At 39.0% G+C, this 288,358-nt stretch overlaps 3 protein-coding genes and 1 long non-coding RNA gene across 7 annotated transcripts; 3 read left to right on the plus strand and 1 right to left on the minus strand.

Moving 5' to 3' along the window:
- Window positions 1-59,102: 59,102 nt before the first annotated feature.
- Window positions 59,103-152,276, plus strand: UTP20 (UTP20 small subunit processome component). Its single transcript, XM_082349691.1, has 62 exons — window positions 59,103-59,337; window positions 60,244-60,324; window positions 62,314-62,380; window positions 62,506-62,638; window positions 63,094-63,282; window positions 66,544-66,625; window positions 67,299-67,436; window positions 68,031-68,186; window positions 69,099-69,245; window positions 69,330-69,464; window positions 71,053-71,130; window positions 72,840-73,018; window positions 78,326-78,481; window positions 78,625-78,713; window positions 80,664-80,769; window positions 84,101-84,251; window positions 84,916-84,978; window positions 85,786-85,944; window positions 87,057-87,133; window positions 87,895-87,974; window positions 88,219-88,462; window positions 96,101-96,286; window positions 99,688-99,778; window positions 100,859-100,944; window positions 101,523-101,648; window positions 105,418-105,584; window positions 107,258-107,466; window positions 111,898-112,041; window positions 112,639-112,718; window positions 115,580-115,797; window positions 116,313-116,457; window positions 117,687-117,774; window positions 118,648-118,791; window positions 118,987-119,037; window positions 119,142-119,294; window positions 120,620-120,775; window positions 121,102-121,242; window positions 121,833-121,970; window positions 125,679-125,818; window positions 126,062-126,144; window positions 129,303-129,592; window positions 130,812-130,951; window positions 131,165-131,321; window positions 134,545-134,643; window positions 135,364-135,531; window positions 136,836-137,002; window positions 137,697-137,838; window positions 138,644-138,760; window positions 140,027-140,197; window positions 140,432-140,563; window positions 140,977-141,087; window positions 142,918-142,997; window positions 143,431-143,500; window positions 143,635-143,817; window positions 144,542-144,673; window positions 145,152-145,284; window positions 147,144-147,331; window positions 148,087-148,158; window positions 149,683-149,946; window positions 150,146-150,272; window positions 151,522-151,667; window positions 151,948-152,276. Exons 1-62 carry the CDS (start codon window positions 59,293-59,295, stop codon window positions 152,101-152,103), a joined length of 8,346 nt encoding a protein of 2,781 aa, XP_082205817.1. The 5' UTR covers window positions 59,103-59,292; the 3' UTR covers window positions 152,104-152,276.
- Window positions 152,277-153,898: 1,622 nt separating this feature from the next.
- ARL1 (ARF like GTPase 1) lies at window positions 153,899-166,217 on the minus strand. The gene is made up of 6 exons (XM_082349685.1): window positions 165,994-166,217; window positions 164,466-164,603; window positions 162,423-162,504; window positions 161,271-161,382; window positions 157,566-157,744; window positions 153,899-156,425 (listed from the first exon to the last, which is right to left on the minus strand). Exons 1-6 carry the CDS (start codon window positions 165,995-165,997, stop codon window positions 156,395-156,397), a joined length of 546 nt encoding a protein of 181 aa, XP_082205811.1. The 5' UTR covers window positions 165,998-166,217; the 3' UTR covers window positions 153,899-156,394.
- A 282-nt stretch (window positions 166,218-166,499) lies between these two features.
- LOC309608946 lies at window positions 166,500-202,140 on the plus strand. 2 transcript variants are annotated; one of them, XR_014233159.1, is made up of 4 exons: window positions 166,500-166,749; window positions 168,166-168,276; window positions 183,560-183,695; window positions 197,009-202,140. It is a non-coding gene; the product is annotated as an uncharacterized lncRNA (long non-coding RNA). The 2 variants fall into 2 exon arrangements; XR_014233160.1 differs by lacking the exon at window positions 197,009-202,140 and adding an exon at window positions 184,678-191,008.
- Window positions 202,141-202,194: 54 nt separating this feature from the next.
- SPIC (Spi-C transcription factor) lies at window positions 202,195-230,978 on the plus strand. 3 transcript variants are annotated; one of them, XM_082350322.1, is made up of 6 exons: window positions 202,195-206,858; window positions 208,856-208,881; window positions 209,468-209,561; window positions 211,106-211,218; window positions 212,706-212,814; window positions 218,118-230,978. In XM_082350322.1, the coding sequence occupies exons 2-6, from the start codon at window positions 208,879-208,881 to the stop codon at window positions 218,543-218,545; spliced, it is 747 nt and encodes a 248-aa protein (XP_082206448.1). In that variant the 5' UTR covers window positions 202,195-206,858; window positions 208,856-208,878; the 3' UTR covers window positions 218,546-230,978. The 3 variants fall into 3 exon arrangements, with proteins under 3 accessions (XP_082206448.1, XP_082206449.1, XP_082206447.1); XM_082350323.1 differs by having other exon boundaries at window positions 202,195-206,017; XM_082350321.1 differs by having other exon boundaries at window positions 202,195-208,881.
- Window positions 230,979-288,358: the final 57,380 nt, after the last annotated feature.

Genomic DNA, 288,358 nt, shown 5'->3' on the forward strand with positions numbered 1-288,358 from the left:
TGAAGAATCTTTGCATTCCTGGGATAAACCCCACTTGATCATGGTGTATGATCCTTTTAATGTGCTGTTGGATTCTGTTTGCTAGTATTTTACTGAGGATTTTTGCATCTATGTTTATCAGTGATATTGGCCTGTAGTTTTTTTTTGTGACATCTTTGTCTGGTTTTGGTATCAGGGTGATGGTGGCCTCGTAGAATGAGTTTCGGAGTGTTCCTCCCTCTGCTATATTTTGGAAGAGTTTGAGAAGGATAGGTGTTAGCTCTTCTGTAAATTTTTGATAGAATTCACTTGTGAAGCCATCTGGTCCTGGGCTTTTGTTTGTTGGAAGATTTTTCATCACAGTTTCCATTTCAGTGCTTGTGATTGGTCTGTTTATATTTTCTGTTTCTTCCTGGTTCAGTCTTGGAAGGTTGTGCTTTTCTAAGAATTTGTCCATTTCTTCCACGTTGTCCATTTTATTGGCATATAATTGCCTGTAGTAATCTCTCATGATCCTTTTTATTTCTGCAGTGTCAGTTGTTACTTCCCGTTTTTCATTTCTAATTCTGTTGATTTGAGTCTTCTCCATTTTTTTCTTGATGAGTCTGGCTAATGGTTTATCAATTTTGTTTATCTTCTCAAAGAACCAGCTTTTAGTTTTACTTATCTTTGCTATCATTTCCTTCATCTCTTTTTCATTTATTTCTGATCTCATCTTTATGATTTCCTTCCTTCTGCTAACTTTGGGGTTTTTTTGTTCTTCTTTCTTTAATTGCTTTAGGTGTTAGGTTAGGTTGTTTATTTGAGATGTTTCTTCTTTCTTAAGGTAGGATTGTATTGCTATGAACTTCCCTCTTCCCTGTGCATCCCACAGGTTCTGGGTCGTCGTGTTTTCATTGTCATTTGTTTCTAGGCATTTTTTGATTTCCTCAGTGATCTCTTGGTTATTTAGTAACATATTGTTTAGCCTCCATGTGTTTGTATTTTTTAAAGATTTTTTCCTGTAATTGATATCTAGTCTCATAGCATTGTCATCGGAAAAGATACTTAATACGATTTCTTAAATTTACCAAGGCTTGATTTGTGACCCAAGATACGATCTATCCTGGAGAATGTTCCATGAGCACTTGAGAAGAAAGTGTAGTTTTTGGATGGAATGTCCTATAAATATCAATTAAGTCCATCTTGTTTAATGTATCATTTAAAGCTTGTGTTTCCTTATTTATTTTCATTTTGGACGAAATGTCCATTGGTGAAAGTGGGGGGTTACAGTCCCCTACTATGATTGTGTTACTGTCGATTTCTCCTTTTATGGCTGTTAGCATTTGCCTTAAGTATTGACATGCTCCTATGTTGGGTGCATAAATATTTACAACTGTTAAATCTTCTTCTTGGATTGATCCCTTGATCATTATGTAGGGTCCTTCTTTGTCTCTTGTAATAGTCTTTATTTTAAAGTCTATTTTGTCTGATATGAGAATTGCTACTCCAGCTTTCTTTTGATTTCCATTTGCATGGAATATGTTTTTCCATCTCCTCACTTTCAGTCTGTATGTGTCCCTAGGTCTGAAGTGGGTCTCTTGTAGACAGCATATATATGGGTCTTATTTTCGTATCCATTCAGTGAGTCTGTGTCTTTTGGTTGGAGCATTTAATCCATTGACGTTTAAGATAATTATCGATATGTATGTTCCTATTACCATTTTCTTAATTGTTATGGGTTTGTTTTTGTAGGTCATTTTCTTCTCTTGTGTTTCCTGCCTAGAGAAGTTCCTTTAGCATTTGTTGTAAAGCTGGCTTGGTGGTTTTGAATTCTCATAGCTTTTGCTTGTCTGGAAAGGTTTTAATTTCTCCATCAAATCTGAATGAGACCCTTACTGGGTAGAGAAATCATGGTTGTAGGTTTTTCCTTTTCATCACTTTAAATATGTCCTGCTACTCCCTTCTGGCTTGCAGAGTTTCTGCTGAAAGATCTGCTGCTAACCTTATGGGGATTCTCTTGTATGTTATTTGTTGCTTTTCCCTTGCTGCTTTTAATATTTTTCTTTGTACTTAATTTTTTATAGTTTGATTAATATGTGTCTTGCGTGTTTCTCCTTGGATTTATCCTGTATGGGACTCTCTGCACTTCCTGGACTTGATTGACTATTTCCTTTCCCATATTAGGGACGTCTTCAACTATCTCTTCAAGTATTTTCTCAGTCCTTTTTTTTTCTCTTCTTCTTATGGGACCCCTATAATTTGAATGTTGGTGCATTTAATGTTGTCCCAGAGGTCTGAGACTGTCCTCAATTCTTCTCATTCTTTTTCTTTATTCTGCTCTGCGGTAGTTATTTCCACCATTTTATCTTCCTGGTCACCTATCCGTTCTTCTGCCTCAGTTATTCTGCTATTGATTCCTTCTAGAGAATTTTTTATTTCATTTATTGTGTTGTTCATCATTGTTTGTTTGCTCTTTAGTTCTTCTAGGTCCTTGTTAAATGTTTCTTGTACTTTCCCCATTCTATTTCCAAGATTTTGGATCATCTTTACTATCATTACTCTGAATTCATTTTCAGGTAGACTACCTATTTCCTCTTCATTTGTTTGGTCTGGTGGGATTTTACCTTGCTCCTTCATATGCTGTGTACTTCTGTGTCTTCCCATTTTGCTTAACTTACTGTGTTTGGGGCCTCCTTTTCACAGGCTGCAGGTTCGTAGTTCCCATTGTTTTTGGTGTCTGCCCCCAGTGGATAAGGTTGGGTCAGTGGGTTGTGTAGGCTTCCTGGTAGAGGGGACTGGTGCCTGTGTTCTGGTGAATGAGGCTGGATCTTGTCTTTCTGCTGGGCAGGACCACGTCTGGTGGTGTGTTTTGGGGTGTCTGTGAACTTATTATGATTTTAGGAAGCCTCTCTGCTAATGGGTGGGGTTGTGTTCCTGTCTTGCTAGTTGTTTGGCATGAGGTGTCCAGCACTGGAGCTTGCTGGTCATTGAATGGAGAGGGGTCTTAGCATTGAGACGGAGATCTGTGGGAGAGGTCTCGCTGATTGTTATTAAATGGGGCCGGGATGTCTCTGGTGGACCAATGTCCTGAACTTGGCTTTCCCAGCTCAGAGGCTCAGGCCTGACACATGGCCGGAGCACCAAGACCCTATCAGCTACACGGACGGCTCTATAACTCTGTCCAGTGCATTTTTTGCTTTGATAATTCCTATCCACATGGAAAATGAATTATGTCCCATAGGATTCCACTGGAGGTGCCACTCGTGCCAGTCAGAGGTAGAGAGACTTAATCAGTTTTATTTAATACTGCCACTTTAGCTTATGAGTCATTCTTCACATTTAGGAGGATGGATTTGGATTTCTGGGGTTTAGGAAGCTTCTGAGCACATTTAGCAGAAGCACCCATGTATCATCCTTGCAGTCTTGAAAATGATGAGGGGTGCCATAAGTTTCTCCTTTTAAAGGACTCATGGAGGTATTCATCTTGTGCATCATTTCATCTATATTTTTAGTCTTTATTACTCATCTTTTCTTTTTTTGCATTAAACATGTAATTACATAAACTCTGGGTATCACATGGATGCTTTGTGAACACAGACATAAGTCCTATGATAATTATTTATTTATGAGATCCTTGTGTCTATTTTGATGGGTTTGGTGTTGTTTGTAACATAAAAGGGAGGCTCAAGAAAAAAATGTTTTTCTTGTTGAAATTAATGTTAATTACATTTTCAGCCTATGAGAATTCACCCCGCAATTCACCCTTTTTCAGGCACAAATTATCATCATTGGTTGGGGAATGTCATACATTACTTGTCTATATGTTCTATGTCCACCTTACTAAAATGTTAGTTCTGTGGCACAGGGACATTGTTTTATTTAGAATAGTACCTGGTGCATGTAGACATTCAATAAAGAAATAGGAATGAACATAAAAATTACTGAATTTGTAAGAAAATGTTTTTTCTTTTGTTTTTAAAAACGGAAATATGTATGGTTAATGATTATGGTAATGTTAAACATACAAAAATAAAGACATATGGGAAGAAAATATACATAAATGATAATAGTTATTGGAAAGTTGTGATTATGGATGATTTTTTTGTTGTTGCTAAAATTTCCAAGTTTTTTGAAATGTTTCATTGTTTTATTAAAAAAAGAAAAATAAATAAATAAAAAAGGAATATCCCTGGTGAAAGCACACTGAACTAGAAGTCCAGTGTGCTTTGCACTTCTAGATTCCAATAGTACTGACTATGCTGTGTGATCTTAGGTAAGTCCCTGAGTCTCTCTGTGCCTCTGTTTCCTCTTCAGGAAATGGAAGATCTTAGGACTTCTCAGCTCCAAAATTCCGATTCTCCTTTCTGTCAACATTAGTCACTCCCACTCCTTCCCTCTTTAGTGTCTGTTCGTCACCCTGGGCCTGACGGCAGAAATGTCCTAGAACGTCAGGAGGCTGATCTACAGTAAATAAGTGAAATGGTTTTCAGTACTAGTGCTCTTTATCATCATTATTTTCTTTAACATAATAAATTCTGTTGTACTGCAGTGACTGCTCCAGTTTATGGCAGTGATGGTCTGACCTGTTCTCCCAATTCCATCCTCCCTGAGTTCCAGGAACATATCAGGAAGTCTTGCATCCAGCTGGTGGCTGGTGAGAGGGGGAAGCACAGCACATTCCATGGCATTAGGCTCCTGATTTTCTGGTTTGGGTGGGGTGATGGGTTGGCCCTGGATCTGCATGGACTTCTCTTTGCTTTCATTATGCATGGTTTTTGCTTCCCTGGAAACACTAGAGAACCATGGGTAGGGTAAACTAGCTTCCACTGCCCATCTGATGGGGGAATTCTCAGGGCTAGAAGACCAACCTCGAAAACTCTGTATACTACAGGCTGTACTTTACTTTAAGTAGAATCATTTTAAATGCATGTGTGATCACTCCATGCCTTATAAGATGAATTAGTCAGGGTGGTACTTAGAGAATTCTCATCTAGTGAGCCAGTCCTCTTTATGCCACAAGGCAGTGATGTGAGACCCAGTAGACTCTCAGTTTCAAAATCTCTACTCATAAAAAACAATTTCAGGACTTCCCAGGTGGCGCAGTGGTTAAGAATCTGCCTGCCAATGCAGGGGACATGGGTTCGATCCCTGGTCTGGGAAGATTCTACATGCCACGGAGCAAATAAGCCCGTGCACCACAACTACTGAGCCTGCGCTCTAGAGCCCACGAGTCACAACTACTGAGCCCATGCACCACAACTACTGAAGCCCATGCACCTAGAGCCCGTGCTCCATAGCGAGAGAAGCCACCACAATGAGAAGCCCGTGCACAGCAACAAAGAGTAGCGTTCGCTCGCCACAACTAGAGAAAGCCGGCGCACAGCAACAAAGACCCAACACAGCCAAAAATAACCATAAAAAAAAACCAAAAAAACAATTTCTTAGTTCGTTTGCACCTCTACTTATAACACATAATGTGGTGATGAATAGGACCGTACAGTAAGTATGTTACTCTGCTTGCATAAAATCAGGAAATAACCCAGTTTTTGAGCACAGGATGTTTCTTAAGATGATGTTGAGATGGCTGTGATTAGCTGAATCATTTTTAGGGTTAAATGAGCTAACACATTTAAAGAGCTTAAAGCAGTTCCTGACATATAGCAAGTGCTCAATAATTAGCTTTGATTATTTTTATTTATGTTTTATTATTACATTCAAATATATTTGTGGCCCATTTGCCCTCTTAGGGGAAAGAATGTTGTCAAGGGCAGAGATTCTCACCCACCCCCAGGCACTGTAGAAAAATTAGAATATGCACAAAAGAAAAAAAAGACCTAATATACTCTTAATCTAAGTCATATTTTTTGATGGCTATTCCTCAATATTTCGTATAAATAAAAGAACATATTTGTAAATGTCATTATCAACACACAGAATATATTGAGAATCTAGTATGTGTAAGATCTAGGTCAGGAATTGAGATAAAAAGAAATGGGTCATATAGTCCTTGACTTTAAGGATCTTATATTCTAGTTGTGGAGATAGGATTTATGAGGAAAGTTAACACAGCATTATTTCTATAATAGCAGAAAATCATCCATAAAAATAGTTGAGGGCATTTTTTAATTTAGCATTTATACCCAGCCCTAGCACTACTGTGCTATACATGTCTGAAAAAGATGTATTTTAAGTAGAATTTTAATCAGTCTAATAGCCCAAGTTCCATGGTGAAGCTTTTTATAAAGACACCTATCTCAAAATAGATACCCATTCTCTAACTTACTAGGTAATTCAACTTTTGCATTTCAGGCTTAAGTGAAGATGTGCTTCTACTGTTCCTGAGACCTGGAAATGTCTAAGGGAAATGTCTTATGAATGTGGCACCAGAGAAACAAGGGTGTCCTTGACTCTCAAGCTCTACGTGGCATGGGCTGCTGTCACTGGAGATTCAGGCAAAGGTCCCAGTGCAGTCCTCTCTGTGACGGAACTAGCAGAGAACGATCCTTCTACTGCAGTGAATGGGCCCAGAGCTTCTAAGATGAGGAGAAGGGCCCATAGCAGAGAACAAACACACCAGAATTTCCCTTCTTGTAAAGGTAGAAGGGAAGGAGTGTCCCCCTACATTGCAAGAGCCCTGCTCACTGGCTCTGTGAGTGTCCCCTCTGCTCCTTTCTTCTCCTCAGGGCAGCCACCTGGATCAGGTGATATGTTGGAACTTTCTCTGACCAATGGGTGTTTGATGCCAAAGGATAACTGGCTCCTGGGGGAAGCCTGGCCCAGCACAAACATGAGAAATGCTCCCAGCTCAGCCCTGGCTGCTTTGCAAATTCTAGCAGTTGGAGGAATTTTGCTAGCCAAGTGGAAAGCACCTGCAACCTAATCTAAACCCAAGTATAAACCTAGTAGACTAAGAACTTTCTCTTTTCCCCAGAGATTTGAAGTCTGATTGAACAATTCTGGAAGTTTGCAAAGTCCCACTAAGCTGAATGTATTGTTGACTTTTTGTTTTCCACGGCACCCCGTTTGCTTAATCTGGAAAAAGTCCTCCCCCTTAAGCGTCATCACAAGTCCCTTTACCTCTTTGAAAAGAGCAAAAAAAGGAAGGAGGTTTGAGTTTCCCAGCTCATTCTCAGATCCAAAAAGGGACGTTGGGCCTCAAAAGTTCAGTCCCATGTTCACTTCTAGGAGAACTGAGTTTGATGGACCTAGAAACATTAGCTTTGTTAAGGCTGGTGATTTGCAATCCTCCAAGAGGTAATACAGTTCACTCCCAACATGAAACAGGAAAGAACTGAACAAGGGGACAAGGTGGGGGAAGCCAGGCTGTATCTAGAACCTCCCAAGGCATATCTCATACCATTGTTGGTTTGAAATGTAGAAAGGCCCATCCTTATAAACAGGTTATGTTCCTGAAGTCTTATTTATTTGTGGAACTTATTTGAAACTAAGAATATATTCCATATCCTGCCCCCAAACAGTCATCTCCTCCTTTTGTTTTATTATTATTAAAAATGTTGATATTAGTTTAGTTTTAGGAGAGGTCCTTGATTTTATGAAAGTTTTAATTTTGTTAAGCTAATATGTGTATATGGGTAAAAAAGTCAAACGGTATCACAAGGCTTATCACCAAACCAGCAATACCCGCTCCCACAAGTGTCCTCACCCTTGATTCTCACTCTCCAGAAAAACTGCTTTATGTTTTTTTAGCTGTTTCTTCTAGTACTGACCTCCAGATTTCTAAGTAGCTATGTACTATAACTATTTCCTGATGTTTTATAGTTTAAGTATGTTCTATTACCTTCCTGCCAGGGAAACTGAAGACTTAGCACCCTTATCAAGTCCCTCCTTTCCCCACCTTCACACACATATACACACACATCTTGTCCCCAGTTTTCCTGGTAGAACTATATCATGATTTCTGTTAGAGAAAATTCAGCATGTATTTTGTATAAATATCATTCACAGCCAAGGCACATAGTGTACTAAGAAGAAATTGACTTTCTTATGTAACCTGTTGCTTTTCTTAGAGTTAGTAATTGTTTCCTTCTCTTTTCTTTTTCATTTGGTTGTTTTCTTTGAACCTCTTAGCAATTCTTTCATCTTTAACATCTCAGTTACTTTCTACCCTTAGGCCAAGACTCAGATTTGCCAAAGCAGTAACAATTCTCAACTTTCTTCCAACTTTAGGCATCTCACTTTGTAATTAGTAAGATACGATTGTTGAAAAACAATAATTGGCTAAAAGAAAGTCTAAGTTTTTAAAAGACATTTCCTTTTGATAGAATGAGAAAAGATGCCTTATTGCCCTTCCTGCTTTCTGGCCAAATTCTTCTACTGATTGCCTTCTATAGAAAAGTAACTTTTCGGGACTTCCCTGGCAGCACAGTGGTTAAGACTCTGTGCTCCCAATGCAGGGTTCAATCCCTGGTCAGAGAACTGGATCCCACATGCATGCCACAACTGAGAGTTTGCAGGTCACAACTAAGGAGCCCGTGAGCTGCAACTAAGGAGCCTGCCTGCCACAACTGAGGAGCCCACGTGCCTCAACTAAGAAGCTGGCAAGCCACAACTAGGGAGCCTCTGCAACTAAAACCCGGGGCAACCAAATAAATATTCAAAAAAAGAAAAGTAACTTTTTGCTTTTAAAAACAAAACTGGAAACTACTGGAAGCACAAAGAAAATGATTCAAAGCAAATTCATGTTGAGTATAGAAGGCATACTATGTCTGGAAGCACTGACTATATTTTAATAAGCGTTATTAAAATACTTGAAAGTATATAAAACACCTGGCCATATGCCTCATACCTCACAGCCTCAGACCTCTCATTTCTATAAGCTGGTGGTGTTTTACTGCTTGGGTTCTTAATGACAAGTTGCCATCACTAGATGATGGGTAAACAAAGGTATGAGTCACTGGGGTGCTCCCTTAGACATTCTCATGCTTCTTCACCGCTGAAGTTAGAGGAAACAGAGTAAAGACCAGGAACTGGTCAAACTTAAGGCCAATCTCTAATGCGGAATTCCCCTTTTCATTTGTTGTTATGGTAGTACAACTTTTCTGTTTGTTTTATTCATTGTTCCCTAAGATACTTGAATAAAACTAGTTGATCTGACCAAACTCACTGAGTTGTGTGCATTAAATACGTACAGCTTTTTACATGCCAATCTTACCTCAATAGAATGGTTTCTTAAAAAAAAAAAAAACAGTTGATCTGACTCATTAAATAAGCATAGGTTGATTTTAGAGAGGTTGTCAGGAAGTAGTTTGTTTTACAATTTAAGAAATTGGTCAAGGTGTAATAAACAACGTATACTAATGAAATCCACATGCTTTTTGTAGCTTGTTACCTCCTAATGTGTGCTTTCTTGGCTATAATGTTATGAAGTCTGACCATAAGGTGAACCTTAAAAAAAATCTCATAATCTAGATGTGTAAATGAGGATTATCCGCTTTAAGGTAGTTGCCTTGAGAGACTGTATTTTAGTCCCGTAATGCCACCACTACACAAAGCAGTTACAGAAACTCCTCTTCTGGAATTATCTTCAATACCTGGGTAGGGATGCCAACTAAAGTACAGGTGCCCAGTTAAATCTGAATTTAGTATAAGCATGGTACATACTTATACTAAAAAAGTGTTCGTTATTTATTTGAAATCCAAATTTAACTGGGGATCCTGTATTCTTATTTGCTAACTCTGATAGCCCTACCCTGGGTATGTCTACGAAAACAACTAGTTGATGACAGTCTTCTGTGGAAGGTGGTTGTGACTTTGGACACGGTCTAAAGTCTTTCAAAGTGAAGTCTGATGCCAAGAAGGGTAATGCCACTTTTAGTTAAAATAATGTCAATAAACAGACAGGTTTTCTGATAGGCCTTGTAAACTGGCTTTCACGGAAGTGCTTAGAGTTTTCCAAAATGTTTTTTTTTTGTGGTCGCGCCACACAGCATGTGGGATCTTAGTTCCCTGACTAGGGATCAAACCTGTGCCCCCTGCATTGGAAGCACAGAACCTTAACCACTGGATCACCAGGGAAGTCCCCAAAAATGGTTTTAATCAATGGCAGGCTTTGAAAGAGTATTTTGCCTTTCAAAATAAAGAAATAGCTGAGCAGGAACTAACAAAACAGAGCCACAGATATGTACATAGTATCAAGCGTTAGTGTCAGATTAAAGATTTGCATTCAACTACTGAAAGTTTTATGTATTTGGCTTTATAAGTCCTGTATTAGTTTTCTCATTTGCATTTAACTCTATAAAGTCTTTTGCTGTTGGGAAGAGCTGTACAAAAAAAGAACATTTCTCCAGAGAAAATCAAATGAGTTTACTCCCTGGTGCATTCACTTTCTCCATTAAAAATTTCAATCCTTTGTGATACTTTTCTGTCACTCCTGGTAGACAGTAAACCTGAGATTCTATGTCATACTCACTGTTATTTGCCAAAGTTCTTGGCAGTGTGTCCTCCAAATATGGTAGCTACTCCACAAAGTATTGGTGCATTGTAGGTGCTGTATCATCTTATTGTTACTGTTGTTGTTATTATTTTCATAGGAGGACCATGACATGGTAGAAATTACTCCTGACTTGGCAGGAATTATTCCACAGCTTTTGCAGAAGAGAGTACTGTGGCTCAAAGAGAGTGGATGATTTGCTACTAAAAAGCATCAGACAAAAGGCCATTGCACTAAATGGATGCTTTTTTCTTTAGGCCAAGCTGTCTCTGGAAAAAACAAAGTCGAGTAAACAACATTTTGAATTTTCTTCTCAATTTGATGGCTAAAAAAATAACCCTCCAAAAAAAAGTAAGATGAAAACAATATTTTACTGAAATGTAACATCCCAAGGCATATATGTTGGCTACTGGACTCTACACAGAAACAAAAACCCAGGGATCTTTCCAAAGTTACCGAAATATCAACCCAAATTGATGCCTGTTATTGATAAGGCACCTGAAGTTGTGACCCCTAAAATAGCACTGTGATATGATAAAACATCACTGAATTAAGTTTGCAAAGGTTTCTTAAATAGGATATTAAAACCACTAAGCTCAAAAGTTTAAAAAATTGATAAATTAGGTTATATTAAAACTGATAACTTTGTTCATCAAGAAACATAATTAAGAATGAAAAAGTAACCATAAAGCTGGAGAAGATATTTGCAATAATTATACAGCACAAATGAACGGATCCAGAATATATAAAGAACTTCTACAAATCAACAAGAAAAAGACACTTAATAGAACAGTGGCTAGAAGACTTACTAAAAAAGAGATATACAAATAGCTAAGAAGCATATTTAAAAGTACTCATCTTGACAGTGCCCTTGCCCGCCATCCAGTACACATGCTGGGGTGTTGCCTCAAAAACCTTCCTTCAGACATATTTCCAGCCCTCCTCCAGCTATCTAATTCATTCACTCTGAAGTGAGGCAAAGGAATCAGGTGATTCTTAATGGAGTCAATTTTGAGGAAAGACTAATTTAGCTCGCCTACATCACCTTCTCGTTTTATAGGCAACACTGCGGGATTTAGAACAGAGGCACCCCCAGTTGGAAGAACTCATTACTTCTGCCCAGAACTGGAAAAACAAGACAAGTAATCAAGAGGCTAGGACTATCAATACTGATCAAACCGTGTGGTTGACAGGGTCTTGGTACTCCTGTGGGGTGTCAGGCTTGAGCCTCTGAGGTGGGAGAGCTGAGTTCAGGACACTGGACCACCAGAGTCTTCCCAGCCCCACATAATATCAATTGGCCAGAGTTCTCCCAGAGATCTCTGTCTCAATGCTAAGACCCAGCTCCACTCAAAGACCAGGAAGCTCCAGTGCTGGGCACCCCATGCTAAACAACTAGGAAGACAGGAACACAACTCCACCCATTAGCAGAGAGGCTGCCTAAAATCATAATAAGGTCACAGACACCCCAAAACACACCACCAGATGTGGTCCTACCCACTAGAAAGACAAGATCCAGCTTCACCCACCAGAACACAGGCACCAGTCCCCTCTACCAGGAAGCCTACACAACCCATTGAACCAACCTTACCCACTGGGGGCAGACACCAAAAACAATGGGAACTATGAACCTGCAGCCTGCAAAAAGGAGACACCAAATATAGTAAGTTAAGTAAAATGAGAAGACAGAGAAATACACAGTAGAAGAAGGGGCACAGTAAAAACCCAACAGACCAAACAAATGAAGAGGAAATAGGTAGTCTACCTGAAAAAGAATTCAGAGTAATGATAGTAAAGATGACACAAATTTTTGGAAATAGAACGGAGAAAATACAAGAAACATTTAACAAGGGCCTAGAACTAACTAAAGAGAAAACAAACAATGATGAACAGCATAATAAATGAAATTTAAATTTCTCCAGAAGGAATCAATAGCAGAATAACTGAGGCAGAAGACGGATAAGTGACCAGGAAGATAAAATACTGGAAATAACTACCGCAGAGCAGAGTAAAGAAAAAAGAATGAAAAGAATTGAGGATAGTCTCAGAGACCACTGAGACAACATTAAATGCACCAACATTCGAATTATAGGGGTCCTAGAAGAAGAAGAGAAGAAAAAGGGACTGAGAAAATATTTGAAGAGATTATAGTTGAAAACTTCCCTAATATGGGAAAGGAAACAGTCAATCAAGTCCAGGAAGTGCAGAGAGTCCCATACAGGATAAACCCAAGGAGAAACATGCCAAGACACATATTAATCAAACTATCAAAAATTAAATACAAAGAACAAATATTAAAAGCAGCAAGGGAAAAGCAACAAATAACATACACGGGAATCCCCATAAGGTTAGCAGCAGATCTTTCAGCAGAAACTCTGCAAGCCAGAAGGGAGTAGCAGGACATATTTAAAGTGATGAAAAGGAAAAACCTACAACCATGATTTCTCTACCCAGCAAGGGTCTCATTCAGATTCGATGGAGAAATTAAAACCTTTCCAGACAAGCAAAAGCTATGAGAATTCAGCACCACCAAACCAGCTTTACAACAAATGCTAAAGGAACTTCTCTAGGCAGGAAACACAAGAGAAGAAAATGACCTACAAAAACAAATCCAAAACAATTAAGAAAATGGTAATAGGAACATACATATCGATAATTACTTTAAGTGTAAATGGATTAAATGCTCCAACCAAAAGACATAGACTGGCTGAACAGATACAAAAACAAACCCATATATATGCTGTCTACAAGAGACTCACTTAAGATCTAGGGACAAATACAGACTGAAAGTGAGGGGATGGAAAAAGATATTCCATGCAAATGGAAATCAAAAGAAAGCTGGAGTAGCAATTCTCATAACAGACAAAATAGACTTTAAAATAAAGACTACTGCAAGAGACAAAAAAGGACACTACATAATGATCACGGGATCAGTCCAAGAAGAAGATTTAACAGTTGTAAATATTTATGCACCCAACATAGGAGCACGTCAATACTTAAGGCAAATGCTAACAGCCATAAAAGGAGAAATCGACAGTAACACAATCATAGTAGGGGGCTGTAACCCCCCACTTTCACCAATGGACAGATCATACAAAATGAAAATAAATAAGGAAACACAGACTTTAAATGACACATTAAACAAGATGGACTCAATTGATATTTATAGGACATTCCATCCAAAAACAACACAATACACTTTCTTCTCAAGTGCTCATGGAACATTCTCCAGGATAGATCATATCTTGGGTCACAAATCAAGCCTTGATAAATTTAAGAAATTGTATCAAGTATCTTTTCCAACAACAATGCTATGAGACTAGATATCAATTACAGGAAAAAATCTGTAAAAAATACAAACACATGGAGGCTAAACAATATGTTACTAAATAACCAAGAGATCACTGAAGAAATCAAAGAGGAAATCAAAAAATACCTAGAGACAATTTACAATGAAAACATGATGATCCAAAACCTATGGGATGCAGTTCTAAGAGGGAAGTTTATAGCCATAGAAGCCTACCACAAGAAAGAAGAAAAATCTCAAATAAACAATCTAACCTTACACCAAAAGGAACTAGAGAAAGAAGAACAAACAAAACCCAAAGTTAGCAGAAGGAAAGAAATCATAAAGATCAGAGCAGTAATAAATGAAATAGAAACAAAGAAAACAATAGCAAAGATCAATAAAACTAAAAGCTGGTTCTTTGAGAAGATAAACAAAATTGGTAAACCATTAGCCAGACTCATCAAGAAAAAAAAGGGAGAAGACTCAAATCAACAGAATTAGAAATGAAAAACGGGAAGTAACAACTGACACTGCAGAAATAAAAAGGATCATGAGAGATTACTACAGGCAATTATATGCCAATAAAATGGACTACCTGAAAGAAAGGAACAAATTCTTAGAAAAGCACAACCTTCCAAGACTGAACCAGGAGGAAACAGAAAATATAAACAGACCAATCACAAGCACTGAAATGGAAACTGTGATGAAAAATCTTCCAACAAACAAAAGCCCAGGACCAGATGGCTTCACAAGCGAATTCTATCAAATATTTACAGAAGAGCTAACACCTATCCTTCTCAAACTCTTCCAAAATATAGCAGAGGGAGGAACACTCCGAAACTCATTCTACGAGGCCACCATCACCCTGATACCAAAACCAGACAAAGATGTCACAAAAACAGAAAACTACAGGCCAATATCACTGATGAACATAGATGCAAAAATCCTCAATAAAATACTAGCAAACAGAATCCAACAGCACATTAAAAGGATCATACAACATGATCAACTGGGGTTTATCCCAGGAATGCAAAGATTCTTCAATATACGCAAATCAATCAATGTGATACACCATGTTAACAAACTGAAGGATAAAAACCATATGATCATCTCAATTGATGCAGAAAAAGCTTTGACCAAATTCAACACCCATTTATGATAAAATCCCTCCAGAAAGTAGGCACAGAGGGAACTTACCTCAACAAAATAAAGGCCATATATGACAAACCCACAGCCAACACCGTTCTCGATGGTGAAAAACTGAAACCATTTCCACTAATATCAGGAACAAGACACAGTTGCCCACTCTCACCACTACTATTCAACATAGTTTTGGAAGTTGTAGCCACAGCAATCAGAGAAGAAAAAGAAATAACAGGAATCCAAATCGGAAAAAAAGTAAAACTGTCACTGTTTGCAGATGACATGATACTATACATAGAGAATCCTGAAGATGCCACCAGAAAACTACTAGAGCTAATCAATGAATTTGGTTGAGTAGCAGGATACAAAATTAATGCACAGAAATCTCTGGCATTTCTATACACTAATAATGAAAAATCTGAAAGAGAAATTAAGGAAACACTCCCATTTACCATTGCAACAAAAAGAATAAAATACCTAGGAATAAACCTACCTAAGGAGATATAAGACCTGTATGTAGAAAACTATAAGACACTGACAAAAGAAATTAAAGATGAGAGGGCAGACATAAGAAGCAAGAAGAACTACAATCCTGCAGCCTCTGGGAAAAAAACCACATTCACAGAAAGACAGACAAGATGAAAAGGCAGAGGGCTATGAACCAGATGAAGGAACAAGATAAAACTCCAGAAAAACAACTAAATGAAGTGGAGATAGGCAATCTTCCAGAAAAAGAATTCAGAATAATGGTAGTGAAGATAATCCAGGACCTCGGAAAAAGAATGGAGGCAAAGATCGAGAACATGCAAAAAATGTTTAACAAAGATCTAGAAGAATTAAAGAACAAACACCTAGAATAATTAAAGAACAAACAAACAGAGATGACCAATACAATAACTGAAATGAAAAATACACTAGAAGGAATCAATAGCAGAATAACTGAGGCAGAAGAACAGAAAAGTGACCTGGAAGACAGAATGCTGGAATTCACTGCTGCAGAACAGAATAAAGAAAAAAGAATGAAAATAAATGAAGACAGCCTAAGAGACCTCTGGGACAACATTAAACACAACAACATTCGCATTTTAGGGGTCCCAGAAGGAGAAGAGACAGAGAAAGGACCCGAGAAAATATTTGAAGAGATTATAGTCGAAAACTTCCCTAACATCGGACAGGAAATAGCCACCCAAGTCCAGGAAACACAGAGAGTCCCAGGCAGGGTAAACCCAAGGAGAAACACGTCAAGACCCATAGTAATCAAATTGACAAAAATTAAAGACAAAGAAAAATTATTGAAAGCAACAAGGGAAAAACGACAAATAATATACAAGGGAACTCCCATAAAGGTAACAGCTGATTTCTCAGCAGAAACTCTACAAGTCAGAAGGGAGTGGCATGACATATTTAAAGTGATGAAAGGGAAGAACCTACAACCAAGATTACTCTACCTGGCAAGGATCTCATTCAGATTTGACGGAGAAATAAAAGCTTTACAGACACGAAAAAGCTAAGAGAATTCAGCACCACCAAATCAGCTCTACAACAAATGCTAAAGGAACTTTTCTAAGTGGGAAACACAAGAGAAGAAAAGGACCTACAAAAACAAACCCACAACAATTAAGAAAATGGTAATAGGAACATACATATCAATAATTACCTTAAATGTCAATGGATTAAATGCTCCAACCAAAAGACACAGGCTCACTGAATGGATACAAAAACAAGACCCATATATATGCTGTCTACAAGAGACCCACTTCAGACCTAGGGAAACATACAGACCGAAAGTGAAGGGATGGAAAAAGATATTCCATGCAAAGGGAAATCAAAAGAAAGCTGGAGTAGCAATACTCATACCAGATAAAATAGACTTTAAAATAAAGAGTGTTACAAGAGACAAGGAAGGACACTACATGATGATCAAGGGATCAATCCAAGAAGAAGATATAACAATTATAAATATATACGCACCGAACATAGGAGCACCTCAATACACAAGGCAACTGCTAACAGCTATAAAAGAGGAAATCGACAGTAACAATAATATTAGGGGACTTTAACCCCTCACTTACACCCATGGACAGATCATCCAAAATGAAAATAAATAAGGAAACACAAGCTTTAAATGACACAATAGACCAGATAGATTTAATTGATATTTATAGAACATTCCATCCAAAAACAGCAGATTACACTTTCTTCTCAAGGGCACATGGAACATTCTCCAGGATAGATCACATCTTGGGTCACACATCAAGCCTCAGTAAATTTAAGAAAATTGAAATCATATCAAGCATCTTTTCTGACCACAACGCTATCAGATTAGAAATCAATTACAGGGAAAAAAATTTAAAACACACAAACACATGGAGGCTAAACAATACATTACCAAATAACGAAGAGATCACTGAAGAATTCAAAGAGGAAATGAAAAAATACCTAGAGACAAATGACAGCAAAAACATGACGATCAAAAACGTATGGGATGCAGCAAAAGCAGTTCTAAGAGGGAAGTTTATAGCAATACAAGCCTACCTCAGGAAACAAGAAAAATCTCAAATAAGCAATCTAACGTTACACCTAAAGGAACTAAAGAAGGAAGAACAAACAAAACCCAAAGTTAGCAGAAGGAAAGAAATCATAAAGATCAGAGCAGGAATAAATGAAATAGAAACAAAGAAAACAATAGCAAAGATCAATAAAACTAAAAGCTGGTTCTTTGAGAAGATAAACAAAATTGATAAACCATTAGCCAGACTCATCAAGAAAAAGAGGGAGAGGACTCAAATCAATATAATTAGAAATGTAAAAGGAGAAGTTACAACAGACACCACAGAAATACAAAGCATCCTAAGAGACTACTACAAGCAATTCTATGCCAATAAAATGGACAACCTGGAAGAAATGGACAAATTCTTAGAAAGGTGTAAATTTCCAAGATTGAACCAGGAAGAAATAGAAAATATAAACAGACCCATCATAAAAAATGAAATTGAAACTGTGATTAAAAATCTTCCAACAAAGAAAAGTCCAGAACCAGATGGCTTCACAGGTGAATTCTATCAAACATTTAGAGAAGAGCTAACAGCCATCCTTCTCAAACTCTTCCAAAAAACTGCAGACGAAGGAACACTCCCAAACTCACTCTATGAGGCCATCATCACCCTGATAGAAAAACCAGACAAAGATACTACAAAAAAAAAAAATTACAGACCAATATCACTGATGAATATAGATGTAAAGATCCTCAACAAAATACTAGCAAACAGAATCCAACAACACATTAAAAGGATCATACACCATCATCAAGTGGGATTTATCACAGGGATGCAAGGATTCTTCAATATATGCAAATCAATCAATGTGATATACCATATTAACAAACTGAAGAATAAAAACCATATGATCATCTCAATAGGTGCAGAAAAAGCTTCTGACAAAATTCAACACCCATTTATGATAAAAACTCTCCAGAAAGTGGGCATAGAGGGAACCTACCTCAACATAATAAAGGCCATATACGACAAACCAACAGCAAACATCATTCTCAATGGTGAAAAACTGAAACCATTTCCTCTAAGATCAGGAACAAGACAAGGATGTCTTGGGTGGTCTCACCACTATTATTTAACATAGTTTTGGAAGTCCTAGCCATGGCAATCAGAGAAGAAAAAGAAATAAAAGGAATACAAATTGGAAAAGAAGGAGTAAAACTGTCAGTGTTTGCAGATGATATGATAGTATACGTAGAGAAACCTAAAGATGCCACCAGAAAACTACTAGAGCTAATCAATGAATTTGGTAAAGTTGCAGGATACAAAATTAATGCACAGAAATCTCTTGCATTCCTATACACTAATGATGAAAAATCTGAAAGTGAAATTGAGGAAACACTCCCATTTACCATTGTAACAAAAAGAATAAAATACCTAGGAATAAACCTACCTAGGGAGACATAAGACCTGTATGCAGAAAACTGTAAGACACTGATGAAAGAAATTAAAGACGATACCAACAGATGGAGAGATATACCATGTTCTTGGATTGGAAGAATCAATATTGTGAAAATGACTATACTACCCAAAGCAATCTACAGATTCAATGCAATCCCTATCAAATTACCAATGGCATATTTTACAGAACTAGAACAAAAAATCTTAAAATCTGTATGGAGACACAAAAGACCCCAAAGAGCCACAGCAGTCTTGAGGGGAAAAAACGGAGCTGGAGGAATCAGACTTCCTGACTTCAGACTACACTACAAAGCTACAGCAATCAAGACAGTATGGTAGTGGCACAAAAACAGAAATATAGATCAATGGAACAGGATAGAAAGCCCAGAGGTAAACCCACGTACCTATGGTCAACTAATCTATGACAAAGGAGGCAAGGTTATACAATGGAGAAAAGACAGTCTCTTCAATAAGTGGTGTTGGGAAAACTGGACAGCTACATGTTAAAGAATGAAATTAGAAAACTCCCTCACACCATACACAAAAATAAACTCAAAATGGATTAAAAATGTAAATGTAAGGCCAGACACTATAAAGCTCTTAGGGGAAAACATAGGCAGAACACTCTATGACATTTCTCCTAGAGAAATGGAAATAAAAACAAAAATAAACAAATAGGACCTAATGAAACTTCAAAGCTTTTGCGCAGCAAATGAAACCATAAACAAGACGAAAAGACAACCCTCAGAATGGGAGAAAATATCTGCAAACGAAGCAACAGACAAAGGATTAATCTCCAAAATGTACAAGCAGCAGATGCAGCTCAATATCAAACAAACAAACAACCCAATCCAAAAATGGGCCAAAGACCTAAATAGACATTTCTCCAAAGAAGATATACAGATTGCCAGCAAACACATGAAAGGTTGCTCAACATCACGAATCATTAGAGAAATGCAAATCAAAACTACAATGAGGTATCACCTCACACCAGTCAGAATGGTCATCATCAAAAAGTCTACAAACAGTAAATGCTGGAGAGGGTGTGGAGAAAAGGGAACCCTCTTGCACTGTTGGTGGGAATGTACATTGATACAGCCACTATGGAGAACAGTATGGAGGTTCCTCAAAAAACTAAAAATAGAGTTATAATACGGCCCAGCAATCCCACTAGTGGGCATATACCCTGAGAAAACCATAATTAAAAAGGAGTCATGTACCACTATATTCACTGCAGCTCTATTTACAGTAGCCAGGACATGGAAGCAACCTAAGTGTCCATCAACAGATGAATGGATATAGAAGATGTGACACATATATATAATGGAATTTTACTTAGCCGTAAAAAGAAATGAAATTGAGTTATTTGTAGTGAGGTGGATGGACCTAGAGTCTGTCATACAGAGTGAAGTAAGTCAGAAAGAGAAAAACCAGATACCATATGCTAACACACATATATGGATTCTAAAAAAAAAAAATGGTTCTGAAGAACCTAGGGGCAGGACAGGAATAAAGATGCAGACATAGAGAATGCACTTGAGGACATGGGGAGGGGGAAGGGTATGTCGGGACGAAGTGAGAGAGTAGCACTGACATATATACACTACCAAACGTAAAACAGATAGCTAGTGGGTAGCAGCCGCATAGCACAGGGAGATCAGCTTGGTGCTTTGTGACCACCTAGAAGGGTGGGATAGGGAGGGTGGGAGGGAGACGGAAGAGGGAGGGGATATGGGGATATATGTATATGTATAGCTGATTCACTTTGTTATACAGCAGAAACTAACACAACATTGTAGAGCAATTATACTCCAATAAAGATGTTAAAAAAAACAAAGATAAAATTAAAAAAATTAAAATGTCAAGAAAAAGAAAAAGAGGGAAATGTGAAAGAGTTTAAAAAAAATAAAAGTATTCATCTTTATAAGTCAGCAGGGAATTACAAATTAAAGCCCTAATTTAACACGAGTACTCTCCCACCAGAATGGCTAAAATGAAAAAGATGGAAAATACCAAGGCTTGGAAAGGACGTGCAGCAACCTGAATCCACATACAACACTGGTGGGAGTGTAAATTGGTACAACCTCTTGCAGAACTGTTGTACCAAACAAAAGCTGAACGTACGCAGTCCCTAAGATGCAGCAATTCTGTTCCTAGGTATATACCCAAGGGAAACGGATCCATGTGTTCACCAAAAGACATGCACTAGCGTGTTTGTAGCAGCACTGCAAATAGTAGCCCCCAAATGGAAATTTCCCAAATACCCATCAATAGCAGAATGGATAAATACATTGTGATATTTCACACGGTGAAATTCTATGCAGAAATGTGAATGAATAATTTACGACTACAACAATAAAATTTATGAATCTTAGAAACATAATGTTGGGCAAAGAACCAAACAGAAAAGACAGTGTATAGTATTGTTCCCTTCATATAAAATATTCAAATAGACAAAACTAATCAATGTTGTTAGAAGTCAGGACAGTGGTTGTCTTTGACGGGGGAGGGGAGTAGGGGCAATGACTGAAAGGGAGCGTGCAGCAGGGCTTCTGTGGTGTTGGTAACGTTTCATGATCTGGGTGCTGGGTATAAGGGTGCATTTAGTTTATGAAACGTCATCTATCTGTACTCTTATGATATGTGCATGTTATATATTATAGTATGATAAAAATTCTCGCTGGAATTATAAAGAGATCCGATATTCCATATTTACCAGAATTTTCTTGGAAACCAAACCAAAAAGGGTCACTCAGAATCCTTTTTAGTAGCTCTGAGGTTGAGGGTGCTTGGTACACCCTTAGATTTTCAGGTATGTCAGCCAATAAATTCCATTTTTACATAAGCTAGTTAGAGTGGGTTTCTGTTGCTTGCAGCCCAAATTTCCTTTTGGAGGAAATTTTATATATATATATATATATATATATAAATAATTTCTATAATTATTATATTTATAATTTTTATATTTTATATAATATATATAGTACATTATATATGATAGATAGATAGATAGGACACATTGTTTTCCTGTTAGTTTATAAATTCATTCTTTATCTCTACCTTACCTCCAGTTCAAATTTCACCCTTTTGAGATTATGGGAAGAAATGGAAGAAAAAGATTGCTGTATCTACAGCTGAGTGGTTTAGCGCAAGGGAATTTGTGTCAGTCAAACACAGGGATAAAAAAATGAAACCCTGTTGGCTCATGTCCAATATAGCATGTCTAGTCAGCTCAATGCTGGCACACATTCCCAAATTCACAGGCAATTTCCAACTTATAAATAGGCAATGTTTCAAAAGCTCATTTGTAAGCATTCATTAGATGGTGCCTACTGTTATGATCAGAGGTACACATGACCTGTGATAAATATGGAACAATTCTGAAGATATAGTTATAGCAGTTTTCTGTCACAGAGAAAGCCTGTGTATGTTCTGGAAGGTCTGAATCAATAGCATGGAGACCTTGGCACTAGGTTCTAAGTGCTGGGACTCATCAATAGTGTGACTTATGTGAAGTCCCAGTATCTCTGTGCAAACCTGTGCTTTGAGTCCTATGTCCATTCCATCTATTGAGACCCTAATAAGACCAGCATATAAAGGAACAGTGGTAGCAAGGAGAAAGGGGGAAAATAAAGAACTGCAAGAATCCAGGGTCTCCATTCCCATCAAAGTATAAGTGAATGTTACCTTTGGGGCAGGCCCTAAGTTCCCCACAGTTAGAAATATATGAAAAGTAACAGAATGAGGTCACTTTTCGGGGAGACCTGTAATGAACACCTGTTGTTTTGCTTGCTCAGCGTCACCTCCTCACTCTTTCTTTTTTTTTTTTTTAATAGATCTTTATTGGAGTACAATTGCTTCACAATACTGTGTTAGTTTCTGTTGTACAACAAAGTGCATCAGCCATATGCATGCATATGTCCCCATATCCCCTCCCTCTTGAGCCTCCCTCCCATCCTCCCTATCTCACCCCTCTAGGTCATCGCAAAGCACCGAGCTGATCTCCCTGTGCTATGCTGCTGCTTCCCACTAGCTATTTATTTTACATTGCGTAGTGTATATATGTTGATGCTACTCTCACTTCATCCCAGCTTCCCCCTCCCACCTGTGTCCTCAAGTCCTTTCTCTATGTCTACATCTTTATTCCTGCCCTGCAACTAGGTTCATCAGTACCAATTTTTTGTTGTTGTTGTTTCCTGGGTATATATTCTCCCACACTCTCAGTCCATGCAGTTCAGGCGACTGACTACAACACGCCAGGGTGTACAGATGAGTGACTCAGACCTAACAAGTCAGAGTCACAGTGACTGGTTCATGGCTTGGAATGTGGGCACGTGACCCAATTTAGATCAATGAGTCAGCCCTGAGACTTTTGCCAAAACAATTCCAAAAGAGGCATTCACTTTCGGGGTTGTAAAACGGTAGGATGTAGAACCAGCCTGAGAATTAAACTCTCCTGGGACAGGGTTGAAGCAATATTTGAGGAGCAAACCCCAGTGTTGTACCAAAATTATTGCCAGTAATGAATGAATGAATGGCCTCGGCACTTCAACATTCTCCTCACTTAGGGTAGTGTCTTTTGGATTCCCCCAAAGGCGGAGAATGACCTTCATCTCACCTTTGCTAAGGAGCTGGACCTTACGTTCCTGGATTTAATTTCTACTTTCCAAAGTCCTTTTTAATATTTTTTCCAGATGGCCAGTTGTGTCTTTGTGCTCTAGAATTCCTGATAACCTACCTTGATATTGCCATTGTTCAGAGAAACAAACAGCATAGTGAAATCCACTATCTAAGAAACAATTTTCCAACAGAGCTCCCCAAAATGCAATGGGATGTCTCATAAAGTTCACATCACTAGAGGTGTTCTGATGTTCTGTTTCACTAAGACTCAAAAAGGCTAAGTAAGTTGCCCAAGATGCACAAGTGGTAAGTGGTAAAGCTAAATAATAAGCCATCACCTCTGGTTCTAAAGGCCATGCGCCCTCCACTATGCCAAGTTACACTGCTTTTCTAGTCTCTCTAGTATAGACAGGTTGCGATGGTGTTTGGCTTTACTCTGTCTCTCACTTCTCTAAATGATTAGGGGTGTGCATTTTCAAGATGGGTACCTAGTATGTGACCACAGAACAATGTGGACTAAATAACACATGATCTAAAGTTATGCCTAATTCAAAGCCTAAGATCAGAGATTCTCAATTTCTTCATTAGTAAAATGGGTATAATAAAGAGTCTGACTCCATTTTCTGATGTTTGACTACTGACAGCTTTTAAACCTCACCTCTTCCTCTTCCCCTTCTGCCCTGCATCTGGGGAAATGGATCAGAAAGCCCAGGTGCCCCTCGTTGGTGTTGGTGGGAGGTTCAAACCATGTGTGGGAACCCTCACCCTGATCCCAACCCCTAACCACCAAAAACTCCCAAGCCAGTCTCACTCCCTTGCCCTCTCTCAAGCCAGTTTCTGCTCTGTTCGGGAGCCACTCTGCTCTCCCCAGAAAGCCTCATTATGTGAGTAATAAACCTTTTCACACCCTCTTGGTGTGTGTGCGACATCATCAGTCTTGACATCCAGACCAAATTTTGGCCATTTCTCAGGAGTGGTCACAGCAATGGGAACAATACTAACTACCTTCAAGGATTATTGTGAGAATTAGAGGTAATGTAATCAAGTACAGGGGCTTCCCTGGTGGCGCAGTGGTTGGGAATCTGCCTGCCAATGCAGGGGACACGGGTTCGAGCCCTGGTCTGGGAGGATCCCACATGCCGCGGAGCAACTAAGCCCGTGAGCCACAACTACTGAGCCTGCGCATCTGGAGCCTGTGCTCCGCAACGGGAGAGGCCGCGACAGTGAGAGGCCCGCGCACCGTGATGAAGAGTGGCCCCCGCTCGCCGCAACTGGAGAAAGCCCTTGCACAGAAACGAAGACCCAACACAGCCAAAAATAATAAATAAAAAAAAAACCCCAGTGTGTGTGTATCTATTAAAAAAAAAAAAAAGCTTTAAAAAAAAATAAAGTACAGTGCTTTACAATCACATAGTGGGTGCTCATAAGGTTATGATAAAGTCAAAATGAGTTAATAATTATAAAGCAACTTAGGACATAGTAAGTGCTTTCTAAGTGATAAAATAAAGAGCGCTTATTATTATTTCTGCTAGCGTGTAATCAATGTTTTAATTTTTGCACATGAAAGAAAATCCATAGTTGATATCTAAAATTGCATCTAGAAGCATTTACTTAGAATATGATACATACCCAATCCACTTATAAGCCCATTTAAGAAAAACAATACTGATTCCTAGATGTCACATTTATGAGCTCAGGTATAGATATATATTGAATATACATTTATGCTCCCTCGTGGTAATGAACTGGAGAATATGTGGGGGGGGGGGGGGCGGGGCTGGCATCATCAGCACAGATAGAAATGCTGTCTGTTCAGGAATGGAGACCTCCCACCAGGATTCTAATGACAGTAAAACAATGGAGTTGGAATAGGGTTCAAGTCACCCCATCTGGGGGAGAAGGCAGTGACAGAGATTCACACACACACACAAACACACACACACACACACACAACACCCTAACTGTCCACAGGATGGAACTTACGAGGAGGAGGTGAGGGTAGCCTTGGAAGAAGCCTTGATAAAGACCAACCATGGCAATTTGGGTAAGTTTCCAATTTGTACTCTCTCATGCAAAAGTTAAATACGCATTTAATGCAGCTCCACTATAAGTATGTGGTTGCAGCTAATCTGTAATCCTTTATCAAGTGAATGTCTGCAGCCCTTGACTTTAAGTATCCGTGAACTGCAGGGAGAGATGAGAGACCTGAGCTGCACCAATGAGAACTACAGGACCTATCTGGAGAAGGCACTAACAGATACAGACCACAACTGGCAAAACCTTTAGGAAGAAGAACCCTCAAGGGCAGAAACATCATCAGAATTGTGAGCCGATGTATAGAGGAGATCAATCTAACCATTCCCGCTCTTTCCCCTCAAGAGGTGGGAGATGCCTCTGTGAAAGACGACTTCCTCCTAAACCAGTAGCGATGTTAGGTCTACAATGGGCCATTGGTCCCTTATTCCCATTGACTAGTATTGCCTTTCTTCCCTTCTAAGAGATAGAAGGAGGATGAGACATTGTGGCCAACGTACTTTTAACTGGAAAATTTCTACCAGACACATTAAATTGAAACATCTAAACCTCTACATGGAAGACTACTTCTTCCATTTTTCATGACTGGTGTTTCTAACAAAAAAACTTGTGTATATGCAGCAAACGTCAAAATCATAAGAAGTTTCTTCTGTGATAACACGTTTTGCAATGTGTGGGATGATGTATATTACTGGAGATAATTTTAGGTGTGGCTCAGATAGGTGTTAAAATTTTTAATTAAGTTAAAATTTAATTTAACTTAATTAAATTAAGTTATTCCTTTCAAAATTCTCCTCATGCCTTCTGATTACTTCCAGGGTAAACTCTCAGCTTGCTGCTGGCCTTTTAGCAGCTCTCTAAATAAGGGGCAAGCCTCGGGCTTAGAGAACAGGAAAGACAGGTTTAGTTAGAATTTTTTCTAACGTTTTGTTTTCATTAGATTTAATTTTATAGTTACATTCAATTTTTAGCAAGTGATGCCTGTCTCCAATTTTGTGGTAACAATATGAAGTCCCCTTTCCAAAAAAAATTGAATTTTAAGTGAGTTGATTTAAAAATCAAATCAATACACGTACAGGTAATAGAAAGGTATAGCAAATGTGAATTTAGTCATCCTGCAGTGCAGAATGACTAAACTTTGGGAATCAATCACTGACCTAATATATTTAAAGTATTATAAGACATAAAGAATTCCCAGAATGATGTCTCCAATTAGCTCATCTTAATTCTACATCGTGACCGAAATATCTAAGAAGTGTCGGGAGGGGTGAAAGCCGAGCCTATTTGCTCCCTCCTGTGACTCCACTTTCTCTCTCCCTCCCCGTTCAACTTTCCAATATGCATGCTTCATCTTCAACTGCTCTTAATGCCAAAATTTCACCATAAGAAGACTGGAGAGTCCTGTTTTATGGGTAATGAAAATAAGGTCAATGTAACCATTTTTAATTAAAAAGTAATATTTTCATCAAACCCACAGATGTATTCAATTTACACTTCTGAAAACATCTTCAGGTTCAAAAGACTATAATAATAAGTTAATTAGCTCTGCAGTTATATGAAATTAAGTATAAAATCAACTATTGCATAAAGAAATAATGGGATTGGTCTTCAACTCAGACCGAAGTGCAAACTAAAGAATGTCGCTCGCCATCTGGTTCTAAAAGAATGAAGCCACTAGCCACTGCAGTTGCTGACCTTTAACGCACCCTGAAAGGAGTTCAGGGCAGAGATCAGGAATGAGGCCCTCTGTGCTTTGGGAGAGATGGGCAGAACAGGTCTTCAGAGAGTTAGATATATTCAGGAGAAAATTTCATGAATCCAATGTCTTGCATCTTCTCATTCCTAGAAAGGCACTAAAATCATTAATGGAGACGTCTGCTCCTTGCGACTAGCAGCAACCTTCTACCAAGATGTATGCTTGATTGCATAGACCCGCTTCACCAAAGTCATCTATACATACTGACCTCCCCCTCTCCACACCTCTTTGTGCGGCAGTTCTCAGAGCTATCTGAGAGGCTGTCTCTCCGGCTATAGTCCTCAGTAAGCCCCAAATAAAACTGAACTCACAGCTCTCGTTGTGCACTTTTTTTTCAGTTGACAAAGGTCAATGTAATTTTAAATGACCTGAGCTTTGGCAAAGATTAGATGGACAGATAGATAGATAGGCAGATAGACAGACAGACAGACATGGGCACATAACATATACATATATATATTCATTTCATTCAATAACATGAGACACCTGCTACAGATAAGGCACTGTGCTAGCAGATAAGTAAGGCATGGCCCCTGGCCTCGCAGACCTCAGTCGAGTCTAGGTTCCCCAAAAGACAACATATATAAACTTCCTGGCATAGAGCAAGTGCTAAATAAATGCTAGTTCTCTTACCCACTTTCCCCTTTCCACATTCTCATCCTTAATGCAAAGTGAAAGGGCCCCATGAATTCCTCTTAAGTAAAATTAAAAGAAATGCACTGCTGAGAGAGTGGCATGGACTTATATATACTACCAAATGTAAGATAGATAGCTAGTGGGAAGCAGCCACATAGCACAGGAAGATCAGCTCTGTGCTTTGTGACCACCTAGAGGAGTGGGATAGGGAGGGTGGGAGGGAGACACAAGAGTGAGGGGATATGGGGAGGTATGTATATGTATAGCTGATACACTTTGTTATAAAGCAGAAACTAACACACAACTGTAAAGCAATTATACTCCAATAAAGCTGTTAAAAATAAAATAAAATAAAACTGTTCTAAAAAAAAAAAAAAGAAATGCACTGCTAGAGTCCCTTGGCTCTCCTAATAACGCAAATCATTTAACATGTACTAAAGATTTAACTGGAAGAGAGACAGAATTTTCAGAGTAAATAATTTGTAGCCTCATTATCCCAGCTTTAGACTAGCTGGAGGAAAGTTTTGGGAAAGTAGGACAGGGGCCACCTCATGCGAGGCCAACAGGGCAAATTCCAGGAACTGTGTGTCCTGTCCCCACACACCAAGCCCCAACATGATGTCACCACATACTGCCAGTGTGGGCAGCTCTGGCTGCGGCAGGGCTGATACAGATGCAGATTTAGGAAGAGCTGGCATTGGGCAATCCCAATACAATCCCCACATGACCGATTCTTGCTAAATGACAGATTTCTTTGCAGGTGAGCCACAGAGCTTGGTCACATTCCCAGGATTCCCACTCTAGTTACAGGGAATTCCTAGTCACAAAGGTTCTTGAGAAAACAGGAAGGGTCAGCTTTTCTTTTTTAAGGAAATGGAAAATGGGCATTTTCTAGTTGCCCAGGGCCTATCATAGTACCTGACATATCTAGCAGAAGCAAAGTTTCCGCTTATACTGTACCCTTCTTACAAAGAGACACTTGAACATATATATATGGCCACGTGTGTTTCAGTAAACATACACCCACATCCTGTGAAGGTGGCACAGTCTGAAATCCTGAACTCTCTTCAATCCAGTGAGGGTTGCAGAACTTACAAATATATAGTCTCTTTCAACTGGACTAGGAAGAAAAACCTCACAGTCCAAACTACGTAATAGTTTGCAAACACACACCTTTACATACTAACCACACATAGAAATTCACGAACCAGACTTTGTTTGAGATCCTACTGTGAAGAATAATCATATATTTAACTTACGGAAGACCCCAGACTGCCTTCCTGAGTGCAGTCGTTAACTCCAAACAGGTCAGGGCGGATACAGAGCCACATAGAAAGAAGTCCAGGTTACTACAATACATCGTGAAGCTCCTGACAGTATAAAAAAGTAAAGAAATGCAAACACATGGTTACTTGATGCGTAGGTTTTCTTAAATATTTATAAGTTAATACGTTAACAAGTTAATTTTTAAACAGAACATAATATGGAGTACAAATTGTGCTATTTAAAAGGTAGTTAGGCGACTTCCCTGGTGGTCCAGTGGTTAAGAATATGCCTTCCAATGCAGGGGACTCGGGTTCGATCCCTGGTCGGAGAACTAGGATCCCACATGCCGCAGGGCAACTAAGCCCATGTGCTACAACTACTGAGCCCACGTGCTCTGGAGCCCGAGCACCACAGCTAGAGAAAGCCGGCACGCCACACCTAGAGAAGCCCGCACGCCGCAACAAAGAAGAAAACGAAGACCCAGTACAGCCCAAAAAAAAAAAAAAAGGTAGTTGCAGTTTATAAAAACATTAATTCAAAATATACTACAGAAGATGTGACTTGGTAATGAGGCACAGTTTAAAGTTGCTGGTAAATGCAGTCTTTGTAAATGGGCATAAAATCTCATTTGGAGGTAGAATTTTGAGACCCTTTTTGAATGTAATGCCCTGAGCCAAATGGCTTTCCTAGTACCGTGTAGTAGACCCTGCTGGAATCTACGCATGGCTCTTTCTTCCTGCCTTCTATTCATTTAACATTTCAAAGAGATTATATGTCATTATGTGTTCACCTGAACAAAAAGTCTAAAACCCTAAAAATAATTACAGTCAAAATTCTCTCTCCCACCTCTGCCCCCCTCATCCAGCCAGCTCCCACCTTCCCCCAATAAATACCATTCTCACTAGTTCCTTGAATAACATTCCAGAGATTGTTTTTCTATATATACAAGTGAATACCAATATATATCTCCCCTCCTCTATACCTAAATTCACAACATACTATAGACATCCCTCTATACCTTGCTTTCTTCACTTAATATGTCTTTGAGTTTCCTCCATATCAGTACATAAAAAGCTTCCTCATTGTACAGCTGGAAAGTATTCCCTTGTATGCTTGTTGGAAAATATATTTGGCCAGCGCCCTATTGATGAATATTTGTCTATCCCATAATTTTCTTATTTCCTACAATGTTACAACGTACAATCATGCCATTCATCATTTTACTTGTGTAAGGAAACCTTACGGAAGAATATTAGTGGCTAATAAACAAAGACCTCCATTCAAAAAAAGAATTATATTTGATAATGTATAGGAAACATACTGAAAGAACTTTGTGATCAAGTACCCATCTAGAATGGCCTTATCTTTCTCTACCTTCCTTTCTGTTCAACTCCCCCCAAGGCTGAGGGTCTACTACCATCTGTTTCTTAAAATGTGCTCTGTGGCTTATCTGTATCAGAATCCCATGGGGGTAAGGATAAGAAAATGTGGCTTGCTGGAGCCCATTCCAGGCCTGATGAATCAAAATATGCAGGAATGGGGCCTTGGATCCTGCATTCTAGACAAGTGCCTCCCACTCAAGTCATAATTCATATGCACACAAAGTGCCCACTGTGGCTAGTCCCGCCTGTATCCCTGAAGCCCCTTTGAGGGCATGAGCTCCCTCCTCTGAATCCCTGAATGGTATTTATCTTCCATAGATTCACTTAGAGCACTGCCTTACCTCTCACTGTTTTGCTGTGACTTAGAAGTGCATACATATCTGAACTCTGAGCCGTATTCCGTAAGTCTTAGGACGTGGCATTTACTTAAGGTTTTAATTTCACATTAACTGATTTACAATTTGGCCAGTTTGCAAGTTCCAAGTTAATGTATGAGGACTAGCTCACAAGTGATCCCTGGATAAATAAATGACCAACTTACCTTCAAAATGTTACTGGTTTTGTTTTCCTCAATTTAGCATTGGTTTCAATTTATGTTCTATATTTTTATCCACCTCTTGTGGTTCTGAGAGCAACATTTGTTGCTCTATGCCTTTGGCTAAATAAAGTTCATAACGATTAACACTGGTTCATAAAAAACATCAATATCAATCAATGACAATCACCACTGATAGGGATGCATAATATTTTGCCACAAGCATTTCTATTAATAATGGTTTCTGAGGCCCTTTATGCTGTTAAAAAAAGCAGAGCCAATTTTTGTTGAGTGTCTATTATTGCAAGGTGTTTATTATGAGAGGTGGTGTAACATAGTTAAGGGTATAGACCAGAGATAGACTACCTGAGTTCGAATCCTGGATCTGCCACTTTGGAGCCCTGTGAGCATAGCAAGTTATTTAAATTCTCTCTGCTTCAGTTCTCCCTTCTATAAAATGGAGGTAATAAAACTATCTTGTAGATTGTAAAGATGGCCACGAATTCTTCCCCTCCCTCCATCTATGCCTTTACACAGATGTGGAATCAGTTTCTCCACCCCTCGAGTCTGGGTTGGCTATGTGACTTACTTTGGCCAACGCAACAAAGGCAAATGTGACACAACATCAAACGTGACAGATGCTTGTAAAGCACTTGCAGAATCAGAGCAGCTGACTGCAGCTGACTGCAGATGCAATAAGCCCAGGTGAGGCCAGCAAAAGAACCACCCCACAGAACCCAGTCCAAATTGCTGACTCTGATTCATTTACTTCCTAACCATGTCTGTTTCCTTGCTGGATTCCTTCCACTCTTCACTTTACATATTGGTCTTCCACAGGGTTTTATTTTCTTTTACTACTATTGTTTCTCTTTAGGAAGTCCCAACTACTTTCATATCTCAACTACTGCCCACATGATTATAGCTCTGAATTTACATCTTCAGCTCCTACCTCTTTACTGAGCATCCCATATCCAACCATCTAAACAACATCCCAAACCCAGCATGTCTAAGTACAAAGCTACTACTTTCCCCGTTCCTCCTGTATTCCTATTTCAGTTACTGGTTTCATTTGATAGCCCAGGTTGTAAAACTAGAGTCATTCAAACAGATACCAAATACTTTATTCTGCATCCTATCAGCTCTCAAATCCATCCCTCTCCTCTTCACTTCTATGTTTTTGCCTTACTTCAGTCTCTGGTCATCTTTCACCTGACTTTCGACCTTCTAACTGGCCTCCAACTCCAGAATAGGTGTTACAAACTGAAATGCCTACAGGTGCTAGGCACATAGCTAAATGAAATAGGTCAGGTATAGATGTTTCAGTGTGGCGGCAAACTGGGGAGCACACGCCTCATCTAAAGAACTTCCAGATCTGTAAGACGCAGGAGCTTGGGTTGCCAGATTTAGCAAATAAAAATTCGGGACATCATGCAATATTTAGGAAATACACTACAAATTTATTGTTTGTCTGAAATTCAAATTTAAACACGTGTCCTATATTTTATCTGACAATCCTATCCAGACATTTCTTCCAAGATAAGAAGGAGGAAGGTAGAGATGACTGACAGTACATAACAGACCGTGGAGTTATGAAAAGTTAGGCTGCTGACTCACGAAGGTCTCTGGTGAATCTCAGGAGGTAGAAAAGTCAAAGCAGGAAGAGAACTAGTAAAATTGTTAGAAGTTTGTGTAGTGGATACTGATTGGTTGTGGGTTGAATTGTGTCCTACCCACCCCCCACCACCCCGCCGCCCGCAAACGATATGTTCAAGTCCTAAGCCTCAGAACCTGTGAATGTGACCTTATTGGGAAATAGGGGTTTTGCAGATGTAACCAAGTTAAGATTAAGTGATACTGGATTAGGGTGAGCCCTAATCCAATGACTGGTATTCTTATAAGGAGAAGGAAATTTGAACACAGAGACACAGAGAAGAATGCCATGTAAAGATGTAGGCAAACATTAGAGTGCTGCAGCTACAAGGCAAAGAACGCCAGGATTGCTGGCCACCAGCAGAAGCTAGGAACAGGTAATGAAGGATTCTTCTCTAGAACATTCAGAGGGAGCACGGCCCTGCTGACACCTTGATCTTGGACTTCTAGCCTCCAGAACTGTGATAGAATAAATTTCTGTTTGTGATCATTTGTTACAGCAGCCCTAGGAAATTACACCATAGTAAATTAATTGGCCTAACTCTTTCCCTCCACGATCTATACATGGTTACAGAGAATGCTTTCTGGAGAGATGCTGGTATATGATTGCTCTGAGGCAGGGACACCAGGAGTAAAACCAGCGATGGCAGCTGAGCCAGTGTCCCTTTCCCCAGTTTGTTTTGGTCATTCGCAAGTAACTGGACCTCAACTATGTAAACTTGGGAACCTATCTGTCTGTCCTACTATAAGGTCTGGAGACCCAAAGCCAGTCCATATGCAGAGATATGACCAGCTCTGATAATAAATGAGCCCCTGGTTCCAGTTAGTCCCTGGTTGAGGCCCAGCCCACACCTTTGCCCTTGGGTTTCTCAGATGACCATCTGCCATTACAACAGACTCCCACTTTTCACTTAAGTTCTATTACCTGCTACCAGAAGACCGCTCCCATACAGTCTATAATTGCCTCTGTGGGGAATGGGAAAGAGTCCGTCTAGGTAGGTATACTAGTTTGTTAGGGCTGCTGTAACAAAGTACCACAAACCGGCTGCGGCTAGCAGTCCAAAATCAAAATGTTGGCAGGGACGGTCCTTCTGAGGGCTGTGAGGGAAGATCTGTTCCAGGTCTCTCTCCTTGGCTTGTAGATGGCCATTTTCATGTGCATTTGGTGTTCTCTCTGTACACATGTCTGTCTCCAAATCGCCAAACTTTATACAAGGACATCAGTCATATTGGATTAGGGTCCCACCCTAATGACCTCACTTTGACATGATCCCCTCTGTAAAGACCCTATCTCCATATGAGGTCACATTCTGAGACACTGAGGATTAGAACTTCAACATATTCAACATATACGTTTTTAGGGGGACACAATTCAACCTATAACAGTAGGAGGCCCATCTGAGGCTAGAAGTCCTGTGACTTCTAAAACGTATTAAGTTACCTTATATGCAACGGTCAAACAAAGGGCAGGTTATTTTTGGCAATGTCCCCCACCTTGTTTTCAGAATATAGCTGGGATTCAGGGCCAAAGAAAACTGTGCCAACTCTAATTTCACTAAAGAGCTAAGCACAGAAACTTGGTTTAAACCTCCCTGCTTCTCTCAGCACCCACTGAAACATCAGCGTTCTTCAAATACCCCCTCAGACTTCCGAAGCTCCATTTCTAAATTCACAAAGTTTCACTTTGTTTAGGTCACCATCTTCGATTTTACAACTATTTTAGATATCAATTATTTTAAAACTATTGAATATTATCAATGAAGGAGAGGTTGCTTGTTGTTCAGGCAGGACTTTGGAAGTTACTTTAGGGCCAGGGGTAGAAGGGGGTCCTTAGTCTAGGATCTACTTTGCAGGGGTTGAAAAAACAGAACTTGCAACCTCAGATTTTTGCATATTCATTTAAAATTTTCTCTGCAGATAACTAAGAAATTTCTATTGCTCAGGAAATGCCAGATTTATAGAGAGATAGTTGAATGGAGAGCCTTTCCAAGGGCTTCTAAATACCTTGGCAGCCTCTCTAAGAGTCCAGTCTTGTCCTTCATTAATTTTAGGTTCAGAAATCTACCTAGACAAAACTCATGCTCACCAAGCTAATGAAAACTGATGTATAAACCAGAATGTCGAGCTCTTTACCCATGTTGGGGTACAGACCTTTTAGGAGAGACTGTACTCACATTTGCTACTCAGGAGAACCCCTTTATACGAAGCAGGTGAATCCAAATACAAAGCAGCCAGGTGTGGACGATGATAGACACGGCATGCCCCATTCAATCTCAGGACAGAAGCACGCATTCCCTCAGCTGTGGAGGCCAAGATGCCCAACAGCTCACACTGTCCTCAGCTGAAGAGAGCCTCTTCATCAAAGATCATGCCCCCTTCTTGGGGGCAGCCTGCATGTTTTGACTGATTGATACTGTGGTGAAAAGGCTTGGTCCTTTGTTCCAGTTCAAGACAACTCAGAACCACTCTGCAGGGCCATCCTTGTTCCAAAGGGATTAGCTTAGGCCTTCGTTGTGGCAGCCTTGTAGTCCAACTTCTTCCTCTGCCACATCTTGCTTCATTCATTACTCTAGAGGTGTTGATCCTGACAGCCCTCCCCAGTAAATTTCTTACACACAAAACTCCATCTCAGAGCCTGCTTCCCAGGGAACTCAATCTGCAAATATGCGTGGTCGGAGGTGCTTCTACTATCATTTTTGACCAAAGATAAGAGGGGCAATAAAAACCAAAATCATAACAGCTACTATATGTTAGGCAGGGCCTGGACTAGATCCTGGGGATAAAAGATGAATAAGACCATTCCTCCCCTTCAAAGAGCCTAACATACTCACACAGTCATAGGGCAGAGATGTCTTATGGAAGCTCAAGGTAGGGTCAAGGAAGGTTTCCTGGAGATGATGTCCCATCTGACTTTAGAGGGATTAGTAAGAGCTCACCAAGAAAAGAAGGATAAGAAAACATTCCAGGTAAAGGAAAGCATGTTCAGGGCAGTCATAATTATTACTAAATGTACCAGAACATGGCACTGGCTAGAAGTTTTATGCCACTAAATTCAGCTCATTCAGTAAACCAGTCACAGTTACAGAAGTGGTAGGCAGGTGGGTGGTACGGCACCCTAGCATTCTCAGTGCTTAGGTCTTAAACCTTTAAGAAGGGAGATGAGAGTGGAGAGGGAGGCGGTTAGTGTTACCATCCACCTCTTCACCGGGTTCTTCACTTAGGGTACTCTCCACCAAGCAGGCACAGAGGTTTTCCCCATCTATTAGTCCACACCACATCCTCCTGAACTGGGATCAGGGAATCCCTTCCTCCTGGATGCCTTCTCTCCTCCTTCTCCCAAAGTCTCATCAATCTTTTTGTCCCTCTGTTCTACTTCAAGGCCTCACTTTCTAGACTATGACTGAGGCGAATAGTAAATTGGAGCCATCCAGTTTCCCTCTGGCAGAGCCAGGGGCAGTCTTTGGGTGAGGAAGAAAAGGGGCTTCAAGACCTCTGCTTAGGTGATGGGGATGAAGGAAACATCCCCAGCCTCAGAGAGAAACATTCAAAAACAAATCAATTGCCTGCTCATATTGGCCTGCTCAGATGCTCTGGTATGCAAATGGTCTTAATTTTTTCTCCTCTTCTTAACAAAAACTTGCTCGCTTGCTCTCTCTGTCCCTCCTCCCTCTTCTAAATCCTAGAGGTAGGAGCCAGAACCCTAAAAGCAGTGTGGATAGGCACCCTCTCCCAGGAAAGGACATCCTCATACATAAAATGAGGCCTGGAGATGCTCCAACAAATAAGTGATAAGCCAGTGTTCAAACCCTTGTCTGTCTGACTCCAAAGCCTGTGGATGTTTCTTATCACTGTCGTGAGGAACGAGGGCAGTGACTCCAACACGCGTGGAGCATTTTCTAAGTGCTAAGTGTTAGGCATCTCACATGGGTCACCTCATCTAATTCTCTCAACAACTCGATGAAGGAGATATACACTGAAGAGCAATTCTTCTCAAGCAATTCCACCAAAATGCCCTTAACATGCAGAGGAGAGCCAGCTCTCAACCCTGTGTGATCGGGGCTGTAGGTGTGAGCAGATGCTGCAAACAAGAAATATTCGTGCGGCCTCATGTTTCCTCTATAATTTCGTTAAAAATGTAGGCTTCAACTTCACAAAATGTTTAAGGTTTGTTTTCATTTTAAAAAGTGATGTTCTGGGCTTCCCTGGTGGCGCAGTGGTTGAGAATCTGCCTGCCAATGCAGGGGACACGGGTTCGAGCCCTGGTCTGGGAAGATCCCACATGCCGCGGAGCAACTAAGCCTGTGAGCCACAACTACTGAGCCTGCGCATCTGGAGCCTGTGCCCCGCAACAAGAGAGGCCCCCACAGTGAAAGGCCCGCGCACCGTGATGAAGAGTGGCCCCCGCTTGCCTCAACTAGAGAAAGCCCTCGCACAGAAACGAAGACCCAACACAACCATAAATAAATAAATAAATAAATTAAAAAAAAAAAAAAAGTGATGTTCTTTCCCCTTTAAATTCTCAAGTGAAATTGACATTCTGATGTGTCACCAAGTGGAAGTCTTAGAGTCATCAGCAATAAGTTTATAAATGTATTTTATGGTGGTTTACCTCAGCAAACAGCAGGATGTAAGTTGCATGGGAAGACAAACACTGCCTGTCTTGTTTTTTTTTTATTCTTTTGGCCACGTGGCGTGGCATGTGGGATCTTAGCTCCCCGACCAGAGATCAAACCCATGCCCCCTGCAGTGGAAGCGCTGAGTCTTAACCACGGGACCGCCAGGGAAGTCCTGTCTTGTTTACCATAGTACCCCTAGCACAGAAAACAGTGCCTTGAACACAGTAGGAGCTCAAACAATACTTGTTGAATGATAGTAAGAGGTAATACCTGGAGTAGGCCTTTTATAAATAGTTGGATCTGTCTCTTAATCCCCATCTCCATCTGAGAAATTGGGAAACAATGTATACAACTGCATACTATGCAAATATTATATTGTATCTATTGTTATAAAAAGATGGTCTGGATTAGTCTAAAGCTTGCCCAAATTAGGGATATAGCCCCTCTCTTGGCAAGATTTTATTCTGATTCTTGTTTTCTTTAATAAGAAAGATACTGAGGATACAAGAGATAGTAGGTGGACCACTGGGCACCATTCTACCTTGGTTCCCTACAAAATGCTTCACTAATATACAGATGTAACCTGTACTGCTTCTATCTCTCAGCCAGGGGTGAGATTCCTCAACCATCTAAATAGTAGCCTGGTTGCCTGTTCAATTCAATTATTTTTTCCAACAAGACGGATCATGGAAGGTAGCGGTATTTCCCCCCCTTTTATTATCTTTTCTAGGGCAGATGTTATGGGCCTGTAACAATATTTGTTATGGTCTGAATGTTTCTACCCTCCCTCCATTATTCACACGTTGAAGGTGGGCCTTGGGAGGTAATTAAGTTTAGATGAGGTCATGAGGGTAGAGCCTCATGATAAGATTAATGTCCTTATAAGTAGAATAGACCAGAGCTCACTCTCTCTCCACCATGTAGGGACACAGCTGTAAGATAGCCAGCCATCTGCAAGCCAGGAATGGCGTTCTCACCAGGAACCAAATCTGCTGGTACCCTGAACTCAGACCTCCATCCTCCAGAACTGTGAGAAAATAAGTGTCTGTTGTTTAAGTCTCCCAGTCCATGGTATTTTCTTACAGCAGCTCAATCTTAGACAACATCCAATCACAAATCTCTTTTTGCCTTATTTTGAATACAAAGGGATAAGTTTCTTTCTAGTTTTTATAAAACTGTTAAAAGAAAACAAACATGATTTCTAAACAAAGGAGCTTCAAAAATGGGATCTGTAAAAGTCATTTGCTTTTCTTTCGTTATAGCAGCTATCTGGCCTTTCTCTGGGAAAAAGTCACTGAAGTTTTGGTACAACTTATTTGATAACAATAGACAATTGTAATAGTGTGTTAATCTCAACTGCTTCCCATTACAAGGAAGAGTTGTTGCCTGGCTTGTCAGGAAAGAGATTTTTCCCAAGGGTTCCTATAAATAAGATCTATTGTCTTTTTAAAAAGCAGGTTATAAAATAATATGTATCATATAATTATATTTTAATAATAAAAATATTTATTAAAAATGTTCTGGAAGGATACCTCTAAGGGTTTTAACAGAAGCTATAACGACATACTGGAATTATGTGTAATCTTTTTAATTTTTTCTTTTTGCTTATCTAAATATTCTAATCCTTGTGCTACAAAAACACATTGCTTTTGTGGGACTTCCCTGGTGGCACAGCGGTTAAGAATCCTCCTGCCAATGCAGGGGACACGGGTTCGAGCCCTGATCTGGGAAGATCCCACATGCCAGGCAGCATCTAAGCCCGTGCGCCACAACTACTGAGCCTGTGCTCTAGAGTCCACGAGCCACAACTACTGAGACCGTGTTCCACAACTACTGAAGCCCGCGTGCCTAGAGCCCATGCTCTGCAACAAGAGAAGCCACCTCAATAAGAAGCCCGCGCACTGCAACAAAGAGTAGCCCCTACTCGCCACAACTACAGAAAGCCCACACATAGCAAGGAAGACCCAGTGCAGCCAAAAATAAATAAATAAATAAATAAATTTTAAAAAATATTGCTTTTGTAATAAGACAAAATGTTTCAACTACTAAAATAATGCAAGATTCAGAAAAGCTACATAAACAGTTTCTAAGAATACCAGAATTGCACTTGGATTTTACGCTTTCAGAATAGGGTAAGAAAATGAACACATATTATGTACTTGCTACGTTTCAGCAATCCTGCAGGCGAGTGGTATTATTCCCATTTTATAGATGAGGACACTTGAGGATCAGAGGTTGCATAAATAGTCTAAGTCATATACCAGTACAAAGCAGAGCCACGATTAAATCAGATTCATCTGATCCCAATGGCCTCACTCCTTCCACCTGACTGGACAGCTTCCAGCACTGCATAATAGAAAGCACCAGAGATGCTTTGTGACTGCCTAGAGGGGTGGGGCAGGGAGGGTGGGAGGGAGACGCAAGAGGGAGGGGATATGGGGATATATGTATATGTATAGCTGATTCACTTTGTTATACAGCAGAAAGTAACACAACATTGTAAAGCAATTATACTCCAACAAAGATGTTTAAAAAAATAAAAAATAAATAAAAAGAAAGCACCAGAGAAATGGTTTAACTCATCACCACTCAGGGTGCCTTGTATACAACATTCTGTCAGTAAGGGCTGCACCTAAGCTGCATCTGAGTCAAGGTCTTTTCTTACAGCTCAGGGAAGGAGTACACGTCAGGCTCCCAGGCACGCCATTCACTCCCTTAACTCACCCTGAGTAAAGACGAATGGCTCTGAAATTCTTGTTACAGCTGCAGTGCCAAGTGCACTAAATCTGGCTTACATTCCCTCTGCCTGTGGTAAAAACCCATTATTAGGGTGACTTAGAGCGTTTTGATCTGAGATACATGTGCTCTTAAGGGAAGTATCTCTACATCATGGTTGACGGACAATTGGCCTTTTATTTTAACAACTGGCGAAGCATCACAGCGTTGCCTCAACTGCCCTTTGTTTTCCTGTCCTGTTGGATGTTTTGTTAAGTGTTAATAGGACTTTGATTCCCCGTCACACCAAGGAGCTTCGGGCAATTTATTTACAGTCTCTCCTTGCTGTCACATCACAAGGAGATGAAGAACATAATTGCTAAGCACTGTTTTCCCATCATTAAAATCAAGGCAGTGAGGCTCTGCATGCTGCACCTCTTGGAATAAATCTGGCCAAGTGGCAAGTGATTGGCAAGAAGCCAGTGTGGTAGGTGGAGGAGAAGCAAACTATGAACAGAACATGGACAAGTGCTGACACTTAGGGAGTGGAGGAAAATGATGTGGGACCTGTGGTGAGGGAGGGAAGTTACCTGCATTACAACAGGGACTATTTATGAAGCTCTTACAATGGGCCAGACCCTGGGCTAAGCGTTTTGCACGTGTTATATGATTCATTCCCGCAAGCAGAGCTGATCCAAGTTGTCTGAGTCTCTGAAGATTATATACTTTGTGGTGGGGGTGAGGGGTGACGTTTAGATTATAAAATTAGAAATGAAACCTGCCTAAGGCCCCCCCCCATGAGGGGCTCATACAAGTGAGGTGCCTTAACGCTTAAATTTCCTTAGCTTCTGGTTAAACCCAGAAGTTAAACTCAAGTAGGTATTATTCAGTCTACATATAAGGAAGCTCAGTGAGGTTAGGTAACTTGCCCAGTGACAGAGCTACCAAGTGACACAGCAAGGATTCCAACCAGGCTTCCAAAATCCTTCCAGAATTGCCCAAAGTCCCCAGAGAGGCAATTCATGAGGATAAACTCCCTTGAAACAGCAGCATGACACCTTGATGTGGTTCTGAGAGCTTCTGGGCAGGGCCCAGCCCCTGTCAGGACCTGCAGGGCTTGGGGGTGTGTAATCCTGCCAAAGATCTCTACAGGAATTTGCATCTTTCAGATTCATAGAATCTGTAAAGAAAACCTCTGTGGAGGGAGAGAGGAAGACAGGTTTTTTTTTTTTTAATTAATTAATTTATTTATTTATGGCTGTGTTAGGTCTTCATTTCTGTGCGAGGGCTTTCTCTAGTTGTGGCAAGCGGGGGCCACTCTTCATCGCGGTGCGCAGGCCTCTCACTATCGCGGCCTCTCATGTTGCGGAGCACAGGCTCCAGACACGCAGGCTCAGCAATTACGGCTCACGGGCCCAGCTGCTCCGTGGCATGTGGGATCTTCCCAGACCAGGGCTCGAACCCGTGTCCCCTGCATTGGCAGGCAGACTCTCAACCACTGCGCCACCAGGGAAGCCCCAAGACAGGTTTTAATGACTGATTGTTGTGTCCACAATCCAAAAAGCAGGGGAGAAAAAAAAAATTCTTTTAAGACACACATACTTAATTTAGCCACAGTCCTGGATAAGAAGCTACCAGTGATCAAAGCTGGATGTAGTGATGGGCTGGTAAACCAGCTCCAGCGGTAGAGGGAGCCCCAATTTCAGCGTTTTCCAATTTCTATGGTGTCAGTACTCTTCCCAAGGCTGGCTTCAAGCTACCAATGGTTGTTTGGCTTGCAAAATTCCTGAATATTTAGCAATCAGCTCTCACAAGCAGGTACAAGGCGCTCTTGCACACCACTGGCTGTCATGTCATGGCTTCAAGTTCTTCAGTTTTTATGAAGATCTTTCTTGAAAGTTAAAGGCAAATCTTCTTGGCCCTGAAATCTTGTCTAGTTGGTACTGTGGATATATTTCCTGATAATACCTTTAAATGATACCATTTAAAGGTATTATCAGGAAATGAAGATACCATCTTCCAAATTAATTTTGTAGCAACATCAGGAAAGTGATAATTTGGCTATTTGGGGCCCTGACTCATTTCCTCTGCCTCTGCATTTTTTAGTTTTCTAGAGCTGGAAACACTCATCACTGCACAGGGAAGCTCAGAGCTTCCCAATTCAAAGACAAACAGAAAGCAGAGCCTGAGACAGGGCCTCGCGTGGAAGTAGGTAGGGAAAGGCAATCCTGGTGTGTTATTAAGCTCTGGGCAGCTGGGACTTGACCCCCACTGAAACCTCATGAGAAGTCTTGTAGAATGCCTTTCAGAATTTAGGGGGTTCCTGCAATGTGGGACTCTCGGCGTAAAACCAGGAAAGTCCCAGGAAAACCAGGATGGGTTGGTCACCCTACCAGAATCATCTACCCAAGAGCTGGAAAAAAGGAACATTTATCCACTAACTCCTGTCCTTCACTGGTTCAGTTGCCCCATGAGATGCCAACTCCTTGCACTCTCGTGTTTGCATATGTGAAAGTCAAAACACATTTCTGCAGGTGTCCAAAGAAGTGGAGTGACAGCAGCCCCATGGCAGAATGAGACGCGGGCACCTGAGGTGAGGGACCGTAGGCTCACGCAGCAATGGCTGGAGTAAAGCTAGGCTGAGAGGATGTGAGGCGGTGCACAAGGGCAGCCAATGCAGGGTGTGAAGGGCATGCAAACAGCCTTGGCCCCTGAGCTGGGAGGAGCTCAGACCCTCTGGGAGCTGGGGTATGGCGATGACTGAAGCCACTATGCAGTTTACCAGGCGGCCCTTTCATGAATCTACCCATGACAAGATGTTGACCCTTACATGGTTTTCCTTCCTCCCTCCCTCCCTCCTTTCTTCCCTTCCTTCTTTCCGCCATAGACTTTTTTTTTTTTTTAATGACATGCAGAACTTCCCTGACCAGGGATCGAACCCATGCCCCCTGCATTGGAAGCGTGGAGTCTTAACCACTGGACCACCAGGGAAGTCCCCTTCTTTCCTCCATAACTTCCCTTTTTCCTCCTTCAATAAATATTTAGTGAACATCTATCATATCCCAGGGACTATGCTAGGTACTTGAGATACAAAAATAATTAAACCCACTCCTTGCCCTCAAGTAGCACGTAGAGGAGGGACCAATCATACAACAGTTATAATACAATATAACTCTGGGAGAGAAATGGGCAGGAGGGGAAAGGGAGAACCGAGGCTTTACATAGGAAGTAATACTTAAGCTGAGTCTCTAAGGATGATGATGATGTAATGATAATAACAACAACAGCTAACTTTGACGGTTATGGATGGATGCTGATTATGTGCCAGGCCATGTTCTAAGGTTGGTTTATAGTACAGTACATTTAATCTTTATAACAGCCCTAAGGAGATGCTATTATTATCCTTAATTTAGAAGTGACAAAGCTAAACTGTTGAATAATTAAGTTTTCCAAGGTTTAAGGCACAATGGCACAGACTGATGTTCACCAAAACCCATTTTTTTCCTTCCTCCTGGACACATAGCTAGACTACATTTCCCAACCTCCTTTGCAGTTAGATGCAGCCATGTGACTGAATTCTAGCTAATGGAATGGGAGCAGAAAAGACATTTCTAGGCCTGACCCATAAAAACCCTCTATGTATATCCCCCATATGCTTTTCCCCTCCTGGATGTCTGGAAAGGTGACCTTGGAAAGCACATGTTGAAAACGGTTGGGTCTCCATCAATCTGGGTCCCTAAAAAGAGGAGGGCTTGCCCCATTGATTATTCACCTGTCCAGCACTGTTCTTTGAGCAAGAAATAAACTTTGATTGTGTTTGAGCCACTATAGATTTTTGGGTTTTTTGTTACAGCAACATTTCCACCTTTTTTATTTATCAAGGCAGTTAGTTTACTGTAATTAGTACAGGAACATATGAGGAAGTGGCAGAAAATTAGGTTGAAAAGGTAAATAAAAGGTGTCATGTACCACATAAGTCTTATCTTCTTTTTTTTTCCAGAAGTACAGAAGAATTCTTTTAAGATGGAGCAGAAGGAAACAAAAACAGTAGCTATAGCTCCAGTTGGGTAGAGAGGATAGCTGAGGGAGGTCATACCCAACGTATTCTTTTTTCTGAGCAATATGAAACAGAGTCGTCTTCCTAGGGGCATGCTGGGTGTGTGGACATGTGCGTGGGCTGTGGGGGAGCAGGCCAGGAGCATGAGAAAAGTGGTGAAGGTTAATAATGTGAGAGACAGCAGTTAAGAGAGCAGACTTTGAAGAGTGTATCAGTCAGATTCCTATAGGGAAAACAGATATCACTCTAGGTATTTCAAGTAGAAGGGTATTTAATACAGGAAATTAGGTGCTCATGGAACCGGTAGAAAGACCTGAGAAGCAAAATTCAGGGGGATCCCCACTAGATTTCAGCTTCATTGCCTCTGAGCCAGAGATCTGCTGCCGTCTGACTCAGAAGTGTGCAGGAAACCATTGCCAACTTCAGAGGCCTCCACAGTCCAAGGCAGGTGAAACGCGGTGGCTACCAAAAAAAACTCATGTTTGGGAAGTCCAGTCCATTTTTAAGAATGTAACTACAAATTCTTTGAAATTCTTTCCACCAAGGCATGTGATCCCTTCCCTTGAGTCTAGGTAAGCTTCTGACTGCTTCAACCAAAGGAGCATGGCGAAATGAAGCTATGTGACTTCTAAGGTTAGTTCATAAATGGCCTTGAAGATTCTGTCTTGCTTGCTGAGAACACTCATCTAGGAGCTCGGAGCCGCCATGTAAGAACTCTGTCTACTCCAGGCTACCATGCTGTATGGAAGCACAAGCCACATGGAGAGGTCTGAAGGGGAGGCAGGAGGTTCAGAGAAGGCAATGAGACAATGGAAGCAGAGGGACAGAAGGAGATGTGATGATAGAAGCAGAGGGTGGAGTGGTGCGGACCACAAGCCAAGGAGTGCTGGGAGCCTCAAGAAACTGGAAAAGGCAAGGAAACAGATTGTCCCTAGAGCCTCCAGAAAGAATGCAGGACTGAATTGCTTTACCATACTGCTTTAAAGCACTACGTTTGTGGTAATATGTTGCAGCCATAGCAAACGAATACAATGCCTGACTCTGAGTACACCCTCAGGAAATGTTTGTTAGTAAATAAGCAGATGAACTAGGCTACAAGCATCTCTTTTTATAAGAAAATGTGGAATTGTAATCTAGTATAATTTTAAAAGATTAATTTACTCCCTGATATCTAAATATTAGGAGTTTGATAAGTTCAGTTCCCCTAAACTCCTAAACCCAGACTAAACGTAGACAGGAATAAGCCAAATAGAAAAATGCTGTGTTTTAAGAAACAATGACAGGCAAAAGTCATTGAACACTTACTATGTGCTTTATTTACCTTCTCTCATTGAACCCTCACAACAACCCTATGTGATAAGCGCTACTGTCATCATCCAGAGAGGGGTTAAATAATTTGTCCAAAGTCTCATAGCTCATAAGTGATAAGGCCTGGACTATAACCCAGGCTGACTGACTCCAAAGTTCAAGCATGCACTGCCTTGGCGTGATGGAAAGCCTGCTGTCACCAGGTAAGGGTCCAGATCCACCTCTGCATGGCCCTGGGAAAGTTCCCTAACTTTGGGGTCTGGTCTCTTCTTCTGAAAAAATGTGGCAGTTGGGCCAGATGACCTTCAAAGTCTCTTTTTGGAACAGAGTTTCTATAACTCTTTCCAACTTAAAGAAAAATCACACATGTCAAATGGGTGAAATAAGGACAGGTAAGCATCATATCCTGCACTGAAGGAACGTGCTACCTTTGGTAAGCAACTGGTAATTTCCAGTATCCATTTGCTTATTTCATCTCTTTACCACCACTGTTTTATAAATGTAACAAGGAGGAGTGTGGTGGACTGATTACAAAAATGGTTCTAATTCTCCACTCTTCCCTGTAGCTATGCCCTTTGCAATGAGAACTTGCAGCTCTTCCCATCAAGAGATGGAGACCATTTCCCCACTCACTGAATATGGGCTATTCTTGTAACTTGCTTTGCCAAATAGAATAAGGTCAAAGTGGTGTGTGACAGTCCTGAGCCTAGGTCTTGCACTCTTCCAGGCTGTCTCAGGCCTCTACCTGTCCGTGAGAAAAGCTCAGGCTAGCTTGCTGGATGATGAGAGACCACACAAAGCAGAGCTATGTAGCCAAGTAATCCAAGCCAAGGCCATGCTAGATTAGCCAGCCCCCAACCACTTGGTCAGCAAACCACAGATGCCAGCAAGCCCAGCCAAGATCAACCAAGACAAACCCAGAACATCAGAACCACCCAGCCATAGACTTGTTGCATGTCACTGTGGTTGTTTTTTATGCAGCTTTATTGTGGCGATAACTGACACAGTTCACTTTCAGGCAAAGCAGAAAGTCTGGCATATGAATTATGCCTGTATTAATCAGAACAATTAATTAATCAATCAGGAAAATTAATCTAGGTTGCAAGCAACAGAAATCTGACTCAGATTTGCTTCAACACACACGGGAATTTATTGGTTCATATTATTGAAAAGTCCAAGGGTAGACACAGCTAGATTTAGATGCTCCAAATTTGTCATTAGGAACCTGATTCTATCTCTTCATTCTATTTTTATCTGTCTTAGCTTCATTCTAATGCAAATATTCCCTCACAGGTCAAGACAGCCACCAGTAGCCTCCAGTTTACGTTCTATCGTATTTAGCCATTACGTAGAAAGAGGGTTTCTGTTTCCCAACAGTTCAAGTAAAAGTCCTAGGGACAACATTCATTGGACTGACTAGGATCACAGACCTATCCCCAAACCAATCACTTTGTTTTTTCAGGGAGATACACTGGGCCTGGGTCTAGATCATGTATCCAACCCTGGAGATAGGAGATGGGTTGGTATTAAACCACGTGCACTGAGAATAAATAAAGAGGGGATTCCCTAAAAGAAAATAAAGTAGTGCTACCAAAAGAATATATGGAAACTATGCATGTCTTCTATACTCCTCCATATTACTAATGAATTAAAGAAAAAGAGAGTGAAGCAGTGACTTCTCAGCATTGATTCTTCTGTAGAACAGGAGGCTGTTCACTGTTACCTGTAAAAACTTTTCAACATTCATGCCAAAGTAACTATTGTTATGCACAATTTTCTTCCATCCCACCCAGATGAATGTCTAAAAATCAAATCTTGATCACATCCCTCTATCATATAAGTAGATAATATCAAGTGGCCATACACATTAAGGAAGGTCTTAGGATAGTCATTAGAACTATGAGGCATCTGAACTTGATCTCAAAGACTCTTGATGTGTGCCCATGAATCATAAAATTGCTTGCAAGTCCTAACTGGAGAGGTAGCATAGTGCAGTGGCCAAAAGCACAGGTTCTGGATACAGTCTATGTATATTTGGGTTCCAGCTCTGACTGCTTTATGAAACTATGTGACTTTGGATAACTCAGTCTCAGTTTTCCCATCAGTAAATGGGGATAATAACAGAATTTACCTTGTAGAAAAAGTAAATGAGTCATAATATGCAAAGCACTTAGAACAGTATCTGCTACATAGTAAGAGCTATAAAGTGTCAGCTATTAATTATCTAGGCAGACACATGTGGCAACAAGTCTTTTGAACCTGGAGTAAGAAAGTCTGGCACCATCAATCAAAGATGCGTGACCTCAGCGGAGTCACTTCTTGCCTCTGGGATTACTTTATTTCATGTATAATGTGACGGAAATTATATCTACCCTGCTTACCTCGCAGGGATGCCATAGGGATCAGAGGAGTTGATGGGTGTTAAATTCTTTAGAAACCTCCAAGTCCTTTATAAATAAAAGGCCTTATTAACACTAATTACCTCCATCTAGATTATCTGACTGTGTGCAATCAAGGCAGTTATTCATCCTACACTGCTTTGCGCAAAGAATCATTAGGGGAAAAATCTGCTGCTGACAAATAATGGATACCCCTACCAAAACCAGTGCAAATGTCCTTAGGGATTGTTTTGTGACTTAATATTCACCATCACCTTTTATACCTAGCCTGAAGTAAAGTTAATTGTAATGGAAAGGGTATTAAATTGGTGGTCAGGACACCTGGATTCTAGTTCACAATTCTGCTGTTAATTTACTGTGCCATCTCAAGTGAGTCATTTGATTTCTCTGGGTTTCCCTAGTCTGTAAAATGGGGAACACTTATAACGTTGTGACTGCATAGCTCTTGTGACAGAGATGTTCCTGGGCATTGGGATGTGGTCATTCTTGGTGGAGGATTACTCGTAACTTAGGTTAAATCCCCACTGAAATTCTGGAAAACACATCTGCCCAGACAGTATTTGATTACAAATACAGTATTTGCTTAAGAGAATACATCCAAGAGTATATGTTGAAATCACAATGTCTTTGTCTCTAGAATTTCCCATGAATATAAGCAAAAATCATCTTACAGGTGACCAAGAAGAGGATAGCAATCTTCCTTTCTCTGGTCCCACAAGGCATCTGGTGATGTCCTCTTCCATGGACCTTCTTCCACTGTCCTTGCCTTGGGACCACAGCAGCTCTTTCTAAGAGGCTGTTTCAGCAGTTTCCTAGTATGGTCTATTAAGCCCTATGTGATCTGCTCCCCAACCCTCTGACTTCCCCTCCTACTTGCTGTGTTCCTGACATGCTGGGCTCCTGGCTATTCCTAGACCAGACTGAAGCTCAATCCTGCCTCAGGGCCTTTGCACTTGCTGTTCTTCTGCCTGGAATTATCTTCATCTCCAGAGGTCCCTCCCTCCCTTCCTTCACGTTTCTGCTTCCCTGATTACCTTATATAACATAGCAAACCCTTCTCACTTTGCTCTGGTGCTCCTTGAATTAAGTACCAGCTAAGCTGCAATAATAAAGAAATCCAAACCCAAAGTGGCTTATATTAGATAGACGTTTATTTCCCTCTTGTGTAACTGTCAAGAATTGAGCAGTCCAAAGCTGGGGGCTCTGCCATCTTCCACACTTGGCTTCCAAGGATGCTCCAGTCAATGCCATCTCTTAGCCAGTTGGAAGGAGAAAGAAAGGGTACAAGGCAAGTGGCTTTATCCTTCAGCTAATGACCTGACTGAAAGTTACACAAAACATTTCCACTCATATCCCCTTGGCCTGAGCTTGGTCACAACACTATATCCAGGTGCAAAATGGAGGGTGGGGGGGAAATGTAGTCTCTAATGCATGGTCATGTTACCAGCTAAAAGTTGAGATAGGGGTTCTTTTTTAAAAAATTTTTTACACAATTTTTAAAGGTTACACTCCATTTACAGTTATTACAAAATATTGGCTATTTTCCCTGTGTTGTATAATACATCCTTGTAACCTATATTACACCCAATTGTTTGTACCTACCACTCCCCCTCCTATATTACCTCTCCCTGCCTCTCTTCACTGGTAACCACTAGTCTGTTCTCTATATTTGTGATTCTGCTTCTTTTTTGTTATATTTGCTAGTTTGTTGTGTTTTTTATTAAGTGATATGATACATTATTTGTCTTTCTGTGTCTGACTTATTTCACTTAGCATAATGCCCTCCAAGTCCATCCATATTGCTGCAAATGGCAAAATTTCATTCTTTTTTATGGCTGAGCAGTATTCCACTGTGTGTGTGTGTGTGTGTGTATGTGTGTGTGTGTATGTGTGTGTGTGTACACACACACACACACAGTGGAATACTACTACACTACATATGTGCGTGTATGTATATATACATATACACACGTATATATATCACATCTTCTTTATCCAGTAGTCTGTTGATGGATACTTAGGTTGCTTCTATATATTTTAGCAACTGTAAATAATGCTGCTATGAACACTGGGGTGCATGTATCTTTTCGAATTAGTGCTTTTGGTTTTTATTGGTTATATACCCAGGAGTGGGATTGCTGGGTCATATGGTAGTTCTATTTTTAGTTTTTTGAGAAACCTCCATACTGTTTTCCATAGTGACTGCACCAATTTACATACCCACCAACAGTATACGAGGGTTCCCTTTTCTCCATATCCTCACAAATGTGTTATTTGTGTTCTTTTTGTTGATCGCTATTCTGACAGGAGTTGGGTGATACCTCATTGAGGTCTTGATTTGTGTTTCCCTGATGTTGAGCATCTTTTCATGTGCCTGTGGGCCATCTGCATTTCCTCTTTGGAAAAATGTCTTTTCAGTTCTTCTGCCAAGTTTTTGATTGGGTTATTTTTTTGATGTTGACCTGTATAAGTGGTTGAGATAGGGGTTCTTTTTCTAAAAAATGAAAAGGGGAATGAATTCTGTGGAATAATTAAAAGTTTCTATCACACTCTCTATCTACCTGCTGTATTTATCTCCATAGCACTTATTGCCATCTGATGGTCTACTAGAGACTTACATATTTATTTTTTGTTTCTCCACACTGGAATATGAGCCCCATGAAGGCAGGGAATTCATTTGTTTACTGTTGTCTCTTAAGCCTTTAGATCAGTGCCTGACACATAGTAGGCACTCAATAAAGATTCATTGAGTATGTAAATAAATCTTTTTTTTTCCTAGCTGGTGTTCTGAGTCACTCAGTTCTCTTTCTGATTCACTCTGAATCACACAGATCCCAATTTTCTTGGCTTCTAGTGTTAATGAGATTCTGGTCCTACTTCCTCTTGGAGCTCCCAGGATTCAAAAGCAGGGTGTTGTCTTTCTAGATCTCATCTCAAGTAGCCATGATGTTCTCCAAAGAACTTTTTGGTTTAAAAGGAGAAGGAGTTAGGAGGAGATGTAATTTTTAAAAATTAATAGGCTTTATTTTTGGAGCAGTTTTAAGTTTACAGAAGAATTGAACAGAAAGTGTAGTGAATTCCTGTATACCCCCTTCCCCTTCCCATACAATTTCCCCCATTATTAATATCTTGCATTACTGTGGTATACTTGTTACAGTGGATGGACCAATGTTGATACATTATTACTAACTGAAGTCTGTGTTTAAATTAGGGTTTACTCTTTGTGTTGTACTGTTTTATAAGTACTGACAAATGCATAAAATCATGTATCCACCATTACACAAACTATCACACAGAATAGTTTCACTGCCCTAAAAACCCCCTGTGCTTCACCTATTTGTCCCCTCCTCCCAGCCCCTGGCAACCACTGATCTTTTTGTTGTCTCTATAGTTTTGCCTTTTCCAAAATGTCATAAAGTTGGAGTCTATAGTATGTAGCTTTTTCAGATGGGCTTCTTTCACTTAGTGATATGCATTTAAGCTTCTTCTATGTTTTTCTGAAACTTGATAGCTCATTTCATTTTTTTTAATTTAATTTTTATTTTATATTGGGGTATAGTTGATTTACAACATTGTGTTAGTTTCAGGTATACAGCAAAGTGGTTCAGTTATACATATACATACATCCATTCTTTTCCAGATTCATTTCATTTTATCAATGAATAATATTCTATTGTATGGATATACCATAGTTTATCCATTCACCTACTGAAGGACATCCTGGTTGCTTCCAAGTTTTGGCAATTATGAGTAAAGCTGTTATAAACATCCATGTGCAAGTTTTTGTGTGGACATAAGTTTTCAATTCATTTAAATAAATACCTAGGAGAGTGACGGGTGGCTCATATGATAAGCCAATGTTTCGCTTTATGAGAAATAGGTAACTGTCTTCCAAAGTGGCTGTATCATTTTGCATTCCCACCAGCAATGAATGAGAGTTCCTGTTGTTCCACATCCTCTCCAGCATTTAGCGTTGTCAGTATTTTAAATTATTTATTTATTTTATTTATGGCTGTGTTGTATCTTCATTTCTGTGCGAGGGCTTTCTCTAGTTGCGGCAAGTGGGGGCCACTCTTCATTGCGGTGCGCGGGCCTCTCACTATCGCGGCCTCTCTTGTTGCGGAGCACAGGCTCCAGACGCGCAGGCTCAGTAATTGCGGCTCACGGGCCCAGTTGCTCCGTGGCATGTGGGATCTTCCCAGACCAGGGCTCGAACCCGTGTCCCCTGCATTGGCAGGCAGATTCTCAACCACTGTGCCACCAGGGAAGCCCGCGTTGTCAGTATTTTAGAGCTTAGTCATTCTCACATGTATGTAGTGGTATCTTAATGTTTTTCAATTTGCAACTCTCTAATGACATACAATGTTGAGCATCTTTCATATGCTCATTTGCCATCTGTATATCCTCTTTGGTGAGGTGTCTGTTCAGATCTTTTGCCCATTTTTAAATTGAGTTCTTTTTATTGTTGAATTTTAAGAGTTCTTTGCACATTTTGGATACACATCTTTTATCAGATATGTGTTTTGCAAGCATCTTTCCCAGTCTGTAGCTTTTTTCCATTCTCTTAAGATGTATTTTTTTTAATAAATTTATTTATTTTGTTTTATTTTTATTTTTGGCTGCGTCGGGTCTTCATTGCTGCGTGTGGGTTTTCTCTAGTTGTGGCGAGCAAGGGCTACTCTTCGTTGCAGTGCGCGGGCTTCTCATTACGGTGGCTTCTCTTGTTGCAGAGCATGAGCCGTAGGCGCATGGACTTCAGTAGTTGTGGCACACGGGCTCAGCAGTTGTGGCTCACAGGCTCTAGAGCGCAGGCTCAGTAGTTGTGGTGCACGGGCTTAGTTGCTCCGCGGCATGTGGGATCTTTCCGGACCAGGGCTCGAACCCGTGTCCCATGCATTGGCAGGTGGATTCTTAACCACTGCACCACAAGGGAAGCCCTTAAGATGTATTTTTAAGTGTATCTTTAAAGGTATTCTATCACCGAGATCAAAGAGTGATATATAAGAAACTGAGAAGCGTCCCCTTCTCGGCCTCCCCAGCTGATACTGAAAACATACCATTGTATATACATATGAAGTTTTGGGAGCAACTCATAACTACTTGACTTCACATAATGCAATATTCAAAGCATATATGTGTACATTACTTCTTTTGGTGCAGGGTTAATTTTACAAAGTCACACAGCTGAGTGAACCTCCTAGGATTAGAACCCAGGTTTTATAACTCCTGGTCTGATATTCTTTCCAATCCATCACATTGACTCCTATTATCAAGATTTTGTCTTTGATTCTTTTGACTCTTATTCACCATATAAATGTTTATGTCAAGAGGAAGGCTTAAGTTTCCAGTCTTGTTTATCAGCAACACAAAAATTTTATTTTATTTTTTTATAAATTTATTTATTTTTAATTTTATTTATTTTTGGCTGTGTGGGGTCTTCATTGCTGTGCGCGGGCTTTCTCTAGTTGTGGCGAGCGGGGGCTATTCTTCGTTGCAGTGCGCGGACTTCTCATTGAGGTAGCTTCTCTTGTTGCAGAGCACGGGCTCTAGGCACGCAGGCTTCAGTAGTTGTGGCACACGGGCTTCAGTAGTTGTGGCTCGCGGGCTCTAGAGCGCAGGCTCAGTAGTTGTGGTGCACGGGCCCAGTTGCTCCGTGGCATGTGGATCTTCCTGGACCAGAGCTCAAACCCATATCCCCTGCACTGGCAGGCAGATTCTTAACCACTGCGCCACTAGGAAAGCCCCAACACAAAAATTTTAAGTCAGCTGTATAAGTATTATTTTGGATGAAAGTGACAGAACCCAATTAAAATTGGCTTAAGCATACAAAAGTGGAATTAGTGAACTAAGGTGACTGAAAAGTCCAAGGACTGGGTGGATGGATCCACTGGCTCACATAAGCTCATCTCAATCAATCTCTCTCCCTCCCTGTCTCTCACCTACTTTGCACAGAGTTCATTCTCAGGCAGACCTCTCCATGAAGTGACACAATGGCCACCAACAGCTTCAGGCTCCTATCATCTTGCAAAAATCCAAGAAAAAGAAGCACCTCTTACCCAATAGCTCTCACAAAACTTCCAGATAGGGTCCCTGGCCCAGCTTGGGACACATGCTTACCTCTGAACCAGTTAGTTGGCCAAAGAAATACAGCTTAGGACACAAGCCCTCCTAGGTGTCTAGTCTGAACTTCAGACACTAAGAATGAGGGAAGAGTGATTCCTCGAAGGAAAATAAGGATGCTGCTTCCAGAGGAAGAGAGAACAAAGACGTCAAGAAATCAACAAATGTCTACCATAACATCCAAGCATTTATTTCTCTAAACCTGTCCCTTCTAGTTCACACTCTTAAGCTGTGGGGTGGCAAAAAGGCAAACTGAAATTAGAAGACCTGAATTCAAGTCCTTCCACCACTTAGAAGTTCTCCGAACTTCAGATCCCTCATCTTTAAAGTGAGGATAATACAACCTACCTTGCAGATGTGGATAGGAGAACAAAATAGTGATAATAGCAAATACTTATAAAAGACTAAACAGTAATAATAGTAAACACATTCTATAGCACATGGGATGTGCCAGACAATGTTCTAAGTGCTTTAACATACAGGAGGTCAGTGATTCCCAAACTTGGGGCTGCAGCAGAATCCCCTGGAAGGCCTGTGAAAGTACAGATTACTGGGCCCCATCCCCCGAGTTTCTGATTCAACAGGCTTGGGGTGAAGCCTGAGAATTCACATGTCTAACAAGTTCCCATCGGGTGCTGCTGCTGCTTGGGGACCACACTTTGATAACCAAAGTATTAGGTTAGTGACTCTTCGGAACAGCTCCATGAGGGGCACCAGTATTACCCCTAATTTGGGGGTGAGTAAACTGAGGTTCGCATAGCAGTGACAAGGGTGTGAGCCTGGGAGACCTGGCAGCAGAGTCCAAGCTCTCCTCTCCTTCAAAGAAGCAACTAAGATGTAATAGGACAAAAGCCAATTCGGATGCAAAGATATAACCAAGGGGAGGGTGGGAAAATGGAGAAGGGGAGATAAATCCAAACTGTGAGACCCTTATCCTTCCTACAGAAGATGTCAAGTTAAGGATAAAAATAAAGAGTAGAAATCATGAAAGTGGGTATGTAAAAATATGTAGGTGTTTAAATTGTTCAAAAAGCAGGTTAATCTAGGTTATCCTCTGACATCTCTTAAAAGAAAATAAGGAATTTAAAGTTCACGACAGAAATGCTAATGGTGAGTGAAAGTGGGGAAGGAAAACAAGCTGAACATAGAAGGCAATAGCGTGTGTGCATGTCTGTATGTGTGTTTCAGGAGGTGGGGAAGGGTGTTCCAAATATTTTAACACCGACGGAAAAACCGCACCAACTACCCTGTAAAATGCTGAGTCACTCACTGTAGTAAATAATAAAAATGGCAGCAGCGTCAGTGATCTGCTCTCTGGAAGAGACATATTTAAAACCGAAGACAACAACAGCCTTCTTCTTGAGCAGATGCTGCAAAATGAAATGCCTAAGAGGGCCAGGTGGGTGCCTCAGACATAAACCAGCAAGGGGGTTAGGGCTTGGACTACAGGGAGTGATTGCTGCTCTTCCAAATGTGGGCCCAGTGTTGTGGATTTTTAAAAATTTTCAAGAGAAGCTAGAAATCTGGATTTTCACTTGAAATCTCCAGATTTTTTACAAATTAAAATATTTCAAGAACATTTTTGGTAAGCAAAATATATCTGTGTGCTACACTGGGCTGGTGAGGCCTACCACTTTGCAATTTCTGGTCTAATGTCTCTGATGCCTGAGGCATAAACCAGGAAAGGAGAATAGCAGCTCAATGGTCTCAGTGCTAAAAAGCAATCACATGGTTGAAAAAGAAACAATAAAAATGAGAAAGAGTGTTCATATAGGCATGTATAAGTTACAAGAGACTTTGACCTGCTTTATTTCAAAGGATCTCCTTTCTAACCAGCAAGTAAAAAGGCAGACTTGGTTATTACTTAAAGGTGAGGAAACTGAGGCTCAGAGATTAAGTCACTGGTCCAATTATCAGCTAATACATGGAAAATCCTAGAATTGGGATCCAAACGTTCTTCTGAATCCAAACGCCATGCTCTTGCTGCCTCCCGATTTATACACAACAGTGAACATGGTTCTCACAAGAAGGGAACGATCTTTGGGTCAGCTTCTCTTAACTACCGTAATTAAGAGTTACTAAAATATCTTCCTTGGCCACGCTTTCTTCTTTTCCCTTCACTCCCCTCTATTGGTTTGAGATCTCACTTCCTTGGTCCCTTGTTCTGAGTCAGAATCACTTCCCGTTTGATATATTGCATCTTTTGAGCCCCACCATGCAGACCTGCCCCCTTCCTGACATCACATACAACATCTTACTAATCTTTCAAGAGCCTTGGATTACTGTTGTCCCCACTTTACAGTTAAGGAAACTGAGGCTCTCCCTACCTCTGAGTTTCACCCTGTTCTTTGTTGTACTTTTTATTAGCCCAAAGATACTAAGGATGATACCAATGCCCAGTGCTAACTTGAGAGGATATGGCTTTGGATTAAGAGCTAAAAATAACCAAATTTCTATTTGACTACTTTGAACCCTTGCATATACTGCTCCCTCCCTTGTTCCCTCTACCTAGATAACACCATTTGTGTCCATGCTTCTCCCTTGCCTGGTTTTCTTCTATCCATCTTCCAGATCTCAGCTTTGATGTCACCTCCAGCTAGAAGCCTTCCATGTCTAGGCTAGGCAAACTTCTCATGTGTTCTTGTAGTCCCTTGGGCTTTAAATTAGAGTGTGCACTAAGGAAACAAAGATTAAAAAGCGAAACTTCCCAATCAAGCTTAAGAAGGAAGGAACGAAAGAATTATGTGTCTAAGTGAACTAGCTGGAATGGATGGGGCAGGCAGAACCATCGCAGTAAAAAGAAACAGAGGATTGCAAGGGGTATTTAAGGCCTTGGCATGGAGGGCAAAAGCTGGGGGGCAAGAAGATTCATAAGTAAACAGTGGTGTTTTTCATGGCTGCTTTGGATATTCCACAGAACCTCAGAAACAGCTTTGGGAGAACCTTAAAAATCCTGTGGCACAACCCGCATCCACTGCAGGAGTTACATTAGTCTTGAGTTTGTTAGGGTTAAACAAAGTACTGTACGCTTTGTTAATTCAACAAACATTCATTAAACTCTTAAGTTCACGGGATACACTGGTGATACAAAGTTGAAAAAGTACATGGTTTCTACCCTTAAGGAACTTGTCAGGTAGCCCGACAGTAGACCACTTATCCATTCAGCAAACATTTATACCATTCTCTGTGTGCCAATACAATTCCTTGAAAAACTGGTATTATTATCACTTCCTTTTAATAGATCAGGAAGTTGGGTCTCAGAAAGGTTCAGTAACTTGTCAAAGGTTGTGCAGTTATGGTACCTGGCACCTTTCATCCATTAGCTTCTTTACTCTGCACAACAACACCCTATAAGGTAGGTGCTTTCATTAGCTCCATTTTACATAAAAGGAATTGAGGCTCAGAGAGGGTAAGTAACTTCCCTAAGACTACACCAGTAATAAATGGCAGAGGTAGGATTCAAACCCAGGCAATCTGGTTCTAGCATCCATGCTCTTAACCACCATGCTGTATTGATAAATTGTTCAACCAGAGCTGTCAATATTATAAGGATCATATAATGAGTAACAATGCAATATATAACTTGTGTCAGTTTTTTGATTTTCATGTTTCTCTCTACTCCTTATTGTCCCATTAACTCTATTACCAAAAATAAATAATAGAGAAGTAAAAGGACACAATTATCTGGGGGTAATTTTAGCAATAGGTTGGGAACATTGCTTAGAGTAGGGGCTCTTACCCTCAGGTAACTGCAGACTTCTCTTTGAAATCACCTATACATTTTAGTGTGAATGAGCTTATTAGTATTTTTCTGAAGAGAAGGTCTACAGCTTTCTTAGACTCCTTGAAGGCTCTGTGACCCAACAAGGTGAAGAACCACCTAAAGAAAAAAAAAAAAAAAAGCCAATTAGCTTACTGGAAGCCAGTCAAACATTGGGCACTTCTATATTTTATTATTAAAAAATAAAATCCATAAATGCTATGAATCCATTAAAAATATTTACAGCAACCCTGTGACAACATAAAAACATTGATGTTGTAATGCCAATAACAATATGAAAGTGTTTTATCTACTTTACTTCTTCACCTGATTCCCTCCTCAATCCATACATATTTCGCTTCCTTTCCTCTACACCGGACCATACTTGTCAAGGTCATCAGTGACCATCACCTTGTCAGGTTCAGCAGCTACTTCTCTCTCCTCAGTTTTCACTATAGTTGGCCACTGGCTCTGCTTCCAGGCCAGGACTAATCTGTTTCTACCTCACTGGCTCTCTTTCCCAGTCACCTTTCTGGTCACTGCTAAATGTTGGAGCATTCCAACGTTCAACTTGGGTCCTCTTCTCTTCTTTGTCCTCCTTTTCATCACTCTCTCCCTAAAACATCTCATCCAGTTCCATGGCTTTAAATAACTTCACACTTTCTGTAAAGTGTATTTAAGTCACACCTCCAGCCCTGACCTCTATACTGAGCTCTAGGCAGGAATATATTCAATTTGTCTACTGAATATCTCTTCTTGGCTATCTAAGATGTAAGCACCTCAGACTAAACATTTCCAAACAAAATTATTATTAATATTATTAGTCTCTCAGCTCACAGAACAGAGCATGGCCCATAGCAGACTGTCAAGAAATATTTGTTGAATAAGTGAAAAAACATACACACACACACACACACACACACACACACCTGTTTGTATAATTACGTTTAACAACAGGACATAAGAATGGTAGGAAAATACCAAAACGTTAACTGGTTGTGCATGAAACCATGAGTTTTCTTTAAAACTCCTTTCCAATTTTAAATGGAAAAATAGTGGTTAAGAATATCAGACATTGGAACTCAGTGACCTCTGCCAGACTGCCACTTACCGGCTGCACATCCTTGCTTTCTCCGTATGCCAAAGGGACTTAGAAATATGTACCTCATCGGTAGTCATGCAACGTTCACAATCCGCTTTACTGTGAAATTATGAATGTAAAGAGCTTTGCCTGGTGCAGTATACATAGTGAGAGGTAGTAGTTGCTGGCTGTTAATGATGACAGGCATGTTTTCTTTTATGATAAAAATACACATTTTTCGTATAAACCTTTACTGAGGAGAGCTCAAAAAACTCCGCACGCACACACCCACTGAGCCAGAGCCTCCCAGTCTCCAGCCGGCTGCAGGGGGCGGGCGCGCCTGCTCCGTCCGCTTCTTCCGCCCACGTGACCCGCTCAGCCTGCTCCCCGTCTCCAACATGGCGGCGCCCAGGGACTCAAGCCGCACGTGAGAAAGAGTCTGAGTACGTGGGAGTGCAAGCGTGGGAGTGCAAGTGTGGGAGCCAGTTTCCCTTGTCTACAGTCCGTAGCATCCCTTCAACCCTTCCCGAGATCCTCGCGGGCCGCCGCCCCTCTGCAGCCATGAAGCCAAAGCCAGTTTCCCACAAGATCGAGAACACTTACCGGGTGAGTGAAGAAACTTGGCCGTGGGACTAGTTCTGAGCGGGACTCCCGGGGCTACAGAGCTCTGGGCCGAGCGGAAGTCATTTGTCCGGAGGCTCTAGCAAAAGAGCCTCTCTCTCTCTCCGGGTGTAGTAAATATGGGATGGGGAAGGAAGCTTCAACTGCAGATTTCGCCCATGTTTTGTGGCGTCTGGCCTGGCTGAGACTTCTCTTCAGGCCAGAGTTAAATTCAGTGTCACAAACTAACTGCTTAGGAATTCTTTCCTGCTCTCTTATCCTTGAAGACCGAATGGGGGACGGGCCGGTGGGAGGAGGTGAGTGATTTCCAGCTACTGGCTACTACACCACTTTCCCGGTTTGCTCCTTGAGAGTTTCTTTGTTACTCTACAGCCGTAGGTCTGTATATGTTTAAAAACACTGTTGTTGCCATGACTTTAGCCAGATCCTGTACTTGCAGCAGGGTATGAAACCTAGCAGTAGATCTGGCGAGGCCACGTTGCTAGCTTTTACCTAGGTCAATCCACCAGTCTAGCCTGGAAATTTTATTTGAAATGACATTTTGCAAATATATCCATAGAAATATTTCATTATCTTCGTACAGTAGTGCAGTGCATTTGTCTTTCAGTTTGTTTTTAAAGTTATCTTTTGTGATTTATCAGCGATGTCTACTTCTAGTTGTAAAACTCAGTTATACATTTTATGATTGATTGAAAATACAACTCTGAAATTGAAAGCGAAGCATAACATTATTTCTAATGATAGAACGTAAGGAGGCACATTGAACCTATAAACTTTGTACTTCCAGAAGGAAATTGTCCACATATGATTGTTATACAGCACTCAAACAGATATTCAAGATATGATAAGTATAAAATGTGGATGTATTGTAAATATACTTCTCCCCCGCAGTTTCTTACGTTTGCTGAACGATTGGGAAATGTGAATATCGATATTATTCACCGGATTGATAGAACTGCAAGCTATGATGAGGTAAGAGAATGTTAAATGAGCTGATCTTCAAGTATTCATAGTTGGTTTTTTAGATTCTCTTTGAAGTGAATTGTTTCTCAAGCCATTTTTTTATGAACATGAAATGCATTAGACCTGTGCTGTCTCAAACAGTAGCCACACATAACAAATCAGATTTAAACTAAAGTAAATTAAAAATTCTAATGCTCAGTAGCCATATGTGGCTAGTTGCTACCATACTGACCAAGTGCAGATATGGAACATTTTCCATCATTGCTGAAAGTTCTATTGGGTGATGTGGTGTTAGAAAATTTACTTGATTCTCAGGTGACTTCTGATTCCAGCCACTCCCTTCCCATGCGCATTCCGAGCACCGCTACAGATCCATATTCCTGAAACTACAATTTTAAAGAGGTTTTGAGCAAGTCACTTTCCTGGGGCTCAGTTTCCTCCTTTATTAAAAAACATGGGGGAGCTAAACCACATAATTTTTTCCAGTTCTAACCGTGCTGTAACTCGGTCACACCTCTACTCAAAAATCTTGTTTTCGCTGCATCAGGTCATTATTTCTCTGCCAGCCTTTTAAGGTCCTGTATAACGTGCCTTTAAATTAGGGATTCAACGTCAGTTTTTACTATTTTTCACTTGACTCTAGTCAGACTCCGCTCACTATCTCTTTGAATGCCTTGTCTCCAGTATGTGAATTCAGTGTGTTAATGATGTTATCTAGGTAGGCACATAATGCTTTGGGAACTCACCGTGAAGGGATCCTAACCTAGATTCTGTGAGGGTGTAAGGCGAGGTGTCAAAAAAGGTGAAGTAGACAAGGTGATACCTGAGTTGAATCTTGTTTGTATAGGTTTTAGCATGGCAAAGAGAACAGGAAAGGCTGTTTCAGGCTGAGGAAGAAGCCTTTATAAAGGAACAGAGGCTAAAGAGGGCATGTCACATTCAAGAAACTCCAAAGCATTTCAGTATGCTTATAATTGCATGTGGGATGTTTGTTTATGTTGATGGTGACTGCAGATGGGCGAAGGGGGTAGCTGGTGAGAGATAAAGCTGAAGAGATAATCAAGGACCATGAAGGGCTTCATATGTTAAGCTAAGTTTGGATTTATCCTGAAGCTATGGGAAGTCATTCTAGGATTATAAGGCAGGGGAATGTGTGACATGATTAGTTGTAAATTTTAGATCTCTCTGGCTTTAATGTGGAGGAAAGAACAACCAGTTGTTCTGGAGTCAGGGTAACCAGTTGTGATGATTTGGTAGTCATCTAAGTAAGAACTTTTCTCTCGTATAAATGTGTGCAAACACTTATAGAGGTCTTTTTTTTTTTTTAAAGAAAAATTGGTTCCTACCATATACTTCACTATGAAACTTGCTTTTCTCACTTTGAAAGTATACTATCAACATCCTTCTAATTTAATAATAGATATAATTCTTTTTAATAGCCACATAATATACCTTATTATATACAGACCATAATATGTATACCAACCATTTTCCTTTTGTTGGATATTTAGGCTTTTTTATGTTTCCCCCCCGCCACTACAGTAAAGCTGAATGAATGTCTTTATACTTGTATATTTACAAATTTTATAAGAAATATCTCCAAAAAGGGAATTGCTGGATCAAAGGACATACGTGTTTTTAATTTTAATAGAAATGCCAGATTACTTCTCTATAAGGTTGTAGCAATTCATATTTCCAAAAGCAGAATGAAAGAACTTAAGAGTCAACATTTTTCTTGGCCTAAAATTGTGAAAAACAGAAAAAAAATTTTTTTTAGTGTGACTATTACATAGTTTTAAATCTTCTGCCCATATTTTACACCTGATTGCTTTTTTAGGTGTGTTAGTTAATGCCCTGTTTAAAAAAAAACTAAGAGGAGTTTTTCAACTCTTGACTATCATCACTGTCTTAAGGTATTAATATATCATTATTCTTATTTACTTTGATTATAGTTTTTCTTTGAGTTGTCTGATTAATGGACTGCTTTAATCTTGGCAGGAAGTTGAAACCTACTTTTTCGAGGGTCTACTGAAGTGGAGAGAACTGAACCTTACGGAGCACTTTGGTATTTTCTATTTTGTTTCTATTTTATTCACCCATCATTTGTACTATATATGGTCAAAACAGCTAAATATTGGTGTGATGGAAAAGCAGAACTTATTCTTTTTTTTTTTTTTTTCCCCCACCCAGGGAAATTTTACAAAGAAGTTATTAACAAATGCCAGTCTTTCAATCAGCTAGTCTATCATCAAAATGAGATAGTTCAGAGTTTGAAGACTCACCTGCAAGTCAAGAACAGTTATGCCTATCAACCCCTTTTGGAGTAAGTAGCATGTTGAAAGAAAGGCAACAACATTTATCTGAATTTTAATAAAGGTTGTTTTATAGCTACATATGCTTTAGATCTGGTGTTTGTAATTTAGAAACAAGAATTTACCTTTTTTCGTTAGATGAAAATATTAGTACATTACTGTAAAGCAGAATCTTAGAGGTATACTTTTTTGCTTTTTATACTTTTACAAGAACCTGATTTTTCTTTGACACTATAGGAATGATTGACTATAACTTGTGATGTAAGGTACAAACTCTAGCCTGATTTCTTTGCTCAACTCTTAAAACGTGAAAAATTTTATACCTCTCTTGAGACTTGGTTTAGTAGCTTTAATTAATCCTTTCATCATAGGCGATAGGTTATCATTTGTGAAACAGATTTGTAGTATTTGGTTTTTGATCTACATGTATCAGAATCAGTTATCTCTCCTTATTTTTTTCATCCAGTTTAGTTGTACAGTTGGCACGAGATCTGCAGACGGACTTCTATCCCCATTTTCAGGATTTTTTCCTGACTATCACTTCAATCCTGGAGACTCAGGACACAGAGTTGTTAGAATGGGCTTTCACCTCGCTGTCCTATCTGTACAAATACCTGTGGAGACTAATGGTGAAGGACATGTCCAATATATACAGGTGACCTTTTCTCTCTCTCACATGGGTTTTTCTTTTCTTCTTCTTCTTTTTTTTTTTTTTTGCTTTAAAATTTTATTTTATTTTATATATGATTCAGTGCTGTTTAGTATATTTATAAAGTTATGCAACCATCACCACAATGCAGTTTAAGAACATTTCCATCATCTCGAAGAGATTTCTCATGCCCATTTGCAGTCAGTTCTGCTCCCCATCTGCATCAGTTTTGAAAGCAAAAGCGATACATATATGTCAAATAGTCAAGATTGCCTCTGTGGAAACAACTGTGTGCTTGAATCCCCTAAGTAGAATGATCCTCTTCTACAATGATATTTTTTAGCATTTAAGTTTTTAATTTTTAATTTTTTGGTCAAGGGCAGTTTTTATTGATACTGACAACCAGCAGAGACTTTCTGACTCCTATCTGTATTTAATGAAAACATGCATAATACCTGTCACTGGCACCTGCTGACATGGCTACCTAACTTTAATTAATATGTTCTTTAATTGCCTTTTCCCTGTCTTCAGTCTGACGCCAAACTTCCTTTCCAGCTCAGTCTCTAATTATTTTCTTATAAAAAGTTGGTTCTCCAGCCAAAGTGGTCCATAGTCTGTTCCATCAGTCTGCATTGACCTGACCTTCTCTTATCTCCAGCTATTGAAATCAAACCCCCCACCATCAAAGCCTGACTTGAATCCATAGCTTCCACATACATGCCCAGGCACCTTGTCCAGAAGTCAGAGGTTTGTACTCTGAACACGTCTGGCATTCTATACCACTTATGTCACACAACTTCTGTTATAATCGTTTGTTCTAATGTAATGGTGTCCTCTATAAACCTATAAACTCTTCAAGAACCCCATCTTAAATATTTGCATTTTCCTAGCCCCTAAAATACTGATTAAGCCAAAAGAGACACTCAGTATTTGTAAGTAAGTGTGGACAGGGAAAGAGAATGAATTCTGTACCAGCTTTTTGTTTAAAGTAAGGCAAAGATTGTTTGTAATCTATTTCAATCTGGGACTTAATGGAATTTTCTACTTGGTGTCCTGATTACTTCTACATACTTCAATTGGCACAGGAACACGTAAGATTAACCTTTTACCCCAACCCAGTATAAGTATGGATATGGGATAGGACTGTCGATTTTGTTTTTGTACCACCTCCCTTCACTCTACCCTCCTTTAAACACGGAATGAGAAAGAAATATTTTTCTGACCTTTACTAGTTCTCTATGAAGATTTTGGTAAAACGTATTAGAAACCGAGATTACTTCATTAAAGACCAGCAAGATCTTGGGGGATATATAGTTTATTTGGTTTCATGACTTCTGCTGTTACTTTTATATCTCCTGAGTCAGGCTCTCCAGTTATAAATTTATTTGCTTTCAGTATGACATCTTCAACAGCCTGGATATTTTCACTTGACTATTGTTGAAATCAAAGTCTGCACATTCCTGTTCAAGCCAGCTCTTCTCATTCATTTGTATGTTCAGTAAATATGTACTCAATGCCAGGCTTTGTTTGGTCGCCCAGTTTCTAATGGTGATACCATCATTCTTCCCATCACTGAGATTTGGCCACTTAGCGGCATCTTTGACCCAGTTGTCTTCAAGGACTTCACATCTTCTTGATTCTGCTATTCACGTACTCAATTCAGTGACTATTGTACACTGTGTATCAGGCTTGAGATGCACTCACAAATAAACCAGATAAAAATCCCTCTTCTCATGAAGTTTATCAGGGGGAGAACATCTTGGGCATGGGGCTGGCATGAGCGAGGAACAGTGAGGAAGCCTGGGTGGTGCAGCAGCGTGTACAGGGGGAGAGTAATCAGGCGATGTCAGAGATGTGGTAGTAGGGGCCCTGACCATAAAGGGCCTTGTGGATACTGTAAGGTCTTTGGTTTCATTGCAGGGACTCTTGAAATGTCTCTTGGGTTCCTCCATTGTCATTTCCCTCTGCCACTGGCCCTCTTTCATGCCCTTGTTTGCCCAGGCTTTTATGACTTGAATAACTTCCTAGTTGGACTGCCAGCCTCTTCTTTCTTCCTTTATATCACCCTATACTGGCGCCCAATTTCTCTTTCTGAAACTATTCATTTCTTATTCAGCCAACACTTATTAGTACCTGCCATGACCAAGGAACAATTAGGTGCTGGGAATATGGCAGAAATACGAGAGATATATTCCATGCTCTTCTTCCATTTGGGAGACCAGTTGAAACAATGTGATTATATGAGTCATTATTTAGTTAGAGCTGCATGGCTGTATGACCTTGAATATATTGCGTAGCCTTTCTGCCCCTATTTCGTTATCTATAGGATGGGGATAATAGTTCCTACCGCACAGAGTCTTTGTGCTGATTAGATGAAGTAACATAGTAAGTGCTTACTTAAATGTAAGCTAGAGTCCCCACTCCTTTGCTTAGTGTTCAAAGCCACCTGTTGACTTGAGCAGCTTTATCTGGAGCTGCCTTCCCCACCCATATCATCCTTCTTCCTTTAGACAGACCAGCCTCTCTGATATCTCTCTTTTTAAAAAAAATTTATTTATTTATTTATTTATTTTTGCCTGCGTTGGGTCTTCGTTGCAGCGCACAAGCTTTCTCTAGTTGCGGCGAGCGGGGGCTGCTCTTCATTGTGGTGCCTGGGCTTCTCCTTGCGGTGCTTCTCTTGTTGCAGAGCACGGGCTCTAGGCGCAGGTCTGAATAGTTGTGGCATGCAGGCTCAGTAGTTGTGGCTTGTGGCCTCTAGAGTGCAGGCTCAGTAGTTGTGGCACACGGGCTTAGTTGCTCCGCGGCATGTGGGATCTTCCCGGACCAGGGCTCGAACCCGTGTCCCCTGCATTGGCAGGTGGATTCTTAACCACTGCGCCACCAGGGAAGTCCCTCTCTGTTATCCCTTGACTGTGATCACTTCTGCCCACCCCGTGTTTGCTCTTGCTTTGATCTCTGGTAATATGCACTCCAGTCCCCACCTGGATTCTTCCTGTCGTTCAGGGATCACTACAAGTTTCAACTTTTCATAGTCTTTCCTATAAGACCAGTGCCACCAATCCTAGGATTCTTAATGTCTATGACCTTCAGTCTTCTGTTTGACATGTGGGTGTCGTGGTAATCGAATGAGATTTTAAACTGCTTATGTTATTAAACCTGCTGCATCTTTCTTGCATACCTTGCACAGTGTTGGGCATATAGTTAACATGTAGTACATCTTTATTAAAATGATGATTAATTAAACATGTCTTATTTTCTCATTTATAGCATGTATAGTACACTCCTGGCTCATAGAAAACTACATATAAGAAATTTTGCTGCTGAAAGCTTTACTTTTTTGATGAGAAAGGTTAGTTTGATCATTTATGTGTTTATTGCTCATTAATCCTCAAGAATCTGATGAACAGAAGCAGACATCTTTTATAATATAGTTATTATGGACTAATATTTTTTATATAAAGAGAAACCTGTTACTGTTTTGAGTTTATCTCACCATAAGGTGGTTTTTGCTCACTAATGTGAAATAATTGGGGTGGGTCACTCTTTTATTCTTACTTAGTGTATATATATATATTCTCTAATTCAAGTCAGTCTGTGCATGAACAGTGAGATTAACAGAAATTTTTATAAAAATTTCCTGGAAGGAACTGATTGTATAGTTTCATTTGTGTTTGTTTTTAATAGAGTTTTTGTAATAAAACAAAAACATTGCTATTAAATTCTTTTATACTCATAAAATATAAGCATACTATTTACTTTAAAAGATAGAATGTTGCCTTATGTAGTTTTTCTTGGTACATACCTTCATATTATACCAATGAATTAATCACTCTTTTGTGTGACGTTACAAGTGATAATATACTCTTGCAGCAGTTTGAAATCATTGCAAGTGTCACTATTCCTTTTAGAATTTTTATCCTAATTACGTTTAAATATGAATCTTTAGAATAGCAAATAATAATTATTCATTAGGGTATGTTTATGTTGTAAATACAGTTTTCCATTTGCATTTTGTGTTTTAGGTTTCTGATAAAAATGCACTTTTCAATTTAATGTTTCTTGATCTTGATGAACATCCGGCAAAAGTAGAAGGAGTTGGACAGTTGCTCTTTGAAATGTGCAAAGGAGTTAGAAATATGTTTCACTCCTGTACAGAGACGGTAAATAACTGGGAGGAGTTCCTTGAATCTATGTGAAAGGGATTAAAAGAAAATAGATAAGATTTACACAGACGAGCTGGAGAGAGGATTGCCTAGAATAAATAGAAAACATTCAATGGGGCGCGTTAGGGCTTTAAAAACAATGCTTACCTACTGTAGGCCCTGGGTCATTAGGTATTTTTCATTTAAAAAGAAATCACTGCTTGGGACTTCCCTGGTGGTCCAGTGGTTAAGACACTGCGCTTCACTGCAGGGGCCACGGGTTTAATCCCTGGTTGGGGAACTAAAAAATCAATCAGTCAATCAAAAAATTTAAAAAATCACTGCTCTCTTCTCCATCCTGGATGCTAGAAGGTGACATAAATTGATCGATGGGGGGCGGGGGGGTATTGTGTGATAAAATTCCCCATCCTAGTTTGGAAATTCTTTTGGGACACATAGTTAACCACCAGAGCTGCCATATCCTTGATTATCCTGGATCAGATTTTAAGGTAGCTTGAGCAGAGTGGGGAGTAATCAGAGAGGGAAATACCAATGTAATACTTGAGAATAAGAGTGTGCATGTTCATTTTCATGATTCTTGGATTCCCACAGGCAGTGAAGCTAATTTTGCAAAAGCTAGGACCAGTTACTGAAACAGAAACTCAACTTCCATGGATTTTAGTTGGAGAAACCCTCAAAAACATGGTCAAATCCACAGTGTTCTACATCTACAAGGAACATTTTGGTATATTTTTTGAATGTTTGCAAGTGAGTTCTGATTTTTAAGTATTTGTGTGTAATTAGGAGTCTAAGAGTTGATTGTTGTTCTTAATTTAGCAGATCACTCCTGGAGATTGTATTTTATAATTGTTGTCATCATATTTTTTTTTTTTTTTTTTAATTTTATAGCTACTTTATTTATTTATTTATTTATTTTTGGCTGTGTTGGGTCTTCGGTTCGTGCGAGGGCTTTCTCTAGTTACGGCAAGTGGGGGCCACTCTTCATCGCGGTGCGGGGACCGCTCTTCATCGCGGTGCGCGGGCCTTTCACTATCGCGGCCCCTCCCGTTGCGGGGCACAGGCTCCAGACGCGCAGGCTCAGTAGTTGTGGCTCACGGGCCCAGCCGCTCCGTGGCATGTGGGATCTTCCCAGACCAGGGCTCGAACCCATGTCCCCTGCATTAGCAGGCAGATTCTCAACCACTGCGCCACCAGGGAAGCCCTGTCATCATATTTTTATACACTTACTAGGATTTTCCTTCCCTCTCTCCCCTGTACTATTTTTACTTGCTTTGATATCTTGAGATGCAGTAGAGCATAGTGGTTAAGAGCACAGGCTTTGGAGCCAGAGGCCTCTGTTTGAATCCTGGCTTTGTCACTTACTGCTAGTGTGACTTGGGAAAATTTAAGTCTCTGGTCCTCAGTTTTTTCATCTGGGAAATGGGGATAATAGTATTCCCTGCCAGTGAGGATTATGAGGAAATACTTGTAAAGAACTTACAACAGTGCATTCAGAAATGCTAGCAGTTATCATTAGTGACTCCCAGTAAATGTGTCTTTTTCTTTCACAGAAAAATAATGTGAAAATTTGAACTGCTTCACACAACATTTTCATTATTAAGTTAACAGATGAGTTTGATCTTTGGTGGTTATTCTTTCTTATAAATTCTTCGTTTGCAGGAATCACTCCTGGATCTACATACAAAAGTAACCAAGACTAACTGTGGGGAAAGCTCTGAACAGTTTAAAAGGTTGTTAGAAACATATCTGATACTTGTAAAACATGGAAATGGATCAAAGATAACCAAACCTGTTGACGTTTGTAAAGTGAGTTCCCAACTTAATTTGCTTAGAGCCTATTCATTAGAAGCTGATTGCTAAGTGTGCATTGTTTTTCCTTTTATTTTACAGGTATTGTCTCAAACATTACAAATAGCCCATCTCTCCACATCTTGCCGGGAGACCCTCTTGGATGTAATTTCTGCTTTGATCCTAGGTGAAAATGTTTCCTTGCCAGGGACCCTCATCAAAGAAACCATAGAAAAAGTAATTTACTTTTGCAAATATTAACTGAGTAGTTAATACTATGTTTAGCGTTGAGTAAGCCTTCTGGGGAATACAAATGAAGCTTGGCAAAGGCTCTGTCTTCAGGGAATTTATAATCTGGTTAAGGAGATGTGAATCTCGTGCTGTAATGGAAATAAGCAAAACAAAATGTGATAAAAGCTAAATCTGTTCAGCAAATATTCACCAAACAAATATTTACTTAACCAAGTTCAGGCTATGGACTAGATATTGTAGAGTGGACACCTTTATTTTATTTATTTATTTATTTTTGCCTGTGTTTTTTTAAAAAATTAATTAATTAATTAATTTTTATTTTTGGCTGCGCTGGGTCTTTGTTACGGCGTGCAGGCTTTCTCTAGTTATGGCGAGCGGGGGCTACTCTTTGTTGCGGTGCGCGGGCTTCTCATTGCGGTGGCTTCTCTTGTTGCGGAGCATGGGCTCTAGGCACACGAGCTTCAGTAGTTGTGGCACACAGGCTCAGTAGTTGTGGCTCACGGGCTCTAGAGCTCAGGCTCAGTAGTTGTGGCGCACGGGCTTAGTTGCTCTGCGGCACTTGGGATCTTCCCAGACCAGGGCTCGAACCCATGTCCCCTGCATTGGCAGGCGGATTCTTAACCACTACACCACCAGGGAAGTCCTGCCTGTGATTTTTTATTGTTAGGGAAGTGGGGCCCTGGGAGTATGTAGTTAAAACCTGTTGAATCAATCTATTTATGTCACGTCGAAACATAAAGGTTAATTCTGTCTGGGGTTGAGGGACAGAGAAAGCTTTTCAAAGGACTAATATTTTGGATAGTCCTTGAAGGTTAAATAGCAGTCTGCCAGTCAGAGAAGGTGTTAAAAACTCTAGGAGAGAGAATGGCAAAAATGTGTTCAAAAATCTATGTTGCTGGACACATGGACACATGAAGTGTGATGTATATCAGCAAGGCTTTGCTTGGCTTTGAAAAGTTAGGTTGGATTTTATCCTCCAAGTAGTGGAGGGCCCTGGAAAAATGTTAAGCAGGGAAATGATTTAATGAGATTGGCATTTTAGTGAGTTTAGAAGATAAATTGGAGGGAAGTGGAATTGAAAATAGATCAGTTAGGTTCTTCCTAGCTTCATGTAGTGCAACAGTATAAAGTTTAGAGGAAGGTGTAAAGTCGTGCTACTTGCCCTTTTGTAATTCTCTGTAGCTGGGAAAGAATGGAGCAGCTCTTAGGCAAAGCCCTGGGTAATCACTAGAAACACAGTACCCTTCGCATTTGTAAGTAAGTCCCTTTGGAGAAGGCCGAGCACTTAGAATACTGGTTAAAGTGTGCCCACCATACCTTTACTCTAGTAGCTTCTTTCCCGAGGAGGAAGGCCCAGTGCCTGTGTCTCACACCTGGTGTGTCCATCTGCACAGTGGCAAATTCAACAATCCAGTGCTTTTTGCCTTCCGTGACTATTTTAACTTGTATCAAGCATCCCACATTTCCTGCTTGCAAGTTAGAGGACCTTGAAGGTTTCAGATGTTTTTATTTTCAGGAATGGGAAAGTACTCTCTTTGTATTTACATTACTATTCTTTGCCTGTGGTCCACAGATTTTTGAGAGCAGATTTGAAATATGCTTAATTTTGGGTTTTTCGGAAGTCATGTTTGCTATGAAGCAGTTTGAGCAGGTGAGTGAGATATTAAGTCTTGGATTTGTTTTGTTTTAAATCTGTCACGATAAAATAATCAATTTAAAACTCCTGTGATTTTGTTTGTTTTTTGAAAGGAACAGAATAAGTATTTGATGTTTTAGTTCATGTATTTTTTTTTTAAGTAATTATATTCCAGTTCTAGGTCATATGTGAAACTTTATTCCACATGCTAAGCATTTTAAATGATACTAGGTAACCAATTTGTTTTTTTAATAATCTTTTAGGAAGTTATAGAACCATGTGATAAATTTGAAAAAAAAATGGCTTAAGGAACTTAAACTGTGAATTTGAAGCACAGAAAATAGTTTCTGAAACAGTTTGCATAGGAGGAGAGTTATGAATTCATTTCATTGCTACAGAATGAATTGCTACCTGATAGAATGAGGTAGAAATCTTTCTCATCAAATCCTGAGTTTATTTTATCCTTGCCCCTCACCCTCATCAAACATTTGCCACTCCTTCTAACTGGTGATTCTACAATATACTTCATGGAAATCTCTGTATCTCTTCTCTCATTTTTCCCTTTAGTCTTTAATAATATATATTTTCATTTGTCTCAGAAAAACACTTCTTTATACATGTCCTAGCCCTGTTGCTTCCTGCCCAGTGAGGGCTCTTTATTTCTCTCTGGTTTTCTTAGCAGCTGCATCTTTTCCATCTCCCCTGTTCCCTGTGGTCTTTTTTTAAAAACTTATTTTTATCAGAGTACTCTATGTATGTTGTTTAAAAGGTTGCACGGGGCTAAAAGGCACTCACTTGATTCCCACTCCCATCTTCCTCACCAGGAACAAGCACATCTAATGATTTTTTAGCTATTTTTTTCTAGTATTTACTTTATATTTTTAAATCATCTGAACGTACTGCTTTTCCTTGACTCATTAGTTTTAGTCCTCATCTGTAGGCTTCCTCCTTGGTAGGTGGATTTCTAGTTCTTTTACGCTTCTCATCTTCTCAACAGAGTTACATCATAAATTTTGGTTGAATTCATATTCATCAAATACTTAATCCCTTTAATCAAGGAGTATTTTATAATTACATTTCCTTTTTTGTATACCCTTTCGTTTTTCCTGAAGTTGCCAATTGCCTCATTCTTTAAAAACTTGAAATTGCTGGTGAGTCTGCCAACAGCATCATAGAATGCCTTTCACGTGGCACACTGGCAGATCATTTGGCAGCTCTTTGTTTTTCTTTTTTCTTTATTGGAGACATTCCTCCTAGAGCCATTCAAGTCTGAACAGGTTGCTTTCTCTGCCCATTGCACAGATGTCATACTAGGACTTACCTCTCTCTTGTTTCCTGGGTCCCGTGTCTTTCTCTTATTGTAGTTTCCTCTCTTATTTTGATGAAACACATTCTCCAGAGGTTCCTGAGAAAGGGTGAATGGAAGTAAAATTTTGAGATTTAGTGCATCTGTAAGTGTCTTTATTCTCTCCTCAAACTACATCACCAGTACGCTGGGTACAGCATTCTAGATTCTGTCGTTTTTCCCTCAGTTTTTCAGGCATTGCTCCATTGTCTTCTGGCCTCCACTGTTCCTTTGCAGAGGTCTGATGTCATTACGATTCCTGAGCCTTTATTTATGATCGCTTTTTTTTCTCTGTGGAAGTGTTAGAATCTTCTCTTCATTAGGTGTTCTGAAATTTATATCTGTTGTTAATAAGTGTGATTTTCTTTCTTATTTTTAGCTTTTTCTACCCAGCTTTCTCTTGTATATTGAGAATTGCTTCCTGACTGATGACGCTGCAGTCAAAGATGAAGCTCTGGCCATTTTGGCCAAACTCATTCTGAACAAAGCAGCACCTCCCACCACTGGCTCCATGGCGATTGAGAAGTACCCTCTGCTTTTCTCAGAACAGACAGTGGGGTAAGTTCTAAGTCTTTATTCCCTGTATTCTTGGTAGGATTACCCATTTAAAAATAATGCATTCAGAATACTGTAAAAACTGAAGATCTACATGTATCAACTGGAAAGATGTCCGTGATACATTGTTATGTGAAAAAAGCAAGTTGTAGGACTTCCCTGGTGGCGCAGTGGTTAAGAATCCGCTTGCCAATGCAGGGGACACGGGTTCGAGCCCTGGTCCGGGAAGATCCCACGTGCCGCAGAACAACTAAGCCCGTGCACCACAACTACTGAGCCTGCTCTCTAGAGCCCGCAAGCTACAACTACTGAGCCTGCGAGCCACAACTACTGAAGCCCGCATGCCTAGAGCCCATGCTCTGCAACAAGAGAAGCCTGCGCACCGCAACAAAGAGTAGCCCCCACTTGCTGCAGCTAGAGAAAGCCCACGCACGGCAACAAAGACCCAATGCAGCCAAAAATAGATAGATAAATTTAAAAAAATAAATAAACCAAGTTGTAGAAGAGCACATGATCCCCTTTTGCAAAGTTAAAACCAAAAGTATATGTAAGCATAGGAACACATGTGAAAGGATACAGAAACAGGTTATTTAACTTCAAGAGGATGGTAAGTGAAAGAAAGAGGTCACTATTAATTTTCTTAACCTTTTATTTTAAAACAATTGTATATTCACGTGTGGTTATAAGAAATAGGACAGAGAGTTTCCATATACCTTTCACTTAATTTCCCCCAGTGGCAACATCTTATTTGGTTTGGCCAAAAAGTTCGTTTGGGTTTTTCTGCACGATGTTATGGAAAAACCCAAATGAACTTTTTGGCTAACCCAATACAAAAGCTTACTGCAGTATCACAACCAGAAAATTGACATTGGTACAATCCACCAACCTTATTCAGATTTACCAGTTTTACATCACTCATCTCTGTGTTTGTATGTATATGGATATATAGTTCTGTGCAATTTTATCTCATGTCTATTCACAACCACCACCAAAGTCAAGATACAGAGCTATACCATCACTGCAAGGATCTCTCGTGCTACTTTTTAATAGCCACACTCACCCTGCCACTCCCCACTCCATCCCTAACTCCTGGCAACCACTAATCTTATTCTCCATTTATACAATTTTGTCATTTCAAGAATATTATATAAATTATGCAGTACAGCTTTTGAGATTGGCTTTTTCACTCAACACAATTCCCTTGAGACCCATGTAAGTTGTTGTGTGCGTCAGTAATCCATTCCTTTTTATGTTGAGCATCTTGGTGTGCTATTCCTGAGTAGTATTCCATGGTAATGGATGTAGCAGTCTGTTTAAACATTCATTTGTTAGAAGGAATAACTAGTTCATTCCTAGTTTTTGGCTATTATGAATAAAGCTGTTATAAACATTCATGTACACAGCTTTCCATTTCTCTGAGATAAATGCCCCAAAGTGGACTTACTGGGTTATAGGATAAGGGCATGTTCAGTTTTAGGGTTTTTGTTTTTGTTTCTCAGTTTTTTGTTGTTGTTGTTGTAGTTTTGTTTGTTGCTTCGTTTTATTTTTCATGTTCAGTTTTATAAGAAACTGCCAAATGGTTTTCCAGAGTGACTGTGCCATTTTACGTTCCCAGCAGCAGTATGAGTGATCCAGTTTCTCTGCATTCTCACCAGCATTTGTTATTTTCACTGTTTTTTGTTTTTGCCGGTCTGATAGGATATAGTGATATCTATCTCACTGTGGTTTTAATTTGCATTTCCCTAAGGGCTAAGGATGTTGAACATCTTTTCATGTGCTTATTTGCCATCTGCATATCGTCTTTAGTGAAATATCTGTTCATTTCCTTGGCCCATTTTCTAATTTGATTGTTTCTTTGCTGTTGAGTTTTGAGAGTGCTTTATATATTCTTATACAAGTCCTTTTGTCTGCTTCGTGATGGTGCAAATATTTTCTCCCAGTCTGTAGCTTGTCTTCCTTTGCTTAACAAGATTTTTCACTGATAAGAGTTTTTTTGTTTGTTTGTTTGTTTTAATATTTATTTATTTGGTTGCTCCAGGTCTTAGTTGCAGCAGATGGGCTCCTTAGTTGAGGCTCTCCAGCTCCTTAGTTGCAGCACTTGGGCTCCTTAGTTGTGGCATGCGAACTCTTAGTTGCCACATGCTTGTGGGATCTAGTTCCCTGACTAGGGATTGAACCCGGGCCCCCTGAATTGGGAGCTCAGAGTCTTATCTGCTGAGCCACCAGGGAAGTCCCACTGATCAGAGTTTTAAATTTTGATGAGGTCCAATGTATCAACTTTTCCTTTTATGGATAATGCTTTTGATGTCAAGTCTAAGAACTATTTGCCTAACTATAGGTCCCAAGTATTTTCTCCTATTTTTTGAAGTTTTATCATTTTATGTTTTACATTTAAGTCCATGATCCATTTTGAGTTAATTTTTATATAAGGTGTGAAGTTTAGGTCAAGTTTCCTTTTTTGCCTCTGAATGTCCACTGCTCTGGCAACATTTGTTGAAAAGGCTGTTCTTCCTCACTGAACTGCTTTTGCTTTTGTGTCAAAAATCAGCTGGGCATAAATGTGTGGGACTGTTTCTGGCTCTCTATTCTGTTTCATTGATCTATGTGTCTGTCCTCCTCTAACGCCACAATCTTGTTACTATAGCATAAAACAAATCTGGAAATCTTAAAAAAAAATCCTTTCACTGTATTCTTCTTTTTCAAGATTGTTTCATTTATTCCTGGTCCTCTGCCCTTTTGTATAAATTTTAGAAGAAACTTGTCTATGTCTACAAAAAAAAAAAAACCTTGCTGGGATTTTGTTTTGAATTGCATTAAATCTGTAGGTCAATTTGGGGAGAATTGACAACTCCCAAAGAGACACAACACTGTTACCTTTGCTTATGACAAGAGGATGGTAAAGAGAAGAAAGAAGTGACTATTAGCTTTTAGATTATAAACCTTTGCATTGTTTGAATTGTTAAAAGGTCTATGGATTACTTTCTCAATTTCATTAAAAACAGTACATACTCTTTGGAAGTCGAAACAAAGTTTATATAAATATTTGAGAGGATTCTGCTTACTGTTTTTCAAATAGTTGGGTGGGTGTGCCTCTAGAAATTATAGATCAGGAAACCAGTTCCCTTATCATTCCTAATAAATGGAAGCATATTAACTTAAGGCGAGTGCCACAGGTTCTGTGTTTCTTTCTCTAAGAAAACTTCCATCACCCCGTAGAATAAGACGTGAATGGTCACCTGTGTCTGAAGATTCCTGATCACACTCCATCCACTCATCTCACAGATATATTGTGAGAATAAAAAGATATAATAGGGGCTTCCCTGGTGGCACAGTGGTTGAGAGTCTGCCTGCCAGTGCAGGGGACGCGGGTTCGAGTCCTGGTCTGGGAGGATCCCACGTGCCGCGGAGCAACTGGGCCCGTGAGCCACAACTAGTGCCTGCGCATCTGGAGCCTGTGCTCCGAAACAAGAGAGGCCGTGATAATGAGAGGCCCGCGCACCGCGATAATGAGAGGCCCACGCACCACGATGAAGAGTGGCCCCCGCTTGCCGCCACCGGGGAGGGCCCTCGCACAGAAACGAAGACCAAACACAGCCAAAAATAAATAAATAAATTAAAAAAAAAAAAAGGGATAATAGATGTGAAAAGACTCTTGAGAAGATAAATTTATTCTGTCATTTGACAGATATTTATTGTATCAGACACTGTTCTAGGCACTGGGATATAATAATGAAAAAGAAAAAGGTTTCTTCTTTGGGGGAGATGACAGTCTTGGGGGGACAGGCATGTGAGGCAGATAAACAAACAAGTTAATTTTAGATAGTGATAAAAAGAAAAATAAAACAGGGCTTTGAGACAGAGTAGATAGAGAGGCAGCACTACTCCTGTCTAGAAAGGGGACCTTTGGTCCGATTGTATGGTAGAAGGATCCAACCTGGCAAAGAAAGGCTGGGTGAAAGGCTTTCCAGGCAGAGGGAAGCGTTCCTGCAAAGGCTCTGGGATGGGAATAAGCCCAGTATGTTTGAGGAACAAAAGGAAAACCTGTGTGGATAAAGAGCATTGAGTAAGGAGGAGAGTGGAATGAGAGGAAGTGAGTGAAGGAGGAGAGGGTCAGATCACCCAAGGCCTTACAGGATGAGGTGAGTATGGATTTTATTGGAGGAGCTCATTGGCAGGTGTGACGAAGCAGGGGAATGACATGGCAACTAATGACTCATCTCTATAAAGTATCTCAATATTTTATTTGTAAGATTTTTGCCAATTATTGAGTCGTGGTTAATACTAGAAAGACAGTATATCAAGGTATAGTGACTTTTAGAAATTACCAGTAAAATTAACTTAGTTATCTCTCATAATTTCCAAGCATTCAGTATCCTGATAAGTATGAAACAAAAGAGAATGCAACTTTTTTGGTTAACTTTAATGATAAAAAGTTATAGGAATAAAAACCTGATATTCTACTTCTATTCCATAATAAGTTAACCAAACTGGACATGGAGAATTAATTATAAAAACAGATCAATTTACTTATTGTTTCTATGACTTTTCTTGCCACTGGATTTCTGTCTTTTAAATAGGACTGAGGTACACTTCATTGGCAAAAATAGAGGCAAACAAGAATACTGCCAAAGTTAACAGATACCTAAAACTGAATGTCATATTAGAAAATAGTGTTGAGTAACCACTTATCAGATTAAAGCCTCAGAGAAAGTTACTTCTTGCTTGCTTTTTTTTTGGCCGCATGGCATGCGGGATCTTAGTTCCCCAATCAGGGATCGAACCCGTGCTCCCTACAATGGAAGAGTGGAGTCTTAACCACTGGACCGCCAGGGAAGTCCAAAAGTTACTTCTAAGTCATAATCATTTTAGCAACATTTGTCAAATTCACTGTGTTTCCTTTGCAACATCATTCTACACATTTGTGAAGCAGTAAAATTCATGTCAGAAAGGAAAGGGGGGATGGAGGAAGTCAGTTCATGCCAATAAATTACCTCTCCAGTTCTTAAACACATGTCCATCAGCACAAAATTCAGAAATAATACCTAAAACTGGAAGAGAGTTGCTTAAGTTATGAAGCAAATTAAAATAGAAAATAGAAGAAAGTAGAACCAATGGGGTTGAAAAAGTCTGTCACTGAAAAATCAGTAATGAGTCACTTTAGTTATTTGTATTCAACTGTCACCACCAGTTTCTTCCTTCCCGCTAATGCTCCATGCATGGAAAGGAACCAATTTTATTTCAAACTTCAGAGGGCAAGAGCGATTATATCCTCTCTTATTTTAAATATTTGTTTATGTTTTCTTCCTTTAGATCCAATATAAGGCAGAAGAAGACCAGATCCAAGGGAGGAAAGGAACAGATCTCAGTATTAGATCATCTTTTATCTATAATTCAGTTACCCCCAAATAAAGAGACTACTTACCTTTCATGGTCTTGGGCGGCCCTTGTCGTGTTACCTCATATTAGGTGAGAAAATCAACTGTGTTTGATTGTGAAAGGTGTTTTAGCAAGCTGATGAAAACATTTATTAGCCATTTTTTGTCATTTCATGAAAAAGCCATTGAATGCTAGTTTGAGCATTTCCCTTTTTCTCCCCACTTCTTGGACAGACCCCTGGAGAAAGAGAAGGTGATACCCCTAGTCACCTGCTTCATAGAGTCACTCTTCATGACTGTTGACAGAGGGAGCTTTGGAAAAGGTCAGTTACAATCACCATTTGTTCTCTTGTCTGTCTTTTCTGGCACACCCAGAGTAACTGTAAACACATGGATACCAGAGAATAGTACTGCCGTTGTGTTCTGGCAGAACCCCCGTATGTAAATAGGGAAAAAAGAGGCTGAGATGGAGGCGTTACCCTTGTACCTCATAATGTGGTGACAAAGTCAGGACAGCTTGAACATTTGCTGAGTCCAAAGGTGAAGTAGTAGAAGGCTGCCATGGTCAAAGAAATCAGACTCAACTTTGAGTCCCAGCTTGTGTCTTGTTCCTGTCTTCCACGCCCAGTCTAGCCCTGGTATACACTTGTGCTCCAGGCATTTGCTTACCTAGAGCAAGACACTTTCTTGTATGTCCCTCTGGCTACCATTGCACATGTGTCCCTTCTGCCTGGAGTCCTTTCTAGGTTTTTCATCATTTGTTGAACTCGTACTTAGCTTTCAAAACTCAGCTCAGGGCTTCCCTGGTGGTGCAGTGGTTAAGAATCTGCCTGCCAATGCAGGGGACACGGGTTTGAGCCCTGGTCCAGGAAGATCCCACGTGCCGCGGAGCAACTAAGCCCGTGCATCACAACTACTGAGCCTGTGCTCTAGAGCCCACGTGCCACAACTACTGAAGCCCGCATACCTAGAGCCCGTGCTCTGCAACAAGAGAAGCCATCGCAATGAGAAGCCCGCGCACGACAACAGAGAGTAGCCCCCTCTCGCTGCAACTAGAGAAAGCCCGCGCGCAGCAACAAAGACCCAACACAGCCAAAAATAAATAAATAAAATTAAAAAAAAAAACTCAGCTCAGACACAGTACCTCTAGAAAGGTCTTCATGACTCATCCAGGCAGAATTAGACTGCCCTGCCCCAAACACCATTTCCTATTGTATACTTGTCCATCTCCCCCAACTAGCTGAGAACAGCAATTTAAAGGTAGGTATTTTGATCAAAATAAGATTAATAAAAAAAATTTTGCTACAAAAATAAACAAATAATAGTAGGTATTTTGTTTTATTCTAGCATGGTATTTTTTTTCCTAACACGTTTATAGTAGTCATTCATTTAAATATTAATTGCTAGGTTCTGTGTTAGATACTAAGCAGACATGTTAGAGAATAAAGTAGACCTGCTCCATTTCCAGTGCTCAGTAGCCACATGTGGCTAGTGGCTACCTAATTGGATTGTGAGTACATTTGGCAGAAGTATAGAGCCTTTCTACCACTGCAGAAAGGAAGTTCTGTTGGATAGCCCTTTTCTAACTAGAGCAGGTGCTGGCAAAATATTTGTGTAAAGGACAATACAGTAAATATTTTAGCTTTTGTGGGCCACATTCAGTCTTCAGTCTTTGTGGCATATTCTGTTTGTTTGTTTGTTGTTTTAAACAACCCTTTAAAAATGTGAAAAGCATTCTTAGTTTGCCGACCATATAAAAACAGACTACCCGCAAGATCTGACTTGTGGGCCATAGTTTGCCAACCTCTGGTCTAGGATTAAATGATTATCTAGTTAATATAAATCGAGTCAATTATAGGTAGTAGCCATTGGATATGTGATTTCTTATAAATTGGAATCATAAAATCAACAAGAGTTTTACACAAAGATAATTTCTTAGCTTCTGAAAAGTCTAAGTCTATTCTCAAAAGTTCTAATTTTGATAATACCAGTTGGTAGAACCATTGAATTTTCTCCTCATCTCAGTTGAAGGGAACATACATTTTTATTCTCTATTTCTGAATATATTTTTCTCTTAAGAAAGTTAAAATATAAGACTTGGAACCTCTTTTCAGTTCCTTTCTGTTATATTCTGACATTTGACAGATAATCCTTTAGAAGGCACAGATTCACTTTAAGAACTCTGTATAAATACCAAGTGGTAGATAAAATGAGATGTCTATAGTTATTGTGTCAAAGAAATAATGTGGTTTCTCCTGTTTTTCTGCCTTAAGGAAACTTATTTGTTCTTTGTCAAGCTGTAAATACTCTGCTAAGTTTGGAAGAATCTTCTGAACTTCTTCATCTGGTTTCTGTGGAACGTGTGAAGAATTTAGTATTGTGAGTAAACATATCTTACATTCAGCTTAATAATGAATGAAATATAAAGGCTTCTGTGTTGGCAAAATCTTGGATCTATTTTTTACCTGAGTTGTATTCCCGTAGGAAATTTATTATTGATTTAAATCCTCCAGTTAAAATAAGAACATTTTTGGATACAGTCTTTAAATACAGATTCATCTTTGTGAAAGGGTATTTTACTGTGTATGTAAATTAGTGCTGCAGAGTGAAGTGGGTGTATAATGCTGGTCACATGACATTGCACCGTGGCTCCAACATACACATTTCTGCTTCTTTCACAGTGTTTCTCAGCTTGACACACTTAGCTCTTCAGAAAACTTTCCTGTGGTCCTTTTACTACATACCAAAACAATCCAGTTTTTGGTTTTTTTAAGTTTATTTTGGTTTGGGTCATAGCACAGGGCCGTTACTGGGAGCCATTCATTGCTCGGCATAGCACCCTTTCTAAAGGTCAGGCGTTTTAAAAATCTTGTAAAGTAGTTTGCTTCTGTTTCTGGAGTCTAGTCCGTTTTATTTACATGCTTTTAACAACAGATTTGCTCATTTACTTCATTCAATAAGTATTCATTGCTTTTCTCATGTACCAGGCCCTATTCTTGGCACTGGGAGACACAGTAAATGAAACACACAATTCCCTGCCTTCATGGAGCTAACACACTAGCAAGAAGATATACTAAACAAAATAAACAAGTAAAACATATGGCATGTTAGACAGTAGTAAAGTCGGGACAGGGAGAGTCTGGAGGCTGGGGACAAATAGCAGTTTAACTAGGGAAGGCCTCACCAAGGAGACATTTGAGCAGAAACCCAGAAGCAGCAAGGGAGTAAGCCCTGAGGATGGGATATCTGGGACCTGGGGCACTCTGTCCCAAACCCAGGGAAGATGTGAGTGCCGAGGCTCTGTGTGGGTGCCTTGCTTGAGCAGCAAGGAACTATTGTAGCTGAGTGGAGTGAGGAGAGGGTAGTAGGAGAGGAGGATATGGGGGGCGTGGTGGCAGGCAGTGTTTGACCTTTGGCCATTGTAGGGCCTTGGCTTTTACTGCGAGTGAAAGGGGAAGCCACAGGAGGTGTTTTTGGCAGGAGAGTGACGTAGGCCAAAGTAGGATCACTCAAGCTGCTATATCCAGAAGAGACTGAAGGAGGATAAAGGAGACCAGTTAGGAGACTTAGCGCAGTAATTCAGAATCTCTGTACATTCCCCAGTCTGGGCAAGGCTACTGTCTCTCTATTGTTAATTGAATTGCTTTAAATTTTTTTAAGGAGGAGTTTTTCTTTGTTGTCATCCTACTTACCATATTCCGTATGTGTTCCCTTTTTTTTTTTTAAATCATTCTGTTTAAACTTCTCACACTGTATTCTTTGGTGGGAACAATTTAAGGCATCTTTGGAGGTTTTGAAACAGAAAAGTACGCATAACAGAGTGGGATTTGTCTGTCCCCTGTGGAAGGCCAGCTGGCCTCCCGGGCAGGTGCTTTTAACCTAGGAGGCCCAGAAACCTCTAATAGGAGCGAATCGGCTTGGAGGGTGGCCGTGCAAGTTTTCATTTGTGAAAGTTGTAGATGGAGGCCTCTGTGCTGGGTGCTGCGCTAGCTACTGGTTACGCCAGAGGTTTCACAGCCAAGACAACCTGGATTTGAACCTTGTCTTCATCACTTACTAGCTAGATAGCCTTGAGTAAGTTAGTTAATCTCAACTCTATTCTCTCTCAAAAGGGAGTAGCAGTACTTCCCTCGTGGAGGTTGAATTAGACTGTGCGTGCAGTAATAACAATACACAAATTGCATTTATTGTATTATTACGTGCCGGTCACTCTTGTGAGTACTTTCGGTACATTATTATTGTAATCCTCACAACGACTCCCTGAGGTATAGGTGCTGTTAACGTTGTAGAAGGGGGAACGCGAGTTCTTAAATAAATCCAGGACCCCAGCTGCCCAGCACCCGCTGCCACCCTGGTCTCGACCTCCATCTCTCATCTGGATGACTGCAGTAGCCTCCTAACGAGTTTCCTTGCCTCCATCCTCGCCCTGCTGCTGTCTGTTTTGTACCCAACAACAAGGATGATTCTTTTCCGTGAAAGAGAACATGTCACTCTTTTGCCAACAACCCTCCGAAATAGTGATTTTCAACCAGGGGCCATTCTGGAGACGTTTTTGGTCATCACAGCTGGGGGCTGCTACTGGAGTGTGGTGGGTAAGGAGCGCCCTGCTGTGCACTGGACAGCCTCCCCACAAAGAGTCCCCTGGCCCGCGTGAGCAGAGCCACTGCTGAGAAACCCTGCTCTCGTGGTACCCAGCCTACTCGGGGTAAAACCCGCAGTCCTCATCATGTTCCTCAGGGCTCCGTGTAATCTAGGCCCTGGCCTCTGACCTCATCCCCAGCCACTCCTCCTTGTTCACTCAGTTCCAGCTGGACCGGTCTCCTTGATTCTCTTCACATAGGCAAGCACACCTGTCTGGGACTTGGCATCGCCGCTCCCTCTGCCAGGAATGCTCTTCTTCCAGGTGCCTTTTGGCTCACTTCTTGACTTCCTTCAGTCTCTGCCTTCCGTGACCACCCCCATGTCAAACAGCACTCCTCTTCACCCCCTCGCCCTCTCCCCCTCTCCCCCCCTCACCAGTCTCTCAGTCCAGCCTCCTTTTCCTGATTCACTTTTCTCCATTGACCTCGTCACTGTCATACTTATTATTTATTGTTTATTTGTGGGTGACCTTCCCCTATTAGAATATAAGCTCCAGGAGGATAGGGACTTTTTCCTTGGTTTCCTGCTCTAGCCAGTATCTAGAAAAGTCACTGGCACATGGTAGATACTCAGTAAATATTTGCTGGAGGACAGCACGTAGTGGTTAAGTGGCTTGTCCAGGGTTACATGGATGATGACGATGATGGGCTGGCTTCAAGCCTGGGCTTCCCTACCCCGGAGCTGACGTGCCGGCCCCCTGCTCCGTACTGCTTCCCTCATAGCTCACTACCCGGCACATGGAAAACACTCAGTGAATATTATATATCCCCCCTATGTCACTGTCACTTGTGAGTATGTGGATTGAAAAGACAGCATTTGACTTCAGTCAAGATACCATATTATAATCCTGCCTCTGCCTCTGGCTGTGTGTCTGTCCTTGAGTGTGTGTCTCACTGTTGCTGGACCTCAGATTCTTCATGTCTCAAGTGATGCTAAATGTCCACGTAAAACTTTCACCTGTTCCCTCTTACGTTTCCTTCATCAGTGATAATTTTCTGTGGTTTCTAGTATAGCCTAAGTTCTCTATGGTGTATGGTACAGTTGGGGTCTAATAAATATCTCGTTGCAGAGCGTTTCCTTTGGAGCCGTCTGTGTTGCTGTTGGCTGATCTCTATTATCAGAGATTATCCTTATGTGGCTGCAGGGGGCCACTTTCAGAGGAAGCTTTAATGGAATTATTTCCCAAGTTACGAGCAAACATTTCAACTGGCATATCCAAGGTACTACGGTTTTGTGGTGTGCTCTCTGCCTCTCATCTTTTGTTTTCTATACGTGTATTGCCAGTGGTTGTCAGAGCTCCTTAATCAGAAAATGCTGCTTTGGGGTGGTTTCTATTTAAAGCAGTGATTCCTAAACACTGACCTACAAACTGCTGGCAGCAGGATTAATTGGGGCGCTTACTAAAAATATAAATTCTGGGTCCCCACACCCCCAAATTCTGATTCTGCAGGCATAGGGTGGAAGTGACGTATCTGCATGATTTTTCAAAGCTCTGTAGGTGATTCTACTGCTCATTCAGGTGTATAGAAATACCTGAACATGTTATTTAGAAATAAAAATCATTAATTTCAGTGGAATTGTAAGCTTAATCAGATTCTTTGCGCTTATTTACAGAGATGCTTATAGTGTCAGAGTTCAAAGAAGCAACACGGTTTTATGAGCAACCTTATCTTCTCAGTCTAGTCTGGTCATTAATTGTTCCAAGTACCATTTGAATAAGGTGTTGGTTGGTGTTGAACATGAAATAAGGAATAGAATAAACATGTATTACTCTGACAAGTGGTATATCTTTCATAATTCCATGAAACTTAGGTCTCACTGACTCTTAGTCAGTTTCTTATGTTTAAATGTTGGAGTTTGAAACATGCCTTTTAATTTCTCTAGATTCGGCTTTTGACAATAAGGATCCTAAGCCACTTTGAGGTTCGGCTTCCGGAATTAATGGAGGTATTTTAACTGTTCATTTTGGGTAACTTTTAAAAAATGTAACTTGACATATTGTTTTCCAAAATGATAATTTTGCAGAAAATTCAAATACCGTGTAATTAACTATCACAAAGTTTGAAAACAGTTTTTTGCAATTCTTATTCCCATCCCCGCATAAAGGCCACCACTGAAAATCCACAGTTAGTTGGTGACTATTCTTTCAGACTTTTTGTATATATACACATAATTTAAACAAATGGTGTCATGCAAGTTTTTCCATATCCGTACCTCTAGCCCTACCTCATTTCTTTTGAAGTTTGAATAGTGCCCCACAGTTTAAAATATTGTATTTAACCAGTTCCCTCTTGATGGATGCTTAGGTGGGTTGTTGGTAGTTTTTCAGCATTTCTAATAATACTGCCGTGAACATCCTTACACAGACATCTTTGTTCAGGGAAACATTTCAATAACGCAAATGACTACTTCCAGAAGTAGAAATTACTTCTACTTAGAAGTAGAATTGTACAGTGAAAGTATATATACATTTTCTTTATTTCAACAAATATTGCCAATCAACTTGAGTGATTTTGAGAATTACTTTCCTGTTTTTTACTTGTCATGTCTATGCTAGACACTAAACCTAAATTATCTACCAAAAAGTAAATGATGTGAGGAAGAATGAATCATTTACTCAAAAAATGTGTTACTTATTTAATTTAAAACATTAATATATGCCAGTTTTTCTTTTTTAGATTTCTGTTCACATTTAATGTTCTTTTTGGAAAATCAAAATACTGACCTGCCTCCTGGTTTCCTCTGGTTGTTCAGGATGATGGGCTCTCAGAGCGTCAGTCTGTCTTCGCTATATTACGCCAGGCAGAACTTGTGCCAGCAACTGTGAATGATTACAGAGAGAAGCTTCTTCATTTGAGAAAACTAAGACATGATGTGGTACAGACTGCAGTCCCTGATGGGCCATTACAGGAGGTAAAAACAGTGTTCTTTGGGGTTTTTTTTAACTCAGTTTATACTTTAAGATCTGTTTAGCTGGCATTTGAAAAAAAAGAAGCATACTAAATAGTCACCAAAAAAGAAAAATGAGAGAGAGAGAATTTTTAAAAGCAAGAATTATAAAAAAAGAATTTAAAACTAAGTAAATACCCAGTTCTGTTCAATGCTTTGAGTTAAATGACTCTGCAGCCTTTTCAACAGTAGAAATAATTTACTATCCTCCCTTCTCCTGAGTATGTGTGTAGTATGTGAGGGTAGGTAGTAGGTGGCAGCAGGAGGAACAAGGTCAAGTTGACAGCCTGATACTCTTCTCCAGATTTGTTCACTGCTGCAGGACGTCAGCCCTCTACCTTTTGTATCAGGGATTTTCCGTCCATGACCCTTGAGGATACATCACTATCCCTTTGGGAAGAAGGCCCAGTGGAGGCATTCCCCTCTTAAGCAGAGCAGTTCTGTTCTTAACCTCTTCTGTATATTAGCGTCCTGTGTTATGTTTCATTTGGAAAAGGGCTCTGCTGCTAAAGTAGACACAAGCACCCCACCCCCAAATAATAATAGAACTACCGCTTTACATGATGTTTCCTGAGCGCACGGGGATGCGAGTAACAGTGACTGTCATTCCAAAAGGCGACTGTGAAAACTTCAGACCCTCTGAATTGAACTCTTTTAATGCCTAGTTTTGAGAACTCACACATCTGCTTATAAAGCCTCAGCTGCCATTCACATAGTGCTTTGCTGGGTTCTTTAGCACCTGTGCTTTACTGATTACCGTTCAAGTTTTGTCTTGTCAGGTGATGGCAGTATTTGTTAGGAGTGAATTTAATCATGAGTCAAATCTGTTTATTCAAATATATCCTTTATTCGTGAACATCTGGAGTGAGTTTGACTACTATGTTTGCTTAAGTGATTCTTCTCTATTAAATAGCGAGTGACATTTTGGGGAGAGGAGGAAAATTACTGTACCTGAATTTTGGATTGGCACCTGCAAGTTTTTTCTTAAAGCAGAAGCTTCTTTCCAAACCTCAGGTTGTCCGAGTCAGGATCGTTGCATTTTGGTGCTGATCTAAACTAATTTCCTATGCTTGCAGATGCCACTTCGTTATCTGTTAGGCATGTTATATGTTAACTTCAGTGCTCTCTGGGATCCTGTTATTGAACTCATAAGGTAAGCCTGGGTGAAATGGATGAAGCTGTTGTGCGTTCACTACTGCAGAATGATGATGGAGCCAGTATTATACTCTGGGGTGTGATTTAAGTGAATGGGTGTGTATGGTATTTATAGCTACCTTAAAGCCTTTGTGGGACAAGGTGAAGAAAAAGTAAACATTAATTATTCTATCTGATGCCAAGTTTTTGACAATTCAAGTGTTTTATATATGTTTCTCTGTACTTTGAAATAACTTTGGAGAACTTTCTCTTTTTAATTTATATTATACACCTGTATTATTGAATTTTTTTACAGTAATAAGTACTGTATAATAATTGTATAATTTTATTTATATATATTGAGTCACTGAGCCGAACTTTAACTTAAAAATTAAAAATTTAATTAAAAAATTTAAAACCCTTGCTGTCTAGTATCCAAAACCCTTTAGCTCTAAAAAGGACCTTCATAATCACATAAAAAATACATATGTTGTGCCTCATTTATAGAAATCTGTTCTTCTGCAGGCATTTGTCTTCAGAGGGGCTACTCTGGCTTTTTGTCAGATTGGAAATATATTATGTGTGGCCTCTCAAAACCCTAAATATTAGACCTTAGCAGAACAGGCATTTTGAAAAATAAAGTACAGAAGTTGTTTATGACCCCACATTCAGGGATAACTTAATTAGTATTTTAGTTATACCCTTTCACTTTTTTTTTGTATGAGATATCTCAAAATAAGGTCCATACCACATGTTTTGTTTTATGATCTTTACTATTAGTTCTCATGCACACGAAATGGAAAATAAGCAATTTTGGAAAGTCTACTATGAACATCTAGAAAAAGCAGCTACACATGCTGGTATGTAAAGGGATATGAAAGAGGGGGCTGCGGGGGGAAATGGTTGTTTTAACTATTTAATTTCTATTGCTTAATTACACATGAAATTGGGAAACAGAAATGAGAAATGTATTATCTTTTATAACCTTTGGATACTGTTATCGTTTGCTTGTATTACTAGAGAAAGCAATGCCGTTACTGGCAGAAACACATAGGGTAGATGTTAACATTTCTCTAGTGGTTATGATGACCTTTTTTCTTTCAGAGAAAGAACTGCAAAATGACACAAGAGATGAGGAGAGGTCCACTGGAGATGCAAGTTGGGAGCAGACTCAGGAAGGAAACGTTGGAACTCTTTATCATGAGCAGTTCGCATTGAAAACCGACCTTCAGGAAAGACTGGACCATACCAATTTTCGGTTTTTGCTCTGGCGAGCTCTGGCAAAATTCCCAGAAAGGGTAGAGCCACGGTCCAGGGAGCTTTCCCCGCTTTTCTTGAGATTTATCAAGTAAGTGTTCTTGCCTAGGAATATGTCTCTCGTAGGGTGTGAGGAAGAGAAGGTGCAAAGTATTAAATTCCCAGATCGGCTGAGTTCTTTTCTTATATCTATCATCTTTTCAAATCATTGGTACCTCTCTAAAGCACTGGCTCCATCAGATAACAACTGAACTACTTTTGTTTACCGCTTAATCTTACATGAATCAAAATTTAACCAGCCCACAAATGATGTTAATAAAAAATTGCAGGTTGCAAAGTAAGAAAGGCCGTACTGAGTTAGATCAGTGTACAGTGGCCTTGTTATTTCTTGCCCTATTGTTGGTTGTTTTCTTGCCTGCCTGGGGCTTAAAAGTACTTTCCAGTAACTCAACCTCAGCCACTCTGTTTTGAACCTCTTGACTGTTTCCCATGATGCCAAGGAATGTGCTGTCAAAGAATAACAAGAACTTTCTGGAGCACTGTTTTATTTTGACTAGGTATGGTGTGTGAGAGTCAGATTGCTTTAAAACTCTAAAGATAAGGGATGCGGTATATAGAACAGTACTAGTCAATCAATAAAAGTTATGTTCTCTGGAATCATTTCATTACATGGGAAAATGCTGTAGGGTTAGGTTAGGCAGGCTACAGACCACAGCCTGCCAGGCTTGTTCAAGGAACAGCTAGGGAGTCTCGTGGCTACAGCAGGGTGATCCAGGAAGAAAGTAGTTGGAGGTGAGGGCAAAAAATTAACAGGAGACTGAATATGTGTAGGGCCTTTAAGTGATAGTAAGGACTTTGGTTTTTACTGTCAGTGAAATGGAAAACCATTGGGAGGTTTAAGCAGAAGGATGACACGACTTCAGTTTTCTTGAGGATTTTTCTGGCTGCCGTGTTGAGGATGGACTGTGGGACGGCAGTGGTGAGAGCAGAGGGACTGCAGAGTAGAGTTGGGAGGAGATTGCAAAAATCCGGGCAAGGAGTGATGGTGGCCAAGGCGGCAATAGTGTAGATGATGAGAGGCATAGTTGAATCCTGGACACCTTCTGAAGGATTTCAATTCAAAAAGATATATTTTTGAAGAATTGCAACTAGATTAGCCTGTGGGACTTGCCAACAGATCACTTGTGGGATGGGGGTTTGGGGGGGTGCACGAAGGAGGAAGGGGAGGAATCAAAGATGTCTGTAAGGTTTTGGCCTGAGGAACTGGAAGAAGAGAGTTACCATTTACTGAGATTGGCAGAAATGCAGAAGTTTGCTGACTTGTGAGGAAGATCAAGAGTTCATTTTTTAAAGACATGTTAAGTTTGGGATACTGAATAGACATCTAAGCAGAGACCTCAAGTAGGCAGTTGAATGTACAGTTTAAAGTTCAGGGGAAAGGTTGGGTTTAAAGATAGTAAATTTGAGACTCATCAGTATATGGATGGTTTTTAAAATTATGAGACAGGGAATGAAATCACACCTGGGGGTGTAAATGTGGAGAGGGAAAATTTCCAAGGACTGACAGCAATATTCAGAGGTTGGAAGATAAGGAATCAGCCAAGGAGGCCAGGAAAGAGTGATAGAAGAACCAAGACCACTTAATATCCCTTGAAGGAAGTATTTCAAGGAGGGAGTAATCAGTGGAATCAAATGTGTCTGAGACATCAGTCAAATGAAGAATAAGAATTGACTGACACAGAAAGATAGACAAGATGAAAAGGCAGAGGGCTATGGACCAGATGAAGGAACAAGATAAAACCCCAGAAAAACAACTAAATGAAGTGGAGATAGGCAACCTTCCAGAAAAACATTTCAGAATAATGATAGTGAAGATGATCCAGGACCTCGGAAAAAGAATGGAGGTAAAGATCGAGAAGATGCAAGAAATGTTTAACAAAGACCTAGAAGAATTAAAGAACAAACAAACAGAGATGAGCAATACTGAATAACTGAAATAACTGAAATGAAAACTACATTAGAAGGAATCAATAGCAGAATAACTGAGGCAGAAGAACAGATAAGTGACCTGGAAGACAGAAGGGTGGAATTCACTGCTGCAGAACAGAATAAAGAAAAAAGAATGAAAAGAAATGAACACAGCCTAAGAGACCTCTGAGACAACATTAAACGCAACAACATTCGCATTATAGGGGTCCCAGAAGGAGAAGAGAGAGAGAAAGGACCCAAGAAAATATCTGAAGAGATTATAGTCAAAAACTTCCCTAACATGGGAAAGGAAATAGCCACCCAAGTCCAGGAAGCTCAGTGAGTCCCATACAGGATAGACACAAGGAGAAACACACCGAGACGCATAGTAATCAAATTGGCAAAAATTAGAGACAAAGAAAAATTATTGAAAGCATCAAGGGGAAAACAACAAATAACATACAAGGGAACTCCCATAAGGTTAACAACTGATTTCTCAGCAGAAACTCTACAGGCCAGAAGGGAGTGGCATGATATACTTAAAGTGATGAAAGGGAAGAACCTACAGCCAAGATTACTCTACCCGGCAAAGATCTCATTCAGATTTGATGGAGAAATCAAAAGCTTTACAGACAAGCAAAAGCTAAGAGAATTCAGCACCACCAAACCAGCTCTACAACAAATGCTAAAGGAACTTCTTTAGGTGGGAAACACAAGAGAAGAAAAGGACCTACAAAAAGAAACCCAAAACAATTAAGAAAATGGTCATAGGAACATACATATCGATAATTACCTTAAACATGAATGGATTAAATGCTCCAACCAAAAGACACAGGCTTGCTGAATGGATACAAAAACAAGACCCATATATATGCTGTCTACAACAGACCCACTTCTGACCTAGGGATACATACAGACTGAAAGTGAGGGGATGGAAAAAGATATTCCATGCAAATGGAAATCAAAAGAAAGCTGGAGTAGCAATACTCATATCAGATAAAATAGACCTTAAAATAAAGAATGTTACAAGAGACAAGGAAGGACACTACATAATGATCAAGGGATCAATCCAAGAAGAAGATATAACAATTATATATGCACCCAACATAGGAGCACCGCAATACATAAGGCAACTGCTAACAGCTGTAAAAGAGGAAATCGACAGTAACAAAATAATAGTGGGGGACTTTAACACCTCACTTACACCAGTGGACAGATCATCCAAAATGAAAATAAATAAGGAAACAGAAGGTTTAAATGACACAATACACCAGATAGATTTAATTGATATTTATAGGACATTCCATCCAAAAACAGCAGATTACACTTTCTTCTGAAGTGCGCATGGAACATTCTCCAGGATAGATCACATCTGGGGTCACACATCAAGCCTCAGTAAATTTAAGAAAATTGAAACCACATCAAGCATCTTTTCTGACCACAACGCTATGACATTAGAAATGAATTACAGGGGAAAAAACGTAAAAAACACAAACGCATGGAGGCTAAACACTACGTTACTGAATAACCAAGAGATCACTGAAGAAATCAAAGAGGAAATCAAAAAATACCTAAAGACAAATGACAATGAAAACACAACAATCCAAAACCTATGGGTTGCAGCAAAAGCAGTTCTAAGAGGGAAGTTTATAGCTATACAAGCCTACCTCAAGGAACAAGAAAACTCTCAAATAAACAATCTAACCTTACACCTAAAGGAACTAGAGAAAGAAGAACAAACAAAACCCAAAGTTAGCAGAAGGAAAGAAATCATAAAGATCAGAGCAGAAATAAATGAAATAGAAACAAAGAAAACAATAGCAAAGATCAATAAAACTAAAAGCTGGTTCTTTGAGAAGATAAACAAAATTGATAAACCATTAGCCAGACTCATCAAGAAAAAGAGGGAGAGGACTCAATAAAATTAGACATGAAAAAGGAGAAGTTACAACAGACACCACAGAAATACAAAGCATCCTAAGAGACTACTACAAGCAACTCTATGCCAGTAAAATGGACAACCTGGAAGAAATGGACAAATTCTTAGAAAGGTATAACCTTCCAAGACTGAACCAGGAAGAAATAGAAAATATGAACAGACCAATCACAAGTAATGAAATTGAAACTGTGATTAAAAATCTTCCAACAAAGAAAAGTCCAGGACCAGATGGCTTCACAGGTGAATTCTATCAAACATTTAGAGAAGAGCTAACACCCATCCTTCTCAAACTCTTCCAAAAAATTGCAGAGGAAGGAACACTCCCAAACTCATTCTATGAGGCCACCATCACCCTGATACCAAAACCAGACAAAGATACTACAAAAAAAGGAAATTACAGACCAATATCACTGATGAACATAGATGCAAAAATCCTCAACAAGATACTAGCAAACAGAATCCAACAACATATTAAAAGGATCATACACCATGATCAAGTGGGATTTATCCCAGGGATGCAAGGATTCTTTAGTATACGCAAATCAATCAATGTGATACACCATATTAACAAATTGAAGAATAAAAACCATATGATCATCTCAATAGATGCAGAAAAAGCTTTTGACAAAATTCAACACCCATTTATGATAAAAACTCTCCAGAAAGTGGGCATAGAGGGAACCTACCTCAACATAATAAAGGCCATATATGACAAACCCACAGCAAACATTCTCAATGGTGAAAAACTGAAAGCATTTCCTCTAAGATCAGGAACAAGACAAGGATGTCCACTCTCACCGCTATTATTCAACATAGTTTTGGAAGTCCTAGCCTCGGCAATCAGAGAAGAAAAAGAAATAAAAGGAATACAAATTGGAAAAGAAGAAGTAAAGCTGTCACTGTTTGCAGATGGCATGATACTATACATAGAGAAACCTAAAGATGCCACCAGAAAACTACTGGAGCTAATCAATGAATTTGGTAAAGTTTCAGGATACAAAATTAATGCACAGAAATCTCTTTCGTTCCTATACACTAATGATGAAAAATCTGAAAGAGAAATTAAGGAAACACTCCCATTTACCATTGCAACAAAAAGAATAAAATACCTAGGAATAAACCTACCTAGGGAGACAAAGGACCTGTATGCAGAAAAGTATAAGACACTGATGAAAGAAATTAAAGATGATACCAACAGATGGAGAGAGATACCATGTTCTTGGATTGGAAGAATCAATATTGTGAAAATGACTATACTACCCAAAGCAATCTGCAGATTCAATGCAATCTCTATCAAATTACCAATGGCATTTTTTATGGAACTAGAAGAAAAAAATCTTAAAATTTGTATGGAGACACAAAAGACCCTGAATAGCCAAAGCAGTCCTGAGGGAAAAAAACGGAGCTGGAGGAATCAGACTCCCTGACTTAAGACTATACTACAAAGCTACAGTAATCAAGACAATATGATAATGGCACAAAAACAGAAACATAGATCAGTGGAACAAGATAGAAAGCCCAGAGGTAAACCCACACACCTATGGTCAACTAACCTATGACAAAGGAGGCAAGGATATACAATGGAGAAAAGACAGTGTCTTCATCTTCAATGAGCGGTCCCGGGAAAACTGGACAGCTACATGTAAAAGAATGAAATTAGAACACTCCCTAACACCATACACAAAAATAAACTCAAAATGGATTAGAGACCTAAATGTAAGACCAGACACTATAAAACTCTTAGAAGAAAACATAGGAAGAACACTCTATGACATAAATCACAGCAAGATCTTTTTTGATCCACCTCCTAGAGTAATGGAAATAAAGCAAAAATAAACAAATGGGACCTAATGAAACTTCAAAGCTTTTACACAGCAAAGGAAACCATAAACAATACGAAAAGACAACCCTTAGAATGGGAGAAAATATTTGCAAACGAATCAACGGACAAAGGATTAATCTCCAAAATATATAAATATCTCCTTAACCTACTGTAAAGACCTTCCTCTACTAGCACAAGGTGCTGTGAGGTGGGGATGGAGAGAGGAGCCTGTAACAGGAAGTGAGTCTCTGAGTTTAAGAAAACTTAAAGACTGAAAAGATACAATTTTTTAAAAATATTGAAGATTAATTGGCACTGATTACTTAGAACTAATACTTTTGTAAATGATCCAAACTAATGAAAAACCCAAAGGTCACCTTTAATTCTGACTTTGAAATATATTATGGGCTTTTAATTTGGGGGGTTATAAATTTATACTTCTAAATATGTTTCAAATAATTTGATATTAGGACTAATTGTGAATCCCTTGTAAACATTCTCTGAGAAGAACCAAACCAGAAGCAGAAATGAATGACTAACAATAGCAATAGTATCTCAATGATAGGTGGCATTTAATGAGTACTTGCTGTGTGTTAGACACTCTTATAAGTGCTTTGTATGAATTATGTAATAAGTGAATGAGTGAACATGCTGTGCATGGAGGTAAAGGTTAATATGTCATGTGGTTAATTGAGGGCTGAGAGTATAGTACACACGTTTTTAAATGGATAATGGTGCAGTTTGTAAAGGATAACTTTGCTCATTTCATTCATTCATTTATTTTTTATTTATTAAGGGTAAGATCCTGCTAGCTAAGAGTACAGCATTGAGTATGGTAGTGTCTCAGCCCTCTAGGTATAGTGTTGTGTATTAACCTATAGTGTATTTCTTCCAGGTGTGCTGGTAGGATGCTATCCTCAAATATGTATTGTATCAGTGTATTTTTTAATTAATTAATTTATTTATTTTTGGCTGCGTTGGGTCTTCGTTGCTGCACACGGGCTTTAGTTGTGGTGAGCAGGGGCTCTTTGTTGTGGTGCACAGGCTTCTCATTGCGGTGGCTTCTCGTTGTGGAGCATGGGCTCTAGGCATGCGGGCTTCAGTAGTTGTAGCACGACCGCTCAGTAGTTGTGGCTCACGAGCTCTAGAGTGCAGGCTCAGTAGTTGTGGCGCACGGGCTTAGTTGCTCCGCGGCATGTGGGATCTTCCCGGACCAGGGTTCGAACCCGTGTCCCCTGCATTGGCAGGCGGATTCTTAACCACTGTGCCACCAGGAAAGTCCCTATCAGTATATTTTTGAGTGAGGACTTTAAAGTCTATCTGATCAGTTTCCTTATACCTATAGCCCAGTGTCATGCACAAAACAGACAACAAAGTAATAATTGTTGGATGAATGAACCAAAGTGACACAAAACTAAAGCACTGAATGATAGCCTTTAAGATAACATTAGTTACCTACAACAATGGACCAAAATTAAAAGGATGGAATTCAGTAAGAACAAATGTGAATACCATCTGCACAAGCTTAGTTTAGAGGAGCCAAAACATAAAGCCTTACTGATTTTCATTACCTGGACATTTAGTCTGAGTCTGTGTCATGTTGTGACTTCTCTCAAAAGCAATGAATTGATAGTCCCACCTGTCTTACCAGGTCATACCTGGAGGACTGAATACTATACTTTAATATAATCTACCCCTATGCCCTCCTCCCCAAGTTGTGGTTCCAGAGACAGGGAGGCTGATATCAGCTTAGTCCAAAGTAGACATTTCAGATATTTTCAACACTGTAACAATGAAGTGGCTGTCTTGTGCAGTTAGTGATTGACTTGTCAAATTAGGTACTTAAGAGGGTCTGAGTTTAAATGGTGAAGAAGATGCTTGACTAAGGTGCCTCTGATGTCTCTTCTGTGTGTGAGTCTGTGAACTGGGGACATACATCTGTCATAAACATTTAGGATATTTAGCTTCATCTGTTTCATATCACTCTCTTTCCACTGTAGCAATGAGTATTACCCAGCAGATCTGCAAGTTGCACCAACCCAGGATCTGCGAAGAAAAGGCAGAGGGCTGGGGGCAGAGGAAATAGAAGAGGAACCTGTTGCCGGAGAGGATGAAGAGTTGGGGGAAGAGCTGGCACCCCAAGATGAACCCTCACAAAAGAAAAAGACAAGAAGAGCTGCGGCCAAGTAAGTTCAGCGTTGCTGAAAGATTACAGATCCACGGATCCAGGAGGAGTGGGAAGAGACCTCTTGTGACCTCCTGTGAAATAGTCTGGGACAAGATGAATTACTCAGATAATTATTTTCCAAAGTGCTGAATCTTCCTGAGATTTTCTTTTACAACCTGAAGAAAACTGCCAGTGTTCTGAGTTTTTTCTTCGCTTGCTTATTATTTATTTTTTCTTGTTTAGCCACAGAATGTTAGAGTTTGGGGACTTTGGAGTCATCTGATTGTAGCGCCTTTTTATAGATGAGAGCACTGGGGCCTGGAGCAGTTAAATGCCCTTGACCTTTGTTGTTCACTTTCATAGCATCGTGACATTATGTTTGTGTGCTGGGGCAACACAGAATGGAACATCTTCTCCCTTATAAATAAGCACATCAGCACTCTTAACTTTGCCTTTTGACTTCTTTTCCTGATTACTTTTGGCTTTCTTTTTTTCCATGCTGTTACATTCTCTTTCTAACTCTCTGGATTATTCATTTACCTAAATTGTTAGAAACGTTAGAAAAAAGAAGTGACTCTGCTTTCAGAAGGTACTCCAGCTTACTTGAATATTGTCTGAATTGGGGTGTCAGAGATCCACCAGATTGGCGCTGCTGTGTTATTTTAACACTTTACATCTCAATCTGATACGTACATTTGTTGAGTCTTTCCCATGAGCCATTTGTTAGCTCATCATTCAAGAACTGTATCGAGGTCCTTTTGCCAAGTGCTGGGCAACAGAGATGAATGGTACCTAGCTTCTGCAGAGCTAGAAGCTCAGTCTAATGCCTGGTGAAATATTTTAACGGAAGTATTTTTAAAGGAGTTACAGGAGCACAGTAAAAAAAAAATGACTTAATTCTATCACAAATGACTTAATTCTATCACAAAGGTGACTTAATTCTATCACCTTTGAAGCTGAAAGACAAAAGTTTGCCAAGCACAGAAGGGCTTGCCAGCTAATGGAAATAGTGTATAAAGCACAGGAGTTTATATACTAAGATCATGGCTAAGCTTCATGGAACCATAGTTCCTTCTCTGCTCCTACCTTCTCACAACTCTGAGCATTCTATCCCCTACTACTTCCTCTAAGACAGAGATTGCTGTTTTCGTCTTTGTATCCTTCAGCATAACAGCTATCCAAAGGTTTGTCCTTGTGTTTATTTGTTGAATAAACGAGTAAGCTCTTCATGCATTCATACCTCTTCCATTCCCACCCCTGGACCTTTGCTATGTCCTTCTTTCTGCAGTCCCCTTGCCTCATCGCTGCCAAGTGAAATTCTAGTCATACTTCAAGGCACAGTTCTCATTCTACTTCTTCACTGAAGCGCTTCCTGGCTTTTAAACTAGAAGTTATCTTACCCACCTTCAGACTTTGATAACAGCTCTTCATACCTGTAATCAGGTGCTGCTCCTTGCCTTGGGTACTAATTCTCTCATAAATCATCCATGTAAATTAAAAACTCTTTAAAGATAAGTTCCATGTCTCAATTAATTTTCCTGGCCCCTGTAGCCAAACCTAGAATGTTGCTAGCATTCCCTGTCATTGAAAATGTAAGTAAATGGATAATCACACTCTTGGGGCCATCTCAGTATATTCATAGCCCAATTTTATAATCCATGGGGCACCTTCCTCACTGGCAAGTATTTAATGAGAACGTGAAAATTAGCTCCTGTTCTCTTTGTCTCCTGAAGGCTACATGGCACATAAAAAATAATAAATGTTGAGGGAAGGAGTGTATGTTTCAACAGAAGATTTTAACAATTTATTTGTAAAACTGCAAAGGCTCAGTGATAAGTAATTACAGAGACATTGTATCAGTCAGAGCTTTCCAGAGAAACAGAACCAGTAGAATGGAGATACATATGGGGAGGGGGTATGTGTGGAGAGATTTGTTTTAAGGAATTGGCTCACGTGATTATAGGAGCCAGCAAGTCCAGAATTTGTTGGGCAGATAGCAGGTTGGAAACTCAGGCAGGATTTGATGCTTGTAGTCTTGAATGTGAAGTTCGTAGGGCAGGATTTCTGTGTGACATTCTTACGGCAGAATTCCTTTTCTAAGAAACATCAGTTTTTGCTCTTACAGCTTTCAATTGATTGGAGGAGGCCCATCCACATTATTGAGGGTAATCTCCTTTCTTTAAAGTCCACTCGTTGTAGATGTTAACAACATGTACAAAATATTTTCATTGCAACACCTGGATTAGTGTTTTGTCACATAACTGGGTACTGTAACTTAGGTTGACACATAAGACTAATCATCACAGGCATTTAAGCTAAATATAAATAATAGTGCTTCCCTTACCCCTATTTCTCTACAATATCTTAAAGAGGTCATAATTTCCAGCCATTTTTCTCTATATTAACTAGTAGGGCTTTCACAGTTTTGCTTTCTTTTGCCTAAAACAGAGAAATGCATTGTTTGCTAAACCCTTGGGAGCTGAAGCACCACAACTTGTGGTCTTTCATTCAGTCCTCGCAGAAAATCTGGGAGGTCTTGTCTTTGTCAAGATGAGGAACCTGAGACTCTGAGACATTCAGTGACTTTCCCCGAAGTCAACAGCTCAGAATGGCAGAACCACACATGCAGCTTGGTTTCCACCTCTCTTCGCTTCTCCCTGCTTATGTTTTTGAGATAGGCAAATGAAATCTCTCCAAATCTTAATAATTTATTCATTCAGGTTTTTTTTTTAAGTTCTAATACCTCTTATAAATTATACACAGAGAGAAAACAGTTTTTTCTCAAGTATTTTTAAAGCCTTGTAGAGTCTATGGATTAGAAAGTTGAGCATGTAAATGCAGGAGAAGCGCTCTTCTCATTCTGTCCTGGTAGATGATGTGGTTTGTTTGAGGCAACCCCATCTTCAGATTTAACTTTTACCACAGAACATTGCTCTTTCTTCCTCCTTCTTGGTAAGCAAGAGCCACAGTTACCCAAACTTGGACCTCTGTTGCCTGACATCAGTTTTTATGTTATATAAAAGTGAGGAAGTGTATATTTTTCCACTTTGCTGTCTACTGCATAGGAACTAGATAAGGAATCATTCCAAGAATTATCTGTGTTCAATTTTGGAATGTATTACCATTTTGATTACTTTCTTTCTACATTTGGTTTAATTTAAACCATTCTGAGGACATCCTGAATGATTTTCTGGGGTGGGGAGCCTAGATTTCAGGGGAGGACCTGCCTGAGATTTGGAATTCCTGGAGAATGATTTCCTAAATGCAAATAATTAAAACTTGTCTGTGTAATTCACAGTGAAACTATAGTCAAGGTGTTCAGAGTACCTGTCAGAGACTAAAATTAGTGGGTACTATCATCTCAAGAAAATAATGTCTGTTTTTTCTGTTTTTCTCGGGGTTTTTTTGTTTGTTTTTTAGGCAGTTAATTGCTCATTTGCAAGTTTTCTCTAAGTTTTCGAATCCACGAGCCTTATATCTGGAATCCAAATTATATGAGCTGTATCTTCAGGTAAGTAAAATAAATTCTTGCCACTACAGTTACTTGTGAACTTTTCTCTCCCTTTTTCTTTGCCAAAATAACTTGTAGGTTTTCAATAATTGTTGAAATAGGGCCCATATCTACACTTTAAGTCTAATTTTTTTTTTAATTAACCGATATTTTCTGTATCTTGAGAAACAGTTTTAGACAGTACTAATTTAGCGGATTTTTAAAGAAATTTGGGGTGACTAAACATTGATCGGCTGTATTAACAGTGAGTATAACAAAGCGTTAGTTGTCTCGTGAGAATTCGTTTTTAGAAGGGAGCGAGGGTTTGTGCCGAGAGAGCTGCTACTTTTCACTGCTAGGCAAGTTAGCCTTATGGAGCGCCAGGGTTTCAGGATCTTTTCGACTGAGTGAAAAAAGATAGAATAATAGTCCATGGAAATCACAATATATGACCTTGAATTCCAAAAAACGTTGCAGAAAAAAATTAACGTCAGAAGCAGAGTAAGCATTGGATGTCATTCTAAACCATCTGGGGAAACGAGATTTTCTCTTTTCATTTGGATGTTTTTTAAATGAAACATATTATTTCATCAGAATTTGTCCTTGTTTTGCCCGTAATTCAGATATAACTTGTTTATAGAGCCAGAGCTCAAAACTCTCAGTTGTCCACAGGAAACAAAATTCTGAACTGACTGATCAGAGAGGCTTCAGAGCCAGGTCTTCTTTCCTGGCATCTTCCTGACTGCTGTTACCTTCACGGTATTAGAAGAGCTCTGTCTCATCACAGGACCAGCCCAGTTGGTGTAAACCTAGATTCATGTAGGGAATTGGCCTTGGCCAAAAGACAGATAGACCTGAGAATCTTGCATGTGGGAGGCAGGTGTCAGAGTTGTGTTTCTGTTTTTTTCTTTGCATATATTCTGTTCATCTTCCTTTACCTCCAGGAAAATGTAAAGCTATTATCAGGAATCATCCTTAACCCACGTCTAAGAATTTAGATTCTAAGAATTTTAGTTGAGCAAATTAGTACAAGTAAATTATGATCCCATGGTATGTGTATATCTGACTTCATTAATTTATTCTATAAAATATCATTCCTAGTTGTTGCTACACCAAGATCAAATGGTGCAAAAAATAACACTGGATTGCATAATGACATATAAACATCCACATATCCTCCCTTACAGGTAAGTTATTTGAAGCTAAAGAGATATTTGGGGGGCTGATTTTTAATCTTTCTACCAGACATCTTCTTATAAAGTAATTTTATAAAGGCCTAGGAAATTTCCCTCTTTTCTAAGGTGATCATAATGCTATTTTCAGGTAAGAAATGAAAACTGGAAGTATATTTGTTAAGAGTGCTTCTCCATAGATAATAAGGTAGGAGAGAGTATATTAATTGAAAAGTATGTGTTGAGGGGGTTATATCATTTCTTCTTGCTTATACAATGTCATAAAATCTTGGTGGTTACTTAGGGAGTCATCATAATCACACTGTAAGAGCTGAAGAAAGCTTTCATATTATGCTTTTTTAAACAGCTGAATTATTGACTAACTCCTTATAATCCCTTTTACCTTTTAAAATTTGAAAACTTGCCATTTTGGAAGGTATTTGTGTAAAGACTTTCCTTTATGGATGTCAACTACAGCATAAACTATTCTTAATGCCTATTTCATTTATATATGTATAGTACTCTATTAATTATATTTTTTAAAAAAGGATTATTGATTAAGTGATGATTTGTGCTGAATTCTATTTTTAAAGGGAAAACTTACAAAGATTGCTTGAAGACAGAAGCTTTAAGGAAGAGATAGTGCATTTTAGCATTTCTGAAGATAATACAGTAGTGAAAGCAGCCCACCGAGCAGATCTGTTTCCCATTCTGATGAGGTATTTATACACTTTCAAAATTGATTTTTTAAAAGTTCATCACAAAAACAATTGTGAGTATCGTATTATGATTCTTTCAGCAATTGTAATGGAATATTTCATTTTGAATTTTATTTAATTATTTACTTTTAAAATTGGTCTTTTGGGGAAGTCAAATTGTTATAGAGACTTATTTTAAATATTTTGTCCCTAACATGAGGAAGGATCTTGCCATGGTGTTATTTTAATAATACTGTTAAAATTAAATCCAATATTTCTCTAAGGTTTGCTACTGAGAAATAGTATAAATAATTCATTCGTTTGGTATGTAACTAATTATGAGATATAAAAATTATTGATTTGTGTTATTTAACCATCCACGTTACAAAACTTTATTACTAGTTTTCATAGTTTTCATTGGATCTTCTGGGTCAAAAAATAATAGTGAATAACAGTCATCGGTCAGGTTGTTAGTCCCCTGTTTCAAAACCCTTTGAGATCCCATTTTACTGAGAGTAGCAAAGGGAATCCTTACTACGCCTTTAAGGGCCTGGTATGACATAGGCCAGACCCACCTCTCTCACGACATCTCTTCCATTTACCACCCCACTCAGAGCCCATTCCACAACCTTTCTTCACAATACTTAGTCATCCAGCATAGCCTCTTTTCTTATTGTGTATCTCCCCTGCTAGAAGGCAAACTCCATGGCTCTTACTAAATAGCGGTCAAATGAATTTTGTGTTCTCTTTTATGATATAAATCCCTCTTTTTCTGTTTTTTAATTTACGAATTCCTTACAGAGCCAGAAGAATTAACTGTGGTAGTAGTGGTTGTGGTTATCCTTGTCTTGCTACTGGCTTTAACAGTGATGTTTCTAGAGCAGTCGTTCCTAAAGTGTGGTCTGCTCCTTCTTGGTGGGGGCTGTCCCAGAGATGTTCTCAGGAGGTCCAGGAGGTTAAAACTTTTTTCATAATACTACTAAGACATTACCTTTTCCATTGTGCTAACATTTGTGCTCACTAGGCAAAAGCAATGACGCGTAAAACTCTGGGTGCCTTAGCAGGAATCAGGACAGTGGCTCCCAGCTGTGCTAGCCATTCTTCATTGCCACAGACCTGGAGTTTTAAAAAAATAAAATAAAAAGCTGGTTTCATTCAATGCCCTTAGATAAATCTTGAGCCTTGAGTACTTGTCTTTTTATTATTCTATATGCAAAAGTGGGAGGTATGCATAAGACACTTCTGCTGCTCACTTGTTCCCATGGAATTTTTTTCATGTTTTCCAAGTAACTGATGCATGTTACAGGATCATTCATGGGTAAAGATCTGTTCAAAGTACAAGATAGACAGATGGATTTTAATGTAACAGAGTTCACAAAGTTCACTGATACGGTTTCAGATTCCACCTTGCAACCAGCCTTTAAGAAACTGCTCCCTGTTGAGGTTTGGTGTAGTATCAAAGTGGAATATCCACAGTTATCGGAAAAGAATTATCTGAAAGTTTATAAAACATTTTTCCCTTCTCCAACTACATATCTGTGTAAGGCTGGATTTTCTTCAACCACAATATATTGCAACAGATTGAATGCGGAAGCAGATATGAGAATTCATTTATCTTCTAATAAGCCAGGCAATAAAGAAATTTGAAGGAAAAAAAAAAAGTAAAACAATGCCTCTAGTCTCACTAATTTTGGAGGGACGGGTTTGGAATATGTAACTAATTTTTATTAGAAATGTCACTTTTGCTAACTTGTTTTAACCTGTGCTATGATAAATATCAATAGATAAAACTCACATATACAAAAGCTCTTCAATAATTTTTAAGATTGAAAAGGGATCCTAATATTGAAGAGTTTGAAAACCATTGTCTTTAAAATTTGAATGTTAAGTCAGTAGTTTTATCATGCTAAGAAAGTAGCTTTTATTACTATGTTATTTAGTATTTCTGCTAAATGGATGTTGAATTTTATTAGAATGACTATTAACCATGTATTAAAATGATCATATTAACTTTTTTCTATGAGCTATTAATCTGTATTAATCTAATAGATTTTTACTAATGATTCTTTCTTGCATTCCTGGGATAATCCTTATTCAGCTTTAATATCGTTTTAATGCAGCACTGCGTACTGTTTTCAGAAATGTCATGGGGTTTTTTCCCCCAGTTATTTATTTATTTATTATTACTGAAGTATTTATAATATTGTGTTAGTTTCAGATGGACAGCAAAGTGATTCAGTTATATAGTTTCCTGTGCTATACAGTAAATCCTTGTTGCTTATCTATTTTATGTATAGTAGTTTGTATCTGTTAATACCACACTCCTAATTTATCCCCCTCCCCTTCCCTTTCCCCTTTGGTAATCATAAGTTTGTTTTCTATGCCTGTGAGTCTGTTTGTTTTGTATGTAGATTCATTTGTATTATTTTTTAGATTCCACATACAAGTGATATCATATAATATTTGTCTTTTTCTGACTTAACTTCACTTGGTATGATAATCTCTAGGTCCATCCATGTTGCTGCCCGTGGCATTATTTCATTCTTTTTTATGGCTGAGTAATATATATATATATATGTGTGTGTGTGTGTGTGTGTGTGTGTGTATATATATATACACACACACACACACACACACATATATATATATATATATGTGTGTGTGTATATATACACACACACACACACTATATATATATATATATATATATGTTTATATATACACACACACACACACACCACATCTTCTTAAACCAGTCATCTGTCTCTGGACACTTAGGTTGCTTCCATGCCTTGGCTACTGTAAATAGTGCTGCTATCAACATTGGGGTGCATGTGTCTTTTCAGAAAAATTAGAGTTTTCTCCGGATATATGCCCAGGAGTAGGATTGCTGGATCATAAGTTAGCTCTATTTTTAGTTTTTAAGGAACCTCCATACTGTTCTCCATAGTGGCTGCACCAATCTACATTCCTACCAACAGTGTAGGAAGGTTCCCTTTTCTCTACACCCTCTCCAGATTTCATTATTTGTAGACTCTTTGATGATAGCCATTCTGACAGGTGTGAGGTGATACCTCATTGTGGTTTTGATTTGCTAGAAATGTTGTGTTTTTTGTTTTTAGGCAATATTGGTATGTAGTTTATTTCTCTTCCTTAATCCATCTTGATATCACAACTATACCACCTTCATAAATGAAAAAGGACTGTTTCCTTCTTTCTCTCTGCTGTGAAACTATATCACGGGGATTGTTTTTCCTTGAAAGTTTTAAAAATTCATCTGTAAAACTATGTGAGCTCCAAGTTTACTCATTTATTCAGGGTTTCTTAAGTTCCTTTTGCTTATTTATATGTGTGTTTTTTCCAGAAAATTACCCATTTAATTGAAATCTTTCCAGTTTTCTTATTTTACTTATAGTTATGCTCTTATTTTACTTCCTTTTAATCTATATATTCTTGTTTTCATTTTTCCTTGATTAGACTTACCTCTGGCTTGCCTATTTTATTGCTTTTTTTCTCTTCCAAAGAACCACCTTCTGGCCATTGTCTTTGTTATTTCCTTCTTCCTGCTTCCCTTAGCCTTGTGTTTGTTGTTGTTGTTTTAAAATTTCCATATTAAATATCTAATTTTTATTTTCATCCTTCCTTGTTTTAGAATGTATCCATTTAAATCTGTTGAGTTACTAGTCTAGCCTTTTAGGAAAATGAAACAACTGTGTTTTAGGGTTAATGTGCAGATAAATAATGTTTTAGGATGAATGTGCAAACAAATAACATTCTTTGGACTTTTTAGAATTTTGTATGGCCGAATGAAGAATAAGACTGGGAGTAAAACTCAGGGGAAATCTGCTTCTGGCACCCGCATGTCCATCATTCTGAGGTTCCTCGCTGGGACCCAGCCTGAAGAGATCCAGATATTCTTAGACCTGCTATTTGAGCCCGTGAAGCACTTCAAGAATGGTAGCTATCAACTAGCTGCCGCTCTGCATGCACGTTGTCTGCTCAGACCTCTGCTGTCTCAGGCTGTTTCCCACGCTCTTGGGCATCTTTCTAAGGGGGTCACTCTTCCTAATCTCGAAGGTGGTCTCTTTGCTGACATGCAGTTTATTTTAAACTTTGATTGAATTAGGTGGAGCTAACAGATGATCCTGGGGATTATCGTCACCCCTGTGCTAATAAGCCCCTGATTAGAAAATGTGTATTTTTTGTTGTTATTGTACATTTAGGCCATTTGAAAAATGATACTTATCCGTATATGATGAATAAGTTTCTCCTTAGAAACTTAAAGCATGCTGCAAAATTAATCTTAATTGTCTTGGCACGTATTCATTCACTGAATCATTCATCTATTACGTAATGATTTGTTGAATACCTCCTGCACCCCAGACACTCCGTTGAATATAGAAAAATTAGTGTTTATAATCTCTGCTCTCAACCTCATGGTCTAAACAAAGTGGATTAGTAAGTGTATACAGTGAGCTGTGTTGCTCTGTGGTATGTTCTCCAGTATGCAATGTTAGTAATTAATAGTAATAATAATGGCTAACATTTACTGAGTTCCTACTTCATGCCAGACATTATGACAGGCCCTTTACGTACAACTCAGTTGACTGTTAAAACAGCCACATTAGGTTTCAGTACTTGATAGTCCCCATTTTATACATAAGGAAACTGAGGCTTAGAGAGGTAAGTGTTTTGCCCATGGTGAACCTGGTAATTGTACACAGATCTTCCCGACTACAGTACCTCTGCTCCAGTCTTAAAATTGCTTTGTTTTGGGCAAACATAGATATTTATTTATAGGGTAATGTGTTGCTTTTTTTTTTTCCCCCTTGGGGGGTGGGGGAGGGAAGAGGATAATAGATATAGCTGTTAAAAGGTTTTCATTCAGTATAATATAGTCCTGTGAAGGAAGTTGGCTGTAATGAATAGAAGAGTTTTTGTTCAGTGTAATAACCTCTATTGTTAAGAGGGTAGCTATTAATGATACCCTTATGGATAGACTGTTTTGGTGTATGAATCAGTAAGCTCATGATCTCATACCAGTTGGTTTGAAGTAAAGCTCAAGCAATAACAATTCAAGTCTTTTAAGTAAATTATGCAATCAGTATGGTACCTGTTTATAAAGGACCATTGTTTTATTTATTTATCAGGGGCTGCAAGAGAAATAAAACACTTGATTCTCAGCCTTAAAGGAGCTTATAATGTAACAAGACATTTTCCTTGAAACTGCTGAAGATAGCAGAGTCCATGAAAGTTGAGAGGGAGAAAATGTGTGGAAAGTTGATAGATGGAATAAAATGGAATTCCTTAGGTTTTGAGGAATAGTATAAATAGGGTGAGAATTGGGCTTAGAGGCTTAGTTCTGTCACAAGTTTCTTACTTTCCTTTACTACCCAGTTTCCTTATCTATAAAATGATAGTAGTAAAAGCTACCACATCTAGCTCATTGAATGTTGGGTAAGAATCAAAAGGAGAAAAAATACAAGTGAAGTACATTATCATCTGTAAATCATTATAACAGTAGAAAATGCTGTATTATTGAGGGAAAGTGAAAGGAAGCTATAATTATAAATAGTAACAAACTAATATTTCCCTTCACATGCTATCTCTGCTTCTCTCTGTTTCACTAGGAGAATGCCATTCTGCTGTCATTCAAGCAGTAGACGATTTGGATTTGTCTAAAGTTCTCCCTTTGGGTCGTCAGCACGGTATCTTAAATAGCCTTGAGATAGTATTAAAGAACATTAGTCATCTGATCAGTGCATACTTACCAAAGATTTTGCAGATACTGCTCTGCATGACCGCAACTGTATCCCACATCCTTGATCAACGAGAAAAGGTGAGAGAGATTCACTTTACACGCTTTCTTCTCGGGTAAAAGTCTGTGTCTTACTTGGGAAATTGGTTGGGGCCTGAATATCTAACATCCTTCTAGGTTAATTCTTTCTTATGTAAAGTATCTCTTTATTTATTTATTTTTTAAGTATTTTTCTTTCTTTCTTTTTTTAAATTTTATTTATTTATTTATTTATTTTTGGCTGCATTGGGTCCTCATTGCTGCACGCAGGCTTTCTCCAGTTGCGGCGAGAGGGGGCTACTCTTCATTGCAGTGCGTGGGCTTCTCATTGCAGTGGTTTCTCTTGTTGCGGAGCACGGGCTCTAGATGCGCAGGCTTCAGTAGTTGCGGCGTGTGGGCTCAGTAGTTGTGACTCGTGGGCTCTAGAGTACAGGCTCAGTAGTTGTGGCTCACGAGCTCTAGAGTGCAGGCTCAGTAGTTGTGGTGCACAGGCTTAGTTCTGCGACATGTGGGATCTTCCCAGACCAGGGCCCGAACCCATGTCCCCTGCATTGGCAGGCGGATCCTTAACCACTGCACCATCAGGGAAGCCCAAGCATCTCTTTAAAATGGCCTTCCCTATAATGGGAATCTTCACTGTTGTAAATATTTATGAATAGCTAGAAAATGCAGATTATAGCAAACGTCTATTTAAAAAGGAGGTGAAATGGTAGGGAGGGAGTTAGTTCTGTATACGTCTCAGAACAAAGTCCGAGGTAGTTGAGCTGATATTTCTTAGATCTTAATTTCAGGAACCTAAAAGTGTAGGACATCTTCTAACTCTCATTTAATTCAAAGTGGTTGGAGAATGAATAGAATACTGTTAGCACTGTCCTTGTTATTTTGAGACAGAGTTTCCCAGACCTCTTTTAAAGGTAAATGCTTGCCTATTGTAAGTGCAATGTTTTAAATAAAGGTAAGTAGCAAGATCGGGCAAGACAAGTCAGCTAGCTAACTGCCAGGAGGCTTCGTGAGTTGGTGCTTAGGAAATGTTTTCTGAATTATATTCAAGACAATATATTTATGTTTTGTTGAAACACGTATGTGGATATAAGTATACTCATTGGAGTTTAGGAAAACTTAATGTTTTTATGAACTGACTGAAGGCTTCTTGGAGAAAATGGGACTTGAAGTGAAAACCCAGACTCAGATGTCTGCCGTCGATTCTCAATTCATGACAAATAGGCACAGTTTTAATTTGGCTAAAATTCATTTCATTTGTTTTAGGGATATGCCTGATGAACTGCCTCTCAAATACAGTCATAACTAAAAATTGACAGCCAAAGTTTTACACTGCTTTTTCAGGCTATGCATGGATATAAATCTGCTTTAGTAATGAAATAATATTCTCTGGTTAACAAGATCTACAGATTTAGAATATACCTTCCATTTTGGTAGGCACTATTTTATTTTCATCATTCTTTCATTCATTCCTTCAACAAATGTTAATTGAACCCCTACTGTTTGTCAGGCACTGTACTAAGCATTGGGGTGAAGCAGCAAACAAAAGTTCCTGTCCACTTAATTATATAGTAAATACTTATTTCACACCTACTATCTGCCAGGCATTGTTGTAGGTGGAGAACGAGATGGTAAGGACTCCGTATCTTGGGGAGAAGATTATAGATAAATACAAAAATAATCAGAATAATGCCAGATGGTAAGTTCTAAGAGGAAAATAAACTCAGGAGGCTCCTCTGCAGATCTCTTAAAATCCTTCTCTGTGTCGCTGTCTCTTCTCCAGTACTCTGCCCTGTGACTTCTAGCCACCTTGGCCTCCCCAAGTCGCACAACTGTCTCCTCATTTTAAGAAGATTGTTGGATTCTCCCTGGGCTCTTCCTTCCCACACCAAGGCCTGAAACTCCACAGGCAGGAAGCCGGGGAATGTGTAGGACTCGTCTCATCTGTTTCCCCTCTCTCAGGGATTACTGTCCTCTGTTGCCTGCTGTCCCGTGTCCAGAAATCGTTGTTTCATATATTCTGTTCAGCTTTTTAGTGTCTTGAGAGGCGAGGATAAAATCTGGTCCCTGTCACTCCATCTTGACTAGAAGCAGTAAAACCACGCAAAAGGAGAAGGCAGAACAGTCCTCTGACTAACACAGGGCTGGGAACAGCTTGTGTTCCCAACAGCCAGAGCAGAAACCTCATGAGACCTGGGGCATCAGGGAGAGTCCTTGGAAGGGGATTGCCTCAGTAGTGGAGCCAGATTAGCCCAAGCATAAAGGCTGCTATGACACCACCTAACAAAGCTTAAGAAGATCAAACCTTTTCCTAATAAATTAACTGCATCCCTGTTCAGAAACTTTTAGATGATTTAAATGAAACTAGAATTCACAGTGACATCCAGTCAGATATTACCAGGCATGCAAAGAAAGAGGAAGATTTTGCCCATAATGAAGAGAAAAACCAATGGATAGAAGCAGACCCAGAAATGACACAGGTGATAGAATCAGACAAGGACATTAAAACAGCTGTTAGAAATACACTCCGTACATTCACAAAAGTAGAGGAAAGCATGAGCATGTTAGGGAAAGACATGAAGATGTAAAGAATTTAAAATAAAATGAGGGAATGTGGTAGGAAGTGACCCATCTGGAGGTGGATGGGTGCTGCTTTTACTAGGGTGTTCAGGGCCATCTCTAAAGAGGTGATATTTGAGCTTACACCTCCCCAGCCACTGGAAGAACATTTCAGGCAGAGAAAATGACTAGTGGTACAGAGTCCTGAGGTGGAACATTCTTGACACATCCTGAGAAGAGACAGAAGGCTGAGGTGGCTAGAGCACAAGGAGCAGGATATGTAAGATGAGGTCAAGAGGTGGGTAGAGCCTCGTAAGCTATGACGAGGAGCTGGATTTACTCTGAAGTGTACTCGGAAACCTCTGAGAGGTTTGAAAGCAAGGGAATGATAAGGTCAGTTTGATGTTTCAAAAATATCACTTTGCTTGGTGGAAAGAGGCTGTGTAGGGCCAGGAGTGGAAGCTGAAAAGGGGTCTTAGAAGTTTTTTTGTCTGTTACAAGAGAGCTTCAGGGCCATAGGGAGAATTGTGTGAGAATTTTAGTTTTTACCTTATAGTGAGGGATAGTGACTATCTATACGTGGCTGTGTGAAGTCATGAAACGTTACAGGTTGTATAAACCCTCTGTAAGTCCTCTGACTTTCTGGTTAACTTAGAAGATGTTACTCAGGAATGCAGCCTTTCTCCTGAGTCAACAATCAGTAACTCAAAGGATCATTTATGCAATTTCACAGTTCATTAGACAGTGAGGTGCTAGCCTTCCAGACACGTAGGAGCTTTCTTTTCTGTTCTGTTCTTTTTTTTTATTTTATTTTTAATTCTTGGACAAGTCCAAGGAATCCTTTGAGGTTCTGTAATGAATTATTGCACGGTAATATGCTCAAGTGAGTTAAAGTTCTACATTTGTGTGTTTGAGCTAAGTTACACATTTACTTTTTTGTATCTTTCAGATCCTCCAGGGCATTGACTGACACTGAAATAGGTGTCTTGAGGGTTCTTGAGGGTCCTTTTGGTTTGGGTTTGGTTTTTTGTGTTTGTTTTTGTTTTGTTTTTGTACATTTAAGCAATGAAGTAATCATAAATGTCCATAAACTCAGTCATATGGACTGTTCCTCTAGGAATTAAAGTCTGCAGTTGCTCATTTTCAGGATTTTCCTCCAGTTTACTCAACAATTAGAAGTCTGGGCAGCTGATTACAAAAGAGAAGAGTACATGCAGATCCTACTTGATTGGATGGGAATAGGGGAAAGGGAGGGGTCTGATTTGGTGTCATGTTTGCCAAGGTTAGTTTCTTACTCCTCTGGGGGATCATGATACCATGCTTTTTCAAATATCAGTAATAGTTTTTATTTTTCACCAAACATAATCTAGCAGATAATGAAAATATTGCCAATAGAATTGAAGCAGAACAGAATGACTTGTAATTGTGTCACCTTCTTATGCTTGCCAGTCATCTCTCTTTGTAACTCGTATAATGAGATAATTAGCTAAAAGTGAATGGTAGAAACTTGATGGGTATGTGAACTATCATGATTCCTCAGACTTTTGCATAGCAAAGTAATGGCATCCTTGTTCATATTCTCTTGAATTTAAAATGTACAGTTTCAGAAAAGTAAAACAACATAGAATACAAAACAGCTGTTCCCACTGAGATTTTGTTTTTGCCTGAGGACACTTAGTGTGATTTTACTGGGCCTGATAATAGAACACATCTCACCACTTGGGTTTTTTAAGTATGCTTTCCCCTCTTGTTCAATAAGAAAAGCAATATGACTTACTCAGTTGGCGCGTCCATGTGGATCAGAGCTTCATAACAGGATCCCAGCTTGATTCTTCACCACCTGAGCAGGAGTGCCTCCCTGAGGAGTCAAGAATAAAAGCGGTATCTTTTTAATAGAAGATCTTTATTTTACAGATACAGCTGAGGTTTATTAACCCACTGAAAAATTTAAGACGTCTTGGAATCAAAATGGTAACTGATATCTTTTTGGATTGGGAGTCCTATCAGTTCAGAACAGAAGAAATTGATGCTGTATTTCATGGTGCAGTTTGGCCCCAGGTAAAGCTTGATTTCTGTGTTCTGCCTGGATACCTTCTGCTTTTTCCTTTAATACTGCTTCACCAGCACAGTCTGCACCCAGCCACGAATGCTAATCCGAGTCTTCTCTTTCACATCAAGCCTTTCTTTGCTTCTGCAAGTTTTAGAACACTTTTCTTTGCCTCCACTACCAACTAAAGCTCCAGAGCTAGTTTCTCCAATACCATAGCGTTTATACTTAAGGCTAATTTGAATATGACTGTTGTCTCTTAAGCAAATGTAACCTAACTTCTGTAGCACCTCACATAGTATGCCTCTGGGTTTTGACAAGCATGCGGGAAAATACACAGGGGTTTTTGTTACTTAGTTCCTTGTTTGATATCTCTGGTTGTCCCCACTTGGTGTTGATAACTGGTGTAGTTATAGCTAAGACTGTAGGAGAGACTTGATTTTAGGAAAGATTTCTCACTACTCAGTTTGTCCTTTAAATGTTTATCTCTTGGCTCTTTTATCCTCTGGTGTGATTTCTGTTCTTGTTCTGCTTTTTAGTTGTTTGGTTTTTTTCTACAATTCTGTGTATGTTCTTATTTTGTATTCTGTTTTTATTTTGTGTCCTAGATCAGCAGGCTTGGATCTGAGAGTCAGTATTCTCCTACTCCTCTGCTGAAACTAATTAGTATCTGGTGCAGAAATGCAAGGTATAATCTTTTTTTTTTTTTTTTTGCCTTTAAAAAGGGCAGTGTTTTAGACTAACTGGTCAAGGGAACTAATAATGTAATTTATGCTCTTTCCACACAGTGACCTACTTTCAGTGCAGTTAAAAGGAATAAGGCAGTTGAATCTCAAAATACATAGTTAGAAGAAAAATACAAGTTGCTGAATAATAGGTGTAGTGTGTTCCAGGAAAAATGCTTTTATATGTGTATGTATGTGTGTATAAATACAAAATGAAATAGAAAATGGATCAAGGCTACATGAGAAACAATATCACCATAGCATGTGGAGGTTTGGTGAGCTGGAATGGGGAAGGGAGACTTTTCATGATATATCTTCGGAGTGTTTGAATTACTTACAACAATAAAAAAAGGAAAAAATAGGTAAAACAACATTTTGCAATTTAATATAAATTAAAATTGTAGAGTGTATATTATATCAAGACTTACACATTTTTTGCTGTTTTTACAATTTCATTAAAACTTGAAAATTAGGGATTTCCCTGGTGGTCCAGTGGTTAGGACTCTGTGCTTCCACTACAGCAGGCCCGGGTTCCATCCCTGGTTGGGGAACTAAGATCCCTCAAGCTGCGTGGCATGGCCAAAAAAAAAAAAATTGAAAATTGAAAATCAGTAGTATTGGGGGGCTTCCCTGGTGGTGCAGTGGTTAAGAATCCACCTGCGAAAGCAGGGGACACGGGTTCGATCTCTGGTCCGGGAAGATCCCATATGCCGCAGAGCAACTGGGCCCATGCGCCACAACTACTGAGCCTGCACTCTAGGGCCCGCGAGCCACAACTGCTGAAGCCCGCGCACCTAGAGCCCGTGCTCCTCAACAAGAGAAGCCACCGCAGTGAGAAGCCCACGCACCACAACGAAGAGTGGCCCCCACTCCGCAACTAATGAAAGCCCGCGCACAGCGACAAAGACCCAGCGTAGCCAAAACTAAATAAATTTTTTTAAAAAGAAGAAAATTAGTAGTATTGGGATTGATATGGCTGTTCTTCCAATGTGTAGTGATTGTATCAACAGTTTGATTTGACCTGGCAAAGGGAAAAACAGATGTGAAACACACTAGGTAGTTATATCATCACCCAAATATTACAATTTTGCATGTTTGCTTAAAAATAAAAGCTGATTTGTAATTTGCATTCTGTCTTTTTCCCGGTTCCCACTTAAAAATTTCACAAGCTTTCTGGATTTTCTAGGTCATTGTCTTCTATTCTTTGTAAAATTCCATCTAAATATGCATACAGCGCTCATGGTCACAAGTCAATATCCTTTTGTGGACATTATGAGCCATTTACAGAACCTTCATCGACTGATGGTTCAGAGATGCTGTGTTCCAGACCAAATGCATATTTACTGAAGAATGTGGGAACTTTCAGTAAAGTGGGAATGTGGGAAACCTATTTTGTTTATCTCAGTGATGGAAACAGACTTAAGTTTGCCCTGATCTATTTTGAAGAATGAAAGATAGAATAAAAGAAAATGTGTTTATTATTGATTCAATGATGTTAAAATCTTGGCATCAGTTTTTACAGAATTGGGAGCATACCATATAGCTAGCTTTTGATTTTGTTTTTTTCATGTAAATTATGTCATGAACATTTCCCCGTGTCATTAGTCTTCAAAAACAATACCTTGCCATTGTCTTCCTCAGGAAAGCCTGTTTTATTTTTACTGTCATAAGGGCTCTTTTCATTTATTTCCCAATTTGAGAAAGCAATTTCATATCTTGTTTTTTCATTGGACATTTATAAACAGCACTTCATAGGCATACTTGAGAAATGTTTTATAGTTGTGTCATTGTTATACAAATAAGCCATGAAGGACTTTCATCCAAGAAGACTTTACAGTAGTGACTTGGTTTATATATTAGTTGGGTCCTTAAGTATAGGTCCACATCATTGGATGCCACCTCATTCTCTTCTACAATTTCTCTCTCGTTGACAATGGAGATATAATATGTGAAGTATCTTGCTTGGTGCCTGCGCATACTATCCCCAGTATCTGTTGGACAAAGATGTATGAGTATAACCCCTTAGAACTTTTCTTTCAGTCTGTCAGGACTAAGTATGTTAAAGTGCTTGAGCTCTTTTCCCAGTGATGTTGAATTGGTAAAGCCAAACTATTTGAATTTTTTCAGTTTGGCCTTCCTACTGATTGTTAGGATTGCATCTCTGGCTGCAAAACAATTGCTAGTTTGCCCGTGGCTGGAAAGCTTTTGTGTTCTCTACCTTTTTGGGTATCGTTCGTGTGAGTCTTTCATTACTGGGGATGGATTCATCTCCCTCCCTTGACAAATGATCCTAATCTGAATGTTGCATATCCTAATTCAGCAAATGTTTGTTTGGTCTGTGGTCTGTACTCCTAATTTTCATGTTGTAGTACATGGTTTTTATGTGACCATATAAACATTCATATTCTAGAAGGCTTATAATTGAAAAATAGCCTGTCTTTAATACATTCCTTTTAGAACTAGGGCTTAGACTGCGGTTCACAGCTCAGCCGTACGACTTATTAGCTCATTGGCTTTAGACAATTCTCAATTTCTTCATCTGTAATGTGGAGATAAGGATACCACCTTAACATAGAGATATTGTGAGGATTAAATGAGAAATATACATAAAGTGCGTAGATAATATGTTTGTATGGTGCCTAGAATTATTATCCATCAAATTTTAGATTTTAAAGTAATTTCCCTTCTGAGTAATCTTATTAACATTCATATGCACACATACACATATATATTCATTAAACTCTATGAAAATTCATATGGAACATGTTTTTAGAAATAAACGTATTGAAAAGGAAGATGACTATTTTAGTGTTTTTTCTTGCAGGTATTTCCCTTTCCTGGCTAAACAGAAACCTGGGCACCCGGAATGTGATATCCTGACCAATGTTTTTGCGATTCTCTCAGCAAAGAACCTCTCTGAAGCCACAGCTTGTATTGTGATGGAAATAGCTGATGACCTTCTTAGCCTTCCAGATTTTGAACCCACAGAAACAGTTTTGAGCTTACCGGTGACAGGATGTGTATATACAGAAAGTGCAGATGGTATGTAAGCTGTACAGAGCAAACGATTCTTATACTTCTGAGGTATCATTTGTGCCCTCAGAATGGAAAAGTTGATAGAATCTGACTCTTTTTATAACTTATGCTATTAAAAGAGTTTCTTTTCTCTAGGAATTAATACCAATTTTTATAAGCTGAATTTTCTTTGCATTAGGTAGAAATTCGGATTATTTACGCTCCAGAAAGCTCAACTATCCTTCAGGACATTATCAGATGATTTCCACTGTCATGTCTCTGAATTCTTACCATATTATCCTAACAATTCTCTTACTACTACCAAAAATGGTTTAAATCCTCAAGGGTCTCATATAAAATTTTAATTTAGCTAATGATATAGATGTTTTGACTAAGAAGAAAGTTATTTAATATTTAGAGTTGAAATGTATTAAATTTTCATGGTAATTGAGTGCTTTCCTTTTCTGTCATTAGGAAGATATTGCACAGTTATCTTTTAAGAGCGTAGTTAATTAAAATCAGTACATTTATCACTATTTCAGAGTCTATCACAATAGGAGGACAATTAATTCTACCTCATGTACCTGCAATTCTCCAATATCTCAGCAAAACCACAATAAGTGCAGAAAAGGTGAAAAAGAAGAAGAATAGAGCACAAGTCAGTAAGGAACTGGGCATTCTTTCAAAGTAAGTGATACATTGGTCCTTAAAAGATAACATTACCACCTGTAGTTATAATTTTTTTTAGTTATGCTTGGTTTTTCATTTAACAAGGTAATAAGCTAAAAAAGTTTTCAGTATTTTAAATGCCCTCCATTTTTAAGTTAATGCAGAATTCTCTTTCTCTGCTGAAATAAACCTTTTATGACATCTGCCTTTATTTAATTATAAAAGATTACAGACTTTTCAAAATTCTAAGGTAGACTAATAGATTTGCTTGTTTATTAGCCTTTACATATTTTGTTCAATTAAAATTTTGAGTTATGTGAGATCACATAGTTGTGATTTTTTTTTAAGTGTGATTGATAAAAATAATTTAAAAGAGCAGGTTGCTGTTTGTTCTTTTAAGAGTCAAGAAGATCTTGCAAGCGTTTTTAAAGATTCTCTTTAAAGATTCTCTACATACTACTAGACCTGGTAATATATGATTGTGATTTCTATAAAGTGCCTGGTTAGTAAATCTGAGTGCACAAAATGATTCTATCTTAAAATCTAAATTGTTACAGGACTTAGTTGTTGAAAGTTTATTTTTTCTGTTACTTTCAGCAACAATAAAAAATGATATATTAGAATCTTCCAGGAACTTCTTTTTAAATGTTTTATTTATACTAGTGTATTTCTAAGTTTTGCAGAACGGGAAACCATAGGAAATATACTTACTAAATTTTATCATAGGCTACGTGATAGTGAGAAGATGATGAGTGATTAGGCACCAGAAAGACTACATTTGAAAGACCTGCTCTACCACTTCCTTGCTGTGTGACATCAACTTCTCTGAGCCACAGTTTTCTCTGGGCAAAGTGGGGTTAATAATTCCTACATTATAGGGCTGTTTTGGGAGTTACATGGAAATGTTGTATATAAAGCCTAAAACAAGTCTCAGCACTTAAAATATTGTTTCCTTGTGAAATAAGTAATTACCAATTACTAATTATAGGATTGGAGTTTACTATAACCCACCTACACAATCAGATGTTACAAAAGCAATAGAATAGTAGCCACCAACCTGAAGTTGGAGGGAAATAAAAGTGGGCACTGCTAAATAACTGAGTTAAGCTTTTTACACATACACACATACTTAAAAGCCACCTGGGTCTTTCATCACAGATGTTTTTTTACGAAAAGTTTAACTTCTTGGAGAAATACTCTTAACTTATATATCTTCCTTACATATCCCATTTTTTTTCCTTCTCCAGGATCAGCAAGTTTATGAAAGAAAAAGAACAAAGTTCTCTGCTCATTACACTGCTCCTGCCTTTCCTCCACCGTGGCAGTATTGCTCAGGCATGAATTGACAGCACATTTATTTGTCTTTGAAGTGGCACTTTATTATTAGGTTTATTTGTAAACAATAATTTTATTGGCTAGATTCTGTGATGTATTTATCCCAGAGTATTTGTGAAAAGACTTCATACAGAAACATAAAATTGAAAACAGAGGAGAAAAATTGGGACAGAAAGAGGCATGGGGTCAGGCGAGAAGGTGGAAACCTCATCATCTACCATTACAGTAAAAGTCTTAAACCCTTTATTTTCCTTTGTTTAGCTTCTAATCCATTTCAGGATTTTTTCCCCTCTCTGACTTTGATCAATAACAAATCTGCAACCTGAGACATGCATTGTTCTTAAATATGGTGACAGTGGCAAACTGAATGAAAAGTCAGACTGTTTTAATATTCAGGCATAGTTTAGAGTTTCTGATATGATTTTCAAACCGTAGTTCAGTCTTGATTAAAAGAGTCTTCCCATTTTGCACACTCATTTATAAGGCCTTAGGAGTTATACTGAATGACTCCTACTCAATAGTAATTCAGTTTAGAAGACCACAGATTTGTGAACAACCAGAAGTGTGTATTTTTCCTCAGCAAGTTCATTTTTCTTGGCTCTTTAACTAGAAAATAGAAGAAATTATTTTTCAAAACCATGCATATTTCCTATTAGAATTAAAGGAAGAAACTGTTAATGGACACTATTACAGGTTTTTGGTTAAGTTAAAAAGCTAAGAACTTTTAAAAGACTATGAAATAACTTTTGTAAGTACTACTACTTTTACTTCTTATTTATACTTATTTGTTTTCTGTGCTATAATATATTAAAGCCAATTTGACCAGCTTTATAAATTACTGAAATACGATGTCTCTCAATATTTTTTCTTAAGGATACGGAGGTTGATATTCTGGTGACAGTACAAAACCTGTTGAAACATTGTCTGGAGCCTACGAGCTTCCTCAAGCCTCTAGCAAAACTCTTCTCAGTTATTAAGAACAAGTTGTCAAGACAGTTGCTTTGTACAGTTTTCCAGGTCTGTAATATTCATTTTTACCCCAAAATCACCCCTTTTTCAAAAGATAACTGTGATGTGGAATGCATATTAGCAGCTTGCTTGGTGCTGATATGATGTTTCCATGTATATTTGAGTGCGGCAGGGAGTCAAAGGGAGGTGGGCAGACAAGTTAAGGTTTATTCACTAATAATATACTGCTTTCATTCCTTTTAGACTCTTTCTGATTTTGATAGTGGATTAAAATATATTACTGATGTTGTCAAGGTAAGAAAGAAAATCTTATGTCTCTTTTGCTTCCAAAGTATTATTATTCCTTATTTAAGATTTATATACCTTCATTTATATTGTTTCAATGGCATTTCTCGTAGCTTAACGCCTTTGATCAAAGACATCTTGATGATATCAACTTTGATGTTCGCTTCTCAGCGTTCCAGACCATCACCTCTTATATTAAAGAGATGCAAACCATGGACGTTAACTACCTAATTCCTGTTATGCATAATTGTTTCTATAACATGGAGGTAGGTTTTTATAGCAAAAATTTATGAATTTTTTTTATTGTTTTGATAATATGACTAAATGACCTAATTTCTTAATTTGGTTTGGAGGGGGATGGGATTTTTAATATAAAATTTCTTTTAGTTGTAGAATATTTTGTTTGGCAAAGACCATACTGTTATGCTCATGATTTGAAAGGCAGATATTTTGAATAAAATAATATATGTGGAAGCACTTTGAAAAGTTAAAAAGCTGTGTATTAGAATAGGAAAATCCACAGAGACAGAAAGTAAATTAGTGGTTACCAGGAGCTGTGAGGGACAGGAGGAACGGGGAGAGTGACTTCTAATGGGTTTCCTTTGGGGGTGATGAAAATGTTCTGAAATTAGATAGTGGTGACGGTTGTAAAGCCTTCTGAATATACTGAAAACCATTGAATTGTACAATAAAAGGGTGAATTTCATAGTGTGTCAGTTAAATATCAATTTTTTCAGTTATGTAACTATATTATTTAAGTTTGCCCTCTTTTATTGATATAGTAGAAATAAAAGGGGTTTACAACTATATTAAGTGCCATGTTGCGAAAATGAATTAAAACTCAAAAATGTGGAAAATGAAACCCTTGGTTAATAGTTAACTATGTAGTTGTATCAGTTATCTTTTTGTGGCATTTTATAGTTGTTCATCTGATACTAAAGATTAAGTAATATAGGAAAACGTAATCTCCCCATTTGGGCTCATTCTTCATATATCTTATCAAATTTCAACATGAGGGATCCTGAATCACTGCCTGGTTGGCTGAGTTAGGAATACTTTTTCTACACTCACAACCTACATTCCTTAAACCAGGAACTCTGAAGCAGCTAACCAGAATTATACCAGCCAACTCTGTCATTGTAAGTGATCACCTGATTTTGAATATTGAAAACTGGCTTTAGTGAACCTTTTGTTCTGTTTGCTTTGAGAAATAAAGCTAGTTAAAAAGTACATCTCTACATCAACTATACTTAAATAAAAAATGAAAAAAAGAAGAAAAAAAAATCCATGACGGATAAAATACCAAATTTCTAAATAAAGGCAAAATCAGTAACAAAAAAAATAGTACATCTCACAGTATTTTCTGAAATAACTGACACTTCTCAGTAAGCATGACTTTTCAAAGTCACTTACTGTATTCCTCACAACCCTATGTTTGGCTCTTCCTTAAGTATGAAGTACCTGTGGGACATTTCTTAGTAGAGAGTTTTATACAGAACAGTGGCTAAATATTATAAACTCTTCCATTGGGAAATACTATTCAATATTATAGTTATTGTACAGAATAATTTGGGTTTTTTCCTGTGTCCAGTTAGGAGACATGTCTTTAAGTGATAATGCAAGCATGTGCTTGATGAATATCATCAAAAAGCTTGCTGCTATGAATGTCACAGAGAAAGAATATAGAGAAATCATTCATCGTTCACTCCTGGAGAAACTGAGGAAAGGATTGAAGAGCCAGACAGAGGTATTGGGGTTTGCAATTAAGTACTACTATCTGTGGGTTTTGTTTGTTTTTCCCTACTTCTGCTATAGTTGTGTAGAAAAGCAGTCAGGCTTAGTACACTTAATTAAAATACTTGATTGTATAAATATTCAGCAAACTTTTAACAGGGGAGTAGGAATGGAAAAGAGGGCAGTCACTTCTGATTTTATATAGTTTGTTGTTTCAGTGGGAATGTGTTACTTTTTAAAAAATTGTAATGACTTTTTTGGTGTTTCTTTGTATTACCTAAGAAGCAAATTCTTTTTAAAATTAAAAAAAATTTTTTTTTCTCAACTCGATGTTTGCAGAGTATTCAACAAGATTATACCACGCTGCTTTCCTGTTTAATTCAAACCTTTCCAAATCAACCAGAATTTAAAGACTTGGTACAGCTAACTGATTGCCATGATCCAGAAATGGACTTCTTTGAGAATATGAAGCACATTCAGGTAGAAGACAATTCTGCTTTTTTTTTCTTGTCTATAGACAAGTGTTTCAAACCGTTCTGTCTCATTTAAAAAGATATATTTTAGGGAATTCCCCGGCTGTCCGGTGGTTAGGACTCCACGCTTTCACTGCCAAGGGCCAGGGTTCAATCCCTGGTCGGGGATCTAAGACTCCACAAGCCGCACGGCACGGCCAAATAAAAAAAGTAAAAGAAAAAAAAAGAAAAAGATATATTTTAATTTTCCCAAAAGTTCTGAGCTTCTCATTCCTTGGTCTTTGTGATCATCAAATTTGCATAGGAGATGATTGTTTCCTGGGGTCGGATTTCCTTGATGGTGTCACAAACCACAATAATAGTGTCACCTTTCCCTGCCATTTCCTAAGAAGTTTAAATGCTCTAGGATCCATTGGTAAAGAAATACTGTGGATTGTGTCTCTGAAAGCAAATCAAGGCACAAGTGTTTGCTGATGTAACACATGGACTGTATTTCACTCTTTTAATCTTTTCATGGAAGAGGAACATGATACCGAAATGGAGCTGGTTGTAGTTGAGATTATTCAGTAACTAATTCATATTTTATCTGACTCATAGATCCACAGAAGAGCAAGAGCCTTGAAGAAATTGGCAAAACAACTAATGGAAGGCAAAATTGTGCTGTCTTCTAAATCTCTTCAGAATTACATCATGCCTTATGCCATGACTCCAATTTTTGATGAGAAAATGATCAAGGTAGGGCATTAGATCTAGAAACCAGTAAGCTTCTCCCCATACCATGACACACTTTTCCAAAATGTAGATGGGGTTGGTGGCATCCATACTGATGTCACCGTAATTACAGGCCTAGAATAGTTCTAAAGCCCTTAAAATTGTGCCTGGCACTTGCTCTAAATATGGTGGCTATTATTTTATTTTTGCTATTATTAGCTCACAAAGGCCAACCACAAAATATTTCCTCGCTTAGAAATGATCACATTACTAAGATGGCATACTATTATTTTTGTATCATAGGCCTTAATTCTCATTGTTTTCCCAAATGGCTCATAAGAAATGAAATAAAACAACAGCTGCCTTTTCTTTAGCTCTATACCAGGTACAGACACAATACTAAGTAGTTTAATATGTAATCTGATTTCATCCTCACAACAACTCAACCCTATGGGGTAGAGACTGTTATCATTGTTTTATAGGGGAGTAAACTGAGAATATGTGAGGTTATAGAACTTTCTCAAAAACATATAGAGTCAGAACTGGTATTTGAACTCAGAATGTCTTCACTTTTATACCTCATAGTGCCTAAGAACAGTGCCTGGCACATGGTAAAGACTTGATAAATATTTAAGTCTAATTGAGATAATATCAGGATTTGTGACTTGAATTTATACTGTTGATTATGTGATCTTGTTCAAGGATAGGTTTCCTCTATTATTTCAGGATATTCAAAAAATTTTTAAGAATTTCTTAAGTGGATAAAAGAATGCATCCCTAAATTCCAGTTTGAAGAGCCAGTAAGCCGCTCAGAGTTAGATGGCAGTAAAATAGTAAAGAGATATAGATGAAAAAATAAATTATATTTAGCTTTAATTGGTATTGTTATGGTATACCTTTCTACAGTCTTTTATTTTTAACCTATTTGTGATTTTACTTTTAAAGTTGGTTTCTTGTAGGTAGCATATAGCTGAATCTTGCTTTTTTTAATCCAATCTGACAGTTTCTGCCTTTTAATTGGTTTTAGACCATTTGCATTTAATATGATTATTAATATGGTTGAGTTTAAATCTATCATCTTGTTATTTATTTTGCATTTGTTCTGTTTTTTTCCTCTTTCCTCCTTTTCTTCTGTTGGATTAATTAGATATCCTTTAATGATTTTATTTTATCTCTGTTGGCTTATTAGTTATCTTTGTACTATTTTTTTCATAAGTTTTACCTGTGTGTTAGTTTTAAACCACACAATACACTGTTGTTGTTTTTGCTTCAAACCATCAATTATCTTTTAAAGAGATCCTTAAAACTAAAGAAAAGATCTTTTGTATTTGCTTCCATATTTATATCAGTAATTTCCAGTGCTCTTCATTCCTTTGTGTAGATGCAGATACTCATCCTGTATCATTTTACTTTTGACAGGAAGACTTTCTTTAAATTTTTTGTAGTGCAGGTCTACTGGTATTGGATTCCTTCAGCTTTTGTTTGTCCTTTCTCATCTTTGTTTTTGAAAGATAATGTTTCTAGGTATGGAATTCTAATTTCACAGGTTTTGAGTTTTTTCCCAGTACTTTAAAGATACTACTCTACTGACTTCCAGTTTATATTGTTTCTAAAGGAAGTCATTCTTTGTTCCTCTGAGTGGAATATATCTTTTTTTTTTCCTGGCTGGCTTTAAAATTTTCTCTTTATCACTGACTTTAAGCCATTAAATTATGATGTGCCTTGGTGTCTTGTGCTTGGGGTTTGTTGAGCTTCTTGGATCTATAGATTTATAGTGTTTGTCAAACTTTGAAATTTTTGGCCATTACTTCTTCAAAGATATTTTTGGTTCCTATTCTTGCCTTTGGAGATTCCATTGTATTCCATTCCAAGTTGTCCCATAACTCACTGACACTCTTTTTTTTTTTAAATAGTCTTTTTTTTTTTCCTTCTGGGTTTCATTTTGTTTCATTTTTCTATTACCATGTCTTCAACTTCACTAATCTTTTCTTCTGCTCTGTCTAATCTACTGTTAATCCCATCCAGTGTATCTTCCCTCAGAATTGTCTTTTCCATCTCTAAAAGTTCAATTTGGGCCTTTTTCTTACATGTCTCTCCTTAACATGCCCATGCTTTCCTGTCCCTTCTTGATCGGATGGAATATATCAATAATTAGGTCAATTGTTTTAATATCTATGTCTACTATTAAGTCTGTATCATCTGTGTCATTTCTGTGCCCATTTCGGTGGGTTGATTTTTCTTCTCATTAGAGTTATTTTCTGCTTCTTTGTATGCCTGGTAGCTATCTTTCAGATACCAGACATTGTGAATGTGACTTTGCTGGGTGCTGGATGTTTTTGTATTTAAGTGTTCCTGAGAATTGTTTTCAGATGCAGTTGGGCTACTTGTGAGTAGTCTGGTCCTTTTTCTTTTTTAAATTTATTTATTTATTTATTTTTGGCTGTGTTGGGTCTTCATTGCTGCATGCGGGCTTTCTCTAGTTGTGGTGAGCGGGGGCTACTCTTCGTTGCGGTGAGCTGGCTTCTGATTACGGTGGCTTCTCTTGTTGCAGAGCATGGGCTCTAGGCAAGCGGGCTTCAGTAGTTGTGGCATGTGGGCTCAGTAGTTGTGGCTCACGGGTTCTAGAGCGCAGGCTCAGTAGTTGTGGTGCACAGGCTTAGTTGCTCCACGGCATGTGGGATCTTCCTGGACCAGGACTCGAACCCATGTCCCCTGCATTGGCAGGCGGATTCTTAACCACTGTGTCCCGAGGGAAGTCCAGTCTGGTCCTTTTGAGGCTCGCTTTTAAGCTCTGTTAGGCAGGAGCAGCCTTTAGTCTGGTGCTTATTTGAACCCACCGCCGAGGCACTAACTTTCTGAGTACCTGAATACCTAATGCTTCATGTATCATGAGGTTTTTTTACTCTGGCTGATAGGAACATGATCTATTCTCATCCCTGTGTGGTCTTAGATGAGTGTTTCATCTTTTCCTTTTTGGTGGTTCTTTCCCTGTCTCTTCCTTACTCGTGTGTACTGATCAGTTCTCAGCTGAAGCTTAAGGAGCTCTTTCTCTGGGCAGCTTTTCTCTGTGTAGCTTTCTTCTGTCTGGTTCTCTGCCCTGAGGACACTAGCTCCGCAGCCTCAACTCTGCCCCCTTAACTCAGGGAGACATGGGGCCCTTTTTGGGTTTCTTCTCATGTGCTATGACCTGACAGTTATCCCCACACAATGAATTGGGGTAACTCTACAGCTCATTTCATTTGTTTCCTTTCTCTCAGGAGTCACTGTCCTGCACTATTTGATGTCCAAAGTCTGAAAACTGTTTCATATATTTTTGTCTACTTTTCTGGTTTAAGGTGTGAGGGTAAATCCAGCTCCTGTTCTCCGAAAAGCTATCTCCGTTGTGTCGTACTTACGAATGCTCAGCGGTGCAATCTGTAGTTGATTCTGACATTTGTCAACTTTTACACATTGAATTTACTTCATTCAGTCTGTAGGCTTGAACCAATCGGAGGTCTGAGTGGAATAGAAAGCAAAGTGTGTTAATATCTTTTAATGAGAGGAAGATGTCATTCCTTTCATTGACAGCATCTTTTCCTAGAGCTAGGGGAAAACAATGGAGTATAGTTTAGGCGTTCTTTCCTTTCTATAATTGCTGATCACCTACTGTCTAAGCTTTTTAATGCACCAAGTTAGCTGTGTACTTTATTTGCAAATACTTATTCTTATTGATGCTCTTGATTTGTTTTACAGCATGAAAATATAACCATTGCTGCCACAGAGGTTATTGGAGCTATTTGCAAACATCTCTCTTGGTCGGCATATATATATTACTTGAAACATTTCATTCATGTCTTACAGGCGGGACAGATCAATCAAAAGTTGGGTGTCAGGTATGGTCAAACTGCTTATTTTTGTTTTGTTTTTAAAATGTAAATTTTGGATTATTTTCTGAAACAACCTTTGTACAATCTCAGTTTACTTTTACCTTGTATCAGTGAGGTGATACTAAGACTGAAAAAATATCTAAAACTGGTAAAAATAATTTTAATGTTTATCTTTAACTTTCCTCTCTTTTTAAGAGTCAAGTGATATTATTAATCAAATGAACATTTCTGTGAAAATTTTTTTAACAGTTTGCTAGTGATAGTGTTAGAAGCATTCCACTTTGACCACAAAACTCTGGAAGAACAAATGAGAAAACTTCAGAGTAAAGAGAGTAAGTTTTTTAAACTTTCTTAAACTAGATTTCATTCCTATCCTTGGATACTTTATGATCATGAATTAAAGATAGAAAAATTCAATTTACTCCCTTTTTCTGCTCTTATAGCAGTGACCAGTGAATGAGTCAGGAGGAAGTTAAAATGAATGGTTTGAGTATTTTTGTAAAAAACTTATTTAACAGTAGAGAAGTCCAGACTAAATTGTATGGGTGAAAAAAATCTGACCTGTAGATTATTTACACAGAAATTCAATTATATCACCTTAATGTATGGAAAGAACATTAAGCAGTGAATGCAAAGAAAGTCTAAGAATTAAAAATTAGAACAACAGTTAATGAAATATAAAGTAGATACAACAGAAAGGATCATCAAAAATAAAAATCAGTCTTTGAAAAGATCATAAATTGGCAAACCTCTGACAAGATTGACCAATGACAATAGAAGGCATAATAAATATTAGGAATTTTAAAAGATCACAATTAAATGAAAAAGGTAAAATAACATTGTGATCTTTGCACTTATAAATTTGAATACTTGGGTGAAATGTTCAAATTCTTAGAAAAATAAAATACAAAAACTGACTTTAGAAGAAATAGAAAATCTGAATAGATCTCTAATGATTAAAGAAATTGAATCTGTACTTAAAAATTTTCTTCTGGGGTTTCCCTGGTGGCGCAGTGGTTGGGGGTCTGCCTGCCGGTGCAGGGGACACGGGTTCGAGCCCTGGTCTGGGAGGATCCCACATGCCGCGGAGCGGCTGGGCCCGTGAGCCACAATTACTGAGCCTGCGCGTCTGGAGCCTGTGCTCTGCAACAAGAGAGGCCACGATAGTGAGAGGCCCGCGCACCGCGATGAGGAGTGGCCCCCGCTTGCCGCAACTAGAGAAAGCTCTCGCACAGAAACCAAGTCCCAACACAGCCATAAATAAATAAATAAATAAAATATTAAAAAAAAAAAAATTTTCTTCTGATGAAAATGCCAGGTCTAGACTGTTTTATAGGCAAGTTTTACAAACACTCAAGGAATAGATCAATTCAACCTTATATCAGCTATTTCAGGTGACTGAAAAAGAGGAAGCCCCCACTAACTCATGAAGTTGGTGATTGGTTAATGGAACTTAACACATTAGCAAACAAAAAAATGTGATCATCTATATAGACACAGGGGGAACATTTGCTTAAATTCAATATCCATTCATAATAAAAGCCATTATCAAACAAGGAATAGATAGAAATTTCCTTAACCTGTTAAAAGATGTGTTTTAAAAACCTAATGATGGGGGACTTCCCCGGTGGTCCAGTGGTAGAGCATCCACCTTCCAATGCAGGTTGCGCAGGTTTGATCCCTGGTCGGGGAACTAGGATCTCACATGCCACGGGGCAACTAAGCCCACATGCCACACCTACTGAGCTTGTGTGCCTCAACAAGAGAGCCCGTGTGCCACAAACTGCAGAGCCCATGCGCTCTGGAGCCCATGCCACAACTAGAGAGAGAAAAAACCCGCGCACCACACTAGAGAGAAGCCCACACCACAACTAGAGAAAGGGAAAAACCTGTACACCACAACTAGAGAGAGGAAAAAACCCGCACACCACAACTAGAGAGAAGCCCGCACACCACAACTAAAGATCCCGTGTGCCACAACTAAGACCTGATGCAGCCCTAAATAGATAGATAGATACATAGATAGATAACCAACCAACCAAATAAATGATGGGACTTCCCTGGTAGTCCAGTGGTTAAGACTCCACGCTTCCACTGCAGGGGGCGCCAGTTCCATCCCTGGTCAGGGAACTAAGGTCTTGCATGCCGTGTCGCGTGGCCAAAAAAAAAAAAAACAACCTAATGAAACATCATACTCAATGGTAAAACATTAAAAGCCTTTGCTTTAAAACCAGAATGAGCTAAGGATACCTACTACTACTGCTTATATTGAACATCAGACTCTAAAGGTTTTAGCCATCACAGAAAAATAAGGAAAAGAATAAACACTTAAGTAGGCCAAGGTATTTATTCTAATTGTTTTGGCTAAAGACATTGAAATATCTTGGCCCTTAGTTTGCATTACTGCAGTGTTCCTACTCAAAATTATCTAATTCTTTGATTTATTATCAAATCACTCCAGAGCCACACTGATGAAGAGAAAAACTGTTTTGAATTTGTAGAAACCAATTGTGTTTTAAATAATTAATGTACCAAAGCCCCTTAGTTTATCTTCAATTGAATCTGCATTTTGAAATTTTGCATAAACAGAAACATTAAAAAATTAAAATATTAATTCACTTCACTGTTTTCTTCTTAGGTATGAATGAAGTTTGAAACAGTTAGTGAGCATCTACTGTGAAATGTGCTTTTATAGACATTATCTCATTTGTCCTCATAAGAACCTTACAAGAACCTTAGGTGTTAGTTACTGCATATTTTTGATACGAGAAATTGAGATTCAGAAGTAAAGTAACTTTCCCAAAGCTACACGGCCAGTAAAAAAAATGAAGACTAATAGCTATCATTTTTTTGAAAGTCAATGAAGTGTCAGAAATATATTTTAGGCACAGTATAGACTTTGTCACATTTAATCCTAACAATAGCCTTGCAAGTAGGTGCCATCTACAGTTTACTGGTGAAGAATCCAAAGCCCACGAGGGTTAAGGTAATTGACTGTAGTCACATGGCTTGTTAGCAGAGCCAAGTCTGGACTTTCTCTACAATACTGCCCAGTTTTCTTTAATAAACTGAATCCTATAATAAGGTACGTTTCTGCATGAGACTTGTTGGCTGCCATTATGATTTTCATGTTCATGAATGTAGGTTTTTGCTTTTGGAAACTTCCAACCACAGTACTTTGGAAGCTTTCTTTTGGTTAAGAGCCCTCCTCCCCCCAGCCTCTCCATGTGTTCCCAAAGTACCCTGTACTTGCTTGCTATTCACACTTTTTTTTAATAATTATCAGTTTACTTGTCTCTATTCCTCATTAGGCTAACTGTAAGGAAATGAAGGACCATAACACTCTCATTTACTGCTGTTTCCTCAGCCCTTACCTTGCCCTTATAGTCGTTGATATTTTTTATTAGATGTTAATAGAAAAGACTACTTAACACAACTGTGTTGTTTCCTTATTTAATTTAAGGTGATTTTTGTTGTTTACTAAACATAGACACCATAGAAGAGATTGAGTTGCCAGAGCATGAAGCCATGGAATTAGAGCATATGGATGAGGATGAGAAGGAAGATGGATGTAAGACTTTGTCAGACAAGAATGAAGAGCTAGAAAACCCTGACCCAGATGATTGTGAAGGGACAGCAGCTAAGGAATCCGAGTGTATCACGAAGTCCATCTCTTTCCTTCCTTGGAATAAGGAAGAATTGGAGAAAACAATTAAAAATATCCAAGGAACCATAACTGGGGACATCCTACCCAGGCTCCATAAATGTCTGGCATCTACGGTAATCATTCTGTTTGGGGCCCAGCAGGTCTGTGTGACCCTGTGGGGTGTCCGTGGGGCCCTGTCAGACCGAGGCTCCTGACTATGTGGATTGACATCAGCTTTTGGATTTTCTTTTATCTCTGCATTTCACAGTTCACCTCCCTTCTCTTATCATCTTCAGGTTCATCTCGTACAGCTAAGGTAGTAATGTTTCTTCTTCATTATGATTTTGATACTGGTAGATATATGATTTTCTATCTCCAAAGTAGATATTAAGATGACTCCCATTTCCAAAAAAGGTTATTAAAAATTAGAGTATGTTTCCCTTTTCTACTTCTTGGCCACTTCTCTGCTATTCAAAAATACATCTTTTTCAGGACTTCCCTGGCGGTCCAGTGGTTAAGACTCCATGCTTCCAGTGCAGAGGGCCTGGGTTCGATCCCTGGTCGGGGAACTAAGATTCCCGCATGCCACACAGCGTGACCAAAAAATTAAAAAAAAAAAAAAAAGGAAGAAAACAAAAATACATCTTTTTCTTGGTTAATAGGGGTAACATTTTAGGAGTGCATTCTCATGAAACCAGAGCCTTTCCTTCTCAGTGTAAAACTTGAGCTGGCAAACTGTGGCCCATGGGCTGAATCTAGCTTGCAGCCTGTTTTTGTAAATAAAGTTTTATTGGAACACAGTTACACCCCATTCATTTACATATTGTCTGATTCTCCTTTTGCCTTACAATAGCAAAATTGAGTAGCTTCAATAGCGGCCATAAAGTCAAAATTACTTACTATCTGACCCTTTACAGAAAGTTTTCCAACCCCTGATGTAAAATACCGACTTCATCATTTTGTATATTTGTAAATAAAGTTTATTTGGGGCACCATATTTTTTTATGTACCAACGATGTCACTTAAACACCTGAAAGTCCCAATTAACACAAATTTTTTGTCACTTTTTAAATATTCCACAGCAGTCTTAACCCCACATCAGTGAATACTTGGTTTTATTTATTTATTGATTGGTTGATTGCTCCTTTGAAAAGAATATTCTTATTCATATTATTTTTATAATTTTTGTAGGATTATCAAATTGCATAATTGAGTTTGTTTTTTAAGACATTAAACTTAGAAATGGATATAAGATATATCAAAAGAGCTTATCTTTCAACTGCAAGGTTGTAGTGTTGGTAGGTCCCTAATCCATTTATTTTTGTTTTAGTTTAACCTAAATTTTTCTTACAGACTAAAAGAGAAGAAGAACACAAACTCATAAAATCAAAGGTTGTGAATGATGAGGAAGTGGTTCGAGTTCCTTTAGCTTTTGCCATGGTTAAACTAATGCAGTCCCTTCCACAGGAAGTTATGGAAGCTAATCTGCCAAGGTATGTTGTGTGACAAATCAGAAAAGTTCAGTGAAACTCAAAAATTGGTTCTATCTTCTCTTTTGTCAGGAAGAGAAGTACTGTCACAATTTGCTGTAATTTAGAATCCTAATTGGCATAATTTGGGTTATGAGTAATTCAGAAACAAAAGGATATTTATATTTGTATTTGTTTCTGTTAATTTAATTAGTCAATTAATTTCTCATGTTCTAGTATTTTGCTGAAAGTGTGTGCCCTCCTCAAGAACAGAGCACAGGAAATCAGAGACATTGCTCGCAGCACTCTCGCAAAAATAATAGAGGATCTGGGTGTGCATTACCTACAATATATTTTAAAAGAATTACAGACTACCCTTGTGCGTGGCTATCAGGTAAATTGCACCATGTACTTTATATTCAAATTGGGTTGGGGTTCAAATAGTTGCACTTTAAACACTAAGTCATGATACTTTGGGTCTATCTTTTGTAAAGTTGATCTACTGAGAGAACAAGCAAGAATATTTTAAAAATTTTAATCAGTATTTTAAAAAATCTGTTTTTTAAAAAGCCCTTATATTTAATTTTTTTAAAGATCCTTATAGAACTGCATTTCATAACCTGTGTTTTTCTCTCAAATCACTTGATATCAAGTTTTGTATTCTCTGAGTTCTTAATAAAATTCTTGTATATTGAATGTATAGCCACACGTGTGAACAGTAAAGAACATAGACATTTGTTTAAGAGTTGAAATGCATGACATGTCATAAAATTAATAAGAGCACCAGGTGGAATACAACGCTCTTTGAGTAGTTACCTGGCTGTCTTGCTACTCCGAGTGTGGGCCCCAGACAAGTGGCATCGGCAGCACCTGGGAGATGTTAGAAGTATGATTAGGACCCTACACCTGACCTACAGAGTCTGCATCTTAATAAGATCCCTGAGCGATCTAAAGTTTGAGAAACACTGCAGCTTGTGTTTCTCAAGTACCCAGCCAAGACTCCGGGTAGTTAGCTTGACCTTCCAAGTCCTCGTTTGTTCAGAGGTAGGTTCCTATTCTATAGGCTATAAGTAGCACACTAAAAATATCAGTATACATTGTCACTGTCTCTCTTTGTATAGTGTTTTAGTGGTTGCTCCAGGTTACCATATCCATACTTAATTTTTAATAATCTATTTAGAATCCGTATTTTACCACTTCAAGTGGAATGTAAAAACCTTTTTACCCTATAGATCCCTTCACCCTTCCTTTGTTTAAAAGTTGTTTATGTATTACTTTGCTGGAAACTTATATGTTGAAAACTTATCAAGCAGCGTTAGAGTTTTTGCTTTTAATCCTCAAATATGCCCAGATATTTATCACTTCTACTGCTCTTCCTTCACTTCTGAATTTCCACATTTCTTCCTGGTATCATTTCCCTTTGGTCTAGGCAAGCTCACAGAGCAAGTGTGGTGGCAATGGATGCTCTTCATTTTCCTTCCCCTGTGAATGTCTTTGTTTCACCTTCATTCCTGAAGGATGTTGTCACTGGATATATACTTTTGCATTGACAGTTATTTCTTTTCTTTCAGCACTGTAAAATTGTCATGCGACTTCCTCTGGCCTTTCTGATGAATAATTAAATTGTTCTTCCCCTCTAAGTAATGCATTATTTTTCTCTGGCAGCTTTAAAGACTTTGTCTTTATTTTTCAGCAGTTAGATTATGAAGGTGGATTTCTTTGGGTTTACCCTGTTTGAGGTTTGTTGAGCTTCTCAACCACATTGGGGAGTTTTCAGCCATTATTTCTTCAAATACTTTTTCTGCACTGCACTCTTTCTCCTCTCCTGGGACTCCTGTTCGACTTTTTTGGGGGGTCCCATCCATCCCTGAGGCTCCATTTTTATTTTCTTTTTCAGTCTCCTTCCTTTCTGTGTAGCATAATTTCTATTGATTCATCTTCAAGTTCACTGACTCTTTCCTCTTTAATCTCCATCCTGCTATTGGACCCATCTAGTAAATTTTATTATTTCAATTATCGGTCTGTTGTTTTTTTTCAGTTGTAAAGTTTCCATTTAGTCCCTTATATCTTCTGATTCTTTGCTAACACATTATTTTTCCACTTATTTCACACCCCCAGCTGGAAAGCTGGGGCTTTATTTCTCCCACTTTGCCATGCACTTCCCACAGCTGTACCCACACGGAGGCTAAGTGGTGGCAAGACAGAGGAGAAAAGCAGCTAGTTGGCCCATCCTCTCAGAACTGCAGTCCCAATGGGAAAGAAAGGTCTCCCAGCAGAGTTGTGGCTGCTGCAGTCCCCACGTCTATAACTGTATAGAAAACGGGTAAATGCACCGGGAGCTTGGTGGTACTTGCACTCTGGTGTTCTTTCCCAGTTGCAGCTCCATGCATCCTGTCTGGGGCTTATAGCTGCACTCAGTGGGAGAGACAGGATAGAGTGTGCTTCTTCCATCTTACCTGGAACCGGAGCCCCTGTCAGTATCCATGTTTATTCTTTCAACCAGCCTGTATTTCATGGCTACTTTGTGTGAGGTGCTCTTGGGCACTGAGCATACCAGGATGAATACAGTACAGCTGTCTTTGAGGATTCATTCACACATTTAATTGAGCACCTGAGGTATTTAAACAAGTAGCCCTTTTTTCTTTAACCACCTGTTCTTCCAGTCTATCTCATTATTCGTTAAAGTAAGTAAAATAAGGATGAGAGAACAGCAGTTTGGGTATTAGTATTAATCATGTAGACAGAATCAAAACTGTACTCTTCAAGTTTCATTCTTCACCCCACCAAAAGGATTTTTAAAAATTATATAAAGTCCTCAGCACATATTTTATATATGTAAAAGTATTTAAAGATCATAAGTAGATACATATGAAATTACGCCTTTAAAATCCAATCTGTATATTGACAGCCAGGTGTATTTTCTTAGTGTATGATCATTATCTGATGTTTACCTTGATAAACAGCACCGGAAGCAGTATACAGAATATACCCTTTTGTGTACTCTGTATACTCTGGCATCATCTGGTTTCAAATCCTGACTCCACCATTTCCTATTCATGTAACCTTGGGCAAGTTTGATTGACCTTTTTGTGCCTCAGCTTTTTCATCTGAAAATGCTGATAATGTAGCACCTACGCCATAGATAGAGTGGGTGAGGATTAAATGATTGAGTACATGTGAGGTATTAATACAGTGCCTAGCCCATAGTAAGCTCTAAGGAATGTTAGCTGTGATCACTGTGAAGGGCAAAAACTTGTTTCCTTCATAACACTTTTTGTACCAGGTTTGACTGCATTCAACGTTGGCAGGCTCCTTAATTCACAGCTTGGTTTTTAAAAGTTCAAGACTTGTGCTCTTCTTTATAAATCATTGGCCTGATTTAGTCACAATAATAGAACCTAAGCATGGTGATGTGTTTCTGAGCATCTTTTCTACAAAGGGACCATCTGGTTAAAGGATTTTAGGCAGTGATATAAGTATGTGTCATTTGTCAAAGCTTCTCCCTGCAATAATTACAGATATATAATCTGAGTGCACCCCTGCCATACTTCTAAATCTTGTTTTTTCTACTGTGGTGTTCTTAGCCATCCATATTCTTATTATACATTTCGTTTTAGGTCCATGTGCTAACTTTCACTGTTTACATGTTGCTGCAAGGCCTCACTAACAAGCTGCAAGTTGGGAATTTGGACTCTTGTTTGGATATAATGATTGAGGTAAGATTTAGAGAAAGGAATTCTAATTTTTTTTTAAGAGGTCAAAGAACACAAATCAGTTCACAGAATAAGAAATAATAGCCTATAAATATGAAAATAATGTACTATCTCATCTCTTAGTCTAGCAGAGGTTTAAAAAGCTGAGACTCAAGTGATGTGAGATGGGTACTCTGCTGTTGCCAGTAGGTCTTGAGTTGGTATAATCAGAGGTGTGGTCTGGGGTTTGTACAAAAGTATATTCATTAGAGCTTTATTTAGAATAGTGAAAAATTAATAACAATTTAAAATCAGATAATATGATAATTTGGGGGGTAGGATTAGAAAGACACTAAATGTGGCACACAATCTTTTGTTTATTCATTAAAAATGCATTAATTTTGATAATTAAGTTACAAATATGAGAATTTCTTAAAGAGAAATTCAGCTACTCTTTGATAATATCAAAGAAGAAGTGCCTGTTTATATATTATACAACTATATATGTAAATCTACCTGGTATTTTTCTTTTGTTTTCCATTGGTGTAAACCTTGAAGTGTTTCTGTATTTGTTTTTTAGTAATTGGTCCCTAAACTACATTGAAAAAAGTGAAATCTAATAGAAATTCCTATTGTCTAATTTTAATCCTTGACTTGGACATACCACGCATTTTCAAAGACTGCTTATGTTGGCATAAGTTGCTGAGTGCACATAATTGCCATTTGGCTTTTTTTCTTTTAAAGATTTTTAACCATGAGTTGTTTGGTGCCATTGCTGAAGAGAAGGAAGTAAAGCAGATCCTCTCCAAGGTCATGGAGGCACGAAGAAGCAAGAGTTACGATTCTTATGAAATCTTGGGCAAGTTTGTAGGAAAAGATCAGGTTACAAAACTTATCCTTCCACTAAAAGAGGTAAGGACTTGAATGTAATAAAGGGGATCCCCACCTTACAGTATCATGAGCTCTTGAAAAGAGCCTTGAGCATCATGATTTGCTTTGGCGCTAAGGGCACCAGTACCACGTGGCTGGCAGCTCAGTGGATTCTGATTCCGCTGATTCTGATCCAAGAATCAGAGTCCCTGATATAAACCATGAAATGCAAAAGGAAAGGCAACAAGAATTGAACTACAGGTGAATTATACAGCTGGGTCCCGTCAGCAGCTAAGAACATAGCCTTTGGAGTCAGACTGCTGCTCCCAGATTGCCAGGAGGAAGAGAACTGGCATTTATTGAACAGATACCCATGTTCTTAGCACTGTGCTTCATTATCTCTTCTAATCTGCACAACCATCCCCTGAGATTGACAGTAATCCCGTCTTACAGATGAGAAAATTCAGGTTTAGAAAGATAGAAAGGAACATGGCTAAGGAGAAAAGTCAGGATCTAATTCCAGATCTTTCTGATCCAAATCTCACATTCTTTCCACCATTTTCATTCTGCCTTTCCTATTGGGCAGGGACTGTCATTTACCTACCTTCATAGTGTTCTCTGTGCTAATTCCACATGTTTGGTGCTAGATTAACTCCCTAATTGTTCCTAGAATGCAGTTAGCTTATCTGAGCCTGATCTAAGAATGTTAGATATGTTTTGAGGATGAAAAAGAGTTGACAAAGCACATGTATTTTCTATGTAAATTATCAAGTCCCTCCAAGGTAATCAAAGTTACTAATCCATGTCCTGTGCAGGGGAGTAGCTATGACATGCTGAGGGTTGTACTGGGGTTGATGGTGCTGGGGTCCCATTAAGTTCCTCTGATTTGGCCCAATAACTAATACCCAACCCTGAGGCCTGGCCATCACACCACTTCCTTAGCATGGTTTCCTGCGAGTAGTGACTGCATTTTGTTGATGTTGTGTTATGTGTATGTGCTTGCCTATAAACCACCCCATTTAATGCACTTGGAAGGCTGACATCTTCCAAGTGTCACATCCTATCTCCAGCCCTGTGCCCAGACCTCATCAACAAAGAGAGTGCCAAGGAGGCACAAGAAATCCAGCGGCATACACAGCTGGCAGTGGTTATCTCTGGGGCTGAGGTCATGGGTATATTTGACTTTATATGTTATATCTATGTTTGAACTTTTATTAAGAATGTGTTTCTTTTTTAATTAGCAAAAAGCATATTTTAAAAAGTAAATATATAAAAGAGAACTACTATTATAACAAATCAAAATGCAGTTCTGTGTTACCTCAGCATGCATTTATGTCTGCCTTTAGATCCTGCAAAATACCACGAGTTTAAAACTGGCCCGGAAAGTTCATGAAACCTTACGTCGAATCATAGCAGGATTACTTGTAAACCAGGAAATGACGGCAGAATCCATTCTGTTGTTTAGTTACGGTTTGGTCAGCGAAAATCTACCCCTGTTAACAGAGAAGGAAAAGTAAGTTTGAAAAAAAAAACAGCTATCCTTTAGGTTCATACTTCTAATAAGCCATTCAGTACTCAATTACTCTTAAGTGGGTTCATTTAATAATTTGCTTTAGTAGGGAAAAAAAGGCATATTTATCTGAGTTGTAAGATGGTACTACATTGTGGTGTTTGGGCTGAGGTCCTTCCAAGTAATACATGTCAACACAAGATTGTTTCTGCTGAATGCGGTAGCTGTGAAGGCAACCAATTATTTTGACATTTACTTAATACCACTTTTGTTTTAGATATTTATTGAATCAAAGTTGGGATAGACTTAAAATATATACTTCTTGTTCTGATCAGAGGTTTAGACCTCCAAAGATTTTAAATACCTTATTTGTAAACTTCCTTTGAATTTTGCTTCTGTATTCTGAAAGAGACTCCTTGGCATTTGTTTTCAGAAATCAAAGGAAGGGAGTGTCCCCTTGCTGTTCCTCTTCATTTAAATGTGTTCATACCTCTGACCTCTGTTTTTGGGGTTCTAGAAACTTTGATCAACAACCTAATCATCTCTTCGGTGTCTTGAGGTTAAGGGGGGAAAAAACCCACAGCAAAGAGCACGTTATTTGGTACTGGACTCACCGCACCGGAAGGGGCCGTAGTAGCTTCCGGGGATGCAGCATATAGTGTGCTTTCTACTAGTTTTCATTCCACTTGATTGACAGAAATCCAGCAGCCCCTGCACCAGATCCACGTCTACCACCCCAGAGTTGTCTTCTGCTCCCCCCAACTCCAGTTCGAGGCGGGCAGAAAGCTGTCGTGAGCAAGAAAACCAACATGCACATATTTATTGAGTCTGGACTTCGGGTAAGAATTAACCTTAAAGTGAGACTTGCTGCACACAGTGAGTCTGTGCCTTTTAATCCTCTACTGAATCTCCAGTACTGCTCATTTCCGCTGGAAACGCTGGTACTTACTTTGATGATATAACATTCTCAGAATTAATGATTCTGACCTAATATTCACAGTGCTTTCACTGTTGCTTTGCCCATGAGTGTGCACCTCTGAACTACTCTAAATTTTTTGAAAACACAAATTTGATCGTTTTATTGTATATATTTTTTTAATCCTTCATTGGCTCCCTTTTTTCCCAGGAGACAGCCCTGTCCTTCACTTGGGCCACAAGGGCATAGCCTCATCCTGTACACGTGGCTTCCTTTCAGCTCTCTAAAGTCACCCCACTTTTCCCACCCCAGGACCTCACCATCTACTCCTCCCTCTGCCCAGGTCCCCACAGAACTCTCAAAGCACCCTGCATTTATAGTGAATTATTCCCTAGAGTCTGTCATCCTGGCTAAGATCCATGAGGGCAGTGACCCTGCTGATCTTGGTTACTGCCGTGTCCTTCACGCCAAGCCAGTACCTGGAATCAAAGCAGATGCTGAGTAATAACCATTTGGTAAATGAACTTGGAATCTCAGCTGCACAGTGAGCTCCCACCTTCTTCACTTACTGAGACTCTCCCAGGTGGCTCCCCTTTCTTCACACTTTTTATAATTTCAAATAGAAGCATCTTAACATTTCACATTGGTCTCTTAAAATCATTTCACCTTTACCTCACTCATTTGGTCTTAGGGGCAACTGATGTGAAGTATCTTTTTAAATCTTCTAGCTGTTGCATCTTAGTCTGAAGACTTCCAAGATCAAGTCTTCAAGTGAACATGTTCTGAAAATGTTGGATCCTTTTATGCCTCTCCTCATAGACTGCCTGGGTTCCATGGACGTGAAGGTGAGCATCTGTTCCTTCACGGGAGCTGTGTTGTGCGGTATACCTAGAATTTGTTTCTAGGCTCGTGCTTCACAAGATGATTGAGTTTTTAAAGAGATTTACAACATCATGAACCACCTCTGTTCTCTGCATTAAATTGCTCCCTTCACAGCAATTTAATAATAATAGATAGCGCTTAACAGTTGTAAAAGCCCTTCATTTGATCCTCACCACAACTTCATGAGGGTGAGTGGTGCTGTCCCCATGGCAGTAATCATCATCTCATCACCATCATCCTTGTTGCGACTGCTCGCTGCTGTGAATCCTCGTAACAACCCATGAAGCATATATTAGTAATGTGTCTCTTTCACAGATGAGAAATCGAGACCTTAGGCTCAGTGACTTGCCCCATATCACAGATCTAGGATGTAAGCCTCAGTCTGTCAGACTCCGAAGCCCACACCTTTCCCACTTTCTCAGATTGCCTATTTTACAGCAAAGGTGCCAAGAGGTTAAATATTTAACATCTCTGTGGTCAAACAGGTAATAAGCTGCAGAGCTGGGTTTTAAGCCCTGGTCTTTTTGACTCCTGAGCTCTTTGCTTTATCTTCGTCTAATCCAGCCCAATAAGGCCATCCCAGCAACCACAGTGTAGGGGTCTGTTAGGTAGAGGTGAACCAGCTGATCTAGGTAATCTAGAAGGTTTGGCCTGGAGGCTCAGGGATTCTTTTGTAGTCACTTGGTCCCAACACATTTTTTCATACCTTTGGCACTGCGCTTAACTATATTAAATTATTGGTCATAGTTCCCGTGCTTAATTTCAGCTATCTGCTCCTTAAATGTGGAAGGGCATCCTTTTTATCATCGTATTTCTAACACTCTGTAGAGTGCCTTGTGTACATAATACAAACTTAATAAGAATGGATTAAATTGAAGTACCATTCTAGAAAATTGGAAAGGCATTTATAATGTGTTTTTCGGAAAAAAAAATGCTAAAATTAGCCAGCCCATCTAATTATTTACCCATAATAGGTTAAGAATATGAGCACCTTTTCTCACTTGCTTGGGATATACCTTCACTTGCTATGGAGAAGCAGTAAGTTCTACAACAGGGAAGAGGAAGCTTCCCTATTTTCTTACACTTTGAGCACAGTTCTTCCTGAGTGGATGGGCAGAGCGCTTCATTCCTTCAGCTCGGTTGCTCAGAGTCTGCACAGCCTTAGGTGCTGGATTGTTGAGTTCGGTCACTTCATCAGTTGATTGGCTTTGTCTGTCTTTGTTTTTCAGGTGATTACAGGTGCTTTACAATGCCTGATCTGGATCTTGAGGTTCCCCCTGCCTTCCACAGAAACAAAAGCGGAACAGCTAATGAAGCACCTTTTCCTTCTGCTGAAGGACTATGCAAAACTCGGGGCTGCCAGGGGCCAGAATTTCCACCTGGTGGTAAATTGTTTCAAGGTGAGGTGTTTTCACTTGCACTTAGAAAAAGCCAGGACCGGGATTAACATCAGAGTTACTTTTCCTCATCATCCTTTGTGGTCGTGGTCAAATTTCTTCCAGATTAATTTGCTAAGGCCAGAGTGTTGGTGTCCTGTGTGAAAAAGCATTGCTGTTGTATCTAGTCCTTATCATTCCACTGTATGCTGATTTGTGGGATGTCCTGGCTGTTAACCTCACTGTTGTAACTTGCAGTGTGTGACCATACTTGTGAAGAAAGTGAAGTCTTACCAGATAACTGAGAAGCAGCTTCAAGTTCTACTGGCATATGCTGAGGAGGACATTTATGATATTACAAGACAAGCCACTGCATTTGGTCTTCTGAAGGTATGGTGTCCCCAGAATGTTGGATTGTGCAGTGAATGAGCCTCACGTCAGATATTTAGAATAACATGGAACATAGCGTTCTGACTAGCTGTAGATAGTTCTGAAATTAATTTATAAAGATGATTATGATTTGGTTGATTAATTATAAGCTAACTGCTTATTAAAATGTTTGAACATGAGCTCTATATTAAACTTCCAGGGAATTCTGTACAAATGCATGTAGTCTGCTTGTATGTATCATAAAATTGACCATTTTAACCATTTTTTAAGTTTATGTTCTTTTTCTTGTGGAGATACTTTCATTATGTTTGAAAACTGCCTGTGACTGCTTTTAACATCAGGCAAGCTTAGTAAACAACAGGCCATCTGCAGTAAAACATGAAATAAGTATGTCTTTTCCTTTTGTATTTTAGGCCATTTTATCAAGAAAGTTGTTGGTTCCAGAAATCGATGATGTCATGCGCAAAGTGTCCAAGCTGGCAATTTCTGCACAAAACGAACCTGTCAGAGTCCAGTGCAGACAGGTTTGTAGAGAGAGCTTATTCCCATGGCAAGGGTTGGGCCCTGCCTTCTCTGTTTGGTTTTTGGGTGGAGAGATGTCAACACTGAATTCTGAAGACTTTGTGTCATACTGTTGCTTTATTCTAAGACTCAGGAGCCCATTCACATACCAAGTGTAAGGCCATTTTTCAGTATAAAGAGCATTTTGAATATAGCCCATATGTGGCATGTTTCAGATGGATGAAGAAATACATTTTCCTTCTGCAGCATGATAACCTGCAGCAAAGATTTCCATCCAGTGGTCCAGACACTGACCACTTAATGTGTATCACTGTGTACCTGGTATTGCTGGAAGGGTGGTTAACAAAATTTGTATAGTCCCTGTCTATCCTATAGCAGACATGCGCAAAGCAGAAATCCCACAAGCAGTTATTTAATTACAGACATCCTAAGTGCCAGGAGGAAGAAAGTACTGTCGTATTTCATCACTTACAAGACACACCATTACTTACATACCTCAAAGGAAGGAAAAAAAACTATGACAGTAGTAAGATGGCATCAATTTTAAGACATCCCAATTTCAGATATGTTAAAATGTGGAAAACTGTGCTTCTTAAAATTGACAAAGTATGGAAGAGCATATGATAAGAGCATATGACATGGTGGAGGACCACCCTAGTGTGATAGTGGGGGAAAGCTTTCCTGAGGATTGGCATATAAGCAAAGTCTGGAGGAAGAATAAGCCTGAACCTTGCAGGCTAAGGAAGATAAGCCTTGAAGTGGGTAAGAGCTTAGCTTGTTGAAGGTGAATGACAGGGCAGGGGGCCAGATCAGGCAAGACCTTGTGGTCTTGTTAAAGATTTAGGGCTTTGTTCTAAGAATAACAAAGAGCCAGCGAAATCAGTAGACAGAGGAGTGACACTAGCAGATTTGTGTTCGTAAATTTGTCCTGATCTTATGAGTGCATATCAACCCGGGAAATGGAAGGGTCTGAATTGGAAATATGAACTCGGAGTTAAAGGAGGGCTTGGGCTGCGGAGGCCATCTTTAGAAAAAGTTAACTCATTTAGGAAGAAGGAGGGTCAGCTGCTATTTATTAAGCACTAGCTGCATGCCCAGCATTTTACATACGTGACTTCTATTTGTAACTATCCTTCAAAAGAAACAGTACCACCGTGTTATGGTTGGGGGAAAAACAGGCCTTGGTAAGTTAAATGATGTGCTTAGTTCTCACAGTTTACTAACAAAGGAAGCTGAATAATACAGTAGTTTGCAAGCAGAGCCTTTGGATGCAGATAGGCTAGGCATGGGATTCTGGCAGTGTCACCTGAGCAAGTTGCTTACCTTCTGTGCCAACTCCATTCTCTTCATCTGTAAAATGGGATCATATTACCTGCTTCCTAAGGAAGTAATGAAAACCAACCAAGAAACACTTAACCCAGTGCTTAACACAAAGAAGTTATTTAGTAAATGCAAAAGTTAGTAGTATTATCACTATTATTGTTATTCTTATTTCAGGGGAAATACAGGGTTGAACCACAGTCCATACTCAGTTCAGCACAGCCTCCTACCGCAGAGATGTGCTGCCAGTGTGTGAGCTGAGATTTGGAGCCCTTAACAACCATGCTAATGGTGGGCCGGGACCTGACGCTTAATCAGGCAAGACCTGAGGAAGTGCAGTGGGAGGAGAGAGGAGGGGCACAGTTATTGACTCAAGAGGTGGACTTCACCTAACTGATCACCCTTCTGAAAGGTCTTTGTAGCCTACCAGTGTGTCCCAGAAAGCAGCTTAGGAAAGAGGAATCCTGGAGGGACAGGATCCAAATAATCTCTTGTGCGACTTCTGTTCCTAGGTTTTTCTGAAATACATTCTTGACTATCCCCTGGGTGACAAATTGCGACCAAACTTGGAATTCATGCTCGCTCAACTGAAGTAAGTTGAAGCCATAAACTACACAAGGCAGTGGGGTAGGTTCTTCTCTCCTTTTAATGTGTGGACTGTCTTGCAAAGAACAAAGCTGAAATGTAATGGCACATTCTTTGAGGATGCTATCCTGTGAATCACTGACTTGAGTGTCAAGCGTTGGGCATGGCTTCATCGAGCAGTTCTGCAAGCTGCTTTTCAGTTCACTCTGACCATTGATTGCCATTAGAGTCCACTTAGGAGAACAGTAAAAATCTAAAAAAATTACATTTACAACTGCATAGTAGCATGGTAAGTACATGTATTAAAATTGGGAAAATGGAGTTTTTTTCCACTTTTTAAGAAATAGACTGGCACCTTGAGACAACATTTTAAATTCTTAGAAATAATTATTGGTAAATTTTAAAGTTACTAACAAGTCCTTCTAATGTTCTTACCCTAGTTATGAACATGAGACCGGGAGAGAGTCCGCCTTGGAAATGATCGCTTATCTCTTTGACACATTCCCTCAGGTACCGTGAACCACAAAGACAAACTCTGTGTTTGTTAACAAGCTGTGGCTCCCGGGAGCCCAGGGTCCTCTGTTTGTAGGACATCTGTGAGAATTCCAGTCTGAGTGTGCTCATAAGTGTCTGTTTTCTTTCAGGGACTGCTCCACGAGAACTGTGGAATGTTCTTTATTCCTCTTTGTCTAATGATGGTGAACGATGACTCTGCCATGTGTAAAAAGATGGCATCCATGGCAATCAAATCCTTACTCAGTAAAATCAGCCTTGAGAAAAAAGATTGGCTCTTCGATATGGTTACCACCTGGTTTGGGGCAAAGAAGGTTAGGGTTGCTTTTAGTCATATTGCAAAGAAAAGTCTGAGCTTTTGGTGTTCATACTTTAAATAGGAATACATATTATACATTGTTGAATTAATTTTTCCCAAATAGCTTTATTGTTTTTACTTGATTATGGTAATAATATATTCTTACAGTAAAATTTCAGAAAATATAAGAAGTTACAGAGAGAAACAAATATCACCTGTATTCCCACTACAAGGTCAATGTCACCCAGTTACTCTACATGAATGTATTATAATTTACTTAACCAATCCCCATTGATGAATATCTTTGTTTCCAATTTTGCTTATACAATTTATAGGATGTAACTTTTGCCAATAATTATAACTACTTGCTGACTCTACCCTCATGATCACTGGCCCATCTTTGTGGAATATAAACAACACATGTCATAACTTAATATTGGCTTTAAGTATTAAAATCAGAATGGGGTCGGGGGGCTGAAACTTCTTCCTTTTTTTTTTTTTTAATTTAAAAATGAGAAAAAATGTATTATTCAATGGATACCACTTTTTTTAATGTTGTTCTGGGTGATGAAGATTTCTCTATATTTTTCATGTTAGCCACCAAAAATCCACATTCTATTGATTTCTGGTATCATAAAGAACTACTGAGGGCAGAGTCATGCCCACCTTCATTTTACAATTTTGGAAACAGCTTCCCAAGTTGTGCTGATATTGTCTTGTGATGGTTTTATTTTCGGTAGAGCTTAAATAGACAGCTAGCTGCCCTGATCTGTGGCTTGTTTGTGGAAAGTGAAGGAGTCGCTTTTGAGAGAAGACTTGGAACTGTTCTCCGTGTGATTGAAAAGGAAATTGATCCTGAAAACTTTACAAATGTAAGTTATTTGCTAGGGAGTAAAACTCTTGCTTATTTTAATAGTTTTACTTGAGGTGGTATAGCTAATAGATTAAATATTATTTGTGTTCAAAAAATTTTTTATTAATAAAAGTAAGAACTCAGTGTAGTTCTATCTTCTTTTTAAAGTGAAGATTAAAGTAAGTTATCTTCCATAGTATATGACGATCAAAGTTTCTTAAGCCCCCCAGGAGACAGCAATGTCTGGAGACATTTTTGGTTGTCACTACTGGAGGGTAGAGGGATGCGACTGTCATCCAGTGGGTAGAGGCCAGGAGTGTTGCTAACATCCTCTAGTGCACAGGGTAGCCTGCCAAAGCAAATAATTATTTGACCCAAAATGTCAGCAGTGTTTAGGTTGAGAAACCCTGGTATAGATGTACATCCTGGAGTAAAAATGTCCATCAAATACTTTGAAATTATTGTCTTAATTGATTTAACATCCCTCCTAATTTTAGATCATGGAAGAGACTGAAGAAAAAGCTGCAGATCGCCTTCTGTTTAGTTTTCTTACACTGATAAGTAAACTCATCAAGGGATGTAATATTATTCAGTTTATCAAGCCCTCTGAGACTCTGAGTAAAATCTGGAGTAAGTATTTCCTTTTTATTTAAATCTAAAAATAAACTCTTTAGAAATATATAATGTCAGGGGAAAAGTCCATGAGAAAAAGATTTAAAAGGCCCTTGCAGATTGATTACAGTGAAAATATTTCTTTCTGGGGGAAGAAACAAACAAATAATATATGTATGTATATATGTATCCTCATAAATAATATATTTCATTTATAAATAAGAAAGAATATTAATTATGGAGGAGTAAAAGAAAGGAAAAAATTTCCCAAAGTCCTCCTTGCCACTTGATGATTATTTGTTATACATTTCCATCCAGTCTTCCTTTTGTCAAATAACCATAGGTTTTTTGTTTTGTTTTTTTTTGAGGTTGCATAATTCCATATAAACTTTTATATCCTGTTTATACCTAAGTAGGCATATTATAGTACTATAACATACTTAGTAGATATCCTTTTAAATGGCTATGCATAATCCATCGTGTAAATGTGCCATAATTTACTAAACCGTTTCACTTCTGTGGGAATATTTAAGTTATATATTATTTAAATGAAATAAAATAAAATGAAATAAAATTCATTTCTTTAAATGAAAAATAAGATCCTGGAATTTTTAATTTAATGTTTTAGTTTTGATTAATCAGTAGGAAATAGACATTGCAATGAATGTTTTAAATACCCACTTGTTTTAAGAGAACTCATATGATTTTATGAGAAATAATCCAGTTACTAAGTTACTCTGTGGCCTACTCTGGTATGGCTCCACTGAGATAATTACAAAGGTTCATATAGAAAAAAAAGTAAAACCATCTTCATGAAATAAAGCAGCAGAGACTAAAACTCAGATATGAGATGGCTCATTTAGCATTTTAGTCTATAACCACAAGGCTTTTCTATTGTACTTTCCAAGTGTGGTATATGGAGAATGGCCCTGTAGCATAAGAGTGTGATCTTTTTTTTTTTTTTTTTTTAATTTATTTATTTAATTTATTTTTGGCTGTGTTGGGTCTTCGTTTCTGTGCGAGGGCTTTCTCTAGTTGTGGCAAGCGGGGGCCTCTCACTATCACAGCCTCTCTTGTTGTGGAGCACAGGCTCCAGACGTGCAGGCTCAGTAGTTGTGGCTCACGGGCTTAGTTGCTCTGCGACATGTGGGATCTTCCCAGACCAGGGCTCGAACCCATGTCCCCTGCATTGGCAGGCAGATTCTCAACCACTGCGCCACCAGGGAAGCCAAGCGTGTGATCTTTAACGGCTCATCCTTAAGATAGTTTAAGGGGTCGTGTTTAAGAATATGAGCTTTGGGGCCAGATTAAGCTGTGGCCCAGGCTTGGTTCTGCCTGTTACAGCTTGGCACGTTACTTAGCTCCCTCTGGAACTATAAAATGGGAATGACAGTTCCAACCTCACAGAACTGTTGTGAGGTCTAAATCAGGTAATATGTGTAACACATTTAGCCTATGCCTGGCACCTAGAACATCTCAATAAATGATACCTTTCCAGTCAGCTACTTGGAGCCACTGATTTCAGTAGTTATGAGAAAAGAGTATGTACCCATGTACATATTTACCTTAATTTTAGTTTAGAAATTGTAGTTGTTAATGCTACCTTATCTCCTTGAGTCTTTAGCTAGTTCTTATGAAACCGGTCTGTTTTCAGGCTAACTCGAACCTCTCTCGTATCATTTACCATGGTAGAGTTGGTTCTCTAGTTGTTTCCAGTCTCTCCACGTCACTTCTGGGAAGCAGGGACTGTTTTGTTCATCTTTGATTCCTAAATCCAAGCACATAATAGATACTCAAGGAACGCCTGAATTAGTCACACTCACCACCACAGAATCAGGAAAACCTTGACGTCTGAGGATGCACTTTGGCTTCCTTAGGTCACGTGCACTCTCATCTGAGACATCCGCACAACTGGGTGTGGCTCACCGCAGCCCAGATTTTTGGATTGCTCTTTGCCTCTTGCCGACCAGAGGAACTTATCAGAAAACGGAATGTCAAAAAAACTAAAAAGAAACTCTCAGAACCTGTAGCAATCAGCTTCCTAACAAGTGACCTTGACCAAAAGGTAAGTTTTCTCTAAGACTTTTTCCTTCTCTCATCTACATGAGATGTTCATTCTGGTTCCTGTAACTGTCTTGGGGTTGGCCTTGGGATAAACTCTTCCAGTCAACAACTTGATGCACATGTGGATCCACAGGAGTGTTAGTAACTAGAGAGGGGTCACCCTCACGGCCAAGATTTTTCAAAGATAATTTTTAGACCATTGATCTAGTCAGACTTTTGATTTGCTTATTTAGCATATTTATCTTCCATCATATATTTAAGTTCTTTATCAGTACTGGCGAATAAGATACTGTCTGTCCTGCCTCCTTCTGTCCTGCCTCCATGCCCTTGTTGATGACTTAATGAGATCAGGTTCCTGAAAATGTTGGGTAGGGACCATGTTTTATCTGTCTCTGATTTCGTAGGGCCTAGCACAACGCCTGGCTTATAGTGGGATCTCCATAAACATTGAATGAGCAGAGAGTGGAAGGGAAGAAAACGGGGGGAAAGTATTTGAATGTTGTAAAGTTGTCTGCCAGTAATCTAAAGGATTATGATCTATCTCTCCCCATGTCCTTGAGCTAAAATTCTTATGGCAAATAGAAGGGAACATTTACACAGTTTCTGGTCGTGAACCCTCCCTCTCCAGATCTACACAGGTGGTCATTCAGAGCAAAATCTCCTACCTTAGTTGTATCATTATAGTTACTTCGAGTTTTTAAAAACAGTCAGAAATACCCTGCACTGTGTCTGCCAATGTCCATTTTCTTTTCACAGATGAAAAGTATCTCCCTAGCCTCTTGCCATCAGTTGCACTCCAAATTCTTGGATCAGTCTCTAGGAGAGCAGGTAAGTATTGTAAGCCTCCCAGTTAAATAGAAGGGACCTATTCTACCAACATTATAGGAATAAGCTCACATTTGGTTTTTGGTTTCGTTTGGTTTGGTTTTCCCTAGTTAAAGATTGGGGAATTAAATGAAATATAAACAAACACTTAAATACCTGTTCAATTAGGCACATGTATCTAACTGACTCTGGTGTCCATAGCGGGATTACTCCTGGCTCCGTTTAAAATTCCCAGTAAAGATGATGCAGTGGGAGGCTGGCTGTTTATCTTTTTCATCTTCAGTTTTAACATATCTACTCCACATTGCAACTGAAGCTTTGAAGGACAGTGATTTTGGGGGGGGGAGGTTTAATTTATTTATTTATTTTTATTTATTTATTTTATTTTTGGCTGCGTTGGGTCTTAGTTGCTGCGCGTGGGCTTTCTCTAGTTGCGGTGAGCGGGGGCTACTCTTCGTTGCGGTGTGCGGGCTTCTCATTGCGGTGTCTTGTCTTTGTTGCAGAGCATGGGCTCTAGGCGCGCGGGCTTCAGTAGTTGTGGCTCACGGGCTCTAAAGCGCAGGCTCAGTAATTGTGGCTCACGGGCCTAGTTGCTCCGTGGCATGTGGGATCTTCCCGGACCAGGGCTCGAACCCGTGCCCCCTGCATTGGCAGGCAGATTCTCAACCACTGCGCCACCAGGGAAGCCCGGCATTAACTCTTGATGGCCAGGCTAGCCTTGAACAGTGTGTGGTATTCTGAGTACCACATTTGGGGGAACTTTGGGTACACAGCTCCTCCAGCAGAGTTGCCAGGATGGTGAAGGAAATCAAATTCAAATTGGTTTCCTCCTTCACATAACGGGTGTGAAATACCCACGTCAGAGATTTCATGTATGTTGTAGAGTTAGGACTCAATAAATGGGTCCATTATTATAAGACTGAAAAATCACCCCTGGGCAATTGGACCAGATGGTATATGCGGGAAAGAGGAGCTCAGTGTTTAGGAACTTGGCCTGGAATTCTAAAGACCTTTGAATCCTGACTGACCACTCACTTTGTCTTTGGCTGAGATTTAACAGCTCTGAGCCTTGGTTTTCTCTCCTGATAATAGTACCTAATAGGGATATTTTAAAGTTGAATTGGAACGCTGTATACAAGGCAACTAGTCAGTGCTCAGTAAATGGATCAATAAAGGGAAACTGTTATTTTGGTGAAGAATGGATGAAGGAATTTAATGGAATGAGGATCAAAGCTCTCTTGAAAAATGTAAATGGATGGTCCAGAATGAAATTATTTACTCAGTGGAACCTTAAAGAATAGAAGTAGGCCAAATGGATAAAAGTTACATGGAAATAGGTTTGGACACACTGTAAGGTAAACTGAAGAATAATCCAAAAAAAGGCTCGATCATCAGTTTAACAGTGCAATACCCAGTTTTCTGTTTTCTAATTGTAGGATACCTATTTTAGCTTCTGCTTAACTGAGCCATATTTATTTCAAAATCAGAGTCCAATTCTTACCCTTCCCCTCTCCCCCTTTTTTTAAGGTTGTTAAGAATTTGTTGTTTGTAGCCAAAGTCTTATATTTACTGGAACCTGATTCTGGGGATAAGCAAGGTAACATAAAAGAAGACATGGAAGAACAGGAAGTTTTAGGTGATGGCATGACCAGAGAGGATGTAGAAGAACACAAGGCATGTGCAGATGAGAAGGAAAAGCAGAGCAAGCCAGCCACACTGCTCTGGTTGATCCAGAAGTTGTCCCGGATCGCAAAACTGGAAGCTGCTTATTCACCTAGAAACCCCTTAAAGGTGCGATGCATGTGCAAAATGACTGAAAGTAGTCTTTTTTTTTTTTTAAGTATTTTAATGGTTTTAGTTATCCTCCTAAGTCCCTAGGAACTTTTGAACCCAGAACTGCAGCAATAACATCTGCCCCCAAATAGATGTTGTTTTCTAAATTAACCCTGTGTAGCTGCAAGTATAAAAGAAAAATGATCTGTACTTTCAGAGAACATGCATCTTTAAGTTTCTCGGAGCTGTAGCAATGGATCTTGGAATAGACAAGGTGAAGCCGTACCTCCCAGTGATCATAGCTCCTTTGTTCCGAGAACTGAACAGCACCTATTCAGACCAGGGTAATTCTGTGGCCTCTCTTCTGAATACTTGCATGTTAGGATTCCTGTCTTCTCTCCTGAATGCTTCCTTCATCCTTTCTGTCCTCCCTCTCTGCCAGAGTTTAAGAAAGAAAACTTGCTTAATTATTAAGCAATTAATAGCAAGCAAATAAGGCATATTTGTGTTATTTTTGACTGTCTTCTCCTATATGCTTTCTTGTGTCTAAGAGTGAATGTTTCTCTCCTAAAAGATGATGTTTTACTCCTAAGCATAGATTAAATATTCAAAGAAAAATAATTTGGGGTGGTTCTAAACCTTATAGTGCTGTGAAAAATAATGAACAAATGTCATTATATTCTCAAAAATTACAAGGCAAAAATATGAGATAGTTTTTAGTTCAAATATTTTAAATTTTCCAATTTTTTTTTCTTGCCTGGTACATTTGGTACATTTCCCTCACTGATCCTAAGTTATCTCTTTTGATATTAGGAGAAGTGGGAATTAGGGGTTGGAAAGAGAGGAGGTAAAGTGGATGTTAAGAATTTTAAATAAAACAAAAATGAAGTGAATGTCAAAACAGAAGCTGTTTTAGTCCTGGAGAGAGAGTTTCCTTCTTAGACATCAGGTTGACTTTGGTTCTCAGCCAACATTTATTGAGCACCTAATAAGGGTTCAGCGGTGGGAAAGGCCCAGTCCTCATCTTCAAGAAACTTGCAATCTACAGTAGGTGTCATGAGCTTTCCTGAAATTGAATGCAGAAATCTTGGACTATTTGCATTTGGGAGAGAGGAGGCAGGGAAGGGTTGGAGAATATGGCTTTTTGTCAGCTTCTCAAAGGAGTCTGATCCAAAAAAAAGAGGATACAGCCAGAGCCAAGCCTCTATGACCTGGGAATTAGAGAAACACAATTACCTTTCTTTGCCCCCATCTGCACAGAGCTGAGAAGTTAATAAAGGTAACCCAAAACATTTGTCAAGTTCTCAAATTACTTTAATGTCTTCTGAGCCGGGATTCCCTTGGGAAGTTGCTTCATGGTCTCTGATCTCTTGCTGCATCCTGGATGAGGTGTGGCCCAGAGTGCTGTGTCCAGCACTTCTGCTTCTTCTCCCATCTCAGAAACAGAGAGGCTAGTTTTAGATCAGTGTCTAATGTTGAAGTGATAAAAGTGATAAAGCCTCAGGAGTTTAAATTTTGCGTGTTGTTAATTTTGTACATATTCAAATGTGTCCTTTCCTACGTGTCTCTGATTATTATTGTGTGTGTGATTAGATCCTTCGCTGAAGAATCTATCCCAGGAAATCATAGAATTACTGAAGAAGCTGGTTGGGCTCGAGAGCTTCTCCTTAGCCTTTGCCTCTGTACAGAAACAGGCTACTGAGAAAAGGGCACTCCGGAAAAAGAGGAAGGCTTTGGAGGTAGGCCTGCTCTTTGAAAAAATTGGCATGTTCACTAGGCTTAACTATTTTTAACCAGGGGTGTGTGCATGCATGTGTGTCAGACTTACCCAGGGAGGAAAGAGGAATTGGATGTATTTGAGAAGTGGGACTTTATAACTGGGGCTCCAGATTTTCTTTAATGGGCATGTATTGCATTTGTGATGTTTAAGGTGAACAAAATGGTCCATTTCTGCATTTGATTTTTATTGGTTTAACATTTACTTTAAAAGTAGTATAACATTTCTATTCTTTTTTCAAGTTTGTAACTAATCCTGATATCGCTGCCAAGAAAAAGCTGAAGAAACACAAAAATAAAAGTGAAGCAAAGAAGAGAAAGATCGAGTTCCTGCGTCCAGGCTATAAGGCCAAGAGACAAAAGAGCCACAGCTTGAAAGATTTAGCAATGGTGGAGTAAAGTGCTCCCTGTGCTAATACAGTGTCCCAACTTACCCCGAAACATGAACTTTCTAGTGTATCTGCTGGTCCAAAATCATAGGTTTTATTATTTAATTTAAACTTTGGCATAGGTTGTATATTATACAGTTTAATATAATTCGTGCTTATTTTTAATTAAAATATTTCATACTACTACTGTATCTTCACTGTCTAAAAAGCATTTGACACTAGTGATAAAGAGCTTAAAATGTATTTTTCTTTTTAAAAATACACATTAAAATAGCAAGACAACATGTAGAAGTTAGGAATAAATCAAACAAATGATTTGCAATACCTTTATGGAGGAAATTATAAAACTTTATCAAAAGGCATTAAGAAAGATCTGCACAAATGGAGAAGTATAACCATGTTCATGAGTAGGAAGATTCAGTATCATAAGTTGCTAGTTCATCCCCAGTTGGATCCAACTGGGTAAATGCATAGCTGAGCAAAATCCCAAAGGAGTTCTTCATATTATCCCAACAAGCTGATTCTAAAATTTATATGGAAGATAGTAAATCGAGATTAGCCATGATGCTTTTAAAAAAGGAGAATAGGGTGAGGGGCTTGCCCTCTCAGATATGAAAAATAAGACCAAAAGTGCTGTCTGTGGAGGGACGATGTGATAAATTCTACTTCATTAAAATTAAGACCGTCTACTTACAAAAAGACACAACTGGGACATAGTATGTACCATATACTGATAAAGGATTAGTAGCACCCAGGCTATTTAATGAATACCTATGAATTAACAAAGATAATACAGTAGGAAAAGTGGCAAAAGAGAGAAATAGGCATTGCAGAGGAAATATAAATGGCCCTTAAACCTCAACATTTAGCAAACATGGCTATACCAATATTAGATATTAAAGTACTTATGTACTGGTTAGTAAGTAGTCACTATCTTGAGACCCCCCAAGTGCCACCCTGGCTATATGAGTCCCTAGACTCCATGTCTCCCCACACCAGAAATTAAAGGACTAATACCTGGACTGGTAGGGGTCCTCCTGCATCAGCTATGTCTAGTTGTTAAATATTTTTTTGAGTCACTCCTCCTGTATTTAGCCTCATTAATAATTAGGAAAATGCAGATTAACATCAGAATGAAATTCCATTTTGAACCCTTCAGATTTATAAGGCTGACAATACCAAATGTTGGCAAGCATGGTGGAGGAAAGGGCACTCTTGTAAACCACTTTGGAAAACAATTTGGCATTATCTTGTTCAACCATATCTTTTGCCTCTCTCTACACTTGATGTAGAAGCAATATTCTTTAGTGCCCAATATATTTGGAAGGGAGGGGGGTGAAAGAATCTATCCTATGCTTTACATTTTATTTAACTCTCATAGTCTTCCTGAGAGCTTCCTAAAACTCATTATTTTACAGATGAGGAATCTCATCTCGGATTAAATAATCTACCTGAGGGTGACACAGGTTGTAGGTGGCAGAGTTAAGATTCAAACCCAGGATTGAAAGCCCATGCTCTTTGTAATTTGTAATTATGGGATTAGAAATGTTATAGCATAAGGCATAGGAATCAAATGTTCAAACATTCATGAACTTCAGAATTTGTGTTTTGATGTAGTTTATGTCTCAAACAAGAGTTCTCACACTTCTAAGGTGTTTGTAATGTGCCAAAAGGATAAACATAGGGCATCTTGGAAGGCAGACTCAATTCTAAGTGATTTAAAGTGCATGTATTGCTTTTACAAAAATTTTTAAATCAGAAAACGCAAGTTAATACTAAAGCAAAAATCAGGAAGAATAAGTATCTCAAGTATATTGAGCACAGCTTTGTTTTAACCATCAGTAAATATTTATTGAGTGCCTAGTATGTGCCAAGTGCACCATACTAGATGCAAGGGATTCTAACAGTAAATGATGTATGGTCCCTGCCCTCAAGGAGCTTACATTTCCACAATTTAAAGTGCATCTCAGGTATTCTGGTAATAGAATTCCACCTCAATTTCTCATTTTAAAAAATTTAATCACATGACACAGCACAACTACCAACCAGAATTATAAAATAGAATGTTAGAGCTAAAAGAAACCTTTGACGTTATTTGTTCAAAAAGAAAAACCAAACAAACAAAAACTGATGGAGTGTGGCCCTTTGTGCCTAGAACTCATGTGTTCTGATTTCAAGTTTGGTGGTTTTTTCATTTTCAGGCTTCTCACAAAACAATACTCGGTAGATTTTTATAAATAAGAACTTTCAAACTCCTGTAACATACCTGTACAGTTGTTTCCCGCTAGAGGAGAACCTTATAATTCATACCATATTAAAATAAGTGTATGCTCTATTTATCCCATCCTATTCTTTGTGACAAACCAGAGGGACCAGGATCATCCAAGTGCTGGCCTTTGCTACCAGGGCTATGCGTCCGGCAGCATTTGCCTGCCAGGGCCGCACCTCCACATACTCCTACTTTCACAGTGTTCCTGGACCACTGGGGAGTATTTAGCCATTTGGGTACAAGCCCAGCACTAGATATGTGCCACTGACCAGACCCAAGTATAAATTGCAGATGTACTATTTCCTAGCTGACAAATACAAAAGCTTACTATTTGAACCACGAACATATTCTGAGGTGCCATAATGTGCCAAGCACCATACTGGATGCTAGGGATACAAACATGAAAAAGACAGTCTGCCCATCAGGAGTGCCTTGGAAACTATGAAACAATGTTTGTTAGTTTTATGCTCAGTTAGTAATATTAGGTGCGCTGGGAACACCTGTCCCGGGAAGAAGGTCTCCAAAAGATTTCCAAGATATCAAATTAGGAACGGGTGCTAGAGAATAAGAAAAGTCCCACTGATTAGAAAAGAAAGTCACATTCATGTGAGCTGAATGACCACTAGCTTTCCTGAGACCTGAGGGGCACAATGGTATTAAGTTCTCTTTACTGGCATCTAATTTTTTAAATGCTGCTTGTCCAACTTAAAAAATGAAAAAATTGCTCCCAGTTTTAGTAATTACTAAGGACTCTTATTTACTTCTGTCATACTGTAGACTGGGTTGTTTGAAAAGTTCCTTTAAAAAGTCCCTTAGAATATAATTGTTTTTGATAGCCTAGCAGCAGTAAGCCTAATTTTTAAAGGAATACTTAATTTCTCCCTGTAGAGTCAATAAGATTTTGACTTTTCACCAATCAAATTTACATGTTCAATTACAGGTAGATAAAAGGAATCAAAGGCAGCAAAAACGTCTTTTACAATGCTTCTTAAAATATATCTTTTTAAAAATTTTCCTTTAATGTGAAATTTTCTTTAATGTGTTGTGAATTCCAACAAATATAACCATTTAGGATTGTTTTTACTATCTCTACTAGTAAGGACAAATAAATTTATAGACATTATTTTGATTGTACTGTGTCTACTTCAATTAGCTTTATTTTATATAAGGAGTTAAGCTGTGTTGTCAATGTTGGCATTTTCAGGAATTTATGGTATAGTTTATGGGACAAACTTCTGACCCTGTGAAGTCTCACTTTAAGCCCTCTTCCCACCTCCCTAGCAGTTGACATTGGTCAAGCCAGTCTATCAGAATTTTGGGTCCATGTCCATAAAAATGAAGATGTAAAAATGATGTTCTAGCTACCTCACAGGGTTCCTGTACAAACTGACTAGGAAGGTCCAAATCTGTAAAAATTCCCCAACAACCGTAAATACTATAAAATGATAATTACAGATAAGTCAGTGAAGATAGCCACCAAAATAATTACTTCAACTTCATGCCTATAACCAAAAGCTTTTAAATGAAACAGCTTAAAGTGGTCGTTAAGCAAATGAAGACTATAATTACCCACGCTAGGTTCCTAGCCTACTCTATTGAGCCTAATCTTTGGAAAAACTTAATTCATTTTAGGGGGAAAAAAATCTGAGTTAAGATATTTTTTTAGTGTTAATACAAACAAGCTGCAACCACTAATTTAAAATCGCAAGGCTCTGTCCTCAATAAGAGTACATTCTTTAATAGGACTGTATCTGAATAAGAATTCCACACAAATAGAATATATACCTTAACACAAGATAACAAGGAAGGAATATTTTACATTATACAGAACAGACATTCAGTTGATTCAATCACGATGAGTTACCCTTCCAACCAAATACTTATTTTTAATATTTATTACAAATGTTGCAGTCAGTTTGGTATATGCTGATAATCATACGGTTTTAACATTTAGTAGTGTGAAGCACACTTTAACTGTTTCCAAAGGGGTATGTGATGTGGTCTTCGTTTCAAAGGAGCAGAAGTGACTGAATTACTGTCTGCTCTTTAATGTTTCAACTAACCTGTGAAGAGAAAATGAACAGTTTCATAAGATTAACTTCAAACTTTCAGGTATAGATCATTTATTATATAAATTTTATACTGGAGGTGGATTCCAAAGCACTTTAAATGATGAAGGCTAAGATAGTTATATTAAAAGAATGAGGTTATGGACTCAATTTCCATGAGGGTCTTTTAGCTTTCACTTTGTCTATGCTTTGAATGAATAATCAAAAAAGACCAGGGACTTCCCTGGTGGCACAGTGGTTAAGAATCTGCCTGCCAGTGCAGGGGACACGGGTTCAATCCCTGGTCTGGGAAGATCCCACATGCCACAGAGCAACTAAGCCCGTCAGCCACAACTACTGAACCTGTGCTCTAGAGCCCACACGCCGCAACTACTGAGTCCACACGCCGCAACTACTGAGCCCGCGTCCTGCAACTACTGAAGCCCATGCGCCTAGAGCCTGTGCTCCACGGGAAGCCACTGCAAATGAGAAGCCCATGCACTACAACAAAGAGTAGCCCTCGCTCGCCACAACTAGAGAAAGCCCGCGTGCAGCAACGAAGACACAATGCAGCCAAAAATAAATAAATAATTTTTAAAATAATAAATAAATAACTGATCAAAACCCACCAGATATCCACTTTCCACTTTCCAGGCTGCTACTACTACAGCCAGGCCCGATGTGGATAATTCAGAGATGAAAACTAGTCTCAGTCCTCAAGGAGATGACAATTTAATGAGCAGATGCACAAACCAATTACAAGACAGTGTAACAAGTACTATTATATCACTGACCTGTGACAAGGACCTCTATGTGTGTGGTAAGGCAGTGGGCATGAAGTTATGTCAGGGAAGGCTCCTGAGAAACACAGAGCCTTAACCTAAGTCCTGAAGGATAAGGAATTGGAGGGTGCAGTGAGATAGGGGAAAAAGCTAGAAATACAGCAGAGAGCTGGCTTATCTAACTATAATTAGTAGGTGTGGTTGAAATAAAAGCAGATGTACATGAAGACCAGTGGAAGAAAAGGGTGGAGGAACGATATGATAAACTGATAAATAATCTGAATTTCTTCCTTAAGACCAAAGGGAAATTACACATGTATGTACACAGCTGCATGTACACAAAAATGCACAAATGGCTTCTGGAAACACTTACCATTCCATTGCCTCATCAAGGCCAGTGCCTTTGGTTGCTGAAGTTTTGAATATTTGCCATTTTCGGTCCTTCAAGGCAGGTAACCCAAGTGAATTTGCCATCTCCGAGGGAGTCATGGCCTGTTCCATGTCCTGCTTATTTGCAAACACCACTAAAATGGCTTTTCTCAGCTCTTCTTCCTAAATAACATAGAAAAGACTTCATTTCTTCTAATCAATTTGCTCCCTTGAGTTTAGGAAGAAATGCCAAAAAAATCCATTAGTTTAAAAGCATATTTCCTAATTATTAATATATAATGTTCATTATAAATTATTTGAAATTATAGAGAAGTATGAAGAAAAGAAACTTCACCCATAATCCTATCTCCTAAACATGATCACTGTTTAACATTTTGGGTATTTTCTACTGCTTTGTAACTCAGATACTTACAGTTTACTTAGTATATATATACATTTAAGATCACATTTAAATACAGTCCCATACCCTGCTTTAAAAAGTAAACTAAACGGGGGCTTCCCTGGTGGCGCAGTGGTTGAGAATCTGCCTGCCAATGCAGGGGACGTGGGTTCGAGCCCTGGTCTGGGAGGATCCCGCGTGCCGCGGAGCAACTCGGCCCGTGAGCCACGGTTGCTGAGCCTGCGAGTCTGGAGCCTGTGCTCGGCAACGAGAGGCCGCGATGGTGAGGGGCCCACGCACCGCGATGAAGAGTGGCCCCCACACCGCTATGAAGAGTGGCCCCCACTTGCCACAACTGGAGAAAGCCCTCGCACAGAAACGAAGACCCAACACAGCCATACATACATAAATAAAAAGAATGTAAGCAGACAAGAATAGCATTAAAAAAAAAATTAAAAAAAAAAAAAAAGTATAAACTAAACGTTAAATTGTGGATGTTTTTCCAAACTATCAAAAAAAATTTTTTTTTATTAATTTATTTCATTTATTTATTTTTGGCTGCGTTGGGGCTTCATTGCTGTGCGCGGCCTTTCTCTAGTTGTAGTGAGCAGGGGCTACTCTTCGTTGTGGTACATGGGCTTCTCATTGCAGTGGCTTCTCTTGTTGTGGAGCATGGGCCCTAGGCACACAGGCTTCAGTAGTTGTGGCACGCGGGCTCAGTAGTTGTGGCTCACAGGCTGTAGAGTGCAGGCTCGGTATTTGTAGTGCACGGGCTTAGTTGCTCCGCGGCATGTGGGATCTGCCCAGACCAGGGCTTGAACCCATGTCCCCTACACTGGCAGGCAGATTCTTAACCACTGCGCCACCAGGAAAGTCCCTCAAAAAAATTTTTAAAACATTAATGGTTATACTCTACACTAAGAACTCATGCACCATAAACTATATAACTGTTTTCCGGTATTAGATTCTTCCTAGATTCTTTTCACTCGACTATTAGAGAAACCAAAGTGACAGAACCATAATATAGAAATCTTTGTGTGAATCTCTATTTCCTTAACACAATTCTCTAAAAATGGAATCAAAGTATGAAATTTTTTTCAGGCTCTTGTTACATGTATTAATAAACTGCTGTCCAGAGAGAGGCTGTAACAATTTCAACTCCACGAACAGTGTATGACAGTGCCCATCTCCAATGCAGCTTTGGTAGAATTGAAACTATATATTTTTCCAAACATAGCATTTCATTATATGCTTATTTATTATTAGGGTATTAAAAATACAAATGTTATTAGCAATAAATTCTTCTCCTATAAATTGTAGGTTCATGCCTTTTGCTCACTTTTCTATTGATTTGCAAAAGGTATTGATACGATTAAGATCACTAATCCTTAGTCACTGGCTGTAAAACTGTGTCTTGGTTCCCCATTTTACCCTAACTTGTATTGTTTGGCATCTGAGCTTTGTGGATTTTTTGCCTGTTTGTATAATATTAATATAATTAAATCTATCTTTTCTTTTGTAATTCCTTCCAATTCTTGGATTTAGAAGGACCTTCTCAATCCAGAAATTTTAAACATATTCCCTTATAATGACTTCCATTTTACATAATTCTTTACTCCATTTAGAATTTTTGTGTACAAAAGTAAAACAAATTGATTTTGTGTCTGTAAGTTTTAATATAATAGTCCTGACTCATATTCCACGTGTACTTTATATCACTAATACATAAATATTAATTGACTGCATCAATTAAAAGTTACTTACTAAAGAATGAATACAATTTTTAGTTCTTTCTCCATAAGATTATACAAGTCAAATCCTAATACCACAAATAACCTAACAACAATCCAGTACAATTTGAGAATTGTGAACTTAAGTTAATAATCCATTTCTTTTATGCCATACTTTATATGATAAAAATCTATTATAACATGTGAATTACATCTAAATCAAGCTTTTATTTTAAAAATCTGTTATACCCAAGGCAATTAACCAGTCCCTTAAAATTCCTTACACTGTGAATTTGGTCTAAGAAGCTCTTATGATAAATATGATGCTATGTTGTAAAAGAAAAAAAAAAAATTAGGCAAAACTTTAAAACTTCAGGTCTGCAATTTATAACTCAGAAGCTACTAAAAAGTTAGTTGTCCAAGAACTCTATTCTAAGAATGCTTCTAACTAGGTAATCAAGTGGCCTAGAACTTATATTTAAACATTCAATGATCAGATAATTCAGAATCATAGTTTTGGTGCGAAAAGGAAACCTATGCATCTAATTTTCTCAAGCAAAGGCAATTTCACTATTAATTAATCATTAGTACATTTGAGCTTATTTAACAAATGGAGATATTAAAAACTTTTAGTTGATTACTTAATGCATCCTCTGAATTCACTCAGTTAGCCAATAAATTATCTTACAAACCTCAGTGAATATAATGTATTGAGTTCTTAATTAACAGCTATACACTGTTCCACACATCAGGGGTGCAAGGTAAACTCAAAGAACTTTACACTTTTGGGTGGGAGGCATATATAAGTAAACAAACATGTTTAAAATAATGGAAAGAAACAGTAAGTGGTTACAAAGAATAAAGTAGGATAAAGGGTTAGAAGATAGCTGAGACCCCCTCTCTGAGGAAGAAACATGTGAGATAAAACATGTCAAGAAGGTAGCCACACAAAGATTTGCGGAAAGAGCATTCCAAGCAGGAGGAGTAAGTGCAAAACCCTAAGCCAGGTGTCAGCTACGCAAGCTCGGTGTGAAAAGAACAGAAAAATCAGTGTGACTGAGGCACTGTAAACACGGGGAAAAGTAAAGAATGTGAAAGCTGGGAGAGGCAAACGGGCCAGAAATCCAGAAAGATATATTTCTCTGAACTTTACATTTCTAAAACAAACAAATATACTTTCTTACTATTCTTACTATTTATATATTTATACTATTTATATAAATAAGTATAGCTTCCATAAGCTAATTTATACAGCTGGAATAAAGACATTTTTTAAAAATCACTTCATAGGGGTGACTTAGAATAGTAACTTCAGTTTAGAAAGAGTTTAGGTCAGAACTTCCTGGAAATCAAGGAATCTAGTTTAAAGGAAGTTACAAGACTGGAGTATTCTTGTCTCCAACTCTCCCCAACAGTATTTTTGGAATAGAAAGTAATTTGCATAAAAGAAAATGATACTGAAGGCATAGGGGGAAAAGACCCCTGTTTTCCTTTTAATTATTCCTGCAAATGACAATAAACAATAAAAACAGCAAGCAAATATAAATGATTTACCCACATTTTAATAAAGTTTTCTTACCTCCAACATGGCAACTAACTCTGATTTGGAAATGCCAATTCGGTCTCGGTCACAACTGTCTACTACATAAATGACTGCATCTGTGTTTGAATAATAACATCTCCAGTATGGCCTGAAGAAAATTCAGAAAGGGAGAATATATTATTATTTGAAAGAAGAAGAAACTGGTATGTTACTTCATATGCTAGGACTTGGCAATGATGGGGTGGGGGGTATTACTTGCCAATCCTTCTCCATCCATGCCAGAATCAATGCCATAATGATTCATTGTTTCTGATGGACATATATCATATCCCTCAGATGGGATGGGGTGGAAAGAATATTGATAAACATAAATCACAGGACCAAGGAGCTTCAGAATGAGTTCAGACTTTAGGCTGAGAGAATATATTTATAATCTATAAAATCACTAAATATACCGATAAAAAAAGTTCCACACAGACCTGATCGTTACATCTTAACTAGAAACTCCTTAAGAGGAATGAGTTCTTTAAAAAAATTTTTAATATGATTTTATGTAACAGACATTAAACTGATCACTGAAGACAAGAAGTAGAAATGGCTAAAATAAGAAATTGACTCAAAAGTGGTTCAAGAAATAAAATGAGTTACAGGGCAGCAGGATGTCTGGGGAATTCACTACTGATCTTTTAAGATGGTAAGTACCCTAGTGAGTGAGCACTGACAGTCACTAAACATTCACAGTTGCCATGTCAAGCACAGAATGCTGGGCAGGAGACTTGAATTCCAGAGGGCATTTATGTTCACATTAGTCCTAAATGGTGGGCCCATAAGGTATTTTTATGAAATCCAAAACAGTCTGTCTCACAGAAGAAGGGACTGACAAGAACTAACTAGAGGACCCTTTTTATTTAAAAACTACTGAAGTAATTTGGTCTTGAGATTTTCATGAAAAGATTTTTCATTGAAGTGATATCTGAAAAACTGGCTTCCTTAGATTTTAATTCTTTAGTTAAAATCTTTAATTCTCAGATTTTAATTGAGAGAATAAGCCCGTTTTACCTCATTTTAAACTAGGTGTCTCCCATTAAATTACAAAAGAAGACATATTTTGGTTTACTCCTGTTAACCCTAAAAGAGCCAATAAAGAAAGATTCAATACCACAAAATGATCTGGCCTTTGCACCATACCTGATACTTGTCTGTCCTCCTAAATCCCAGACTTGGAATTTTAGGTTCTTGTATGTTACCGTCTCAACATTAAATCCAATGGCTGGAAAAGAAATCAAATTAGCGGTATATGTAGACTAATACATTCTGTCTTCAAAGTATCCAATCTGAGTTTCAGCAATTAATGGTAATTGCTGAATCACACTGTTGGTTCAAATATCATCCCATTTAAGATAAGACAGTATGCTGTGCTACACACGCACACATACGCACACCAATTAGCAAGATCAACACCACTTTCAGGGTATATAAGAACCCCCAGCTACCTCTGCAATTATATAATTCTTAGCTCAATGGAAACCCTATTATGTTAAACTCCCTTCAAAATACAGTACTGGCATACAAAAGTGTTCAGAAAGTTGTATTTAGAAAGGATAGTTGTAGATGTATTACAAAAAATGGAATTTTGGTAGGTTGCAAATAAACAGGGAACAAAACCAAGAAAGCCTACATAGACTCTAAACTTCAATAGGTAAGAGCACAGCAATGGCTGTATACCTCTTTATGGAAGCTGACTTCTCTAAGGCTGGCAATCTCACAGACCCTCCGAAGACTTCCTCAAGAGCTCATTTGTAATAAGGTCATAGCTAGATGGTCAAAGGGGAGGAGTCCCATCCCTTTTCCCTGCCATCCTTCTTAGCTGGAGCTCTCGCATCACATGCCCAAGGCAAGATATTACTATTTTCCATTGAAAGGAATCTGAAGGAGATGGAGAGGCTACTGAAAAAAACTCAGGAGCTACATATACAAATATTACTAAGATTTCACAAACTTAAAAAAAAAAATCAAAGTAAAAAATGACTTACAGCTATAACTGGACAATTAATTTTTTAGATTTAACTTTATACTAGTAAATGATGATTATGAGTATATGGCAAGTATAAAAAAAAAAACTATACTATAGCAAACCTGAGTGAAAAACTAAAAAGCAAGTTCATGATGTCTCCCTTAGAATTAAGTAGCAGGGTAATCACTGTCTTCAACCTCAGTTAGGAATGTTGTTTATTTGCAAAGGACAAGGGCGTGGTACGAACCACATGTGCTTGCTGAAATGCAATCCACTGGGCTATGTGTATTGCAGGGGCCACCATGACTCAACTGTAGCAGATTGAGTTGGGTGATTTTGAGAACCAAAAACCAAGGAAGCTGAAATTTACTGAAGGTGGCATAAAGAAGTAACAGATGACACAGGGTTTGAAAAGTTCTTCTTTCATAAAAGCTACACTTTCTTTTTAAATCTGGAAATTTAAATAGTACTAAATATAGAAATACCTTGAGAGACAGAGTAACTTTAAAGGCATAATTTAAATATTCTTGAGCAAACTCTACAAACTATTAGTTTAAATGTACTAATCTTACTAATCTAAGTAAATTCAGGGCAACAAATGAAAATAGCATAAGTAACAGAACAGTCTTCTTATGTAGTAAATTAAGACTGTTGGAGAATATTCTTCTAAGATATCAATTGATTTAAAGTCATGGTGTTTCTTTTCTTGATATTCTTAAGTACCAGATTCAACACACAGTCTCAACTCAGATCTTTAAAAAAATCAATAGAATTACTAAAGAGAAACTAATCTTAATCAAATAGTAACAAATACAAAAGAAAAACCACTTCACATGTAATAATATCACTTCATATCTATATAATTCTTTACACAGGTTTATAAAGTATTTTATATACTCCATTTATTTCCCCCTCAAAGCCAATGTATATTTATTATCTTCATTTTATCAACAAAGATACTGGCTCTCAATGAGATTAGGTGGCTTAACTCTACCCAACTTTTAAAACAGCCCTAAACAGCAGAACCCAGCCATGCACAGGGGTTCATAAATTACACCAAATTGTCTGTAAATTTATGAAAAAAAGTGTTATAAATATTATGCTCATAGTAGAAGTTTACAAACCATATCAATTACATTATATATTTGTTCAGAAATAAAGTTATGTTTGATGGAAAGAGAAAGGCCCTATAATTAGTTTATCATACCAACACTTACTAGGAATAGTAGTAACGACTTCTCCAACCTGTAATCTGTACAAAATTGTAGTTTTTCCTGCTCCATCTAATCCCAAAATTAAAATCCTCATTTCCCGGGTTCCAAACAGACTGGAAAAAATGCTTGAGAAAAAGCCACCTAAAAAAATAACAAAGATGTATTTCAATATCATTTCATGAACTAGGTCCACAAAACATTTAATCTTACCCTTTGAAAGCTACAGCAAATTAAATAATATTGTAATATTTTCTCCGATTCATAGGTGCATATTTTTGCTTCCAATGAAATACATTATTCAACATCAGACTAGTAACTACTGATTGTTACCATGTCCTGGATACTGTGTCAGGCAGGCACAGAAGATACACTCAAAAATAAGAGAAACAGGACCACTGCCCTCATGGAGCTCTCTTTCTAATAGAGAGAATATGGATATCTTAGCATGATCTCCTCACTACCCCCAGAAACCAAAGGGCAAATCAGAATGACAGTGGGACAATGAGGTCCTTGAACATGAAAAACAATTATTGTTGTACAGCAGCAGTACCATTGTAAGTACCTTCAATCACTGATGCCACACACAATACCTGGTTATTTTACCAAGAAATGGCAAAATTAAGAGCTGCAAGTCTGGAAAAATGAATCCACCATGGGTTAGAGAACCTTGAACATTTGTAACACAAGGGGTGTGACTTGACAAAAATCCTTTCTACCTTTTACAGGTTAAAAAGAAGCAGAAGAAAAAAACTGAAGGGGTTATGCAAAAAGACAAGAAAGCGCTTCTGACGTTCCAGACCAAGAAGTAAACTCCCCAGAAAAATCGCTGAGCTATTTAAATAACGCAAAGAATTTGCATCATTTGGAGGGTTGTAAACAAGTTAGGAACTCTGCACCTTCATCTGGGCTCTAGCGGGGAGGGAAGCTCTACCTGATGCTTGTGATGACAATGTAGTTCCCTCAATTAGCACTCCAAAAATTGAGATTAAAATGTCATCGCTGACCAATAATACACTCCCTGCCCATTTCCTCCTCCACCTTATCTACAGGAAAAGCTACAGGTAAGCAGACAAATGCCAAGTTGGCCATAAAACATTACGAGCACCACCTTCTTTTGGAGTTTAAACTGACGCAGTCCCAGCGACCAGGGACAGAGAATCCAGAAGCTTATCCTTCACCCAAGAAACCTGAGCGAACCTGCGACTGACACGCTGCCAAGCTTCGCAAGACCAGCTCCATCCAGTAAGTGGCGCTGGGTCCGAGGGGATGAGGGAAAAGTTCACCGACCCGCGCTGCCCTCACCTCTGACCCCGCCGGGAGAAAAGAGAACGGGATAAGACGGGGGCGAAAGTTCGAGGCAGGGTCCACGCACACAGGTGAAGAGCTAAGGTGAGTTACGTCCTCAGCAGTCCGCGCCCTGAGACGCTGGCTACTCTGGGCTTTCCAGGCCGGCCCCTCTCCTCCTCCTCCCGACCCCAGCCCTCGGCCTCGGCCTCTCAGCGCGCCCAGGCTCCCTTCTCAGATCCCTCACCCATGATGAACTGCCTGTCCTCCCTCGTCGACCGGCGGAGACTGGGCCCGGCCTCGGCAGCGACTCCTAATCGAGCCTCGGCGCCGCCACCTCCCCTCGCCTCGGCCTGCGCTCCGGCTCCGGCTCGGCCTCGGGCTCTGGTTCCCCGGGGGTTTCCTTGGAAGCCTGGTCAGCCAGCAACTTCCACGTCGGACCTCCCGGCGGGGGCGGGAGCGAGGCCGCCGCGACTGCGCGCCGGGAACGGCGGCCTGAGCTTCCGCGCCGTCACTTTCGACGCACGTCCCCGGCGCGCAGGGTGTAGATACTGCGGAAGCCTCAAGGAAAAGAAAAAAAAAAAATTCAAGGACGCCAAGTCTCCCCTGCTTCTGTTTTCTTGGACAGGAAAGGCTTCCGAAATAGGGAAATTAGAATTTTCATTTTAAATTCTGACACCAAGAAGTGGTGAATCCGCCAACCGGGAATGCGCGTCGGGCCTCGATGCGGCAGCCTGACTGGAAGCGGGCGCGGCGTGCGGCGTCGCAGGAATTGCTGGTGCTGAAGCGCCCTGCGGGCGTTGACCCGGTTTTCCCCTGGCTCCCCTTATAATAATAGGAAGAGCCCCGCGCCACCAATGTGGAGCCGCCCCACACTGAGGCCGCCTAGGAGATTTTTGGCGTCGCAATGGCCTGCAGGGTCAGCGTTAGCGTCCCTCCCTCCTTTCTTCTACCTGTACCTTCTCCGATGCTAGCTAAAGGCAGTCATTACTCTATAGGAAAGGTATGTATCTCGAGGGCAACGTCATTTTTCAAAATGCAGTCATTCCTGTTACTATTGACCTGGTTTTACAGTTCCTCCTTACTAAAAAGAAACGTTTGCGGAAACAGAAGTATAGCAGCGCGCTAGAATTAAAGATAAACATTTAGTTTATAAGTCTGTGGAATTTTATTCTTCAGACAAGCATTTGGAATTGACCTCACCTCTTTCAAGTCTTTGCTTAAATGTTATTAATACTTAAAATTGCAACCTACTCTACATCCCCCTTATCCTGATTTTTTAGTAGAAGTTACCACTAAACATAATTTACTTACTTATTATGCTTATTGATTGTTTACTACCTGTCATAGAATGTAACATCTATGAATGCAAGTATTTTTGTTTATTTTGTTCACTGTTTTGTTCTTGTACTTGGGCACTAAACAAATCTTTGAGAGAATGTGTTGAATTATACAATACGTTTTTAAGACCAATAACATAAGCATTAGTTAACTTAAACATATATTATGCAATATTATTAAACTTGTTTCCTAAACTAGGCATATCTGAACCATCTGTCCTTATTTGATAGGAGAGGCCAAGCTCTCTTCTTCAAGAAAGTTGTTATATTTGAAGAGAAACCACCAGATGGTGGTATTGCTTCAGGCTAATTCTCAGCAGAATGAGATCAGTTCTAATTGATTAAAAGTGGAGTAGACAATTTAATCCTTTTCAAATCTTACAGTCCAGTAGTAATTTATTAAATTTTAAAACGTGAATGTTTAAATGCAGTCCAAGCAAGTAAAACAATTTCAAAATTCTTTTGACTATAAAGCCACAATACGATCAAATAAGTTTAAAATTTTAAAGCTGGAAGGAACCTCAATTCCAAACATCTCAAGTGCACATGAAGAAGTAGAAACAAGCTAAGTGATAGAGCCAGGACAGCAACTCTGACCATCTGACTTCCAGGCCTGGAGTAACTGCATTATGATGCCTTCTGTAACTGAGCCGTGATCTATACATTTGGTAAATTGATTTGCAAACACATGACCATACTGTAGTTTCCTAAGTTAGAAACTTAAACATTTCTGTGCGTTACATTACCAAGTGGAAGTTACTTTCTTTTGCTCAGATTTTATTCCATGAAGCAGAAACCTATGAAATATAATAAGTATAAATATGTAAGTATAATAAATATAAGCTTCAGAAGGACTTAATGCTGTGTATTTATAATTGTCTTTTAAACTAAGGAATGTTTTGAAATCATAACTAGGTGTGTGATTTTTTTTTTATACATCTTTATTGGAGTATAATTGCTTTACAATGTTGTTTTAGTTTCTGCTGTACGACAAAGTGAATCAGCCGTATGCATACATATATCCCCATATCCCCTCCCTCTTGTGTCTCCCTCCCACCCTCCCTATCCCACCCCTCTAGGTGGACACAGAGCACCAAGCTGATCTCCCTGTGCTATGTGGCTGCTTCCCACTAGCTATCGATTTTACAGTTGGTAGTGTATATATGTCACTGCCACTCTCTCACTACGAGGTGTGTGATTTTCACAAATTATGTATTGTATTTCAAATGTTTCCTTTCAATAACATGTACTTTGTTGTCAAAGAATTTCTCCTTAGACTAAGGGGTCTTTTTTTAATTGAGAAATAATTCACATACAGTAATATCATTTTTAAGTGTACAATTCAGTGGTTTTTAGTATATCCACAAGGTTTGCAACAGTCACCACTGTCTAATTCCAGAATGCTTTCATCACCCCAAACAGAAACTCTATACCCATTAAACAATAACTCCCTACTGCTCCCCTCCTAGCTGCTGATAACCTTTCTGTAGCTATGAATTTGCCTATTTTAGATATTTCATGTAAGTGAAATCATACACTATTTGTCCTTTTGTGTCTAGCTTATTTCACTTACCATAATGTTTTCAAGGTTAATCCATGTTGTGGCATGTATGAAATATTTCATCCTTTTTACTGCTAAGTAATATTCTGTTGTATGGATATACCATGTTTTGTTTATCCATTCATCAGTTGATGGATATTTGAGTTCCCATTTTTTGGCTATTTGAATAATGATGTTACAAACATTTGTGTACACGTTTTTGTGGAAATACATGTCTTCAGTTCTCTTAGTTATGTACCTAGGAGTGGAATCGCTGGGTCATATGGTATCTCCACAACTAGAGAAAGCCCACATGCAGCAACGGAGACTCAACGCAGCCAAAATTAAAATAAATAAATAAATAGATAAATTTATTTAAAAAAAAAAAGATTGTCTTGGCTATTCCGGATCCCTTGCATTTCCATATTGAATTTTAGGATCAGCTTGTTTGTTTATGCAAAGAAAGGCAGTTGGAATTTTGATAAGGATTGCACTGACTCCACAGATTAATTTGAGGAGTATTGCCATTGTAATAGTGAGTCTTCCCCATTCATGAATGTGGGATGTTTTTCCATTTCTTACGGTCATCTTTACTTGTTTTCAACAACATTTTGTAGTTTTCAGTGTACAGGTCTTGTACCTTTGGTTAAACTAATTCCTAAATATTTTGAGCTTTTTTGAGACTAAGGGTTCTTAACCCTTAGTCAGCACTTCCATCATATTCTCGTTTGATAATACAATTTCAGAGTTTCAAAATATTCTTTTGAGAGAATAGTTAACAATGAACACCCACGTACCTAACACCCATCTGTAATAATCATCAGTTTATGGCCATACTTCATAGCCACTCTTGTTTCATAATTATCCCTACCATTTGCACCCACTCACTAAATTCTTTGTAATCAGGTGCCCACACTTGGACCAGTCACCTGTGGCTAGGGGAACAGTGCCCACTGGAGGATCATATTTGCTTTCATATGCACCATATGCATGAATAAGGGTGCAGGAAGGGGGAAGTTATAGTAGCTGGACACACTAGGTATTCACAGTTATTTTCTAATACTAGTATTTGTCCCCTTGGGGTGGATGTGGCTGGCATTAAGTACGGTATTAATGGCTCTTCCTAAACTGTGTCTTGCTGTGATTGTCTTCTGCCCCAGAGAGCTGAGGAAGCAGGACCTCATTCACTAGGGAGGACATAACACACGCCACAGTAGCCTAATGTCTATTGTCTCAGATCTTTTGTAGACCACCCTCGTGACCAACCCAACCCCTTCCTCCCACCTTCCTCTTTTTCCTGAGGGCAAGACTGGCTTGTCTCTCTATCGAAGTTATTATACCAGAAGTGAGAGTTTCTCTCTCATTGCTTTATTTCCTCTCAAATCTCATTATAGAAAGGTGGGGGCATTTCTTACTTTGAAATTCTTGCCAGCTGGAGAAACCTGGGATAAGGAACCGTTTTATTTTCTAATCCAGGAAGCCTGGGCTCTCTGTATCTCCTCCAAATTCTTCTTACAAACTGAACAGTTCTCTAGTGTCTTCCTCTCTTCCCATAGCTTATACTCAGCTCTAAGAAGCCAAATGACGCTCTCAATATTCTGCCTGGAAATATCTCAGCTAGCTAGGCAAGTTCATTCAGTATGTTATCTATATTTCAAGTTACTACAGGCAACATTTTTATCCACTGTTCCACAACTGTTTACCCTAAAAGATTTTTGCCAGTCCTTCAGCTCTCACTAACAGCCTCTTCATTTTCCCAGCCTCCGCCCACAGTATGGTTCCAAAGTCAGTGCCATGTATTTTAAATTTCTATGTACCCCATCTCTAGTACCAATTTCTATATGTCAGTTGTTTATTGCCGTGTAACAAACTGCTTCAAAATGTAGGGACTTAAACCAGCAGTAATTATTATTGATCACAATCATATGGATTGGCCAGGCAGTTCTTTTTCTGATCTTGCTGGAGGTTATTCACACAGCTATATTCAGCTGGTACATTGGCTGACTTGGTTGGCCTCTCTCTCCATGTGGTCTTTCATCCTCACAAAAACTAGACTGATCTTGACATGGCTATGGCAGTGCCATACTCCTAGGTATAGATGTAACAGAAATGCATGCACGTGTGCACCAAGAGACATGTATAAAAATATTTACATAGCATTATTCATAAAAATAAAAAACTGTAAACAACCCAAATATCTGTCAGTAGTAGAATGGATTCATAAATTGCAATGTATTTACGTGATGGACATTTATATAACAAGGCAAATGAAAGAACTACAGTTGTATACCGGAGAAATATCATAAACACATAATTGAACAAAAGAAGCAGACACCAAAGAAAGCGTACTATGTATTATTCCGTGCATATAAGTTCAAAATCAGGCAAAACTGAACTATAATGTTAATTTTTGGAAAGGAGAAAGTGGGCAGGAGGAAGCATGAGGAAAGTTTCTGGAATGTTCTGATATTCTCTTTCTTGTTTGCTTCTTTGATAATTCATTGAATAGTACATTTATATTTTGTGTGTTTTTCTGTCTATGTGTTATATTTTTAAAAACATTTGAAGAAACCACATTAGGATGACATTTCCACCTATCTAACTGGTAAATTTTTTTAAGAAGTGGCACGTGGGAAAATTGTCACTCATCCACTGTGCAGTCTTTTGGATGACCATTAGGCAGCATCTACATACAAAATTTTTTTTTTTAATTTTATTTATTTATTTATTTATTTATTTATTTATGGCTGTGTTGGGTCTTCGTTTCTGTGCGAGGGCTTTCTCTAGTTGCGGCAAGTGGGGGCCACTCTTCATCGCGGTGCGCGGGCCTCTCACTGTCGCGGCCTCTCTTGTTGCGGAGCACAGGCTCCAGACGCGCAGGCTCAGTAGTTGTGACTCACGGGCCCAGGTGCTCCGCGGCATGTGGGATCTTCCCAGACCAGGGCTCGAACCCGTGTCCCCTGCATTGGCAGGCAGATTCTCAACCACTGCGCCACCAGGGAAGCCCTACATACAAAATTTTAAATGCACATACCCCTGACAAAAATTTCACTTACAGGAATTGATATAGATATACTTGCACATTTACACAGCCGCATTTGTATTATGCTATGCATATGCATGAAATTCTGAACGTTTGTACAAGAAACCCTTAGGAATGGTTACTCTGCAGAGTAGACTGCAGATCTGAAGTGCAGGGAGACACTTTTTCTTGTATACCCTTTGTACTGTTTGAATTTTATACCATGTGTATGGATTACTCTTTTAATAAAAGTAAACTAGTTGGCTTTTTTTGCTTATTTGTTTCTACTTACCCAAGGTCATCTGGTTAAAAGTGACAGAGCCTGGATTTGAGCCCTAGTCTAACACCAAAGCCCATACCATCAACCATAACTCTGAATTTTCTCTTGTGGAGTCTCTGTTTTTTCTCCTAGAAAGTGAATGTATTTGTCTAGATTGCAAGGGTCTCTTTGGAGACCAACATGGAAGCTCTGTTATATAAACTGAGCCAACACCGCAGATATGTAGGAGAAATCTACCACTGAGTAATGGCATCCGTGCCCAGGTATCACCCCTGGACACTCCATCCACCAAGTCTACCACAGCAAGATTCATCCAGTCCCTACCAGATGAGAGATAATGCCACACGTGGATATGCCAGGTAGAGGAGCTTACAGAAGCTGGTAGTTTGAATAGTCAGTAAATCTTGCCAGGAGCTGGGGGAGAGCAAGAGCATAATAGGTAAATATAGCACAAAATCTACATGTTAAAACTAAATTACACAATTAACTTCTGAGGAATTTAAACCACTCAGCTATGCATTGACTATAATAACCATTTATACAGTTGTTCAAATTTTGTATGATACAAGATAGCTGTGGTTTTTGAAGTTAACCAATACATTTATTTATTTATTTATTTATTTATTTATGTATGTATGTATGTATGTATGTATGTCTGCGTTGGGTCTTCGTTGTTGTGCACAGGCTTTCTCTGGCTGCGGAAAGCGGGGGCTACTCTTCGTTGTGGTGCGTGGGCTTCTCGTTGTGGTGGCTTCTCTTGTTGCGGAGCACGGGCCCTAGGCGCACGGGCTTCAGTAGTTGTGGCTCGCAGGCTCTAGAGCGCAGGCTCAGTAGTTGTGGCTCACGGGCTTAGTTGCTCCGCGGCATGTGGGACCTTCCTGGACCAGGGCTCGAACCCGTGTCCCCTGCATTGGCAGGTGGATTTTTAACCACTGCGCCACCAGGGAGGTCCCAGCCAATACATTTAAAAAATGAACACACAGACAAAATGTACTAGAGTAGGACTTTGAAAATGGAATTAAAAAAAAAAAAAAAACTTGGTTATTATCATTTTTTGCTGTTACTGTTGCACTAACAGGAAAAGGAAATAAAGTCATATTAGTGAACATAATAGTCATGATTGAGATCACTAAACTTGCTTGTGTTGTTCGCAGCTAAGAAAGCAAAGGTTTGGAGCTTTATTTAAAAATAAACAAAATATAATTAACCATCAACTTCAAGCTGCATAATCAATCCTGTTTACTTTCCAGTGATTCAGATGGGTTGTTAGGAGGAAAAAGCATCTGATCAATCATTGCTTCAGCTCTGCTTTTCTCTTAAGCTCCAGTCCTGAACCTCCTCCTCCTTACTGGAGGATTCTCTATGAACATGCATTCAAGATCCACATATCTAAAATTGAACATATCTCTCCCCCAACTAAAAAGTAAAACAAACAAAACCTCCCAAATATGGTTCACTCTCTCACCTTCCCTATTTCTCTGCTCAGTGATCCAAATTCTACCTTACCTTACCGCTTATGGGTTAATGCAGACTTGCTTCTTTCTCTGGCCTTCCATTGAATTCACAGTGACCAAACCCTATTTATTCTTCCTTTACTTCCTACTCTTAGATGGTAGCCACTTAACTGATCCATCTCTGCTTCTCCCCAACCCCAAATACCCTTGAACACCACCATTTTGCATGTACTAAATATTCAGTAAATGTTAACAGAATAAATCATGTTTATTTCTCAGTTATAATGCTTTAAAACTCATTTGCACAAAGATATTTATAATTGTTGGTTACTTACTTTTCTATAAGATTGTGAGCTCCTTAAGGGCAGGGCTTAAGGAGGGCTTATATTTCTCTGTATCCCCAGTGCTACCACAATGGAGTTCAATAAATGTTTGTTGAATTCATGAGTGGATGAGGCCTGAGCTACTTAACTCAGCAGTCAAATACTTCCACAATCATATCCACCTAACTACCTCTCTCCAGATTAGGCAAACATTGTGGAATTGGGGGAGAAACTCACTGTTTCCAGGAATGTCTAGATTTTGGTTCTAGAGTGAAGTTTGCATTTTCATCAGGGAAGACATCCAATCTTCAAAGCACCCAAAGACCTTGAATATGTGGAATTAGTTTCTGGTTCTGCATATCTGCAAGTTCCCAGGGGATGCTCATGCTACTTGTCCGTAGACCCCTTCAGTAATTAAAGAGTTCTCTGCTCTGTGACCTATTTCTTCAATATTATCTTCAGGACATGCCTTCTGCCTGACTAATACTATAACGTTTTATATATGGCTTCTCCTCCCTGGGATGTTTTCTCCATTTATGTCCCCCTATTCGAATCCAACCCATCTTTTCAGGCTCTTCCTCCCGGGCAAAGCCTTCCCTGGCTATTCTAGTGCTCCTACTGCAGAATTTTTTTTTTTACTCTATTAAAGTATCCACTGTTGGTGCTTAGAGTTTGACCCATCTACAATTATTGGTTATCATTGTGTATATGCAAGTACCCAGTTATATACTTCTTTTTCTTTCCTGTGAGGCTTAGCACAATAGTAAATACTCAATAAATTGTTGTTGAATAAATGAATGACTCACTTCAGCATTATTATTCCAAAGAGAAATCAAATGCTTTACTGTTCTATACTGTCGTTTTGCAGAACATGGAGGAAAGAGGCAATATGGAATTTCTCCAGTCTACTCAAATGAGGCAGTCCAATCTAAACAATCTATTCAAAAATTAATGATATTAAAATACCTAAAATTAGTTTATATTAAAATTCAAAATTTTCTTTTCAGTATCTGAAACAATGAAATTTGCTAGTGCTGTTTCTGTCCCAACTTCCAAAACCAAAAACAAATAATATAGTTTGCATGAGAACTGTGGCATTATAGAGAATAAAAGGTTGGTCCTATAGCATATGAATTGGTATTATAGTGAGATTTCAATAGCCTGGTTAAACAACACGCTTTATACCAAATACCATGTTGCATATCAAATATTGAAGTGACCTCCCTGCCTGGTGAAAAACAAAGAATCTTTATTATTGATATAGAGAAGTTGTTTTAAATTTTAAAGTTAAGATAAGGAAGTTCTTTGAATATTGCCTAACTCACTATTGTGGGAAAAAAGTTAGAAGTATTCCAGAACATACCACCCTATTTTGCATTTCTATTGAACAGTTTTTTATTTTTTTTACCAACTTGCAATATTTGCTTTATAAAATAAACTCTAACTCAAATATCAATTTATCATTTTGACAAGAGAAAAGAGCTATATTGTATATTATCAAATTCCTGACCAGGTAGATGTTTCGGTTGTAAATTATTAAACTATAAAATCTCTTGGTAAACTATGAAACACCAGCTCCACAAATGTAAAGCATTTTAATCGTTATTATACATAAGGTATAACATTTCTGCAAAATGCTGGAAAATATGAGCTAAATGAGTACACCTATTAAAAGTACCGTATCAATTGAATGGGAGACAAAGTAAAATGAATCTTATTCTTAGTAAATTTTAGTAATTTAAATGTTTCTTTTATTTACACTCCGAAGGATTTTCATTCTTAATTTAGTTTAGCCACCTCTGATGGAAACTTCTGTTCACAAAATGAATTAACAAAGTGAAATTCTCAGAATACAGACATTAATACTGATTTTTAATTATCTTTTATTTTATTTAGCTCTCTAGCTTCTGATAAAATATTTATGGAGGAGGTTATTTTTAGTTCAGGCTTTGCAAAGCTCTCTTGTCACCTCGCAATCTGAGTTCATCAGAATGGAGCAACGCAGGATATAGACTCAGTAGAGACCAGAAGGGCTAAGCAAGCATGGCATTTTTGTAGAATTGTTAGATCTGGAAGAAACTCGGTGATCATCTGGGCCAGTCTCCCTGTTTTGCAAGTAGGGGCAATATGGCCCTGAGGTCACCCAGCTCATTAGTTATAGAGTCAGGCTTAAATTATTCTCTTTCTCTTCAGTCCATGGTTCTTTCCACCTCGTTAAGTGACACATGGGGAAACTAAGAACAGTAAGAGCAGAAAGACAAGTAGATAACATAGGTAACACAGTCTCTTCTAAACTGACTGGGAAACTCTGCCATGTTATCCACACCCCATTCAACTCTCAAAGGTCTGCCATCATTGAGAGACCTAAACTTCAACCAGTGATTGGAAATTACTAGATTGTTAATTACACAAACGGAACGTCTCTACATGTGTTTTATTATCCATATTTGTCACTGGCTGTCCACATTTTTCAAAAAGGAAAACAAATATTGGCTTCCCACAAATCCTCACTGTTGTGTGCCCTTTATTTTCATCATATGCATTTTCTAATAATATTTATCAAGTGCTTACCATGGGCCAGCCAGTATGGTAATCGCTTCAACTGCGCTACTTCATTCACTCTTCATAAATAACCCTAAAAAGTAGATACTATTATTCTCCCACATTTTAAAGGCAATGAAATTGAAGCTTAGACAGGTTAAGTTACCCAAGACATTTAGCTAGTAAGTGGCAGAGCTAAGATTGGATCCCAAGCTGTTTGACATCAGAACCAGACCTCTTAAGCACTATTGCTGTGTTCTGCTTCTGGGAAAGAAAACAGCCTACCCAAAATAAGGAACTTCCGTATTAATATATATATATATATATTTCATATATATATGAAAATATTTCTCATATATATGATATATATATATTTCATATATATATCATATATATGAAAATATTTCTCATATATATATGAAAACTGAAAATATTTACATATTTTCTGAATGGTATGTCCTTTTCCTTTCCTTTTATTTGGGATAGATAGTAATAGTCAATATGAGAAAGTTTAGACTAAGTCATTTTCAATTTAAATTTTATTTTTTGCAATACATAGTTTTTAAAAGTTACATATCTGTGATATGTAATAACATATATATGTAGATATGTCCAAAAAAAGAAATTCAAATAATACAAAAGAGTAAATAATGAGAAGTCTCTCTTGCCCCAGATTTCCACACCCAGAGTCACCTTCTCAGAATCACTATAAATGGTCTTTTGTATCCTTCCAATGTCTTCCATGCATATATATGTATAATTCCTTTATTATCAATGGAAGCATAATATTTACATTGTTCTGTATCTTTTTACAATTAACAATAATATATCTTAGCGAATATTCTATATCAATACACATAGATTTACCTCATTCTTTTTAACATTGGCAAAATGTTCTGCTGGGGAGGCATGGGGGAAGAAAGTGAAATGAAAAGGTGGAAATTTATTAACACTAATAAAGAGCGTTTCTTAGGTTCTGTCTTCTAGATGTGACTAGAAGATCCTTAGCCCCCCTACAAAGCCCACAGATATGTCATCTCAGCCTCCAAGTAATGGGGACAGATACAGGTGGACGTTTTGGTGCCATCACACAGGGAGGTTCACACTGTGCTAGTGTAAGCAGCTTTTGGCAGGAAGAGATGCAGGAGGCCGTTTCGTGTTGTCACTAACCTTAAACCAGGCACCCTATGCTCTACTCATCTCCAGCCCTAGCACTCCTTTCAGATCTTTCAACCACACAATACCTTGCTTAATCTGTTGATTCTTTCTGTAGATCAAAGAAGTAGAAATGAAGAACAAGTGATTAACAGATGACCAGATCTCTTCCCTAGCTCCCCCTTCAGTAACCTCATAAACAAACTGTGTGAACAAGACAGCATCTAAAGAAAAATCACAAGTCGACAAGCCTGCACACAGTGGGGGATGGCGACAACTCTGACCCCCTATCTCAATGATTAACTGAGATTACTTCCCTTTTTCCCTTTAAAAACTTTCATGGCTGAGCAGAATCTTTGGAAATGGCTTTTGGGGAACACTGAGTCCACCATCTCTCCAGATTGCCAGCATTCTGATTAAAAGCAACTTTCCTTTCTACCTACATTTGTCTCTCTCTCTCTCTATTGATTTTTGAGCAGCGAGCAGCCGGACCTGATTCAGTAACACTATCACTGCACTACAGAGAACAACAGGACATTCCTTCCCCTACCGTGTCCTACTAAAACTTTTGTGTCAAAACAGCTTGTCCAGTTATTGGTTTTGACGCGATGCACAGTTCTTCAAATCTGAGTGATAAACAACACACAGCACTCGAAATTGGCTCTCTCCTCCAGTAACTAATTCCCTTGGAATAAGAGCCTTTTTAGGAAGCTCCTGAGTCTTTCATGCAAACTGGTAGACCCTCTCCAGCTAAAGTCCAAATATTCCCAGTTGGGTCTCCTCCATTTAATGACACTCTATTCATTGGCTCAAGATGAGTCATCCCACCCCCTCCCTACCTCCCATCCCCTAAGCACACATGATGAGGCACTGCTATAGAGTCCCCTTAACCTCATGTGAACCCTATTGGTATGCATGGAAAAAAGGGGGTTTTATTAGTGGACATCAAAATTGATGTTATTGTTCTCCTTTGCAGCTGAGGAAAGTGAGGTTAAGTACCACAGATGGAAAGAAGCGGGTCTGGGGTATTCAAACAGGGCACTGATATTAATTGATATTAAAGTCTTCTGTCCCTCCAACTCAAAATATACTTCTCAAATGAAAATGAATTCACTTTGCCAAGTACTAAAATGTATCTTAAGGCTGTTACCTGGCCAATTACTATTATTAAAAATAATACACTAAATAGTTTCCATTATTACACTATTTATTTTTAATTTATGTTTTTTCTTTTAGTGACGTATACTTGCTGTACAATATTATATGTTACAGGTGTACAATATAATGATTCACAATTTTTAAAGGTTATACTCCATTTATAATTATAAAATATTGGCTATATTTCCCGTGTTGTACAATATATCCTTGTAGCTTATTTTATACCTAATAGTTTGTATCTCTTAAGCCCCTACCCCTGTGTTGCCCCTCCCCTCTTCCCTCTCCCCACTGGAAACCACTACTTTGTTCTCTATATCTGTGAGTCTGCTTCTTTTTTGTTATATTCACTAGTTTATTGTATTTTTTAGATTCCACATATAAGTGATATAAGTGATACAGTATTTGTCTTTCTCTGTCTGACTTATTTCACTTAGCATAATGCCCTCCAATCCAACCATGTTGCTGCAAGTGACAAAATTCCATCTTTTTTTATGGCTGAGTAGTATTCCATTGTATTTATGTATACCACAGCTTTTTTTTTTTTAACATCTTTATTGGAGTATAATTGCTTTACAATGGTGTGTTAGTTTCTGCTTTATAACAAAGTGAATCAGTTATACATACACATATGTTCCCGTATCTCTTCCCTCTTGCATCTCCCTCCCTCCCACCCTCCCTATCCCACCCCTCTAGGTGGTCACAAACCACCGAGCTGATCTCCCTGTGCTATGCAGCTGCTTCCCACTAGCTATCTATTTTACGTTTGGTAGTGTATATATGTCTATGCCACTTTCTCACTTACCACAGCTTTTTTATCCATTTACCTGTTGATGGATACTTAGGTTTTATTTATTTTTATAAATGTTCTAATATGTATTATAAGTGGTGATCTCTATTTGATATTGACTGAGGCAGCATAATATATTTCTTCAACAAATCTTTCTGCCAGATACTTTGATGGACTCTGGTGATAAAGTAGTGAAGCAAAGTTTATTTGAAATGAATACTGGATTGAGTTTGGGTTGGGGTCCTCAATCCCCTCTCCCACCAGGGCGAATTTCATGTGTTTTATATATGGACATTCCTCGTGAGAGTCTTAACATAGAAACTAGTTCCACTGATTAAAAAAGAAAAAGCTGTGAAAATCACTGGGTCCCCAAAGTCCCCTCAGAATCCTAGATATGTGTATTATCATGGAGAAATGTGGGTTTTTTTTTTCTTTTTTCCTTGGAAGAGTTACTTACAAGCTATATGAGGACATAATGTTTGAGACAACTCAACAATAATGTGAAGTAAAGTAAACTACTTTGCTTGAATGAATGAAAAAAACATATTTACTTTTAACAAAATATAGTATTTTCCCTCAAGGGTACAGAACATTAAAATTGCTTGCCTTCTAAAAAAAAAACCCCTCATATTTTATTGTTTCTGGTATCTTAAATTTGCCTTGTCCTATCAGCATTTTTAAAGAACAGTCTAAATGCATTTTAATTGACTTCTCTCCTTTCAAAATGTCTGACAATCTTTTAAGCAATAAAGGAAGGAAATACCAAACTGGCAAGATGTGGGATGTGAAAATGGTTCTATGGACATGAGAAAACTGCTCCTATTATGTTAGCAAGTTTCGAGTCCTTTACAAAAAGAAGAACTGGCCTTTTAATACCAGCTTTGCTTAGTCATGTAATTTTTCTTAAAGTTATTTTGCAGTTATGTATTGGCTTTTTCGCTGGCATCAACGTGGGAATCAAAGTCACATGAATTGAAGCTTGTGCTAATTTTTTTGTCATTTGCCTCTTTGACACCTATCTAGGGTATACAAGTGTTATGAAACTCGTAGCAAAGACCTCCAGTCATTACAGGGGGGAAAAATCATATCCCTTACTTTTCTGACTTAAAGTACTTTGTTTCTTTCTTTAGATTATATAAGACCACTATTTCACATTATTATGGTGCTTGGTGCAAGGTAGTGAACTTCTTTGGTAATAAACATGCCAAGTACTCATTTTTGGCCCTTGGCAACATTGTGAGATAGAGTTGTTATCCCTGGATCCTTCATTGTGGGTGGTCTCTTCAGCCTGGCAGCCAGGGCCTTCCTAGAGCAGAAGACCTCTGCACACAGACTCATATCTGCATTTTCTGGCCAAGCCCCTCAAGCTCCAGATCTTTCTGACTTCTTTCCCTTCCTTATCCCTCAGTAACTTCCAGCTACCATAAGGCATACACACTGAAGCATTAGAAAAAAAGAACAGTGTTGTTCCCAAGTAAAAACTTTCATTGTTGTTCTAGGATTTTCTGAAGTTACAAATAATATGGGAATTCAGGTAGCTAGAGGGGGAAATATTTCCCCCAGCCTCAGATTTCTTCAGGGGCTTTTCAAATTCTACCCCCGGAGAGGGTCATCTTTGCTAAATGGATGTAAGCCTCCTGCCTTTGTCACTCAATGAAACTTGCTTACTCATAGCTCACAAAGTTCCCCTGAAGATGATTAGTAAGCATTATTCCAAAGTTTCAGCAAAAACATTGAGGGAGGCTGCCTAACACTACTGGATTTAAATTAGCAGTAAGGAAAGAAGTCACATTGCCTCATGTGCTAGCCAATGTTTCTGCTAAATTAGTTTTTTTTTCAATTAAAAAAATGCTCACACAAACAAGGAGAAAAGAGGAATCCACACAAAAATATAGACTATGAGAGCTGGAAGGGACCTTCAGGATCAGCTAGGCCAATGTACCCATTTTACAGGGAAACTACTAGGCTATTAAGCCGTTTCCCAAGAGCCCATTGCTAGTGGTGGATCTGTTTCTCACTTTCAGCCTCTCATAGCACTGTGGTCCTCTCCCTTCTTCATAGCCTAAGACTGGTTACACTTCTGCATTTGCTTATGCCATTATTTGATTAAGGCCTGTCTCCCTGACTAGACTTTTACCTTCATGATTACAGGAACTCTGCCTGGTTTTGCTTGCCACTTGCCAGGACAATCAGGCATGCAGTTAGTGCTCAAGAAATATTTGTTGAATGAGTATCAGTAAAAACACAGAGTTAACTGTCAGTAAAGATAGAATCAACAGTATATTTTAGTCTTTTGCATAATTATCAAATCGTTGTTTACACATTATGTGGACATGCTACTTAAATTAATCAAAGAAATGTTAGATTCTACTATAGTAAAATATAATATCCATGGCTTAAGACAAAAAGGTTTACTTCTTATTTATTTAAATTCAGTTTTCCACCTGTGTGTTTCTTCCCTGTGAGTCTCCTTTACTATTCACACAGAACACTTAGGACACTTCTGGTCACCCAGAGATTTTTTTCCCACACCAATTTAAATAGGCAGCCTATCTCCACCTTGTAGCTACTCCATCTGGAACATGCAGCCTTCAAGGTCACTGTGGCAGGGGAAGAGCACCAGCTTGTAAGGTCCTCAGCCCAGAAGTGGCGCATGGCACTTTCACCTACAGTCCTGCGGCCAGAATTGATCACATGGCCCCTTCCCAATGGCAAAAGAAGTCAAGAAGTTTTTAGGGAGAACTAGCTGGCTCTGCTTGCCATTGTATGGGTTAATTATAATAATAACAATCACTAATTTTTTTGAGCACTTATTTTGTGCCAAGCCAAGAGCTAAGTGCTTTATTACATTTACTGCTTCCTTGAATCCTCATTACAGATGAACAAACTGCAGACACTCTCATTATGATCAGTTTCCAAATGAGGAAACTAAGGGGTCAATTTGTTCAAGGTCACAGTTGCTAAGTGGAATCAGGGATTTGAACCAATGTGTCAAGTACTGAAGCCTGTGCTCTCCGCCACTCTGACTAAATCCCACCTATGGGATTCATCGGAGTAAGATTTTGAAGAACAGATTGGTTTTTAATAATACAAATAGAGGATAAGAAAGAATTATAAAATCCATGTATATGATTATGTGTCCTCAATTTACCTACTCAGTTCAAGAAGCATGTATTGTTAATATTGCCAACAGTGGAGAAAACTGAGGTCATTTGCATCCTGATAGGACACACTGAGAACACAATATGTGTAGCATTTCTGCCCAAAGTGCATGATCTGAATGTAATTGTGAGCAAACCAAATTAAGGGACAGTCTATGAAACAACTGGCCTTCAAAATGTCAATGCTATGAAGGACAAAGAAAAGCTGAGGAATTTCTGCAGATTTAAAAGCTATGAAAGGAGACTTCCCTGGTGGCACAGTGGTTAAGAATCCGCCTGCCAATGCAGGGGACACGGGTTCGAGCCCTGCTCCAGGAAGATCCCACATGCCATGGAGCAACTAAGCCCGTGCGCCACAACTACTGAGCCTGTGCTCTAGAGCCAGCAAGCCACAACTACTGAGCCTGCGTGCCACAACTACTGAAGCCCGCGCGCCTAGAGCCCGTGCTCCGCAACAAGAGAAGCCACCGCAATGAGAAACGTGTGCACTGCAACGAAGAGTAGCCCCCACTCGCCACAACTAGAGAAAGCCCGCACACAGCAACGAAGACCCAATGCAGCCAAATAAATAAATAAAATAAATTTAAATAAATAAATAAAAGCTATGAAAACTAAAGAGAAATCTCACTAAAATGGAGTCAGGCGACCAGAAGGGGGACGTCTCTTGCACGTACCACTCCACACCAATACAGATTCCAACAGGAAGAGACACAACTTACATCTCTGTCAGGAAGTGACTACTTTACTACCACCAGCAGAAGGAAGAAAGATTTTCTCTTTGCCTGGCAAGAGCTCAGCCAATGAGAGACTATCATAACTCAGCCAATGAAAAGCCACTATACTACTAACTCCCAGTTTCTTCCAGTGAACATTTTGTTTATAAAAGCCCCTCCCAACTTCCCCTTCTCCTCTACAAAATAGTTTCCCCTTCTTTGCTTTACCTGACTTGCATGTGGGTTCACCACAGATGCATGTCGAGAATTGCAATTCTTTGTTGCTCCTGAATAAACTCATTTTGCTGGTAAAATAACTGGCCGTTTTATTGTTTTAAGTTAACAGGGAACTGAAGAGAACAACCACAAAGTGCAATGTGTGATCTTGAATTGGATCCTGGAAGAGGGGGTCAAGATTGCTATAAAGACTATTCTGGGGGCAATTGATGAAATTCAAATATAAACAATATGTTAGGTGAGTATTACAACTATAATACATTTCCCAAACCTTATAATTACACCATGGTTATTAAAAAGGAAAAAACTCAGTTTTCCACCTGTGTGTTTCTTCCCTGTGAGTCTCCTTTACTACTCACACAAAGCACTTCACTTCTGATGCTTCTGGTCACCAAGAGATTTTCTTCCCCACACCAAGCAATTCTCTGTGACACCAGCCAGGTGTCCTGCAATTTAACTCAATTCTGAAACTGTTTATCTGGAGATAGCATCAGATTCCACAGGTTAAGGGCTCAGTTCCACAAGACTGCCCCCCCCACGCCCTGACCTGACATACTCACTTCGGACACCAGTTGCAAGCCCAGCTTATCACCTGTGCTTCTGACCAACTGGCTGTAGATGGGAGGTTCCAATGACCCCTCCTTGGGTTCAATTAATTTGCAAGAGTGGCTCATAGAACTCAGGGAAACACTTACTTGTGTTTATTAGTTTATTAAAGGATATGATAATGGATACAGATGAAATGAAGAACATAGAGCAAGGTCCGGGAGGATCCTGAGTGCGGGAGCTACTGGCCCCATGGAGTTGGGCTGCGTCACCCTCCCGGTGTGGATGAGTTCACCTACGTGGAAGCTCTCCAAACCCCACACTATTGGGATTTTTTTTTTTAACTTTTAAAAAAAATATTTATTATTTATTTATTTATTTATTTTTGTCTGTGTTGGGTCTTAGCTGCAGCACACGGGATCTTTCATTGTGGTGTGCAGGCTTCTCTCTAGCTGTGGCACGGCTCAGTAGTTGCAGCACATGGACTTGGTTGCCCTGCGGCATGTGGGATCTTAGGTCCCCCAGGGATCGAACCTGCATACCCTGCATTGGAAGGCGGATTCTTACCCACTGGACCACCAGGGAAGTCCTGCTATTGGGATTTTATGGAGGCTTCCTCCCATAGGCATGATCAATTATTAACTTCGTTTCTAATCCCTCTCCTCTTTCTGCAGGATGGAGAGTGCGGCTGAAAATTCCAAGCTTCTAATCGCGGCTTGGTCTTTCTCGTGACCAGCCTGCCTCTAGGAGCCATCCAGGGAGCCCACCCAGAGTCACCTCAATAGAACAAAAGATGTGCCTAGTGCGCTGTCTTATCACTTAGGAATTTACAAAGGTTTCAGTAGCTCTGTATCAGGAACTGGGGGCAGAGACCAATGTATGTTTTCTGTTATTTCACAGCTATATCAGAGAATGTCCTTGTTTAAAGGACATAGATACTGAACTATTTAGACATAAAGGAGCATGATGTCTGTTGATTCATTAAAAATTTATGTATAGATAAAAAATAGTGAGATAAGCAAATGTAGCAAATCATTAACAATTGCTGAAGCTGTACTATTCTTGAAGCTCTTTAAAGTTTAAAATTATTTTAAAATACAAAGTTTTAAAAAAGAAGCATTTATTGGTTGGTGCCAGGCACTGCTCTGGACACAGGACAGTACATTTTCGGCAAGGATGTGTACAGAATGCTATAAATATAATTTACTGTTGATGAGACTGACTGGCAGAATCCAAGCTGTGATTGCCTTCCCTTACCATAAAGGTTTTTGATTCACTGGGCTTGATTTTCAAAGGAAAGTTATGGTTTCTCCCTCCTTAGAAGTTTTGAAGGAGGGAAAAAATGAAGTTTCTGAGTGGGGTGGTTGGCAGGGGACATGAATTTTTATGACTGTTTGTCCTATGGCAACATAAAAATTGAGGAGAAATGGAAATCCCATTTGAAAGTAAGGGCATTCTGACAACAGAAATCCAAGGATCTGGTGGATGGTTGAGAATTAGGAAAAAATGCCCTTTCCATTCAAATCCATTCTCCCTCAAAGCATTAGTGCTCTAAGTCAATCTTTCAACAAAGACCACAGATGCTGGTGGTTTCTCATTCTCCCCTAAAGCATGGGGGGCATATAAACTGCCTGATAAAAACTTTAAGAACAAGCAAACAATCAACAACATTTCCAAAGCTCCTTTACACCAAGATCACGAGTTTCTAAATCACCAAGAACACTTCCATAGAAGACCTTTGACTGGGAGAATGAAATTGTGTTTAAAAGGGACACAAATAGGTTATAAATCAGAATATTGCAAAAGCAGAGATTAGTTGTGAGAAAACAAAATCACTTATGTACTAGGAGAAATACTAATTGATGCATCAATATATGTTCCATTCCCCATGGACTTATTTTATCCAACTAGTCATCACCAATTTTGAAAGAGGATGAAAAGCTAACTTTCAAATTTCTCTTCTTCTGCAAGCATGTATATGACTAATACAAGAAATAAGTATTAAATGATTTAATATACGCAAGGTGTTCAGAACAATGCCAGGTGCATAGTACATTCTCAACTAATGATAATTATTTCTTAAAAGAAGTAAAAATATTAGCTAAGCAGTGTTGAGATTGAGTCCCATTTAAACCATAGTTGCCTGGGAACAAGTAAGAACCCATTGCAAACTGTCCTAAGGACCTAGAACTTCATCCAATGCAGGAGGAATTTTGCCCTAGAGAGTCATGGATTTGGGAGTCTAGAAATGCTGGGATCAAACTAAAAGACATTTTTAATGCTTTGGTTCTCAGGTCTGACCCTTCCCATTTTCCTGGGGGATCCAAGATCCTCAGCAGCCGACTATTTTGATGTTTGCCCAGGATAGAACAATGGTGAAAAAGGTCAACCCTAGCAGGACAATGTCTGGGTTTGGTCCCAACACTTCCCGGAAGCATGACCTTGAGAATTTGTGTGCCTTGATTTCCTTCATTGCATAATGGAGCTAATGATAGTATTCAAATGGGGGTGAGATTATTGGGAGAATTAAACGAGCAAACGTGGAAAATTCCATGTGCATCTAACGCATTACATGTAATCAACAGATGTTAGCAAGCATTGTTATAGTTTACTTCTGCAGCAGCGACTAAGTCTTCCAGTTTGCCCAGGGTTGCTTTGACTCTTCAGTTCCAAAACTGAAAGTCCCACATTCTGGGAGACCCTTCAGTCCCAGGCAAACAGGGACAGCTGGTCACCCTATGTACACCAGACTAGCTTTGCCAATCCACTTTGGAAGGGCTACTACAAAAATTGTGTTAGCAGACGTTGGCAGAGTCCGTTGGTTCAAGGTGATTCTGAAGAGTGTGTTTTAAGGCTGCCTTTCCAATGTTCCTCCTCTTTGTGGCTTTTCCTGATTCATTCCAGGCCCTCCCCCCACATCCATGCTTAAAACTAAGCTCCCTGAACTTTTTTCCCATGTCTATTTCTCATGCATAACTAGTTGGATTGTTTCCTCATTCACCTCCTCTTGAGACTATCAAGGTCCAAAGGGCAGAAGTCTTGTCCTGTTTCTACACATGCAATCAACACTGGTGGGTTGAATGTAATTTTGCTTTCCCGGATTTGAATGGGAGGGTCTGGATTAATTTGCCTCTGCATAGTATTTCCATAAAGGTGAGGCTTTTTCCAGGTAGATAGTGCTATGTGACCTTGGCCAAGTTACTTAACCCCTCTGGGCCATATAATAAATAATGTCAGTGATGTTGTCATTGTTATTGTTATTCATATTAGGCATAGGAAAAATTGAATTTGGAAAATGGCAGAGCGAGGATTTCAATCCAAGGAGTCTGTCCCCAACCTTAAGAGTCTGAGCTCTGGACTTCCCTGGTGGCGCAGAGGATGAGAATCCGCCTGCCAGTGCAGGGGACACGGGTTCAAGCCCTGGTCTGCAAAGATCCCACATGCCGCGGGGCAACTAAGCCCATGTGCCACAACTACTGAAGCCCGCACGCCTAGAGCCCCTGCTCTGCAACAAGAGAAGCCACCGCAGCGAGAGGCCCACGCACACCTCAACAAAGAGTAGCCCCCGCTCACCACAACTAGAGAAACTTGCACAGCAACGAAGACCCAATGCAGCCAAAAATAAATAAAATTAAAAAAAAAAAAAGAGTCTGAGCTCTTAACGATTTTTCTTGATTTCTTAAGTTGAGAAAAAAGAGCAAAAATAGATGAGAAGACATACAGGAGGAAATACAGTATGTTAATGAGTCTGATTGAGTGCAGATACACAGAAGCAAGGTCAATAATTCACAGATTCAATTTTAGCTTTATCTTTTTTTAAACGTAAGAAAAATAGGGGAGGTATAATTTCTTTAATAGTTTTCTGTTTAAAGGAAGCAACAATTCAGTCCAGAGACCTGCCTTTCTCTCCTACCCACTAGCAGATGTTCATAAAGACATATTAAGTAAGATTTGATTTTCTACCGAAGCCAAACTGGGAATTGCAAAGACAGGATGAAAGAAAAAAAATTCTTTGAGACTGTTCTTTCTATCATAATTTTTTAATATCTTGGGTATATACTTATTTTCACACTGAGTTATATATGTCCTTAATATATTTAATCATTTGTTTTTCTTTTGTGCTTTTATAATTAATTTTTTTTGGCTTTTATAATTAACTTGAACAATACATGTCTCCAGGTTTCTGGTAAACAAACATAGAAATATAGCTGAATTTTTTCTGAAAGCGATATAGTATTCATTGATAAAGTTCCTAAGAAAATGGAGGGATAGGGAGTTCCCTAGTGGTCTAGTGGTTAGGATACGGCACTTTCACTGCCATGGCCTGGGTTCAATCCCTGGTCAGGGAACTGAGATCCCACAAGCTATGCGGTGTGGCCAAAAAAACAAAAACGAAAAAAAATGGAGGGATAAATATGGTTTCAACATATTAGCTCAAAACAAAACAAACAAAACAACAAAAAAAAGTCCTAATTGTACCCTCTTCACACTTCTGACAGGTATGACGCTGGTTTGTTTGCCAGTATTAGCTTCTTTTTCACAAATGTACTTAGTTTAGAAAAACCCTCCTATTGATGTCACCTCAGTAAGTTGTGTTTTTCAAAGAATTTGCCCATTTCATATAAATTTTAAATTATGGACATAAAGTTGTTCATTACATCTTCTGATTACTATTGGTTCAGATGTATACAGTTATGTAACCATCACCACAATCACAATAAAGGACATTTCCATACCCCCTCCCCTCAAATTTTCCTTGTGCTCCTTTGCAGCCAGTCCCTTCTCCCGGTCTCCCCAACCCTAGACAGTTGTTGATCTGGACTCTGACACTATCGTTCTGCCTGTTCTGGAATTTCATATAAATTGAATCTTAAAGTTTGTAGTCTTTTGTGTCTGGATTCTTTCACTTAGCATAAAGCTTTTGAGATTTATCCATGCTGAACGTGTGTGTATCAATAATTTGTTCCTTTTTCTCCTGAGTAAAATTCCATTGGATGGCTCTACAGCAATTTGTTTATTCATTCATGAGTGATAGAAATTTGGGTTATTTCCGATTTGGGGCTATTATGAATAAAGCTGCAATGATCATTTTCATTACAAGTGTTTGTGTGAACATGTTTTCATTTCTCTCAGGCAAATATCTAGGAGTGGAATGGTTGGGTCATAACAGGAGGTGCATGTTCAACTTTATAAGAAACTAACAAATTACTTTCCAAATGGCTATACCATTTTACATTCCCACCAGCAATGTATGAGAGTTCCGATTGCTGCATAGCCTTGCTAACATTTGGTAATTTTCAATCTTTTTAATTATAGCCATTCTAGTATATGTGTAGATGTAGCTCATTGTGGTTTTTAATTTGCATTTTTCCAATGACGATGCTGATGAGCATCATTTCATGTTTATCGTTCATATCTTTTCTTTAGTGAAACGTGTGTTCAAAAATTTTGTCCCCTTTTTTTTTTTTTTTAAATGGTACCTCCTTATTACTTTAAATTTTATTTATTTATTTATTTATTTATGGCTGTGTTGGGTCTTCGTTTCTGTGCGAGGGCTTTCTCTAGTTGTGGCAAGTGGGGGCCACTCTTCATCACGGTGCGCGGGTCTCTCATTATCGCGGCCTCTCTTGTTGCGGAGCACAGGCTCCAGACGCGCAGGCTCAGTAGTTGTGGCTCACGGGCCTAGTTGCTCCGCAGCATGTGGGATCATCCCAGACCAGGGCTCGAACCCGCGTCCCCTTCATTGGCAGGCAGATTCTCAACCACTGCGCCACCAGGGAAGCCCTGTCCCCTTTTTAAACTTGGATTTTAGTCTTATTATTGAGTTTTAGAATTTTTTAATGTTCTAGCTACAAGACTTCTTTCAGAAATAAGTTTTGCATATGTATTCTCCCAGTTTGTGGCTTGGCTTTTAATTTTCTTCATGGGACTGTTTGAAGAGCCAAGGTTTAAATTTTGATGAAGTTCAATTTATCAATTCTTATTCTTTTAGGTGTTGTGTGTTTTGTGTCCTATTTTAGAAATTTTTGGACTTCCCTGGTGGTTCAGTGGTTAAGACTCCGTGCTTCCACTGCAGGGGGTGTGATTCGATTCCTGGTTAGGGAAGATCCCGCATGCCACACGGCGCAGCCAAAAAAAAAAAAAATTTTTGTTTTGCCTAACACAAGGGCATTAAAATTTTCTCTTATGCTTTCTTATTGCAGTTTTATAGTTTTACCTCTTCAAATCTTTGAATCAACTAATTTCTGTATATGTTATGAGGCAAAGATCAGGGTTCATTTTTTTCCCATCTGGATATCAAATTATTCCAGCTTCATTTTAAAAAAAATAATCAACCATACAAGTGTAAGTCTGTTTTTGGACTCTCTATTCTGTTCCATTGATCTATGCCTATTCTTATGCCAATATCACACTATGATATTGATTACTGTAGTTTTATGATGTCTCTAACAAAAGTTCTTCTTTTGAAAAATTGTTTTCTTTTAGATTTTTTGGACTTCCATATAAATTTTATAATCAGCTTGTCAATTTCTACAAGTCATGTGCTGAAATTTTGATTAGCGTTGTCTAGACTCTATAATTAAATTTGAGAGATTTGATACCTTAACAATATTGTCTTCTAAACCATGAACCTTGTATAACTCTCCACTTACTTAGGTCCTCTTTAATTTCTCTCAAGAATGTCTTCAGGGGCTTCCCTGGTGGCGCAGTGGTTGAGAATCTGCCTGCCAACGCAGGGGACACGGGTTCGAGCCCTGGTCTGGGAGGATCCCACATGCCGCGGAGCGACTAAGCCCGTGAGCCACAATTGCTGAGCCTGCGCGTCTGGAGCCTGTGCTCCGCAACGGGAGAGGCCACGATAGTGAGAGGCCCGCGCACCGCGATGAAGAGTGGCCCCCACTTGCCGCAACTGGAGAAAGCCCTCGCACAGAAACGAAGACCCAACACAGCCATAAATAAAATAAATAAATAAATAAAATTTTAAAAAAAAGTGTTAAAAAAAAAAAAAATGTCTTCAATATTCAGGTCTTACACATATTTACCCTTAAGTATTTTATGTTTTTTAAATGCTATTATAAATGATATTTTTTTTATTATAAATCTATTTATTTATTTATTTTGGCTGTGTTGGGTCTTTGTTGCCACGCACGAGCTTTCTCTAGTTGAGGCAAGTGGGGACTACTCCTTGTTGCGGTGTGCGGGCTTCTCATTGCAGTAGCTTCTCTTGTTGTGGAGCACAGGCTCTAGAGCACAGGCTCAGTAGTTGTGGTGCACGGGCTTAGTTGCTCCATGGCATGTGGGATCTTCGTGAACCAGGGCTCGAACCCGTGTCCCCTGCACTGGCAGCCGGACTCTTAACCACTGCGCCACCAGAGAAGTCCCTATAAATGATATTTTAAAAATTTTAATGTCCAATAGTTTCTTGTCAATATATAGAAATACAATTGATTTTTGTATATTAATCTCATATTCTGCAGCCTTGCTAAATTCATTTCCAAGTACCAGCAGTTTTTTAGTGGATTTCTTAGAATCGTATAAATAGCTGATCATATCATCTTCATTTTTTTTTGGCCGAGATGCACAGCTTGTGGGATCTTAGTTCCCTGACCAGGGATTGAACCCAGGCGCTAGGCAGTAAAAGCTAACCTAGTAGTCCTAACCACTGGACTGCCAGGGAATTCCCTGATCATATCATCTTCAAATAAAGACAATTTTACTTCTTCCTTTTCAGTCTATACATTTTTTTTATTCCTCTTTCTTGCCTTATTACAATTGTTAGGACCTCTAGTACAATATTAAGTAGAGCTATATATTGAAATGGGTAAATTTTATTGACCGTAAGTTATATCTGTTAAAGTAGCTAAACAAAAAGACTATTATGCTGAGGTGGCTCTAATGCCTTGGTAGCCTCCATAAGCAAACCAAAACTTAAGCCAGAATCAGTTGGAAATGCTCTCATATCCAAGAAGACAAGATTTAAGAACAACCGATCACAAACAGGCAACTAGACTTTCCCAAAAAAAACAAATGCTTAAGCTATAGCCAATCAAATAATTTCTTGCTTTGCTTCCTTGTCTGCTCCACAAGAACCTTTCTCTTAGCTCCTGTTGGTAGAGTGCTCCTAACAATTTTCTAACCACTTTCATGTTGGAAATTGATGTTTGCTCAAATAAACTCTTGTAAATTTTAATGTACCTCAGTTTATCTTTTAGTGTACCTCAATAACACTGATTTTTTTAAAAACCTGAACTGAATATAACACAGAAGTGAACAGTTAAAGAGGCCTTTTATGGTATGATGGGCATTGAATCATAGATGCAAAAGAATTACAGATCTTGATCTGAAAAAAAATAATAAAAGAAATGGAAACAATGATGACTGAAATTAGGAAAGAAGTTATTGGGATGTGTGAAAATGATTGAAAAAAGTGAGAGAAAAATATTGAAGCTTTTCAAAAGTATTATAATGGTGGAACAGGAAGACTAATATTAAAAATGTCAAGGTAATATTTAACTTGTAATAAACTTTAGGAAATGTTTGAAGATGCTGTCTATAACAGGGATAGAACAATAAATAAGGAGAAATTATTAAGAATGGTTAAAAAACATTTTTTTTATCAGTACAGGGCAATTTTTATCTTTTTAGAAAATTGTCAATATTGTGTGTGTGTGTGTGTGTGTGTGTTTTTTAATGTTTTCACAATTTAATTTCTGAGTGTATACCTCCCCAATATTCAGCTTAATGTAGAGATTAAATTCTGACTTTTGGTTTCTAAACCACGTTGGCACACAAATTTTTTTTTTTCTTTCTGGTAATATATTTCTAGTCTACAGCATGTAGGAGCAAAAATAAATAAAGCTGGCTACCTTGAACTACGAACTAAGAACAATAGCAATCCTAGTTGCTATGTTAAAAGTCCAACTTCTAAAGACTTAGAATACCTTTTTCTTTTTTATGTTTAATAAACAGGGTTTTGCTGTAAAGAGATAGAAATGAAAGGGCAACTAATCCCTTTCTTATTTTATTACTTTTTCCTTTCACAACTCTAAAAACACCTGATAATCATTTGCTTTTTATCAGTCATTCTGTTGTTTATAAGATAAAATTGCTTGGCAAGTGTATTATTTTATCATTTTCTTCTAATTATAAAAAAAAATTTGAAGCAGCATTTATATCATCATATTTCCTTCTGTGTGACATCATACCAAGGGAAGAGGGGGAAAACCAACACTTGTTCAATACTCCATCTCTGGGATGTGTGTTCTCAGTTGATCCAGAACAGCCAAGGAGACAGGTAGTTGATAAACTTTACAGATGAGAAAACAAACCGATAGGTAAACCATTATTCAAATTCCCGTAGCTATTATATGGTAAAGGACTTCCAAAGTTTATGCTCTTGCCCTACCCTCTGCTGCTTCTTTCATAATGCTTTTGAAGTTTAACTTGTCTAACTCATATTAAGTTCTATGACTCTTCGACTTTTTCTGCTAGATTTTAACTTTTGTCAACTTAACTGTTTAAAAGAGCTAAACTCTTCTGGAATATGAACAATATACTTGGGACAAGAGTAGTTCTATTAAAAATATAACTTTTAAAGGCAACTAACAGCCAGTTTTTAAAGGCAGACTTAAGGGTTTTTTTGTTTTTCTTTTGTTTTGTCAACATCTAAGAGGGTTTCTTTATTCTGTTGAGACTAGGTGTTAATGAAATAGTCTTACCTGTTTTCACAGTAACTTTTATTCCTAATTGTGGAAATTTTCTTCTGGACAAGGGAAGAAAGTATATATTAAAAAGTGTTATATGATAAAATGCCAGCCTATAATTTTTAAAAGGTTTTATACTTTTTTAACTAGGTAATACAAATTGTAAAAAAGAAATTCAGAATACCAAAAAGTATATAGTGAAAAAGTAAGTCTCCCATCTTTGGTACCCAAACCCTAGTTTTCCCCAGAGTCACTCATTTTTTTTTTTTTTTTAAGTATTTGTTTATTTATTTATTTATGGCTGTGCTGGGTCTTCGTTTCTGTGCGAGGGCCCTCTCCAGTTGCAGCAAGCGGGGGCCACTCCTCATCGCGGTGCGCGGGCCTCTCACTATCGCGGCCTCTCTTGCTGCGGAGCACAGGCTCCAGACGCGCAGGCTCAGTAGTTGTGGCTCACGGGCCCAGCTGCTCCGCGGCACGTGGGATCTTCCCAGACCAGGGCTCGAACCCGTGTCCCCTGCATTGGCAGGCAGACTCCCAACCACTGTGCCACCAGGGAAGCCCGAGTCACTCATTTTTAACAATTTCCTACATATCCTTCCAGTATATTCCATGCATATGTAAGTACATATAATATTTAATATATCCTTTAAAATATAAATTGAATTATCATATATACACTAGCATCTTGTATTTCTTATTTTATAATGTATCTTAGAGTTCCATATTGATATTTTAAAAATGCCTCATTGTAATGGGTACATAACATTCCATTAAAGAATATACCACAGAAGGGAATTCCCTGGCAATCCAGTGGTTAGGACTCGGTGCTTTCACTACCGTGGGCCCGGGGTTAGATCCTTGGTCGGGGAACTAAGATTCCCACAAGCCGCTCGGTGTGGCCAAAAAAAAAGGATATGCCACAGAAACTGTACATTGTTTTGCAAAGCCTAAAATATTTACTACCTGGCCTTTTACAGAGAAAGTTTGTTGGGTTCTGTTTTTGTTACTAATTTTTAACTCAATAGTGAGTGATTAGAGAACATGGTCTCAGGGTTAAAAATTAATAACAAAAAACATTAAAAGGACTTCCCTGGTGGCTCAGTGGTTAACAATCCACCTGCCAATGCAGGGGATGTGGGTTTGATCCCCGGTCTGGGAAGATCCCACATGCCGTGGAGCAACTAAGCCCGCGTGCTGCAACTACTGAGCCCATGTGCCACAACTACTGAAGCCCATGTGCCTAAAGTCTGTGCTCTGCAACAAGAAAAGCCACCACAATGAGAAGCCAGCGGACCACAACAAAGAATAGCCCCCACTCGCTGCAACTAGAGAAAGGCCACTTGCAGCAATGAAGACCCAACACAGCCAAAAATAAATAAATAAATAAATTCATTTAAAAAAAAATTAAAAGCCCTTGAGATTTTTTTTAAATTTTTTATTTATTTGTTTATATTTGGCTGTGTTGGGTCTTCATTGCCGTGCACAGGCTTTCTCTAGTTGCGGCGAGCAGGGGCTACTCTTCATTGCGGTGCGCAGGCTTCCCGTTGCAGTAGCTTCTCTTGTTGCAGAGCATGGGCTCTAGGCACACAGGCTCAGTCGTTGTGGTTCGTGGGCTCAGTAGTTGTGGCTCATGGGCTCTAGAACGCAGGCTCAGTAGTTGTGGCGCACGGGCTTAGCTGCTCCGTGGCATGGGGGATCTTCCCAGACCAGGGCTCGAACCCGTGTACCCTGCATTGGCAGGCAGATTCTTAACCACTGCACCACCAGGGAAGCCCCCAGCCCTTGAAATATTGTATTTAGAAATTAAAAACATTAACTCCAGGGTAAAAAAGAAATAATAATGAAAAGTTAATAAATAATTGGAACAGAATGATAGTAAAAGCCCTCTGCATCAAAACTTGTAGAATAGAAAAAAAATGAAACAAAAACAAAAAAAAAAAGAAAAAATACTTGTGGGATAGAGCAAAAGTGCTACTTTTAGCCTTATATGCTCATATTAGTTAAAAAAGCAAACCCAAACAATCAAAAATTGAAGACATGTATCTCAAATAAGAGATTAGAAAAGGAACACGGAATAAATCCAAAGAGAATGAAAGGAAGGAGATAATTAAGGATGGATAGAAGAAAAGAAGCATACAATAGAATCAACAAAGTCAAAATTTTTTGAAAAGGTCAACAAAATTATTTTGGTTTGTTGTATTTTATAGAATATAGAAGACATGAATGGATGTATTGAGTTCTTATTTTAAGTTATTGCATTGTTCAGTTCTAGAATTTCTATTTGGTTTTCCTTCACATCTGCCATGCCCCTAACCTCTGCTATTAACAAAAATCATAATTTCCAGTTCTCTGCTGAGATTTTCAATCTTGTGTTTTATCTCCTTAAACACTATCAAACATAATTATTTTAAAGCCTGTGGCTGACAACCCCAATATCAGAAGCCCTGGGGCGAGGCTACCTCTATTTTCTGTTGTTACTACTTACTTCCCTTCAAATTGCCTAATCTCCTTATGGGCTTAATGATTTTTTAATACCTGTGGGCATGATATTTGAAACACTGTAGAAGTAACCATGCAGAAGCCATTGTGTTATCTTCTATCTAAAAGTGCCACAGGGCATTTGCAACTTGGATTCCCTAAATCCAATTTCGGGGATTAAAATGATAGCTACAAACTGGGCTAAAATTCCAAGCAGGGTAATTTCACTTCCAATTTTGACTTAATTGCAGTGTAGAGGCTTACAAGCTCTCAATCCAAAGCTAGAGGGAAAATTTATGCCTCCGCCACCACAGCAAGCCACTCTGAATGTTTTAATGGCATCAGAAGAGAGAGAAACAAGTGGGCAGCCTGAGTAGGCATATCAATTTTGTGCACACTCAAATCGATATCCCTGAAATAGTAATGTGACATTTAAGGCATTTAGAAGTGAGTTCTGAGTGCAAGAAAGGTGGAATAAAAATGACTTTCTTCAGTGTCCCCAAGCAACCAATATAATCACAGTAATTAACTGTGACTCTCCCTCCTTCAAGAAGCTCTTGGTCCTAACCTGTCTTTCAGCCCTTGACCTGCTGTCTCACTGGCTGCTGAGCGGTTCACTTCCTCACCTCCTTCCAGTCTTTACACAAATGCTACCATCTTAATATGGCATGGCTGATGAGCCTGTTTAAAAGGGGAACCTCTCCCCTTCCTGCTTCTCCTCACTCTATTCAGCTTTCTTTTTTTCATAAACTACTTCTTGTCTACTATGCTATGTAATTTACTTAGTCGTCATGCCCATGTTTATTTCTGTCTCCCCCTGCAGAAATGCTACAAAGACAGGAATCTTTGCTTTGTCCACTGATATATCCTGGCATCTAGAACAGCATCTATTTGAAGGAATAAATGAAGGCAGCTCTGAGACCGCCATGGATACAAGAGGGAGTGTCTCAGAGGTCTCAGTTCTCACCTCTAACCCACAGTTTATCAAACCGTTTTCCCCAACTACTTACAATCCTGTCCTCAAGAAGACCAGAAGCTTCTGGGAAGAACAACTGTCAGAAGTAAACACGATCTGAAACACACTAGGTAGTTACTATCAAGTGTGCAAAGAAAAAGTGTCTAGGGAGTTCCCTGGTGGTCCAGTGGTTAGGACTCTGTGCTTTCACTGCTGCGGCCCCGGGTTCAATCTCTGGTTGGGGAACTGAGATCCTGCAAGCTGCGCAGCACAGCCACAAAAAACCCAAAACACGTGTCTACATTTGAGTAAAATTTGGACACAGATAATATTCAGTGATTGGAATGCAGTAAAGGGCAGACATTTCAAACACACCTGAAGTCTTTTTACGCATTAAGTTTCTTGTTAAAGAATCACTGAGGTGCATGATTTCTATTCATACTGACTGCTCTACGTTTACAAAAGTACCTGGCTACCTGTGTTCATGTGACGTAGTTGGGGAACAGGAGGTAAATAAAAGATCTTGCTGAAAACCAGAAAAACAAACAAAACCAAAAACATTTCCCTTACCTCTGTATATTTGTGGTCTTATTTTAGATTTAGATATTGTAGGTTGTCGTTCTTGGATCCTGCCTGCCTGGCCCACCCTTAATCTGGCTCTGCACTCACAATAAAGATGGTCTTAGAGATTCCTGCAGTACTCTAATACTCATGTGCTACCACGCCCTGCATCTATCACCACAATATCGATTCTTTTGCCCAGAAGCGGATTACCTCTCCTTCTGGATACGTCTTGGATTGTTCTAGAATAAGCTGTTCCTTCAGTAGCAGCCCTCCCGTCTGAATGACTCATTCTCCCTTTGGATATTCCTCCTTGCCCTTCTCTTTCAGGAGACTTTGAGGTTGGTTTTATTCTTCGTGCTGTTTCACCTAATGGGAGCAAGATTTTCCCTTTTCCAAGTTCCTGGAGACTCTCACCTGGACCTCAACTGATAATGATCCTCTCAAATTCATGAACATTCTGGCACAGTAGCATCTAGTACTGCAGATCTGACAACTGAATCTTAACTTCCTCTTTTCCACTGAAACCTTGGGAATTCACACCATGAATGTAAAAGAAAAATAACCGAGCTCTTTGGTTTCTCATTAAACAAAATAAGATGCCTTACCAAATGTATTTAAAACCAGGTGGGTCTGCTTTTATATTTTTCCAAAGTAGCATGCCAAGAAACATGAACCTGGGGTTCATATGTGAGGTATTGTGTTATCTGATGGCAAAATTATTCCCATTTGAGTTTAGGGCTTCAAGTAAGAAATAACGCTAGGAATTGATTGGAGGCTGAGGTGAGGGGGACAGAACTGGTTTTCTAAATTTTATACATCTTTATTACTGTCATACGTCTTTATTTCTGTCATAAATTTATAGATTATATTTAAATCATGCAGGAGTTTTAATAGAATTAAAAATGTAATTTGGGGAAATTCCCTGGTGGTCCAGAGGTTAAGACTCCATGCTTCCAATGCAGTGGGCACAGATTCGATCCCTGGTCAGGGAACTAAGATTCCACAAGCTGCGCAGCACGGCCAAAAAACTTTAAAAATTACAAAACATTTTTTTAATTAAAAAAATTAAAATGTAATTTTGTAACACTGACTGATGAGTGTTTTCATTGCCCGAAGCAAAATTGTTTCCTTAGAATTTTCTTTTTTGGAATTTCATTTGCTTTGTTAGATAACATTTCTGTAATCCCTTGTTCCCTTTGTCTATTGTTTACTATTTTAGTATGTTACTTGAAACACATAAAAGCATATGTATGCTTTTACTTTAATGAAATGAACACCTATAAACCCATCCCCTGGTCCAAAAACTAAAACATTTTAAATAAATGGTGTGTTACTCCCTAGACCATCTCCCTGCTTGTCCCGTCCCGGGAGTATTCACTGTCTTCAAGTTTGTGTTTATTACTCACTTGGTTTACACACACACCATATAAAGATAGACAGATAGATACATAGATAGATAGATACATAGATACATAGGTGATAAATAGAAACAAAGAAAAGAAAAGCTGATTAAAAATATATTGTTTAGTTGTTTATTTTTGAAACTTGTAAAAATCCTGTCATATTTTAAGTGCTTTTCTGGGTTTTACTTTTTTCATTGAACTTTATGTGTTCAAGATTCTTCCGTGTTATTGCATTTTCACTGATGTATATTATTCCATTATGTGAACACACCTCAGTTTATTCATTCTCTTGTCAGTATGTATATATGTATATGTATATATCTATGTATTATTTATCTATCCTGTGTGTGTGTGTGTCTGTGTGTATATATATATGTATATAGATTGAAAGAGAAAGAGAGAGAGATGAGTTGTCTGCGGAGCTTTTCCATTATTAACACGGCTGCTAACATCTTTCTACATATATCCTGGCATTCATGTACAAAATTATCTCTTGTGTATACTCCTAATAACTAGTTATTTTCCTAAATGATTGTCCCAGTTTAGACTCCTACCAGTAATGTAAAGAATTCCCACTGATTCACATCTTCTTCATTTAGTTGGTATTGTCAGACTTCTTAATTTTTGTTAATCTCAACCACAGCATTAAAAACAGAACAAAACCTTCTGTCAAAGTTGATGGATTTGTGGGGCTTCCCTGGTGGCGCAGTGGTTAAGAATCCACCCGCCAATGCAGGGGACACAGGTTCGAGCCCTGGTCTGGGAAGATCCCACATGCCAGGGAAAAACTAAGCCCGCGTGCCACAACTACTGAAGTCTGCGCGCCTAGAGCCTGTGCTCCGCAACAAGAGAAGCCACCACAGTGAGAAGCCCGCGCACCGCATCGAAGAGTAGCCCCCTCTTGCCGCAACTAGAGAAAGCCCGCGTGTAGCAACGAAGACCCGATGCAGCCAAAAAAAAAAAAAAAAAAAAAAAAGTTGATGGATTTGTTTCCAAACTGAAAGTCTTATAACATTTGGCCATGAGAAACTGATTGTCCATATGGCAGCTCCCAATTACCCCCATGTCACCAGGTAGGAAGCAGCTGTCGCAGCCCCTGCTACTCTTACTGGCAGCATCTTATTTGGTATACAGCATAATGTATACCAGTTAATACTTCAAAGTGACCTCAGCTATATCCAATCTGGGCATTAGAGTCTCATGATATTTTGATAACACGTGCACTTTTTTTCTTCCTTTATTTTCAAATAGATTTTTAAAAAACCCCAACAACAAAAATTTGACATGGAAAAGCAGTTGTGTAATGCTTTTTTTGTGTTTTTTAAAAACATTTTTTTCTTATTAAAAATAAACCTAGTTTTACATATTAAAACTATTTAAATTTGTATTTGTCCTCCCCTTGGCATATTAGCTTCCTAAGAAAATACAAACTTAAAAGTCAGTTTGTGGGGACTTCCCTGGCGGTCCAGTGATAACAGGACTCCTCGCTTCCAATGCAGGGGGCGTGGGTTCAATCCTTGGTTGGGGAACTAAGATCCCACATGCCACCCGGCGTGGCCAAAAAATTTTTAAAAAGTGTGAATTAAAAGTTAGTTGGTATCTGTGAATGTTCCCCAGAGACGATATCTGAAAAGCTGAATTGAGAACAAGGAGATCCCAATTCTAAACCTAACACTCACTCACTACTCACTCACTGAGTGACCTCTGATCTCCCTGGGCATCAGTTTCCTCACCGGCAAAACGGGGATAACACCTGCCCTGCCAGCCTTATGGGCTGTTGTGAGAGTTCAGTGATACAATGCACTCATTCACCCATCCAACCTCCACTGAAGCCCTATGTTGTGTTATAGTGTTTTACCACCTGCTTTGGGAAAGCAAAAGACATGTAAGAATTGCTCCCTCCACCTGCCCCCCAAAGTTGGCAAAGTACTATAGCAGAGATAATGCTGGAAATGACAGAATCTTATGAAAGTATAAGGTTATATGATTGTGGTGGTTATAATGAAGATTATAGGAAAGTTGTAAAAAACTGGAGCAAAACAGTACTGAGAACCACTTGAAGAAAGTCTTTGAAAGGTTTCTCTCTTTTCTAACCATACCAAAGGCACTCTACAGATTTCTCTTTTAATGAGTATTTTCATTGCTAATTGTAGTTATCTGATATAAGTTAAATACAGAGAAACTGTAAATATCATGATGATTAGTAACTGGAACCAGAAACGTCTAGGCTGTTATAGGCACACAGCTGTAACTTGGGATCCCATTAATGTGTCAGTTTCCCAAACTATTCTGAGCTCAGAGAATCCCCTCCCCACCTCGTCCCTATCAGTTCCCTACCCAGTTAACTTCTGTAGGAATGGGATGCCGCTTCTCCCTAATGAAAGATAGCTGCCCTGCTAACCGATTTTGTTAAAACATAGGGAATTGCCACTCACAAATCGCTAGGAAAAAAAAAATCCTAGCCAAAAGGGCCTGGAGATGAAGCAGAATCACTTGCAAGCCTGTCTTCTTAGTGAACTAGAAAGTGAAAATAGGCATGATGACCCCAGTAAGAGGGAGGAGACATTCCTCTTCCCTTTCCCAGGCCAGTGAATGGTTTAGGTTCAGAAGCTTCTGAGGCTGGAAGGGCTGAAGTGGAGAGGCATACTTGCTCTTGGGGTTCCAGATAAAGATGTATAAAAATTTCACAATGGGTTAGCTCACCTCTGCCTGCCTAGAATGCAGTCAGGTACACCAGTAGGTGGTCAGAACTTAGCTGTTTTAGGACTAGAGACAGCCCTTGCGCAGGCTCTGTCATGGCTCTGAACACAGGACTAACAAACCAGCACTCCTTCTGCGCCTCCACGGAAACCAGGAGAGTAAATCTGCTGGCTCCCCGCCTCTCTGTGGAGCTGGGTGGCTTTTTTTTAACCAGTCCTGTGTCAGAGGAGTTTCCGCCATTGGTGTGAGAACAGGTGGGAGCTATTACAGTAATTACAGTAAATACTAGAGCCTATGGAGGATTTGTTTTCTTGCCTTTGCCTTTTTTTTTAATTTTTAAAAAAATTTTATTGAAAAAAATTTTTATTGGAGTATAGTTGATTACCATGTTGTTATGGAGAATTTTTACACAACCTCGTTGTTGGGAAGAGGCACCAGACATGGCAGGAAAGACCTGGGTTTGAGTCCTGGCTCTGCCACTTGCCAGGTGGCTGCAGGTCCCAGGTGTGGTGAAGGTCCCAGGTGTGGTAGATAGGAGCAGTTTTGTGATTAATAGCTAGCATTGGGTGTGTTTACTACTCTGTTCCTGTGCTATCTCAGTAAAACCTCTCAAGAGCCCTTTGACATAAGGCCATTAGCAAATTCTTGTTCTCATGCTTGTTCTCAGTCTTACTCCATAGATAAGGAAGCAAATTCTGGTTGAATGGTTAAAAGGCTTTGGTTGGAGTCAGGTAGAACTGGTTTGAAAGCCTTCATTTCTATCACTCACTGTGTGATCTTAAGTCATTTAACTTCCCTTGAGGCTTTGTTACTTCATCTGTAATACGGGGATAATTATAAAGCAGGACCTAACATTCGTTCAACATTTATTAAATGCTTGGACTGTCCAAAGTACATGACATGAATTCACTCAGATTTTCACAAAAACTCTATGTGGTAAGTAAAATCATTATCTACACTTTATAGAGGAAACTGGGAGGTTAAATAACTTGTCCAAGTTTACACAGATGGGTGATACGGAGCCACAGTTGGAACCCAGGGCATTATTGTGAGGGTTAAATAATCTATTATGCTGGCCTATGTAGAAGTAAATATGTGACAGGAGGACCACAAAGGATGGGAGGGGATGTAAATGGAATTATACTGTGGTAAGTTTCTTATATTATGAAGTGGTATAACAGTTTCTTATACATGAAGTGGTATAATAGTGGTAGACTTGATAAATTAAGAATGCATATTGTAACCACTAAAGATAAATTACAGAAGTATGTCATACCGTTATTTTACCATGACATTATAAAGAGCTAATGAAGGAAATATAATGAAATAATAAAATACTTATTTAATCCAAAAGAAAGCAGGAAAGGAAGAACAAAGGAACAAAAAATAAACAGAACAAATAGAAAACAAATAGCAAGGTGGTAGATTTAATCCTAACTATATCAGTAATTACTAAATTGGACTAAATACTAAAAAGGCAGAGATCATCAAACTAGGTAAAAAAGCAACACCCAACTATATGCTGCTTTAAAGAGACATACTTTAAATATAAAGACACAGATAAATTGAACATGTTGAAAGTGAAAAGGATAAGAAAGCTAGTGTGGTTAATATCAAAGGAGACTTCAAGGATTACCAGAAAGGATTACAAAAAAGAAAGAGAGAAATTTTATAATGATAAAAGGCTCAATTCATCAGGAACACATAACAGTTCTAAATGAGTCTGCATTTAATAATAGAGCTTCAAAATACATGAAATCAAAAATTGACAGAATTAAAGGGAGAAATAGACAAATCCACAATTATAGTTTGACATTCCTCTTTGTAATCTCTGTAATCTTTGTAACTGATAGAAAATGCAGAGAAAAAAATCAGTAAGGATATGGAAGATTTGAATAACATTATCAACCAACTTGATCTAATTGACATTTATCCAGCACTACATATAATAACTATAAAACACACATTCTCTCAAGTGCAAATGGAACAAGATAGGCCGTATATTGGGCCACAAAACAAGTCTCAATAAATTTCAAAGAATAATCTAGTGCAAGTTATTATTAAAATGAGGGTGAGGATTAGCTATTTGTCTCATAACCTATGGTTCTATGAATTCTACTGAGACATAACAAATTTTCTAGCACCTTCTTCCCGGTCTAGCAAAATTATTTGTTTATTAGGTTTTCAGAGGTCTTACTAAGATTAAGACCCACTTCTTAAGTCCCCTAAAGAATCGAATTATTTAAATAGAAACTGCAAAGAAAGATAAGAGCTTGAATTTCGTCTCCCTTCTCTTGGGTTCTGAAGTTCTCTATTCTCAGAAAAAGCAATTTTCCACCTGAAACTTGTCACCATAGGATTTGGACTCCACCATATCTGTTGCTTACAATTTTCTAAAATAATATCAGTTGCCACTGAGGACAATGAAATTCTGCAAAAGAGAATCTGTTGATCAGGGATCCTCTCTGTAGAGCTCTTGTTACTCAGCTCATTTCTAGAGTGAACAGAAACACTGATGACCACCCCTAAAAAGATGCTTTGTGTGTGTATTGGGTACAAATGTCTCAAGAAGCAGTCCTTAGATAAGAAGGCTTTGAAAATATTTACAATATAGTAGGAGTTCCTAAACTGGGTTCTATTGGCCTGACTGGGAGAGTTTGCCTGAAAATGTGCTGATGGCATTTTCCTGGAGAAAGAGCTCATCATAGCTTTCATCAGGTTCTCAAGGAATAGGAGCCTTACCCTCTAGAATGCTAAAAGAACAGTGTATCATTTCTTTTTTAAGTTGCTGAAAGCATTTTCATACCTTATCTTTACAAAGGACTCAACACTGCATTTCTATTTTTCATCTGTAATATACAATTGTGCCCCCAAAACATCATGTGATCATTGGTTTTGCTCAACTCTTTTTCAGGATCCATTTATTTATACCTTGCAGAATAAAACTTTGGAGACACCTGCTGGGGAAAATGTTGGCTTAGAAAATTGACTTGTTTTTTCCATTCATTTCAAACACATAACAAGCCTGTACTACTCTGAGAATCTGCTGGGTGCTATGAAGACTGCCATTGGGACTAAGAACCCTAGTCCAATGGAACCTAATCTGCGAACATAGGGCTCCAACATGGCGGTTGAGAGCGTGTGCATGAAGTCATTTGGGCCTAAATCTGGACCCAGCCCAGCCCATTTCTCACTAGCAATTGGACCTTAGAAAAAAAATCATGAAATGTCTTTGATCCTCGGTTTAGATTCTTCATCTGTGAAATGGAGCTAAGCAGGTAACTACTATCATATGTGATTTTTAGATTCATTTGAAAAATTTTTATATTATTTTTTGGCCTTATGTGTGGATCGATCTGGACCCTCCCTCCTTCCTCTCTAACTTTGCCTCTTGGCCCCCAGACTCATTTTGCTCCAGCCCCACTGGCTTTCTTGTTTGTGCCTTGAATAAACCAAACTCATTTCCACCTAAGGCTCTTGGCATCTGTTGTTTCTTCTGACTAGAGGTGCTTCGCTGCATTTCTCCTTTTCTTTTGCTCACTCTTTCTTATCCTTGGATTTCAGCTCACACACATTCCCTTAGAATTTTTGTGACCATTCACCATGGCTGTATACACTTACTATGACCTTTCTCTTATTGTTTTCTCAGTACTTATTGTTAATAACACTTGTCTAGTTTGCTTTTTTAAAAAAATCATTTTTCCTCACTAGAACTTGTTCAGGGCTGTGGTCCCTAGACTCAGGACAGTGTCCAGCAAAGAGCTCATTTATATATATTTGTTGACTAAATGAACCAAACAAAATAAAGTGGCAAGACAAGGGCGTAGACTGGTGATGGTACAGATTAAAAACTCATCAGCATTAGCGATTTGGTTTTATACACTTGTTACTTAAACATCTACATTTCAGAAGAGGGGATGTGTGTTTACATTTGCATAATAAAACTCAGTCAAAAAAGTAATTGGTGTAGAACAATAGTCCCATATCAAAGGTGAGCTCAGATTCCAACTATGCAAAACAGAAAATCTCTCTCCCCACCCAAAACGTTTACAAAAAATTCTTAGGTGGTTTTCCCCCTGGCTAAATGTGACATCTATTAAAATGACAGAAGGTTACAGTTACTTAAGGGTGTTGCCGACCTGCGCTTCAGAGGGGAAAGTTATTTCCACCTGGACTATACCTAAATGTTAGATTGGCCTCTGATGGACAGGTAAGATAAAATGGGCAAATGGGCAGATGGATGGGCTGGGAAGGAAGCATTATAGGTGGAGGAAGTCCCCTATAATTTCCATCAGAGCCACCAAAAACCATCCCAGATAAACCTTCAAGCTAAATAAGAGAACTGGACCTGGTCTATAAATGCAGCAGCTTCAAGCATGTACAATCAGATCACTACCCAGAAGCTTCTCCTGTTTTGGAGTTGTTACTGGATCCAGGTAAGGAGGGAAGACCATAGCATGGATTCATTTCCTCCTCTTAAATGCATGGTGGTAAATAAGGTTAAGGCTGGAATGAGGAGCGTCGAATGCCAGGGCAAGGGTCTGCGCCTTTAAGATCTCTAAATAGGGCGATCAGTGAATGACATTTTAAGTAAAGTGGTTTGAGAGGAAAGAGACCAGAGTGAAGGCTGTTAATAGTTCAGGCGAGAAAAGCAACGTAGGCTCCAGAATCAGGGGAGAAACAATAGGAGTAATAAAAAAAGAAAGATGGACAAGGGTTGTACAGGTCAGAGGTGCCCAGTGGGGCTGTGTAGGCCGGAGGAGCCACAAATTATGCTGGGTGGCAGGCGGGTTTCATGGTATTTGTTCTAATGCTTTTGGCCCATAGGATACAACTATTCTGTGCCTCTTCAAAATAATAGCCTCTGGTGTCCACTGGCCATATCATGAAATAGAAATAATGAAGGCACTGTATCTTTTAAAAAAATCCCCTTTTGTAGCACTTCCTTAAAAACAGCTACTTAATGAAACTCTGCCAGTGAGCTCTTGACAGTTCTGTCTTATTTCTGATATTAATGAAACAACTTGGTAAAGGGCTGAAGTGTCTTCCTGGTAAGTGTTTAGTTTATGCTTTTCAAAATTCTTTGTAATAAGTGTTAATTTTCTTCTTTGGCCTAATGAGTGTTTCTCATTGACTGCCTGTTCCAATACTAGAAATATTAAGCAATTGAAGTGATCAATAATGTTTTCAAGCTTTTTTCTTCCCTTTGGGTTTGCTACTTTTAAGAGTCATGATAGTTTTGTGGGATATTTTAGTCAAAGAGAGTAGTCTCATTTAAGTATTTAATTCAAAGTACAACAGTCACCGGAGTATGTATTTGCTTCGGTGCTTATGAGCTGAGGCATAATTAATTGAAAGTTATTGACATGGCCTTTAAAAAACATATGTACTGATAATATTCATTAGGGACTATAGCCCAAAATGTGATTTATGGATTTTCTTCTTCTTTTTTTAAAAGTTTTTGCTAAATTCTTCAATACCTCCCACATTGAGAAGCTGTATTTTTTTCAGCTTTATTGAGATATAATTGACATATAACATTGTGTAAGTTTAAGGTGCACAACATGATGATTTGACATACATATACACTGGGAAAGGATTACCACAGTAAAATTAGTTAACACATTCAGCACCTCCCATAGTTACCTTTTTTTATGGTTTTTCTTCTCATATTCTCTTAAATGACAGTGATTTCAAAGAGCAGAATGGAATTTTGATGTTTGACATATTGTATTGCTGCGTTATGGATATGTATAATAATAGCATTAGATTATATCATATTATGCAGTGTTAAATATTATAGAGTAAACTCATTGTGTTTGCAGGATAAATGCTAAAAACTTGTATGAACGGCTTTGCTTCGTGTGCTAAATGAAATGATAAGCAATGTGGACCCACCACCCGCTCTTTCTTGTTATGTGGATTTGTTTGTTTTGTGTAGTTCTATAGAACATAAAGTTTGAAAACATTTAATGTGGGTCAGTATGATAATTTTTTATTTAAAACAAAATCTACATTACTTACAGAGGTAAGAATGTAGATAATGTAAAATTATAGACCAGGGTTCTTAACCTAGGATTTTAGGAAGTCCACGGACGGTTTTCATAGAGTCCATTTTATTTGTAATGTAAATTCACATTTCATGAGAGAAAAAGCATGTCTTTCACCAGATTCTCAGAAGTCCATATGACACCAGAAACTTAAAAAAAAAAAAAAAATCACTGTTATAAATGGAGAGCCATGCTAAGGTAAAAAAGATTTTGATTTCCAGAACTTTTTAATACTTTAATATTTAAAAGAATTTTAAAATACTTAAACATACTCGAATTATTTCTATATTTTCATATCAATATAAATAGTTTGCATAATTAGCTCTAGCTATTTTATTTTTTTAATCTCTTTTTATTGAAGTATAGTTAATTTACAATGTTGTGTTAGTTTCAAGTGTATAGCAAAGTTATTCAGTTATACATATGTAGCTATTTAACATTTAAGAAGTTTTGTAGGACTTCCCTGGTGGCACAGTGGTTAAGAATCCGCCTGCCAATGCAGGGGACACGGGTTTGAGCCCTGGTCTGGGAAGATCCCACATGCCGTAGAGCAACTAAGCCCGTGTACCACAACTACTGAGCCTGCGCTCTAGAGCCCGCGAGCCACAACTACGGAAGCCTGTGCTCCTAGAGCCCGTGCTCTGCAACAAGAGAAGCCACTGCAATGAGAAGCCCGTGCACCACAACGAAGAGTAACCCCTGTTCGCTGCAGCTAGAGAAAGCCCACGCACAGCAACAAAGACCCAAAGCAACCAAAATAAATAAATAAATTAATTAATTAATTAAAAAAAAATTTTGTAATGACAGAAAAGCAAAAATAAAATTTTGTAGGAAATTTTTGTAGAAAGAAAATTTGTACTCATCAAAGAGAATTCAGACGGTAATTTTGGTTTATATAAGGTATATTCAGAAAATATTTTAAGTAAAGTCTTTTAATTCAGAGCAAATTAAATAGAAACACTATTTAATTTTGTTTTTTAAATATTAATCTTTTTCAGAATTGTCAATTTATTAATGAAGCATGGTAAGTTGGCATTTAAAAATCTTTACTCTTCCTCAATTTTGAAAATAAAATATATGGGCTAGATTAATAAGGGTATGAAATGGTTTGCAAAACAGTTCAATTTTAGTTCTTGGAGGCATGCTTTTGAAATTAAGAGCATTTCATTTTTAAATAATGATTCAGATTCTGTTTGATTAAAGATATTTCCTTGATCCCTTTTTCCAAATCAGTCTCCTGCTATATAACTCCTTGCTAAAAATTTATAAAACGTTGAATACTATACTATAGAATGAGGTTGCTCTCTAAATACTATGTTACAGAGCAATGGATCTCAGCCAGGGTTGATGTTGTTCCCCAGGGTATATTTGGCTATGTCTGAGACATTTTTTGTTTGTCACAACTGTGGGAGTGCTACTGGCATCTAGTGGGTAGAGACCAGGGATGCCGTTTAGCACCCTGCAATGCACAGGGCAACCCCCCTGCAACAGAGTCTTCTGTCAATCTAAAATGTCAGTAGTGCTGTGGTTGAGAAGCCCTCCTTTATATCAGGAAAATTAAGTTCTACTGGTAATTTCCTAACTCCAGAGTTCTGCAATTGTTCTAACAGGCTTGTGTTGAACAAGACAAGCTGGGTCAAGCATTTGAAGATGCTTTTGAAGTACTGAGGCAACATTCAACTGGTGATCTTCAGTACTCCTCAGGTAAAGATGTCAGTCCCCTTCCGCTGGTAGTTTGTATTTGTTTATCCCATACTGCTAAATTGTCCCTCTCTGCTTTCCTCTCCCCTTCTGTAGCCCCAAGTTTGTTTTTGTTTTGTTTTGTTTCAATTTATTTATTTTATTTATTTATATTTTTTGGCTGCGTTGGGTCTTCGTTGCTGCGCGCGGGCTTTCTCTAGTTGCGGCGAGCAGGGGCTACTCTTGGTTGCGGTGCACAAGCTTCTCATTGCGGTGGCTTCTCTTCTTGTGGAGCACGGGCTCTAGGCGCACAGGCTTCAGTAGTTGTGGCACACAGGCTCGTTAGTTGTGGCTCACAGGCTCTAGAGCACAGGCTCAGTAGTTGTGGCACACGGGCTTAGTTGCTCTGAGGCATGTGGGATCTTCCCAGACCAGGGCTCGAACCCATGTCCCCTGCATTGGCAGGCAGATTCTTAACCACTGTGCCACCAGGGAAGTGCCCCCAAGTTTGTTATCTATATCTGAGAGTCTGTTTCTGTTTGTATTATTTTTTAGATTCCACATATAAGTGATACCATACAGCACTTGTCTTTGTCTGACTTATTTCGCTAAGCATAACATTCTCTCAGTACATCCATGTTGCCACAAATTGCAGACTTTCATTCTTTTTTTTATATATAGCTGAGTAATATTCCATTGTATATATATATATATATATATATATACCACATCCTCTTTATCCATTTGTCTGTTGATTGGGCACTTGGGTTGCTTCCATGTCTTGGCTACTGTAAATAGTGCTACTATGAACATTGGGATGCATGTATCTTTTTGAATTAGTTTTCATTTTCTTCAGGTATATTGAATATACCTGAATTCCTGAGTGGAATTGCTGGATCATATGGTAGTTGTTTCTTTGAGGACCCTTCATACTGTTTTCCATAGTGGCTGCACCGATTTACATTCCCAATAATAGCGTACAAGGGTTCCCTTTTCTCCACATCCTCTCCAGAATTTATTATTTGTAGACTTTTTGATGATAGCCATTTTGACCTGTGTGAGGTGATATCTCATTGTTGTTTTGATTTGCATTTCTCTAATAATTAGTAATGTTGAGAATCTTTTCATGTGCTTATTAGCCATCTGTATGTCTTCTTTGAAGAAATGTCTATTCAGGTCTTCTGCCCATTTTTTGATCGGGTTGTTTATTTTTTTTGATATTGAGTTGTATGAGCTCTTTATGTATTTTGGATATTAACCCCTGTGAGTCACATCATTTGCAAATATTTTCTCCCATTGTGTAGGTTGTCTTTGTTTTGTCAATGGTTTCCTTTGCTGTGCAAAAGCTTTTAAGTTTAATTAGGTCCCATTTGTTTATTTTTGCTTTTATTTCTTTTGCATTAGGAGACAGATCTGCCTATGTTCTTTATCCTAAATAAATTTAACATCTCAATATAAAAATGCCAAGAGCAATCACATATATAAGCATATAAACATGCATAAGCATCACACACACACACAAATGTAAACTTTGACTTTGTCAGTTTCTTCCTCTGTTTTTAAATTAGATTACAAAAATTACCTGGCTTTCATCAACCACTGTTCTCATGTCAGAGGAAATTCCAACAGCTATGGTGTGCTGCCCACAGAGGAACCGGTCTACAATTGGAGAACAGTAATAGTAAGTACTTTTACCAGGGGACCAGCATCCCTCAGTAACAGGCAAATTTCCTATTTGTCCCAGCTTTCCCCTTGGTGAATTTGACGGTCAGTGTGGGGGACCATCAGTGCTGTCAAGAAGGAAACTGTGCTTTATCATTGTTCTTCATCTGACTTCAGATGGGTTTGAATGATTTCTATAGAGGAGGTATTTTAGGGTTCTCACATCAATGCTTCTCCTCAGTCCATCCGGAAAACTGCAGGAAAGTTACAGATCCCCTGAAACGTTCCCTGCACTGGCTTTACCCACAATCTTGTATTAACCTGCTCTATTTCCCCTCCCAAGCTCAGAGCTAGCTATGTGTATTGGACCAATTCATTTCTATTTTAGTAGCCTTCTGCAAATGGGAGTGTCCCCACCATCTACCTCTCCTTCCATGTGTTCTTTCACATTGTTTACTTTCTTTCTTTCTTCTTCCTCTTATTTTTATTTATTTATTTATCTATTTATTTATTTTGGCCATGTTGCGGCATGTGGGATCTTAGTTCCCCGACCAGGGATGGAACCCATGCCCCCCCTGCAGTGGACGCGCTGAGTTCTAACCACTTGACTGCCAGGGAATTCCCTGCATTGTTTCCTTGATGTGTCCCTTTTATCAAGCAGTCTTAATGTGGTAGAGTATAAATATAAAAAAAAAAAGGTTTTTTTTTCAGTTATTACCTTCAACCATACTATGTCAAATGTCCTTTTTCTGTCCCTGTAAATTATACTGTCAGGGCCTCTCCAACAAGACATTTCTTTAAAGAGGGAGTTTTGGTTCTACCTTAACCTCTCTCGCCTCCCCTTAGGGTTGCCAGGTAAAATATAGGATGCCGAATATTTTTATCTGCTGGATCTGGGTACCCTATTTCCACTTCAGCTTCCGTCCCCAACATACACTGCACAGCCTCTTGTGGTGGGGGCTCCTTGTCTGCTGGGCAAGTCCACCCGCTTCCACCACCGTGTCTAGTTAACCCATGGAGGCCCGCGTCTCCTTGCCATATGTAATGGTAGGAACTCAGGCTGCTTCTTCCTGCCTCTCTTGGCTCTGCCCTCCCTCAGCTGCCATCTTTCTCCTCTTATCTTCTCTTGCCAGATGGGCATCCAGTTCAGGAATGGAAGCCCATCTTCCCTTTTTGCTGGCGCCTCCATTTCTACTAATGATTCTTTTGGATCTTTCTTGCTGGGCATTTTTAGGGGAAAGGAGGGAAGCAACCCACTCTCCTTCCTCATAGGGAGGGGAAGATACAGAACTCCTCACAAAGCCTCAGATTACCCCCTGTCCCTTGGCCCTCTCCATTTATGGGTTTGATGCTAGCTCTGCCCTGGGAGACAGCAGTTGAAGGTAGTGATTTTCAGAATTTGAGAGATGCTGAACACTCTTTTTGCCCTCAGCTTTTGACTTTGGCCACCAGTTGGGGGGCCACACGGGAAGTCCCACTTAACATCCTGATACATTATTTATATAGAACAGTGCTGCGGACCTCTATTTTGAAGGAAATATTCATCAGTCTCTGCAGAACATCCCTGAAAACCAGCTGGTGCAACCTACTCTTCTCCAGCAAAAGGGAGGAAAAGGTATGTGGATCCATTACCCCTTGCATAGGTAAAAGAGTCAGATCTTCATCAAAGCAGCTTTAAGGGAATTTCATATCTGAGTTTGGAATTGATTTGCAAAATATTCGCTTCTCACAATTGAGAGTAATTTAACTCTGACAGACAAACTACTCCAAGCTGTTTATCTTGGGTGAGCTTTCCTATAGCTTCATAGAGATGTTGTAAAGGTGCAAAGTGTCACTTCACTCAAATAAATCTGTATTCAAGAATAAGGTGTAAGATATGGAGAACAAACTAGTGGTTACCATTGCGGGGAGGGGCAGTATAGGAGTAGGGGATTAAGAGGTATTATGTATAAAATAAGCTACAAGGATATATTCTACAACACAGAGAATATAGTCATTATTTTAGAATAGCTTTAAATGGCATATAACCTTTAAAAATTGTGAATCATTATATTGTAAACCTGTAACTTATATAATATTGTACATCAACTATACTTCAATAAAAAAGGAATAAGATGTATAAATTTTAGGTATAGAAGGGGGAACTTTTCCGTAAATTATTTTAGCAATCTTATTTCAACTGTGAAGCCCTCAGGATAGAAATCATCTCTATTAAGTTTTCCACAAAAAACAAGTTCCATAATAACTTTATTTCATAAATTTGAAATCCTGATTTCATAAATGAAGATGATATCATCTAACAGGTAGGCAAAAGTGTTAAAGCAGGATAATAGCCTCTGTTGGCTAAGATGTGGGCCACACACATTCACGTGCATTATTAAAGAGAGTATAAATTTTTACAAAGTTTTGTAAGGCAATTTAGCAATACCTACCAAAATTTTAAATGTTCATATCTTTTGACTCTTAGTGACTATATAACTCACTTAGTGGTTGAGTGTGAACTCTGGGTTGATTATGTGAGCCTGGCCAAATCACTTACTTAACCTTCTGTACCACAGTCTCCTTATTCAAAAACAAACAAACAAATAATAATAATTGTACAGACATTGTAAGATTGCTATAAAAATTAAGTGAGAAAATCCACGTAAAGCATTATGCTCATAGTCTGGCACTATGGATATTTCCCAAAATACCTTAGATGCATGTGTGTGCACATATTATGTATTAGGATGTTCCTTGCAATGTTGTTTGTGATAGTAAATTACCTACGATATACAAAGATGTATAAGATGCATCCCAATTTTATAGTGTAATTTAAAAAACGATACCTTATCATAGCTACTTAAAATTTTTTTTTTTTTTAATTTTTATTTTATTTTTTATTTTTTAATTGAGGTATAGTTGATTTATAATATTAGTTCCAGGTTTACAACATAGTGAGTCAAAATTTTTATAGCTTGTACTGCATTTTTATTATAAAATGTTGGCTATATTTCCTGTGCTGCATAGTATATCCTTGTAACTTATTTCTTTTATACATAGTAGTTTGTACCCCAATGTTGCTCCTTAATTTTCTACCCCAATTTTGCTCCTCCCTCCTTCCCTCTCCCCACTGGTAACCACTAGTTTGTTCTCTATATCTGTGAGTCTGTTTCTATTCTGTTACATTCATTTGTTAATTTAAAATTTTTTTTTCGTTTATTTTTTAGATTCCACATATAAGTGATAACACAGTATTTGTCTTTCTCTGTCTGACATATTTCACTTAGCATAATACCTTCTAGGCCCATCCACTTTGTTGTAAGTGGCAAGATTTTATTCTTTTTTTTAATGGATAATATTCCATTGTATCTATATATACATCTTCTTTATCCATTCATCTGTTTATGGACACTTAGGTTACATCCATATCTTGGCTATTATAAATAATGCTGCTATGAACATTGGAAAGCATGTAACTTTTCAAATTAGTGTTTTCATTTTCTTTGGATATATACCCAAGAGTGGAATTGCTGGGTCATATGGTAGTTCATTTTAGGTTTTTTTGGCCGTGCCATGCGGCACATGGGATCTTAGCTCCCCAACAAGGGATTGAACCCAAGCCCCCTGCATTGGGAGCGCGGAGTCTTAACCACTGGACCGCCAGGGAAGTCCCTGGTAGCTCTATTTTTAGTTTTTTGAGGAATCTCCCCACTGTTTTCCACAGTGGCTCTACCACTTTATATTCCTACCAACAGTGTATAAGGGCTCCTTTTTCTCCACATCCTTGCCAACATTTGTTATTTGTGATTTTTTTTTTTTTAATTATAGCCATTCTGACAGGTGTGAGGTGATATCTCATTGTGGTTTTGATTTGCATTTCTGAATCTTTAGCGATGTTGAGCATAAACATCGCACAGATTTGCACGTGCCTGTTGGCCATCTGTACGTCTTTGGGAAAATGTCTATTCAGGTCTTCTGCCAATTTTTTAACTGGGTTGTTTGTTTTTTGATATTGAGTTGCATGAGCTATTTACATATTTTTTGATATTAACCATTTATTGGTCATATCATTTGCAAATATTTTCTCCCATTCAGTAGGTTGCCCTTTTGTTTTGTTGATGGTTTCCTTTGCTGTGCAAAAGCTTTTAAGTTTAATTAGGTCCCGTTTGTTTATTTATTTATTTTTTTTCATAAATTTATTTATTTTATTTATATATCTTTGGCTGTATTGGGTCTCCGTTGCTGCGCGCGGGCTTTTTCTAGTTGTGGCGAGAGGGGGCTTCTCTTCGTTGCGGTGCGCGGGCTTCTCATTGCGGTGGCTTCTCTCGTTGTGGAGCACGGGCTCTAGGCACACGAGCTTCAGTAGTTGTGGCACGCGGGCTCAGTAGTTGTGGCTCGTGGGCTCTAGAGCGCAGTCTCAGGAGTTGTGGCGCACGGGCTTAGTTGCTCCGCGGCATGTGGGATCTTCCCGGACCAGGGCTTGAACCCGTGTCCCCTGCATTGGCAGGCGGATTCTTAACCACTGCGCCACCAGGGAAGCCCCCGTTTGTTTATTTTTGCTCTTGTTTCCTTTGCCTTAGGAGACAGATCAAAAAATATATTGCTACAATTTTTGTCAAAGAGTTCTGCCTAGTGCTTTGTTTCCTTCTAGGAGTTTTACGGTTTCTGGTCTTACATTTAGGTCTTTAGTCCATTTTGAGTTTATTTTTGTGTGGAAAAATCTCCTAATTTCATTCTTTTACATGTAGCTGTCCATACTTAAAATTATTTTAAATGAATATTTTTTGAGATAACTAGTTTTGTTCTTATAAAACAGTATACTGTATCCTAGAATTATAAAAGTCTAACTATGCAGTAATATTCTAATCCAGCAAGGAATAATGTATAAAATCACATAAGTAAAGTAAATCTACTGAATATTACTATTGAATATTAAATAATGGTAGTAATTTAATATGAGGACAATAACACTTCTACCTCTGTCACCTATTTTTTTTTTTTAAACAAACCAACCAACTAGCTACTAAATCCAGGGTGTGCGGCCTGTATCTTTTCACTGATGTTTCCGGCTGTGGATCTTTGCCATTAGGGAATGTATCATTTACCATTTTCTGTTTTTAGAGCTTAGTCTTCCACCTGAAATAGTGATACATTTAAAACAATGAAATTTCAAAATACTTCGGGAATTCATTATTGAGAGAAAAATAGTACATGCATTAAAATAGAACATATATAGTTATTAAAGAGCAAAAGGCATACTTTAAGTATTGAAACAGAAAGCACTCTAAATACATTTTGGTTTTTGTTTTAATCCTTTTTAATCCCATAATTCAAAAGTAATAATGCTCATTATTAAAAATTCAACTGATTCAGAAGTATGTAAAGAATAAGTGAAAAAATGTTCTTCCTTCCCATGCTATGCCCCACAAGTAAGCTTTGTCAACAGTTTAGTATTTCCTCTATCTATAGGTAATCTCTATATTGTTCTATGACTTATTTAAGATATATTATTCACTGGAAAAAGTACAAAATACTGTGATACCATTTTTAATTTTTAAAGGATATGCATATGTTTATATATGCAAAACATAAATTATTTTCTAGAAGTATGTAGGATAGATTGGCGTTTTTACTTACCATTTGTGCTTCTGTTTGAATTTTTTATCATATAATACTTTTAGTTTCAAAAAGTAAAAATTTAAACATTTTTTTTCAAAATTGAAAAACAAACTTTTAAAGATGAGGATCCATTATAATTGATTTGACCACTGGGTGAGAGCCAGAGAACTTCTTTAAGGCTGTGACTTTAATTCATGTTGTGTTTTTTGGTAAGTCCCTTTCATTTCTCAATTCATAAACTCAAGATAATATAACGCAAAAGATAATCTTTGTAAAAACCTTTGAGGTTTTTGGATGAATGATGACAGATGCATGAGTAATACACCCCAGAGACTGTTTAAAGCAGTTTGAGAATCCACTATTCTACTTTCTCAAGGGGAAAATGGAATTTGGCTGTGGAGCTTTTAGCTACTGACAGATCTGGTGGGACATGGTATTTACAGGCCAATTCAGAAGTCACAAAACCGGTTGTCACCTTTGTTCTCCAATCCACCAAACAAGCAAAAACCATAGCAACAAATCTTCCCAAAGCTTACTTTCTAGTTATTCTGAAATATAAAGGGCTGTGCTCCTAAAAGAGATGAAAAACTCTGGCAGTACCATTTTATTTCACAGCAATGAAAAAAATACCACAATGCTCATTGTCATTGATCACTAATAATGTCAAAATGTCATGAAGATATTTTGGCATTTCGACTCTGCTTTTTTCTATTCTTTATTTTTTCAAGTAGTTATGCAGAACCAGAGTTAGCATTTTTACATGTCTGTTACTGATTTCATTTATGTTTGCACACTGTTTTACATTTTGCAAAATACATTCATCTTCCTTACCTCATTTGACTTAACTTATTTGAATAAAGCCCCTTCAAATGAGTTGCCTTTTGGAAATGGCTTTTGAGACTTCTCTTTAAAACCACTAAACTTTGCAGTCCGTTTTGCTCAGTCTTGTTGTTCTGTAGACAGTTTAACATACAACATAAAATTAGACGTCAAGATTTAACTGTGGCAAAAGACCACATGACAAATGGGAGACTCGAGTAGAGAGGCGCCATGCTTCCCTTCTCCAGTGAAGGACGGTACAAAATTTTGGACAACTTCCCTAACAAAGAAAGGTTCAGTTGAAACTGCAGTAGGCCAAATAGACCCTTGATTTTCAAGTCCCATAAAATGATACCATAAATGCATTCTAAGGGGTGAGTAGGAAGAAAACCAGTCCCAATGCAACTTTGAATTCTGTAGTCACTCAACAAACCCTTCCTGAGGATATTCCTTGTGTAGAGCCATGGTGAAGTATGACATTGTTTTCCTCTATTTTAGGCAGGAAGAAGCTCCGACTGTTTGAATACCTTCATGAATCCCTGTGTAATCCCGAGATGGCATCTTGTATTCAATGGATAGATCAAACCAAAGGCATCTTTCAGTTTGTATCAAAAAACAAAGAAAAACTTGCCCAACTTTGGGGGAAAAGAAAAGGCAATCGGAAGACCATGACTTACCAGAAAATGGCCAGAGCACTGAGGAATTATGGAAGAACTGGGGAAGTCATCAAAATCCGGAGAAAGTTAACTTACCAATTCAGTGAGGCCATTCTCCAAAGACTGTCTCCATCTTATTTCTTGGAAGAAGAGATCTTCTACTCACAGTATGTTCAACCTGATCAAGGATATCTCAGTTTAAATAACTGGAATGCAAATTATAATTATACATACGCCACTTACCATGATCTAAGTCACCCTGATTGCTAAATATACTCATACATCAAAATTTTCTGGCATCAGAAATCCCTACAAGATTTAGGATTTTTCTCTGAAAGCAAATACTGAAAAACAAAACAAAAAACCCAAACTTCATTATTGCTATCTTTTATGAAGTAGCGTATAATCTATACTAACTTGGTGAAAAATTTTGCCAGTGAACAACTTTAAAATGATCAAGTCCCATTTGAAAATATAGACTAAATGTCCTTCCTTTTACTATTGTCTATGTAATACTTCCTTCTAGATTAATAATGCTAGTGGAGATGCTTTGATTTACATATTGATTTAAACATTATTTTCCTGTCATACACTCAGAGGAAAAAAAAAATCATTCTAACATGTATCCAACAGCTTTAGCAACAAAACAAAAAATGATTGCCTGTGTTAGTGTTCCTGCTAAATTACATTCATGGCTTTAAAAATTTCAGTGACTAAAACTAGAACTACCATATGATCCAGCAATTCCACTCCTGGGTATACATCCAAAGAAAATGAAAACACTAATTTGAAAAGCTATATGCACCCCAATGTTCACAGCTGCATTTTTTTTGGCCACACTGCACAGCTTGCAGGATCTCAGTTCCCTGATCAGGGATTGAACCCAGGCCTCTGCAGTGAAAGCGCAGAATCCTAACCACTAGACTACCAGGGAACTCCCATAGCAGCATTATTTATAATAGCCAAGATATGGAAGCAACCTAAGTGTCCACCAACAGATGAATGGATAAAGAAGATGTGGTATATATACACAATTGAGTACTACGCAGCCATAAAATAAGAGTGAAATTTTGTCATTTGCAACAACGTGGATGGACCTGGAGGGTATTATGCTTAGTGAAATAAGTCAGGGAGAGAAAGACAAATACTGTATGTTATCATTTATATGTGGAATCTAAAAATTGAAACAAATGAATATAACAAAATAGAAACAGACTTAAAGATATAGAGAACAAATTAGTTATCAGTGGCGGGAAGGAAGGAGGGAGGGGGCAAGATAGGGGTGGAGTTTTAAAAGGTACAGACTACTATGTATAAAATAAATAAGATACAAGGATGTAATGTATAGCACAGGGAATATAGCCAATATTTTATAATAGCTTTGAATAGAGTATAATCTAGAAAAATATTGAATCACTATGTAGTACACCTAAAACTAATATAATATTGTACATCTGAAACTGATATTGTAAATCAACTATATTTCTATAAAATAAATAAATAAAAATTAAAAAGTAAAAACTTTAGTGGCTATTCTGAACCTATCTTTTTTCTGCACTTCAGACCTCATGGTCTGTAACGCTGCAGCGCTAAAGACACGATGGTCTAGGGAAAATGCCACTTATAAACTCCAAAGTTACGCTTCCCACAAATCATTTCCTTGCATTTCTCTCTAGCTTTGGGTAGATCCAGGAGCTAAAGTTTCTTGCTCTCCTGCCACTCAGCCACGGGGAGGTGCTCTTGCACCGTTACTTCTCTGGCCCAGACTTGGGCCATGATCTCTTCCTTCTTTCCTTGAACTAGCCCAGCTAAACCAGATTGGAACAGTTGGAGGAAAAAAAAAAAAAAGAAAAGAAAGACTTTGATAAAAGATGGAGGCTAGCAAATAATAAACCCTAGAGAGGAGCCAGGATTTAGGCAGTCTTTCTTGGAAGCTATGGTTTATCCTCAACATTCCATAAGAAACCCTGGGAAGAAACCCTTTGTTTCTTACTTGCTGCTTGGCAGGTTTATGCATATGCCATCTGTATTACCATGAAACAAGAGAGCTTCCTTGACTATATGGGCCATCTTCAGTCCAGACCAAGAGGGCCTGGCCAGCAGGTCAAGAGCTCCTTGGAGTTTGTCCTATTAGATTTTCAGCACTGGGACTTCCCTTGTGGTGTAGTGGTTAAGAATCCACCTGCCAATGCAGGGGACATGGGTTCAAGACCTGGTCCAGGAAGATCCCACATGCCGCGGAGCAGCTAAGCCCGTGCGCTGCAACTACTGAGCCCGCGAGCCACAGCTACTGAGCTTGCGAGCCAAAACTACTGAAGCCCGTGTGCCTAGAGCCTGTGTGCCTAGAGCCCGTGCTCCGCAACAAGAGAAGCCACCGCAAGGAGGAGCCCATGCACCTCAACGAAGTATAGCCCCTGTTCGCCACAACTAGGGAAAGCCTGAGCGCAACAACGAAGACCCAACACAGCCAAAAAGAAAATTAATTTAAAAAATATTTGCAGCACTGCCATGATCGTATAGTGGTTAGTACTCTGCATTGTGTCCAGCCTTCCCAGTCTCCCCTTTTCTATTGTGCCCTCCTCCAGGGACTCTTAAGAAAGAACATGGTAGACCCGGAGTGACTAAATGGAGGCTAACTCAATATTGGCCGCATGTAGTCTGAGTTTGCTATAGGCAATCTTTGTGTCCTCCCAAAATTCATGTTGAAACCTAGTCTCCAGTGTGATGTTATTCGTTGGTGGGGTTTTGGAGAGGTGATTAGGTCATGAAGGTAGATCCCTAATGAATGGGTTTAGTGTCCTCATAAAAGAGATCACAGAGAGCTCCCTTTCCCCTTCCACCATGTAAGGGTACGAGAAGACGGTTGTATGAACCAGGAAGTGGGCCCTCAGCAGACACTGAACCTGCCAGCACCTTGATCTTGGACTTCCCAGCTTCCCGAACTGTGAGAAATAAATTTCTGTTGTTTATAAGCCACTTGGTCCATGGTATTCTGTTAGACCAACCCGGACAGACAAAGAAAGTTTCAATTAGTGCTAAAATCAATGTAAGACTCAGCTTTTACACTCATTCTCCCACAAAGAAAATAGGCTTGATACAATATTAATCAAGCACATAAATTTTACCAAAGATTTGAAAGAGGAAATGGTGAAGAGGGTTTACAACAGAAATCATTCAGCCAACAAATTAATAAAATTCTATCAACATTTTACCTCATGCCACAGTCCCTCCTATACCCCATGCAAGCCTGAGGGGTTCATCTTGACAATTTTCCCAAAAGCCCCCAGTCAGCATCAACTCTCTTTTCTACAGAGAGTTATACAGAGTTGCTTCCTCTTGGGCAAAAATCTGGGCTCTGCCTTTTACCTTAAATACATTGATCAAAGCCCATTTTCACAAGCAAGTTCTTGTAAAGATGCTCATACTATCTGCTCAAAGACTAACCCTCTCCATATATTACGGGAAATGTTACTCCCTGCCACCTCCCAAGGACAAGGAAGAGAGACTTCTTAGCCTTTAATCATGGTCCCTCATTTTCTGGTATATGAAATCCCATCCTCCGTCTTGTCACTTTCATCCAGTTGAACAGATGAGTTAAACTCTTCTCTAGTGAGCAGGAGTTCCAAGAAGCAAACTCTATCCGGTTACAGTACATCCCATGGGCAGCTTCCCATTATTTGGTCTTTTGGCCCAGGTATTAAGCATGAAATCTTTCCTTCTTTTAAATCACAGGATCCTCCTCTGGGCTTTGGTCCTGGAGCTTAATGGTTCTTCTGGCTAGTTTATCCTCTTTTCTCTCTTCAGTTATTCCTATTCATAAGGCATAAGTAAGGGCTGAGAATATTTTCTTTTTCCTCATCCCAGCCGTTCTGTGGAAACATTCTATGGGACAGCCTTGCTCAAAGCCATCTCCTTTACTCAATTAAGGAAAAAACCAAAGGCACAAAGTGGATGGCAGCATTAATCACAATACATAAACTGAAAAATAGCTAAAGTAAAGTCCTTTCTTTCTTTCTGCCTCTGTTCCCTCCTTTCTGTCACCCTGTGCCTGGTAGAATATGTTGTACTCTGGGTATCCAGTGCTAAGTGAAACAGATATTGTTCCTCTGTTATGAAGCTTCAGTTCTATCAATATTTAATCAAAGATTTATAAATTCTATCATTATCTAACCAAAATGTACTTAATGGCTTACTGATGAGCAATTTCTTGATGAATTGGGTACACATATGTAGTAAAGTATGTAAAGTGTATTAATATGACAGCATTAATTATATCTAAACTTAACTGTACAGATTAATGTATATACCCATATAACCATCATCCAGATTAAGGTACAGAAACATTTCTAGCACCCCATAAGTGTCTCTCACTTCTCTTCCCAATCTATGCTTACCTTCTTGAACATCATATAAATAGAATTATACAATATATACTCTTTTGCATCTGGTTTTATTTTCCTCAATATAATGTTTATGGAGTTTATCAATGTTGCAGGGTATACCAGAAGTTTATTCTTTTTCATTGCTTTTCGACTGCTGACTTTTAAAGGACAGTACCAATTTTTTTTTTACAGCCCTGATACTTCTTTTAATTTTCAGACTTTATAAATATAAAACAGACCCTGATTATTCCCACACTCACATGGATAGTGTCGCTTTACTATCAAACATCATCCATACCTGTTCTTCAAAGATCTGGAATGACTTTTATACATTCATATAGCCACCACTTTAGTTTATATTTAGATACTTTGGTTCATATATTTTTTCCAACTCATATAATCTGGGTGGAATTTGATTTTGTATTTTGATGGTGTGGATTCTGATAGCAAAGATTTTAATGTAAAATAGGCTTTAAAATTTTACTCCTTTTTCATACGTTGATGAATGTTAATGAAAACATTTTTAAAAATTTATTTATTTTAGGCTGCGTTGGGTCTTCATTGCTGCACGTGGGCTTTCTCTAGTTGCGGCAAGCAGGGGCTACTCTTCATTGCGGTGTGTGGGCTTCTCATTGCCGTGGCTTCTCTTGTTGCAGAGCACGGGCTCTAGGTGCGCGGGCTACAGTAGTCGTGGCTCACGGGCTCAGTAGTTGCGGCTCGCGGGCTCTAGAGCACAGGCTCAGTAGTTGTGGCACATGGGCTTAGTCGCTCCATGGCATGTGGGATCTTCCCAGAGCAAGGCTCGAACCCGTGACCCCTGCATTGGCAGGCGGATTCTCAACCACTGTGCCACCAGGGAAGCCCCAGGAATTTCTTATTGGCTGAGGCTTGGTCATGTGCTTATGCTTGGCTGCAAACAAGGCTAGAAAAGTGACTATCTAGAACTTTCCATTCTTATACTGGGAGACTGTTTCTGCATCCTATCAAGACTCATAAGTTCAAGAATTCCCCAAACATAGAAAAGGGGTTCAGATGCTGGGCAGCCAAAAGAATGACAAAAGTTCATTAGAATTTTAAACTACAATAACAAGGATCAGAGCATGTATAGTTTAATTTTAAAGACCTTTGCCCTACCTGGCTAATCTCCAAAAATACTCTTTGTTCTTAGTACTTCTGTGGTCACAGGAATTTAAACAGTTTCTAAACAACTTTTCCTTATCTTTCTGAGAAGGCAATTTCAGCACGGTATTTAAGTTCTCTAGATATCAAGCAATCTTGTAACATATTTCTATAACCGAAGCTAATCTAAGAAATTAAATCCCATAATTTGTAACTTCCACAGTATGGAGTCTTTACTCAAATCTGTTTTCCTTTGTTCAGGGAATTCTTATAATGTTCCAGTTTCATGATTTAGTTTCATTGAGATTGTCCGAAGAGCTAAAACTAATATAATTAACCAGTTACAAGTATAAAGGTTAACTGATATTCTTTTCCCAAGAGCATTTTTCTGATTGCCAGAGCTGGCCTTGAGGATGTGAGGAGTACACTGGAAGTGCTCAGAGCTCAGTGGTGTCTTAGGACCAGCTCTCAACCAATGAAGGTTGGGGGCTGGTAGATACTTACCTCTGCTTCTTCACCTCTTAGTTAGAATAATGCTGAGATGCGTTCTTACACTTTCCTATTCCCCTAATGCTGTTTCCTGGAACCACCTCTCAAACTACTAACATTCACCTTCTTGTCTCAGTTTTGGCTTCTGGAGGAAGGGGAGGACCCAACACAAGCCATTAAGTGAATCAAATTACTTAGGACACTCAGTTTTATCAATTATGGCTGAGAACAGTGGACCAGCAGTTAGAACTTACTAGAATACTAGTATGTTTGCTGTCTCCTCTCTCTCTCTTCCAAGCAGGCTATGCCATGAGTCACGCTGGGTGTTAACGGCCCCATTTGATAGATGGAAAAACTGATGCTGGAAGAATTTAAGTATCTTTTCTAAAGCCACCCTGCTAATGAGTGTCCCACTGTGAATTTGAACTCAGGTCCATCTAATTCTTTCTACTATGCCATACCATCTGCTGATGTCAAGACCATCTTAAGTATGCATGAATATAGGTTCTCTCCTGTGCCAGTGCTAGATCTTCGTAACACTATCATTTTGCAGAAAAGCCTTTGCTAAATTTATTAAATGACATTAACAAAAATCATATATAAAATCACCACCTTCTCTCCATCACTGTTGATGGGGGTGTATATTAGTACAATCTTTGGAGGACAATGTGACTATATTAATCAAAGCTTTAAAACACATAGCTAAAAATTACCGTATTTTTAATTTATATCCAGGTTCTGATGTACAGAATTTAAACTTCAAATAGTTCTGAAAGGCTTATAATGGGAAACAACAGAACCCTCCTCCAACCCTTTCCTCTTCCAGGCAAACACGTCACATTCTTTTGGCTGTTTCTTCTGTATTTACGACACATGTCTAAATAAATGTCATTTCTGCTTTTTTTTTTTTTTTGGTTTCCCAACTTTACATATTATCAATTGACATTATCAACCTGCCCCCACTTATAGGATATCAGGCTTCCTCTCATTTTGCTAAGGCACATCTTCAAAGAGCTTCTTTTTTCTTTCTTTTTTTTGAAGTTTATTTATTTTATTTATTTATTTTTGGCTGCCTTGGGTCTTCGTTGCTGCACGCGGGCTTTCTCTGGTTGTGGCGAGCGGGGGCTACTCTTCGTTGCGGTGCACAGGCTTCTCATTGCGGTGGCTTCTCTTGTTGCGGAGCACGGGCTCTAGGCACGCGGGCTTCAGGAGTTGTGGCTCGCGGGCTCTAGAGCGCAGGCTCAGTAGTTGTGGCACATGGGCTTAGCTGCTCTGCGGCATGTGGGATCTTCCCAGACCAGGGCTCCAACCTGTGTCCCCTGCATTGGCAGGCGGATTCTTAACCACTGCACCACCAGGGAGGTCCCAAAGAGCTTCTTAATATAACTTCATAACAGGTTAATGTTTTTAGCACCTGTAGGTGTAAAAATACCTTCATTTTATTCTCATATTGATTTTTAGTTTGACTGGGTAACAGGTGTCCTGAATTTGGGAGGCATTTTTCCATCACCTTCTCACATTCACTGTTTTTCGAGACATCAGATGCCCTTCAGATAGTGGCTCCTTTTCTTTCCTTTTCTGAAAGCTTTTGGATCTCCTTTTTAACCTGGGTGCTCTAAAATTTCTTGATTTTGCCCTGGCATGGGTATTTTTTTAACATATTATGCTGAACATTTAGTGCAGCTTTCAAACCTGAAAACTCATGCTTTTCAGTTGTAGGCTATTTTTATTGTTATTTCTTTGATAATTTCCTCCCCACTATTTTCTCTGTTTCACACTTCGCAAATCCTATTAGACCTCATGAATTGGTCCTGTAAATCTTATCATTTCTCTTCTCTCTGTCTCTCTCTTTCTCTCTTTGATGCATGTACATATGCATTGCAATTATTCATTTGTTTATTTTTAAATTAATTTTTATTGGAGTATAGTTGCTTTACAATGTTGTTTTGCAATTATTTATTGATGACCAGTCTGTGGGCTAACACAAGCACTATATCTTTTGTTATTAATAAGCCTGGTAGAAACTGAACACAACAGGTTTAGCCAGGACTTACTGTAAATGCCACCACGACATTCATGAGAAAATTTTCAGTAGCTTGGAGAAGTCAGGAGAGAGAGATTTTTAATCTTTTGAGCATAAATGGCAATTAAAGTACTGGACATAAAATTTATTTTAGAAAGAATACAGAGTGAGAACCAAACTGTGTAGTTAATAAACAGAAGATGACTTTAAAAGAGAGAAAATTGAATTATAACCCCAAGTGTAAAATAAATATCTATGGGTCCATATTGGTATAAATAAATGATTTAATAAATTAATTAAGGACAGTAGACAAATGTTGGATGCAGAAGAATTCTGAATAATTTATATAGATACTCTACCCTCAGGAAGATGGAGGAGAGGGCTTCCCTGGTGGCGCAGCGGCTAAGAATCCGCCTGCCAATGCAGGGGACTCAGGTTCGAGCCCTGGTCTGGGACGATCCCACATGCTGCGGAGCAACTAAGCCCGGGAACCACAACTACTGAGCCTGCGTGCTGCAACTACTGAAGCCCGCGTGCTTAGAGCCCATGCCCCGCAACAAGAGAAGCCACCAGAATGAGAAGCCCGCACACCTCAATGAAGAGTAGCCCCCACTCACCACAACTAGAGAAAGCCCGTGAGCAGCAATGAAGACCCAATGCAGCCAAAAATAAATAAATAAATAAATTTATTTAAAAAGAAGAAGAAGGTGGAGGAGAGCTGTCCACCTTCCTTACAGTAGAGAAAACTAACACTACCTCAGCCAGGTAACTAAGGTTAGCAACATCAATGGTGAGTCATATTGACAGTCTATACCCTTGATTGGATGTCATGACAATATCACTTCACCTCTGGGGTCTTCCTCCCCCAGAACCCACAACCCTAGTCTAATCATGAGAAAACATCAGACAAATACCACTTTGGGGACATTCTACCAAAATACCTAACCAGTAATCCTCAAAAATGTCAATATCATCAAAAACAATGGAAGAAACTAAAGTAACCTCATGTTATCTCTTAGAGTCACCTCATAGTTTTTTGCTTTGTTTGTTTTTTAGTACATCCTTTCCTATTACCCACCACCCTTTCTCAACGTTTCCTTAACTTAATTAAATTAAATCCTAAAAAATGCTGCTGACTTGTAGCTTCCAAGTCTGCATAACGTTGTAGCTCCTGAAACCACAAATAGCTGGTACCTTCTGCCTTTATCTCTAAATTCAAATCCCCAAACATATAATTGACTTGAGCAACCTGTATTTGGTACTAGTTTTCAGATGTCATTAATTATTGGCTCATCTGTAAAAGGGTTCCTTCTTCAGTTGGGTGCTCACCCTAGCTCCATTTAACTGTGACTGGTGAAGATGGGCAAACATTATCTGAGAAAGGGTATGCTTAGGGTGGGCACCTCCAAAATATTTCTACTGCAGCTACTGTGGTTAAGAGAACACAACACCTTAGAGTGGTGATATAGGTAGTATAATAACTGCCAGAGATGGCCATGTCCTAATCTCCAGAACCTGTGAATATTATGTTACATGGCAAAGGAGTACTTATGGTGCAGATGCAATTAAGGTTGTTGATTAGCTGACCTTAAAATAGGGAGATTATCCTGATTACCCAGGTGGGTCCAATGGAATCATTCACAAGCATCCTTAAAGGTAGAAGAGGGAGGCAGAAGAGTCAATGTTAGAGTGATGAGATGTGAGAAAGACTCAACCAGAGGTTGCTCGCTTTGAAGATGGAAGGGGCCCAAGAGCAAATGAATGTAGGCAGCCTCTAGAAGCTGGAAAATGCAAGAAAAAATATTCTCCTCTAGATCCTCCAGAAGGGAGTGCAGTCCTGCCGACATCTTGATTTCAGCCCACGGAGACCCACTTTTTGGACATCTGTCCTATAGATTGTAAGAATATAATTTTTTCTTTGTTGTTTTAATTGAAGCAGAGTTGATTTACAATATTGCAAGAGTTCCCTTTCAGGTGTATGGAATAGTGATTCAGTTTTTTTTTTTTTTTTTGCAGATTATATTCCATTATAGGTTGCTATAAGATATTGGATATAATTCCCTGAGCTGTACAGTAAACCCTTGTTGCTCATTTATTTTATGTATAGTAGTTTGTATTTGTTAATCCCATCCTCCTAATTAGTCCCTCCCCCTGCTCTGGTAACCATAAATTTTTTTTCTATGTCTATGAGTCTGTTTTATATATAGATTCACTTGAATTATTTTTTAGATTCCACGTATAAGTGATATCATGCAGTATTTTTCTCTCTTTTTCTGACTTATTTCACTAAGCATAATATTCTCTAGATCCATCCATGTTGCTGCAAATGGCAATATTTCATTCTTTTTACAGCTGAATAATATTCCAGTGTCTTAAGCCAATTGTCTGTTGATGGGCACTTGGATTGTTTCCATGTCTTTACTATCGTAAATATGCTGCTGTGTACATCAGGGTGCATGTATCTTTTCAAATTAGAGTTTTCTTCTTTCCTGGATGTATATCCAGGAGTAGGATTGCTGGATCATATGGTAGCTCTATTTGTAGTTTTTTTTTAAGGAACCTCGATACCATTTTCCACAGTGGCTACACCAATTTACATTCCCACCAACAGTGTACAAGGGTTCCCTTTTCTCCACACCCTTTCCAGCATTTATTTGTAGACTTTTTGATGATATCCATCCTGACCAGTGTGAGGTGATACCTCATGGTGGTTTTGATTTGCATTTCTCTAATAATTAGCTATACTGAGCATCTTTTCATGTGTCTGTTGGTCATCTGTATATCTTCTTTGGAAAAATGTCTATTTAGTTTTTCTGCCCACTTTTTGATTGAGCTGTTTTTTGATACTGAGTTTTATGAGCTGTTTATATATTAACCCCTTGTCAGTTACATCATTTGCAAATATTTTCTCCCATTCTGTAAGCTGTCTTTTCATTTTGTTGATGGTTTTCTTTGCTGTCCAAAAGCTTTTAACTTTGATTAGGTCCCATTTATTTCTCTTCTATTTTTCTTTTTTCTCTCTCTCTCTCTCTCTTCTATTTTTCATTTCTTTTCCAGTTTCTGGGTAATTTCCTTAATTTCATATTCCAACTCCTCAACTAAATTTCATTTTAGATGTTACATTTTAAATATCCAAATGTTTTATCTTGTTTTCTGACTTTTCATTTTCATTATGTCTTGTTTTTATTCTATGGGCACATTATCCTCTCTCTCTAAAGTTATTAAATATATGTATGAAGCTTTAAGTTTTTCTCCATTTCCAGTATAATCTCCTTTCTTTCCAAGCACCCCCCTCTACTTTATTTTTCCTATTTGCTTTTTCTTCTTTGCTTCCCTTTGCGTTTTTTGTTTGCGACTTTCTTCAAATGTATGGTGATTCTTATCTCTCCACTAATGTGTAAGGCACTAAAAAACATTTTTGGATAGAACTTGCTGACTATGGGCTTCACTTCAAGATGTTATTGTTGGGAGCTGGCTATTTCTTTGGGGGTCCCAAATATCAGCACCAGCAAAAGAATCTTCCTGAGAAGAATGTTACTAGGGAGACTGAAAAGACATAAAACCAGTTCCTGGGGTTCTCAGAGCAGGTTGAATAAGGGTCTAGAGATCCCACCATTCAGTAAGCAGATGTTCACTTAATATTAGTGTTTTCAACTTCACACTTAACTCTACTTTCCAACCTAAGTTGGAGCCATTCTGATCCAATTTCTCTACATAATAAATCTGTGACCTCCTATTAGATAGAAGAATTATTTTCTGGATACAGGACCTGGGGATGCAACTTCCCCATTTAAAAACTTTCAACTAATCACTCTATTTTCAACTCAGTGTTGCTCACTGCTTTCCATGATACCTGGCGCTTCCAAGTTTTGAACTTCTCAGGCAGAGACAAACCAGCTTGGTTCTTAAGTTTCTTCTTCTGTGTACATGTGGATTGAAGCTTTCTCTTCTTGACCAAGGCAGTTAATACCCCTCCATTGGATCATTTATGGGTCTGTCTCTACTGTCTGTTTTTGCTGTTGGTTCTATTTCTCGGTATGTCTGGTAATTTTAAGTTGAATGCCAGACATTGAATATGAAAAATTATAAAATCTAGATGATATTATTTCCCACCAGAAAGGATTTATCTTAGCTTTGATTGGAAGATAGATTAGGCGTAGATCACCTTAATTCAGTCAGGGACTGAGCTAATACAAGACTGGGTTTCAGTCTTTATAAGGTATAACTTATTTTCTATACAATCTCATAAATTATATCCCTGCATATATGTTATACCTAAATCTTAAAATTTCACTTTAAGGGCCCTGAACCAAGATGGCAGAGTAGAAGGACATGCTCTCACTCCCTCTTGTGAGAACACCAGCATCACAACTAGCTGCTGGACAATCATCGACAGGAAGACACCGGAACTCACCAAAATAGATACCCCACATCCAAAGGCAAAGGAGAAGCCACAGTGAGACGGTAGGAGGGGTGCAATCACAGTAAAATCAAATCCCATAACTGCTGGGTGGGTGACTCACAGACTGGAGAACACTTATATCACAGAAGTCCACCCACTGGAGTGAAGGTTCTGAGCCCCACGTCAGGCTTCCCAACCTGGGGGTCTGGCAACGGGAGGAGGAATTCCTAGAGAATCAGACTTTGAAGCCTAGTGGGAATTGATTGCAGGACTTCAACAGGACTAGGGGAAACAGAGACTCCACTCTTGGAGGGCATACACAAAGTAGTGTGTGCATTGGGACCCAGGGAAGGGGCAGTGACCCCACAGGAGACTGAACCAGACCTACCTGCTACTGTTGGAGGGTCTCCTGCAGAGGCAGGGTGTGGCTGTGGCTCACCATGGGGACAAGGCCACTGGCAGCAGAAGTTCTAGGAAGTACTCCTTGGCGTGAGCCCTCCAAGAGTCTGCCATTAGCCCCACCAAAGAGCCCAGATAGGCTCCAGTGTTGGGTTGCCTCAGGCCAAACAACCAACAGGGAGGGCACCCAGCCCCACCCATCAACACTGAAGTGGATTAAAGTTTTACTGAGCTCTGCCCACCAGAGCAACAGTCAGCTCTACCTACCACCAGTCCCTCCCATCAAGCCTCTTAGATAGCCTCATACACCAGAGGGCAGACAGCAGAAGCAAGAAGAACTACAATTCTGCAGCCTGTGGAACAAAAACCACATTCACAGAAAGATAGACAAGATGAAAAGGCAGAGGGCTATGTACCAGATGAAGGAACAAGATAAAACCCCAGAAAAACAACTAAATGAAGTGGAGATAGGCAACCTTCCAGAAAAAGAATTCAGAATAATGATAGTGAAGATGATCCAGGACCTCGGAAAAACAATGGAGGCAAAGATCGAGAAGATGCAAGAAATGTTTAACAAAGACCTAGAAGAATTAAAGAACAAACAAACAGAGACGAACAATACAATAACTGAAATAAAAACTACACTAGAAGGAATCAATAGGAGAATAACTGAGGCAGAAGAACAGATAAGTGACCTGGAAGACAGAATGGTGGAATTCACTGCTGTGGAACAGAATAAAGAAAAAAGAATGAAAAGAAATGAAGACAGCCTAAGAGACTTCTGGGACAAGATTAAATGCAACAACATTCGCATTATAGGGGTCCCAGAAGGAGAAGAGAGAGAGACAAGACCCGAGAAAATATTTGAAGGATTATAGTCGAAAACTTCCCTAACATGGGAAAGGAAATAGCCACCCAAGTCCAGGAAGCGCAGAGAGTCCCATACAGGATAAACCCAAGGAGAAACACGCCGAGACACACAGTAATCAAATTGGCAAAAATTAAAGACAAAGAATAATTATTGAAAGCAGCAAGGGAAAAACGCCAAATAACATACAAGGGAACTCCCATAACATTAACAGCTGATTTCTCAGCAGAAACTCTACAAGCCAGAAGGGAGTGGCATGATATACTTAAAGTGATGAAAGGGAAGAACCTACAACCAAGATTACTCTACCCAGCAAGGATCTCATTCAGATTCGATGGAGAAATCAAAAGCTTTACAGACAAACAAAAGCTAAGAGAATTCAACACCACCAAACCAGCTTTACAACAAATGCTAACCTACAACCAAGATTACCCGGCAAGGATCTCATTCAGATTCGATGGAGAAATCAAAAGCTTTACAGACAAGCAAAAGCTAAGAGAATTCAGCACCACCAAACCAGCTTTACAACAAATGCTAAAGGAAATTCTCTAAGTGGGAAACACAAGAGAAGAAAAGGACCTACAAAAACAAACCCAAAACAATTAAGAAAATGGCCATAGGAACATACATAATACCTTAAATGTGAATGGATTAAATGCTCCAACCAAAAGACACGGGCTTGCTGAATGGATACGAAAACAAGACCCATCTATATGCTGTCTACAAGAGACCCACTTCAGACCTAGGGACACATACAAACTGAAAGTGAGGGGATGGAAAAAGATATTCCAGGCAAATGGAAATCAAAAGAAAGCTGGAGTAGCAAGACTCATATAAGATAAAATAGACTTTAAAATAAAGAAAGTTACAAGAGACAAGGAAGGACACTACATAATGATCAAGGGATCAATCCAAGAAGAAGATAGAACAATTATAAATATATATGCTCCTAACATAGGAACACCTCAATACATAAGGCAACTGCTAACAGCTCTAAAAGAGGAAATCGACAGTAACACAATAATAGTGGGGGACTTTAACACCTCACTTACACCAATGGACAGAACATCCAAAATGAAAATAAATAAGGAAACAGAAGCTTTAAATGACACAATAGACCAGATAGATTTAATTGATATTTATAAGACACTCCATGCAAAAACAGCAGATTACACTTTCTTCTCAAGTGCGCATGGAACATTCTCCAGGGTAGATCACATCTGGGGTCACAAATCAAGCCTCAGTAAATTTAAGAAAATTGAAATCATATCAAGCATCTTTTCTGACCACAATGCTATGAGATTAGAAATGAATTACAGGGAAAAAACATAAAAAACACAAACACATGGAGGTTAAACAATACGTTACTAAATAACCAAGAGATCACTGAAGAAATCAAAGAGGAAATCAAAAAATACCTAAAGACAAATGACAATGAAAACACGATGATCCGAAACCTATGGGATGCAGCAAAAGGAGTTCTAAGAGGGAAGTTTATAGCTATATAAGCCTACCTCAAGAAACAAGAAAACTCTCAAATAAACCATCTAACCTTACACCTAAAGGAACTAGAGAAAGAACAAACAAAACCCTAAGTTAGCAGAAGGAAAGAAGTCATAAAGATCAGAGCAGAAATAAATGAAAAAGAAATGAAGGAAACAAGAGCAAAGATCAATAAAACTAAAAGCTGGTTCTTTGAGAAGATAAACAAAATTGATAAACCATTAGCCAGACTCATCAAGAAAAAGAGGGAGAAGACTCAAATCAATAAAATTAGAAATGAAAAAGGAGAAGTTACAACAGACACCACAGAAATACAAAACATCCTAAGAGACTACTACAAGCACCTCTATGCCAAAAAAATGGACAACCTGGAAGAAATGGACAAATTTTTAGAAAGGTATAACCTTCCAAGACTGAACCAGGAAGAAACAGAAAACATGAACAGACCAATCACAAGTAATGAAATTGAAACTGTGATTAAAAATCTTCCAACAAACAAAAGTCCAGGACCAGATGGCTTCACAGGTGAATTCTATCAAACATTTAGAGAAGAGCTAACACCCATCCTTCTAAAACTCTTCCAAAAAGTTGCGGAGGAAGGAACACTCCCAAACTCATTCTATAAGGCCACCATCACCCTGATACCAAAACCAGACAAAGATACTACAAAAAGAGAAGATTACAGACCAATATCACTGATGAATATAGATGCAAAAATCCTCAACAAAATACTAGCAAACAGAATCCAACAGCACATTAAAAGGATCATACACCATGATCAAGTGGTGTTTATCCCAGGAATTCCAGGATTCTTCAATATGTGCAAATCAATCAATGTGATACACCATATTAACAAATTGAAGAACAAAAACCATATGATCATCTCAATAGGTGCAGAAAAAGCTTTTGACAAAATTCAACACCCATTTATGATAAAAACTCTCCAGAAAGTGGGCATAGAGGGAACCTACCTCAACATAATAAAGGCCATATACGACAAACCCACAGCAAACATCATTCTCAATGGTGAAAACCTGAAAGCATTTCCTCTAAGATCAGGAACAAGACAAGGATGTCCACTCTCACCACTAGTATTCAACATAATTTTGGAAGTCCTAGCCACAGCTATCTGAGAAGAAAAAGAAATAAAAAGAATACAAATTGGAAAAGAAGAAGTAAAACTGTCACTTTTTACAGACATGACATGATACTATACATAGAGAATCCTAAAAATGCCACCAGAAAACTACTAGAGCTAATCAATGAATTTGGTAAAGTTGCAGGATACAAAATTAATGCACAGAAATCTTTTGCATTCCTATAAACCAATGATGAAAAATCTGAAAGAGAAATTAAGGAAACACTCCCATTTACCATTGCAAGAAAAAGCATAAAATACTTAGGTATAAACCTACCTAGGGAGACAAAAGACCTGTATGCAGAAAACTATAAGACACTGATGAAAGAAATTAAAGATGATACCAACAGATGGAGAGATATACCAAGTTCTTGGATTGGAAGAATCAATATTGTGAAAATGACTATACTACCCAAAGCAATCTACAGATTCAATGCAATCTCTATCAAATTACCAATGGCATTTTTTACAGAACTAGAACAAAAAATCTTAAAATTTGTATGGAGACACAAAAGACCCCAAATAGCCAAAGCAGTCTTGAGGGAAAAAAACGGAGCTGGAGGAACCAGACTCCCTGACTTAAGACTATACTACAAAGCTACAGTAATCAAGACAATATGGTACTGGCACAAAAACAGAACATAGATCAATGGAACAAGATAGAAAGCTCAGAGATAAGCCCACTCACCTATGGTCAACTAATCTATGACAAAGGAGGCAAGGATATACAATGGAGAAAAGACAGTCTCTTCAATAAGTGGTGCTAGAAAAACTGGACAGCTACATGTAAAAGAATGAAATTAGAACACCCCCTAACACCATACACAAAAATAAATTCAAAATGGATTAGAGACCTAAATATAAGACCGGACACTATAAAACTCTTAGAGGAAAACATAGGAAGAACACTCTTTGACATAAATCACAGCAAGATCTTTTTTGATCCACCTCCTAGGGTAATGGAAATAAAACAAAAATAAACAAATGGGACCTAATAAAACTTCAAAGCTTTTGCGCAGCAAAGGAAACCATAAGGCGAAAAGACAACCCTCAGAATGGGAGAGAATATTCGCAAATGAATCAACCGACAAAGGATTAATCTCCAAAATATATAAACAGCTCATGCAGCTCAATATTAAAACAACAAACAACCCACTCCAAAAATGGGCAGAAGACCTAAATAGATATTTCTCCAAAGAAGATATACAGATTGCAACAAACACATGAAAGGATGCTCAACGTCACTAATCATTAGAGAAATGCAAATCAAAACTACAATGAGGTATCACCTCACACCAGTTAGAATGGGCATCATCAGAAAATCTACAAACAACAAATGCTGGAGAGGGTGTGGAGAAAAGGGAACCCTCTTGCACTGTTGGTGGGAATGTAAACTGATATAGCCACTATGGAGAACAGTATGGAGGTTCCTTAAAAAACTAAAAATAGAATTACCATATGACCCAGCAATCCCACTACTGAGCATATACCCAGAGAAAACCATAATTCAAAAAGACACAGGCATCCCAATATTCATTGCAGCACTATTTACAATAGCCAGGTCATGGAAGCAACATAAATGCCCATCGACAGATGAATGGATAAAGAAGAGGTGGCACATAAATACAATGAAATATTACTCAGCCATAAAAGGGAACGAAATTGGGTCATTTGCTGAGACGTGGATGGATCTAGAGACTGTCATACAGAGTGAAGTGAGTCAGAAAGAGAAAAACAAACATCGTATATTAACGCATATATGTGGAACCTAGGAAAACGGTACAGATGAACCGGTTTGCAGGGCAGAAATTGAGACACAGATGTAGAGAACAAACGTATAGACACCAAGGGGGGAAAGCAGTGGGGGTGGGGGTCGTGGTGTGCTGAATTGGGCGATTGGGATTGACATGTATACACTGATGTGTATAAAATTGATGACCAATAAGAACCTGCTGTATAAAAAATTAAATAAAATAAAATTCAAACATTTAAAAAAAATTTCACTTTAAAAAGTCTGTTGTGTGGGGCTTCCCTGGTGGTACAGTGGTTAAGAATCCGCCTGCCAATGCAGGGGACACGGGTTCGAGCCCTGGTCCGGGAAGATCCCACATGCCGCAGAGCAACTAAGCCCGTGAGCCACAACTACTGAGCTCCTGTGCCACAACTACTGAAGCCCACGTGCCTAGAGCCCGTGCTCCGCAACAAGAGAAGCCACCTCAATGAGAAGCCCGCACACCACAACAAAGAGTAGCCCCCACTTGTTGCAACTACAGAAAGCCCGTGTCAGCAATGAAGACCCAACACAGCCAAAAATAATAAAATAAAAAAATTTAGAGTCTGTTGTGTGATTTTAAAAAATAAATAAGATAATGAGAGTTTTGTAAACATATACTTTTCAAACTATATATATATATTTCCTAGGAATAATAGGAAATGTACCATGTTGTTGGAAATTGGTGTTAAGCTATAGGATTAACATGCTACTTTATTTTGGAGAATAAATTTTACTCACAGATAGAAATGATAAAAATCATTATTTTTTCATTAAAACAAATTTCATTGTATTAATGATAGAATACAGTATTTCCATGAATTCTTATGCTAAATCATAAAATGATTTTTCACTTCTGGTGGATTGTTTTAGTTTACGTACCCCAGGAGTCATTCTCCTTGAAATTTAGGGGGGGAAGTTTGAGAAGCACTGATTACAGCTCATCTTCTTCTTCCTCCTTCTTTATTGCTCTAATGGGTAGGAAATTCAGAACATCATATCCCAGACATTCAGTAATAAGCAATCCCATTAATTTTCGTTATCCATTTATTTAAACACTCATTCATGACTTCTGATTTAATTATCACTCTTGTTTGTATTTGCTTTCTGTTTTTTGTTCCTTATCTTTATTTATCAAATACATCTTTATGTGTATTCATTATCTGCTGCTTTATAAACTTTTTGGGAAGTAGATGGGGGCATAAACTATTTCTATTTTTATCTACCTATCACATTATTTTACTCATTGTCTTTTTGGGTAAGTTTATTTTGAGTTTTTCTTCAAAGACAGTGACATGACATTAATTTTGTATGGCACTTTTATTAAAATCACTAGGAAATTAACCTAATCTAATACAAGGAGGTTAGATAATCAGTGTAAGAGACATTAGTATTCCTTAGGCTATCTAAAAGGAATAATTATATTGCTGTACTTTAAAATACATAAGGCACTTTAAAATACAAGGAAAACCATCAGTTCTATGCATTTGGGCACAAGAAACCTGTATTTCTCCTAGGTTTTCCTAAGCAAATTTTTTCAGAGGCAAAAACAACCCAACATTTTAAATGGGTATTTTTAGAAGCATTTATATGTAGGGGCCACATGATATCATGATGATGTAAAAACATTTTTGTAGAGCAGGAATATCCTATCATGTCCCCTGAGTGGCAGAAGGAATACGTCATTCCAACCCATAAAAATATTTTTGCTATCTTATTACCTCCATACTGAATAACTTAATCAGATCATTTGACTTTGTGGAGTACAAAGCGACTCATTTTGGCTGCAGTAAATGAGAGAACTTTTAAAATTATTTCTTAGATTGGCATATGACTTTTGATAAGGGAATTGTGACTACCTGGGGGGGAATTTGTAGGAGAAAGGAAATGACAAATAAATTAAATAGGTGAAAGAGCATTACAATGAGGCTTATGGCACAGAAAATATCATCCACATAACAAGGTATAGGGGTGTTATGCTTTTTAAAAATGAGTGTGAGTGTATACCAGACTTAGTGTAGAAAAGACTGTGTTTGAATCTTCAGGATTGGACAGTGATTTAAAATTTTTGACACAATTTATTCATTGTTATAATGTAGATATTACTCTCTCTCAAGGCTGTCCTGAGGGCTAAATGACATACCGATATTCACTCCATTTAAAAGTGGCCCCAATATAACTTAATTTCTCATTTTCTCGATGCGATGTTCAAAAAATGTTATAAGTCACTTGAAAACATCAACTTCTAGAGTGTACATTAGTTAAATGACTATGTTAAGTATAGTAATTTTGTTATGACTTCTGGCTTGACTGACTTTGGGCAAACTCTTTACCTATGACCTTTGGTGACATCCCCCATAACAGAGGAAATTATGCTGACCCAACTCAAATGTCTATTGGTAGAATTCAACACACACATATCCTTAGGATATATTGCACATTGTATTAGTTTGCTAAAGCTGCTGTAACAAAGTATAACAAATTGGGTGGCTTAAGCAACAGAAAATCATCGTCCTACAGTTCTGGAGACTAAAAGTTGGAAATCAAGATGTTGTCAGGGTTCACAGATGTAGAGAACAAACATATGGACACCAAGGGGGGGAAAGTGGTGGGGAGGTGGTGGTGGTGTGATGAATTGGGAGATTGGGATTGACATATATACACTAATATGTATAAAATGGATAACTAATAAGAACCTGCTGTATAAAAAAATAAATAAAATTAAAAGAAAAAGTTTATCTGCACAACATTGTAAATCAACTACACTCCAATAACAATTAAAAAGATAATAATAATAAAAAAAGAAAAGATGTTGTCAAGGTTAGTTCCTCTGAGGGCTGTGAGGGAAGGATGTGTTTTGGCTTCTCTTTTTTGACTTGTAGATGGCCATCTTCTCCCCATATCTCTTCACATTATCTTCCCTGTATGCATCTCTCTGTGTCCAAATTTCCCCTTTTTATAAGGACACTAGTCATATTGGATTAAGGGCCCACCCTACTCCGGTATGACCTCATCCTAATGAATTACATCTGCATAGATTCTATTTCCAAAAGGTCACATTCTGAGATACTGGGGATTAGAACGTCAACATATGAATTTTGGAGAGACATGATTCAACCCATAGCATGCCCACATAGAACTCTGTGCTACATATCACAATTGTGTATTGTTGAATATGTTCTTATACCTTCCAAAGTATTAATGAAAAAGACAACCTCTTTCAGGTTAAATATTTGCTCGAAATGTTATTCAGTTTAAGTGAATCAATATTTGGGCAGAATATCCAGTCGAGGAAAAAGTTGAGGGGAAAAAACCCTCTCTCTAAATTGAAGAGGTAGGAAAACTGAATAATGGAGGATGAATTTGACACTGGCACATGGTGCGCTAAGCTTTCTGTTTCCCCTCCGCCATGTGTCCTCCATGTTAACTCTCATGGTCAATGTGCCTGAAGCTCTTTCATCTCCTACCTTGCAGGTTTCATCTTCTCCTCTCCCAATGTTCTATGCCTTTCCTAGACTCTTATGTAAACAACTGTCCTTGCCCCAAAGATTTCAATGTTAATTAGTTCCTACGAACTGACTATAAACTTGTGGATATGATGCTGATTAATTTGTATTTCTTCTTTTTTCCTCCATTGACTTTTTAGATGTTCTTCGAACCCAAATCTACACATCTACTCAACACAATATATAAGCAATTGAGGGATAATTTTAGAAATAGAACACTTTCTTTCATGAGAATATTAGAAATAATGTTTGAGCTAAGGACCCTTACTGTACAGGATTTCCCTTAACCACTTGGTCAGGGACCAATCTGATCACTGTCTTTTCCCTTCAAAATGGAAATTGCTTCATTTTTGTTTTCTGGTTTTACACACACAATCCATACTTCTTGTAATAAGTTCATAAAATAACAATATAAAGGCACAGTAACAACCTTTTATTATTTTTATACCTCCTTCCAAACTTTTTCTATACATTTATAGCCATGCACATATTTTACAAAATGGTGCCATATGTGTACACTCTGCTTGTAATAATCTCTCTGCACAGAAAAATGCTGCATGAACATATTTCTTTGTGGCCAAAGGGAGCTTCATATTATCATTTTAATAGCTACATGGTATTCCTTATGTAGCTATGTCATGATGCATTTAATAGACTGACCCTTCAATCTTGAGCTATGACATTTTTTTAGAAAAGTTTCCAGAGTTCACACCAATTTTTACCTCTTTGTTAGGGGCCAGCCTTTTAAGGTTCAAACTACTGTTAGGGGCTGGCCTTTTTAGATTCAAACTACAGGTTTTCACAATAAAAATAGAAACCCAGGGCACTGACACCTGAGCCACAACTCCTGTCAAGTCACATCCTGTGCAGAGTGCTACCGTTTTTCCACTGTGAAACATTACTTGAGCAGAGTCTCAAAATAGCTCTCCCTCTGTTTAGCATGCCAGGGTCTCACTTGTGTTATCTGGCCCTCCCAAAGCGGCCAGCAAGAATTCTCAACTCCTCGGCCTTGGAGTCTCCAAGTCCCTGTGACAGACCAGACTTAGCAATCAGGGTATAATGTCAGGGGAACCGTGGGCAGTTGGAGCTCTGGGAGAGCAAGTGAGAATGCAGACGCGTGGAGCCAGCCCGTCCCCTGTCTCCACCCGTGGCAAGAGATCCCGGCGTCATGCATAGAAATATTCTGAGTTGGGGTCAGGGGTACAGGCTTATGGTGTGCCCAAAACCCAGCCTAAGCAGCTCACACTTTGTACATGCTGTTACCTATAAATGACAGACCAGGTTTAGGGGGAGTATAGATTTTTCAAGTCTTTAATTCTTTTATTTCCACCAGTAAAACTTAGTCAAAGAACATGGGCTTCAAAATCAGACAGGCTTAAGTTCAAGGCTAGATTTGCCACTTATTGTTCATGAGAACCAATACTTCAGGCACTCAACAAATACTTATTAAATAACTGTGTTGAATGTATGTCTGTGAATAACAGTTTCCCCAGCTGTAAAATGAGGATGATAATCGTACGAATTCATGGGGCTGTTGTGAGGACAATTTGATGAATGTACAATTGGCATATAAAAGATGCTCCATAAATTACAGCTGGTACTTTATGATTCTCAGAAGAAGAATTAGAACTCTTCTTCCCAGAATCCTTTTTATAGTCCTCTCACCAGATTTATTTGTTCAACAAGTAGTTATCAAATAGGCACTATGATAATTATGGGGAAAACATGTTAATAACACACTGTCCAGGACGGCAACCTAGAAATATCCATTCATTCATTCATTCATTCATTCATTGAACACTTACTTATTCACCACTTGTTAGTCAGGTACAGAGCACACAATCTACCTCCAAAATATTTTTTTTGTATCTATCTACTTGCTTCCATCACCATCGTCATCGTCCTGTGGACCACAGCCACAGGTTCCTTACTATTCTCCCTGCTTCCATTCTTGACTTTTTAAAACCACTTCACATCCAAGGTGATCTTTTAAGACTATAAATCAGAATGTGCCTTCCCTTTGTTAAAGCACATCCATTTAGAATAAGATACAAATGTGTTACCTTGGCCCACATGGCCCTGCATGACCTGGTCCCTTCCTACATCTCCAGCCTCAGATTAGCTCACTCACATCTCTCTCTCCCTGCCCCTATGTTTCACAGCCTCAGTTCCTAGAACCAGTCAAGCTTTTTTCAACCTCAAGGCCTTTGCCCATGCTACTCTTTCTGTCTGAAATGCCATCTCCTCGGCTCTTTGGCTGACAGGCTTCTTCTCATCCTTCATGTTTCAGTCAAAGGTCACCTTTTCAGAGATGGTCATCCCTAATGACGATTATTTATTCCTTCACACAACATCTTGTTTATTTCCTTCTTACTGCTTTTTGCAATCTGCATTTATTGTTTTTATTTATTTGCTTACCTTTTTATTGTCTGTCTCTCCCACTAGACCATAAGCCCCATGAGGGCAGGAGCTTTGCCTAGGACTGTAACTGCCACAGAGTAGGCACTCAATAATTTATTACATGAAAGAATGAATGAGTGAATTTCCATTGCTTGATAACCTCCAGGAATAGGAATTCTTTTTTTTTTTAATTTTTAATATTAAAAAAACAATACTTTTTTGGCCACGCCATGCTGCTTGCATGATCTTAGTTCCCCAACCAGGGATTGAACCTATGCCCTTGGCAGTGAAAGCACAGAGTCCTAACCACTGGACTGCCAGGGAATTCCCAGGAATAGAAATTCTGAACTTCAGGTTGGTACATTCTAGGATTCATACCTTCTGATGTGAAAAGTTATTTTTATGTTGGACTAAATTTAAAAAATGGATAGAATGTGACCTGGAGAGGAGAAGGGAAAGTCAGTCTCCTCTAGGAGAGCAGCAGAGTGGAACAGACTGTAACAGCAAAGAATTTTAAAATCATTTGTATTTAGGGACACAATGACTTCCTTCTCCACTGTCCTCTCAGTAAGGTTAAGGCTTCATGGTGAAGAGGATGGGCTTTGGCGTCAAGAGCCTGGATTCACATCCCTGCCCTACCGTTTATTAGCTGTGTGACCACGGGCAAGTTAGATAATGGCTCTGAGTCCATTCGAGTGAGAAATGGACCCCTGAGCCCGCTACGGAGTAAGCACACAGTTCATGTTAATTAAATACCCTTTTTATTCCACCCAAAAGAGTTTTTTAGGCTTACCATTGCAAGTTTAAAAGACACCAATAGCCAAGACCTAGCACAGTGCTGGGTATGTCATAGATGCTTAAAAAGTGGGAGTTCACTGGTGGGAATGTAAGTTGGTGCAGTCACTGTGGAAAACAGTATGGAGGTTTCTCAGAAAACTACAAATAGAACTACCATTTGACCCAGCAATTCCACTTCTTGGTATATATCCAATAAAAATGAAAACACAATTTGAAAAGATACATGCACCCCAATGTTCATAGCATTATTTACAATTGCCAAGATATGGAAGCAACCTAAGTGTCCATAAACAGATGAATGGATAAAGAAGTTGTGGTATGTACACACACACACACACACACACACACACACACACACACACACACACAATGGAATACTACTCAGCAATAAAAAAGAAGAAAAATTTTTGCCGTTTGCAGCAACATGAATGGACTTGGAGGGTATTATGCTAAGTGAAATAAGTCAGACAGAGAAAGACAAATACTATAAGATATCACTTATATGTGGAATCTAAAAAATACAACAAACTAGTGAATATAACAAAAAAGCTGCAGACTCATAGATATAGAGAACAAACTAGTGGTTACTAGTGGGGAGAGGAAAGGGCGTAGGGGCAGTATAGGTGTAGGGGATTAGGAGGTACACATTATTATGTATAAAATAAGCTACAGAATATATTGTATGACACAAGGAATATAGCCAATATTTTATAATAACTATAAATGGAGTATAACCTTTAAAAATTGTGTATCATTATACTGTATACCTGTAACATATTCTTCATCAACTATACTTGAATTTAAAAAAAAAAGAATGCACTGGTGAGAGAGGCACTAGCATCAAGAAAAAAAAGTGGGAGTGCAACATAAGGGTGCAGGGGTTCTCATACTTGAGTGTGCATTAGAGTTAGCTCGAGGGCTGGTTAAACCACAGAGAGCTGGGCCCCTCCATGAGTTTCTGATTCAGTAGGTCTGGTGGGGCCTGAGAATTTGCATTTCTAACAAGTTTCCAGGAGATACTGATGCTGCTGATACAGGGACCACACTTTCAGAATGACTGACAGGGGTTAAATACACCAACCAACTCTGGGTGCCAGACTGGTTGCATTCAAGTCCCAAGTACATCTCCTCACTAGGCATGTGATCTCCAACAAGTTGCTTCATCTCTCTGGCCTCAGTTCCTTTATCTGCAAATAGAGATAAAATAGAGCCTTCCGCTAGAAGTTTAAATGAGACCTTTCACCTTGTAATTGTTCAATACACATTGACTGTTATTTGAAAATAAAAACCAATTAAAATGAATTTTTAACAGTGCTATCCAGTAGAACTTTCTGGGATTATGGAAGCGTCCTCGGCGCTGTCCAATTCGGCAGCCATTAGCTGCACGTGGCTACAGAGCACTTGAAATGTGGCTAGCACAACTGAAGAGCTGAATGTTTAATGTCAATTTCAATTAATTTGAATTTAAGTAGCCACATGTGACTAGAGAAGCACAAATGTCCAGTTAGCATTCCTCCCTGAGACCTGGGCAGAGCCATCTTGGTGGCAGCTCTTTGGAAAGCTGACAACGCAGGGTGGCGTGAAGACCTGGGTGTGCGTGAATCTGCCACTTTCTGACAGCTGACCTTAAGCAAGCAGCTCAACTTCCCAGTAACTCAATCCCATCTGTAAAATGGGAACAGTAACACCTGTCCTGATTCCTCTGTGTGTTTTAGTGGGATAATTAATGTAAAACTATAAATGCAGTACAACTGCAAGGATTTCCTTAAAGCTTTATATCACTTCTTCAGATTTTCTTCCCTAGGACCTGTTCTAAGGGTTATGATTCTTCAGCCTTTTGTGTCCAGTGTCCAACACATAGTAGGTCATGAGTTAAAATGCAGCCTCCACACAGAACGTCTTCTCAGTTGGCCTGCGTTTATCAGTGCTCTAGGACATGTAGTAAAAAGGAGGAAATATCTATGTTATTTTAAATACACCAATATTCCTTTTAAAATTTTACTGAGGGAATTCCCTGGCGGTCCAGTGGTTAAAACTCCACACCTTCACTGCCGAGAGTGTGGGTTCGATCCCTGATCGGGGAACTAAGATCCTGCAAGGCACACAACATAGCCAAAAAGAAAAGTTATTGAGAAGACTCTGGGGCTGATGTCCACCACTGTCAGGTGAAGCCGGGTTCTGGGGTTGGTTTAGTGCCGGTCTATCGGCAGGCAGAGCTGGTTGCTGGAGTCTGGCTTCAGGGCCCAGGGATCCCAGAGCTCGTTTCAGATCGTTGAGGGAGGGTGGGTTCCTGACACAGTTGGGTATGTGTTCTTTTTTTTTCAGTTTATTTATTTATTTATTTATTTTTGGCTGCGTTGGGTCTTCGTTTCTGTGCGAGGGCTTTCTCTAGTTGTGGCGAGCGGGGGCCACTCTTCATCGCGGTGCGCAGGCCTCTCACTATCACGGCCTCTCTTGTTGCGGAGCACAGGCTCCAGACGCGCAGGCTCAGTAGTTGAGGCTCACGGGCCTAGTTGCTCCGTGGCCTGTGGGATCTTCCCAGACCAGGGTTCGAACCCTTGTGCCCTGCATTGGCAGGCCGACTCTCAACCACTGCGCCACCAGGGAAGCCCGGGTTTGTGTTCTTGAGTGTCCTGAAGGTTGCGCTGTTCTGCTAGTGGGCAGGGCCAGGGCTCAGATGGTCCCAGGATAGGATCTGGCCTGTGTTCCGGGAATCGTAGTTTCTTGCTTCTGGTGTCTGCCCCCTGGTGGATGCGGCTGGTCTAGAGGCTCATGCAGGCTTCCTGGTGGGAGGGGCCAGTGGCTTGGCCCTCCGGTGGGCTGGGTGAGCCCAGAGGAGGTGGTGGGCCCTTTAATCTTCAGAAATCCTGTCTGCTGATGGGTGGGGCCGTGTCCCTGCCTAATTAGTTGTTTGGCCTGAGGCGTCCCTGCAGGCTGTTGGGTGGGCCCAGGTCTTAGAGCTAATGAGCCAAGATGTCAGCCGCCTACATCAAACGGGTTCATGCGGCTGAATGTTCCCCAGTGTGTCTGACACCAGTGTCCCCAAGGTGAACCACGGCCGCCCCGGCATCTCCAGGAGACTTTCCAAGACCAGAAGGTAGGTCTGGCTCAGGCTTTTATCAAATTACTGCTTTCGCCCTGGGTCCCTGTGCACGTGAGATTTTATGCCCGCCCTTTAGGAGTGAAGTCTCTATTTCCCCCAGTCCCGAGGGGCTCCTGCCAATAAGCCCTGCTGGCCTTCAAAGCCAAATGCTCTGGGGGCTTGTCTTCCTGGTGCCAGAGCCTTGGGGAGCCTGTGGGAGAACCTCTGCAATATTATTATTCTCCAGTATGTGGGTCACCAACCCAGGGTGTATGGGATTTAATTATATTGTGAGTCTGCTTCTCCTACCCGTCTTGTGGTTCCTTCTTTGTGTTTTTAGCTGTAGAAGATCTTTTCTGGTAGTTTCCAGTCTTTTCATCGATGGTTGTGATGCTGAAAGCTCTTCCTCTCTGCACCCAGTGCCGAACTGAATCTCGGAGACAGAGTTTTGGGTGAAGTAGAAAAGAATAGCTTTATTGCTTTGCGGGGCAAAAGGGGGACACAGCTGGCTCCTGCCCTTGAAAACTATGTGTCCCAACCCAGGAGGATTTGATGAAGAGTTTTATAGTGATAGTTCAAGTGTGGGCTTGGTGACAAGATTAGGGTGTGTGCAGGGTCTCAGATGGTCAGTCTCCCAATCTTGATGAGCTTCTCTGGTGCCCCCCTCCCCCACCGCCTTTTTAAAAATTTTTTGGCCGTGCTGCATGGCGTGCGGGATCTTAGTTCCCCAACCAGGGATCGAACCACCACCCCCTTCACTGGAAGCGCGGGGTCTTAACCACTGGGCCAGCGTCTGGTCCCTTTAATCTCGCCTCAGGGGGTTTCTTGCCTGCTCCTCCCTTGATTAGCAACTGTTGGAATCTGCCCTTTGGAACTCACGGAAGGTCATGGAGGCTGGAGTCTTGCCTACAAGAAATGGCGGACAAAAAAAGGCTTCCATGCCCAAGAGCCCCACAGGGTCCTTCTCGGTTTCAGTTGTTCGGCAGATCGTTGTGATTTTGGTGTGCTCGTGAGAGGAGGTGAGCTCAGGGTCCTTCTACGCTGCCATCTTGGCCGCTCTCCCCATTCTGAAATGTTTTGCCTAGCGTTGGCACTGAAGGTGGAAGCACGTTGTAGGAACCAAGGGAGGAGATAGACCAGCAGGCTTCAGGGCCCACGGAGAGGACTGGCTGGAAGAGGGCAGGCAAAACACTGCCTCTGCCCATCTGTGAGCCCGCACTAGCCGCGGGGGCCCCCTAGGATTCCGCAAGCAGCCACCTGGTGACCGGGCCCTACTAAGCAGCATACGTACAAGGCAGGGCCTGGCGACCAACCAGACTCGGGGCCTACATGACCGCCCACGTAGTTAGCCCATGAAGGACCCATGCAGGCCTCTTTTAAGGGGAGCCCCTAGAGCATAAAAAAGTTATTGTTCAAAAATAATGTTTATTTTGTCACAATTATGAACAACACATACTTATTTTAAAAATTGGAAAACGCAGGGTACTATATAAGATATTTAATTCTCCCACAATCCCTCCACCTGAGATAACCCTCATTAACTTTTTTTTTTTAAACTTTGATCACACCGCACAGCACGCGGGATCTTAGTTCTCTGACCAGGGATTGAACCCGTGCCCCGTGCAGTGAAAGTGCAGAGTCTTAACCACTGGACTGCCAGGGAATTCCCACCCTCATTAACATTTTGAGGCATTTCTTTCCAATTATGAGTATGTGTGTGTATTCATTCATTCATTTAATAAATATATTTTGAATGCCTGCTATGGGCCAGGCACTTTTCTAGATGATGGTAATACAGCAATGAACAAAATAGACCAAAAAAAAAGTTGCCCTCATGGAGCTTACATTCTAGTGGATGATATTTGAAAACTCAATAAAATATATATACAAATTTAAAAACATAATTAGGCTAATATTGTTTACACCATTATATATGCTGCTTATTGTGTTTTCCCCTTTGCATTATGTTGGGAGAATTTTCTAATTTTTGTTTTTTTAAGTAGGTCTGTCCTTATACCCATTGCATGCTGAGCCAATACACGGGGCTTGCTCAGACAAAAGGAAAAATAAATACTTAAGTTATGTGTTTAGAACCTTGATAGCCTGGGGTGTGATGTTCTTAGGGGATCAACTAGACTGTCCAATACTGTGTCCCTTGGAATATCCTGTGCAAAAGCAGATAATCGAAAGTCCAGGAGTCAAGGTTCACAACTCAGATTTTACTGAGTCTTCAGGCATCACCATTTCATCTGTGACTCTGACACATTTCTTTATGTTTTAAAAAAAGTTTTCTGGAGTCCTCAGGACCCATATTGTTTGTGGTTCACCCTCTTCTATTCCTGCACGACTAACCTGGCGAATTATTCTACTTCTTTTTAGGTTCAGGTGAAAACAACTAAAACTTAAATCCTGAAAGAGGCTTCTGAATCAGAGTAGTGAGGAGCATGGGCAGGGGGCAGCAAAGCTCATACTATGATGAGGGGAGGGTAGTAGCCACTGGACAGAGAGAGCAAGAAGAGTTTGTCCTCTTCTGTGCCCTGGGCCTTGACAACCGTGGTCCCCTCCTTTAAACATGGAGACTTTTTCTTCTTATTTCTTCCCTTCCTCCTCTCTCCCACACCCCACAGACTTTGCCCCTTAGGGTCTGCAAAAGGAACCCGAAGGAACCCGTATTTCCTCAAAACATCAAGGGCAGGGATCTTGTCTGACTTGAGAATAAAAGAACAAATCCATGAGTGAATGAAATTCACTAGGGTAACCTTTGATGGGCAGCAAGTGTGTTCTGTGGATGGGCCCCAAGGTAAATCATCAAGAAGGGTGTTTTTTTCTATTGTCTAGAAGGCAATAAGGAAGATGTCAGTTGGTTGCTGGTGTCTGCCCATCAAAGGTTTCAGCCAAGACAGAGTCAGAAATGAAGAGACATTCTACACAATGAATAGCATCACAGAGCTATATGTGCTGAAGACAATAGCCAATATGTCTTGCTGCTTTGGGATTTTACTGCTGATAATTTCGGATGACATCTCTGCTTCTCTTCTTTTGTTCCACATTCTTCACTGCATCATTCAGGCTGACAATTCATTTACGTTGCTAATAGTCATAAAAATGCAACCATTAGCAATGAAGGGCTTTGCTACCAGAGGAGGAGACCGTATAACGTAGTATAAGAGTGTGGAGCAGAGCTGTCCAATAGAAACAGAATAAAAGCCATGGATATATTTGAAAATTTTCTCATAGCCACATGAAAAAAGAAAAAAATAGATGAAACTAATTTTGATCATGTCTTATTGAACGCTGTGTATCCAAAATATCATTTTAACGTGTAATCATGAGAGAAATTGTTAGAGACATTTTGTATACACGCCTTCAAAATCTAGCGTGTATTTTACACTTACAGTGCACTTCAATTCCCACTGGCGACGTTTCATGTGCTCAACAGCCACGTGGGCCAGTGGACACCGTATTGGGCAGTGCAAGTGTGGGCTCTGCACTCGATACTAGGATTATACGAGGGGTATAATCCTAGGAAAGTAACATAATCTCTGTGTTCAGTTTCCTCATCTGTAAACTGGAGGAAATGTTAGTCCCTACCTCATTTAGAATTAGATTTTATGGGCTTCCCTGGTGGCGCAGTGGTTGAGAGTCTGCCTGCCAATGCAGGGGACACGGGTTCGAGCCCTGGTCTGGGAAGATCCCACATGCCGCAGAGCAACTGGGCCCGTGAGCCACGACTACTGAGCCTGCGCGTCTGGAGCCTGTGCTCCACAACAGGAGGGGCCGCGATGGTGAGAGGCCTGCGTACCGCGGTGAAGAGTGGCCCCCGCTTGCCACAGCTAGAGAAAGCCCTCGCACAGAAACGAAGACCCAACACAGCCAAAAATAAAAATAAATAAATAAATTTAAAAAGAATTAGATTTTATGAGGATTAAATGAACACTTAGAACATTGCCTGACACAAAGTTGGCGATTAGTAAATGTTAGCTCTTACGATCTTCAGATATATTATGTTCGCCACCGTCCTTATAATGATCAAAGCTGTCTTTCAGTATGGTCTTACTCTGGACTTTCTAAATTGGGACTGTATGTCTGGTATCTTGCAATGATGAAATTATATGCCACTTCAGAATTCCTATCTCACTTCAAAGATTTTCAGGGAGAGTTGGGTCCTGAGCTGTGCTTTCACAAAGCTGAATAACCTGTAATTTAACGAACTTCTTTAATACTATTAATGTCTTCAATTAGAATCCTTTTGAATTTTCCAAGTAAGCAGTATCATATTTTTATTAGGAGGTAAAATTAGGTTGACAGCTATAAAGTTATCCAGCTTGCTTTTTGATGATCTCTTTTTTTTTTTTTTAATTTTTTTCATCCATTGTGCTTAGCACTCTGATGGGCCCTTTTAATTTTTTTTTAAAGATTTATTTATTATTTATTTATTTATTTTATTTATTTTTGGCTGCGTCAGGTCTTAGTTGTGGCACACGAGATCTTTGTTGAGGCATGCAGGATCTTCACTGTGGCGCGCGGGCTTCTCTTCCCTAGTTGTGGCGCGCAGGATTACAGGGCGCGTGGGCTCTGTAGTTTGCGGCACGTGGGCTCTAGTTGAGGCGCTCGAGCTCAGTAGTTGTGGCACGTGGGCTTAGTTGCCCCGCGGCATGTGGGATCTTAGTTCCGTGACCAGGGATCGAACCCACGTCTCTTTCATTGCAAGGCGGATTCTTTACCACTGGACCACTAGGGAAGTCCCTTGATGATCTCTTAAGAGACTGAAACCATGTTTCACTACAGTAAGAAGATAGCACTTGTCTTCTTGACAGCCACAAATCCTTATTAATATCTCAGGATGTATTTCAGGGCCTAAGCACCATGATATAGAAATTGTTACCTGCGGCGCTTTTATGACAGCTTTTGAATAAACAATGGAGTAATTTTACAACAGTTGTTTTGGACCACTTTAAAAATCAGATCTTCCTCGACTTACGATGGGGTTACGTCCCCATACACCCAGTGTTAAGTTGAAAATATTTAAGTCAGAGATGCATTCAATACACCTAACTTGGGGAATATCATCACTTAGCCTAGCCTACCTTAGTGTAAGTGCTCAAGAACACTTACATTGACTTACAGTTGGGCAAAATTATCTAACATAAAGCCTATGTTATAATAAGGTATTGAATATCTCAAGTAATTCATTGAATACCGTACTGGCAGTGAAAAACAGAATGGTTGTCTGGGTACAGGATGGCTGTAAATGTATCAGTAACTGCGTGAGCACCAGGCCTACTGGCAGCTGCACCGGCTCCGCTCCCACTGCCCAGCATCATGAAAGAGTATGTAAGAGAGTATCCTACTGCATAAGCGAACCAGGGAAAAGATCAAAATTTAAAATTCAAAGTACAGTTTCTACTGAATGTCTGTTGCTTTTGCACCATCATAAAGTAGAAAAATCCTAAATCTAGCCATCGTAAGTTGAGGGCCATCTATATATCTCAGAAGTTTCCACGTCTCTAATTCTTTCATTTATTTATATATTCACTCACTCATTCATTCATTCATTCAACTATTTGTTTATTCAACAAATATGCATTGAAGGCTTACTATGGGCCAGAAACTTTGCTAGTTACTGAGGAGTCGATAGTAAGCAGAACATATAGTCCCTGCCCCCGCAAAATTACAATCCAGGCAGGGAGAAAGATGTTAATCAGATAATCATGCAAATAAAATTGCCAACTGGCATGATTGCTATTAAGAAGAGGAAAAGTTGCTTTGAGAGTCTATGAGGAAGGAATTTGATTTGGTCAGAGAAGTTTTCCCCAAGGAGGTGCTGATGGGGCTGAGAGCTGGAGGAGTAGGAGGAGTTAACCAGGTGGAGATGGGAGGGAACTGCATTCCAGGCGCAGGGAACAGCATGAACAGAAGTCCTGAGGTGGCAGGGACGTGGTGAAGGGAGAGACGGAAAGAGGACCGTGAGCCTGAAACAGAGTGAGGGTAGGCTGGCTGAGGTTGAGCTGGAGAAGTAGGTAGAACCAAACATTGCAGGTTCCTGATGGCCACATTAAGGATTTTATATTTATATTTTTAATTTTATTGAAGTATAGTTGATTTACAATGTTGTGTTAATTTCTGCTGTACAGCAAAGTGATTCAGTTATACATATATATATATACATTCTTTTTCATATTCTTTTCCATTATGGTTTGTCACAGGATATTGAACATAGTTCCCTGTGCTATACAGTAGGACCTTGTTGTTTATCCATCCTATCTATAATAGTTTGCACCTGCTAATCCCAAACTCCCAATCCATCCCTCCCCGCACCGCCCCCCCCCACCTTCCTTGGCAACCACAAGTCTGTTCTCTATGTCTATGAGTCTGTTTCTGTTTCAGAGATAGGTTCATTTGTGTTGTATTTCAGATTCCACCTATAAGTGGTATCATATGGTATTTGTCTTTCTCTTTCTGAGTTACTTCACTTAGTATGATAATCTCTAGTTCGATCCATTTTGCTGCAAATGACATTGTTTTGTTCTTTTTTATGGCTGAGTAATATTCAATTGTGTGTGTGTGTGTGTGTGTGTATGTGTGTGTGTGTGTGTGTGTATACACACACATACATACCACATCTTCTTTAAGGATTTTATTTATGTGAAGAGCATTGGGAAGTTGTCATTGGGACCCCAAAACTCGGGGATGCTTTTCTTTGCTGGGTCAAATCTCACTCTGATTCTTTGTAATTATGATGAAATTAAAATCTCAGGACACCAAGACGTAGAGACAAGGCAAAGGGCTACACATGACCCTTATTCCTTACCAAGTGCAACCCAAAACAACAGCCACATTAACTCCTGCCTCTGGTCCTCCCTTAAGCTGCTTTTCTTCAGTTTTCCAACCAATTCTGGGCCTCGATCTTTGTGTTTCTCTCTTGGTGTTTGGAAGAACAGACAATAGAGGAGTTTTGACCATAGCTTAGATGTGAACCCCTGAAGAGACCAACTTCCCCAGAAAAGGAAGTGAAGCTCTTACATATTTTAAATCAGACTGATGAGTCTCAATTCTGGATAGGAGACAAAGAGGAGAAACATGATCATATTTGCCTTTTGAAAAGATAACTAGATACAGTGTGAAAAAAAAAAGAGGAGGTTAAGAGAGGCTACAGAGAGACAAGAAAAACTATTGCTGTCGTGGTGATGTTAAGGCAGAGGTGTTAGGAGCTGATGTTAAGAGGTGATGCTAAATGTGAATGCAAGTAGACATATTTACAAGATAGAAGGCAAAACCAACTGGACTTGGAGATGGATCAGATATAAAAAGTATAGGAGAGGAAGATGTCAAGATGTCCTAGAATCTTAAGCATGTAACTAGATGAATAGTCATAGCGTTCAAGATATGGAGCACAGAGAGAAGATTTAAGAGGAAAAAACGAGTTGAATTTTCAACTGGTGGAATTTGAGATGCTTCAGAGATTTCCAAGAGATGGGATTTAAGCAGTGGATGTTAAGCTCTGGCATTCAAGGCATACATTCTCCAAGATGCTTGATGGATGTTTACAGTCCGGAAGCTCAAGTCCTTCAGTCTGTAAAATGCTCTTGAATTATTTCTTTGAGACTTCCCTTCCCTTCATTTTTCTCTGTTCCTTCTTCTACAACTCTTGTTATTCAGGTGTTATCTTTTCTCTATTTAAAAAAAAATTATTTATTTATTTATTTATTGGCTGCGTCGGGTCTTAGTTGTTGCACGTGGGCTCTTCATTGCAGTGCGCGAGCTTCTCTCTAGTTGCAGCATGTGGGCTCTCTAGTTGTGGCGCGTGGGCCTAGTTGCCCTGTGGCGTGTGGGATCTTAGATCCCTGACCAGGGATCGAACTGGCGTCCTCTGCATTGCAAGACAGATTCTTAACCACTGGACAACCAGGAGTCCCTCTTTTCTCTATTTTTTATCTCTTTATTTTTGACATATTTTCTGGAAGATTTCCTCAAATTTGTCACCCAGCACTTCTACTGAGTGTCAGAGAAAAAGAAGTAAATGTAGGCCTGGCCTCACAAGGAGATATCTAAAAATGATCACACACAGCTTCCCTGGTGGTGCAGTGGTTGGGAGTCCGCCTGCCAATGCAGGGGACACGGGTTCGAGCCCTGGTCCGGGAAGATCCCACGTGCCGCGGAGCAATGAACCCGGGCACCACAACTGCTGAGCCTGTGCTCTAGAGCCTGCAAGCCACAACTACTGAAGCCCACGTGACTAGAGCCCATGCTCCACAACAAGAGAAGCCACCGCGATGAGAAGCCCGTGCACCGCAACGAAGAGTAGCCCCCGCTGGCCACAACTAGAGAAAGCCCGCGCAGCAACAAAGAACCAACGCAGCCAAAAATAAATAAATAAAATAAATAAATAAATAAATAAATAAATAATAAAATAAAAATGACCACACAAACCTGAGTGGTGACTGGTGCTGCTATAGACAAAATGTTTGTGTCCCCACCAAGGTTCATAGGCTAAAACCTAATCCCCAGTGGTATTAGGGGGTGGGGCCTTTGGGAGGTGATTAGGTCATGGGGAAGGGGCTCATGACAGTATTAGTGTCCTTATAAAAGAGACCCTGGAGAGCTCCCTTGTCCCTTCCACCATATGAGGATACAGTGAGAAGGCAGCCGTCTATGGACCAAAAAGCCATCTCTCATCAGACACCGAATCTGTGGACGCCTTAATCTTGGACTTCTCAGCATCCAGAACTGTGAGAAATAAGTTTGTTGTTGTTGTTTGTTTGTTTGTTTTAACTATTTATTTATTTATTTGGCTGTTCCGGGTCTTAGTTGCGGCATGCGAGATCTTCGTTGTGGTGTGCAGTATCTTTAGTTGTGGTACGTGGGATCGTTTAGTTGCGGTATGCGGGATCATAGTTGCAGCACGCGGGATCTTCGTTCCCCGACCAGGGATCAAACCCAGGCCCCCTGCATTGGGAGCACAGAGTCTTAACCACTGGACCACCAGGGAAGTCCCAAATGTTTGTTGTTTAAGGCAACCCAGTCTATGGTATTTTTGTTATAGCAGCCTGGACTAAGACAGATACTTTCCTAAAATCTGTCAGTTGTTGCCTCTCTTGCTATGATGACTCCTCCTCCCATCTTCTACTCCTTCATATGATATTAAGGTCGAGTTCTGCCACGCACCTATGCAGTGTCCATGGGTATTACTGGAAACTCGTACATGTAAGAGAGGAAGAATCTAACAGAGATTCAGAAAATGAAAAGAAGAGGTAAAAGGGAGAATGGTTTATGATGGGAATTTGGATAGCCTCTATCTCTGCATATCTTTGATTAATTAATTTTTCTCTTAATTATTCTGTCATCATAATTTGGAGGGGGAAAAAAGATGCTAGTTGCATCTAAAAGGTCATGATTTCAAAGCAGTCCAGGCTAACCAAACTCAGAAAATGAGTTTGAAGAAAGTGTCCTCATGGCTTAAAAGTAAAAGTTGCAGCTATTGCTTCAATGGGAGATTCCATGAGGGACAGTGTTTTTGTTTTTGTTTTTGTTTTTGGCTGCATTGGGTCTTCATTGCTGCGCGTGGGCTTTCGTATTTGCAGCAAGCGGGGGCTACTCTTCGTTGTGGTGCGTGGGCTTCTCATTGAGGTGGCTTCTTTTGTTGCAGAGCACAGGCTCTAGGTGCGCGGGCTTCAGTAGCTGTGGCGCATGGGCTCAGTAGTTGTGGCGCGTGGGCTTAGTTGCTCCACAGCATGTGGGATCTTCCCGGACCAGGGATCGAAGCCGTGTCCCCTGCATTGGCAGACAGATTCTTAACCACTGCGCCCCCAGGGAAGTCCCATGAGGGACAATGTTAGATGGTGCATTGTCCATATTTTTTGAAAGAGAGGCTTGAATTGACATTTAACATATACTTAGGTTGACCTGAACCCTAACCTGATGCCCCTGATAGAGAAGAGAATCTCTATCAGGGGCATCAATAATGCCAAGTGAGAAGTCAAGTTAACTTCCTGGAGTATGATTTCCCAAAGTGGCCCTATGCTTTAAGCTGACCTTTTTCAAAATATACATGCCTCTCCTCCACTTAAAAAAACAACAACAGCACCATATTGATTTCTTCCTTTTATTTAAATCCCCATCCTCTAAGCTCCAGCATTTTGAGTTCACTAAAAAATATTTTTCAAGTCGCCTTTGCCAACTCCCAAAACAGAGTCCTGAAAATGTTACTAGGATAACAAAGGCAGTCCCGTCTCCAGATGGAGTGACCCTAAATAACTCTGTGTCTTAGTTTCCTCATCTCTCAAAGGAGAGTAATAATAGTACCTACTTCAGAGGGTTGTTGCAGGGAGAAAAATCAGTCTATACACGGAAAGTGTCTATATGCTTAGAATAGTTTCACTCAAAAAGTGTTAGTGATACTTTGTTATTATTATCAATGCTATAATTATATGAGAACTGAGTGGCTGGTAGGAGACATTCCTGGCCCAACATTCTCTTGGGATGATATCAGAAAGAGAATGAAGTGGTACTTGAGGGGTCTTGATCTGTCCAGGATGGATGAATGTGTTACAGTGTCTTTCTGTACCCACCTGAGACTCATGTGGACCTTAAACTTTGCCCTTGAGATTTTCTAGGGTACCTAGAGTTGCCAAGCAGGCAGAAGATTCCTTGAGATTCTAACCACTTGTTATTTAAACCTATAGATCCAGAAGATAATACCCTTCACCCTTATGAGGAGCCTAAAGGAGACAGGATTTTTTATCCACCCCAGAACCATAACACAAACTAAAGCAAAGGTGCCGTGACTGTGATATGGTTGGTGTGGCAAAGTACTGTCTCACGAAACAGGCCCTGCTCAGCTTTTTATTTACAGAGTGTTGGGCAGTTCTATTCCTAGGGCTGATCTATTTGCACAGCAACCCCTGCCCCTTGCTCCTCACACAGGGTGTGATTTATGCCTGGCTGAAAGCACACCAGCTAATTCTCTTTGAGCCTGACTCTTTCCCCAGCTTGCCATTTGAAGATGGTTTATGGACACAGAGCTCTTGTCTGGAATGCTGAAAGAGCTAAAGGTTTGCCCAGTGGGCTCTGCACCAAAGGCGGCCCCAGCTTTATAGCCGTGATGGTTGATTCAAGGCAGGATTTTGCAAATCTATCTTGCAGCCCCCTTAACCAGAGAGATAGACTTCTCGCCTTTAGGAAGGCATACAAATTCACAATTCCTTTTACCTAAACTGAATCAATTCTCCACTCCTGTCCCAGGTTCCTGATTCCAAGAGCAAATCTTTCATATTATTTCTGTAAATTAACTATGACTAGAGAAGGGTCAAAGAGCTTCAGATAAAATTCAGATTAATTTTGAAGTGCGAGATTATCGCAACTGAATTTGAGGTGGTCCATTCTTTTCAGCAGCTGGTGTTATATTTTCATATGTTGTATAAAAGTATTCTGTACAAATGTCAATCCTACAGATCTGGGGGCAGGACATAAGGTAGATTTAACCAATCGGGAGATATTTTTCATGCCATCTCAAAGTAACTCACAGATGCCTGACAGCTGCAGCTGTCCTGGCCCCTCTCGATGGCATTGCTCTATGACTCAGAGGGATGTTTATGCCAGAGAATGCTGCCACTGCAACACTACCCCAGAGATGCCCCAGGAGAAAATAATTTGGAGCAATGAGTGAGAGAGGAAGGTCCCTAAGCAGATTTAGTCAAACCCAGCATCATATCTGAGTGCAAACAGTGGTCTATGGAGAGGCGGAAAATGCATGAGCTTTGGGGTCAGATAGACCCAGCCACCATTCTTAGCTCTGGGCACTTTATATTCAGTCAGTCAGTCATCCAACTGACAGTTATTGAGGCTCTACTATGTGCCAGAAACTGTGCTATATGCTGGGATATAATGATAAGCAGGACTGACTACATAATTTGTGGGGTCTGTTCAAATAAAAAAAAATGCAGGGCCCCTTGTTCAAAAATTATTAAGATTCAGCATGGCGACATCAGAGTGTTAAAGCAAGCATGGGGCCCTTCTGTGCATGGGGCCCTTCTGTGCATGGGGCCCTGTGCAACTGCTTTACATGAAGCTGGTTCTCATGAAAAGCCTTAGGAAACAAGAGACTTTGTGCTCATGGAGCTGAATTTCTGGGGAGAAATTCTTTAATCACACCAATTAATCTAAAATTATGGCTCTATAAGGACTGTTGAAGAACAAGAGCATGGTTCTATGAATACCTGTCAGAGCAAGTATCTTAGCTCAGACTGCTACAGTAAAACACTGTAGAAGGAGTGGCTTAAACAACAGATTTATTTCCTCACAGTTTGGAGGTTAGAAGGCCAAGATCAGGGTGTCAGCATGGTCAGGTCTTGGCGAGAGCTCTCTTCCTGGTTTGCAGGTGACCTCCTTCTTCATGTCCTCACGTGGCAGACAGAGAGAGCTCTGGTCTCTCTTCCTCTTCTTATAAGGGCACTAATCCCATCATGCGGGCCCCACTCTCATGACCTCACCTAAACCTAATTGTCTCCCAAAGGTCCCATCTCCAAATACCATCGCATTGGAGGGGAGGGCTTCAAGATATGAATTCTGGGGGGATACAAACATTTGTACCTGTCAAGGGGGTTTGATTAGTCAAGGAGACCAGGAAAGATTTCCCCAAGGAAGTGATGCTTAAGATAAGATTCGAAGGATGACTAAGCATTAACTAGCAAATATGAGACCTGATCTTTGAGGGACTCCATCATTCCAAAGCCCGGTGGGCAGTTATGAGCCTGCAAAGGAGAAAGAGGAGACCATGTAAACGTAGGAGGAAAATGGAAGAGGCTTGAGTCATGGGAGCCAAAGGAGGGAAGTGTTTCAGGAAGCACAGAAAATCTACGTGGGTGACCCTGGCAAGTGACGTCTTGTATCAACACAGGGAAACACTCCCCAAGGTTTAATGGGATTCCTGAAATACACATCATTTTTATTCCTTCCTGGTAATTAATTGTCTCTACCCAAAAGTTGGTGCATCTTTACCCAAACAGGTGATTCAGTTCTGAATCTTGGTGCATAGTTCAGAGAGGGAAGTTGAGGCATAGAAAAGCCAAGTTGAAGAGACTCTTCTTCTAGGAGTGAGATAATGACCTTCTAGGGACAGACCTGTTAATACACGGGGTGTGAAGCCACCAGGCACCACTTCTAGTTCCACCCCCATCACCCTACTCTCACTGTGCTTTCAGTACTGGGATGTAGCACAGTCTCTCCCACGCCACGACCTTTGCAGTGCTGTTGGTCTGCCTGGAACACTCCTCCGTTTCCACACTCAGGCATGGCTCAGACTCTTACTCATTCTTCTGACCTCAGTTTCCTAATACTTCCTTAAAGAGCTTCCTGCCCCCAAAACAAAGTAGGTGCTTCCTGTTTTCCCCTTTTATGTTATCACAAATATAATATGTAAATAAATAACAAATACAAAATATAATTCTTCTCATAGCCCCTGTTCTTTTCTTGATACCATTTTTCTACTTATGTGTTTAGTTTCTAGTGAAGGTACGTTGTTTCACCATCAACTCCTGGCAGGCAGATTCTGTGTCTGTGTTCCCCCCTGTATGTACACCAATCACCTGGCACATTGAAGCTACTCAATGAATGAGCATAGAAATGTGTTTGCCACAAGCCAAGGGAGCCCAGCAATGCTCTTGTCCAAGACTGACTTCGAGAGGGAAATGTTCTCGAATATTATTTAAGCATCACTTACAGTCATTTCTGTAAGTGCCTCTCAATTCCATGGCTCTCTCATCACCATAGCAACCCACATATCCAAAGGGAAGTTTTCTGAAGCTTGCACTCTGTCTCTTCATTGAGGTAGTGTGTGTGTGTGTGTTTAGAGGAGAGGTCTTACAATCCATCAAACAAGATGTGACATCAAGATCAACACTGTACTCTGAGATCGCCTGTGACTCAGAATTATACATCAGTAGGGTTGGGTTCCTAACTGGGAGAAGGGAATGGGGTAGGGCTGGGGTAGGGAATGTAAACACTTGGGATTGATTATGGAAATGTCAGTTTAGACACATTCATGCCAGACTCCTAACAAAGAAAAGGAAAAGGAGCAGCTTCCAAGTTTTTTGTTCCTCTGAGTTCATTCCAACACCGTCTGAATATCAGACCTCCTTATAGATGATGTTGGGCTCTGCAGCATTTGTTTTCTGCAAGCTGCACTTGCTGACACTCGTCAACCAATACAGAAGCAAAGAAATGGAAAACCATATGACTAAGCTCACATGGGGAGGGACTCTAGGTGTCTTGTTCACCAGAGTATATCCAGCAGTTCAGAGCATACCTGGCTTAAAGTAGATATTCCTAAAGGAAGCACTAATAAAGAGGTAAAGGCCAGAACTAAGTATCTGTTGGGCCTGTGTTTGAGTTCTGGCTCTATTGCTTGCTGGTTGTATGACTTCAAGCATGTCACTTAACATCCTTGAGCTTTAGTTCCTTCATCTTGAAATGGTGATAACAGTAGTATCTAATTCAGGTTTGCTCTGAAGATTAGGTGAGATATGCATAACATATGATTACTAATACTACTTAATGACTTCTAAAGTGAATGAGTGAATAAATAGATGAATGAAGAACTCTATATGAGACACCGCTAAGTGAAAAAGTAGAACGGGACATGTGTGCTTTATATTAATTTTGTAAAAATTATTTACACAGTGATTAAAATCAAAACATCAAAAAGTTTGTAAATGTTAGTAGTTGGTATTTTAATGTGGAATTATTTGCCTCTTTAATTTTATTGACCTCTAACTTTAAAGTTGGTTAATTATGTAGTAGCTTAAATACGTATATAATATTGAAAGCAAATCTGAGACACAAAATTACTTAGCAGGCTATTGTTTGACAATAAGAATAATGTGCTTGGGACAAATGTTTATTATGTCTCTCCCCACACTACTTCACACCCACACATTCCAGAATATCTCCATAGTCCCTGGGCTGCTCATCGAACTTGTGGCTGGCAGTTGCTGTCTTACCAAAATATGGAGTCTTCTAGGATGTCTTACCAGAAAGACCAAGGTCCAGGCTGGCAGAGACATTTGGAGCAGATTCACTCAGACGGAGATTGGAGAGCAAGGAACACACAGATTTTGTGTACTTAGTCAGGAAAACTATATAAGCCTGGTTTAAAATAATAGAAGAAGAGGGACTTTCCTAGCTGTCCAGTGGTTAAGAATCTGCCCTTCTACTGCAGGGGGCGCGGGTTTGATCCCTGGTTGGGGAACTAAGATCCCGCACGCCGTGTGGTGCCACCAAAAAAAAATAATAATAATAAAATAGAAGAAGCAGCCCAAGTTCCTTAGCAGGGCAGATAAGGCCCCTCTGAATCTGGCTTAGCCTCCTTGTTAGTCTCTGCTCCTGGCACTGGGCAGGGCCCTTGCTCCAGTACCACCAGCCCTCTGGCCAGTCCCTGAGCATGGCATGATGTGCATGCCTCCATGCCCTTGTCCGAGCTATTTCTTCTGTTGGGAACGTCCTTCACACCCTCCAAGTTCCCTCTGTAAAAATTTCCTGATCGTCCTCTTCACCTTTTCTGCAAAAGATGGAATCACTGTCTACTGTCCCCAGCAATGGATACATTTCTCCACCAGAGCACCTACCACCCTGTACTGTTAACTATTTGCTTCTATAATGTGAGACCCTCAACTAGAGTAACATCCCTACCCATTTTTTGTTTCTCTTTCACCCTGCACCGTCCCTCGTAAATAACAGGCATCCAAGCCTGTTGGCTGACAAAATACATGGCGAATGAAAACACAGGAAGAAAATTGCTTATTCACTGATATCCAAGGACAGTTTAATTCAGCACCTTACTATTACACAAAGAACTCTAGCACAGCATTAAGTATAAACCTAGGTCATGTTCAGATGTCACCCAGAGGGTCCTAGTTACAGGAAGCGCGAAAAGAACTATGAAAATAATTTCACCTAATTTTATCTCTGCCTTCCATGAACTCAAACATAGTAATATACACCACTAGATGTTAATTTCCTTTCTTTCTTTCTCGCTTTTCCTTTTTTCCTTCCTATCCATTTCATTCATACAACAAATTTTGACCAAGCACCTAGTATTTGCTTAGCATCATGATATGGGTGTACGAGCATTGATAAGATGTAATTCCTGCAGTATTTAGACTTAGAATCTTGGCACTATCACTTAAGAGTAGAATAAACTTTGGGGAAAACAACCTCTCTGACCCACAGTTTCCTCATCTTTGAGTTGACCTAGCTTTTCTTCCACAAAGCAAGAATTCTCTTGCTTTGGGAAGAGGGAGAATTCTCTTTGGCAGGGGAGGGAGGAAAGGAAAATTGTGGATACTCTTACATGTGGTTTGTTTTTTTTTTTTGGTCTCATCACAAGGATGTTTGGCAACCTGCAGGAAAGAATGTGTCAGAGTCAAATGTCAGAGGAGAGTGGAAAGGCACATGACAGGAGTAACAACAGGTGGGTTTGCCAGGATGGACAGATGGAGTGACCCAACCATCTGATTGTAACTTAAAATATCTTTTTGACTCTATTGATATTGGATGTTACTAATGTGGTAGAATTTGAACTGTTGATGAATGGATTCTATCCATGGATATAAGGTAATCTGATGTCTTTGGAGAAAATGTTATTCCTTAAATTTTAAGTGCCATGTGTGAAAGAGAATTATTGAAGAATCAAATCAAGAACAAATACATCATTGGACTGTGCTCAAAACATATGAACAAGCTTATTTTTAAGTGGGGAAGATAAAATGAGAGACTGAGGGTGTCATTTAGCTTGTGTTTTCAGAATATGGACTGGGAGCCTGAAAATCTAGAGTCAGATCTCATCTCCACCACTTCCTAGCTGTGTAACCTTGGGCAAAATACTGAAACCTTTATTCATGAGTTTCTTCACCTATAAAATGAGGATAATAATACTACCTACCACATACAATTGTTGTATGTGATGAATAGTAACCAGTAATATTACATTAGCCCGTTTGAGATGGAGAGTTGTGAATGGTTTTCTTCATCTTTTTTTAAAAAAATTTATTTATTTTTGGCTGTGTTGGGTCTTTGTTTCTGTGAGGGCTTTCTCTAGTTGCGGCAAGCGGGGGCCACTCTTCATCGCAGTGCGCGGGCCTCTCACTATCGCGGTCTCTCTTGTTGCGGAGCACAGGTTCCAGACGCGCAGGCTCAGTAGTTGTGGCTCACGGGCCTAGTTGCTCTGTTGCATGTGGGATCTTCCCAGACCAGGGCTCGAACCTGTGTCCCCTGCATTAGCAGGCAGACTCTCAACCACTGCGCCACCAGGGAAGCCCCCTTTTTTTTTTTTTTATAAATTGATTGATTGATTTTAGTTTTGGCTGCATTGGGTCTTCACTGCTGCGCACAGGCTTTCTCTAGTTGCGGTGAGCGGGGGCTACTCTTTGTTGCGGTGCTCGGGCTTCTCGTTGCGGTGGCTTCTCTTGTTGTGGAGCGGAGCACGGGCTTTAGGCACGCGGGCTTCAGTAGTTGTGGCATGCAGGCTCAGTAGTTGTGGCTCGCAGGCTCTAGAGCACAGGCTCAGTAGTTGTGGTGCACAGGCTTAGTTGCTCCATGGCATGTGGGATCTTCCTGGACCAGGGCACAAACCTGTGTCTCCTGAATTTATAGGTGGATTCTCAACCACTGCACCACCAGGGAAGTCTGGTTTTCTTCTTATATCAAACCTTTTGATGAACCAGAACTTGAGCATTATAATTAAATCTAAATGGGATGAGGAAAGAAAGCAAAGAGGCTAGGAGAAACTTTCTTTTGGCTGAGTAGTTATTAGCTTGGATAATACAGTCGTAATATATCACAAGCAAATAGAGTACTGCAGAGTTTTGGCCAGGTATTCATGGAAACCATTAACACTTAGTATATCAGAAGTTAAAACCTAACCCCATGAGTGAGGCAGTTTGAGCCTATATTTATGACTGTCCTGGAAGTGTGTTGCTGAGATGAAAGATCCTGACTCATTTGGGATCTTTGTCAAGTTCAGGCTAATGGAAGGAAGGGGTGAACGACTTCAGTTAGCTGGTGCTAATCTAACACAGGGCTTGGGATCGATGTCTTCACTTGTCACAGAGCTGTTTTCCAGAGCAGATACTGAGTGATGCTGAACTTGGAGGGAAGTTAATATTATGGTTAATAATATGGTTATCCAACTAACCATAGTGTGACTTGTTTATTCTTTTTAAAGTGTTTTTGTCTGTATTATTATCTAAACCTTATTCTCCTGTATCTGTCATAGGAGAGGCTTAAAGGCTTGAATATTCCTGAACTGCTTATCTGCAAGGAAAACTGACTTTGAACATACGTTCTTGGTTTTGCTATTTTTCCTTTTCTGATTCAACTTCCACCAGCACCCAGTGCAGTGCTATGAGGACAAAGTTGGCTAAAACCAAGTGTAACTAGAGTTACTAAGATTTTTTTTACTGTACCTGTCACTAGCTATATCAGATGCCCACTCTGTGTTTCATCAGTCCTATCAAATGTTCCTTTAAGCAGACTATTATAAATGCTATGGAGAAAACAGGGCTAAACATAGGTGTGGGAATGCTATGGCTTTTTAGGAGAAAGGCAGACCAAGAGAATGGAAAAGACTCCGATTCACTAGCCTTTTGATTGGGGTTTCACAGTTGCTTCAGATTCTGGGCACTTAAAACACTTTACTCCTGTCTGCGATAGGATAAGGCAAGGAGAAGTTCTTTGTTCAGGGTTCAAGTACTCTTGCGACCATCTCAAAATAACTTGAGTGTAATACAGTAGGGCCTCACGTAGCTAAACCCTCAAGCCTTTGACCTGTCATGATTGTTACCCCAATCGTTCTTTGCTCCTTTTTTAGGCAAGCCAGGCACTTGAATAAAATTTTCCGTCAACACTCAGAGTTGCATAAACCCCCTCTTTTTGCTTTTCCAAATCCACTAGGAGTCTCCCTGTCAGTTAAAGAGAAGAGTACATAAGCTGGACTTATCAAGCACTTCTCTTCTAATAAGTTTTCCTAGTGGCTTATACTGTTCTTCGCTCAGATTTGAATCAGGTTAAGTCCATCTTCCCAGTTGCTTTCGATTCACCAAAGGATCTTACTTTCTTAATTTGTCAGATTTTGCAAGGATTGTGACATTTTCAACCAGCCCTTTATTCATGGGGCCGTGTTTGTCACTGTTTAGCATGTATTTATTCCATCAGGCAAGTTGTTGTGCTGAGTTGGACATTAAAGAAATCTGATCATTTCCTTGCTCTCTGTTTTGGAAGATGCTGGAGTTTTAGCCTTGGTGACAGCATGAAAACAATACGTAACTAGACTGACAAAGAGAAGGGGTTGAGATGGGAGGGTAAAGCTACGAATATTTTGTTTTAAATTACCTTAAGTTGTAGCTGGGAAATGAAAAAAAGAGTGTCTTTAAAACTAGGAGTTTCTAGAGTTTTTGTAATGTGACACAGAAAAGCAGTGCATAAAATATACATGTGAATAGAACAGTGTGAAATTGACACCAAAAGGAAGGAAATATACCAGTAACATCAGATACTTGGAAAATGGAATTGCAGGTGATTTATTTTTTTCTTTTGTATATAGTATGGGATCTTTCCCTTCTTCATTTCTATAGCTTTTCTTTTTATTTATTTATTTATTTATTTTTGGCTGTGTTGGGTCTTCGTTTCTGTGCGAGGGCTTTCTCTAGTGGCGGCAAGCGGGGGCCACTCTTCATCACCGTGCGCGGGCCTCTCACTATCGCGGCCTCTCTTGTTGCAGAGCACAGGCTCCAGAAACGCAGGCTCAGTAGTTGTGGCTCACGGGCCTAGTTGCTCCGTGGCGTGTGGGATCTTCCCAGACCAGGGCTCGAACCCGTGTCCCCTGCATTGGCAGGCAGATTCTCAACCACTGCGCCACCAGGGGGAGCCCTCTATAGCTTTTCTATATCTTCTCTATATCTACATGATTTTACACAATCTTTGCTATTTTGTGCAGGTGTTTTTTGTAGAATAAATTACTAGGAAAGGAAGTGTATATATAAACCAAAATTTTAAAAATAGGGTATAAGCCATTTTTATTTTATAAATGTATAAAATCTAAATAATAAAACATTACATAAGCTAAAACCTTACAAATTTTTCATTTTCCTTTAAATTCATTTGTGTTGGTTTCCTTTTATCCTGGTTGCAAATGGTATGTGTTACTACATTACGATAACAGTAACAGTAACAGTAATTGAAAACTGTTACTATTTTAGTGAACAATCCTCCATATTATTATTATTTACAAAACAGGATCATATTATAATACTGTTCTGCAACTTGCTTATTTCTCCTGACATATCTCTAACGTATCAGTCCATGTCAATATATATATAACTCAACTTCTTTCTTTTTGATGGCTGTAAGCTCCTTTGTATGTACCTTTTCATTGTGTAGCAGATATATATATATATATATATATATATATATATATATATATATATTCATAATATATTTAATCAGACTCCAATTACTGTGCACTTGGCTCATTTTCTTAGTAATTGCAAACAGTGACACAATAAACATCCTTTTACATCATCTTTACCATCCTGTACACAAAGTTTTGTAGACTAAATTTATAGAAATGGAAGTTTCTAAATCAGGCTGGAGAATGGGTTAGACAGTAAGCTTATCATGACCACGGGATGATGACTTGTGTATCCTGCACGCTGCAGTGTCTGAAAAGACACTCAGTTTTGTTGGAAAAATGGAAAAGTTTTCAGTTTCTTCACCAGTAGATGGCACCTAGTCTTTTATCTTGACTAAAATCCCCCCTAAATTTAGCGCATTCCCGGCGTGTCACTACACCTGCACTAACAAAGCGATGATCGCATCACATACAAATGCCCCAGTCTCATTCCACTTATCCCATGTTTGTATTGTTCTGGTTCCAGGACGCTGAGACTTTAAGCCGGAGGCTCTGACTTGAGCAGGAAGTGTTTATTTTGGGATGAAGAATCTTCCCCCATAGGAGGGCCTCTCAACCAGTGTCTATTTCTTAGTCTTTAGAAACTGGGAAATGCTGGAGGAGAAAATGTTTTCTAAATCTGCATCTTTCTCTCAGAAAATATCAGATTCATGTGTTGGTCTGATTTTCTCAGTCTATCGAGGGGAACACAGAGTTGCAGAGAGGTTGAGGGGTCATGCTGAGAGTGATTTCAGTCCATTATGCTTAGGAAAATGACCCTATAAATCTCCTTAAGTACATAGAGTTGATGGTTCAAATATACACAAAGTATCCATTTCATCAAACCTATAAATATACATGTTTAAAGTGGCCAGGGAGGAAGGAAGAGCAAACTGTAATTTTTAAAAATGTGATGACACATCATTTTGTTTTGTGTAGGTGTCAATTTTCTTTAAAATAAATATATCTGAAAAGCTCAGGCTAAAAGTTTAAAATTTTACTTCTTAAACATTTTCAACAGAGTGACTGTAAATTTTCTCCCACCCAGAATACATTAGTATGACCTTGAATAAACGTTTAAGAGAAATACAGGAGAGAACTGGAAATTCATGATTTGCCTTTTCTATAAATATGGGAATGTCTCGACAGAGTTCCTGTCTCTCCTAAAACAATGATTCAAACACCTGGGTTTTTCTCAGAATAGATAAGAAGGATGAGCTTTGGGTTTGGTAGGAGAAGACAAAGAACAGTTATGATACATTTGGCTAATTGTGCCATGAGCACTGTGAAAATTCCACTTTGGGCCCTCTGGGGACCATTTTACACTATCATGCACAGAATTTGCTTATCATCACCATAACTTGCAAAAGTATAGTCCTTAAAAAATACCGAGATCTTCTTCCTCCCTTCCTCCCTTTTCCCTTTCAAATCCAGATAGAGAATGTAAGGCTAGGGTCTTTTCGAACAGAATATTTCATAAATGATTAGGCGATATGGCCCAGTAAAATACAAAAACATGTTTTGTTCTAAGTTAGCTGAACACATTATTAGGTTGATCCCCCTCCCCCCAGAATATCATGATATCGACATTGAGGAAAGAAATAAGTGGGGAATTTTCAACTTAAAAATTTATAAAATGTAAAATTATTGGCTCCCATATTTATGCAACATTCTTTTTTGGCTATAACATTGTGTTTTTAAATCTTCTTGTCCAGCTTAAGTCTGATACATCAAAATCCCATCTTAGCCTAACTTGAGATTTTATTTTTTTTTAATTTTTAATTAATTAATTAATTAATTAATTAATTAATTAATTTATGGCTGCATTGGGTCTTCAGTGCTGCGCATGGGCTTTCTCTAGTTGTGGCGAGCAGGAGCCACTCTTCGTTGTGGTGTGCGGGCTTCTCTTGTTGCGGAGCACGGGCTCTCGGCGCAGGGGCTTCAGTAGTTGTGGCCCATGGGCTTCAGTAGTTGTGGCCTGCGGGCTTCAGTAGTTGTGGCTCACGGGTTCTAGAGTGCAGGCTCAGTAGTTGTGGCACTTGGGCTTAGTTGCTCCGTGGCATGTGGGATCTTCCCGGACTAGAGCTTGAACCTGTGTCCTCTGCATTGGCAGGCGGATTCTTAACCACTGCACCACCAGGGAAGCCCCTAACCTGAGATTTTAAAGGAAAGGTAAGTGATAACTTTGGTAGGAAATGGGGAAGAAAACTGTTGTTTTTTTTTTAATGTGACTGATGAACAGAATATAACCTTTTATACTCAGCTCAGTATTAAACTTTCTAAAAATAATCACAAAACTGTTCACTACAAGATTCCTTTTATATCCTCTTTCTTGGTGGATTTAGTGATAGTTATTAGGTCCTTAGCTACTTGACAAAGAAGCTGAAGTGTCAATGAACAACTATAAATGAAAAAATACGCCTTTTGAAATTATAAAGTTAGTTAAGAGTGCTCTAATACAGTGACCTTTCGAAAATACTTCCATTGTATAAAGTCAGCTATGCCTGTAGGAATCCTTCCTCTGTACCAATCAACTACACCATTTGGTCCTTAAAACTGTTGAGACCTGTGGTTAGAAACCTGGCTGCACATTTTAATCACCTGGGTTGGGGGGGACATTCATAAAAAAAAATACTGATGCCAGCCCTATCCCACCCACCCCAATTAAATCTGAATGTGGGTCTGGATAAGGCAGTGAAAGCCCTAGTATGGGTACTTTTTCAAAGTCCCGCAGGAGAATTTGACCTGTATAAGGGTTGCAAACTACCGATCTAAACCTAAAAGAAATTCTCTATTTCAAATTCCCTGAGCAACTTACAAGCATCTGGTTAGAACTTGAAGTTTCTTCCTCTCTTCCTTAGAAGGGGGCAACTGGACTGTGCTAATGGTGTAACCAAGACAGTTGGGGAGAGAACAGAATGTGACTTATGGAAAGGTCCAAAGATACCCACAGAAATTGTTTAAAGAAAGTAAGCTTTTCTTGCTCAGGGTGCCTCATGGCTACTATTGATGATATCGTGCTTGCCAAGATCTTTTCCTCCTTTCGGAGACAGTTTCCTAAGAAAGGATGAAGCTGGACCGTTTAGTTGGCTTCCTCCAGTATCTTGTCCTCGCTCCCATTTAGTAAGCCCTAAAGATGACTTGAGCCTGTGAAACTTTCAAGTGGAGAACGTTTCTGGTCAAATGGAGTCCTCCTAGTTTAGGTAATGGGAAAGCGTCTTATCATTTCTTCCTAGCTTTTCGTGTGCGTGAGAAGCAGTGCACCATGGGAGTTAAGGTGAGCATTGGAGACAGACCACCCAGGTTCAAATTCTGACTTTTTTTTTTAATAAATTTATTTATTTAATTTATTTATTATTTGTGGCTGCACTGGGTCTTCGTTGCTGTGTGCGGGCTTTTTCTAGTTGCGGCGAGCGGGAGCTACTCTTCGTTGCGGTGCGCAGGCTTCTCATTTCAGTGGCTTCTCTTGTTGCAGAGCACGAGCTCTAGGCACGCGGGCTTCAGTAGTTGTGGCACGCGGGCTCAGTAGTTGTGGCTTGCGGGCTTCAGTAGTTGTGGCTTGCGGGCTTCAGTAGTTGTGGCTTGCGGGCTCTAGAGCGCAGGCTCAGTAGCTGTGGCACACGGGCTTAGTTGCTCCGTGGCATGTGGGATCTTCCCGGACCAGGGCTCAAACCCGTGTCCCCTGCATTGGCAGACGGATTCTTAACCGCTGCGCCACCAGGGAAGCCCTCAAATTCTGACTCTTGTACTTGCTAAATATTTATATATTTGGACAAATTACTCAATTTCTCTGAAGTTTGTTTTCCTCATCTGTGAGATGGTGATAGTAATTTTCAGGGGTATCGTAAGAATTAAATGGAATAATGAATGCAGAATGTAAGGATTAAATGAAATCATGGATGCAAAATATTCAACATAGCGTTTGACTCAGAGTTAGTAGTCAAGAAATAATAGATATTATTATCTTAATTGTCTTTATCCACCTCCACTTAGCTGACTGGCAAAATTAACCACCTCTCTTTACTCCCTCTAAAAAAACATACTGACCGATGCCTCTAGCACCCTAAAATACTCTTAAGCACGTAGGCTTACTTCTCCTACCAGTTGAATTACAGCCTTATCAAGAGCATTATTTGTTCCCAAACTTGTTAATGCCAGTTATTCTTGTTATTGGAATTTAATTAAATATTAAGTAAACCGATGAAATACAAATGTGGAGAGTTGTTTCTATGAAAACTAGGTTGAATGCATAAATAAATGCAAATTGCCAAAAAAAAAAAAGTAGGTGTGGTACAATAACTAACTGTAACACACTTAGAAAATGGTAAAAATCTAGAAGAGTTTAAGGCATAGTTTGATTTTTAAATGACCTTAACTTTTGTCTCTGTTTTTGAAAAACAAATATTGGCAGTCATATGAATGTTTTATGTAATAATGATAAGAATCTCTAATCAGCGTATCTAATAAGGAAAAAAACTTGGTCTTACATCAAAAGGTTGATGATTGAATGCACACTTATAGAATTTACATTAAAATATTGGTACATATCATTTTTTAAATTATCAGATCTTTTTTGGTTAACCCACCATCTTGTCATATCAGATAAAGGGGCTTTTACTGAATAATTTTCCAAAGATTTCACAATAGGAGAAAGGTGGGAAAGGTGATTTTGTTCCTTCAGGGCAGCCTCTTTCCAGTTAAAATTAGCATGAGATAGATGAGAAGCTTTTTTCTCCTGTTTTTGTGTTTTTACTACCCAAATTTTTAAACATAAGAATATTATAATGTACGCCCATTCTATAGGTATAATGATCCATCATCCAGATTCAATAGCAACTAGATTGTGTAGGCAGCATCTAGACTGAAAAGCAGAATATTACGACTTCTAACTGCATAGATTATTAGCTTTACCTATTTTGTTCTTCATAAGATGGAAGTGTATAGTGTGTTATCTTCTGTGTCCAGTAGCTTTTGTTTAGCACATTAGTTTGTGAGATTCATCCATATCATTTATTCTCATTCCTATCTAATATTCCTTTGTGTGAATAGATCACAATTTATCCATTATAGTGTTGATGAACAATTGGATTATTTCCAGTTTTTTGATATTATGAATATTGCTGTTATCTTGTGTGCATAAGAATATATTCCTATTGGGTGGCTAGCAGTGGAATTACCAGGTCATGTTCAGCTTTTGTAAATGGTGCCAAGCATTTTTTCCAAGTTGGTTGTCCTAGTTTCAGTTTTTAAATATTTGCTTCGTGGTGTTAGCCTGGGGGATTCAGACAGCACATGAGGATCAGAAGAAATTTTGTGGTGAAGTTCTTAATCTAAGAGGCTCTTGGATAGCATAACTGAACCTCCTCCTTCTTTAAGACCTTTCTGGAGAAAATTTTAAATTTCCTAATTGGGATTATAGAATAGATCCAAACTTCATGGGAGATGGCCAGGGTCCTGTGTGGAGGGCGCAAGATGACATGCAAACTGTAGGATTTTAAAAGTGCTACTGGATAGAGTCTGTCATACGGAGTGAAGTAAGTCAGAAAGAGAAAAACAAATACCGTATGCTATCACATATATATGGAATCTAAGGAAAAAAAAAAAAAGGTCACGAAGAACCTAGGGGTAAGACGGGAATAAAGACACAGACCTACTAGAGAATGGACTTGAGCATATGGGGAGGGGGAAGGGTAAGCTGTGACAAAGTGAGAGAGTGGCATGGACATATATACACTACCAAATGTAAAATAGATAGCTAGTGGGAAGCAGCCGCATAGCACAGGGAGATCAGCTCAGTGGTTTGTGACCACCTAGAGGGGTGGGATAGGGAGGGGGGTAGGGAGGGAGACGCAAGAGGGAAGAGATATGGGAACATATGTATATGTATAACTGATTCACTTTGTTATAAAGCAGAAACTAACACACCATTGTAAAGCAATTATACTCCAATAAAGATGTAAAAAAAAAAAAAGTGCTACTGGAGGTTTAGGTCATTTATGTAAAATAAGTTTGGGATGTGACTCTGTTGATCTTCTACTTGGGAGTATGTCCCAGGAGGCAAGTTATACAGAAGCAAAGACACTTGAATGTAACAGGTGACTTGATCTATGTGTGCAATTATGATAATCTCTCTTTGTCCCTGAGAAGAGAAATGACCATGGTGTTACGGTGGAAATAGACTTAGTAGATCTTGGAGAATGGTGGGGTCAATGAGGAGTCAAATTTTCTGGCTCAGATGATTGGGTTAATGGTGGAGTTATTAACCCTGATAAAGAATATGGGAGAAGCAAGTCGTGCTGTGTGTCTAATGCAACTCTGACTCCAGGAAGTCTTTATGTTGGGAACGTATTCTTTAACCAGTGAAAGAAGTCATATCTGGCTTCTTAAATAGTTTCTTGGTTTCACCAGCAAACCATACTTAACCAACAATGGCAAGATGGCACCAGCAACAGTGAGCTCTAGTCTACTGGGTGGTACTGAAAAGATGTTCAACCCGTGCACTACTTTGAGGGTGATAATGTGGTGAACTGCAAGGTGTCTGTCTCCCCAGCAAACTATAGGCTCTTGGAGGGCAGACGCTAGGTCTTTTCATTGTTGAATACCCGGTGCTAACACTGTGCTAGGCCCAGAGGACATGCTGCATAAATGGGCGTTGAGCTAAATTGAATTGAGGTCTCTTTTAAGGATTGGGCATAGGAGTCTTGTTTATTTCGAGACTGTAATTGAATTAAATGACAGGTAAAAGATGCTTCCTGTGCATGGAAGGTTTAGGGTGGAGCTGGAAGCATTTGTATGCAGAAAAGATTATTCAGAGTTTACTTTGGAATAAAAAATCAGGCTGAAATTGATTATAATCACACATTCATAAACCTAGGGTTTTTTTTTTTTTAAGCTTTTAAATTGAGCTTACAAATCTAGTGATTATGTTTTTACCTCTGGCAAAATTTAGCCATCACGTTTAAGGAGATAGCATAACCAGATTGTTCCACTTACAAATCTGGTTAGCTAAATTATCTCTCTAAACAGCACATGACTCTAATAGGCTAGATTTTATAAATTTAATATATTTGGTTTTATTTTTAAATATTTTACTCTTATGAATTTAATAAAACTTTAAATACTTAAGTAACCCTGTGTGTATGTGTAGAATAAAATTCTCTGAGTTCTGCTAATGTTGCCCATGAACTCAATGAGATTTCAACTTAAAACCACAAATCTAAATCATTTATTCAATTACATATTTAAATTGGAATTACAAGACTGTCTCCTAAATAGCACAGTACAAATGCCAAATGCTAAATAAAGATATTATTACCATGGTTTAAAATTATTTTTAATTGGATAAGTTTGATATGTAACATTGTGTAAATTTAAGGTGTACATCATGTTACTTTGGTACATTTATTTTTTTAATATGGTTGCCATTGTTATGATATTTATCACACTACATACTTATAGTGCAATATTATTGTCTATGTTCAGTAAACTGTACATTAAATCCCTATCACTGTTTTAGTACTTGTTACAAGTTTGTACCCTTAAACACTATTAATCTTATCCCGCCACCCCCTATCCCCTGGTAACCATCATTTTGCTCTCTGTTGTTGTTGTTGTTGTTTTTATATGTTTTATTTTTTTAGATTCCACATATAAGTGATATCATACAGTACTTGTCTTTGTCTGGCTTATCTCACTTAACATAAAGTGCTCAAGGTCCATCCATGTTGTTGAAAATGGCAGGATATCCTCCTTTCTCATGGCTGAATAGTATTTTATTGTGTATATAGTCTTTTCCACACCTTTTTAATTCATTCATCCACTAATGGGTATTTGGGTTGTTTTCATTTCTTGGCTATTGTGAATAGTGCTGCAATAAGTGTATTTACAATAATGAGTATATAAGTCTCATCAAATTCCTGTTTACTTGCCTTTGGGTACATCCCCAGAGGCAGAATTGCTGGATGGTATGGTAGGTCTATTTTTAATTTTTTGAGGAACCTCCATATTTTCCATAGCGGTTGGACTAATTTACATCCCACCAATAGTGCATAAGGATTCCCTTTTCACCAATAAGTGCCGGCACTTGTTGTCTCTTGATAGCCATCCTAACAGAATACCATGGTTTTGATTCTCTCAACCTTTGCTACACTTAGTTCTAAATCTTCCTGGAGTTTTAAAAAAAATTCATTATTCTCACTTAACGAAGAAGCTTACTGTGATAGTTAACTGAGGTTGCCCTTTCACAATAAAGATAGATACCTTCCAGTTAGTGGTGGTCTTTTAGGACTGGAGATTTGGTCCAGACTTGAGACTTGGAACTCCAGAGGTAGTTAGCGATTCTTCTCCTGACTCCACTGTCAACCTGAGCTGCTTCTTACAGTCACTGTGTTTTGGGTCTTGAAACTTGAAAGGAGGTTGCCCTCTAATCTGCATTACCCAATTCTCTGTCTATTGTCGAGTATCTGAAACTCTGGACCAACTCAACACCCAGCTGATCACTTCCTTTCATTTTGTGTTTCTTCAGCTTTTAAGATATGCTCCTGGGTTTCTCAGTTATATCTAAAGATTTTTGGGCTTAACAGGATTTGAAGATACATAAATGTTTTTTCCCCTTTAACTTAAAAGACTTCGAACTTGACTAAATGCTAAGATATGAAAATGTTTCTCTATTTTTCTTGATGGAAACTAAGGCCAATCTAACTTTCAGGAATATTTTATATGATGCTTATGACTTTGTCTGACTTGTGGTCCTAAGTCATGAAATCATTCTATTGATACATCCCTCAAAATTAAGACACTGAAACTCTTATTTCTGGAACTTTCCCCTTCATAATCAATAGATAGACATTCTGAAGGTCCTTTGCAGACTTTGCTAGTTGATCACTGCATTTTCCTCATTTTCCCAGAGCCCTTAAAAAGTAGCATTGCAGGTGGCACTACGGAGATCTATGGACTGAGCCTAGACAGGACACATCTTTGCCACCTTCTTTGTCATGCTAAGGGATCGATGAACATCTTAGGATTGGGAGACACGTGTTTTCAAATGAAAGATATTCACCTAAATTTATTTGCGGAAATATAGTTTAATGGTTAAGACCTTGGATTCCGGTAAACATACCTTCTTTCAAATACTGGCTCCACCTCTTCCTAACTGTGGGCTACGGAAAATTATGTAACCTCCTTTTACCTCGATTTCCTCATCTTAAAATGAAGGTAGAAATGCAGCATTTTATCAGTATGAAAGGAGATAATGCATGTAACATGCTTAGCAGAACGCCTGGGGCACTGGAAATGTTTACTACATGCTGATGGTCACTTCCCTGAATTTTCTGGGAGTGAGATGAGGGAAGAAGCATACCTTCAACCAGGGAGGAAAATGAGGGCACTGTGTGACAGCAGCAATAGTCCGGGCAGCTGAGCAGGACCAGAGTCTTTTCAAACAAAGGCACCGGGCAGAAAATAAATCTGAGCTGCAGAATCCCATCTCAGAGGCCCCAGCACTGCAAATAGCAGCTGCAGCTGCAGACCAAGGGCTGGTCTTTACACGTCCACAGTGTGAAAAGACTCACGGTGACAAACTGATCTTTTCCATCACACCCACGCAAAGCCAGCAATCGCACATAGGAGTAAATTCTGAATATTTAGCAGCCATATTTTAGTCGAGTATAGTAGACTAACTGATAATACAGATTACGTATATGGGAAATAGGGCTTGGTGAATTTTGCATACTGATTAGATGTTCTTATATGTTCTATAGATGATTCTGGACTGTTTAGCTGCCAGTAGTAACTCCTTCCATCTGTAGGACATTTACCAGGTCCAGACACTGTGCCAAGGACTTCACACGTGTCAGCTCATTTAACCCTCCTGCATCTCTACGGGGCAGATGTGATTGTTGTCCCAGTCTAAATCTTGAAATGGGACCAGCAACAGATGAGGAAACTAATGCTCGGAAAGTTAAATACTTTACCATACATTGCAGGATTCTAAGTACAGAGCCGAGATATAAACCCAACTCTGTCTGACTCCACTGTCTCATCTGTTAAAACTTTGCTGTGCTGCCTTGAAATGACAATGATATCTTGCTCACAAATTATTTCATGTGCTTATTTCTTGTTGTCCCAAATAGTACCCCCATGAGGCAGGGCAAGGTGCCACACTTGCTTGTTTTGTATCTCCAAGCTTTCAATGCCTAGTAGAAGGTGAATAAATACTTATTGAAAGATAAGATGTTATGATGAAATAGGGGAATGGGAGAAATTGGTCGGATTCCATTGACATTACCTCAAAGTTACAAAAATAAAAATAAAAAAGAAGAAAGACTTACCTGTCAATCCATAGGCATTTATTTTTTTCAGCTACAAATTACTACATGCCTGTTGCAAGCTATAAAGACAATTAAGACAAGATGCTGCCTCAAGAATACCAAAGTTTTGACTAAGTATTGCAAATTCAAATGCCCACCTGGGCTCCATACTTGACATAAATGAGTGAAGTGGCTCAAGAAGCAAACTGGGGTGATCCCTCCTCAGCTCTAGCCTATTGTTTCTTCCTGGACCCAGTATTTTCAAGAGAAGCCAAAAATTCATGATTTAAATGATTTTTATATTTTTTACATGAAACAAGTGTGCCGGCCAGGCAAAATTCACTTGCAGACTGGGTGTAGCTCACAGGCTACCAGGTCAAGTTCTCTGGTTTAAACAATAAGACACATAAGTAAGAACAATAGGAGTTAGACTGTAATTACCATACAAGGAATATATGTAAAGTATTCAGTGAAGTCAGAGATAATTTCCAGCTGGGGCATTAGAGAAGACTGTGTGGAGGAAGTCACCTTTGAGTTTATCCTTCCAAAATGCATCAGCTTTGGAACCACTATGGTGGGAAGGAATGCTGTTTCAGCTGCAGGAAATAGTAGGAGCCAAGACCTGCAGATGGGAAATCATGGGTCAGGGTCAGGGACCCCTGAGTTACACTGTACTTTGGTCTTTTTAATTTGTTTCATTTTGGTTTGTTTTTTCGTTTCCTACTAAAAATAAATTTATTGCACATGTAACCTATAGTCATCAGAATTAGGAAAATGTGTTTTTCCTATGAACAGTATAAGCATGGAGAAGACATGGAGGCTGAAAATTGTTAGGGTCCATAAATTAAATGAAATTTTAAGGCAATGGAACTCTCAGTGATTGTAAACTACTGCATGCTGTGTGACAGGACACGAAGCTTAAAAGAATATCCGAACCTTGGAAAGGATCCAGCAAAGGCACCAGGACTAATTTGGGAGATGAAGGGTATGTCTTATGAGGAGAGGCTTAAAGAGCTTAACATGCTTCAGCTTTAAAATAAGGCGGGTGAGCAGAGTTCTATTGATAGCCTGCAAAGCTTCCAGTATGAACTTGTACTTGGTGTGAGATAAAATTCAAAGTCACACTAAGGAATGTCAAGAAGGCGGGTTTCTTTCTTTTTCATTTTAAGAATGGTGAGTCCAGGAACATTTTGTGCAAGAAAGTTTTTAAAAATGGAATGGATTTCCATAAGTATTTGGGGGAACAGCTTCAATTTTATCACCACCCATTCACTGAAGTGCTAAATTTAAATGTCAGTTATTCATGATATCAATTTATAATGTGAGTAGAAACATCAGTGTCCTGGTATCTGCAAGTGCACATAGAATAAACTTGAGACACACACAGAGATAGAGGCAGAGATAGAGAAACGAGAGAGAAAGAGAGAGAGGGAATTTACTTAGCAATCACTTAGTAAAACTCTGCTAAAATTTTACAGATTCACAAAACCTGCACCACCCTCGCCGCTTGTTCCTTCTTGTTTCACATATAATGAGGCAGTTTATGGCAGGGGGAACTGGTAGACCTAAGAATGTCAGTAACAATTCTGTGGGATCAGGCTTCAATTTTTAAATCACTTGATAACCTGCTTTCTTTTGTATTTTGACTAATTTCATTTTGGATCCTGGACTTCTGCTCTTCACGACTTAGTTAAAGCTCAGAAATCTTCACAAAATATGCATAGGAAAAAACTGGGAGAAAATACTACAATTTTAACAATTTTTTATCTCTAACTGTTTAAATTTTTAATATTTACTATACATTGTAGGTTCAGAAGTAGAGCTCAGGATCAAGGTCAGAGGTGGATTCTGAAAGTTGTTCACACAGTAGTAGCTGAGGATGTGAGAGGGGACTAGCTCACCCAGGGAGAGAATGTACACAGAGAGGCAGAGGTCCAGGAGCAGAATCTTGGGCAAAGTTCTCCCACCTCCACCTCTGCCCAAGGGCCCAGGCAAAGGATAAGAGGGAAAGCAGGGAGAGAGGCAGGGTCTATCTACTGCCATTTAGATCTGTAAGCCCCTTCCTCCTGATCACTTATTGGTCATCTAAACAGAGCCCGTTAGCTATTCACATATCTTTTTGCTATGGACTGAATTGTGACCCCTTCCCCCCAATACATGTGTGAGCCCTACCCCACAATGTGATGGTATTTGGAGATGAGGCCTTTTGGATGTAATTAGGTTTGATGAGGTCATGAGGGTGGGAAGCTCACAATGAGATTGGTGCCCTTATAAGAAGAGTCACCAGAGAGCTTTCTCTCTGTCTCTGTCTGTCATGTGAGGACATAATGAGAAAGCAGCCATCTACAAACCAGGAAAGGAGCTCTCACCAGAACCTGACCATGCTGGCAGTCTGATCTCAGACTTCCAGCTTCAGAACTGTGAGAAATAAATTACTGTTAAGACACCCAGTCTATGGCATTTTGTTACGGCAGCCTGAGCTGACTAATGCACCTTCAAAATTTTTTTTTTGAATAATCTTTACACATTTTCAAATTGAAATTTTAAATTTTCTATCATAAGTTTAAATCATTTCAAAGAATGTAATTTCCAGCCTTCTGTGAAAGATGACATTAAAAATAAAACTGTAACCTCATTATTTTAAATATCTCCCATAGAATAAAAATGTCATAGTAATAGGATACCCACCATAATATATTAAAGACATATAAATAAGATTATATCAGACAGAATAGATTTTAATTCAAAAATTGTCACAAGAGACAAAGTCCATTATATATTGATAAAAGGGTCAATTCATTAAGAAGAGGCAACAAGTATAAACATATGCACACCAAACAACAGAGGCCCAAAACATATGAAGCAAACATTGACAGATTGAAGGGAGAAATAGACAGTTCTACAACAATAGTTGGGGACTTCAATATCTCATTTTTAATAATGGATAGAACATCTGGACAGATGATCAGTAAAGAAATAGAGGACTTTAACAACACTATAAACCAACGAGACCTAATAAACATCTATAGAACACTCCACTAAACAATAGCAGAATGCACGTTCTTTTTAAGTATACATGGAGCACTCTCCAGGGTACACCAAACGTTAGGTCACAAAATAAGTCTCAATAATTTTTTAAAAATTTAGATCATACGTATATTTTTCTATGACTACAATGGAATGCAGCTGTAAATCAATAACAAGGAAAACTGGGAAATTCACAAATATGTGGAAATTAAACAACACATTCTTAAATAACCACTGGATCAAAGAAGAAATCACAAGGGAAATCAGAAATCACTAAGAGATGAATGAAAGTGAAAACATATCAAGATTTATCAGATGCAGTGAAATCAATGCTAAGAGCAAAATTTATAGCAATAAGCACCTACACTACAAAATAAGAAAGATCTCAAATTAATAACCCACTGTGCACATTAAGGAACTAGTAAAAGAAGACAAACTAGATCCAAAGCTAGCAGAAGGAAAGAAATAATAAAGATTAGGGCAGAGATAAATTGAAAATAGAAAGAATAAATAAAACCAAAAGTTGGTTCTTTGAAAAGATCAACAAAACTGACAAAGCTAGACTGACAAAGGAAAAAAACAGAGAAATGTAAGTAGCTAAAATTATAAATGAAAGTGGAGACATTACTACCAACATTACTGAAATTAAAAGGACTATAAGAGAATACTATTAACAAGTATATGCCAACAAATTACATACCCTAGAGGAAACGGGAAAAGTTCCTAGAAGACACAAATTACCAAAACAGACTCAGGAAGAAATAGAAAATCTGAACAGATTTATAACAAGTAAAGGCATTGAATCAATAATAAATACTTCTCAACAAAGAAAAGCCTAGAACCAGAACCTGATGGCTTCTCTGGTAAATTCTACAAAACATCCAGTAAAAAATGAACACTAATCCTTCTCAAACTCTTACAAAAAATAGAAGAGGAAACATTTCTTAACTAGTTTTTTGAGGCCAGTATTATCCTGAAACCAAAGCCAAAGATACCACAAGAAAACTACATAACAATATCCCTCATGAATATAGGTGCAAAATCCCCACAGAATAGTTGCAAACTGAATCCAACAGCATATTAAAAGGACTGTACACCATGACCAAGTGGGATTTGTCCCAGGAATGCAAGGGTGGCTCAACATAAGAAAATTAATCAATGTTATACCACATTAATAGAATGAAGGGAAAAAACTCACAAGATCATCTTAATTGATGTAGATAATGCATTTGGCAAAATTCAACACCCTTTCATAATAAAAACTCTCAGAAAACTAAGAATAGAAGGGAACTTCCTCAACATGATAAAGGGCATTCATGAAAAACCCACAGCTACATCATACTCAATGGAAAAGCTTTTCCCTTAAAATCAGGAATAAGACAAGAACACCCATTCAGTACTGCTATTCAACATTATACTGTGAGTTCTAGCCAGAGCAATTAGGCAAGAAAAGATAATAAAAGGCATCCAAGTTGGAAAGTAGGAAGTAAAAACATCTCTTGGGAATTCCCTGGCAGTCCAGTGGTTAAGACTCTGCGCTTTCACTGCTGAGGGCCTGGATTCGACCCCTGGTCAGGGAACTAAGATCCCACAAGCAGTGTGGCAAAACAAAACAAAACAAAATAAAAAAACCCAATAAAACGAGGCTTTCCTTGTGGCGCAGTGGTTGGGAGTCTGCCTGACAATGCAGGGGACATGGGTTCGAGCCTGGTCCGGGAAGATCCCACATGCCGTGGAGCAGCTAAGCCTGTGCGCCACAACTACTGAGCCTGCTCTCTAGAGCCCGCAAGCCACATTTACTGAAGCCCGCGGGCCTAGAGCCTGTGCTCCGCAACAAGAGAAGCCACCGCAATGAGAAGCCCATGCACCGCAACGAAGAGTAACCCCTGCTCACTGCAACTAGAGAAAGCCTGCATGCAGCAACGAAGGCCCAACACAGCCAAAAATCAATAAATAAAATAAATAAATAAATTTAAAAACAAAAACCCATCTCTCTTTGCAGCTGACATAATCATGTATATAGAAAATTCCAAAGAACACACACACACACACACACACACACACACACACACTATAGCTAATAAATGAATCCAGACAAGTAGTGGGGTACAAGATTAACACACAAAAATCAGTTGCATTTCTATATACTAGCAAGGAGCAAATCAAAAAGGAAATTAAGAAAACAATTCTACTTACAGTAGCATCCAAAAAAATAAAATACCTAGGAATATATTTAACCAAGGAGATGAAAGACTTGGACACTGACACTATAAAACATTGTTGAAATAAATTAATGAGACCTAGATAAATGGAAAGACATCTCATGTTCATGAATTGCAAGGCTTAATATTGTTAAGATGGCAATATTACCCAAAGCCTTCTATAATTTCAATGCAATCCTTATCAAAATTCCAATGACCCTTCTGAAGAAATGGAAAAGCTGATTCTTTTTAAAAACTATTTATTTTTTAATTGAAGTATAGTTGATTTACAACATTGTGTTAATTTCTGCTGTACAGCAAAGTGACTCAGTTATACATATATATATACATTCTTTTCTATATTTTTTTAAACCTCTAATTTTTTACATTCTTCTTTTTATACATTCTTTTCTACATTGTTTTTTTTTATTTATTTATTAAAAAAATTTTTTTTTGACTGTGTTGGATCTTTGTTTCTGTGCGAGGGCTTTCTATAGTTGCGGCAAATGGGGGCCACTCTTCATCGCGATGTGCAGGCCTATCACTATCGCGACCTCTCTTGTTGCGGAGGACAGGCTCCAGACGTGCAGGCTCAGTAGTTGTGGCTCACGGGCCCAGTTGCTCCGCGGCACGTGGGATCCTCCCAGACCAGGGCCCAAACCTGTGTCCCCTGCATTGGCAGGCAGATTCTCAACTGCTGCGCCACCAGGGAAGCCCTATATTGTTTTTTTTTAAATATCTCTAATTTTTTTTGTTGTTGGCTGTGCTGCACAGCTTGTGGGATCTTAGTTCCCTGACCAGGGATTGAACCCTGGCCTTCAGCAGTGAAAGCGCCGAGTCCTAACCACTGGACTGCTGAGGAATTCCCTTTTATATTCTTTTCCATTATGGTTTATCACAGGATATTGAATATAGTTCCTTGTGCTATATAGCAGGACCTTGTTGTTTATCCATTCTATATATAATAGTTTGCATCTGCTAAACCCAAACTCCCACTCCATCCATCCCCCAACCCCCTCCACCTTGGCAACCACAAATCTGTTCTCTATGTCTGTGAGTCTGTTTCTGTTTCATAGATAAGTTCTTTTGTGTCATATTTTAGATTCCACATCTAAGTGATATCATATGGTATTTGTCTTTGTCTGACTTACTTCACTTAGTATGATAATCTCTAGTTCTAGCCATGTTGCTGCAAATGGCATTATTTCATTCTTTTTTTATGGCTGAGTAGTATTCCATTGCATATATGTACCACATCTTCTTTATCCATTTATCTGTTGATGGACATTTAAGTTGTTTCCATGTCTTGGCTATTGTGAATAGTGCTGCTATGAACATAGGGGTGCAGGTATCTTTTCTAATTATAGTTTTGTCTGGATATATGCCCAGGAGTGGGATTGCTGGATCATATGGTAATTCTATTTTTAAGTTTTTGAGGAAACTCCATACCATTTTCCATAGTGGCTGCACCAACTTACATTCCCACCAATAGTGTAGGAGGATTCCCTTTTCTCCATACCCTCTCCAGCATTTGTTATTTGTAGACTTCTAAATGATGGCCATTATGACTGGTATAAGGTAGTACCTCATTGTAATTTTGATTTGCATTTCTCTAATAATTAGCGATGTTTTCTTTTCATGCACCTCTTGGCCATCTGTGTGTCTTCTTTGGAGAAATGTTTGTTTAGGTCTTCTGCCCATTTTTCGATTGGGTTGTTTGGTTTTTTGTTGCTGAGTTGTATAAGCTGTTTGTATATTTTGGAAATTAAGTCCTTGTCAGTCTCATCATTTGCAAATATTTTCTCCCAGTCCATAGGTTGTCTTTGCTGTGGTTTCCTTTGCTGTGCAAAAGCTTGTAAGCTTGATTAGGTCCTGAAAAGCTGATTCTTAAATGAAATGTCAAGGGACCCTGAATAGCCAAAACAATACTGAAAGATAAGAACAAAGTTGGAGGACCCAACACTTTCCAATTCCAAAACGTACTATAAAGCTATAGTAATAAAAATAGGGTGGTACTAGCATAAGGATAGACATATAGACCAACAGAATAGAATTGAGAGCCTAGAAATAAACCCTCACATCTATGGCCAAATGATTTTCAACTAGAGTGCCTCCATTCAATGAGAAAAGAATAGTCTGTTCAACAAACGGTGCTGGGACAACAGGATATCCCCAGGCAAAAGAATGAATTTAGACCTCTACCTCACACCTATAAAAAGTTAACTCAAAATGCAACAAAAGGAAGGAAGGGAAGGAGGGAGAGAGGGAGGGAGGGAGGGTGGGAGGGAAGGAGGGAAGGAGGAAGGAAAGCACTAACAACCTAAATATAAGAGTTAAAGCCATAAAATTTTTAGAAGAAAATAGCGTGAAACCTTCATGACCTTGGAGTCCGCAATAGATTCTAAGATATGACACCAACAGCATAAGCATCAAAAGAAAAATCAGACTTCATCAAAATTAAAAACTTTTGTGCATCAAAGGACATAATAAAGAAAGTGAAAGCGCAACCTACAGAATAGGAGAGAATATTTGCAAATCATCTATTTGATTATTGTTTAGTATTCAAAATGCATAGGACTCTTAGTACTCAACAACAAAAAGCCCAATTAAAAAACGGGCAAAGGACTTGAATAGACATTCTTCCAGAGAAAATATACAAATAGCCAACAAGCACATACAAAAATGCTGAACACCATTAGTCATCAGAGAAATGCAAATCAGAACAACAGTGAGATATAACTCCACACCTTCCAGGACAGCTATAATTTTTAAAAAGGAAAATAATAAGTGTTGACAAGGATATGGAGAAATTGTGACCTTCATACATTGCCAGTGAGAATGTACATAGTGCAGCTACTAAGGAAAACAGTTTGGTGGTTCCTCAAAAAGTTAAATACGGAAACACCACATGATCCAAAAATTAATCCTAAGTATATATCCAGAAGAATTGAAATCAGATATTCAAAGAAGTACATGTACACACATGTTCATAGCAGCATTATTCACAAAAGGTGGAAATAACCTAAATATCCATTAAAGATGAATGGATAAGTAAATTGCGGTATATCCATATGATAGTATATTATTCAGCCATAAAAGGAGTGAAGTACTCCTTTTTACATACCACAATGTGAATGAACCTTAAAAACATTATGTTATCTGAAAAAAGCCAGACCCGAAAGGTCATATATTGTATGATTCCATTTATATAAAATATCTAGAATAAATAAATCCATAGAGACAGAAAACATATCATCGGTTGCCAGAGAATAAGCAAAGAGGTGAATGGGAAGTAACTGCTTAATGGGTAACAGGTTTCCTTTTAGGAATATGTTTTGGAACTAGATAGAGGTGGTGGTTACACAACATTCTGAATGTACTAAATGCAACTGAACTGTTTACTTTATAGTAAATGGTTAATTTATGTGATGTGAATTTCACCTCACTAAAAAATTAGTTTAAAAAATAACCAAAAGAACTTAATTCCTTAGAAATTAAGAAATGCCCTTTTAGGGGCTTCCCTGGTGGCACAGTGGTTAAGAATCTGCCTGCCAGTGCAGGGGACATGGGTTTGAGCCCTGATCTGGGAAGATCCCACATGCCATGGAGCAACTAAGCCTGTGCACCACAACTACTGAGCCTGCGTTCTAGAGCCCGCGAGCCACAACTACTGAGCCCGAGTGCCACAGCTACCGAAGCCTGTGCGCCTAGAGCCCGTGCTCCACAACAAGAGAAGCCACTGCAATGAGAAGCCTGCTCACTGCAATGAAGAATAACCCCCACTCATCACAACTAGAGAAAGGCCGCACGCAGCAACGAAGACCCAACGCAGCCAAAAATAAAATAAGTAAATTTAAAAAAGAAAGAAATGCCCTTTTAAATAACTCCTGGATCAATGAGAAAATAAAAACCTAAATCTAAGATTATTCATAAATTAATGAAAAAGTAAGAACTCTAAATCAAAATGTATGTGATACAACTAAAGACCTAGGCTGTAAATAAAGTCTAAATTAAATTCTCAACATAGAAAACAACAACAACAACAAATGACCAAAAGAAGTTAGGAGAAGAAAAGATAATAAAATCATAAACTGGTTCTTTCTTTTTTTTACATGTCACGGAAAACCTCTCGTTGGCCTTTTGGATAGAAACGGGAATATATTTGCCAGGAAGGAGGAGCTCATCATAACTTCTGCTGGAACCAGCTCATGGCCTCCTTTTTGCTGATTCTGTTTAGCAAAGGAATGCAGAATTGTATTAATAGAATAATATACCATAATGAAATAGGATTATTACCAGGAAGGCAAGGATTGTCCAACATTTGTCAATTTTTCAAAATATGTAACTCATTATATAAACAAATTAAAGAAGAAAAACGTGATTACAATGATGTATACAAAAATACATTTGATAAAATTCAGTAGTTGTTACTAATAGTTAAGTAGAAAAAAAGGAAACTACCTAAAAATGATAGACTATTTACTACAAATAGCAAATATCATATGAAAGTTTAAATACTAGATCCATTTCTAGTAAAATCAAGAACAAGAGAGGAAGACCCACCCTCTGCACTATTATAACACATTTGGGCTTCTAACTAATGTAATAAGAAAATAAAATAAATAAAATTGAGAATCAAAAAACCAAAATTATTATTTGTGCATATTATATTATTATCATAAATTATAGTAAATAAATCCAAGTGACTTTCCTAAAAATCCTATTTGAACTAAAAAATTATTTGATTAGGTGTCTGGATACAAAATAATTACACAAATAACTTCATAACTTTTCTTTATACTCTCAGTAACCAGTTACAAATGGAAATGGAAAAATGAGATTCCATTTGAAATAGTAACAAAACTATAAAATGTCTCGGCACATATTTAACATGAATGGTATAGGATTAAAAACAATTTTTTTTAAATTAAGGTATAGTTGATATACAATATCATATAAGTTTCAGGTGTAAAACAGAGTGATTCACAATTTTTAAAGGTTATACTCCATTGATAGTTGTTATAAAATATTGGCTATATTTCCTCTGCTATACAGTATACCCTTGTAACTTGTTTATACTTCTCTGCCCTCTTTGGTTGTTGCACGGAACATTACTGCTTTTATTTTGAAAGGTGTGGCAGAGATTGATATTTACCTATTTAACATTCATTCTCATTCTCTTTAGTAAAAGAAGCCCATTGCCACTGACAATGAAAGACTTTATTTCCCAGCTTCTTTTGTAGCCAGATATGACCATGTAATCAAGGTATGGCCCATGGGAGGTATCAGATATTTTATGTGAGACTTCAAAGAAGTCCCAAAGATATTAAGAACGTGAGTCCTTTTTTCCGCTGCCTGGAATGTGGATGTAATGGCTAGAGCACTAGCAGCCATTTTAGACCATAAAGTTACCTTGGATGATAGAGCAGGACGAAGGAGTCTAGATTCCTGATGACAGTGTGGAGTCACTACAATGACTCTAAACTGATTACTTTTGAACTTGCTTTATGTGAACGAGAAATACTACTCTCTTGGTTTAACTGTCATTATTTTGTGGTTCTGTGTTATATTTAGCCTAATCTCATCCTAAATAACACAAAAGGAAAAACCCAGTAAAGGATTTAGTAAAAGAAAAAAAAAAAAAAAAAGAGCCCTACTGACCATTTTCCCCCTTCCTGAGAGTGAGGTTGGAGATAAGGAGTCTGCAACCTTCTAGATGAACGTATGACATCTGAAATAGAGGTCATGTGTTCTTAAAACGATACAGTCCTGGGAAAATTACACATGTCTACTTATTATTCTAATCTGAAATCTTACTTTAACCATCTAATACACTCTACAACTATTTATCTTGAAATTTGTCCATACTTCAAATTCCTCTAATAATGTTTTATCTTTTTATAATCAAGTCCTTAATTACCAAAAAGTTCCCTGGGTCATAAAATATTTTCTTCATGGGTTGCAATATTTCCTGGCACGTGTTCACTTCAGTAAAATGATCAGTGTGTTAAAAACCCAGTGCAGTGTCTGCAGAAGCCAAAGATGGCATGGCACCTCTTTTGTGGCATGTGTGAAATCTGCCTATCACTATAAACATTCTTTGCAACATGACACTTTACCCTTATGTCCATTTCATATGTGGTATTCAGTGTGCTGGGAATGCTGAAAAAAACGATTTTTTTTTTTTTTGGATATAGAATCACAATGTTAAACCTAGAAGAGGCTTCA

This window comes from Balaenoptera borealis (genome assembly GCF_965194805.1).
Source record: "Balaenoptera borealis genome assembly, chromosome: 13".
Classification (NCBI taxonomy): Eukaryota; Metazoa; Chordata; class Mammalia; order Artiodactyla; family Balaenopteridae; genus Balaenoptera; species Balaenoptera borealis.

Excerpts from the sequence above, each read along its gene's own strand:
- UTP20 (XM_082349691.1), top strand. The coding sequence starts at position 59,293 with ATGAAGCCAAAGCCAGTTTCCCACAAGATCGAGAACACTTACCGG. Across the intron at positions 121,971-125,678 it reads TTGATGAGAAAATGATCAAG|CATGAAAATATAACCATTGC; the intron begins GTAGGGCATTAG and ends TTTGTTTTACAG. Across the intron at positions 135,532-136,835 it reads TTATCCTTCCACTAAAAGAG|ATCCTGCAAAATACCACGAG; the intron begins GTAAGGACTTGA and ends GTCTGCCTTTAG.
- ARL1 (XM_082349685.1), bottom strand. Across the intron at positions 161,383-162,422 it reads GGAGGACAGACAAGTATCAG|GCCATACTGGAGATGTTATT; the intron begins GTATGGTGCAAA and ends AATTTTCTTCAG. Across the intron at positions 157,745-161,270 it reads AGTTAGTTGCCATGTTGGAG|GAAGAAGAGCTGAGAAAAGC; the intron begins GTAAGAAAACTT and ends TATGTTATTTAG.
- SPIC (XM_082350321.1), top strand. Across the intron at positions 209,562-211,105 it reads TGATCTTCAGTACTCCTCAG|ATTACAAAAATTACCTGGCT; the intron begins GTAAAGATGTCA and ends TTTTTAAATTAG. Across the intron at positions 212,815-218,117 it reads CCAGCAAAAGGGAGGAAAAG|GCAGGAAGAAGCTCCGACTG; the intron begins GTATGTGGATCC and ends CCTCTATTTTAG.